Below are 278,202 nucleotides of genomic sequence, written 5' to 3' on the forward strand. Positions count from 1 at the left end.
CTAGCCGGTACAACTCTAAGTCGGTGAACTTCCACTGGGATGTAAAGAATTAAAAAAACGCAGTCTGATCGACTGACGGCCGAAATTCAACAAGTGACCAAACCGGTTTTGGACTATGCACACGTGTGATGGAATTTCAGTTCGGGTTTTTTTACGGGATTAACCATACGACGTCGAGATGGACAATTAAACCGTGAACTTCTGCTGGTATTTCCATTTGCAAGATCGCCTCTACCTTTTGGAGGTGTATCTCAGGGGCGGACCACCTTTCAGTAAAGAAATATCGAGCAAACACACACAAAACAATTCGTGCGGGGTTGGGACGGGAAGGTAAATTGTTAAATTCGATTTGATTTTATAGTCTAAAATTGACCTAAAAATGATGCTTGAATTACGCAAATGTCTAGTGAAAAAGGTTTCTATATACATTGATCAATTTTTCGGGTTTTTTTTAACGAAAATTATGGGGATCACTTCTAAATGTGAAAATTATCGGGTCGTTAACAATCATCTTTTCGCGCGTGACTGCAATGGTTTCTCTCGGTAAGGCTGTGAAAAGCGTCACTTTCACATTAGGCTAATGTTACTTTCAGTTTCCCGGTCTTCCTCTGTCTTACCCGGGGATCAGGGTGCCGTGGTTTCTATTGATTGATTCATAAGAGCAGCTACTCTGTATACTGCAGCCAGTCAGACTAAGCGATTCCCTCACAATTTACAAAAGATACAATATTATTCGAAAAACATTCCTCTGACTGCCAAATTGGACTGATCGGCCTCTTCCAATTTTGACAGTCCTCGGAATTTTTTTCATCCAATTATTTCCAAATTGAACAGCATGTAGTCCTATTACCTATACTTAATGGTTATAAACTCCAATGGAAATTTATTTATAATGGGCCAAAAAAAATACGTTGCCGTCATGCTGATATGGTAAATAAGATGCTCTTCATTAAACAATACTATTTATTTATTAGACAGCGAGGTTGGAAATTAATTTTTTCGAATTTAATTCCAAGGGCTTTCGCCTGGAATAACCTCGTTCCCAAGCACTACAACTTACCTATATTATCTTCTACCAATTCATTAGTGCCACGCGGTCCACATACTCTCATCTTTGCATCATAATTACCGCGACCTAACATCTATTTCACCCCGGCCTGCTCTCAGTCTGACCTCTAGCTCAGCTGGAAGAGCATCGGTAGAACAATTCCGAAGGTTGTGGCTTCGATTCCCAGCGAGGTCGGAAATTAATTTTTCCGAATTTAATTCCAAGGGCTTTCGCCCGGAATAACCTCGTTCCCAAGCACTGCAACGTAAGAGTTAATTACCGAGAACGAAGGTAATAAGCCATATACATCCCGAGGGCCGCAAATAAAAGTGTTGGCTTATTAAGTTAGATAGTCATTCCCTGGTTGTGACATTACTGAAACTCTAAATCCATCCCAAAAGACTGACATCGAACATAAAAAACGCAAGGTAAGATTGATGCAGTCATTTGCTTTGTTCTACATTTTAGCAAGTGTTAGAGTGTTCAACCAGATAATGATTCTAATAAATATAGATTATGGTATTTGAGAAGTCTTTTAAACACATCAGAGCCCTGTTGTACGAAAAATGGATAGCGCTATCCTCCCTTAAAATCTTATCCAGCAGTGAATACATTTATTGGATAACAGTCTTCGACTTGACTCAGACTTGTCCATTGGATATAGCGCTATCCACCCTTCGTAAAGGCTGCCCAGATGTATAGAGCAAAACAGCTCAACTCACGAATACTTTCCTCTCGTTAGTTATCACTTTATATTATTGTATTCGTTGTTTTTAAAATTATTGGCCATTAAAGTCTGCATCAGCGAAAAATAAGGCTAGTGTTTGTGGCCCGTCATTGACAGACGCCCAGTGTTTCTTGATATCGGTCAGTATGAGTTCAATAGTTCTCAATGTTGAACAGGTCGCACATCAAACAGTGCGCCAAAGCGTAGTTTGTAAAGTAAAACGATCTGCCCAGCACTAGCTGCAGCAAGTCGTTTAGAATTTTATTTTTATGAAAACTTTGGATGTTTTTGATGCGAGAAATGATTCCTCTTAGTTCTTTACAATTAATGCCTCAAGTAAAGCCAAGTAATTTATTAGAGCGTATTAGTTTTTTATTAATGCACTATCACTCAACCAAAACTGATAGGAGACATCAAATATACAAGATATTTTTTTTTAATCAGTTTATCAAGATTTACTTGTTGGCGAAAATTTTTTTCATGACGTTTTCACTTCATAACATGTGATCACTATGAACCAGATTAATATTTCACATAATTATAGTGATTCTCATAAACGCGTGAAATACAGTCGAGCTTATTTCGCAATATTACACTCTAATCAACTTAAAGTTTATGCAAATGTGGAACACAATTTTGTATCAGGTTTACAGCACTCTTCACGGTCGTGGTTTCTATTGTGTTTTTCTCATGAATTTATAATAAGTTATGAAGCGTGGAAATTGAATGGGCAGAACTGTGGTGGAATAATGATAGATGTGTTGATCATCACAGTGATGATCAACACATCTATCATTATTCCACCACAGTTCTGCCCATTCAATTTCCACACTTATTATCTATGGGGGCTTGAAGAACCCAACAAAAATGACCGCTCGCCAACATGATTGGCTTCATAGCTCAGTTGGCAGAGCATCGCACCGGCATCGCGGAGGTCATGGGTTCGATTCCCGAGTAACTTTTTCAAGTCTTTCTTTACAGCGTTCGCTTAGATCGCTCATTCGCTGTGACGATCAACACATCTATCAAGTTATGAAGCCCTACCACTGACATTTGCTTTGTTATTATTTAACATAACGTTCATTGATATTAAGATTGTTCTGGTTAGGGTAAGATCAAAAAGCCGAAGATGGAATTCATAACAGAAGATAAAGCAGAGTTAGAGAAAGGTCTTCCAGTGAGCTTGGTAACACTTACAAATCTTTTCAGCCAAGATCTTCCTGATGGAACAATACTCTTCGAGTTTCCTTCAACTTCGAACAAAGGTCTTCGATTCGTCAACGACGAGAAGTTTTTGGTGTACGACTTTCCTCCACCAACAGCCTTTAAAAACGAGTATTTGTTGCCTCTACGAGCATGTCCTGTAGCTGGGAATAAACTACCACTAATTTTAAGTGGCTATCCCAGCACGAGCTTAAAGGATCATTGGAACAAATGGGTACCAGGATACGAAGAGCCCGTTATTAAACCTATTAGTGAGATTCAGGAATGTGGTCGAATAGTAACGTCATTTCAACATCAGAAGATCCCATCGAGCAAGCATGCAGTCGACCCCCAGGTTCATTATTGGCTTCTTTCCAAGAGGTGCATACCTCATATGGGTGCAAATCATCCTCAATACATGACCACGGACAACTATACTCTTCCATGTATGGTTAAGGCTGCTCATGGAACAGGGACTAAAGGAACTTTCAAAGTAGAAACGAAGCAAGAAATGGAGAGGGTTTTGGAAAAAATGGACAATAATCTAAAGAACTGTCAAGCACCAGTAATAACCGAGGTCATAGAAGGCATCACTGGCAACAACTGCTTACAGTTTTACCTCTATAAATCTGGAGAGATTCATTGGTTAGGAGTCACTAATCAAATTATTGGAGACAACTTCATTTGGGGGGGAGGGGTAGTCAACTGGGGCGATCAGACCAGACTCAAGTCCCTTCTTTATGATAAAGTAGTTCCAGTGAAAGAGTACCTTCATAAACAAGGCTATTTTGGTATTGTTGGAATCGATATTCTTACTACGGAAGATAACAGTTACATTATCGATGTCAATCCTAGAATTAATGGTTCTACACCACAGCTCCTTCTTGCGCCCGTCATGGCGACTCTAGGGTACGACACCTCGGTGTATCTTGCAGGTGGACGCTTCAACTGCAAAGCTGACACACTCTTGCAGACTGCTAATTTGATCAATTCCCAGCACAGTGCTATGGTAATTGTCCTTTCATTAGCTGATGTCGAAAAGGGATGTGAAGCTCATGTGGTGGCGTTTGGAAAAACAGAGAAAATAGCGTGGGATGCCGCGAATGGCTTACGACCTGACTTAAACGAACAGAATGAAGAGACTTTGAAGTACCATGGTGAAGTACAGCCGTGAATGAAGTACCATGGTGCATGAAACCCTACTCCGACAAAAACCTGCTTAATACAACATCTTTCAATCTTTCATTTTAGGTATTGGCCAGCTGGAAGCCATTTCAACAGTATACTTGTATCAAGATAAGTTAACTGGTCAATGACTGGTTTAAATTCGAGTATGAATAAATCGACGTATGTGTTTCACTATAGTAACATTATTACAGCACGGGATGATAGATACGGTTAAAAGGTAGTGATGGATGGTTATAAGGGATGAGAAGACATGAATAATCTGCCTTCCCCCCTCCCCTGGGGCAAGACATTGATAGGTCCACTACAAGAAGTATAATAGAGTTTAATTAATCATTTTAAAAAGTTTTAAGTTTTAAAATTAAATTTCATAGGTGGCTATCGAGCGCAGAGCTGTCATGCTAGCAGGCAATGAAATTGTCACTTGACTTGGTAAAAATATATTTCTTTGGTTTCCACTTCATTATGTTGTATGTTTGTTGTTTGCTTTAAAGAAACACCATCCAAGAGAAGTCGATCAACCCAGTTATCTAGATCTATGATGTACTAAATAAATGAAGAAAAGATAATTTATAAATATTGCACATAATTTAAATTAAAAAAAGGGTAACTTGATGGATTAAATAATTGAAGAAAGGCTGTCTAAAGACATCTGATTCTTGAGTTCTTTCTGTCTGAATAAAAATTGCGAAGTTATTACTGGTGCTTGACAGTTCTTTAGATTATTGTCCATTTTTTCCAAGTTAATAGCAATTTTGACATCTTTAGCATTTTGGAAGAGATTTATACCAGCCAATTGAATTGTCTTGATGTCATTAATAGACGAGTGAGATAATACGATGAGGTAAAATCCAATGACCAGATAGAAGACAAATTAGCAATTTGTCCTCGATCATGAATGGGCTATTGACTCATAGGCCATGCAGACAAAAGGACTAAACCAGTCAGTCAAATAAATCGATGCAAACAAGTTTTGAATTAAAATTAAATTTAATGTTTTGGTTTTCAAAGCCGGCATTTTTCAATATTAGTAGGATATAACTTGTAGCCTAGTTGTAGCTCATCCAATCAGAACGCAGCATTGATGATAGAACACTAGTTGGATTTGACTAATATGGATGAGCCGGTGAATACTTTATGCAATGAGTTTTGGTGTGACTTTGGTGTGACATTATGCAATGAATTTTGGTGTGACTATTTAGACCAAAAAAGGCAAGGACAACAAGAGGCACACACCCTACTAGGCCTCCCACCCGTCCAATTTGATTCACAATTTTTGCTGATCGCCTAATAGTACTTCATGTAATTCTCTCTTTCTTTACATTTTACTTGAATAAACTTGGAGAACCCATCTTTCCTTGACCCCCTCAATGATGCCCAATCTAGTATATTATACAGCTACATTAAAAGTGTGAACATACAATGGGATTTCTCATTGTTACCTGATTATTGAAAGAGCTGAGCTTCGTTGCCTCTTCAAGGCTTGGTACAGACACTATGATACATCCTTTCTTGGTTATAGACGAGCGAAGAAACTGCCATGTTCTAAAAAAATATATAAATATATTATTTTCAAGTGTGAAAGTCAGCAAGAGGCAAACAGCCAACTTACATTCAGTAATAAGAACTCTGTTTTTAAACGCCCAATAAAAAGCCTTTTGTGATAGTGATAAAACTTGAATTTTATGCTAAAAATAAATTTACGTACCTCGCTTGCACAACTTGAGGTTGAAAGAACTCAAATACATTATTCAGAATAACAACATTGGCTGTTATAAGTCAGGAAAATAAGAAAATGTCATTTAATTACTACTGAGGATAGACCTCTTTCGGTAGCCATATATGGGGAGTAGAGATATTCCCCATGTAGACTCACATTCATTTTTGGGTTTGGGTGGACAAAATAAGGATTTTATTTACAATGAAATTAAATGAAGTTCCAAGGTGTTGTATGATGTTACATGGTGTTGCATGATGTTACATGGTGTTACATGGTGTTACATGGTGTTGCATGATGTTACATGGTGTTACATGGTGTTACATGATGTTACATGGTGTTGTATGATGTTACATGGTGTTGCATGATGTTACATGGTGTTGTATGTTACATGGTGTTGTATGATGTTACATGGCGTTGCATGATGTTACATGGTGTTGCATGATGTTACATGGTGTTGCATGATGTTACATGGTGTTGTATGATGTTACATGGTGTTACATGGTGTTGCATGATGTTACATGGTGTTGCATGATGTTACATGGCGTTGCATGATGTTACATGGTGTTGCATGATGTTACATGGTGTTGCATGATGTTACATGGTGTTGCATGATGTTACATGGTGTTGCATGATGTTACATGGTGTTGTATGATGTTACATGGTGTTGCATGATGCTACATGGTGTTGCATGATGTTACATGGTGTTGTATGATGTTACATGGTGTTGCATGATGTTACATGGTGTTGCATGATGTTACATGGTGTTGCATGATGTTACATGGTATTGCATGATGTTACATGGTGTTGCATGATGTTACATGGTGTTGCATGATGTTACATGGTGTTGCATGATGTTACATGGTGTTACATGATGTTACATGGTGTTGCATGATGTTACATGGCGTTGCATGATGTTACATGGTGTTGCATGATGTTACATGGTGTTGCATGATGTTGCATGGTGTTGCATGATGTTACATGGTGTTGCATGATGTTACATGGTGTTGTATGATGTTACATGGTGTTGCATGATGCTACATGGTGTTGTATGATGTTACATGGTGTTGTATGTTACATGGTGTTGCATGATGTAACATGGTGTTGTATGTTACATGGTGTTGCATGATGTTACATGGTGTTGCATGATGTTACATGGTGTTGCATGATGTTACATGGTATTGCATGATGTTACATGGTGTTGCATGATGTTACATGGTGTTACATGTTGTTACATGGTGTTGCATGATGTTACATGGTGTTACATGATGTTACATGATGTTACATGGTGTTGTATGATGTTACATGGTGTTACATGATGTTACATGGTGTTGTATGATGTTACATGGTGTTGCATGATGTTACATGGTGTTACATGTTGTTACATGGTGTTGTATGATGTTACATGGTGTTACATGTTGTTACATGGTGTTGCATGATGTTACATGGTGATACACGATATCGTGGTCATATTTTTTACTTTTACTACGGAATTGCTTTCATTGATAGGTGAATGATACTAAAACAAATACCTATTGACTGAACTGAAGGTAATAAAGGATAAAACTTACCATTTCTAAGTAATAATTCTTGTTGGCATATATCAGAACATATAATCTTTATTTAAAAGAATTAATAATTGGTTACTGAGTCATGCAAAAGAGGGCCATACGTATAATTTACAACTAAAATCACCGAACTGTGGAAAGGGCTGAATTTGTTTGTTACAACCCCCCCTTTTCTTTAGTTGACACACCCACATTCTTTCTACGCATAACTTCCATGAAAAACTGCCGTGTTGAGAACGCTGCTTCCATTTCTTCTACTTACAGTTATCCTAGATTGATAAAATTTACACCGTAGTGAAAATAGGAACTGACGTTAAGTTCCTATTTTCACTACAGTGTAAAATTTATCAATCTATGATAACTGTTTCATTAGAAACACCGACGCAGTCCACACTAGTGTTTACTAGCAAACATCTTCTACTTACATTTTCTTTAATTAACAGTTCCTATAGTACAGCGATACAATGGATGATGGCAATAATAAATATGAGCTTCACTTCACATTCCCATGTGTGAAATAATATAACGACCGCTACACAGCAAATCTTTGAATCTTTCTGACCGTATCATATTTAATTAGATTCAAGCGGATGATACAGCCCAATCCCCAAAATGATATTACACATCAACTACAACATTAACAAGACAGTCTTTACATTAACCCTTTTAGGATATGACACATCAACTACAACAGAAACAAGTCTTTACCTTAACTCTTTTATCCAGTTTGTATTTTTGTAGAATTTCTTGTTGTATTTGACAAAACTCTTTATTCATTTCAACACCAAAGATATTTTTCATTGGACTATATAATGCAGCCTATGATGCAGAGAAAAGCACAGGAGAAAGAAAATTATCATTTTAATTCAAAAACATCACAGAACAGTACTCCAGAGTTATCTGTTGCTCAGGTTTAACCTAAATAAGTGTGCAGAATACCTTATGTGTTCTAGTGAAGGTCCATGGAATTTCAAAGTGTTTGTATCATTGAAGCTGTGAATTATTTACTTAACTGTTGGTATTGGTGAATTAATTTAGAAACTGATATGAAGCTAACCCTGAGTAAATGAGTCTGTAATCAAGCAATCAAGAAACACAGCAGAAATTTGGAACTCAAAAAAAGTCGATTGAAGTATTGAATTATTTGAAAAACTCACTTACACCATAGAGAACAGCTCCTAGCCGCGATCCAACATCAACTAATTGTGCACCTTCAATACTAGGCAGCAAATTTGGTAGAATGTCTTTAAAAATATAAGTCAGTTGATCTTGTGACATGGAATGGGAGATAAAATCTAAAAATAATAAATAAAATGAAATTTGATTAATTAGATAATAGAAGGAGAGTCAGGATGTTGTGGTAGTAAAGCACTCATCTCTCACCTTTGAGGTCCGGCCCAGGGTTTGAATCCCAGTTGCCTTGTGAGCAGAGTTGGTTGTTTCTCTTTCTGTTGGAGCAGGGACACTGGAATTTTATAATTTCAAAATTACCTTTTAACATCTGCATCTTTTAGCTAAATTGTGGAAAAAGGGCTTGTTACTTCTCTAACTCACCTAGTGGTTTAATATCGTGTGACCCACAGCTATTGCAGTGATGACGATTGATTTTCCCTTCATCACAAAGCTTTTCTATTTCTTCATCATTGTAAAGAAAGGCATCAATGTGTATAGTTGTGGAAGGTTTCAGACATGCCTGAAATAAGTACATTATGTTAGATTATATTCAGAGAATCAAAATGTTTTTGTTTCCAGAAGGAAACACTGAAACTAAGCTTTAGGTAAAGGTATATTTATCTTCCACACAGGCATATCCATATCAATTAAAAGATCAAGATCGAAACTTACCTTTACTTGTTCTGATTCAGGAAACATGATTTTCTCCGAAGATAAAACTCCTTCAAAAGGTACTCTCTTTCTCAAATCCTCAACTATTCTGTCCATAATGCCATCTTTATATTCTTGTTCTTCTTCATCCTCGTCAGAATTCATTGTAGTTTCTGAAAGCATGCAGTTGCACTGTTCCGACACCCATTCAACAAAATCCATGGCTTGGGCTGGATCAACTCTTGCAACCAGATCAAGGAACGCCGACTTGGCAGACTTTACACATAATGAACTATCACTCTCATCCATCAGTGCATTTGTGTTTTAACACAGTTTTAGCTCTTAAAATAAGCTATTTTAGGTATCTTATCTCAAAAATCTAGAAAATTGGCTTCGAGTTACAGAATTTTAAGAAAAAAACTCAAAATCGTCAGGCGTCATTTCCCCAATGAAAATCCCTGGTATCTAATTCCTTACCCTCCCCTCCCCCATTGTTTCATAATTCGTTTTAGATTTTCAAGATGGCTGTCGCTGATATCGTAGTAAAACAAGAAGCTGTAGGAGCAGTAGACTTGGAAGAAAGGATATGTGAGCTCTGTAAACTGAATCCTAAAGGTATATCCGACCAGGTTATTCAGCAAGATATGCCTGGAATTCCTCCACAACAGCGCGTTACCGCCATTAACCGTTTGTTATCCATTGTAAGTATAAACTAAACTTTTCTCTCTCTGACTTAATTACAACTTCATAAATCAAAGTGTTTATTTCTAACAACAAGGCAATATCTAAGAACTGATAATAGGCGTATCAAAATCTTTATTTTATGTGTCAATAAGGTGCTTAAATATCAAAATATAAGATAGTTATTTTTCTCCCTGTTGGTTTCCCTGTCGTAATGCTAGTTTTATGTCATCAGGGTAGATTGGAATTACTTCGAAGTGGATCCCAGCTATTATACAGATACAAAGATGTACAGGCAGCTCAGTGAGTATTCCATGCTACAATTAATTTTAAGGACCATTCATTTTTATCTGGGATCAGTAGGGTGGATGGAGGGAGTAACTTGTCAAAAAATCTGCCTCCCCTCCCCCAAAGCCTCAAAATTGTTGCATAAAAATGCCCCCTTTGTTTTCTATTTTGTAAAAATTGTAAAAGTGTTTGGTGCCTCAAATTTGACATGAACATTCAAGTTATGCAGTCTCATACTTTGCACAACTTATATCATTGCTTAACAAGTAATCATAGAGCACTGCCCAGTCACGTCAAAGTGTTAAAATGATTTTTTTTCATTAGAAAAACTAAGGGTTTTGAAGTAGAAGAGAAAGTGGTTTATCAAATTATAGAAGAAGCTGGCAACAAAGGTATTATGCATCTTCTTCAGTAAGCAATGCTATATATATTGGTCTCAGACCTTGGTCGTTGCTCATGGAAATGCAGAGTTTCTTTGCTTTTGAAAACACCAGGAAAAGATACTTGCCATAAGGGTGTTGGGGATGGTCTTAATAGTCCCTATGCTCTGTCTCCTGCATCCATGATATTTGATTGGTAAATGATGTTTATTTTAAAGGTATTTGGATAAGAGACATCAGATATAAATGTAACCTGCAGTTGACACAGCTGAATAAAATCTTGAAGAATCTGGAGAGTAAGAAGCTCATTAAGGCAATCAAGTCAGTTGCTGTGAGTAACATTTACTGGTGCATGGAACCAGGGAGTATTCATTGTAGAGTGAATTGATGGAGGGGTTGAGGAAACCCTGACATAGAGATATTTACTGTTCACTTCCTATATAAAATCCTGCCTAATTCATCCTTGATTTCACATTTGACTATTCCCCGCAACTTTACTAACAGTTCACCATCATTTGGCTCACTATTGGCCATAAAGTTGCCCAACTGTCGGCCAAGCAATGGTCATGCATTGGCCTATGACAACAGTCAAAAAATTCTTAATATTTCTTGCTGTGTATTGGCTGAGCATTGATCAACAATAGGTGCATTGGTCATGCATTGCCTGTCTGTTGGCCAATACTCAGCCAATACATGGCCAATAGTCACCCAAAGCTTAACCAACACATGACCGACAGTAATTTTAAGAAATCAAAACTGAAAGAAGTAATTCCATAATAAGAACTTAGAATATTAGCTGTTCCTTATGTCAATGAATATGAAGAATGCAGGTCCAAAACTCGTTACTTTTACTTTTTCCAACCATTTTCATGCATAAACTCAAATTTTTAGCGGACTGAGTGAGTTATCATTTGGTTAATATAAGCAAAAGATGGAGTTGTATTGGCTGCAGAGCCAATGCGGATTAGGTGTTTCACCCCAGAAACAAATGTCAAATTTGACATTCTTGGTGATTACTATTTTTATTATATTCTTAATTAGTGCTCGCCTCTCACCAATGTGACCCAGATTTGATTCCATTACTTGGTGTTGTATGTGAGTAGAGGTTAATTCAGGTTTGTTAGCCACTGGCTATTAAGTGCTACAGTAGCTACCCTTGTAAGACAAGGACTAATTAATGAATTCATTCCCGTTACAGATGAGCTAGGGTCTGTGGGTATACCCAGTAAGACCCCCCACCATTAGGCCAAACAAAAAAATAAGTGTGTTTCCTGTTGCATGACTGACCCTAATTTTCTTGCCTTTTTTTCCGACCCTAATATAAATTTTTATTCCAAAATGCACCACAGGGTTCCCAGTAAGCTAATTTCCCACTGTTGTATCATCAAAAAAAAACTGACCCACCAACCCCAATTATTTTCTCATGCAACAGGAAAAACACATTTTGTTTGTTTTTGGCCTTAATTAATCCCATGTCATGTGTGGTCTTGTTTGGTCTTGATCTAGGCATCAAAAAAGAAGGTCTACATGTTATTCACATTAGAACCAGACATTTCAGTTACTGGTGGAGCATGGTACAGTGATCAAGACTTTGAGTCTGAATTTGTGGAAGTTCTCAATCAACAGTGCTTTAAATTTCTAGAACAAAAGGTAATCAAACAAGTGCCATGTAATTTTTATAGGTGTGTCAGGTATAACAAACTTGGGTCAATGGGCACCCAGTAATGCACCCACCCCTAATTCCTGACTCTGATTGGATGAAAAGATGGGTTTGCATTCAGGCTCAATGGGCACCCAGTAATGCACCCACCCCTTACTCCTGACTGTGATTGGATGGAAACCATGGGTTGGCACTCAGGCTCAATGGGCACCCAGTAATGCACCCACCCCTAACTCCCGACTGTGATTGAATGAAAACCATGGTGTGACACTTATCGTAACTGTAAAGTTGAAATGGATATTCAGTGCTGCAAAGCAATTTTTAGCATTCTTGGAATTTCCTTCATAATTATTATTATACCATATTATTTGGGTTATAGTTTTGACAAACCAAAATAATTGCATACTTTCATGGTTAGTCTGGCCATACCATTCAGAAAATATTTATGAGTAAAGATATCAAAAGCCTTAACGCAATGGCAATATTTTTCTTAGTTTCGTCAAGCTGAAAAACTATATGATGACCCTGTGGCTAGAAAAAATGCTTCATACAGCTCTTCAAATGATGTTTGGAAGTATATTTCCCAGTTGGGAATAAGTAAGGTAACAAGTAATAATGTTAACTTTTTTATTCCTTTTTTGTATATAGCTATTTCAAAGGCTGAAGAGCAGGTCATTCCCCGGGGTGGGGGAAGGGAGGTACTCTTGCCCATTTAGGGTAGGGATATGCCACTGAGCCCTCTGAACCCTGACCCTGTTCCAGAGTGAAATCGCTGAAATTCATACCCTGTTCCAGAGCGAGATCACTGAAAACCATACCCAGTTCCTGTATTGTGAAAATAGATACCCTGTTCCAGAGAGGAGAGAGCATGATTTCATATACCCTGTCCCAGAACGAGCGCGATTTTATATACCCTGTTCCAGAGTAAAATCGCTGAAAACCATACCGTTTGGTGACACATACCCGTATAGCGAATATAGGGGAGTACCCCCCCCCCCCCCCCAGGGTCATTCCAAGATCTTAAAAAGCCAAAATAACTGGCATTTCCTATAATCATTCTTTTCAATAACACAGAGGTTATTGTTGAGATATTTAGTGTTGTTTTTATTTGACAAAACCATTTAAAACACCTCGTTATTCGTGTTTAGGTTAATACCCACAGTTCCTTTAGGTCCTGCAATAGCCAATCACTGATCACTAACTATTCGTCGTTTACCCCTTCAATCTTTTTTGACATACAGAGGAATTTGGAATTTTATTTGGTGGAACAAAATTACAGAGTTTGTATGTAAGAAAATTGGAATTTCTGGGGTTGGGGGGGTCTTTAAAAAAACTCCTCTGGGAGAGGGGGTATGGATAATTTTTGGAACTACACATATTTTTTGAACATTTATACAGTCAATGTCATTAACGTTGTCCACCAAAAAAGACATTTACACATTTACACATTAAGACTAAAAGAAATATCACGTTTTATTATGTATTCTTTGCCTCGTGTGCGTCAGCCTGAACTTTAAACGTAAAATTTAACTTGTGAATCGAAAATCCAGAATGCCCCACCAATTTGATGAGGATTTAAGATGGAGAATGGTATTTCAGCGTTTGTTTTATGCCAAAACATTCGAGGAAACACGTGATATTTCTTTTAGTCTAAATATCTAAATGTGTAAATGTGTAAATGTCTTTTTTCGGTGGACAACGTTAATGACACCGACTGTATATAATTCATACATTTGTTAATGTTCATTTAGGTTCAGCTATCAGTCCAAGATATAGAGACTATTCTGAATACCCTCATATATGATGGCAAGGTTGAGACTGTTGTAGTGGTTGATAACAAATCCAGCTCTGGCTCTGGACAGAAGACTCTTTATCGTGCTGTTTTCCCAATGATTTCTTCAGCAGGATTGATGAGGACACCATGTGGGGTTTGTCCAGTAAGTAACACTTAATAGTTTGAACTCTATATTTCTAAGGACAAAAAAATTAAGATGGGGATATTGGGTTACCTGTGGTGGTATGGATCAGTCATCCCTGACTTTAGCTGGCAGGTACCAGCAACATTAATTTTATCTTAAATATTGCAGTCTGTTGATATTTTTTCCTATCTCTTTTCCCTAGGTTGTAGATAAGTGTCACGATGGTGCTGCAGTTTCTCCTAAAACTTGTATATACATGAAGGAATGGCTTGATGTGTGAAAACTTTAGTGTCCAATAAATATATTTATAATAATATTATAGTTATGCATGACGAATAAGTATTATTTATTCAAAAGACAAACCCAAGCTTTGAGTGATTTTATTTTCAAAATAACAAAGATCTAACAATATTACACTAGCATTAACATGACATACAGCATCTTCGCCTAATTAAATAAAATATTTGTTTAAAGTGTAACATCATTCTTCTGCGTCCAAATAGGCCTTTCCCAAATTTGCTTGAGTAACCTCAAGACAATGCCTCCAAGTCAAAGTTGGTCTTGATAAAATACAGTAAATGTATGAAAACATCAAGTCTAACCTTAACTTGGGGCCATTGTTACTGGTCACTCAAGGAAATGAATAGTCCCTTTCATAGTTCCCTGCGCCATCTTGAAAAGTAGCCATGCCTTTGCATCGAAGCAAGACGAAAGGCGAGCTTGAAATGATAGACCCCTGGTTAAACACCTCTCACAATTATTCACCTCTCTATCATGGCAAGCTCACCGTTCATCTCTCTTCGATCCAATGGAACTGCTACTTTTCAAGATGGTGCAGGGAACTATGAAAGGGACTATTTGCAAAGGCCTATTTAGTTCTTCATAGTAGAATAAACTTGGAGCTTTCTGCTCATTAAAAATGCAGGATACAATTTGGATTACATTTTAATTTCCATTTTGCCAGTTTGAATAAACATAAGCAACTTGAAACTAGCTCTATTAAACTTATTTTAGTTCTACCATTTATATTTTGTTTATAGAAATGCACCAGGCAACTATCACATATTATGAATACAAAAGATTTGTTTTGTAACAACAATCTTGGTCAAAAAGAGTTGAGAATTTTTCATCCAACCATGAAAGAGTAGAAGTTTCCTTATTAAAACAATTTATTGTCCATACCCCCTCTCCCCCAGGACAATGTTGGTCCCAGTAGGTAAAGCAGCCCTGTATCCCTCGAAACAACATTGTTTTGGGGGGGGAGGGGGTCAGTTCGAGGAGAATTTTTCGATGTTTTTAATGAAAATACCATTAATACCTTCTCAACATTTTTGACCAAGTTTGAAGCTAATACTCGATATTCCAATAGGGAAACATAATAAGGTAGTAGAGTGATTTTACTTGGCCCTAGAAACAAACTCTTACATTCAGTAAGTAACAGTCTAAGTGTCTACTACTAAAACTATGTATTTTACTTACCAACTTTTAATGGCCAAGTAAAATCACTCTGAAGAATAGATAAAAAAAATAGAAATATAACTCATGCACTGATTGCGCACTACCATGTTTATATCAGAGGACAGAGACGCGAGCAAATGTGTTTCAAAATGCCTCACATTCTGGGAACTGTACAACACTTGAAAATCAAGAGAAACGCTTGCTTATTTCTTTTGCTCTACAGCTCCCAGTGTGTCTATGTCACAGTACAGAGACGTGCACACATTTTACATGTATGACATTCTAGAGTGAAAACACTATATCTGTGAAAAAGTACTAAGGTATATAACTAGTATTTATTTGTACTAAATAATACTGCTCACCTATAATCTGCAAACAGACTGTATCAAATTGATTTTGCACCAAATTGTACAACATATAATTTATATGGTTACTGCTGTTTCATAGATTAAGTGTTTGCACTCTAGTACTAAGAAAACCACAAAACTGTGGAATAGGCTCGACATTTTTGACAGCCACACCCACCTCTATATGACTGCCTTGCAAAATCAAAAGTGAGCATGGCTGTCATAAGAAAATTTAGGCCTATTTCACAGTTGGGGGATTTTCGTAGTACATATGATTATGATAGGTAATGCTGTTTCATGAACAGTTCATTAAATAATTACAGTATCGAATATAACTTTAGCTCCTATCAAAAAGCACTCTTCTCTTATTGAAAAAGAAATATATTATCCTTTTGATTGAAAGATTTTGGTATTTCATTTGGAAAAAAGAAATAAAATGGGGAATGTGAAGAATGAATCCCTTATCCCTATCATAGAGGCCCTGTTAGGGTAGATTGAGACAAGCAACCTTGCAACAGACTGTTCTAATGAATTATGGACAGCACGTTATTGTTAGGGGTGAAATTCCAACAAGTTAAACAAGAACATTCTAAAAAATTCAACATAGGCAAATGTAAAATTCAGTTGGAGGACATGGCTACCCTCTAATAGGGCCTCATAACTATTTATAGTACAGTTACCCATTTTCCATAAATTGTCGTCCCATTTCCCCCCACCCCCACCCCCATTAAATCCCCAGATTAAAGGAGTAGTATTATGGGATATGATGCTTTAACTTCTTTCATAGACATTGGTGGTTCTCAGACAATCAATGATTGGCTACTGGAACAAATACATTTTTCATTAGATGGTCCTAATCTCTAGTTTATTTATAAAGTTAAAATATGAGCAGCAAATACGATTTAGAATTGACCTTATTTACAATGTTCCCCATGAAGCTTGTAAGCCAAATGATACAACGTACCATGGCAAAACATTTGATAGCAGGTCATATAAATGCTTGCTTGCTTGACAAGCTATCCATGTATGGTTTGACAAGCTCTTTGGTGGCAAAGTTGAATATGAGACCAAATGTGATGGAAATAGGAAGAGCAGGAAGGGCCTTTCTGTAGATAGCTAAGAGTAGCAAAGTAAGACACAGACCCTGCAAGGAAAAAAACAGTACATTGTAAAACTATAAATTACAAAGGTTTGACAACAAACAACACCCACACTCTGCAATTTCAAATATCTTTTTTATCAAGCTCAATTAGCTTCTTAGTCAGTTTACTCTAGGTGACCAATACCATTTTTTGTAAATATGTCCTTTATGATTTTACAATATTATTTTCTTTGTAATTGTTGGTATAAAAGAGGTATATTGTTCTGTATTGTACCAATTGCCAAATATGTGAATGTGACTTGCTCATATTTAAGCATGAGTTTTTTTGTTGTTGTTGTACGTAAAACAAATTCCTTTTTGCCTTTTATGGTAAAATCATAAAGACAGCTGTAGGTTAATTGACAATGCTCACACGTGAAGTACGTAGATACGTAAATCTCAATGGTGTATCCAAAGTGGTTGGTCACAGTGTACCCATAACCCTCCTTTCTAGCTCGAAATTAGTTGGTTAGTATAAACATCATATTTCTTAATAGTCCACTTTACAGTTTCCTGCGCCATCTTGAAAGGTAATGTAGCCATGCCTTTGCATGGATGTGAGATGAACAGTGAGCTTGCAATGATAGAGACATTTTTTAACACCTTGGACAATTATTCATGTCTCTATCATTGCAAGCTCACCGTTCGTCTCAGTTCGATAGCTACCTTTCAAGATGCCACAGGGAACTGTGAAGGGGACTATTGCTAACAACTCCTTTCTTGACTGGAATTAGATGGTTAGAAAAAAATATTGCCAATAGCTAAAAATGTGCATATAACTGATTTTGTGATCCCCCCTCACTACTTAAAATCCTAGATCTGCTAATGATACTAGTCACACATTTGGGAATTACATTAATAATTTTTTTTAGTGTTAAAAAATGGTGTTTGAAGTTTTGCTACTGTATGGCCTCTCTATGCCTCTATTACTTTCATTGATATGATTTTTGCTCTCTGATCAAATCTAACAAAATCAAAACCTTCTGTAAAGAGTACTTACGATGAGGATAGCTACAAAACAGGCTATCGTGGTGTTCCAGTCCTTGTAAGATGATGCCTTACCAACCAGCACGCTGTAAAATATGAAGTCACCAAGACCAAGCTTGACTCCCTCTGCAAATATTAACAAAGGTTCTGATCAAACAATGTACATTAATCATGATGTGTGTCTTTACCTAGGAAGCTGTCAATCAATCTGTGTCTTTGGAGAGAGGGGATGGGGGAACATAACATCTCTTATTCTCATGAAGAGCAGACCTTTTTAGTTTGGACCCAATTTCCCCCCATTTCAGATCATGTGTCATTCTCTATAGTATAATTTCTTTGTTTAATGGTTGCACATGAGAAGACAAATGAATATTGAAGCAACTCAAACTCATTCTCAAGGGAATGCCTAATGGTCTGAAATGGGGAAACATTATGCCCAAGGTAAAGAGGTTTACTCAATGTTAAGTGAACTGCTTTTTAACAAAGACATAAACTGCAGTTGGTAAAACTGGCCATGTACTAACTCACCTTTGATTATGTGCAAACATAAAGTTAAATATTTTAAAATATTTTAATAAATTACAGTAGGATTGATATAAATACAATTTCAAGAATACTGTTATTACTAGCAAACTCAATATTTATTCTAACAGCAACCTGTACTTCACAGACCTTTTCTGAGAGAAAGAAAATGTTGCATTGTGGTCTAGCTTCCGTACAAACATCTTTTGCTCATCATACCTTATATGGCATTGTTTACACCAAAGCTACAATTGGCTAATAAAATAATAAAACCCCTATGCTTGAATTGTAATATTTGTAAAACTTTGCTCTAAAATTTATTACCAGAAACTATAAACCCCCCTCCCGGTTATCAATGTTGTTTCAGCTAACGATTGGTGGTACATGAGCATTTGTCCATTCAATATTGCTACTGTAGGGGGAGGGGGTTGGAAGAGAAAAGCTTCTTTCTATTGGAATTGGGCTTCCTGCATTGTCCAGGTCTCAAGGTATTTTTTGCCAATTGTAGACCACAACGCATCATGTTTTTCAAACTCAGAAAAGGCCTATTAGCACATTGACTATTTTAGTCAGTGAAACACTCATTACTCCAGAAATTTAACCCTTACTTTCTTCTTCTTCTTCATCATCATTATTTTGTGGTGCAGGATCAATAGGATCTCCAAGATTCTGAACAGCACTACGTGCCTCTTCACTCGATGGTCCGTCATGATCAGCAGAAACATTCAGCTGATCCTGTCTTTCAGCTTCATTATCCTGACTTGATGGAGGATTGTCTGGCCTTGGATCAGCCATTCCTACCGTCCACATCATGGTTGCTTTGATAAAAATGTAACAAATAATTTCAATAAATACAATTTATTCTCAAATTTACAGAATATTTAGCTCTTAGAACTAATATCTTCAATAAAAAATATATTAAAAAACACTGATTTTACATTTATATCAAAAATGATAGCAGATAACTGATAATATGCTCTTAATTGGGACCCCAGTTTTTGGAACATGCCTCTTTGGGTAGTCCTGCCACGTTTTAGATGTAATTTTACTTTTCTATTCTTTCATATTATTGGTAATTCATTATAAATGAACAAATGACAAACAAACGAGCAAACGAAAAAATGAATAAATGACTAAATAAATACAATGGAAATGCTTCATTCTAGATGGAGTTTCAAATAACTTACAGGAATAAATAAGAGATGGGAAAAGGGGTTCATCTCTTTCTTGCGCAGTTTGGACCAGGATCTTCAAGGGGCCTTTTGGACACAAAACTGCAAACAAATCTGAAAAATATACAACTCTTTTAATTTAACTTTCACAATACAATAAAATATGTACCTATAGCTGGACAGAATTCAATACAAAATAATTCACAATTCTTAGATAACAGGACATACCGTATAAGGAGATGGCAGCTAAGATTGCCCATGTTGTCCAGTCTGGCAAATATTTGATAAAAACCAGTGCCTGATGAACAGAAATGAAACCAATGTTTAGCTGAAGTTTTTTTCCATGGCAGTTTTTAACAGAGCAAATGGATACAAGTACAGTATATGGCTGTTTAAATATTTCTAGTGGTGGGTTTAAACTTGGTATTTTTTGCTGCCATTTAATAAAAGTTAAAAAAAAGAGATTGCAATGGACAGCTGCAGTATAAAATGGTTAGTAGTCTTGCTAAAATATGACCATCTAGGTTATATCATTGAAAATCAGGCAAATCTTTAATACCAAATGAGTGTGGTCAATGAGATTAAGTCAAGACTTAAACTTACCATCAAAGCACTGACAAGAATAAGATATGCTTGCTGCAACAGCAAAGGTCCTTTCCAATGGATACATATCATTCCTACCACTCCAAAGTTCCAGAGGATTATAGAGAGTGTAAAATAATCCATTGGAACATTGTAGACTTTCAGTAATTCTCTAGAATTGGGAAATAAAACCATGTTAGCCAGGGCCTTAAGTTACAAGTGTGCTAATTAGAGTCTTTTGTGTTTGAGGCTTTTACAGTTCAACTACTGTAACTGGGGCCACTTAGACAGTTAGACAAGAGAACCAATTAAAATGCAGAATGAAAACAATGCATTCCAACTTTGGGTAGTAGAGCCAATCAGAAAAATAGACGTCTGCATGAGAATTGTAATTTGTTTAATTTGTAATTTGAATTGTAATTTAATTTGTAATTGTAATGAAACCCTAGTGTTTCATGTAAACAATTAGATAACAATCATCATTTTCTCATGGAAATAAAAGGATATGTTGAAAAGCTATTGTTTTCTGCTGAATTCTGATTGGCTCCACTACCCAAAGTCAGAATTTATTGCTTTTATTATACAATTTGATTGGTTCTTGCTGTCTAAGCGGCCCCAGTCATAGTAGTTGCACTGTAAATTTCTGATGTAGTGGTATATTAAATTTATCACAATAATAATAAACTTGAGACTTACTGGAAGTAAATGTATCCAAAAAAGAACAGAAGTAACAATGATGAAACTACCAACCAACCAGATATGATCTATAAAAAGGACAATGAAAAAACAAAATGTAATTATACAAGTCATGTATAGATCATAGTTACCATATGAGGCAACCGGACTCAGGACTATCATACTACATCAAGGGGAGGGACAGGAATTCAACAAACTTCAAGGGGGGGTCATTTTTTATGCGGACAGAAGAAAGGGGTGCTAAAGATTGTACATTCCTGTTTATATGGATTCCTCTAGCCCACCCACCATCCTAAAACAGAATGCTCCCTAAAACGAAATTGGTAAGCAGTAACTCAGTAAAATTTCACTTGCCATTCAATTTTCTTTTGGCACTACCTTTAAAAATATTTTTGCCTCCCACTATTATCAATATTTGGCTTACATATTGGCTATTGGCAGCCTGATATATTGAGCCCTGGGTGTTCATTATGGACTTGAGATTATTTTAGGAAAGGTGACAAGAAAATAATGTGTTGAACCTAGGATGATGCTATCAACAACGTTTTTTTAAAAAAATTGTTCAGCTTTAGAAAGCAGGAAATTCATGTGCATTAATTTCCACAAAAAATTCACTATTTTTAATAAGTGAAACATTATTCTGCTAATCCACACAAACTAAGATAATTTGTGTCTAGATATGTGCATATAATAGTACTTTTAGTGTCAATCTTTCAATTCAGCTCATGAAGATCAACAAAAAGATGGAAAGAAAAGCCACAATTTGATTGATATCAGTGTCCTATCTAATAAAGTTTCAGCTGAATCCTATACTTCCTAATATAAAGTTTCAGTTTTCACCTTCATTTCCCGCCCTTCCTGCTATTGATACCTAACAGGAAAACTGGATGTTCTACTAGGTCTACTTTGGTGAAAATAAATCAGTATACTTACACAATAGCACCTAAACTTGTATAACACTACTAATATGATGGTCAATACTAGCACCACTCCAATGACTATAAATGCATTCGCAATAGCTTCTCCTGCCTTGCGGGCATTACTGATGCCTTTTTCTTCATGAAATGGTGTGTAAACTCTGTGGAGTGACAAAAGTATGGCAGTTATTTTTGATTAGTGAAAGTGAAAATGTAAAATTATGGCAATGACAATTTACTGTCTTGAAATACTTAATTTTTACAAACTTCAAATTTGCCAAACTTTTATGTATTTTTTATGAGTTTTGTCAATTACTCATTTGTGGACCTAGGGAGTTCCAGACATATGATTTACTGCATTGCTTTATGTCCATCAAGTTAGGGGGATATTAGCCAGAGATTTATGGTTAACTGTGGAAATAAATAGAGATGCTAAAATTTGTACAAATACTAAATCAAAGCCAGTAACAAACTATATTTTGGCTTTCAGTTTTCAGAAAAAAAACCTAGTAAAATTATGAAAAGTTATGAAAAACTGTTATCAACTTACAGATAAGTGCCGTTGTTTTCTGTGTAATATGTGACTGATGAAATAGTGGCAACGACAACTAACATACACGTAGATACAGGGATGATAAGCATAAGCACACTACGTGCTCCATATTTAAGCATCTCCTCTTCATCTTCATCTTCATGATCATCTTGAAGTCCCTGCTGTCTATCACTACTAAGACGTCGCCTAGTGATTGTTGGTTGACCAAGTTCTCTATCAGTATTCATATCATCATCATCACCATTGTCATTCTGATTCTGTAGATTGATGTCAATGTATCATATCATTAAGTTTTAAGGAAAAGGGAAACAAAGAAGCTATCACATTTGTTACCAGATTTTAAAAAAAGTATTCATGTAGATGTTGTTTAAAAATAGTTTAAGATGAAATTATCTTTCGTTATGGGTCGAGTTATAATTTTTGTTGATCAAATATAAGTCATTATCATCGAGTTAACAGGTAAAATTTATGGTCATATGAAGAAGGTTTGGGTAAGTACTTGGTTCTGTGAGTGATACTTAAATGATTAATACATAAAACTGTACGGTACTGTACACAGAAAGCAGGACGTGAACCGATAAAATGGATGGCAAATGGCTATTAAAATGGCATGATTTCATGTGACGGACAAGAATGTCCAGCTCATCTTCTTCAGTCAACCATCCTTCCATAAACACTTGGAATAATCTATCTGATTAAGGTTTATTAAAAACTAAAGTTAAGATAAATCCCTTAGAATTTAGTCAAGTAAACCGAAGCTGAAAAGCTCTGTTCGACATAATCAAAAGTGATGATGACTTTACATTCAAAGTGAACAAGATTGTTTCCTCACCGAAGTAGAACGACGGTTGCTTGTTGGGGTCCCTCTCGGCGACCTCTGTGGCGAATCGTTAGTCATTAGTCTCGTTGTTTCATCCACATCTGACTCATTCATTTGACATTAAAGTATACGGTATTCCCCGTGGATAAAGAGTATTTTTTTAAACCTAATACCTAAACTCTTACTCTGTTCCTGATCTTCAAGTGGTCATGGGGGAAATAAGCCTTGACGTCATTGTTGACACCCTCCCCATTCCTTTTCGTCAATTAAACAAAGGTAACCCAAATGCCTAGAGAAAATCACACAAACACACAGCAAACCCAAGCTATGTTTTTCCTTCTGCGAGGTAAAAAAGGAGGAGAAAAAGGATGACAAATTTCTGGTTAAAAACCAACAGTTTTTCCAATTTCGCCCCTAAAAATGGAACGACTTACAATTTCATCCCCTGAAAGATACACCAATCAACCTGCTGAGTAACAACCCCACCCCACCGGAGACCGGAGGGCTGGAATATTCTCTTTCTTTCAAGTCAGATGCAATTTAGATTGTCAAGTCCAGGAAATCTCAAATTTGAATCACTGATCTAATTCTGTAATATAGCTCCTGTACTAGTACCAGATACCGCTTTGGAACACAGGGAGCCCAATTTAGATAAAAATGAATAACGAATATTATCGTATTGAATTGAGTTCAAAATGTCCTCTGTACTATGACGAGCACAAAAATCAATCAAAAATGCATGCATCTGAACATCTTTTGTGTGTGTCCCACGTCATAGTCATGATTGGTTAAGTTTTTTTCTGTGGTTTGAATGCTCAGAAAGATTGCATGCCTCATGGATGTACCAGCCTATAATGAAACTTGCAGTGGTGGAACTAGGGTGATTAAAGGGAGGGCAGAAATGCTGCCCCTATTTAATCATAAATTGACTGATACATAAAATTAAACTTTAGAATTTCATTTGGTTAAATTATATAACCTGATCCTATTTTACATCATGATAAGTGTTTTAAATCCAATGATGACTTGGCTATTTACTGGGTTGCCTGTGGCAGCCCACTCGTAAAATGCCTTTTGTTTTGCTTTTTTTTTTGTCTTCTTCTTGCGAAAAGTACATTCTTGCATAAGAGAACCTATATATGGATTTGAATGACATGTTCATAGATTGATGGCTCATAGATTGGCTTAGCAGCTGAGGATGTAATTCTGGGCTTTAGAAGTAATATAATTGAGCAGATCAAAGAAGATTTCTAAATCGTAATTCAGATATTTATTAGTATTAACACAGCTGCACAGTCAGCAGTATTCTGGCATCAATCATGTGGGTTAGTATAGCCTAAAGGAAAATACGGCTTTCAGTCTTTAGTTAATAAGGTATATACATAAATATATCTAAAAATACTACGTGGTAATAGAGCTGGTAACTTCGGCCGTAAATACTTTTCGCTAAGTTTAATATAATATATTTATTTCATCAGACGCGACGAGTCTTAGTCAGGTCAAAGTCAGGTCAAGATTCTTGTGTAATTCAAGATATAGAGTATATTGAAATTTAGTGGTGTCACTAACGCAACGTTGTTTTCTCCGTCTACATAACCTCATCAATAGTGTTGAAGTTCTGGGGAAAAAAACTACTAAAATGTTCCAAACTACTCCCTCCCTCAAATAGCAGTATCATGTATCTAAGATTAGATGTTAAATAAGCTCCAGCATACCTGCACATCAGGCATCCCAGTGCACGCTCCAAGAGCATCTCGTTATAGTCTTAATCACAATCTCAGTGTGCTGGAATCCCGTACTTAACTTAGTGTTTTTTTTAAATACTTAAAGAACAAAGCAAATGGGTGACCTTGTGTTGGTTTAGGATAGGTTTATGAAAACCACTCTATTATTCATAATTTATTATGAACACAAAATGCAATTCCTTTTTTATCAATATCCTTCCTTTTATTTTCTATTTTACAATATAGTTAACAATCAACTGTATAGTTATGATATAGCCTTTAGAGTGGTTTTCAAAAACCAGTGAAACAAAGTGTAATAACTAAGCTGTAATAAATTGTAATACACCGAAAACACAAAAGAAAAAGAAAATGAAATAAAAGAAAATAAAGTGTATTAAAGCGTAATACGCTGAAGTGTGTTTCACGGGTTTTTGAAAACCTCTAAAATCATGTTATACACTATATTTACAGTTTACATTAACTGTTATATCACCTATAAAATTAATATCTAAATAATTTTTCTGTTGTGAAATCCCAAAGGAAACAATCAATCAATCATAAATCATTCAACTTGATTAATGTGTCTAAAATCTTCTAGCGTTCCACAAGTGGTAACACTATTCCACAAGTGGGGACACCTTACATCCAACAAAGAAACAAATAAGACATCAAAATAATAATACCCTTCAAATATTACTCCTCGCTTTGCATGCATTTGTGACCCTAAAAGCTTTCTGAGGACTTGGTTTCTGGGGTTCTGTCTATCAAAAATTACTCATTGACTGTTGCAAATTAGATGGTGGAAGCCTGCTCAAGTAACATGATGTGTATGCTGCTGGAACATGAAAAGTAATCTAAAAACACTGTATGAAGAAGTTTGCAACTGTACTGATGTTTCGTTAGTTCTTCCTGAAAGTAGGTTTTTTTGTTTTATTCCAGAAATGGACTAATATGGACAACAAAATGACATAAATTGTCACCCAACATGTTTGCCTTGCTTATATTACTATTTCACATGCAACAAATTTTCAATCATTGCATGAAGTAGAAACTCTCTCTATTCTTTGCAGCATGAAACAATTGCCGCAAAATGAGCAACATTTGCTCTACAGTTTCAAACGGAACAATATTACATGACAAGTTGTGTAATTTTGTAACCAGTATTATCACACCTTTGTCCAAAACGCCAGCCAATATATAAACACAATCCCAGCTAGTAAACCTATGGTAAGTAACTGTTTTAAAACTAAATTCTTTTAAATTGTAAGGGTAGTACTCCAATGGCTGTTTAATGTGTGCAATGAATGTGGTTTATGAGAGATATTAGATAAATTTTAAATGATTTCATGCTTTTTGAGGTTCTTCATGGCTGGTTTCTGCAGCTTTGATCAAAAAAGAAAGAAAAATTAATTAAATTTAGGAATTAATAATAAAACAGAAATTTGTGTTTATAAAAACCGTCAAAACTTCTTTAAATACTTTTTTTTTCAATTTGGTACATTAAACAATATTTCAAAACAGCTAAACTCTTAGTTTATTCATTTACCAATTCGCCAATGATTTCTTACTTTTAAGTACACATAAGCCCTATGCTTTTGTGATTTGAAAGCCCTCAAAATATAAATAAGAATAGCGTTTACTATTCTTTGGTATCTCTTTTCTTTGCTGATATATCTTAGCAACTATATCTCTAGCTAATATCTCAGCAACTAAAAGAGATAGCAAAGAATAGTAAACATCATTCTTAATTACTTTATGATGGCTTTCAAATAATGGAGGCATCCTGTAGGATCCAATGCACTTTAAGTAATAAGGTTTTTTTGCATGTTAAGCACAGATTGGAACATAAAATGTGATATAAGTCTTATCTTAAAAATCAACCAAGCATGAAAATAATGTCTTTTGAAAATAAAGGATTTCGTTGAGAGGTAACTTAATAGCTACATGAGTAAGACAGAACATTTACAAGACTAATTAGATGTAAATTATAACGCTTTGTGTAATATCTTATTATTGTTACTTTAAGTTAAAATGCTTTACAATGTTATATCATTTGATGTGAGAAAGAAGATGATCTCCTTAACAGACCACATGCACAGCTAAAACTAATTTAAATCTTTTCTATCATTTTCCTCTTTTATTTTTCATTTTTCAACTGGGCTGAAACATCTTTTGGTGAATTGTTTGATTTGCTGTTAACTGATTAGTGAAGTCATTATCATTACTAATAATTAGTTTTTTATTATTATCGAAACATTGTATCCTACAGCAGAATAGCTGATAAAATTATAAACAAATAATAATAAATCATTATATTATATTGATCACATTCTAGTTTATTATTTTGTAAGTCATTATCTAGTATGAAAATCAAACCTTTAGTGACCACCAAATATAAGGGCATCACTATTGTATCAACATTTGTAACTTAAAGCATTGTGAAACTAAAAGTGGAGTGTCATAATGTAAGTCTACACACCTGCATGACCTTTTTGTTCAGGAGGGATTTTACCCTCAGGCTTTTGAGTGTTGTCCACAGGATTATGAGAATACAAAACTGTTGCATAAGAAACTATTGCAATTGCTATAAAGGTTAACAAATTAACTGGGATTCCAAAGATGATCCAACAGAGTACGGCTGTGAACATGAGTTCTAAGGCACTTGCAAAGGTTTTAAGAATGGAGTTTAGTCTTTTCAGGAAGAGGGAAGTGACTATACCAATAGCAGCGTTATTAAAAATGATTATCACCACCTTAAATGCCATGATGGACATCAAACTTTCTTTGGTAAAAGCCTCCTTGAGGGAACCACCATATATCAAGACCAGAATGTTACAAATGATAGAATCAATATACATGTAAACATTCTGAACCATGATTGGTGCTTCACCACTCCTTCCTTTCAGCAGGTATTCATTATAAACACCTGCAAAACAGGAGCAGAATACTTGGACGAGTATCAGGACTAAATTGTAGTCCAGTTTAAAGGATATGCCATCGGATTGACCACTAAAGTTAAGTTGCTTGATTATGCAACCAATCGTCAAGAGTAAAAGTGAAATCCACTGTGACCGACTTAGCTGTTTGCTGAACAGGATCTGGAAGAAATTAAAAAGGAGGAAAAAGACAAAATGAAAATTAAACACTTTACGGTATTATTGCTTTGAAAGTATCAAATAAGACTGATTAAGACATTCATTTTATATCTAGCATCTTGACACTATGTCAGGGACAGTGGAAACAGGGGGCTGATGGGGCTATAGCCCCCCCCCCCCATTTTTGTGAAAATTACATTTTTATTTTGTCTAATTTTTAGGTGTGTGGGAGGAGAGGAGGAGGGGCTGTAGCCCACCCCCCTCCCCCCAACCCTCTTCCTACTTAAAAACTGTTCTGCCATCACTGTATGTTTAAGATTTATATTTCTTAACTTAGAGAGTGGGACATTGGGTGGTACTAAACCATAAACAAATTGGGCAAAAACCACAATACCATGTCAAAAATCAATGTTAACTGCAAAATGCATTACAAACTTCACACTTTTACTCAAATTCAGCAAAAACTAGGGAAATAAAGGAATCTGTGAAGATAATAGAGTACCAAAGTAATGATGTCATGAAATTTTAAAAAAAGAAAGAAATTTAGGATTTTGGTGTCATTATCAGAAACTGCATGCAAAAATATGATATAGTTTGAAATTTTAGACCGATGGAGCAAAAAATGACTGAGATATAGGTAATTTAACACAAAAACATCCCCACACATTTTCTCTTAGTTGAGGCTGGATCTAATGTGATTGGTTCCAGTCCAAAATTAGAGAAAAGGTATGGGGATTTTTGGAGCTTAAATTCCCAATATCTTCATTTCTAATGCTCAGTTTGATGACATCACACTTTGGTACTCTATTGGATATCACTGAAAACTGTACCACTTTCTCACAAAAACATGTCGAAAGTCTACCAAAACCAGGTCAAAAATGTGCCAAGACATAAACCCCCAATGACACCCTTCTTAGATAAAAAACATTTATTAAATATATTTTTAGTAATATGTGAAAGTATGTTTTTATTAGGGGTGCCGAGCCGTAGCCAGACCAAAATGTCTATTGAGGCAAAAGAGTGGCAAAGGGGGAAGCAAATAGAATTTTGAAAGAGAACCTTGGAAATATGATTTTATAGAGTAGAGGGACATTTGTGAAAATATTTACTGAGGCAACTGCCTCATTTGTCTCATAGTGGCTACTGCGCTGGGATGGAAGATGGAGGAAGGTTGGGGCTTCAGAGGGGAGGATCATTTACAAAGATTTTAGCTTTTTTGGAGGGTCACACCTTTTTATTTTGATGAAAGCTTTTCCTTATTCAATTAATATTAAGGAGGGATCATGAATTTTTTTATTGAATAAAATGTGGATGGCTACAAACTCACCCATACCTTCCCTACATGGATTTTGCTTGTATATCAATGTAAAGCAGATAATCTAAGCTCTTTTTAATAGTTAGTGCATTTTTTAGTGTCACAGAGTCAATGTGCAGTCTGCTTCTATGGCAATTATTATTCTCAACAAGAATTTTTAAATCAAGATATATTTGTTTTTTGTTTTTGCCAATTTGATTTGACTTAATTAAAGGAATAGTTCATATATTATATGATAACCTAGGTGAATGTTTGTAATAAAATAGCACATTTTAGGATTCCAAAATACAAACCTGAAAGATTACACCAGTTACCACAACACGGAACTGTAGTAGAAGATAATAGGTGGTCGGGTCATATGCACCAAGGTTCACAAAAGCCAGATTGTTGTACAAACAATACAGAAAAGCTGGGATCATGTACAGCACAAGTACTGAAGAGAAGAGCAATATTTGGCCTCAACAACTTAGAACTTGATATTAAAAGCTTTACTCATGGTTTAAAAAAGAGTTTATGCCTCCTCTATGGGTAAAATATCTTTAATTTTAGAACCCCTTCCCTCAGAATACTAAGTCCTCTCTTTATCAATAAATAATGGGAAATTTGAAAGAAGAACTCACAATACTCAGGGGTACTACAAAGGGAGTTGAAAAGGTTGATTCAAAATAATAAATGATGGAAATATATAAGCTTATTTAAACTAATCAAAAATATGTTAAAGCCACACCTTTTATATGTTCTCTGATAAGACCAAAAAATTCACTGATGGTTGACCTACAAGAAAGCAAATGCATCAATGACAATTCCAGAAGGGGTTCTTTTAGTTTTTAGGTTAAGCCTAGAACTCACTCTCTGAGTTGAAGAAAACATGCCACAAAAAGCTTCAAAATTTCAGTGAATAACACAACGGTAGTGGTATTGTAGTGGTATCTGTTATTCTTGTCCTTTGTAGCAGTTACAAGGATACCTGTACAAATGAAGGAGAAAATAAGCTGTGATGAATAAAACTCGAACCCGTCTTGGGCTACAGCCATATCTTGAAATCTGGAAATGTTTTTGACTCGCACCTTGATTGATGAAGAGACCCATATAACCAATGAAAATTAGGAAGTGAGTCTTGGTGGGGAAGAGATTTTTAAGGTCCCCGACAGAAACATTGAAGATCTGGAAAGCCATGATTAAAAAATGCCTTGTTGCACGTATCCAATTGTTGTTTTTTTGCAGCTGGATAAAGTGAATGTACAAGCGTGGCAAGAAGTCAAGGAAGCCCAACTGAACTCAACTGAATCGAAGCGATAGCCTACTTTTCTCTAATCAATAACTGATCGGGCAAGGTCAAGATTCTTGGTATGCATTTGTTGCAAATGATCTGTAATAGCAAATACAATGGAAGTATAATAAAATACCCTCTAGTTTAAGTTTTTTGACTTGTTATTGAATAAAAAGAAGATTATATTTTAAAAAGGGTTAAGAAATGGATAGTAACGGCTATCAATCGATAATTGTTCGTTCCTTTTCGCTTTGCCAGCTTCCTCGTTCCAGTCTACTCTCGGTAACTATTTTCCGTTGCCTCGCAACAGACACGAAGAGAAACATTTTGTAGTTCAAGATGGCAGCCGAAGTTGCAGCAGCTCTTGGCGAGAAAAAACGAGTTAGAGTCTTTATGAACCACGTAGATTTATACACAGGCAAGAATATTAGTAAGGTATGGTACCTTTGGCTTGTTTCTTTGTCTTTTTCTATTAAAATCGACTATCTCACCTCGCTTTGAACGTTTGTTGCATGCTTGTTGATGACGAGAAAGAAGAGAAAGAATAAGAAAGATAAAAAGAAATGAGGAATAGTACTAGATTAATCATGATAGTGGTGATATACTTTTATTGTAGTGGCTTTGCGCAAGAGTTTAAGTATGAGGGTAACTTTTAGTGAAAGTGGCTTTCAGTTACAGTATATAAACTTACATAGTTTAATACAGTATAAAATAAATTTAATTTGCGCAAGAGTTTAAGTATGAGGATAACTTTTAGTGAAAGTGGCTTTCAGTTACATTACATAAGCTTACATAGTTACAGTATTGAAATAAATTTAATTTTCTCATGTATTGTCATTATCGCAATATCGTTATCAGTTATTGTCACGCTCAGTGGTGGGTGCTACCTCAGAAGAAGACGTAAATGATGAAGAGTCTGTTGCTAGTGGAGCACCGCAAGTTCCAAAAGATGAATGCTACCAAATAGTTGGTACTCTGCATGATTCAACGAAAACAAAACCTGAATGGGTAGATGAAACATTTGAGGTAATCACTGTAACACAAACATGCAAATTGGTTATTGGTAATATCTATGATAGTATATGATAAATGTATTTATAGCAAGAAAGGGAAGTATAGAATAATTTGTCACCAGCTGAAAGAAACTCAAGAAAAAAATTAGAGTTTCTGATAGGAATCAAAGCCATGGCCTTGAATGTATATGTTGTATGATTTAATAACACCCTTTCTATGTACATACTATATAGTCAATGTCATTGATGTTGTCCAGAGAAAAAGACATTTATACCACAATAAATGTCTTATGTCCAATGATAATGACATTAACTGTATATACTCAAGAGTGCTTTCATTCATGAGATGTGGTTTGTATGAGAGTACAAACTGAGGGTGGTCACTGCCAGGACGCCTTTACTTCTGAGATGGTTCATTTACCTCTCCAATATTGGTTGATGCAGCTGAATAACAGTGTGAGAGAAATAGGACTGACATTTAAAGTCATCATGAGCCACTTGAAAGTCTAACCATTTGTAGTTGTAAGGCAGCACTTTGTTTTATCATAAGTCCCACACAGCAGTCTGTTTATTAATATACCCACTAACATAATTGGATAATCTTAAGGTTTTAGAGGCTGTCTTGCTCCAGTGCTTCTTGATCATAGATTTTGTCATCTCTTATTATATCTGAGTATCTCTCATGATAATAAAATCTACAACCAAGGAGCACTGAAACGAGAGTGGAACCCAGGGTGCCAATTAGATGTTGGTAAGCTGAAACACAGTTGACACAAAACAAGCATATAGGCCATGATCAATATTATTCACCTGATTTATTGAATTCATTATAATCACCATTTGGAATTGCAAAAGTCAAGCTTTTTAGAATTCCTTGATTACCTGGTATGAATATGGGGGGGTTCGTTTGATCCCCCAAGACCACAATGAAACCCCCTAGATAACAACTACTAACTTCCTAATTATATCATCTTGATAGTATTGAACCACCTTTAAAGACAATTACTATGAACACCCTAATTAGAAGTTGGAAGTGGCTTTTTACTTCTACACAGTAAAAAAATCAAAGATTGACCTTTTTAATTGATTAACCAAACTACAGTTTTTTTAGTTAACTTTTAGTTAGCCAAACTACATTTGTTTTTCTTTCTTTATCATTTTTGGTTAGCCAATCTTTAGTCGTATTTTTCTTCTTTTTTTTTTTTTTTGGTTAGCAAATCTATAGTCAATAATCTATAGTCTTTTGGTTAGGCTGTCAGAAATGTACAGCCATAGTTTAATATTAACCCCCTAGCCTAAATCCTAGACCTTCCACTGGTTACAGACCTATTTAATCAGGGTTATAATCCCATTTCAACATCAAAATATTCACAGATCCAATGCTACATATAATAAAAATTGAATACTCTAGAAAACGTTTTATGAGCAACCGGATACTTGCATTGTTTTTAAAATTATGAATTTCCTTGAGTACTTTTGGAATTCCTAAACTAAGAATTGAAAACTGTAGGAAAATAAATTTTTTATCTCTATGGAAATAACGTTTGGGCACCTGATACTACCTGTAACTTTAACTTAAGTGCAGTATTTTATATATGTCGGTTTCGCTTTGTTCAACAATTTTTAAGATAGGCTCCATGCTTTCTTTTAGATTTTTCACTGTGGCTTCTAGGGATTCAAGGTTGCGACGGGACTTTTTCGCGTTCTCGATATTGTTCTTGAATCTTTCATACAGAGTGCTCAGCTTCGACGTTTGATTCTCTTTCAACTCTGCATTCAATTGGGCTAATTCTCTAGCAAGCATCACGCTCCATATTACCTTCAGATTTCCTTCTTCCAACGCATTTGGCACATAGATGAAATATTTATTTCGGTCTAGGGAGATTTCAAACTTTCCTCTCAATGACCGTCTTGCGATGCCGCTCTCCAATGAAAGCATAATTCCAACTTTAGCTTCGGGAAAATGATCCACCACTAGCTTTTCAAATTTTGCAATTTCTTTTTTCGCCACCGGACTCTTGAGGTTCTTAACTTCAACGGGAAATTTCTCTTCTTCAGGAGTGGTAACAAGCACATCTCCTGAATTTCCAAATGTGGCGGTGTGCTCTACGGTAAAGTTAGGAAATGCTTCTTTTATAATAGTTAGGACTAACCTTTCTCCCATGGAGCCTTTGGTTTTTGGTTTTCCTAGAGCTTGTACTGATATGTCGATCTTCCTCACTTCTTCGATGATATCTGTTTTAGAATCGTTAATCTTTGTATTGAGAGAATCTAGTGGTGGCACCTTGTCAGCCACTCCACTGACATTAGTGACTAAATCGGTTTTGAGATTTGTCAATTCGCCGTTTACATCTTGCTTGAATTTATTTACGACCTTCGTCATGTCCAGTATGTTGTCACTGACACTTTTAGACACGTTTCTTTCGATGTCTAGCACCTTTTGGTTTACTTGCTCTTTAATACTGGCCACTGTTGCTTGAACCTGCTTCATTTGTACATCAAGTTCAGATGCAAGCACTTGTTCAAGGTGTTTTTGGTTCGAGCTAACCGTCATTTGAAGAGACTCTCTTACCAAGACTCCTATTTCAAAGACCTTTTCTAGTTCCTCATCAGTAAAGCTTCTTATCGACTCAGGATACTTAGATAAATGGAGCGTAATTGAACGTTCATTCGCTCCCTTTTCTTCCTTGGGTAATCCCATTCCTTGCTCTGTTTTTTGTTTTTTGGTACTAGGCTCGTCAGCCATAATTTTTTATCCTAAAAAGAAAGCCCGCTCTCGCCCGCTTTTAGGTGTCGGTCTTGTTTCTCGGAAAAAAGGGAATTACTGTAACGGCTGCTTATTGCAGCCAGACATTCCCGCCATTTCAATTGTTTGAGTTAAGCCAATCGCAGACAGGCCCGTTCCCGTGACTGGTAACTCTAACCCGCGCGGAGCACCATACAAAGGCGCCAGGACAGACGGATTGGGTTTTAGATGTATGTGTGATTGTTTCAGTTATTCTAATCTTTCTGGTTTGAATCAGCTGTACGTACGCTCTGAGTATTTACCGCTACTATCCGTGCCAAGCAGCGCCGGCGTCACTCCGTACTGAAGGTAAATTTGATTAACTTATTAAAGGAGAGTAATCGCTAACGAAGCGACGCCGTCGCTGCTTGGCACGGATAGTGCAGCGGTAAATACTCAGAGCGTACGTACAGCTTATTCAAACCAGAAAGACCGTTGGTGGACGTGGTAAATATATTCATATCGCACGCTGATTCAAACCAGAAAGACCGTTGGTTGGAACGGACGGTTATTTTTTAAAGATAAGTGAGCACTATTTAGTATCCATTTTATAGAAACAAACATATATCAATTCAATCAGAATAACTGAAACAATCACACATACATCTAAAACCCAATCCGTCTGTCCTGGCGCCCTTGCACAATACTACCAAAACAGGTAGAGCGTGGATTTGACTCGTCAAAGAGCGCTTGTTGTACCATAGGGAACCAGGCTTTAGAATTTGTACATGAATAAATAAATCAATAAAGTGCTTTATTGGAATTCCTGTGTTGAGATTTGAAACAAGACACTGATATCGCAGGTAGCCCAAACTTGGTTTCTGTGGTGTCCGGTTATAAGGAAATGTATGGAGATTCATCAAAAGTTTTAATAAAATAATCTAAACGTGAAATAAAGCCTCGAAATTTTACCCGATCATTGAGAAATAGCACTTCTTTCGCTCTGCGTGATTATTTTTTGAAATTAGCCCGTTTTAAGGATTTTTCTTACTGGTGGGGAAAAAACTCTTTTATTAAACCACATTTTGTTGTGCTCCGCTTTGTTCAGTTGAGTCAATTGATGACATTATGAATAATTAAGGAAATAGATAAATAAATAAGTAAATAGAAATACACTCTACTTAGATACAATTGTTTTTTCAGTTTCGAAAATATCAATTTTAGCTGTTTAAATAGAAAAAACGTCATATCTCACTCGCAATGCATTGTAGGATGTTAGTGGATCCTCCTCTGGTGCCACCCCCCACAAAACCACACAGTTTGCCAAACCATAAATTATGAATGGTCCCGGAGGTCAAATCCAGCCTTGTAGGATGAATTGACGCCATTTCAAGGAATTTTAGAATTACACTCCATGCGAACGGAAAATGACTGAATCCAAAACCGATCTCATAAGCATATCACTGCATTTTAAAAATCTGTATGCAATATCGACGAATATCAGATGATGATAACTTTCCGAAGTGATATCCGTCCAAAATTATATGAAAAAGGAAATATGTGGAAAAGGCCCTCCCACGGTGTTTAACTAAAATTCAGAGAATTCCCCCCCCCCCCCCCCCCCCCCTATTTTGTTGCGCTACCTGTAGATTTTTGCGCCAAAGCGCGTTGCCTCGCCCTTTCCTGGTACTCTCGCTACGCCACTGATAGACAATAAACAAACGGGCTGAAGAAAGCTTTAATTGCGCGGGAGATGTCTCTTTCAGCCTCTAATACCCTACTTTTTGTGATAAGTTTGCCTTTATTTGACATTTCAGTACAAAAATAAAGAAGAACTATTACCGTTCCTGCTTGCATGTGACATTATTGTATATGATATTAATGGACAGCCAGATCAAGTAGACGAGGCAACATGGGCCGTCTCAGGTAACTTCACATTCAAATCAAAGGCCATATTTTTTTTGATTGGATAGATTGTAACTGAATGTCATTTTTATTTATGTGAATTTTGTTATATTATCCAACACTGAATGCGGCAATAACTTTCGTAGTTTTATTCCCTTGAGAATGCGGGTTGAAGACTAAGGCCCCGTCCACACGTATCCGAAAATTTTGGTATCCGCAAATTATTTTTTGCGGATACGAAAATGTTTGCGTCCACAAATAGCGTATTCGAATCGTTTTCACCGTCCACACGTATCCGTTTTCGTAAAATTTGCGGATACGGATACAAAAATTTGCGGACACGTGTGGACGCAACCCGTATCCGCAAAAAAAAATTTGCGGATACAAAAATTTCCGGATACGTGTGGACGGGGCCTGAGCTGATTTGGTATTTGTATAAAAATCTCGACACTGCTTTGACGGTAAAGAAATGAAATTGAAAAAGTCTTTTAGTAAATCACACAACGCGGCGTTACTATGTCACGCCCGTACCGTAAGTTTTTAACATGTGGTCGACATGCTCTGATATAACTTGGATTCAAAATACCCTTTCTTATTCCTTAAAAATTTTATATTCCTTTATTGAAACAAAAATTATTTTGTGTTTAGCTCTTCATGCAGAGCTGGAGAATTTTAAAGACCTAAAACTGTTCATTTGCTTGTCTACCGTGATGACTTGGGCGCGGAGTAAACCATTGGATCCCGTGAGTACAAATTTATTCTTGTATGAATAGACTAGGAGGTAGGGATTTGAAGACATCGGGACATCGCACATGTACTACATATTTGATTTATTGATGGTTTTCACGCCGGCCATGTTGGAGGACTTGATAGTTGATAGTCCCACGCCTTAGGAACATTTTTAGGCATTATGTACTAAAATAAATTTGGAACATCATCATTCTAGGGGTAAATTGTGAGTACAAAGTGTTGTTATGATGATAGCAAAAACTGACCGTTGATGCTAGCTACATTTCGCAAAATCTCCACTGATTGCTATTTGTATAACAATCGGTTATACACTTGAAGCTGACGTGCGCAGTGGTTGTAAGAGGGAATGTCGCTTAAGGAAACAATAAGACTTGCACACCAACGATCAGGCGGATAAAAGGACGATAAAATCAATGAAAGATCATTTGTGCCACTTATCATGGATACTATTATGGTTTTACGTTATCGTAGGACGACCCAGAGATCCCATTTACTGAAGATGACTACAGACGTCGCCGTGCCCACCCAAACTTTAAACCCCACATCAGCGCAGAGAAGCTTGTTATCAAATTTGGCAAGACAAACAAAGCCAAGTTTATAACCTATGTGGTAGCGCCTGGATTAACGTATGGCGGCGGGGAGGATATTTTTCATTTCCTTTTCAAAACCGCTTGGCATGGCCAGGCACCAGCTCTGCAGTGCTTTGGAAATGGCGACAATATTGTACCAACTATTCACATCAATGATTTAGCTAGTGTGGTGGTGAATATATGTGACCAACATCCTAAGGTCAGGTACATGGTGGTCGTAGATGAGTCCAAGAACACGCTAGAGGAAATAGTAAAGGTAAGTAATAGTAAAACAGATCGGGTGCTGATTCAATCGATGTTCAAATCATCAGCCTTCAGTATAATTATGCGTTTTGTCACAAACTCTCATTTTTGGTCTCAGGCTATCAGTCTTTCCCTTGGAACTGGAAGAATGAAGAAAATAAGTAAAGAAGAAGCTCTATTGATTAAAGAACTTGAGGTAAATAGTAAATGACTTATAAGAGCTAAAATCATCTAATCAGTGACCGTGTATTATGAAATCACTCAACGATGTGCCATTAGGAATCAAAAAGAAATCGTTCTTGATCTACAAATTAGCCAGTGGCTAGTAACATGAGAACTGTGACTGGCCGGTTCCAAAACAGAATTGGAATTAGAGAATAATATTTTTCGAAACGCGGTACAAAATGAGGTGGGGTGGGGATGGGGGGAGGGGGAGGGGGAGGGGGAGGGATAAGAAACTAAAATATCTCATTGCAACAATCAGCATTTAACTTTTAACATTCGTTTCCTTAATCAAATCGTCTTTTTTCAGCAAGCAGATTTTGACATGTTACTGGTGAATCTGAGGATGGAAGCTACTTACATCAAAGAAGGCATGACTATTAACTGGATGGCTGAGGTAAGGAAATATCCACACGATGCCTTCAAGGTGTTAGAGAGTTTTAGATTGACTTTTTTTTCTCGCCGCAAACGGCAAACGTGACCACGTTTTCATAGTTTTCCTTTATTTTACTTTACCTTTTACAAACCTTCTCACCAAGCGCAAATACTCTTTTGTTTTTCTACTAATTGGACTTTTTTGCGATTCTTTTTCAGTAATTTAAGAGAATTTTTTACTGGTCAACTGACGTTTCACGTTTGCCGTGAACGTAAATCTAAAACTCTCTGTTGATGCATGCACGTGTAAATCATGTCAGTGTTGTAGGGTTGAACATGATGATCAACTTTTACCCTAGGAGAATATTTAAATATAATTACCGTATTTCTTGCAGCGCACTATAGTTGGGTAAATTAAATGCCGTCAACATGCAAGTTCGTGAAAGTTCTTGCACATTGGAATTGTTGCGGTACAAGTCGCAGGATGTTGCTTTGCTCTTAGCGATTCTTTTTGTTTCAAAAAAGCCTATACGTACTTCATACAGCAATATCAACAAAACCTGTTGCGCGCGGAGGGATAGTACGGCATGTGACATGTATTTTTTGTTTGTTTTATTGCAATAGGCTGGTCTTGTCGATAACATTGAAAGGGTTATCAAAGAATACAAAGAAACCAGAGGATTATTGGTAAGCACATCCACAAGTGGATATCGATAGGATACAAACGATACAATACTAAACATATTAGTTAACAAACCGCCGTGCGTGTTCATATACTTTGAGAGCGAGGAAGAAATATATATATATTTCTTATATATAAATATATAGTCATATATTCCTTGAAATAGCGGTTTTTTTATGTTTGGCCGAAAATAAAGCGATGCATTTTGTCGGTGCTATATTTCAGTTTTCTACTCGCGAACAGTTTATAAGATATTTTTATTAAATGATAGTTAGATCTATCAAAATAAATCATGATTACACTTTCTCGAAGCCTTAGACCAATGCTTTATTTTCAAAATTGTTTTGTTTGCTTTGCAAATAGTTCTATAATTTTACCTCCCTTTTTCAGCCAATCCGTGCGTGTATCCTGGGACCCCCAGCATCTGGCAAAACACTTGTTATCAAGCAGCTTTGTGACCATTACAAACTGCACCATATCAAAATACAGAATGTCATCGATGAAGCTATCGAGAAACTGGTAAGTCAGTCGACTTCTTCCAAATGGCAGTGAGCAAAGTAACGTTAAATATTCTGGGAATAAATATGAAGTCGTTTGGGGTTGTCGAATAACCGAGAAAAACTATCCCTTCTGAAGTATTTACGCCAGTTTTTTGATATATAACACACCCTCAGTTTCGGTTATGTAGGTTTGTTCAAAACTTCGTTATTAAGCACCTTTAAATTTGAACTTGTGTTACCTAGCAACAAAGTGCAGCTCGAGCTGACCAAGATGGTGATGAAGATGACGACATCAAAGCACAGGAAGACCAAGAACTGCTTGACGCCCTAATAGAGAGCAAAGACCAAAACAATGGTACTTTATAGTAATACTATAATATTCTACTGCAGCCGTTGCTGCAATCTTTATAACACAGGCAGGCAGAGTTCTGGAAAATTTTTATCCTGGGTTCCTGAGGCTTCCACCCTTAGTCTTGAAAACGCCTTTCCGAAGTTGATCTGAAAACTGGCAACTACCTGAGTGCGCAATATTGTGGGGCTGAATTTGGGCACAAGATCACAAGCTTCGCAATCACGCGTCCCCAAAACCAGTAATAATAATGATGATAATTTTATTCTAGCGCATTACATAATATCTCAATGCTCTTACAATATAGAATAAATCAATAAATAGTGAATAAACGAATAAATATTTAGCAATTATTCGCCGAAGGCGAAGTGAATATCGGGGAATATTTAGCGAGACGCGAGTCTTCGAGCGGCGAGGTAAGTATTCTCCATATTCACTGAGCCTGAGGCGAATAATTGTTTTAGCATATACCAACTTGTGTACAGAGTAACTTATTTTAATATACAATAATTCAATAAAAACAAACAAACAGAAACTTTTAGTTTGCGTGACAAATTCACGCAAAACTTTTAGCAAAACTTTAAGCAAAAATTTTAGCAAAACTTTTAGGCCATACTTCGTTGCCTTTTTAGTATTGATAGGAATGGCATTTACTTTCATTTTTTCAATTTCCTCATCAGAAATTGTAGCAAAACGATTGCCGGCAGATGCCATTTTGTTGCCGACTCAATATTCCGAGATTCAGAGGTGGATATCGTACAATTTTCACCTCCAATTAACCAATGAGCGCGCGCGTTCTTAGGAAGTATACAAGTTGGTATATGCTAAATAAAAAATATATATACACTGCAAAAATAATAATAATTAGCTATTAAAATATAATTTTTAATTAACTGTTAAAAATATAGCTATTTATGCGTCGAATAGGAATGTCTTAAGTAATACGTTCCTATGCCCTATTCCCAGATCGTTACCAGTCTTTCTTTCAAATTCGGAAAATTCTTTTAGATGTTCCGACTTGATGGACGTGTATCATATTTATTCTTGCAGGACATTACGAGGATCAGTATATTATTCGTTTTTTCAGGGATAAACTCCATTCTATGCCCTGTCAGAACCAGGTCAGTATATATATATACACACATAAGTTCTATCTCATTAACAAAACGAAAGTATATCACTGCATATTGTACTGTAGAATATAGAATAAGTGTCTGAACGCCATCGTTCTACACTGAGTCAAAAAGCGGAATAATGAGAGTAATCATAATAATGAAAGGGAGTTGGCTTAGTTAGCTTCGAGGGAATTCCATCCTTCATCAGCCCAGAGATTGTTTCATGGTTCCAAAATCTTGATCTTTGCTTTTGGATTCTCTATTACCATTCTGAGGCTGAGAAAAAACTGGGACTGTTTTGATCGAGTTGAGATTGCAGTGCATTGTGTTACTGTTTTGGGAGACATACTTCCAAGATGACGTACAAAAAAAAGATGGCGTACATTTCGTCCCCTTGAAAAGTTACACAATGCTACGCAATGCCAACTCGACCTAGTTTTTAAAACTCAAAATGGCTAATTCGGGTGCCTATTTTTCGCACTTATGCACCATCTGTTGTACCTTGGGTTCCAGAGGTTCTCTCGCTCAAGTGCTTTGGTCGTAGGTTTCTCTCATGATATCGTAACGTATAACTGAAGCGAGAGGGTTCTGACATAGAGGGTAGATCTGGTATGTTTTGTCCCCAATGCTGACCGAAATTCTCATCTGAACATTTAGGGGTTTATCATGGATGGCTACCCAAAAACCTATGAACAAGCGAAAGAACTCTTTGCAGGTTAGATTTTTTAAATTATTTTCTTCATCATATTTCTACTGCCCGTCATCTGACTGATGTCTGACATGTTTGTCTTGTACTATAGTTGAAGAAGGTGAAGCCGAAGAAGAAGATTCAGCAGTCAACTACGATAAATTAATAATGCCAGGTATTTTTTTCCTTATATAGATAACACCTTATTTTTGTCATATCTTATCTCTACGCGTCTTTCTTCTCCTAACACTTGTGTTCTGCCAATCCCCGCGTGCTTTATGACTGCACACAGCACGCGCGCGCGTTTTCTATTTCCGCAGTAGTTTATTCGCCTTTCAGAAGATTAAAATATGATTAGAAATGATCTCGTGGTGTATAGGACGAAACTTATTTCATAGTGTTTTTTTTTTTTTTGTCTTTTATTCAATTCATTTCAGAGGTAATCGTTTCGCTCGAAGCTTCTGATGATTTCTTGAAGACTAGAGTAATGAACCTACCGGAAAGTGTTGTTGCAGGCACACACAATACAGAAGAAGGTGAGGTAATACAAATAATTTTTAATCTAATGGTTTTGCTCAAAAGAATATTTCCCAAAAGCACGAGGTTGTTGAAAACATAGTGTAAAGTACTTTGGAACTGAGGATCACTGAAAACATGAAGGCTATTCTTATTTTTATTTATTCTATATCTCTGTCGGCAAGTACACACATCGGAATTATAACAAAGTCAAGACGAAGCAAAAGAATTTTGTCTATTTGTTACGAGCGACTAGCATAAAGCTACTAGAAAAAAAACGAAAGTCGAAGAATTTCCGATTTTTAACTGTTTTTTGATCCCCGTTCCATTTTCTAGTTTTATTACACATATTCTTGCTCAGTGCTACACATGCTCATTGTATTCACATTGCTCATTTGTTTCTTGTCCTGCAGGATTAATGAGACGTCTGAATGAATACCGGGCCATTAACACAGAAGATGAAACCGTGCTGAATTACTTCGATGAACTGGAGTTCCATCCAGATCACATAGGTATGTCCAGACCAACATGGCAACATAAATTACGGATGACTTCAATAGGATTTTGCAAACAAAGCGCAATCTGCGCGCTTGTGATCATAAGCATCGTTCTCTCTACCCGTAATTATGCGAGTTACTGGGAAAAAAAAGTGCATGGATGCTAAATGTTGTTGTAAGATGCAATATACTTCGGTATATCGCTCTATCTTTATATGCACTACGTGAAAACGTGCACCATATCGATGATGTGCGAACTGTAAAGAGCATCTTTCGTGTGTCGTGTGAAAATCTAGCAGTACGAACAGGGTTGTGGCACGGCAAGGCATACGCCAGACTAATCGCATTGCGCGGGAATTTTCTTTCCATCCAATATCATAACCATAACACGGCGCGGACGCGCTCATGTCATTGTCGGACCAATCATGGTGTTCAGATGGTTAGATGTGCTCGGCTCTACTTGAAGGTCGAAAACTCAGTTGTTGTCACAGTATGTTATCAAATTAATTCAAATATGTTTTCCGTATTCAGACATCTCTGCTGATTCAAGCCCCAAGATGACAGATACTGTTGAAGCCATTAAGAAACTCATTGGGGAACCTCGCAATTATGGTATGCATATAAGTTTGAAACCTATTCACTGTCGTAACTGATTACTTTTCTTCCATCGCCAAAATACTTTTTTCTGTGATAACAGGATTCAGTTTTTTACCTCCATCCTCTTCCTTATCCTAGATTCACACTTGCACTGCTTGATATGTGTTTATCTGCATCGGCTTTTTCACATTCCTTTTCTTTCACTTCCACTCAGTTCCACGATTCTTTGTAGTTCAGTCAAATAAAAACTCTTTGATTCATAATCCAGGCCCAACACCTGAAGAAATTGCCGAGATGGAGAGGATCAAGATCGAGAAGAGGGTATGGCATAAATAGAAATCTATAATCAGCAAAGGGTCCCAGCAAAAGAAAATGAACTAGTTTCTTTTCTCTTGAACCCAGTTATTACCGACAATGAACGTTTATCCAATTATATCATCAGTCACAGAGACCGCGGAGACGGGGGGGGGGGGGGGGGGAGCTGTGGAGGCTATAACCCCTATTACCTTTTAACAAACTATAAACTCTTATATTTGTATTTTCCAATCTTAACCCCCCACTTTTTCCCATACTAGTCTCTTATATTTCCCGATCTTAGACCATCCCCCCTCCCCCCCCCCCCCCCCCCCCCCCCAATTTTTAGGGTGGTCCGCGTTCCTTGAGTAACAGTCAGTATTCAATATCAGTTATCACATCGTGCAGTGGATATACTAAATCTTGCATCCAACGATTAATCAAAGGAGCAATCATTCCCTGCATGTTGTATGGGCATTCAGGTTCAATATTTTAGTCGGTTCATGCAGTTTATATCATACTACTTGCAATCTTCAGCAGACCTCGGCTTCATAACGTCGTATCAAATTTTAACGAAAATCAACTTTATTCGTATGATTGCAGCTCGAACAAGAAAGAATAGAAAGGGAGGAACGAGAACGAATGGAGGCAGAAGAGGCCGCCCAGAATTCACTGAGACAAGAGGAATGGGTAAAATCTTTGTAGTTGATGGTATTAGGAGTACTTATAAAGGCGCAGGCACACGCTGAAACATTGCACACAACAGGATTGTTCCACTCCAGAACAGCTCCTAAACCTCATTTGTTACGCGCAACAAAAATGTGCATGCTATATTTCAGAAGCTGAATCATGCTCTACTTCTGGAACATCGCGCGCAACAAATAGTATTGTGTGAACATGGCTGCAACATCACTTGCAATATTTTTAGCCAATCAGGCTGAACTAAAATATATATAATTCTGACCACAATTCGTAGTATAGCAGGCGTAGTTATCGAGGGAAGACGCCGCATTGACGACTCTTAAAACTCCAGCGTATGCGGGCTTAGCCTTGAATCCAGGAGTTGCTTGTTTTGTTATTCTAATTTCTGCTTTTGTTTACCGATCTCAGAAGTGAGGTTAAGCCTGCATACCCTGGAATTTTAAGAGTCGTCAATTGTGACGATGTTGCGTAATTTTGTTGCACTGTATGTCATCCCTCGATTAAAGCATGTTGCGCGCAATGTTACATGCATGCAATGGTACACAGTGTGTCCGCTGCTCTAGCGCAAATAAGGGTTCATTTTATTTCTCTATCCTCAAAAAGTCAGAAGTTTTGTTTTTCCCTTTGTCGCTTCTTCTTTTCGAGAATTCTTTGGTATGAGTACGTCAGTCAGTTCTATTAATTATGTTCAATTTAATCTCCTACTCTTAGCGTGTTCGACTTGCAGAGGTCAAGAAACAGGAGCAAGAATTGCTTGAAAACCAGTCCATTCCACTGAGAAACTACCTGATGAAACACGTTATGCCAACACTTTCCCAAGGGTTGATAGAATGCTGTAAAATCCGACCTGACGATCCAATTGATTTTGTGGTAAGCGCATGTTCACAAATACTTGTCTCTCTTAGAGTTGTTACGGTACGTTTTTTACTTTTTAAGGAATAAAATTAATAAAATTTCCATTTTCCTAGACTTCCTACAATCTTTCCTCTGAGACTCACAGAGTCACGAACGAAGCAAGCGAAAAAAAAGTGAGCTTCGAGGTCGTGTAGCGGTGTGGTCCTGGTTGGGTTGCCTGTGCTTTGTTCAGCTAGCGTGAACTAATGCAGAGGCGAAGGACTTTGTGGAAGTCTACCATTTTCCTTATATTTTAGTTCAAAATATGAATGTGCCATAAAACAACAGGTCGGAAAAAATGTTTTTTCGATAAGGGCCTGCGCATGCGCATTAATCACACACCGACATACTTCGGTGATGTCATTCTCGTACGTATACTAATCTCAATGCTTAATTTTTTTTCGTTACAGGCTGAATATTTGTTTGAAAACAATCCACAAATCGACTAGAAACGTCCAGTAATTTCTACTTTGTACAATTGTATATAAAATAATATCCTATTGCGAAACATTGTCACCGGGAGGTTTGGCCCTGTTGTCGTACCAATGGTACACCCATTAGTTCTGTATGTATTTCAACCTGGTTTTCTGTTTGTTGAGAAGAAATAAAAATATTAATAAAAAAAGGTCTCGGATCAGCCATTAATTTTTTTTCCCAAGCGGGTTCCTACTATCAGTGTTTTTTGTGTAGATTATGTTCTATTGGTCACGACACCTTCGACCTTCCCCCTTGGCTCCGTGGATGTATTTCATTCTATAATAAGAAAAGTTCTGTGAAGTGGGCGGGTTATTGTCTGGCGCTAGGATTTCTCCCTAGTAATGCTTTGCCTCCTCTATCCTCTACGTTTCATGCTTGCTCCTAATATTCATTGCCAATCCCCGCGCGTGGTTGTCTTTTATAATTACGAACAGCACATACGCGCGCGCATTTTCTATTTCTTCAGCTGTTAAAGATCGAGCAGTTTTATGTTTCAGTATTAGGTGCACTGGAGACCCCCCTATGCCTTAATCACTTTTTTGCATATTAAAAAAACATGATGTGATAAATTACGAATTTTTTTCACTTGGTACACCTCTAACAAATTATTGGGTTCGCCCCGCGCTGCCCCAAGGCAATAAATATGATGACCCTTTCTTGCATATGATATAGTATACATGATATCCCTGTTCTAAAAAAATAAGGTGACTACGTGAATTCGTGTGCGATTGATTGAAAACTGTTACTTTTATTCCACTTAAGTTCACGCATGATAGTTAACTTTATTAGCTATTGTTCACGCTCTATTTTTTTCGTCACTATGTGTGACTTGTCAAGATTGAAGTCTACTTTGCACAAACTGCTGAATCTTCAGTTATTGTTGTGATTTATATTAATGCGTGGTCTGCTATATTAAGCTAGAACTGTGTCATTGATTTGTTAACATTGTACGCGCGCATTCTTTCCGCATGCATGAATTTAGAGAGTGCGCTCATCGTAATGTCGTCATTCCAATGTTTTGATAAGCAAAATTAAAACACCATAAAAACGTTATTTTATTTGCTTATTTTACTACTAGCATGATGTTCTTTCATTGTGCTTTTTTTTTTTTAAATCTGACGATGGGATATTTTGCCCATGAACGTCCTTAATTATTGAAGATCATGAAAACCGTGGCGTTCGGCACCTGGGAGCCGCTGGGAACGTTGTCGTGCCTCAAGACGGAGTTAAATATCAGATTGTACCTCATATATCTTGCGGTAATGTAGGCTCGTTATGGAATTATTTAACTGTGACTTATTTGTAACATTTGTCTCCAAGAAGTTGAAGCATGAAAACCAAATGTAAGCCCAAAAAAAATGCAGTGCCGTTAAGAATTGCTGGGACACGATTGTTTATTTCTAGTTATAGCTCATTAAAACCTGATCTTAAAGAAGTTATAGCAAGTTTTATTATCATCTAAAAGCTAAATAATAACGTAAGGAAAGATGAAAAATAATATATTCTTCTCTGTGAAAAATTGGCAATAAATACGATCCTTGTTCGGGAAATTTCCTTGTTTCCGGTTATATTCGGAATCACTCGGAAAGAAACGCTGAGCTTTCGGAGTTTCTGCCACGTCGTCTGCAGAGATGACGTCATGGTTTTGGTGAATTAGCCCATCCCCCCTCTAAGGAGCATTGTTAGCACCACGCCAAGCTGACTGAGCAACTCGCTTCCTCTTTCTCGACAAATTGGCCGAAACACCGGCATTTTAACATCTTTTCTACCAGATTTAAGTTGGGAAGAAAGTAAATTCTGTTTCATACATAAAGGCGTGGGTTATAGCTTAACATGTCAACTATGAATCCCGAATAGTAAGTTGAAAAAATGGCATAAATTGATGCTTTCCTGTGGCCATGTTTGATGGAGAACTCTGAGCCATTGAACGATAGCTCCAACCTACGTATTGCGTTTGATGGAAGATAAATTGTCTTTCTTTTCCCGACAGTGATTACCTGTTCAAGCTTCTACTTATTGGCGATTCTGGCGTTGGAAAGTCGTGCTTGTTGCTTCGTTTTGCGGTAAGCAAGAGTTCTTAGTTGTGTTGTCGTCCCACCACCCCAGAAAGAGAAGTACAGTGCAAGTATTGCCTAATAGCTCGATGGAAACCATAATTCATATCATATTCCTTATCTACTTTTGAACGATTTTCTACCTTAGGATGATACCTACACAGAGAGCTATATCAGCACAATCGGCGTTGATTTTGTAAGTATTCAAAGTAATCCCAAATTTCGATAAATTTTTACTGTGATAATTTTACTTGCTGGCAGTAGGCAAGAGTACTTTGAACCCAACACTTCCTAACGTCAAAATGGTCTCATTTTGCACCAACAGAAAATCCGAACCATAGAGTTGGATGGCAAGACAATAAAACTACAAATCGTAAGACCCTTGTACTGTTATATTAAAGCTATATTTCCATGTTGAAGAAATTGCATAATTTATTCTTATAAATATGACGTCGTATATTTGCAATGCTTTGTCCAAAGATATTTATCAATTAGTTATTGATCAGACGTTTTGCCTTTTTGGTTATCATTTTCTTTGTTGGTTTTTGTTTAAAGTGGGACACAGCCGGCCAAGAAAGATTTAGGACTATAACATCTAGTTATTATCGTGGTGCCCACGGTATCATCGTAGTCTACGATGTCACAGATCAGGTTTGTTCAGTACGAATATTATTACCTTTTTTCTGCAACGTCATACGTAATTTAACGATATAAACGATTTTCCTAGAGAGACTGTGATTTACTTTTTCTTCTTCTTCTACGTCGTAAAGAAGAGCAAGAAAGAGTAAATACTCTTTGTTAATACCAAATTGGGTCTTCACTTTGTATGTTTTGTAATCGTGTTTATTTTCAAGCACTTGATCAAAGCCCATCTTCCTTTCTATACCTCCCATTGCATTTGTCATCATTAACTACTCTTTCGTTTTGTGTTTTGTTTCAACTTGGTTGATAATTTGTTCAGAAAAGCATAGATTAAAATTCAGCTTGTACAAAAGTATGTTAAAGAATACATTTTTCTGTATGTGAGTGTACTATATTACATAATGTGTAATTGGTTATTTAGCAATTGTTATTTGATTCTATTATGTCTCAATTTCTCGCTTTTTGCGTAAGGGTAAAACTAGAAACTAAGATCCTAAATTTTCGAGCAATGTTTTGATATTGTACATATTCACTTCAAGAAAATAAATGGTTAACGTATGGTTTTAGTCACCTTATTGCTGGTACTTTGACTTAATTATTAACCAGAAGCTACATAACTGAAGTTATTTCTGGATAATATGATGGCATAGATTTTATGGTGTCATATCCTAATCCAATGAAATTAAATATAACTTTGTTAATGTATACTTTTTTAGGAATCATTTAATAATGTCAAGCAGTGGTTACAAGAAATTGACCGTTATGCCTGTGAAAATGTGAATAAACTTCTTGTTGGGAACAAGTGTGATCTTACAACAAAGAAAGTTGTTGACTTTACAACAGCCAAGGTATGTTGTGCTTGCTTGTTTGGGCTAATTTACTATAAATAGCAATGACAAAAATAAAATCAAGATTTATTGTACTCAACAAGCACTGAACCATTTGTTAATTCTTTAGTAATCTTTCTTTGTATGGTGTTTGTTGCACATGCACCAGGGGCATAGTGTGGTCTCAATTATATGTACCATTTCCCTGCCAAATTCTCAGGAATCCCGCATGAATTAACTAAATTTTTGTTCTGAAAGCAAACCTTGAACCTTGAACATTGAATATTTAGACCCTTTCCCATTTATTTGTACAAGTTCTAGCCTGAACTTGTCAATTACACAAATTTGATATTTAAAGTGCCTAAGACCCTTTTTTAAAATGTTTTTGTATCAAAATATAAGCCATCCTAACAAAGATGCTGAAAGAATTGTTTGGAATCTTGTTGCTTAGATTTTGATATAAAATGAAAGATATATATATATAGACCCTTTGCACCAAGTCCTGAGAAAAAAAATTGTTCTGGGGGACAAAACAATGGATGTTTTTTTGCTTAAGAAAAGATGACCTGTTATCGTATCCCCCAGAACAATTCCTCTAGGAATACCTCGTGTTATACTAATCCTGAAAGGAAAGAAATCAATATATACTATATGTGCATACACTTTTAGGTAAAAGTATAAGAAAGTGTAGAGGTTAGGTGCTAATGATTATAATTACACTACTTGTCTACAGGAATATGCTGAATCTCTTGGTGTACCCTTCCTTGAAACAAGTGCAAAGAATGCAACAAATGTGGAACAAGCTTTCATGACAATGGCTGCAGAAATTAAAAACCGCATGGGTCCATCTCCTTCTGCTCAAGGACCTGGTAGTAATGTTAAAATCAACTCCAGCTCACCAGTCAAACCCAGTAGTGGGGGCTGTTGTTAGTACTTCCAAAATTAGATCATAAAAGACTATTGATTGCCAGATTCTTTATTTGTGGTTACCAAGACATACTACTTAATGTAAGTGAATAACTGGCGAAGAAAGCAACCAGAACAACTCTCCTTAGAGTTCTCATTTTGTTAATGTTAACAATTTAAAGCTTTAAAAAATGTAGAAAGTCACAAAATGAGAGCACTTAGGAGATCCTACCCAAATTAAGATCGTATCTTCTCAACATGCAATGTCGTTAACTGGCAGTGCATGCAAGTATAAATATAGCTCAATCCCATTCATTTGCATGCATGTCACTTGAAAGATACTGCCATTCACTTAAAAGATCTGTATAAAAATAGTAGTTTGAATTTTTCTAAGATGAATATGAGGAATTAAAATAGATCTGACAAAATAAGGTCAACAGATGTGCTATCTTGTGATTGCTTTGCTGTTTAAACTCCCCATCCCACAGTGGTCTTACTTTAATATAGTATTGAACCATTGTATTTGCGACAATAAAGTGCTGATTATTTATCATTTGGGGTTTGGTTATTAAATGAATAGTCAGTATACAAACCTTGTTTATTATTGATTAAAGAGCAGTGTTTAAAAACTACTTAAGCCTTTCAAGCAGTATACATGCAACTGTCAGTGAACTACTTTGACGATATGGTGGCCATCTTGGAATGCAAGGCATCATGGGGCATCCAGGGTGCAAATTAAGCTTTGTAACAGTAATGACAATGATATTAACAGATCACCACAGGAGAATACCGCAAAAGTTGAAATAATATGGCACAATCACCTTTACCTATAAATGAAGACAAAAGCAAAACTATATATTTTCGTTCATCTTTGTTTTGTTTTGCCCCCCTGGCAAGATGGCCACCATATCGTCAAAGTAGTCCTTTATTAGTTTTGTTTGTTAAAATATTCATTAATGTGGCAGTGCTAGTTATAGTCTGTAAAGAGCACATTATATAGATTTATTAACTGAAAACAATTTCTCTAATACCCTTTAAAAGTTAAACCCTGGTAATTATCGTGGCCAAAACATCATAGTGGTAGAAAAATGGCTCAATAAGTTTTAGTATACACTATACTATCTAATCATTATAAAGTACTTTTTTAAATTGTATAAAGTTCATAATTAATTTGTTATAGATTAATTGCACAAATCTGAAACCTCTTTAATTGTTGTGTGTTATCTGGAGTGTTATCTGTTAATTAAAATGACATGGGCTTTTGAGATTGATGTGAATCAATGTTATTCTTTATTTGTTTAGGTTTGGTGTGCAGAATGTTAGCCCTTACCTTCCCTACAATCCATAGCTCTTTTCCTGCTACATTGAAGGAATAGAAAACATGCGCTCGTTCTGTGTGCTGTTATAAAGCACGCAGGGATAGGTAGAACACGAGAGAAGTGTTGGGAGGAGCACAACACATAGCGTAGTACTTCTCGACACTTCTCAAGTGTTCTGCCAATCCCCAGGTGCTTTATGACTCCACACAGCACAGTGAGCAAGTTTTTTATTTCTTTTATAAAATGCAAGGGCACGTGCATGCTGTGTGCTCTAATAAATTTGTCAATGATAATAGTAAAGTTACAAAGTTTATCTGTTGGATGGCACTATTCACCCTTCAAACAACTGCTGACATTAGCAATGTTACATTTTGATACAAGTGGGAAGCAAGAACAAAATCAATGGATGTAGTTTTCATGCATTTAGTATATTAGGCATTCATTTATTTTTTATCGAAATTGTTTTCTTTTGTTCAAACAATTACTTTTTTTTTTTACAACATACAACACGACAAACTGAAGTAAGATCCTAAAGTTACTGTAGTTAGTTCATGAAAAGTGTGGGCTATAATTTAACTTGACAATAGACCATGAGGGTGAAAGGTCCAATCATAGTTAATGGAGTGGAATGGTTTGGAAACTCCATAGAACAAAGCTATTGTTTTGCCTTTGATGTTGAATCGTAACTGCATGACGGTTACTGCATGACGGTGCACAATGAACCAAAGCAAGTATGGCTGAAAATGCTCATTTCCTTACTATTTTCATGCATGAACACTTTGAAAGTAAAAACTTTCATAGCATGACCAAAATTTACCATGCGAATAAATATTTTCGTACAGATGCAGTTAAGTTACTAGATGTTAAATAAGAAAGCATTAAAAAGGGCAATTTCATTTTCAATAAAAAATTAATATTTATCATATAGGATTAATTAACAAATAATACATATTTTAGAACGATTTTTAAGGGTAAAAAACTTTTATGTTCCCTAATACTGTGAACAAATGGAGTAACTAATTTCCTTCACTGTGCACATGTCAATGTCATATAACAATGGAGATCAACAAAAACATAGAACAATAGGTTTCCTAACCATTCCACTCCATTAACTATGGTCTAATTGTTTTAGTCTAAACCTACTAATAGGTCAAATGAATGGGTACATATAATTTTGAAATTAGGTTGAAAATGCAAGTAACCCACCATTGTTTTGGTTTTCAAAACTGGCGCTTTTTGCTACTAGTGATCTATTACTATGAGACCAGTACCCAGCCAATCACAGCACATGATTTGTGACAGACCATTAGTAGGTTTAGACTAATAGAAAATGTCACATAAGTCAAGGCAGTTAATAGTTCATTACCTTGACCCTTTTGAATCAATTCAAGTCAAATCACCCAGCTCTCAGGGTAGTCAGAAATGCACAATTTATAGTTCCAGGGGTATGGAGGTCAGAGCTTATTCTTACTTAATTAAATTTATTTGTTTAGAAAATATCCAACCCTCTCGATGAGGAGCTTGTTATAACAGTAGTTAAAGAGGTTGATTCTCCCTTCTTGAGAGAGCTGTAAAATAGGGGGATATTCAAACCCCTGCCTTTGTGGTTCCTGGGAGACTCAGTTGGTATGGACATTTTCTAGAAATTCATTCTTGCTGTGACATGTAAAAGAGTTTTCTAACTTTTGACTAACTTGACAAAAGCAGATGAATTTGGTGTTGGTCTGGAAGCTCGAACTTGAAAGGCCTGGCTATAATTTGAGTTACTTTTGAGTTGAACTTATAAAAACAGAGGAAATAATAATAACTATATTGTATAATACCAGTGGCATATATGGGAACTTTCATTTTTTATTGGGCATAAGAGATAGAGAATGGTGGGTAATGTTTAAAACCTTTTTTTTTTTCCATTTTTGGGCAGAGCCTGAATTACAGAAGTTAGGTCCTGAATTGGGACTCAAAATAGAGGCTTTGCACCATCGCATGATGGTAGCCATGGCAGGTCACACAACAATAGAGTTGTTTTTCCCTGAGAAAAATTTTTTTCTCATGTAAATCAGATTAGACCAGATTCAATAATATTGTTCCTGCCTCCTGTCATGGCTGCCATCACGTGATGGTGCAAAGCGTCTATGGTTCCCTTGACCGTTCCCTGAGCCAGATCTTGAAAGGTAACCTTTTTAAAGTTTGCTACATACTTTCTTTATATTTGGAAAAATTCTAACATACTGGCTTTTTAAGATTTATGGATGTAAAATGATTTGATTTCAAAAATCTTAAAAAGCCTTTATAAAATAACTGTTATGAATGTCGCGTTCTGATTGGTTTGGAGCACGTGCTTTATGAGAGCACATTGCACGCGCGCGCACTTTCTGTTGCGTCATTCCTATCTATTATTGTAATTTGTATTTTATAAAAGAAATAAAAAACTTGCTTGCTGTGCTGTGTGCAAACATAAAGCACTTGGGGATTGGCAATAATTTCAATAATTTTAAATTAGTTCCTATAAAAAAAGGCAAACCCATAGATTTGTAAACAAAGATACTGTATCTAGTGCAATCTTGTAACACCCAAATGTTATAAAATGTTTAATTCCTTGCAATCCCAAGCGCAAACAAAATATTATAAAATAATTTTACAATTGTCATTAGCTGAAAGAGAAACTTGAACCTATGACCTTCCGGATGCTAGTCGGATCTTTACAGCCATCTCAATATCAAAAACCCTCTAGCGATTATGTAAGTTGCGATGAAAAAGCTTTTGCTAGACGTCAATCAAGGCATTTCCATGACATTCTATAGGCACATGCCCTCATAGCTTTGTGCTTTCTGACATTTTTATGAAAACACCCTTTGATTGCCGTCCACCAAAATCTTCTTCATCAGGACAGAAACATTAATTGCTAGAGGGCGCGTGTGATTGAGAATGGCTGCAACCAATGAGCTAAAGGAAAGACTCATGATGAGCATTCATTTACTGCAGAAATATTTTCAAGCAATCAAAATACAATCTAGAGTTTGGAAGAGCACAGTGTGAGTTATTTCATTTAACAAATATCTTAAGCCTTCTTTAGAAGACGTCAAATAAGGTGACCCTGGTGTAACAAGTCTTGAGTTTTCCTTTTTCTCCAGTAGACAATAAAAACAGAAGACAAAGTCCTCCACAGGAGTAGGCTTACCCTGCCTTTGTGTAAATAGCACTTACATGTTTGTTCACGGTTTCAATGAAGTCACTTCGATAGTCAAATTCCATTGAGAAAAGGGGAAAAGAGAGAGGAAAAAGAATTGTTGAATTATAATCAGTCATAATCCCTGCCAAAAGCAGCTGTAGAGACTATTACAAAATACTAGTCAAATCCAACTAGAGTTCTTTCATCAATGCTGCATTCTGATTGATTGGACTACTACTAGGCTATGAGTTATATTCTACTTAGTAACGAAAAGTGCCAGCTTTGAAAACCAAAATAGTAAATTTAACTTTAATAAAGCTAACTTGTTTGCATCTATACACTTGACTGACTAGTTGGATTTGACTAAAACAATTGGCCTCATGGGCTATTGACTCCTAGCCCATTCAGGCTCGTCGAAAATAGTTCTCCACTTTCATTTGAAATAGAAGGTTACCAATAATACAGAAAATAACTTAATATGAAGCAAGCAAACATTAGATAAAGTACCAACTGAAGGTGTTTTCATGACATTAACAGCACACCAGCTAATACCAATAATACAGAAAATAACTTAATATAAAGCAAGAAAACATCAGGAAATATAAAGTAAATAAAATTTGCTAAATAGTTCTCCACTTTCGTTTGAAATAGAAGGTTACCAATAATACAGAAAATAACTTAATATGAAACAAGCAAACATTAGATAAAGTACCAACTGAAGGTGTTTTCATGACATTAACAGCACACCAGCAGCATAACTAACTGAGCTATCCTCAAAATCTTCACACTGATTGGACTGGGAATATTTGAGAAACCTGAAGGTCATTTTAGGTGATAAACCATTGAGCTGCTTTAAAGCTTCAACTGCCTGTAAAAAAAGTACACTATTAAAGTAACTTGGTCAAAAGTTTCTTGTACAGAAAACAAAAAACATGTTGGGGTTAGAAATAGATTTCATCAGTGCCGTAGCAAGTCAGTACAAGAGTTCGAGTGCCAAGCTCCCTCGTATTGACATGAAACTTCCTGCCAAATTCAAAGGCAGCTCAACCAAATAGGGAGAAAAAAACATTTCTGGCTTTTATTAGTAAGATATGATTGTAGAATGAGTTCACTACATGATTGCTTTCGTTTATGTTTTGGCTTTTCTGGGGGCAAGTTTAAAAAACTGTGAAAAGTACCAAGAGATTACTGTAATTGTTGTGTACTTACATTCAAGAATACTCCAATTGGATACCTTCCACATATAGTGTTTCTATATTTCTTAATGTACTCAGAAAACCCAACAGCATCAAGCTGTTCAATATAGTCCATACCCTGAAAATAACAAAGATAGAAAAAGAACAATATGAAATAAAGGGATTAGAATACCTCAAAAATAAAGTATCTCACTACTAAAAAATTGTTACGAAAACTTTTTTCATCCCTGACTTTCTCATGTAAGGGGTGTGGGGGCAGTAACAGATATAGCAGCCTCTCCACCCACCTACTCCTCCCCCCTAAAAAAGGAATGAAAACTGAGAATGTCAATTGACCTCCGACTGCTTGAATGTAATGTTGTCCCATTTTAGACCATGTGTCATTCCCTAGAGTATCCTTTCTTTGTTTAACGGTTGTGCTCGGTTGCACATGAGAAGACACATGAACTGGATACAACTCAAATAAAGAATCTCATTCTCAAGGGAATGACACATGGTCTGAAATGGGACAACATTATGTCCAAGCTGAGGAGGTCTATTGGTTGTGCTACGCACCATACTGTGAACACTTCCACAGGTTTATGATTAATTTTTGACAAGTTTTTTGACAAGTTTGTGCTCTTAACTATGTATAAAACCAATTAGGTATCAGTGCTTCCCTTTGATGTTTCAATAAGAGTATAATTATTGTTCATCAGTGTAGCGACATTGAAACAGCAATACCTACAGCCTGTAATTGGTTAGTGGTAAAAAGGGCACAACTGAAAATAGTCAAAAAGAAATCATAAACTCGCGGAAGTGTTCACAGTTTGTATGGCATGGAGCTCAGTTACTAAACAAGTATGTCTATAATCTAAAGAATGAGGAGTTGAAACTTTAGAACTCTGACAAGTTCTAATGTATGTATACCCCTTACCTTCTTATCTAAAGCTTCAATTGATTCATTTATCTGCTCATATCTGCTATCACGATAAAAATAATGAAACCTCTTTCCTAATCAGAAAAAATCATAATTATGGATACAGTAATTATGGATATAGATAGAATTGGGTTACTCTATACTGTATGCTGGAATTTAGGATCTGGAATATAACAAAACCCAAAATTGTCAAAAAGTAAAATCCTGTGTTAATCAAGTTATCTCTTATAATTCTTAAATTTGATTGGTTGATCCTGACTTTTCAATTACCACAAATCGTTTTCATACAAAGCTGGCAATGAACACATGATTTTTTATGGCAATAATAATGGCTGCAAAGAAAGAAACGTTTATACATACCCCAATGACAAAAATCTGATGATACAACAAACAAATTATCTGGATTCAGCAAGTATTTACTAAGTAATTTTCCATATTCTCTTTCCTTCTCTGATGAAAGTGAACCAACAAGGATAGGGACAATAGTAAATTTATTTCTTTTGCTAGAAATAAAAGGAAAACCTGGTAAGTACAAAATATGTTATGCCTGAGAGTTTATTTATGATATATTTATGAGTGAGAAACAACAATTGAATACAACTACAACTCATGTAGTCACATTTAAATCTGGCTACACTAATGGTTATAAAGTCTTCACTATTTTTACTATGATATAGCTTACGACATTCTTGAATTAATTTAGCTAAAGTTTTTGAAGAACCTACTGGTAGATATATTATTTTTATGTCATCAAAGTTCTTTTGGTGTGAATTCAAACATGTCAGTATTGGCAAAAATAGGATGTTTGTATGATGGTGTCATTGACTTGTTCTACCCCACTCCCTTGCACACTTTCTTTTGTTTAGTCAATTAGCATCATTATTATAGTGGGAGGAAAAGTGGGGAACCTCAAGAAAAACCCAAGTTCATGGCAAGGAAGAGAACAACATATCAAACAATCTTAACTCACATATGTTGCTCAGCCGGAAATAGAAACTGTGACCCCAGGCAAGAACGATAGCACCAAAGTAGCACGTGACCCATCTCATTAGTGTTATGTAATATATACAGTATGAGTGGCCGTGTTGTATCAGATATACGCCTCGAGTTGTATATAGGATACAACACAGACACAAATACAGTATATTACTTATCAAACGTCTAGGTTAGTTCCTTTGTGTTTCACTAAAATTTTCAAAATTAAAGTGAATCTGGCCAAGAAAATCCAAAATAAAGTTTATGCAAATGAACACAATTTTGTAACATATTTACAACACTCTTCACGGTTATGATTTCTGTTGTGTTTTCCTCATGAATTATTAATGAGTTTGATCAGATAAGTACATAGCTTAGATCTATAACATACCTTTCCATGGCCTTCGCTATATATGGAAGATGTAGTTCTATACTGTGTTCATCTTCGTCTGTTGATCTATTCATTTTTTCAAATAACCCGGTTTCCATTAACTCTTCAGTTACTGTAGATTGAATGAAAAATAAAATGGAAATCATTATAAGCCTTCACAACCAAAAACCAAGGTAAACATTATATAATCCTATTATGGGCATATTGAAAATTTGTATGTAAGGAAAATGGGAACTTTAGAGGAAAGAAATCATTTTACGGAGATTTAATTAAGAACGACTTGAAAATATTGAAAATTTATCATTATTAACAATATTTTGCTGTATGACTACCACTAATTCAAGAAGGAATGCTGAAATTTTAGGATTAATTGGAATGTAAAATAGTAGGTACATATACAACATTATTTTTTTAATATATAGTATAATTGCATTTTTTTATTTAATTTAGACAAGTTTGATGTAAATCATTCCATGAAAATTCATTCCTTAGTTTTTGAAACAGAATCGAATTAACAGGTGGCTAATTTATATACTAAGTGTAAATACATATTACCATACATAGATAGATATTGTTGCTTTGCAATTATTTCCAAAACAAAATTTTGCAATTATTTCCAAACCAAAATTTTGCAAGGAGTATATCACAATAAATACATACTGTACATCTAATCCTACATTGACCTTTCATAGGCTTACCTTCCTTATCTACTTCTAAATTATACAAAGGAGTATTGTAAAAAGAGCTCCCAGTCAATGCACATCCAGTCAAGAGGACATGATGAGATGGTCCAAGAATGAAAACACGTTTTCTGAAATATGCAAATACATAGAAAAAATACTAAGCTCTATTAAGCTTGTTCGTGGAGCTTATGGTCTGAAAAATACGTTTTGATATCATTACAAATCATGGGGGAGAGGGGATAATGTTGTAGACAGCAGCTAAAATTCGAAAAACTTTTATAATGAATCACCAATGAATTCAGATGACAACAGACATTGGTATTCTAAACAGTTTAAACTAATATCCCTAATATCTTGATATACCAACAAGATATACATGTAAATACAAGTTAGTAAATACATCAAACATGAATAAAATGAATCATCACTGGCTAAGCAGGCACAATGAGTAGTACCAAAGGAGGCATAATGATTCGGTCTGTTTTGATGTATTAGTCTGCTTACACTGTTGTAGGATCTACTTGTTTATAAGCGTACGCCCCACAAGCTCCACAATAACTATAGCCCGCATGCCTGGAAAATACGAAAAAGAAAAATTGTTGAAAAAATGAAAACTATAAATAAGAATGACAAAATTGGAAGGAGACCACAAAACAACAAAGGAACTCACGGAGCAATGATGGCTCTGGCTGGACGATACACGGTATTAACGGTAGAAAGCCAACCATCAAGCTGGTTATTTAATTCTCGAGCTGATATAACAAACAGAAAGATCAATGACTTTTTAAAACGGGAGTATCAAAAATAGAAAAAAGTTCTATCACTGAGAACTTTGCTCGATGAGGAACAAAGCAAGAAGAATATATGGTAAAGGTCTTTGTCTTAAGTACCGTTTGATGAATACCAGCTCCCCGCATGTTTAGCCTTACGAACAGACATTTCACTTGACTGGGAACACGAAAATGGGCAAAACTGATACGTGATGGCTAGGATAAAAAAAACTAGAAATGTTTAGAAGAGGTTCGCGTGCCAAAACTGTAAAAAGATTTTTGTTTCACACTGTGACCGTGAGAGGACTGGGGCGAGAAACAAGAATACCCTGAGCATGAACAATAGGGAGAAAACGCTGGTCGATAAAATTACGTAACAATGAAAAAAATGGAAACAATTACGTGACTGTTAATTACGGAGCCCTGGAAGGGAGATCGTATCATCACTCTATAATCCCATATGAGCAGCTCTTTGTATTATTTTCAAATTCTCTTTCTAATTGGATCATTTCCATTCGCATTCTTTCGAGGGAAAACTATGACTTATGAAATTAGTCTAGTATAGTTTGGGATGATATAATTAATCCGCAATAGGACTACGTGTATTGAATTCAAAAAATTCCTCTGACTGCCAAATTGGACTCGGGCTATCGGCCTCTTCCAATTTTGTCAGTCCTCGGAATTTTTTTCCTCTAATTATTTCCAAATTGTACAGCATGTATCGTAATTACACACCTATTTTCAAAATGACGCGTCCTGTGTAGTTTTCATATGAAAGTATTTCTTGTGTTTTGGCTGCCGTCAATCAAACTTCGGACGATTTGTTTTCATTCAAAAAAGCCCAAAATGATCTTAAAGTTTCAACCGTTTGAATTTTACAGAAAGAAAGACAAGTTTGCTTCGTTTAAGAATTTACAAAGCAAGGATTTCGCAAGAGCAAGCTGTTTTCATGTTTGATTGACGGCAGCCAAAAGCAGAAAACAAAACAAATCGTGAACAGCGCCGGTGGCGCATTTTTGAAAATAGGTGTAATTTACATAGTCTTACATACCTGATGAAGGGCGCAGCATCTCGATCGAAACTTCGAAATGAAATAAGATCTAAAAACAATCTATAAATAATAATCAGAGACAACCCACTTGTCGTTATATACAAACTGATAACTGATACCTTTCGAGAGAAAAAAAGAAGTACAAAGAAGTACAAATATTTTGAGTTTCAATTAACAAGTTGTTGCTTTGTTTTGGGTTGTTTGATTATTTTACTCCTTTACAGAGACTCTGACTCTGACTCTGACTCTGACTCTGACTCTGACTCTGACTCTGACTCTGACTCTGACTCTGACTCTGACTCTGACTCTGACTCTGACTCTGACTCTGACTCTGACTCTGACTCTGACTCTGACTCTGACTCTGACTCTGACTCTGACTCTGACTCTGACTCTGACTCTGACTCTGACTCTGACTCTGACTCTGACTCTGACTCTGACTTTGACTCTGACTCCTTTACAAACTACGTGGCTGCATCTGGAGGGCGTTGGGGCGTGGGACCCGTCATCATCTGTTAGTATTGCGCATGCGTAAATTTGCTTTTATTGCTGTTTTATGCGCATTAATGTTATCTCGATAGATTACGACTGCGGATTTTTCACTCTAACTCAACCTCACAACAATAAACAACTGAAGCTACAAGCGATGGTATTTCTTAATTCCAATAGTAATACATGAGGCTACTTGCTAACGCTGTCATATATAATGGTAAGTTTGGCCCAAAACCATTTCAGTCACTGAAAATTTCACGGGTTAAAAGAATACGCTGATGTACGAACCAGCCAGACAGGCTTACTAAGTTTAACGCGTTTCATCTTGTATCATTAAAATTACGTCAAAAAATCCGTTTCTGAACTGATGCGTGAAATAAAAACAAATTATTACATGTTAAGACTGGTATTTTTATTCAGATACTCGCCTTCCATATTACTCACTCGCTAGCGGACTCGCTCGTTCTTGATATGATATTTAAACTCGTGAATAAAAACGATATCAAGCTCTTAACATGTGACAATCTCTATTTAATCCGTGGAATGAGTAAAGTCAATCAAATGGACACAAAAGAAAACAATGGATTTTTAGGGCCTTTTATAATGTCTGTTAGTCTAACATCGATTTCACAGGTTTTGTGACTTCACTCTAATGATTCCCAGTCAAGGTTGAACATGAGAACTGATATAGTAAATCGTGTATGCGTACAACAGGGGAGAACGTTTCCTCATGCATAAGGCTAATTTTGTTTAGCTATGCACATGCAAATACTGTACTCACTTTGTGAATTTAACGTGTTTTATTTTCGAACTCTTAAAACAAAAGTGATAACTTATTTTCCCGTGGAATATAGTATTCTTTGTTTAACATAACACCTTATTGACCGTACTTATGATGGCGTAGGATAGATAGATCTTTCGTCTTTTACCGCCATGCTAAGCAACAGGTTTTAATTAATTCTTTTGCTATATGTTCTAAGTTTTGAAAATATTATTTTGCTACATTAACTACAATAGCAAAAGAAAACTATCATATTGGTAATACTGAAACATCCATTGTACATTGTGCATGCTGAACAAAGTGCTACATTTTTGTGCTTTAAGCATTTAAAAATTACTACATTGCACGGGAAAATAACATTAACCTTTTGTTTTAGGGAGGAGTTCGATTATACTATAAGGGAAAAACAACTATTTAGCATATTTAAAGTCGCGAAGTGCTCGTTAATTTGCATGTCTACGGCTTATAATGGCTCATAGAAAACAGGTCTAAAATCAAGTCCATCCTCAACTTGGAAGCATCAAGATTGTTTTCTATGTATTCTTTACATCTTCATCGCTTCTTGTTATCATTTTATATATCTTATAGACCGGACCCCTTGCATATGTATTCAAAGCAGCTCAATCTGGGGGACAAAACAAAAGAATTTCAATCTCCTGAGAATTGGAACCTATTGTTTTGTCCCCCAGATTGAGCTGCATTCCCAAAGTGCTGCAAGGGGTCTATCTATACCTTTCTTAGTCAGCATTACATGCATATTGATGGTATCCGTATTCATGTCCGTGTCTTCTCCGTTTTCCCATTGCAGACCACGTGTCATTCTCTTGAGAATAAGATTCTTTCTTTCGTTCGTATCCATATTCATGTGTCTTCTCATGCACAACCCGGCGTTCAACAAAGAAATGATACTCTAGGGAATGACATGTAGTCTGAAATGGAATTAAAAACATTTCAGCTGATCTGAAATAGAGACGTAGAACTGATGTCACTGTAAAACTGAGGTGTCGTAAAACCAGCGAAACTAATAATAACATATCGGCCACCGCAATACAAAATATAAAACTCATTTTTTCCTCCGTCATTGTTATCAAAAACATATTACTAAGGTGTTTTTTGCTTGTTTGTTTTTTTTTTTTTTTTTTTGTTTTTGTTTGTTTGTTTGTTTGTTTTTTTCATTTGGTGATCTGCAAATCTGTGATTTCAAGAGGAAAAGTGATACCTCAGTTTTGCAAGGTTTCTTAATTTTGATTCTGGTTAGTTAAAATGTTTTCTTAGATCAGCTGGTTAAGCCAAAGGTAAAGAGGTGTTTTATTTAAACCAGTTTTGTAAGCCATGTTCCTATAACCACACTATTTAATTATCACCATAGCGTGAAGCGAAGAACGTAGTTATGGATTCTTTAATAGACCTTTATTCCGGCTTGCACGTACTGTTTTCCCATTTCAGACCACCATGTTATTCCCTAGAGTATCATATCTTTGTTTAACAGTTGCACATGAGAAGGCAAATGAATATGGATACAACTCAAACAAAGAATTTTCATTCTTAGGGGAAAGACACATAGACTGAAGTTGGCATTTCAATAACTCTTTGGATAGTTTGCAAACGCGCTTGCTTGATTCTTTTGAAATAATAGGCTATGGCACGTAACTCAATATTTTCAGATTGATTCTACATGAAGTAATTGTGTAGCAATGTGTTCACGCGGAAACATAAAACCATTTTGACACGTAAGGCTAGTCAGTTAGTCAGTGCAGAACAATGGTTATTCCCCCGGAGGTACCGGGGATGCTTGTAGGAAATTTTCAAAAAGACCCCTAAAAGATACCGGAAGTCTTTAAAAACGGGCGTGGCTGAATGATTTTAAACCCCTAAGGGATACCACAACAAATAATATTAAATTAAAATAAATGCAAAGATAAAATGGTCTTCAAAAGCAAAGGCTATCTAATGTACGAAAGCATTTTTTAGAATCACCAAGCCACAAGACCAAAGTCATTTGCCATCTCGATGCGGTGCGCTTCTCTCCTTTTCCGACTCCCTAAGAGATACCAGAAAATGCTGATTTTCAAAAATTCGCATTTAACACCCTAAAAAAAATACCAAATCGCGAATTTTTACCCCTAAAAGATACGACGAGCATCCCCGGTACTTTTTTCCCGGAGTCCCCCCCCCCCCCCCCGGGGGTTATTCAAATTGGTCTCCATTTCAATTCAGTCGAGATTTCAATTCGATGTATTCGGTTTGAATTCATTTGCATTAGAGAGATACATTTACGTATGTACTATCTGCAAACCCAAACCCCAGTACAGTCATACAAACATTTGTAAATTTACGGATTGTACTCAAGATATTGTGCGATTTCCTAATCGCTTCAGTTTCTCTTTGTTGACAGGGGAATACTGATAACGTTATTTCTCGTCGTGGGCCGCCGTTCATAAATACTGCAAACAAGTCCTTCAGTAGCTCAATAAAACCTACATCACGATTGCTCACCTGGTATTGGTCAGCCTGTGGCGTTTGTCTTATTTTATATCTGTCACTATATTTGTATTCTCTGGCTAAAAATTACAACTTTACACCCCTACCACCACCGACAGAATCAACTGAGTTGTTGTACCAAAGAATACTTCAGAATAAACTCCAAACAAAAGAGCAATTATTTCATCAACTTGAGCAAGAGTTTAGGAATCAATGGTGCCGACAGAGAAAGACGCGGGTCAACTGGGAACAAGTAATGCGACCGTGTTCGGATAATATGGCCTGGGGTCAAGTGAAGCCAGGATGGGACAAAAGCCAACGAACAAGTGTATCAATGAGTACCATCTATTATCAGGATATTCGTCCAGCCAGAGAGTTTAGTAGAATATTCATTCAATCGAGAACAAAGGATGGTCAAATCAAACGGATTGGTGGGGATTCTTGGAGAGTATATCTACGTGGACCGTCATCCATTGCTGCCACTGTGTTTGATCATAATAATGGCACATACGAAGCTCTGTTTCTCGTTATGGAACCAGGGACGTACACACTAAAAGTCATTCTTGATTTTAGCATATGTGATGGGTTTAGGGATCCTCCCATCGATTGGTTTATCAAAGGTATGACAGAAATCTACGAGATCTTGTCAGTATGAGCCTCGCTTTCATGACGCGGTGAAATAATTAATAATAAAATGCTATATTGAAGGTCACGGCCAGTTCATCACAGGGAAGGATCAAGCAATAATAATCTGAGAGGGGGGAAGGGGTGGAGCGGAATGAAAAGGTCTTCATTAGACGAATCTCAGTGCTTAGTGACTAGGCTAAACAAATCCAGAAGATGTTGCGCCCCAAGAAAATTCTTAAGACTGGTTTCCAGACATGTTATTTTCTGCGTTCTGCGGATATGTTGGACAAAATAAGATAAAAAAATAATGTCTTAAACCAAAAAAGAGGTAGAGCCGAGTTGCAGCACCATCCGATGGCCCCTCCCCCCTGCCCCCTTCCTAAATCCACCCCTGTTGGTCATGAATTGTTCTTATGAATTGTTCTTATCGTGACTTCAGAATTAAAGGCAACGCAAAGGGAGTTGTTCCTTTACCTTTTCTCGATCAATTAAAGCTAATGAACTCATTTTCATATTAGATACCAATCTCTTGCTTGAAATAAGATGCATAAGTTGCTTGGTATTGCTTGGAGGATCAGCTTAATAGACGTCTACGGCTTTGACGTAATGTTTTCCCATTTCAGACCACATGTCATTCCCTAGAGTATCATTTCTCTGTTTAAGGTTTGCACTCCGTTGCACATGAGAAAACACATGAATATGGATACAGCTCAAACAAAGAATCTTATTTTCAAGGGAATGACACGTGGTCTGAAATGGGAAAACATTACCCCAAGCCGAAGAGGTACGTCTATTTGATACATTACAACCGCAGTACAAATGTGTATTTCATATATATTCTCATACACATATTTTAAAAAGTGGGAAGGCGGTTGAAAAAAAAAATCAAATCGTCCAATCCAAATAAAAGGGCCGTTGACTGATGGTGCTAGTTTGATGATTTCAGGCAATCATCACGGAAAGGAGCAAGAGGAGGGGATGTTAGGCTATTTAGATGATTACCTACATGAAACAATAGACGGACAGCTGTCTATCAGCATAACTAAAACCCGAATAGCCACGCCTATTGAAGGTAAGTATAATGATTATAGGTAAAGGGGAAGAAAATAGATGGATCTTTGGCAAATGTGAAAATGCAATAATGGATTGTAAGGAAGCAGACTTTGGCCTGATGAATAGGACACAGACACGGTCATTATAACGAGCTTCCTCTTTAAATACAAATCAGTTTTTACTCTTCACATAAATGTTTCTGGCTAGTCATTAATGTGCGAGAGAGGAAAGCGGTCTCGTTTACATAATAATAATAATAATAATAATAATAATAATAATGATGATGATAATAAAATAACATTGCAAGAACATTCAAATTAATCACATCTTAAGGACATTTCAAACATTCTAAGTATTTAAACTGCACCTTAACAACATTACAGTTAAGTTTAGTAAATCTTATTATGAACTTTTTTAAATATATTTATTTATTTATTTATTTATTTTTATCCTTTTTTAAGTGAGTACCATCTTAAAGAGCACTATATGATAAACATTTAGAAACTATTATTCGAAATAAGACATCTTACGATATAGCTATATACACATATATTTTTTCCCCTCTATAATTGGTTTTAAGTGATTGTATTATTAGTCCTGTCATGCTTGTAGGTTACGAAATTACGCCCTATCTAGCTTACCTAATTAGCATTCAAACGTGTTTACTGCTGATAATAAAAAAAAATTATTATTATACTGCTGATAATAATAATAAAAAAAAAATAATAAAATAATAATAATAATAATAATAAAATAATAATAATATAATAATGATAATAATAATATTGATAAAATAATAATAATAATAATAATGAAATAATAATAATAATAATAATAAATAATATTAAATAATAATATTAATAATAATAATAAATAATAATAAATAATTATATTTTTTTTAAATAATAAAGACAAAGTATTATTTATTCCGCTAGGTACTAAATTTCTTCACTAAGAAAAAAAAATCTATATAGATATATACGACGTATAGATTATCTCTTCATATATCCTACAATAAAAAATATATCTATTTATAATAATAATAGAAAAAAAAGAGAAAAAGAAAAACTATAATAAAATATACTATAATAAAAATATATCTACTAATGTATACCATAAAATCTATTTAGTAAAAATTAATCCTAATAATATATGTTTAAAAAAAATAGTAATAATGGCAAACACTTATAAATATATATATGTGTGTTAAGTATTTAGTTAATTGCTGCATTTGCAGTCTCAACATCCAAGTCTATGTCCTTTATGTTCCTAAATACTCTTCTTGTGGTTCTTGAGCCCCTAAGGCATATAAGAGCTGATCTCAAAAGGGAGTAAGAAACCTTTGCTCGTATCCAGGATACAGTGGTGGCATAATCTTCTCCTTTCTTGTTGGCAATTAGTTCGGCGAGCCTACTGTGGTATCTTCTACACTCATCTGCCATACCTCCAGTTGTAGTGAATACTAATGGCGTAAAAGTCGCTTGTTCAACTTCCAAGACTCTGCTAGCATACTTGCGCTTCTTCTCATTCTCATGCAGGTGGTATATTTGCTGGGGGGTGAGGTCTTTGTAGGACTCTGCATTTGGGTGACACACCCTAACATCAAAGAATGCAGATCTCTGCCTTTCCCAAAAGCCACGTGCATGAACGTCAAGGCGAGCATCAGAAGCTTTATAAGAACCTCTGGTCAGGATTTCTCCTGTAACGTCTTGAAGTACTGGTTCTATTTCAACGTCATTGCAGACCATGCTCAACAGTTCTGCTTCAAGATCGCGCAGCTCGTTGTGGCGCTGAATAACAAATCCGCCACGTCTACAGATCATAGCATGATCCACATTAAACAAATCCCCGCACACACATACCGATGGGCTGTCAGTGATTTCCCAGTCGTATCTAAGTTTGATAGCATCTCTGAATTCTCTTTTGTTCAAATCGAAGTCCATGTCCTTGATGGGGATTACCGTCAGCCAATTAGATGCGCACTTTTCTGTAGAAAGCTCAACAGCTCTCTTTGTCCTTTGGGGTAAGGAATTCTTCAAATTCTCTACCAACTCACGTAGATTTTCATCTTTCTCCTTACGTGCATTTTGCTGCAATGTTCTTATTGTGGTGTCATTTGGTGGTTTATGCGTTTGAGATATTATTTGTTCAGCAAGTGGAGCAGTTGTCTTGATTGACGTTGTGTACTCTGAGGCTGCGACCTGACTTGGGTTTGTAAATCCAAGTCCCCCCATCCGCACTGGCAATGCCAGGATATCTCGCTCGATCGGTGTGCAATTGTGTTCTGTAATTGATGGTATTAACACATCCGCTACAGCACGCTCTAGTGGTTCTAGTAGATCTTCAATATCTGGTAGTGTTCTGAGGTAGTATGTCCATCGATGTCTTAGACCAAAGGTGAACCCTACGTAGCAGGCTTGGGGTTGTGATTTAGCAAACTCTGCTAACCTTGTTATTTGACTTATCCAGTCTTCCACTTTTCCATTCACGTATTCTTCAAGATATGTTCTTGAACCAATAATAATAAATAATAATAACAATAATAAAATAATAATGATAATAATAATAAGATAATGATAAAATAATAATAATAATAATAAAATAATAATGATAATAATAATAAAATAAAATAAATAATAATGATAATAAATAATAATAATAATAAAATAATAATAATAATAATAAAATGATAATAATAAAAATGATAAATAATAATAATAATAATAATAATTTTAAAAAAGTAAAATAAAATAATAATAATAATATATCATATATCATGTGTGGGGATCTTTTGTATATTTTTCAAAGGAATTTTAACCCAGGAAGCTTGTGGTGGAGGTTGCGATTTCCTCATTGATGGATATGGTAGATGGATCAATAACACGGATTGGCTTCCATTTATAAAAGGTACATGTATACAAGTGATTGATTTATGTAGGAAGCAATGCGGTGTAAGCTAGAATATGCATGGTTATCGACACTTTCCTTGCACGGACACACGTATAAGATATGTTGTAAGTGAATTGGTGCTAGCCCAAAGATAAAATTGCTGCCTGAAACATCGTAACAGTATTGCGTTGTGCCGACGTTACCGGAAAAACCGCATACTTAATTGTCCAAATCCGTAGATAATATCGGCCCCAAGCCCCTGTCTCTGAGGATGGGAGATAGATGTATTCGTGTAGCTTAATCTTAGCTGCTGCAACTGTATGAGGATGGGAGATAGATGTATTCATGTAGCTTAATCTTAGCTGCTGCAACTGTATGACGATGGTATATAGATGTATTCATGTAGCTTAATCTTAGCTGCTGCAACTGTCGAAGTGGATGTTGAAGCCTGTAGCATGGCCGGGATACAGTTGATGGTATTATAGTCTCAGTTTACAGGCCCTCGTTATTATTTACATGTTCATGCTAAATGAGTCATTGACCTATGATATCTCGTATTGCATTCCATTAGAGGCGGATATTCCTAGAGTAGAATCAGGACGAAGAGGTCCATCAGGTATGCTCATCTCGTATGGAGACTCTGTAACAATGCGGTTTGGTCTATCTTTGGCAAGGAATAAAAAGATATGTGGTGAACTGTACAAGTCGTGTTCTTATAGATATAACTGGATCTACCCTATTGTCAACCCAAAGGTACAAACTCTTAAAGTGCCTATCACCCTTCTGACAATATTTACAGTATTGATTCTACATGGGGTAAGATGTCGAATAACCTGAAAAAATTTCATAGTCTGAGTACAGCTTCTTGTAGTTATGAAGGTTTTTCCATGCCATATGCTGATGTTGTGACGTATGAAGAGGCATTTATGGTTATTTGTTGTTCCTTGTAATTCGAAACACCGGCTTCTATGTGAAAAATAGCTTGCAATAATTTCTATAAGAGCAATGGGCAAAACAATGACGTATTTCAAATTTAATTTATCTGTGCCAGTAAGGTTTTGTATATTAAATGATTACTCCTCATACGTCACAACATTAGCATATGGCATGGAAAAACCTTTATAACTTCAAGAAGCCGCACTCAAACTATGAAATTTTTTCGGGCTTTTCCACATCTTACCCCATGTAGAATCAATACTTTGAATATTGTCAGAAGGGTGATAGGCACTTTAAATAGATTTACCCTGACTTTGCTTTGAATCACGTTATGCATCAGTAGCAGTAGCCTTAATGGCACTTGCTTCTCAACTCTAAGATCCCGGGGTTGCGATTCGTGGACTCAGCATCACATGTGAGTGTGTTGGGTTTTCCAATCCTTAAAAAACGTAACCCGGCCGTGGCCTGACGTAGATCATTCAGGTTTCAATAAAATGGAAGAACCATTGTTTGGTAGGTTGGTAGGTAGGTTGGTAGTTTGGTAAGTTGGTAAGTCGGTGGGTCGGGTGGGTCGGGTGGGTCGGGTGGGTCGGGTGGGTCGGGTGGGTCGGGTGGGTCGGGTGGGTCGGTGGGTCGGGTGGGTCGGTGGGTCGGTGGGTCGGTGGGTTGGTAGGCTGGTAGGTTGGTAGGTTGGTAGGTTGGTAGGTTGGTAGGTTGGTAGGTGGCCAGTAGGATGGTAGGTGGCCAGTAGGATGGTTATTGGGTGACTCCTGGGGACTGGCTGGGTTGATTTGTTATGAATGGTACTACCGGGGTCAAATTTCTAATCAGTTTCGTTCTTGTTTTCTTTTTTTTGTTTTTTTTTTTGTTTTTTGTTTTGTTTTGTTTTTTTTTTTTTTTTTTGTTGTTGTTGTTGTTGTTGAAGACTGAGATGCATCAGAAGAACGATGACTTTGATTTTAATGAAGACCTTGTCATCCATTACATAAGACAGGTCCTGGAACAACTTGTCACGGACGATACTAGCAGCACCTTAGTCATAAATATGGGCTTACATTTCGTCATGTCAATAAACTTCACTACTTACCAGCATTTTATTGACAAAACCATTGGAGTTTTCTTAGAAAACCAATATCGTGTTGGCCAAAACAAGTCACAATTAAAACACAAAACGATAATTATTTGGAAAACTACAACAACCGTTATCAGAGAACTCGGTTCTTTTCCATCAAATTCAACAAAATGGAGATTCCTTACGACTCAGGTAACATGTTTGCGTTTAATCTATACTCCCCTTTATTTGACTTAGGTTAAGGCGATCGTTAGGAGTTGGCTAAGGATGGTCAGGTTGAGAAGCGGCCATTCATACAGTCAATTCAAAAAACGTTGTCGTCGACCGGCTCAAGCCTACGCGACTGGACCGAAAGGAATATGGGTAAAAATCACTGAAGCGGTTAAATATTCGTTCTGAATTAATTGTTCCCGCTAGTAATAAGATAATAATGGCGACAAACAATCCATCAAATGCATGTCTTTGGGTTTAGGGAAAGAAACACAAAGTAGTTAAGTTCACAATTCGAAAATATGAAGGTATTAAAAAAACTTCTCCTTAAACACTTCCCGCTCGCCTACGAAGGTTCGTGCTGTAAACCAGGCATAACTAGTCAGATAAAATTATGAAGTCAACTCGGCTTCAATGATTGCTACCCAGAGTTCCTTTCGGTCCAGTCGAGTAGGCTTGAGTTGGTCGATGACAACATTGTTTGAATTTACTGTATACTAAAGGAAACGGAAAGAAACAAGGAATAAAGGACAATAAAATGAAAGATAAAGAAGATAAAGCAAATGAAAAGATTGAAACGCAGATGTATTTTACCGGTTTGACTATGGTTCTTCATTATTTCCACAGCGAATACTTCTCTTCAATTCCTACGCAATGTGGGCAATGTGTAAGGCTGGGATCCCTGTGCTTGATGTTCATCCAGTTACAGATTCCTACCCGCCTGGGGCAGATGATGGGGCTCATTATCCAGATTCTGTATTCAGTAATGCTGAAAAAGCCTTGGAAATCTTAAAATTAAATGAATTAAATGGCAAGAAAAGATTTAACAGGACAACAAAACTGACACCAAATCCAAAATTGCGGTGAAAAAGTGAACATAAAACTAAACCATTTTATCTAACAAATCATTGCCCAAGTGAAAAACGAATAGACAATCCATTAATTACAATGACCTGCGCGCGCTGTCACTCTGTGGTTTAGACGTCACTGACACGAGTGAAAAATGTCTGCGCATGCTCTAAATCCGTATGTAAATTAGTCAAACATATGTAAATTTGACTTTCAAACATGCCTGATAAATTGGACTTCACAAAATGCCAAAACTTGGTGTCCATGCTTGAAACTTTATCTAATTCTTTTATATTGTGTTTGTTAATACAGTATCTTGGTCTGACAAAAGTATACTTGCGAAATGTTTTGTATACTTGGAGAAAACAAACATTTATTTTCTCACTCAAACTCTTCAAAATTCTTAGAAAACGTGCTGAAATGCACGCATGCGCAAACGTTTTTCTCTAGTGTCGACGTCACTTATTTCGGTAATTGATGACGAAATAAAGTGCGTAATCGATTCATTTTCATGCTTTCCAGCATTTTATAAAAAACACCGCGAGAAAGAGAGCATTGGAAGGTGAGGCTTATTGTGATATTTAGTTTTATTCAGTATGAGTCCCGAATTCGGATAAAAAAAGCATTTTGGTGTTTTGAAAATGTCTAAGAAGCAACAGAAGAAGAAGAAGAAGAAGGAGAAGAAGAAGAACGAGAAAAGAAGGCCCAGACGTGAGTTCTATAAATCCGCTTCGTAGTTCGACGTCGGGCATTTTCCTTCAAACTTTCCACATTTAGCTAAGCCGTCATAACAAAGTTGTAGCTGGAAGAGACACCATATTGAATTTCATTTATGCAAGTGTTTCTCGGATCCGTATTTGCGGCTCTGTTTCTGGATAAGATCCTTAGCAGTTAGAGCTCAGCGGTTAGCGGTAAACCTGATGCTAAAGGTCTCTATTACTAATAGACAAGCAATACTGACAATACTAAAAAAGCAATTTTTATTTAACAGTTTTAATGTGACAACTGGAAAACAGAAAGTTGTTTTGCAGTTGAATTTTCCTCTTGACTTATGTTAAAGGTTTTCATGTCGTTTTTGGAGAAACGCTGTCAACAAAACGCGCACGATCACCTCTCCGCTTTTCGGACTCTCTTTTCACAGCTTGGATTTTCACTTATTCCATTTGTCAATCAAGTAATATGTCAAAGAGGTAACCATGTCTAGAAGGAGTTAGTCTTCTCAAGTTTAAAGCTCTGTTCAATGGCGGTTGCAACAGAGTCTTTTAGCCACCCCAGTACGGATGTCCGATAGGCGAAGGGAATAGATGATGGGGTTGATGAGAGACTGCAAATGGAAAAATGTCACGTAAATACCTTGCGATATATATCTGAAGTCATCACTCCAGTTACCCTTCACAGCTCCTACGATCTTCAAAACCAATATTGGACACAAACACGCCACGGATGCTAGCACTATCAAGCCTAGAGTGAAAATGCGCTTGTATTCCTTGATTTTACTTTGCTGGACTACAGGTTCTTGTTGGGCAGCGATGGCCCTCATCTGTCGACGGGCCGTCAGGTGTATTTTAGTAACGCAAAATAAGATGACAACGAAGCTGAGACCGATAGTTAGAATCACAGGAAGCTGCCTCGCCCAGTAGGAGTCGTTCACCAGGAATCTACTTGCTGGAAGTACTGTCCCCAAGAGGACCCAGCTAACTGCTATTGCTATCATCAGTTTCTTTGAGGTGACAGAAGTCTGATAGTACAGGGGATGTTCTATGTAGAGGTATCTTTCCAGGCTGATGATCGCCGTGGTAACAGCTGTCAATGCACTACAGAGTACCTCAAGCATCACACAGGACATGGTCAATTCACAAATATATGTACATTGGTTTATGATACAGATTAGCAAAGAAACAAACAGCGGTTGTACGACGAGTCCGATTAGAAGATCACTAAGCGAAAGGATGGCCACAACGAGGTAATAGCTGTTAGATCTGAGTTGTTTATTTTCCAACACGGTCCAAATTACCAGCGAATTGATGAGGACAGTTGGCGGAGAGGTAACGACGTTGATGACAACTAGACAAATCCACGTCGGAAAGACTGATGCTGAAAGATTGGTAATGTTTTTTGGTTCAAAATCAATAGTTATCGGGCATTGAACATTGGAAATGTTTTGGTTTGATGTCGATGCCATGACCCACTAACCAGAATCCGTCCCGTTAACAGAATCTTTAATTTGAACGTTCCTCGCCCAACGTAAAATAGTTTGTTTTCCCCCTCAAATGTTTTCGTCTTATATTAAACTCAATTGAGTGTTTCATTAGGAAACTCAATCTTTGGATATTAGTCTTTTGTAATGTTAATTCTTAATGGAAAAAGACATTAAAAGTGCCAATTGTTTGAACGCAATTAACGTTTTCCCCCAGTTTTCGGAGATGAAATAGAATTTCTATAGTGATTATTTTTATATTCTCGGAGATTAAATAGCTTTTTTTAACAATGAGCATTTCATTTCCTCTTATTTATTTATTTGCTCCTATTTAAAGGAAGTGCTATGAAAACACGTTTTTTTCTTTAAACTTTATTTAAAAATAAATCGACCATACGCAACCACATTACTGCGAGGCCGTGATAACAGGTGGATCATGATTACGTAATCATAGAAGTTTGTACGAATATAGCCGATTAGGATTGGGTGGGATTTTCAAAATTTAAACCGTTTTTGAAAAGATATTTTCTTTTTTATTTATTACCGTTGATATTATGGATATTAGGAAGCTACAAATCCAGAAAATAGAATGTTTGTTTTCAAAATGAAAAGTTCGGCACGTAAATATACAAATTCTTGACCATTAGTTAAAAGAAGATGAACTCGTAAAAGGTGGTTACTGTGTGTAAAAACCTACATTGATATCGTTTTCAGTCCGACAACTGATATGCATGCCTGCTGATTATTGGAGTTTGAAAAGGCGACAAAATTGAGCGGAGTTACGTACAGTCAAGGTGATCCAGATTTCTAAAACTCATGAGAAAACAAAGCAAATCACTACTGTGACGGTGGTTTGGAAATCTGTTCTTAATTTTCATTAAATTTCGTAAATTTTTTCTTCGATTTTCTCCAAGAAATATTCATGAGTTTGAGAAATCTGGATCACTTTGATTATACGTAACTCCGCTCAATTTTGTTGCCTTTTCAAAATTTGAAACACTTGAGAGAGTTCTTCCTTCGATTTCCAAACACCGAAAAGTGAGTTTCGGCGTTTGGAAATCGAAGGAGAACTCTCTCGCGTGTTTGAAATATTACTTCTATATATTTTGTCGTGTTTGCCAAATTCAAAATGGCGGACGAAAGCGTGGTGGCTTATGCTGCCGTAAGACTTTCTCTAGCACGTCTAGCTCGTACGGCTTCCGAGATTTTCTCACTTTTTTTATCGTCACACCATTTTTATATACTTTCCATCATTTTGAAATACTTTTTCGGCGATAGAAATAATCGTTTTCCTCGTCTTCCCAGTCTGGACAATCTAGACGCCATTTTGTTTTGAAAAAGAAGAAACCACATAACCATGGCAACAGTGCAATTTCACATGTGAAATAACAAATTACTCGTGAAACTTCAACTTGAAATTTGGAAGTAATTTGTCCTCTATGATATGGTGTTATGAGGAAATAAAAAACGTGCGCGCATGCTGTGTGCATTTATAAAGCACGCGGGAATAGGTAGAACACGAAAGAAGTGTTAGAAGAAGCACGAAGTGTAGCATACCTATTTTTACGCTGGAAAATCTCGCCAAAATATATGTCTATTGATTAGCGAGATCTTCGAGTGTAAAAAAAAAATCGAGTCTGCAAAGCAGGCTTATTATTTTTCTGTTCTACAAATCAGGAAATTACCTGAGAAAAGCTCATTAGAGTGCTTTTAGTCTCACTGTTGAATAGGTGACGTCAACTAAATTAGATAAGTTATTTACTATTTTAGGTGACGTCACCTAAATTTGAAACTACGAGTAAACAGCTACTGAGATCAGCGGGAAAAACGATGATACAAATGAATGTCTATTCACTAATTCTCTGGTAAAACAACCCCCCGGATTAGCATGACCGTTATTTGGCGCGCTTTTACTATTTCAGTTGACGTCAACTAAATAGTTATCTAAGTTAGATAAATTTATTTAACTAGTCAACAGTGAGACTAAAAGCACTCTAAAGCGCCAATATTTTCTACTCTAAATTACGTATGAAAGTTAAAATATTTTTCGAAAAGTGGCAAAAAAACTTTGTGTGTGTGTGTATGGGATCACAGGGAGGAGCCTGCTGATTTAGATAAAACTGAAAGGTGAAAATAGAATGGGATAAAGCCGATTGGCTTTCAAAATTATTTCTTTGTTCAAGGTCAAGTCTAGTGTCTTCCATAACGCAAAAAGTAATTAAATCGCTAATGAATATTTTTACAATGGAGGGACCATTTACTGATGTGAACTAAAAATAACCACATTAGGCTAGCGCGAAAAAAAAGGTTATTTCATTATGATCTATCTTATTTTATCTTTGTTTCCAGCATTTCCAGGTCACTTAGGTATAGGTCCTAAAGAACCCCAGCACAATTACGCAATTTTTCCATTATATCGCGGGTGAATCAGAAAGAAAAAACAACAACAAAGCATCTTATGACCAGTTTACCACAAACAAAACGGTAATAAGAAAACATAGTCAAACCCGTAAAATACATCTGCGTTTTCTTTCCATTTTTCCTCCTTTCTATTCATGACGACTGTAAAAACATATGGCACGTATTAAATGTGGTGCGGTGACCTTGACAGTTTTGTTAGTGCATTCTGATTGGATGAGTACCAATCCAGTACATTAAATGGATCGTTCCATGGACATCGTTATTTTCTTTCCGTAAAATGCCTCCAGATAATCCAAACCCATGCGAAATCTAGTCGCGTCCATCTGGCGTGAATTGAAAGGCAAACAAGCAAGTATAGTGTCCATGTAGGACACAGGACACTAGCGCAAATAAACGAGCAGTTTGCATAAACCAATCAAACAAACAAGCATACACAACGAACGAGGATCAGCTAGCGAGAAGGAGTAATCCGGTCATTCGCTTTTCACTTTCCGGATGGCCACAGTATCTGTTAAACGCTCGGTTTCGCATTTGATCCATATTCGTAGATGAAAGATTAAGACATATGAACATGGGTTCATCCTAGTAATTTGTCTAACTAAAGTGAAAAGCGTTAGGTGATACTGGAAACTAATTTGAACCATGGTTTCATCCTAGTAATCTGTTTAATCACCTCCAGCGATAATCCAAAATGGCGGACATCCGCTTTGTTGCTGCTAACGTGAAAAAAATGCCTTATCTTCTTTTTTTCTGTTTTGAAAGAATCACCTGTGTATTTATACTAAAACAATTATTCGCCTCAGGCTCAGTGAATATGGAGAATATTTACCTCTTCACTCGAAGGCTCGCATCTCACTAAATATTCCCCGATATTCACTTCGCCTTCGGCGAATAATTGTTAAATAGCATTCATATGACGCATACGTACACGTCTTGGTCTTCTGCTCTTCTTCTTCAGTTGCTGCTTAAAATGCTCGGCATTTTTTACCCAAAATAATAATTTATTTGATGTCTGGACTCAGGATAAGAAAATGAGCTCAATAACAGCACACACAAATAAATATCATAATAAGCCCAACCTTCCAATGTTCTCGTTCTCTTGTTCTTTTACGAATTGCTTTAAAGCACGAAAATGAATCGATTACCTTTATGACGCACTTTATTTCGTCATCAATTACCGAAATTAGTGACGTTTAAACCACAGGGTGACCGCGCGCGCAGGTCATTATCAATAATGGGTTGTCTATTCGTGCTTACTTGGGCAGTGATTTGTTAGATAAAGTAGTTCAGTCTTGTGTTCACTCTGTCACCACATTCTTAATTTGCATTGGGTGGCAGTTCTGTTCTTTTTTTGCCATTTATTTCATTTATTTTAAAGCTTTCCAAGGCTTTTTCAGCATTACTGAATACAGAATCTGGATAATGAACCACATCATCTGCCCCAGGCGGGTAGGAATCTGTAACTGGATGAACATCAAGCACAGGGATCCCAGCCTTACACATTGCCCACGTTGCGTAGGAATTGAAGAGAAGTATTCGCTGTGGAAATAATGAAGAACCATAGTCAACCAGTAAAAAATTCCCACTTTTTCTTTCATTTTTTATTCTTATTTAATTTCTCTTCCCTCTTTTCATTCTACTGTCCTTTTCTTCTTGTTTTCATGTTTCTTTCTTTCTTTGTACTATTTTTTCTTTTTAACCAAACATATAAGGTCGTTAGCACTGGATCTCTATGGTTTTTAAACTATCTGGCTTACTTTGTTAAACGTCAACGTTCTAAAGGAGAACTTTCTTTAGGGGGAAATGTTTGATACAAAGTAGCTAGTTATGCTGCTAAGCAGGGAGTACTACACTTAAGCAAACATGTTACCTGAGTCGTGAAGAACCTCCATTTTGTTGCATTCGATGAAGAAACCGCATGCTCTTTAGAAATAACAGTTGTAGTTTTCCATATGATTCTTGATTTGTGCTTTAATTGTGACTTGTTTTGGCCAACACCATATTGGTTTTCTAAGAAAACTCCAATGGTTTTGTCAATAAAATGCTGGTAAGTAGTGAAGTTTATTGACATGACAAAATGTAAGCCCATATTTATGACTAAGGTGCTGCTAGTATCGTTCATGACAAGTTGTTCCAGGACCTGTCTTATGTAATGGATGACAAGGTCTTCATTAAAATCAAAGTCATCGTTATTCTGTATCTCAGCCTTGAACAGATATTTTAAAGAAACAAGAACGGAACGGGTTAGAAAGTTAATAAATCAAACAGGATATCGATGGAGATGGACAAACGAAACGACCAAACCAAAACCTACTGAAACCTACCAAAACCTACTCGAAACCTACTGAAACCTACCAAAACCTACCAAAACCTACCAAAACCTACCAAAACCTACCAAAACCTACCAAAACCTACCAAAACCTACCAAAACCTACCAAAACCTACCAAAACCTACCAAAACCTACCAAAACCTACCAAAACCTACCAAAACCTACCAAAACCTACCAAAACTTACCAAAACCTACCAAAACTACCAAACCTACCAAAACCTACCAAAACCTAACAAAACCTAACAAAACCTAACAAAACCTAACAAAACCTAACAAAACCTAACAAAACCTAACAAAACCTAACAAAACCTAACAAAACTAACAAAAACCTAACAAACCTACAAAACCTAACAAACTACAAAACTAACAAACTACCAAAACCTAACAAACCTAACAAACCTACAAAACCTAAACAAAACTAACAAAACCTAACAAAACTTACCAAAACCGAACAAACCTCCAAAACCAACCAAAACTACCAAACCTACCAAAAATTACCAAAACCTACCAAAACCTAACTGAACCTACCAAAACCTACCAAAACCTAACCAAACATACTAAAACATACCAAAACCTACAAACCTACCAAAACCTACCAAACCTACTGAAACCTACCAAAAAAACCTATCAACCTTAACCAAACCAAACAAACCCACCAACCTACTGAAACCTACAAAACCACCAATGAATTACCAAAACACTACCGAAACCTACTGACTCAACCTAACAAAAATACCAAAACCTACCAAAACCTACCAAAACACCAAAACCACCAAAACCTACCAAAAAACCAGTACCCAAACATTACAAAACCTACCCCAAAACCTACCAAAACCTACCAAAACTTACCAAAACCTACCAAAACCCACCAAAACCTACTGAAACCTACCAAAACCTACCAATGACTTACCAAAACCTACTCGAAACCTACTGAAACGTAACAAAAATACCAAAACCTACCAAAACTTACCAAAACCTACTCGAAACCTACTGAAACCTACCAAAACCTACCAAAACCTACCAAAACCTACCAAAACCTACCAAAACCTACCAAAACTTACCAAAACCTACCAAAACCCACCAAAACCTACTGAAACCTACCAAAACCTACCAATGACTTACCAAAACCTACTCGAAACCTACTGAAACCTAACAAAAATACCAAAACCTACCAAAACCTACCAAAACCTACCAAAACCTACCAAAACTTACCAAAACTTACCAAAACCTACTCGAAACTTACTGAAACCTACCAAAACCTACCAAAACTTACCAAAACCTACTCGAAACCTACTGAAACCTACCAAAACCTACCAAAACCTACTCGAAACCTACTGAAACCTACCAAAACCTACCAATGACTTACCAAAACCTACTCGAAACCTTCTGAAACCTAACAAAAATACCAAAACCTACCAAAACCTACCAAAACTTACCAAAACTTACCAAAACCTACTCGAAACCTACTGAAACCTACCAAAACCTACCAAAACTTACCAAAACTTACCAAAACCCACTCGAAACCTACTGAAACCTACCAAAACTTAAATTTACCAAAACCTACAAAAACTTACCGAAAAGTACCAAAAAATATCACAAAAATACCACAAATACAAAAAATACCACAAAATATCAAAAAATACCAAAACCTGCCGAAAACTACCGAAACCTACCAAAAATACCAAAAAATAACCCAAAAGATACCAAAAACTCCCTAAACCTAGCAAAAAATTCCAAACGTACCAAAAACTACCGAAACTTACCAAAGCCTACACGGCACAACCGAACGATTCTAGATTACATCGAACACTGCATTAATGATCTATGTCAGGGCATGGCTTACTGCTGTTGTATCAAAATAGTATTTAATGGTTTGGAATTTTTTGATGTAGAAGACCCACAACAAACTCTGGTCACATGTGTTGCCGAGTGAAGGGATCTAGCCATAGTCTGAACCCCACAGGTGAGAAGCAAGTGACAAGCTACCGCTTATCCGTACCTACACATTTGGAGCAAAGTGAGAACAAATCTATTTACAACACACTTTGTACCTGTTCGTTCCCAACAGGGTAGATCCAGTTATATCTATAAGAACACGACTTGTACAGTTCACCACATATCTTTTTATTTCTTGCCAAAGATAGACCAAACCGCAATGCTACGGAGTCTCCATACGAGATGAGCATACCTGATGGACCTCTTCCTGATTGTACTCTAGGAATATCCGCCTCTAATGGAATAAAATACGAGGTATTATAGGTCAAATGATGATTCACTTGGTAAAGCAGCAAAAATGACCTGAAAACTGATATTAATACTATCAACTGTATCCCGGCCATGCTAGAGTCTCCAACATACAATTCGACAGTTGCGGCAACATTCCAATCGACATAGCCTTTTCAAGATGTCACGCATAGCAACCAGTTTACTTTGACAAAATTTTGAATTCCGCCGAACTTCATAAGATTCTATTTTGATCAAACGCACGCATGTCATTGGATGAAGTAAGCGGACAGGTCTAGAAAGGTAAGTGTCGGTAAACTATATCTAGCCCGAAATCACATACGCCTTGCTTTATACAGTTTGAAATCAATCACTAGTATACATGTACCTTTTATAAATGGAAGCCAATCCCTGTTATTGATCCATCTACCATATCCATCAATGAGGAAATCACAACCTGCACCACAAGCTTCCTGGGTTAAAATTCCTGAGGGGAAAACAACAAAACATTCATTAGTCTAAAATCTGCTCCTTAAAATCTATTACTGCATATTCACAGTAAAGATCGCCCTATTTTCAAACTCTTCCACCACTAATCTTAATCTCCATTACACTAACCTTCAATGGGCATGGTCATTCGGGATTTAGTTATGTTGATTGACAGCTGTCCGTCTATTGTTTCATGTAGGTAATCATCTAAATAGCCTAATATCCCCTCCTCTTGTTTCTTTCCATGATGATTACCTGAAATCATCAAACTAGCACCATCAGTCAACGGCCCTTTTATTTGGATTGGACGATTTGATTTTTTTTTTCAACCGCCTTCCCACTTTTTAAAATATGTGTATGAGAATATATATGAAATACACATTTGTACTGCGGTTGTAATGTATCAAATAGACGTACCTCTTCGGCTTGGGGTAATGTTTTCCCATTTCAGACCACGTGTCATTCCCTTGAAAATAAGATTCTTTGTTTGAGCTGTATCCATATTCATGTGTTTTCTCATGTGCAACGGAGTGCAAACCTTAAACAGAGAAATGATACTCTAGGGAATGACATGTGGTCTGAAATGGGAAAACATTACGTCAAAGCCGTAGACGTCTATTAAGCTGATCCTCCAAGCAATACCAAGCAACTTATGCATCTTATTTCAAGCAAGAGATTGGTATCTAATATGAAAATGAGTTCATTAGCTTTAATTGATCGAGAAAAGGTAAAGGAACAACTCCCTTTGCGTTGCCTTTAATTCTGAAGTCACGATAAGAACAATTCATAAGAACAATTCATGACCAACAGGGGTGGATTTAGGAAGGGGGCAGGGGGGAGGGGCCATCGGATGGTGCTGCAACTCGGCTCTACCTCTTTTTTGGTTTAAGACATTATTTTTTTATCTTATTTTGTCCAACATATCCGCAGAACGCAGAAAATAACATGTCTGGAAACCAGTCTTAAGAATTTTCTTGGGGCGCAACATCTTCTGGATTTGTTTAGCCTAGTCACTAAGCACTGAGATTCGTCTAATGAAGACCTTTTCATTCCGCTCCACCCCTTCCCCCCTCTCAGATTATTATTGCTTGATCCTTCCCTGTGATGAACTGGCCGTGACCTTCAATATAGCATTTTGTTATTGATTATTACACTGCTTCATGAAAGCGACGCTCATACTGACAATATCTCGTAGATTTCTGTCATACCTTTGATAAACCAATCGATGGGAGGATCCCTAAACCCATCACATATGCTAAAATCAAGAATGACTTTTAGTGTGTACGTCCCTGGTTCCATAACGAGAAACAGAGCTTCGTATGTGCCATTATTATGATCAAACACAGTGGCAGCAATGGATGACGGTCCACGTAGATATACTCTCCAAGAATCCCCACCAATCCGTTTGATTTGACCATCCTTTGTTCTCGATTGAATGAATATTCTACTAAACTCTCTGGCTGGACGAATATCCTGATAATAGATGGTACTCATTGATACACTTGTTCGTTGGCTTTTGTCCCATCCTGGCTTCACTTGACCCCAGGCCATATTATCCGAACACGGTCGCATTACTTGTTCCCAGTTGACCCGCGTCTTTCTCTGTCGGCACCATTGATTCCTAAACTCTTGCTCAAGTTGATGAAATAATTGCTCTTTTGTTTGGAGTTTATTCTGAAGTATTCTTTGGTACAACAATTCAGTTGATTCTGTCGCCCTTAAGGGTGGAGGTAGTGATGTAAATCTGTTATGTTTAGCCAGAGAATACAAATATAGTGACAGATATAAAATAAGACAAACGCCACAGGCTGACCAATACCAGGTGAGCAATCGTGATGTAGGTTTTATTGAGCTACTGAAGGACTTGTTTGCAGTATTCATGAGCGGCGGTCCACGACGAGAAATAACGATATCAGTATTCCCCTGTCAACGAAAAAGAACTGTTATGTTTTAGGAAATCGCACAATCTTGAGTACAATCCGTTAATAATAGTTACGAGCAAGAGAATATGAACTAAGAGAGAGAATCCTACCTATATAGCCTTGTAACCATCATGTGCACAGTGTGATGCTATTTTTAGCTTGGAGATATTTTGAGCGAAAAACCTGATTGGTTGATTTCTTAATGGTAGGCGGCTTCTAGTCCCTGTTTTTGTCGCTTTTCGTGTCCTAAAACGAGGCATTAAAGGAAGCATGATTATTGCGCAGGTATGGTAACGAGTTAAAAATAGCATCAATGATTCTAAAAATAGCATCAAAGTGTGCACATGATGAGGCACGGGGATTCCTTCTCTTAGTTCATTTTCTCTTGTTACGGGTGATTGTTTGAAAGTTCTTAAATTTCACAACTCTATTTCCAGTTATATTACAAACAACAACATGTCGTGGAGGGCGGGGCATAACTGCCTTTTTGGCCAACTTTTCCCAAAACTTCTAATCAAGAACCGTTAAAATGCGTAAACGGATGAGTTGTAGAGGTTTTAGTTATCGAGTAATGTTATTGAGAGTAATATGATATCATTTACCAGCTAAAAGTATGCCCTAGCTATGCATATAACAGAGAAGAAAGGAATATGGGTAGCATGGGTGTCGTTCGCGGCTAATGCGTCGTCTTTCACCGCTGTGAGTCCAACGGGTCGGATCGCTGGTTCGAGCTCTGCGGTCGCCACACATGTGAATTGATTTTGTTTGATGTGTTGTTCTCTCCTATGCTACGAGGGTTTTCTCCGGGTTCTCCGATTTCCTCCATCCGTAAAAATCAACATGTGAGTTGAGCGTTGTGTGCATAGAATATTAAATGTAGTGGTAGTGCGTGTGAGTGAAAAGTGTCCCCAATTAGTACTTTATATGGAATTTATAAAGAGATTACTAGAAGCGTACGGGAAGAATTGAAGCAATTCGAATGGTACGAGATGAACTGTTTTTCAGACTTAGTAAACCTGTCCAGTTTCAGTTTTAAGTTAGCTAGTTTTCCTACATAGAGGAAATTGCATGGCCACGCGGGGGTGTGATATTTAGTTAATATGATATTAATATATAATTATCGATCAAATACAGTTTTAGTGGATTTTTATCATTCATTGCAATTCCTTGCCAAAGGTGATATTTCCACATTAAGTGAAGATATTACTTTTTAGCGATAGCGAAAAATAGACATTTGATCGATGATTATTCGCCGAAGGCGAAGTGAATATCAGGGAATAATAACCGAAACGAAGTTGAGGTTATTATTTCCGATATTCACTGAGCTTGAGGTGAATGATTGTTTTAAGATAAATACAAAGGTGATTCTTTCAAAAAAAGCCGAAAAAAAGAAGATAAAAGACACATTTTTTCCCCCGGTAACAGCGACAAAGCGGCTGCCCGCCATATTGGATTATCGCTGGAGGTGATTATCGTGTGATAATCTGAGTTTCTCGACCAATCAGCGCGCGAGATTTTCAATAATCACCTGTGTATTAATACTAAACATACACTCAATTGAAGAATCGTTGTCGGGTTTAGAAACATAGAACATAAAAGCTGAGACCGAAATGGCACATGGGAAGTACGTTAATTAGATGCATGCTGTGACCAGCGACCCGTGACATCATCCACTGTTTTTAATACGCGTTTGGCATTCTAAACCGACTGCATGGATGGCGCAAATAAACATACTATGATATGATTATGTCATTTCCCATGTGGCATCTCGGTCTCAGCTTCTATGTTCTATGTTTCTGAACCCGACAACGATTCTTCAATTTAGTGTATATTAAAAACCTGATTCTTCTTCTTATTTTTCTTTTTTTGCGCGATCGAAGAGCGTTAGTTGTGCATGTTTAGTTACTAAGAAATAAGCTTCGTTTTTAAGACCGTTGTTTACTATTCCCACAAGTTTTTTTCAAATGTCAAAAATCAGAGACGAGACGAAAACAAACACGTACTTCAATGATTGAGGCCTTTGTTTTGAAATCTGTTTAGACCACACTTACCATTATATTATGACAGCGTCACTAGCCTCAGACATTAGTCTCCAAATAAAGAAATATTCATCACTTGTTGGCTATGTTGATTATTACAGTTACGTTGCTTCCATTAGAATTAAAGATCGTCATAACCATAACCTGAGAGAGATATGAAAATATGATAGCAACAGAACCCCATTGAAAAACATGGGATTCCTGTTTATAAATAAATAATATCAAAGCAAATCACAAAGGATTTTAAAGTTTGCACATGCGCAATACTGACAGATAGCAGGTAGGTCAAATACTGGTCCACACTGATGCTGGTAAATACTTTACATTCGTGATATCTTTCATAAGGAACTTTCTCTTTTCAATAGTTAATAATTCTTATAATTCATGGGTGTAAATGTTTCATAGTTATAGAATGTTATAACTTGAATCCTGATAAAAAAATAGACAAAGTTTGCCATTTGTTTCTTATTTCTCTCCGTCTCTCTACTCTACATCTATCCTAATAATGGCTATACTCACTCGGATAGAAAACCATCGCCGTCTTACTAGCCGCGAATCTAAGGCCGGGCGCTAAGGAGTTTTGAGCAGCAAGTAATTTTTTTAAAAATATTTAAGAAAACGTAATTTTAAAAAATATTAAAAAAAACGGTTATCATTTAATTGAAACGGTTAGAACTGCTAAAAGGTTGTGTGCTAGGTTTTAGCAAGAGAAACCGAAAAAAAAAAGGCGCTGATAAAAAACTATTGTTATACAGGAAAGGAATGGAAGTTGGTAGCTGACTATTGAGATATATGAAGGATATATGTAGGTAATTGAAATAGCGGTGTTGCTGGAAAGAATATAAATGTTGAAAGTAAAGATCAGTATTTAGATCTTATTAACCGAGCTTGGTCGGTCTGTACGGGATAATCTTGACCGAGGTCGGAATGTACAGACCGAGCGCAGCGATTATCCCGTACAGACCGACCAAGCTCGGTTGATAAGAGTTTTATTATGTGACCACTTTTCATTGAAAGGGACAAAATGTTTTCGCCGTAAGATTAATATGCGATCGGACCGTTTAATACCGGAGAATCTAGACCAGTCCGCGATGCGATCTATCCAATCAGATTGCTCGATTTGCTAGTGTCCAGGCTCAAAGATTCACGGTCATATAATAAAGGTTTTTATTAAATGTTGGTATTGATTATTTTGGGCTTCCTGTGTTATGCCGATTCATTTTGTGCAACTGTTGCGTGACTGAAACAAAATGGAGGTCATACTTTGACGAAACGTTTTCCTCGTTTTCTCAATGAAAAAGCCACAATGTTCCTTTGAGATCTCTTTTACTTCATATGTGATTCTGTTTTGGCGATTAACAAGTATAAGTTATGAAAATATGCTCCGTTTATTTACTTGATAGTTTATACGCGTGACAGAGTTAATTTCACGCCCGATGACAATATAGTGTCTACTACTTTGTAGTAGGCACTAAAAACGACAAGGTAGAGTGCAAACAATTAATCCGTGAAACACTAATTACTAAATAGTACAACATAGTGCTAATTAAACAATGGAAAATAATGGAATTTGCCTGAAATTGTGCTATTTAGTATTACTAAAGTTTCACGGTTACATTGTTTGCACTCTATAAAAAACCACAGTGCCGCAAAGTACTATAATCTGGTATAAAAATTACAGTCAAACTACCTCAAGCGTGAACACGTAGAGGTCATTAATGACTTTATTTGTGGATTCTTGATTTCATTATTCGATTCGAAGATTCATTAATGAAAACGAATCTTCAAAGCCTGGCATATACAAAAGCCAAGCATATAGGCATAGGGTAAAACATGGACTGGACTCTTGGACTCTTGGACCCTGGACTCTTGGACTATTATTTGGACCCATGTTTGAACCATTATATTTCTTATAACTATTGGTCATTATATACATTAGTCTTTTTTTTTTAATCACTTGTAAGGTTTTTATTTTGCTGCCATATGGCCGCGTTCAAATCAATTTATAGATAAGTGAAATTGTCATGGAACGACTTCTAAATCAATCTTCGAATGAGCGCAAATCAAAGTAACATTTTCAAATGAAAGGCTAAGCTATGTTGAGGGTTTTTTTTTTCTTTTTTTGTCCTATGACATTCAACATCGTAAAGGCCGGTTTAGACGGTATGACTTTCGCCTACAACTATCGTATACAACACGCTCGTGGCATCCTACAACTCAAGCATACAACACGCCCACGACAGACGCGAGCGTGTTGTATACAATAGTTGTAGGCAAAAATCGTACCGTCTAAACCGGCCTTAACAGAAGAGCGCGGTAAGAATCGAATGTATGCCCAGACTGACTGTTTGCCGGCATTGTATGTGGTAGGTTATTAGTTTTGCTAGGCGTTAGGGTTTGGATAATAAGATAACAAGGTGAAGACAAGCGCGATACTGGGAATATTGAAGGGTTATACAAAGGGATCTCAACGTATAGGCTGTCTTTGTACTTTGTATTGCATGCACGTGACTAGCATAGCCTTTCATTTGAAAATGTTACTTTGATTTGCGCTCATTCGAAGCTTGATTTAGAAGTCGTTCCATGACAATTTCGCTTATCTATACTCTGTGTGGTCTCTGTATAGCCATCTAGATAGCATATAGAAGACTTGAATATCCGAGGTTGCAGTAGTGCTGAGGATTCTGTTGTAAAAGACACATTATTTTATGACCGTGAAGAATCGAACGCAAATCAAAGTAACATTTTTCAAATGAAAGGCTATGCTAGTCACGTGCATGCAATACAAAGTATTGTATTGTAAGTGCTTTCCTCAAATCGCATGCAACAAACTGGTCGCAACCAATAGTTATAAGAAATATAATGGTTCAAACATGGGTCCAAAGAATAGTCCAAGAGTCCAGGGTCCAAGAGTCCAAGAGTCCAGTCCTATGTTTTACCCTATGCCAAGCATATATGCAACTGAAATGCAAAAACAACTTTTTGTGCAAGGAATATATAAAATTAATAACTTACCTTCTGTTTGCGCTATAAACAATAGCCTACAAGCCAAAGTTAATCGAATTTTCAAATTATTACTATTTTTTGAATATTGAAGATTCGTTTTCATTAATGAATGTTCGAATCGAATAATGAAATCAAGAATCCAAAAATAAAGTCATTAATGACCTCTACGTGTTCACGCTTGAGGTAGTTTGACTGTAAGGAGATATTATCCTTCGAAGAGGCTCAATTATCGTCCGAAGATGCTGATATTTTTTCATCTGCATTTTTTTAATCTGAGGTCAGCCATTGGCCAAACATCTACAAAACCTTTCACTTTACCGTAAAGAAATACCAAATGAAAGCTGTGGTTGAATTTGATGAAAACTTTTATAGCTTACTTTTCATAAACTATTCTATCTCATTAAATATTCATCAGACATCCTGATGACGTCATTAGTATTATTTAAGAGATCATTAAATATTCAAGTATGTCACTTGGCGTGAACCCTACTGGAGAAAGAAATCCATTTATCAAGTAGTTCGTTCACCCAGCAGCGTTTCACTATGACTTCTCCGGCTGAGATTATTGAAGAATTGAATCCAACCGATGTGGTTGTTAGTGTGGCTGATCCACCAACTTCCTCTACCACGTCTCAAGGGATCCGTCTCAAGTGCCTTTAAACGTCTCGGCAGCTTTGGCCGTACCGGGGATAGAAGATTCGGTGGTTACGGTGTCTTCGGCGGGAGCGCCACGTTCTTCTGTGGGAAAGTCTTTAAACCAAACTGAAACTCAGCAGGTTTCGGAGGTATGTTTTGCCGAGCTGCACTTAGTTTTATCTTTGTCAGTGTATATCTCAGTTTTGGCACGGTCATACGCGTATGTTCATCAGTAGCTACTCCCTGGCCATGTGCTGTCTTATGTTTAATTTTAATAATATCTTTGGGTTTCACCTTAGCTATTTCTAGTATGGTTGTGTTTTATATTTATGGGTTTTATATTTATTGGAATGTTTTACGCTATACGTTTAGGTCACAAGCGTTGGTTATTTAAGTTTTAGTCCTATTTGCATGTTTAATTGTTTCGTTGTTTTCGTTCTATTGTTTTGCTACATATGGTGTGCTTCTTACGTGCATATCTTGTCTCGCTTGGTTATTGTTCTATTTTATGCTGTGCATCGTTAGTTTTATAAAATATTGGGATTAATTGGTTGTGCGGACCAGTACCCGATACGGGTCACAAATTTAGTGATAAATAGCTTTACACACAGTTTTTGTCCCGAAATGTCGGGTAGAGGTTATATAGTAAAATAATAATTAAAACAAAAAAAAAAAAAACAAAAAAAAAACAAAAAAAAAAAAACAAGGCCTGGACCCGGAAGGCCGGGTAGAATCAACTTAAGAGGCCGCTAACCCGAAAGGTCGGGTAGAGATTAAGTTAACGAAAGGACTGAACCCGAGAGGTCGGGTATGAGTTAAATGTAGTTGGCACATTGAGAGGGAAAAATAACTTGGCAAAGAGTCTCAAATGTAAAGTAATAGTTCTTTCTTGATCCTCTGCTATAGATAGAGAAATTAAGGAAAGAACTTGAGGAGATGAAGAAAAAAGCGGGTGTTAACACGGTAGATGGGGCGATAAGTTCTCTACAGGCTTTGGTGGGTCGCCCAACGGCTTTATTCGATGCTTACGCCGCGATAGCGGCTTTGGAAGAGGTTGTCTATACGGCACAGAAGCTAAATGACGAGAGGGCTACAAAATTTAATATCATCTTGCGAAAGTGTCGCCCACTTGTGGTAGAGCCGTCTTTACAACCGATCTTGACTACGTTGGTAGCAAGTAAAGAAGAAGCGGAAATAGCTAAGACGATCGATAAGGCTATAAGGCTTCAAAACCCGACTCAGGTGGCCCAGGTAGCTCAAGTACCACTTTCTGTTCTGACACCGCCATTCCGCTTTCCCGCTGCTGGGCGAACGACTAGGGCTACAGCACCGTATACCCGTCGTAACCGAGGCCCGAGGAGGTGTTTTGTCTGTAACGCGGAGGGGCACATTGCACGATTTTGTCCCACTAATTCACTTAATGTAAAGCGCCGCTAGGTGGCACTAGGTTCGAATTGATTTGTGAGAACGGACTTTGCGAGGAAATGGATGATCGAATGAAATAATGCGTATATTACTTTACTGCATAAACAAGTTGCATCAGATATTTTGTTTTGTTTTGTTCTTTGTTTTATTTTGCTTTGTTTTGTTTTAACTCGGGAAAAGGACCTCCCGCAAGCGTATTGCCCATTAGGGCATGCCCTTGAGCCCGCTTTAGCGAGCTGTGTGGTGGTCGCCTTTTTCCTGGGCTTGGGTTAAAATTTCACCTTACTCTCGTTTTACGATCTTATTTACAGTTGGTAATAGTTTTCAACCCCTTGTGTGTAGAGGGAATAGCCCACGATAAAGAGATTAGATGGGTCCAAGCGGATGGAAGCCCAAGTTCAGGAAGGGTGACTAGCACTTCCAGTGCTGTGCTCGCTGACATAGACCGAGTGATAAGTGGGGAAAAAGCGGATTTCGGCATGCTTCAGTTTCGTGACCCTGAAAGCTTCAGGGCGGGGGAGATTCATAGGCATATCCCGATGTGGGGAAAAATCTTGGAGAACAACCCAGTAGGTGACCAGATCCTACGATGGCTCCAAAATGGAGTGAACGTTAAAGATTTTATACAACCATTTAAGGGAATTTTTAAAGACATCAAGTGCGACTCGCCATCGCCCCCTAGACAGATGTTCAAAAATCATCGATCTTGTGACCGATTTCAAGAATTTATCTCGATAACTCTCGCTGATCGCATCCGTTCAGGCGCTGTTCGGACTTGGGGCGAGGTTGGGAAGGTCGATCCCCCTTGGCTGGTCTTACCTTTAACGGTCGAACCTAATAAGCCTCGTTTGTGCGTGGACGCAAGATTCCTAAACTTGTGGATGAGGGATACGCCTTTCAAGCTCGACACCCTGGTGTCAGTCACCCAGTTTGCGTACCCTGGTTCATACCTTTCGAAGATAGATGACAAATCGGGGTATGATCATGTTCTTCTGTCAGAGGACTCCCAACAGTACTTTGGGGTCGAGTGGAAGGGGTGGTGGCTTGTTGGAACCACACTCCCGTTCGGTTGGAAAAACTCTCCGTTCGTCTACCAGTCCATTGGTCTAAGTTCAACCACATTCCTCTGGGAAAGAGGCATCACCTCTTGCCTATACATCGATGACCGGTTGTTAGGCGAAATCTATAGTGAGGAGGGAAGATGGTCTCGCAGTTTGGAGATAAGAGATGATGACTTTAGCCGGGAAGCGGCGGTGGCGGCGTTGTACGTGACTTGCGCAGTGTTGTTAGGTTTAGGCTATTTTCTTGGCCTTAAGAAGTGCATACTTTTACCCACTGTCAAAATTCAATTTCTCGGAATGATCATTGATACACAGGCGCAAGCATTCTCAGTCCCACGAGATAAGCGTGTTAAGTTTGCAGAGTTACGAGAGGCCATCTTATCGTGCAAAGAGTCGACGTCTCTGAAATCTATACAAAGACTTATGGGAAAATGCTCATCGTTTTCTTTGGCATTCCCCGGGGCTAGATTTTACATTAGAGAAATGGCTGCGTCCATCGGGAAGGCAAATCGTGGCTCAGAGGTGACTTTATCAAGGGATCTAAGGAAGGAGATAGAATTCTGGCGATTCTTAGACTCCTGGAACAGGTTCATCCCTTGGAGACAAGAGAGACATGTGTCGCTAAGGATGTCAACTGATGCTTCCTCTTTCCGCTGGGCTGCAACATTGCATCTTGCCTCCGGTGACGAAGAGCTAGGCGATTACTGGAGCGAGGATTTGCGCAAGGAGCATATTAATGTGAAGGAATTTTACGCTGTGTTGCAAGCGATTAGGTCTCTTCCCGACTCAGTCACTGACTGCAGGGTAGATGTGAATGTCGACAACCAGGTGACCCTAAATATCTGGCAGGGACGTGGCCCCAAGTCACTCAAGTTAACAGAGGTGGCTCGCCAACTGTTTCACGCGACCACGGAAAGAAACTTATCACTCCATATAGTTTACGTTCCTTCAGGTGCTAACCCGGCTGATTATTTCTCCCGTCATCTTTCACGCTTAGATGCTATGCTTTCCCCAAGTGGCTGGGATGCTGTGCAGCGGGCGTTTGGAGGGCCAGAGGGTCATAATCTGGATTTAATGTCACTTGACTCCAACGTTCAGAAAGATTAGCAGGGCACACCGTTGCGTCATTTTACGCCATTCCCAACGCCCCTTTCAGGAGGGGTGAATGTTTTCACCCAGGATCTCACAATTTGCGACGGAGAACGAGTAAATGCGTACGTTTTCCCGCCTTTTTCGCTAGTCGGTCCTTTATTGCGACTGATACGGTCTTCTAAGGCTACGGTTACGATGGTGGTGCCAAAGCTCTCACCTTTACCCATATGGTGGCCTGTAATTAATTCAATGTCCAGGGGAAAGCTGAAGTTAGCACAGAAAGGTAGCCTAGATACTGTACTATTTCCTTCTAAACAGGGTTTTCAGCTACAAAGACTTCAAACCGAGCTTTGGGTGTTCCGCGTAGGGCCATGCTAATTTATGCCCTCCCTTTCATTTAGGCCCTTCCTCTGGTTCCACGATTATTCGTTCCAGCGGTCTCCTGCCCTGAATGCAGCTACCCCAATGACAGGGACTTTCATTTCTGGCAGAGGTGTGGATATAGACGGCGAGTACAGATAGTGAACCGTCGGCAATGCCTAAAAGCAACTATTAACTGGGAGGAGATTCTTCGAAGGAAATAAGCCTTAGTTGAAAGGACAAGTTCTACCGCTTACTCTAGACAGAAGACAGCCCTGGAGGCCGAATTTTCGGCATTCTTAGGACAGGCAGTCCCTCCGACAAATTTAACTTGTGCGACACCGGATGATATCATTAATTTTTTAATTTGGAAAGATACTTTTGGCAAAACTGTGGTGCATAAAGATATCTGCTCACATTTTGGCGACAAACGAGACTCATCTTGCGCATGCCCAAGAAGGTTAGCTTTTACCACGGTTGATACTTTAATTGGCAAACTCCGCTCGATCTTTAATCAACTGGGCAGAAATTGTGATGAATCTACTCTGCCTGGTTATGGGAATCCTGCGTCAGATGTAAAGGTCAAGAAATACCTTTCGCTGGTTCGGGAGGAGCAGTTACAGGCAAGAACACTACCCTCGCAAGCGCAACCACTATTTCTCAGCGATTTAGCCGCAATCGCAAGGAAAATTCTGGAACATCTTAAAAGAGAATCGAATACGTCAAGTCAGTTGTATATTTATGCTCGGGATCAAGCTTTCTTTAAAGTACAGTTTTTTGCTGGTGACAGAGCGGGGGATTTGGGTCGGACGAAGTCCAAAGAATTGTTGTATTCCCCTGGTTAAGAGATGTTGCTGTTTAATCACATGATAACAAAATCGCTGCGGGACGGAAGTTCTAATCTATTTGCTCTTAAGAGGTATAAGGACCCCGGTCTTTGTCCGGTTGTCGCTCTCGAAGTTTATATGAAGATGTGCGCCTATTTAAAGATCCCCATAAGACTGGGTTATTTGTTTAGGCCGACTAGTCCATCTGGAGAGGTTTTACCGGCCCCTTTCGACTCTTCTGCTGCTCAGGCTAAACTTTCCACCTATGTCAGAGGCATGAAGGAAACATTTAAAGGCCGTCATGCTACATTACACGGTTTACGAAGTGGATGCGCTATATCGTTGGCTTTGTCGGGAGCGGACATGCAGGCGATAATGGGTCATGTCGGCTGGAAAACGATTACCACGGCGCAACATTATGTTAAACTCCAACAAGTCATGTCCACTGATGGAGTCGGTGATATCTTGTCGAGATTGCCTGAAAACTTGAGTGACGCTTATAGCGCTAGGAATGCAATGCAAGGGTTTACTCAAGCGCTTTAAGTTAATGAGCATAAGTTTTGGGTAGATATGTTTACAGCATTGTAAGGGCTAATTCACTAGCTCGACCTATGTCGTAGGTGCAAATAAGAAAATGTGGCCATCCCCTCTAGTGGCCAATATAAGCGCTTGTCAGAGGTCTGGGTTAGTTTTCGTTGCATCTGTATAACTTTATTTTGGGGATGAGTTTGGGAAAACATTGGGTGATATAAGTAGAAGATATAAGGCTGGGGGAATTATTGGTGATAAGGTTGGGTAGGTGTTCTATGATAAAAGGTTTGGCATTTCGATCGATTGTGCTATGACCGAGATATATGATTTGTGATATGTGAACAAAGGTTATTATCGAGACAACGAGGACAGGGGTGACTCTCCATATCTTAATTAATGTTAATGAGTAAGCAGGATGGATTATGTACAATCTTGACAAGAAAAGAAAAAATTCTGTATGAGGGAATTCGTAAAAATCAATAAAATTTGTTTGGAGTAGTTTCTTCATACAGAATTTAGAACATAAACTAAAGCCCAATGCAAAATTTGAAGAAATTCAAGTTCTACGTCTTCGCTAGAGCGCGCTTATTGCGCTCAAGAAAAATTTTGAATTTTGAATTTAGCCCGTTTTAAGGATTTTTTCCCTCACCAGTAAGAAATAAGAGTCTCCAACCTTCTCTTGTGCCAGAACTTATCAGAACTAGTCATTTGGTTCAGCGGTTTTCGCATAAGAGATACGACACTTTCAACAAGACAAAACAAACACTTTTTATGTAACTTATATACACGCAGGTTTCTTAGTATATATTCAAAGTATTTCGATGCCTATATTCTTTGCCACACTCAAGTAGTTCGCATCCTTTTCTTGTACTTCAACTACTAATGTTTAGGCCAATTGTTAGTTAACTGTTAGTAATCTTACTTGCGCTGACCATCATAATATTAACTAAAATCATGAAATATCAGTTAACTGTTAACTACTAATTATAAGGCCAATATTGTCAGTTAACTGTTAAACCCCATCCACACCCTCTCTAGCGAGCGTTATTGAACAAGTGTTATACAATTTCTTGCCCAAAATTGTCATCAAGAACTAACCTAGAGAAGTGCGTGATAAAGTTTAAAAACTTTTACATTACGCAATTAAAAATTAACTACCTGGGCCCGGATTTACGAGGGGTGGATAGCACTATTCGATGGATAAATCCTTATCCAGTGGATAATTTTATTGAATAACTGCATCGATTTATCCACTGAATTAAGATTTATCCGTCGTATAGCACTATCCTCCACCTTTCGTGTTGTCAAAGTAACTATCTGAGAACTGAGATACTGAATTTTCGTTTCAAATTTCTCGAAACATCGTTACTTGGTTGAATTGTTTTTATAACAGCCTCCTTTTCCTTAGCTACAAGCAAATATTTTACTTATTCCAGGGATTCTTACGTTGTTTTCACTCATCGGCAAGCTTTGACATTATTAACCGAATCACTAGATATCACAAAGAGGTGATCAAAGTTTTCCTTTATATGGCTAATTGATATTACATGAAATCGAGTGAAAACAGCGTGTGTTGGAGAAAAACACAGAATTTTCACTAAGAATCAATAGGTATCATGGGTGGATGAGGTAGATAACGTAATAACATCCATCAAAGGATGTCATCAGGTGGGCCTTGACTCTCAGTATGGCATTTGAATACAAGTTAGTATTTGAGAAGGTGCATCTAAACTGCAGATGTCATTCCAGAAGAGAAAAGTGAGTGGAACACATCAGCATATACGCGTTCAACTGAATTAAGTCATTCAGACACAAAGTACAGTGGTAATCCTTGTAATCCTGATATCATCATCTACACGAGAATTTAAAAGTTTTACTTCCAATGGACTTCAATATGGCTGTCATGTGTATCTTCTATCTTATCTTGTTCCTCGTATTCGGTAAGTCACCTACACGTCAACGTGCTTTGAGAAAAGTAATTTTTTCCTTTGAGATAAAATGTTTATTTCAAGGCCAAAGAAAAATATAAAACTATTCGTAACGTGATGAACCTCAAGCGTTAAGTTAGTTGATTCGGAGAGTATTTCACGACTCTCACTTGCCATTCGCGCTCATTATATTTTCTATTTCCTCTAACGTACATGTTATGAGAGAGAGACTGACTATTTTATTTTATTTCATTTCATTTCATTTCATTTCATTTCATTTCATTTCGTTTCGTTTCGTTTCGTTTTATTTCGTTTTATTTCATTTTATTTCATTTCATTTCGTTTTATTTTATTTTATTTTATTTTATTTTATTTTATTTTATTTTATTTTATTTTATTTTATTTTATTTTATTTTATTTTATTTTATTTTATTTTATTTTATTTTATTTATGCAATATTTTTAACTCTATCTTTTTTATTTTCAAACAGAAGAAGTGAATGGCTGTAAAGTCATGGAGTTTAATGAACTTCATAACAAAGCTCTGGTCAATCATGTCTTCAAAACACAGAAAACCAGAGATGACTCAGATTGCGACGTAAAGTGCTATTTGGATGATCGATGTATCTCCTACAGCTTTGGTACAAGTGCGAGTGGAGAGAAAGACATGTGTGAGCTGAGTGACTCGGATCACTTTATGCATCCTGGAGATCTAGTGGCCAGACCTGGTGTCATCTACAGAAGTGCTAAGGTAAGAGTATCGATTGTTTTGTTTGTTTTTAAGCTCTAGATCTGATCATAGGTGTCTTGGAATTTAACACTGGATTTTGGATGGTTTTATTGGTTTGTAAATCGAACCATTTAAAAGGAATGATAATACTGGGAGATTAAATTTGCTAAAAGGAAGCTGATAAGCGATATAACTGTGCATGTACGTTTTGTTTCTTGGGAACCAGTGATAGAACGGATTAATAGACGTTCATTCGTTATGCTTACGCCTCCTTTTTAAGTTTTTAGTAGTTTGAACCCTTAACATTCTTACCTACTTTAAACTTTAGAATACTTGCAAGTGCCCTGTTGGAGGGAACTTTAAATGCCGATTCAACTTTGCTGATGGGACACACCGATGTGAATGCAAACCTGGTTTTACTGGATCAAATTGCACAACCGGTGAGTAGACGAAATCTATGAAAAAGTTTTTGAATCATGATGTTTTAAATCCAAATTTAACGCTGATCACAATTATGGAAACAAAAGAACTCGAAGGGGTGTCACGAGGTCGTTTTCGAGATATTCTTGTTTAAACATAAGCGTATCTACAACTTTTGAAGAAAAAGAAGCAATAAAAAACTTTTCAGCGGAAAAATTGCAAAAATTTACTGGTAATCAAGCTTTTGATTTTTTTCAGGAATCATAAATTATACATCTTTTTACGAATATAAGTGAAAAGATTTGGAAAATGTTGAGAATCATAGTGAAATTTTTGTCTAAAATGTAGACTTACCGCTTTTTCTGTGCGAAAACTGAATCCAAGTCATTTTTTTTCAAACTTTGTCAGAAGTTTCTTTTTATGTTCCCTTTCGAAAATTCGATATATATGTCATTTCAAATTTACTTTTAAGCATCAATCTCGTACCCAGAGCCTGCGTTTCTTCTGGCCTGCGGCGAAGAATTTCCAGGATTTCTTGGACTTCCGGTATAACAGCGCACGCTCTGGGTTAGAGATTGTTTAAGGATCAGCAATTTCACGTATGCGCATACGTTTTTCACCTGTGATTCTTTAGTTGTGAACAATCTCGTACCCAAGAGAATTAAAATTTTATCTTATAATATCTCATTCGAATTCTTGGGATAATTGTAAAAAAAAACAAAAAACATTTAGCTCATGATTTTTCAAATTTTTCCATCTTCATCCCAATCGCTCTATAGAGTTACTGTAGAGTTATTATAAGTAATAGCATAACCTATGGTTAATTGGTGATTAAATGTCCCCGAAAGCCTAGGGAGGTTTTTGTTGAAATCCCGACACCTTTAGGGGATTTAATATTTTGATTACCTCGGGATCCAATCTTTCCAGAGAGACATCGCTAACATCCCTCTATAGAATAGTGAGGAGGGACATTAAGTCTAAATATCCCTAAATTATAAGAATTCTATAGGTATTATAGGAACTATAGTCTATTGTTAAGCGGGGAAAATTCCTGTGTATCACGAATTGGTCCCCTTTTCCCCAAGGCCAGGCGAAGCCTTTAAATTTATTACCACTCTTTTCATTGCTACGCGCTGATCAAGACAACAGTCGCGACAGGGAAGTTGGGAGATTAACTTACGTCAATGAAATAAATTGGTCGGTACCTTTATATTCTCTGATTGGCGGCAGTGCATTGCCCTGTTTCCCTGTTGCGACGGTTGTCTCGATCAGCGCGTAGCCGCAGTGAAAAGAGTGGTAACTGATTAATACTGTAAGCCATACTATTAAATAACTTTGTAATTAGTACAGTGTCTTAACAATCAGATTGCTGGATAAAATAGCCATTTTAAAATAAATATAATAAAAAAGAATACTAAATAAAGTTAATTAGTCCTAATGCAAAAATTTGGAAAAATTAAATAAAACCGCTACGCTTTTTCATATATGAAGGACATCGTAGCGGATAGTAGTTAATCCCTGTACACAATGTTCCTATTCCCTGATCAGACCTTCAAAAAAACTGCTACCTCAATGCATGCCATTGACACTAACTATTTCAATCTTATTGCATCGTAGAATGGCTCAGAGTCGGTACTGAAGTGTGCATTGGAGCAAAAGATGATAAGTTCGGAGGGTTTACTATTCCAGTTGCCTGCCATGTCTTGAACTTCAAACTTGTTTATGTGTCTGGAGGCGGGATATCATGGCGGGTAGCTGCAAAACTCAAAGGATACTGGGGAACTACCTATGAAAGCAACAAAGATCTTAATTTACACATTACGGATAACACCAACAATAGAATCAGTCCACCACCTGACTTCCCACTGCAATACAAGTTGCAAGGTGTGACCAACATGGACCCAGAACTTACATTCCCTGAGTTGTCACCTCCCCTAGCAGTGACAGCAGGCAAGGAGTTCAGGATATGGGTGGATGAAGATCTGAAAAACGAATGGGAACAAGACAACGAGGGACAAACTTGTGCTGATGTTTGGATTAAGAAATACTAGAGCTTTTTGCTACGATCGATGCTGCTGTGCGGCAGAAACATTTCATGCTTCCAAATCATTGGAAACAATGTTTTCCGATGTTTCCTCGTTTAGCCAGGAAAGTCAACATTCTAAAAGTTCGTTAATTAGCAACGCTCGTTCTATCTTGAAAGTGCGCATGCGTTAACCGATGTTGAGTAAGCATATTTTCCCGACGTTTCCTGACAGCTTTACCACCTTTGGAAGCATTTAAAAAACGTGTTTTCTCGTTTAGCCAGAACATAACGAAACCTGTGTATGTATATCTTTCATAGAAGTGCTTTTTTTTGTCCTGCTCCAAAGAAGTTGCGAAAACAGATCTATAAGAATGATTAACTGTGATTCTGGCAAAAGAATAGTTTTCTTTTCTTTTTTCAGAGCACTGTAAGGATTACGAGGGAGCTTTATTTCATAATAGAAAGAAAGGTCATTTCTATTTAGTATTTAGAAAACTCATTAATAATTCATGAAGAAAACACAATAGAAATCATGACCATGAAGGAGGTTTTATATCTGATATAGATTCGTCTTCATTTGCATAAACTTTAACTTGGATTTTCTCTATCAAACTTGGTTCATTTCGTAAAGAATTCGGTACAATATGAGAACATACATCATGCGTTTTCTAAGCCGTTCAATAAACTCGCAGATCGTGTTTTATCGGGTCTAAAACCACTCGGCTACGCCTCGTGTTTTATACCCGATAAAACACTCCTACTCGTTTATTAAACAGTATTAATTATATATTATGTAAAATGATCGCTTGAGTGAAATGTCTTTGCCGCCATTTTGCTTGTGGTTTTTAGAGCACTAGAGTTTCATTTTTCATATAATTAGGATATAGAGAATTTGCACCATCACCAGATTCAATTGTTCCCGCCTCCTGTCATGGCTGCCATCAAACGCAAAGCCTCTATTGTATCATTAGTTATAATTAGCAGCTGTCAATCAGGCCTCGTTATAATGTACTATGTTAATCATCATGTGATCTATTAATCCCTTGTTAAACCAACAATAAAACCTGATAAATGTTGCTGATTTTATATTATATTATAATATTACATATATATTACAACATATTGTGTCTCACGTATTCAACACGTGATCGAGTGGCGTGTTTTCATATAGGTCCTCACAGCTATTTTCCCCTACAAACCATCAGTCACTTGGAAAAGGTAAACTTCTAGGATCGGATTAATGATTTGGCTGGGGTTAACGTTCAATTTAATAAGTGAAATACCAGATGCGGTCAATTCCAAACCAAAAGACCTTGAAGGTACCCTTACTATTGTACAGGTATTTTCTGGTTTTTATTCAGCAGGGGGTTTGTAGCTCACATTTACGAGGTTCAATTGCAGATTCGGTTGCAGTTCAAGAGCGTTTGGACCGATCACCCTCACTTTTTCCCTTACGTGACTTTTTTGATACAAGAGAACCAGAGAACCGAAACAACAAGAAAAAGTAATAGTGATTTCGAGACATCTTCGCTGTTTTATCTCAGGAAATGGACGTAAAGGTAGGTTATTCTCAACATACCGGTATTGCCGTCTGAGCCAAAGATAAGTTGTTAGAAAAAAAAAAACTTCCCGTAGTTGTTCTAGCTTCAATTGTAGGATTAAAATCTAGCAGGAATGTAAATTAACACAATATTTTAAAGAAATAATAACACCGTAATGAATGTTAGTCTTATTACATACTTAGGTAAAGCGCTTTGGACAAAAAGTGGATATAGCGCTGTATAAATATAGTTTAATCATTTATTATCATCATTATTATCATTATTATTATTATTATTATTATTATTATTATTATTTCTCATAACAATGGAAAATCACTATACAAAGTATAGCAAATTAATTTTCATTAAAAAACTTGAAAATAATGATTTGTCGTTTGACACGCTTTATTTGGGCTCCCTGTGATGACGTCAGTGCTAAAGCTATATTTGGTAATTTTCGTACATGACGTCATCTCGCGCGCATTCGAGATATTACGTCACAAAGACATTTTAAAATTTTACTAATGACTTCAGTTTTAAGAAGATATAACTAGCTAAAAACTAGTGTGAGCTGCGTCGGTTTTTCTAATGAAACAGTAATGATGAAAAGGTAAATTATACACTGTGAAAAGATGAAAAAACTTACTGACGTTTCGGACGCCAGTCCTTCGTCCATACTCCGACGAAGGACTACCGTCCGAAAAGTCAGTAAGTTTTTTCATCTTTTCACGGTGTATAATTTACCTTTTCATCATTACTACTTCAGTTTAAGCTTAGTGGAGGATGTCCTAGAAGTCCTGGTCTCAAAAATGTATCATGCCAGAGCCCTCGTTCTTCGGGCACGAGATCGCACGTTTTCTAACTAGAATATATACTTTTGTCACACCAAGACACTGTATATAACAAACTAAGTTTCAAGCATGGACACTAAGTTTTGGCATTTTGTGAAGTCCAATTTATCAGGCATGTTTGAAAGTCAAATTTACATATGTTTGACTAATTTGCATACGGATTCAGAGTATGCGCAGACGTTTTTCACTCGTGTGGATTACGAATATTTAAATACTGTTATACCGGTTTCATTCTCGAGACAAATGAGCTTCCATATGATGATAGAAGCGCAAGAAAGTTGCGAAGACTGATTTTACCTAGGAAATGATGCTATGGCCCTATTGAATTGAGCAAAATTCCAAGCAAAATTCATCTGAGCCGATATCTCAACTGACAGTATTGGCCGAGTCATTGAGGTTTGAGATCTTATCAAACGCGTATGATCATATGACGGGTGGACATCCATTCAGGTACGCATAAAACGTATGAAAAGATCAGAAAGAGATATTGGTGGAGGGATGTGAAAAACACCGAAGACAAACCTAAAAGCAATATCGATACCAATTGACTTGAAGAGGGTGCTTTTGATAGAGTAGCTGTTGAGAGAAAGAGGTAATAGATTCATCCTAGTATTCAGTGATCATTTGACAAGGTGGACAGAAGCCTTTGCACTTCCAAAGCTGTCGATGTGCTAACACTATAGCGAGTGAGTGAGTCAGTGATTTATACATTTGCATGCTCAAACCCCTCACAATAACTCGTTTCTACGCTACACGTATCCACGAGTTAAAAATGGCAGCTAAGAGCTGACGTGGACCTAGTCCTATTTACAGGACTTATATAATCTAAAAATATAACAATATTAAAACCCACCCCTAAAATGTAAATCAATAAACAGAAAACAAATAAATAAATAAATATGAAAAGCTAAAAATTCTAATATTTATATACCTATAATTATGAAATATATCAAATTATAAAATAACTGTTATGAATGTCGCGTTCTGATTGGTTTGGAGCGCGTGCTTTATGAGAGCACATTGCACGCGCCGCCCACTTCGCGTCATTCCTATCTATTATTGTAATTTGTATTTTATAAAAGAAATAAAAAACTTGCTTGCTGTGCTGTTTGCAGTCATAAAGCACTTGAGGGTTGGCAGAACACTCGAGAAGTGTCGAGAAGCACTCCGCTACTCGTCGTGCTTTTCCTAACACTTCTATCGTGTTCTGCCGACCCCCGCGTGCTTTATGACAGCACACAGCAAGCGCGCGCGTTTTCTATTTCTTCATTACCGCCGTGCAATTCGCTGCAACACTCAACACCTCGCAGCTCAGACTTTAAACAGTGAAAGGATTCTTCGCACAGAGCACAGCACAGCACAGCAACAAAATTAATAAAAATTAGTAATCCTTTAGCGAAACTTGATTCTACCAGTCTAAATCTTCTTTTTAACGCAGATTTAAAATAATTCAAAAACAATTTAAAATAATTTATTTAAGATGATAATAATTTATTTAATAATTGAATTGAATTGAATTTATTTAATAACTTAATTTAATAATTTATTTAATAAAAATTTATTTAAAATAATTTATAATTTGCATTTTATAATGTCCTTATCCAAGTTATTCCAAACGACTAATTGTCTGCTAAAGTCTGATATTGCTGTATTCATTTCAACTAAATTTCCTCTTCTTGCAGACGTTACTTGTCTAAACATTGAAGAAAGTTTATGATCATCTACAGAGTTTATAATTATAGCTATAGCTAGCTTCTTCTCATACATATTCCCAAGATGTATAATTCTTGCAGCTTTCGTGTGTAACGCTTCAATAGATCCAAAAAAAAGAGGTAGTGAAACACCTTCCCCAGACAGATATACAATAAGTTATTATTTCAATTGTGAATTAAAAGATTTCGTTAACTTTTTAACATATGGTTCCCATGAAAGCGTACATCATGCACCCATAACTCCTTCATATTTGGCCTCTGCTGCATACCTCGATCATTATGCCAGAACCGTTACCATTTTCAATGTTGGATTGTTTTTACAGCGCGGAGAAACTTGCAGCAAAAGGACAGGGCTACATTGTCAGTTGGGAACAGGTAAGAAGAGGAACGGGTTTTGTTTAAAAATGTATATTTTTACAGGTGTTTGCACAAATTATGAATTTTTCCGATTAAAACATTCAATGCTTATGGAGTTAAAGTATAAGAAAAATATATGATAGAGTGCACTCCTTATATCCGTGAATAGCTTTGAAAGAAATTGTACAAATTTGCATAAGTTAGTAAGTCAAGTAGACCTCAGTAGACCGTAGACCTATATGGAAATATCGGGCAAGAAATTGCTGTCCCATGCATTTTCGAGCTTGCAACAGAGGTGCGTGGGACGAAATAGACATTACCCCCTTTTCTCCTATTTTTTGTTTTGATTTGAATAGATTTATACCTCTGTTCCCATCGGAAGCGATCCCAAATCGAGGAGAAGAAGAAATAGTTGTGGAAAATGGTAGTCCAAAACTGATTGTAATACACTTTTACACATTAAAGAATGTTGTAGTAGTAGGGCGGATAGCGGTTCAAGTCGATTTTGTTTTACGTCCGAGCCGCCTGAGTGGATCACTATTCTTCCTACTACTAAAGCTCCTCTAGAACTAACCAGTTAGTCTGTCATCAAAAAATGATAGCTTAATTTTATTGCATCGTAGAATGGCTCAGAGTCGGTACTGCAGTGTGTATTGGAGCAAAAGATGATAAGTTCGGAAGGTTTACTATTCCAGTTGCCTGCCATGTCTTGAACTTCAAACTTGTTTATGTGTCTGGAGGTGGAATATCGTGTGGTCAAATGGAGACACCAAAGCCTACTGGGGAACTACCTATAGAAGGAACAATAAAGATCTTAATTTACACATCACTGATGCCGGCAACAATAGAATCAGTCCTCCACCTGACTTCCCACTGACCTTCACTCGGTTCGGTTTCCTAATATACCAGTTACCAGGTGTGACCAACATGGAGCCAGAACTTACATTCCCTGAGTTGTCACCTCCCCTAGCAGTGACAGCAGGCAAGGAGTTCAGGATATGGGTGGATCAAGATCCTTTTCTTGTACTTCAACTACTAATCTTCAGGCCAAGTTTAGTTAACTGATAATAATCTTACTTGCGATGACCATCATAATATTAACTAAAATAATGAAATATCAATTAACTGTTAACTACTAATGTTTAGGCCAATTGTCAGTTAACTGTTAAACCCCATCCACACCCTCTCTAGCGAGCGTTATTGAACAAGTGTTGTACAATTTTTGCCCAAAATTATCATAAAGAACTAACCTAGAGTAGTGTGTGATAAAGTTTAAAAACTTTAACATTACGCAATTAAAAATTAACTACCTGGGCCCGGATTTACGAGGGGTGGATAGCACTATTCGATGGATAAATCCTTATCCAGTGGATAATTTTATTGAATAACAGCATCGATTTATCCACTGAATTAAGATTTATCCGTCGGATAGCGCTGTCATCCAACCTTCGTGTTGACAAAGTAACTATCTGAAAACTGGGATACTGAATTTTCATGCCAAAGTTCTCGAAACACCGTTACTTGGTTGAATTGTTTTTATAACAACCTTTTTTCTCTTAGCTACAAGCAAATATTTTACTTATTCTGGGGATTCTTACGTTGTTTTCACTCGTCGGCAAGCTTTGACATTATTAACCGAATCACTAGATATTACGAAGAGGAGAGCAAAGTTTTCCTTTATATGGCTAATTGATATTACATGAAATTGAGCGAAACAGCGTGTTTTGAAGAAAAACAGAATTTTCATTAAGAATCAATAAGTATCATGGGTGGGTGAGGTAGATAACGTAATAACATCCATCAAAGGATGTCATCAGGTGGGCCTTGACTCTCAGTATGGCATTTGAATACAAGTTAGTATTTGAGAAGGTGCATCTAAACTACAGATGTCATTCCAGAAGAGAAAAGTGAGTGGAACACATCAGCATATACACGTTCAACTGAATTAAGTCATTCAGACACAAAGTACAGTGGTAATCCTTGTAATCCTGATATCATCATCTACACCAGAATTGAAAGGTTTATTTGATTCCAATTATGGACTTCAATATGGCTGTCATGTGTATCTTCTATCTTATCTTGTTGTTCGTATTCGGTAAGTCACCTGCATGACAACGTGCGTTGAGAAAACCCTTTTTTTGAGATAAAATGTTTTCAAGGCCAAAGAAAAATATACGACTGTTGAACATGTTGAACCACAAGCGTTAAGTAGTAGATTCGGAGAGTATTTCGCGACTTTCACTTGCCATTCGCGCTCATTAAATAGTTTTTTTATTTCCTCTAACGTACATGTTATGAGAGAGAGACTGAGAAATATTTTTCAAAGAAAATGATTTAGACAGAATTTCTTATAGTGCTAAACCTAGACCTGATCCTAGATCTAGATCATTTGATTTGATTTGATTTGGTTTGATTTGGTTTGGTTTGGTTTGATTTGGTTTGATTTGATTTGATTTGATTTGATTTGATTTGGTTTGGTTTGGTTTGGTTTGGTTTGATTTGGTTTAATTTGATTTGATTTGATTTGATTTGGTTTGATTTGATTTGATTTGATTTGGTTTGATTTGATTTGGTTTGGTTTGGTTTGGTTTGGTTTGGTTTGGTTTAACTTTCCCGTAAGGGCAGGGACACCATGCACAATACATTTCAGCAATTTCTTGAGCTTACAGACAGTCCAAGCTCCTCTGTTCTAGAGCTGCACTTGAAAAGGATGTGGACGTTGAAATTTTCATAAAATTCCCTTGATTAAAAATGTGACGGGTTTATGCAATGTTTTCAACTCTATCTTTTTTTATTTTTAAACAGAAGAAGTGAATGGCTGTAAAGTCATGGAGTTTAATGAACTTCATAACAAAGCTCTGGTCAATCATGTCTTCAAAACACAAAAAACCAGAGATGACTCAGATTGCGACGTAAAGTGCTATTTGGATGATCGATGTATCTCCTACAGCTTTGGTACAAGTGCGAGTGGAGAGAAAGACGTGTGAGCTGAGTGACTCGGATCACTTTATGCATCCTGGAGATCTAGTGGCCAGACCTGGTGTCATCTACAGAAGTGCTAAGGTAAGAGTATCGATTGTTTTGTTTGTTTTTAAGCTCTAGATCTGATCATAGGTGTCTTGGAATTTAACACTGGATTTTGGATGGTTTTATTGGTTTGTAAATCGAACCATTTAAAAGGAATGATAATAACTGGGAGATTAAATTTGCTAAAAGGAAGCTGATAAGCGATATAACTGTGCATGTACGTTTTGTTTCTTGGGAACCAGTGATAGAACGGATTAATAGACGTTCATTCGTTATGCTTACGCCTCCTTTTTAAGTTTTTAGTAGTTTGAACCCTTAACATTCTTACCTACTTTAAACTTTAGAATACTTGCAAGTGCCCTGTTGGAGGGAACTTTAAATGCCGATTCAACTTTGCTGATGGGACACACCGATGTGAATGCAAACCTGGTTTTACTGGATCAAATTGCACAACCGGTGAGTAGAAAAAATAAATGAATTTTTTTTTTGAATTACGATTTTTTAAAACCAAATTTAACGCTGATCACAATTATGGAAATAAAAGAACTCGAAGGGGTGTCACGAGGTCGTTTTCGAGATATTCTTGTTTAAACATAAGCGTATCTACAACTTTTGAAGAAAAAGAAGTGATAAAAAACTTTTCAGGAAAAATTGCAAAACGTTAGTGGTAATCAAGCTTTTGATTTTTTTTCAGGAATCAAAAGATTGAATGAAAAGATTTGGAAAATGTTGAGAATTATAGTGAAATTTTATAGTGCTTGACACTTTTTGTCTAAAATGTAAGCTTACCTCTTTTTCTGTGTGTAAACTGAATCCAAGTCATTTTTTTTCAAACTTTGTCAGAAGATTCTTTTTATGTTCTCTTGTGAAAATTCAATATATATGTCGTTACTAATGGGCCTTATTCACGCGATTTTTTAAAACCAAATTTAACGCTGATTACAATTATGGAAATAAAAGAACTCGAAGGGGTGTCAAGGGGTCGTTTTCGAGATATTCTTGTATCTACGACTTTTGGAGAAAAAGAAGTGATAAAAAACTTCCCAGGAATTATACATCTTTTTGTGCTGGGCCTATGGGCACAGTACATTTGTTTTTGGCGAGTTAGGTATGATCGGAATTTAGTGTTACGAACGCCATTGGTGGACCTCGTCATGATTGACATTGGTGAAACACGAGGTGAAAATGCACGTTGAGATCTTTAAGATCGGGACGCGAAGGAGTTGAAAGAGGTTGAACATATGTGGTTTTCGTGGTAAGAGTGCCTTAATCAAACTTACTTTAAACTTAATTTGGTAGTATTCTAAGCAGATAATTAGAAACTGGAGCTAAATTAGAAACTTTAAGTGCGGTTTTTGTTTTTTGATACAACTCGAATTAGTTACGTAAACAAAAGATTGTAAATGGACAGGCCAGGAATTTCTACTGCGTCATTGATGTAAAATAGTACTCGCACGAGTTTTATATTATTTTATTAGCAAGAAAAATGATATTTGGTTTGATTAGCAAAACATATTTATTTCTAGTCGAATATTTTAATGACAAAAACGTATTTCATACCGTAAGCTGAATGGGGGCGGGCCAGGAATTTCTACTGCGTCATTGATCTAAAATAGTACTATTGGTATTTACTAAAACAAGAAACGACCTAAAACCACCTGAAACCACCTAAAACCACCTGAAACCATCTTGAAACCACCTGAAACCAGCCAAAACATTGAATCTCCGTCGAGTTTGTCGTCCAGTTTGTGTATTTTATTGACTTTTATCGATCGATCGAGTGTTTTTCCCCCCTTGGAAGGGATGTACTTCATGGTAGAATGTCATATAGTCGCTCATACGTATAGTCTCCCATAGAAGTATTCCACACTTATACCTCACCTCTCCCTTGCTATGATTACCTGTTCCTAGCTATGATCAACCGTCCCTACCTATGATTACCTGTTCCTAGCTATGATCAACTGCCACTAGCTATGATCAACTATCCCTAGCTATGATCAACTATCACTAGCTATTTTCAATTATCTCTTGCTATTTTCAACTGCCACTAGCTGTTATCAACTGTCCATAGCTATTTTCAACTATCCCTAGCTGTCATCAACTGTCCCTAGCTATGATTACAATTTGAACATTTTTTTACATACTTTAACGTGTAAATATGTTAAACTTAACATAGGCCTATCTAGGGGGCTCAGGGGTGCCTGTGACCCCATTTTCAAAGCCAAAGATAAATCATCTGACCGTTGATGCAGTATGTGATATGATGTCATGGTGACAATTTGGTATGTTGTGACCCCCACGCCCCCGATGGTTTCAGGTGGTTTTAGTTGGTTTCAGGTGGTTTTAGTTGGTTTCAGGTGGTTTTAGTTGGTTTCAGGCCGTTCCTCGTTTTAGTAACAGTACCCGCACAAAAGTAATGATTTTTGTTTTGGTTAGCTAAACGTATCTATTTCTAGTCGAATATCTTTATGAAAAAGGGATTTTCATGCCGAAACCTTCAACGAGTGGGTGGACGAGGAATTTACTGCGTCATAATTTACATAAAAGAGTACTCACACGAGTTTTATATTAGTTTATTTATAGTTCCTTTCACGGTTTCCGACGCCATATTGTTTGGGGGGCAAATTTACTAAGAAGCGTAGGGAAAGAGATACGTTTTTCGTAATATTTCCATTCTGAGGTTACCCTGCAAAGTCTCCTTTACCTTCCCCCGAGTGAGAGAAAGGAAAGAGTCTTCTTTCCTTTCTCTCACTCGGGGGAAGGTAAAGGAGAGTCTGCTCGCAGGGTATTCTGAGGAAAATTTTCGAGACCAAACTTTTTCTGTAGTTGGAGAATCTTCTGTTCAATAATGTATTGTGTGGTGTTTTTGAGGCCGATGGAGCCACCATAACACTGGTTCTCAGAGAGACGGAGGCTTGCTTTGGGGTTTGCGACCAAGACTCGTTTATGCTGGTTCAATTTGACCGTAAAAAAATATTCAAACCGAATCCACGGACTTTCTTCTGTCTTACAATGACTAAATCCCAAATAGTCTTCTACTCTATTCAAAGTATCCAATGTGCCCAGCACATTTGACACGTTTTCCCGTGTCAAAACTTGTTATGATTATAAGTGAAAAGATTTGGAAAATGTTGAGAATTATAGTGAAATTTTATAGTGCTTTACACTTTTTGTCTAAAATGTACACTTACCGCTTTTTCTGTGTGTAAACTGAACTCATGTTATGTTTTTTGCCAGAAGTTTTTTTATGTTCCCTTTCGAAAATTCAACATATATGACAGTACTAAATCGATTTAAAGCAATCATATGAGTGCAAATGTTCAAAGACTTGCCAAAAATTTAAAAAAAAATTTTCCCCATTTCTAGTCTTTATTTTGATGGAAAATAAACACAGGACTCTGTTTTAAAGCAGTTCTGAAAAATGTTTTTCATCAATTATATTTCACTTCCGGAAAATTGCGCATGCGCCAAAAGATGGATTATGCCAGAGCCCTCGTTCTTCGCCGAAGTCCAGAAGAAACGCAGGGTCTGGGTACGAGATTGGATTTAAAGCATCAACACTTTCACGCATGCGCATACGTTTTTCACCTCGGTTACGACGAATGTTATTCGTTTAGTTGTGAACAATCTCGTACCCAAGAGGATTGTAATTTTAATTTTATAATATCTCATTCGAATTCTTGGGATAATTGTAAAAAATAATCAAAAATATCCAGCTCATGATTTTTCAACTTTTTCCATCTTCATCCCAATCTTCATCCCTGCTACTCGGACTTTGAAATATTTCAAGTACTAGAACTTTGAAATAAAAACAAACATAACAAAAAGAGTATAAGATGTCGTGTCAAATACTCGTCACTGTATTCTATTTGGGTTTCAAATTCCGAGTGGAATTTCAAATGCCGAGGCATTTTGAAACCGCAATAGAATTCAGCAACTCGTTACTTCGAAAAAACTGCTACCTCACTACATGTCATTAACACTAACTATTTCAATCTTATTGCATCGTAGAATGGCTTAAAGTCGGTACTGAAGTGTGTATTGCTGCAAAAGATGATCAGTTCGGAAGGTTTACTATTCCAGTTGCCTGCCATGTCTTGAACTTCAAACTTGTTTATGTGTCTGGAGGTGGAATATCGTGGGGACTTGGAAAAGCCAAAGGATACTGGGGAACTACCTATGAAAGCAACAAAAATCTTAATTTACACATTACGAATAACACCAACAATAGAATCAGTCCATCACCTGACTTCCCACTGACTAGGACTACAAGCGGTTACATGCAATACGAGTTGCCTGGTGTGACCAACATGGACCCAGAACTTACATTCCCTGAGTTGTCACCTCCCCTAGCAGTGACAGCAGGCAAGGAGTTCAGGATATGGGTGGATCAAGATCTGAAAAACATCTTCGATGATGACAACGAGGGACAAACTTGTGCTGATGTTTGGATTAAGAAATACTAAAGCTACTCTTTTGCCAGAACTTATCAGAGTTAATCATTTCTTATAGAGCTGTTTTCGCAAGGTCTTTGATTGAGCAGTACAAAAAGAGCACTTTTATGAAAGTTATACATACACATGTTCCGTTAGGTCCTGGATAAACGAGAAAACATGTTTCCCTAAATGTTTCCAAAGGTGGTAAAGCTGTCAGGAAATGTCGGGAAATATGCTTACTCAACATCGGTTAGCGCATGCGCACTTTCAAGATAGAACGAGCGTTGCTAATTAACGAACTTTTAGAATGTTGACTTTCGTGGCTAAACGAGGATAATCGGAAACAAGAAAAAAATGAATCATTTTCTCTTGTTTCCGATTATCCTCGTTAAGCCACGAGAGTCAACATTTTTATTAAGTATTAATTGTATATTACGTAAAATGATCGCTTGAGAAAATTGGACATGGCTTTGAAATGTCTTTACCGCCATTTTGCTTGTGGTTCTTAGAGCACTAGAGTTTCATTTTTCATTTTGCACCATCACGTGATGGCAGCCATGACAGGAGGCAGGAACAATTGAATCCGGTCTAATCTGATTTATATGAGAAAGAATTCAGTTTCCCAGGGGAAAAAGACTCTATTGTTGTGCCTCCTGTCATGGCTGCCTTCAAGCGCAAAGGCTCTATTGTATCATTAATTATAAATACCAGCTGTCAATCAAGCCTCGTTATGATGTACTATGTTAATCATCATGTGATCTATTAATCCCTTGTTAAACCAATAATAAAACCTGATAAACGTTGCTGATTTTATATAAGATAATTATTGCTGTTTTTTCCAGTATACAAAATGTATAGATATAAAGCAATTATTGAATTCGGTTATCGCATAATGTTACTAAACATAGTTAGTCTCCCTAAACATATTGACGAGATTCGAATATCTGAATAATTCAAATCATTCGATTTACTTATTTTGAAATGACGACAACTATTCATAAATAAAACAAACAAGTTCACTTCAATCCCCTAATAATATCATCCTCTCACTCAGATGGTGTATCTGTTAGTTCTTCTAATTGCATACGAACATGTTTACCAAGTTTTCCAGAACACAAGTTCTTTTCTTCAAACAATCACTCGGAAATAAACATGGCGTCTAGTCATATGAAACTAAAATCAAGCAAAGTTCTAAAATTCCACTCCTGTTGTCCCTTTGATTTAACAGATCAAAAACAGTTTTACGTGTTTGATACTCTGATCAAAACACGCGGGATGTTGGGAGAACACGAGAGGAGCGTCCCAAAAGTTTTGATCAGAGTATCAAACACAGAAAACTGTTTTTGATTTGTTTTATAAAATAACAAACGCGCGAAAAGATCGAAAAAAAGCAAAGTCTAAGTAAATTCTCCCTACGTGCCGTCTTATTCAAACTGACCAATGAGCGCGCGCAATAGATTAAAAATGACGGTAGCGTGTTTTGATACTCTCATCAAACATGGTTTTCGACCAATCATAGCGCGCGTAGTATCCCAATTATTTTATAAATCATAACCTTGAATGGGTGGAAGTCACTTAGAATTTTTCTTGTTCTTTCCGAAGTGATCTATTTATATATTTATATCAACTTATAAATAGCTAATTAATGCATTAATTATACAGCTTCTCATTAATCCCATATAGGTAACTGTCCAATTATTTTCTTAACTGGACAGGTCTTGTTGATATGGGATTAATTAAGCAGCTATATAATTAATAGGTAATGGGATTTCATGCTCCCCAATCAAGAAACAATTAGACTCGAAAAATTCCTCTGACTGCCAAATTATAATAATTATAAATAATAATAATAATAATTATTATTATTATCATTATTATTATTATTATTATATGTTTATTTCAACTCCAGACATTTTTGCTACATGAATACAGAATATTGCGTCCATGAATAGTCTAAGCAAATATCTGCATGACTGGTTTTACAAAGATGTATACAAATTTAACAATCGTAGAGACGTTTCACAATCTCACAGTTGAAATAACCCATTTCTGACACTTTCTTACAATTTTTAGACCTTCAGTGAGGCTTACATCGGCCAGTTTACTATTAGTATTTATTATTATTATTATTATTATTTTTATTTATAATATTATTATTATTATTTCACATGACAGTGGAAAATCACTACACAAAGTATTGTAAAATTGAATTTTTCCGCCGGTGAGATGGTGAAAAAATATCGCTCACGAAAAAATATATTTAATTTGCATAAAAATAACTTGAAATAGTGATTTGTCGTTTAACACGCTTTATTTGGGCTCCCTGTGATGACGTCAGTGCTATAATCTATATTTGGTAATTTTCGAACATGGTGTCATCTCGCGCGGAATATTACGTCACAAAGACATTTTTAAATTTTAGACTAATGACTTCAGTTTTAGCTTAGTAGTACAACTGGTAGTGCTAGAATGATGGAAGTCGTGATATTTACCGCTGTATTTGTATTTTATTACGCAATAGAATTTTGTTTTGAATATTTTATCTTTGGTAATGCAAAAGGAACATATACCAGCTCTATTCAAACAGGTGAACCTCGTGACTCTAGCAGTACAAATTGCATCTTGATTTCCGCGCGTGTTGTGATTTCTCTTTTCAACAAGTAATGTTTGATTACATCGTATTAATATTCTGTACTAAATTCTTTGCAGAGCAAAGGAAACTGCTGGAGGCTGGTGAAATATCAAAAGAGGTTACTTTCGAAGCAGGTAGGGTTCTAGAAGTTTGAAGGAATTTACAACTGATATAATATATTAAGATATTTGTTGTGCATTGACACGTAATAGAATCATACGGAAGCCCAGACGGCTCATGCTTACCACAAATTTTCATTGACAGTTAACGTTTTGACAATTGACAGATAGCGTTGACAATTGACAGTTAGCATTGACAATTGACAGTTAGCGTTGACCATTGACAGTTAGCGTTGACCATTGACAGTTAGCGTTGACCATTGACAGTTAGCGTTGACCATTGACAATTAGCGCTTATAAATATGAGCCAGCAGTCAATGAACATGCGGTTATTCCAACATGGCGTCTTCCTCGTGTGGTGGTTCGCCTTCTGTCCAAAATTCCTCTGTTAATCAGGTAAATACTTGTTAATGTCTTTGTAGATAACAAAATTAGAACGATATATGGTCGTTAAGGGAATTAGAAACATTGTTATTATTGTGATCCCCTAATTTAGAGTGAATATTTGCATAACAATAGCGTTCGATTATTTGTTTTGGTTCAGTTGTCATTGATATAAATAAGGGAAATGTTTTCTGCATGCTCTATAAATAAAAATCCCATGCATTAAAATATTTAAACCTTTTTATTAAATGCTCAGTGTTCAGTTCCTCATGATTTGTATTAAAATACAATTCAACAGTTTGACATCAGTAGGGAATTCGATGTTGAAATAAAACCATAACTGCTTTTAATTTTTGTTCATTTTTTTTCAAAGGTTGCCGAATTTCTTAGAGGAAGAAAGGTTGATGAAAATGTTATAAAGAAGTTTGTAGCAGAAAAGGTAAAATTTATTTCAATGTGATCATGATGTAATTGAACATACATAATTTTGTATGGTCAGCTCTACGCGATGTACATCTACATGCATACATCAATTTATTTCTGAATTTCTTCTAGATGGATGTTGAAACAATTTCTATTTGTACTAATGAAGAGATAAGAAATCTCGGCATTCATGCCCTTGGAGATGTGATTGCACTGAAACGGTTTGCCACAGATATGTACAAAAAAGATGTGAATGCAGACAGGAAAAGATCCCTTCTTGAGGCAATTTTGCACAGTTCATCAAGAAAAAAATCAAAGATTGAACTTCCACCAAAACTTTCTACCTCAAACCGTATCAAAACAAGAAAGGTTTTGTTAGGTCAGTATAGTATTTTTCTATTATTATTTTTTTGTAAATACATGCTCTAAAAGTAAATCTGTATTATTTCAGGTAATGTAGACAACATTCAACCATAGATGTTCATTATTTTACTTTAATTTATGAACATGATTTAACATATAAAATTACAGTTGCAATAAACAAAATATGCATTGATCAGCAACAACAACAAAAAAGCAAGCAAGTATTGGCAGGAGAAAGTAATAGGACTCTTTTCTCAATAATATTGAGTTGATTGTGTTCTTGACAGAGCTATGATGATGATTGTAATAATTACAATGCATCAATAATTGATTCTTAATATTAATGAACTAAATTACTTTTAATTACCTTTTAATTAACTTTGATCTGGGTTTGAGCTTTGCACATCTTTTTTTATTGACAAACTTAATTTAGTAATTTGCAAATGATCATAGAAATGTGACTTTAAATTTACATTAATTTTGATATTACAAAAATGTATTTACACTTACATTCAAATATAATTAAATACATATAAATTAGTGTTATAAATAAATTTATTATGCATGAAAATATTTATAAATATTGTTAATTTAGAAATGTATTAGTATGTTCAATGTACAATTATTTATATGAATAAATAATGTTTTTACACAACAGGTATTTACTGTAATACTTTTATTATTTTATGGATAAAAACTTAATAATAACTATTATTAAAATGTAGACACTAAGAGAATGTTGTTGTAATTTTAGGTTGGCTACATTTCTCACCCAAGAAAAACAGGTATTTACCTGTGCGATCTTCTTCAGGTGGAGGCTCCAGACAGATAGATCTTATGTTGACAGCTGATGCCCATGATGTTATCAGTATAGCAAAAGAACTGTTTATTCCTGGTGGAAAGAGCTGTTACGGAAATGAAGCTCAAACCCAACTCACAATCATAAACTTTAAAATTACAAACCTCTTCTATGAAGTACTAGCTATAGTGGCTTTGCAATGTGATATTTATAGCATCTTTGCAACGTAGTAAATCACTATGCTTGCATATATAACAGCATCTATACTTTATCAAAGCTATTTTCACATTTGAAGCAATAGAGGACTTGTTTAAATTTAGATAAACTGCCTTAATTACGTCATTATAAATAACAAAATGTGCAAAGATACCAGTATGCATATCAAAACCTAATTGTCAGTCTCTGCATAAAAAGAATAGATAAACCACATTCCCTGGATCTTCTAAATCTTTTCGAAAATAGTTGAAACAAATTGCTTTTCCTCAATTTTTGTGCAAACTTTTCATCCTTAATTCCTCTGTACAATGTTGCTGTTTGCACTTGAGTTAGCAAATATTCTGTTTCAACACATATTATAGTCAAAGATCTGGAAGATTGTTATTTAGCTACAATGTACTTTGCAAATACTAAACCGTAAAATATCTCTTTCTTACCCAAGTTTATAATAGATGCTGAATTTCCTCTAGTAAGAGTAAATACAGTTCTCGAGCTTCCTCCGGTGATTGAGACATCTCCAGTCCATGCTCCATCATAATAATCTCTGCCAAAGACGCAAATTCTGGTGAGAAATCTATTGGAAGATCATCAGGACAGCAAACTTCCTCAGAAGTGGTGATGTCCTCCATGCTGATTTCCACTTTAAAGTCTCTTTGACTTTCAGTTTCTGGTAGGAAGTATAATATATCTGGTCGACCTGAAGGTGCAACTTGATTTTTGGACCGTCTAATGCGATGTGTATTCCATAGTTTTGCTGCTCTAAGAAGTTCACTTCTGATTACAGGCATATAACAGAATTTAAGACATTCCCGATGTATTATGTTGGTGTGACAGAGTCAAAAGACACTATTTTGGACAGTAATTATTTAGTCATAAATCTATATTTTTAATTAGGAATGCCTCGTGTACACATAGGAATGTAATTCTTTAGTTAACTGTTTGCGTGGAAAATGCGTAAGCAAGAAATAATTTCCGTACGTAATTACATTACAGTGAGTCATGCCTAGGTTTGGCGCTTGTTTACGTAAGTTCGTGTTTGGGACATCCTGTTTGCGCCTAGGGCGTGCAACATTGCATAGGATGTGTAAGGTCTTAAGAATGCAGGTTTTTCCATAAAAATAGGCCCAAACTAAGCTTAAATCAGTGTAGTAAAAGTTCTTGAAGACGTTGCACATATCAAGACAAGGAATTCTCTACGATGTAAAGGTATGAATCTTTGAAGCCTTTTACACTTATACCTAGGATAGATTTAGGACAAATCTATGTTAATATCGTTAACTAGTCGTTATATTTTATAGCTTAGATTATTTAGTAATCACGCTGAGTGTATCTTGTCTTTTAAACTCTTTAAAACGTTTACTATAGGATCGCTACCGCCTTACTCGCTTGTTTAACCTTTTTACTACGATAAATAGCCTTAACTGCGGGATAAAAGACCTTTTCTTTCCAACCTTTAATTTGTTCGCTACTTAAACTCTACACTCAAGGTCATTGTCGCGACCGCGTGTTCAGTAAACCGTGTAATTCTTAGTTTGTCATAAACAAAGGTTAAAATACTTACCTAAAGCCATAGTTAACCTCTAGTCAATTTTTCCTATTGCTTTTTCCATTGGTTTAGTTCATTTTAAACGGTTTACCGACTTGTACATTAAACTTTGCAACCTAGTAATTTTCACTCGCGTATTGTAAACACTGCTAATCAGTATGCAATATTCAAATTACCTGTGACGTAATTTACGTATTTCCGTTTCTAGTTATATCTAGCAAGACTGTATTCTATTCATAACTTTTTAGCTATTTAGATAAGCTACAAATTTATTTTATCTCATTGTAAATATTTTTCTTGTTTTCATTAGAGATATCCTGTAATCTCGTTCCCGTTTTTTTTCATGTATTGTAAAGTTGTGTGAATTTTTCAATAAATTCTTTTGTCAAAACCACTTGCAATCTGATTCATAGCTGAGCGCCTTGCCGCCGGTTACATTGGCATCACAAAACAAACCATTGTCCCTTAGAGTCTTGAAGTGATTGATCCACCAGACAGTACACCCCTTACGCAACTGCCCCCACCATGCCTCAATTCTTTGGTTAGAAACTGATTTTCCATACATAAAAGATTTTTCTTTAGAAAGACCATCACTGCAATTGTGTCTTAAAAACCGTTGTGTAGCTGCAACACGAACATTTTCAGTGCCACAATCAGCACGCACTACACGAGGTGTACCACCAATTTGATGAATGCAATTGATAAAGTATTTTACCACAACAACAGGGTCATTATTTGTAGGTCCTACCTCTAGCCACATTATCCGTCTGCTATAACCGTCAATGCACCCATGGACACAAAACCCAAAGGGTTTTAATTTGTCGTAACCATCGATATGCCAGAGAAAATTTGGCCCGGGTACACGGTAAGTTCGTCTCTGCAATCGATGTCTCAGTCGGGATTCTACGCCAACGGGATCAAGCATTTTAAGGGCCAAACGAACGGTTTTGCGTGTCACCACTAAGCCATGTTCATTAACAACCCTTTGCCACATTGACCTATAACCTATAACACTGCCACTTCCTTGTAGCTCCTTTTCCACAGCATCAATAACCATCGTTAAGGAACTCTGTGGACCCCTTCTAAAAAGGCCTCTTCTCTGAAGTATACGTTTGAGTTGACTCAGGTTAAGCTGTATCCCATGTAACAAGGCAAGGCAGCTCAAAATTTCTACTCTACTAAACCCTAATTTGAAGTACTGCTCTATCAAATCGTCTCTGGGAGTATCGTCATTGCGTAAAGCTGGTGTGTAATCTAAAACGGCAACCGAACGGCAGAAAACATCAAGAAACACAATGATTTTCAGTAGTGAATGTTTTACCTCCATTTTGCAGGCTCTAAAGCAATCTAAACAATCATTTCCGAGACGCCATGTTGTAATATCCGCATGTTCATTGACAACTGGGCTCATACGAGTCAATTGTCAACGCTAACTGTCAATTGTCAACGCTAACTGTCAATTGTCAACGCTAACTGTCAATGGTCAACGCTAACTGTCAATTGTCAATGCTAACTGTCAATTGTCAACGCTAACTGTCAATGGTCAACGCTAACTGTCAATTGTCAATGCTAACTGTCAATTGTCAACGCTATCTGTCAATTGTCAAAAACGTTAACTGTCAATGAAAATTTGTGGTGAGCATGAGCCGTCTGGGCTTCCGTAGAATCAGGAACGAACAATTGCAATATAAATTGAAATTGGTAAGAATTATATCATGGGAGAAAAGAAAAGAAGAGAAGAAAGGAAAAAAAAAGAAAAAAAAAAAGAAAATAAAGACAAGAAAAGAAAAAAAGAAAAACAAGACCCGACCCGAACAGAAGACTCAGAAAGACCCAACACGCCACCCCAACTCAACGCCCCAAACTCACACCCACCCTGCCAGACTCCCCCACCCCCTCACCCCCCCCCCCCCCCCCCTCGCCTCCCCCTCCCCTCTCCCCCACCGCTCCCCTCCTCCTCGCCTCCCTCCTCTCCCTCCCCTCCGCCCCCCCCTCCCCCCTCCTCCTCCCCTCCCCTCTCCCCGCCCCCCTCCCGCCCCACCTCCCCCCCCTCCCTCTCCCTCGCCCTCCTCCCCTCCTCCCCTCCTGTCCCCTGCCTCTGCCCCTCCCGCCTCTCCCTCCTCCTCCCCGCCCGAGAGAATCGTTGTCGGGTTAAGAAACATAGAACATATAAGCTGAGACCGAAATGGCACATGGGAAATGAAATAATTATATTATAACTTATTCATTTGCGCCATCCATGCAGTTGGTTTAGAATGCCAAACGCGTATTAAAAACAGTGGACGGGTCGCCGGTCACAGCATTCATCTAATTAACGTACTTCCCATGTGCCATTTCGGTCTCAGCTTCTATGACGTTCTATGTTTCTTAACCCGACAACGATTCTTCAATTGAGTGTATATAAATATATAAAAAGATCAATTCGGAAAGAACAAGAAAAATTCTAAGTGACTTCCAACCCTTCAAGGTTACGACAACAGGAGTGGGATTTAAGAACTTTGCTTGATTTTAGTTTACTAGACGCCATGTTTATTTCTGAGTGATTGTCAAAATAAGTAAATCGAATGATTAGTTGAATTATTCAGATATTCGAATCTCGTCAATATGTTTAGGAAGACTAATTATATTTAGTAACATCATGCGATAACCGAATTCAATAATTGCTTTATATTTATACATTTTGTATACTGGAAAAACATTAACATGAACATTAAATTATAGAGACATTTCGACGGACCTCAATGCCCTTGGCAAAGTTAGCACAGTGTGACCTTGAATGAACTTGACATGATAAATGTATTATCTGTAGGAAAACCTAGCCAGAATCACCAATTTACCTCGGATCGATCTTGTTTATGTCGACTACGAATGAATCTTTTTTTTTTCACTAACAAGATCGCATTAGCTTATTATTGAAGATGTAAAACTAATAAAAAATAGATAAAAGAAAAAGAAAAAGGAAAAAAGAAAAACCTTACGTGGATAAAACGGAATTCAAACCCACCAAAAAAAAAAAAAAAAAAAAAAAAAAAACCGATTCCACTGTGCCATACCCCAAGACATCCACAGAGCTGGGGCGGCGTATGGACTTCGCACCTGACAGCGATTAAATCCTTCTGCCCTTGGGTGTACGAATTACGCAAGAAAATGTTCTAGCCGAAGCATCAGGGGAGAGACCAGCCGGCCCCCAGACCATATCGGCTAATCTCTTGGACCTCTAATCTCGAATATAAATCAGACTTTACACAGGATCTCTGTATCATATGTCCGCAAAGGACTCTTGGAAAGTGCCGTGAAGACCCCTGGGTACTAATTGCGCAATTTTGACATTTTCTGACGCAGTGAAATACGCAATGCATTTTTGCACACCTACCTCGAGAAATATTTCCAATTTACTTTAATTTACTTTTACTATAGCTTTTTGCACGCTTTACTCGTTTTTTCTAATCATTCTGCAGTTACTGCAGAAACAGAAAATACTAGAGATACTACTAGAGCAAAAAACCATGCTGATGGCAAAAAAACAAAAACAAAAACAAAAAAATAAATGAATAAAGAAAAGAAGAAGAAGAAGAAAAAAAAGAAAAACCACAGAGCAAGCAAGGATAAGCTAGCAAGGAGTAATCGAGGCAGGGAGTAGATTGTATACTCTACCACTCGTTCTTCTTGTGTGTGATTTCAGTGAATTGTTTGAAGTCGTTTTTATGAGAATATTGTTCATAAAAGTTTAAAGTTTCCATTATTTAACCAGCAGTATGCTCTCCTTTTGATAATCCAGTTACAAATGGTAGTAACACTCACACTAATTCATGATGCTTATTGTTTTATTTCGAGTTCTCTTTTACTCACACCCTTATACTCCAGTTATGTCTCAGATGGAAAATCTCTCTACAATTTACTCTTAGAGTTTCTATTGCTATTTAGGTGCCATGCATTTTCAACGATAGATACTAAATCCATCAAATATAACCCCCTGTTGCTTGCATCTGACAGGGAAAGGGTAGTTAGTCTTAGGATTAAATTAGATGGAATGCTAAAATTGATGTGAGGAAAAGATGAAGAGGAATTAGCATCTCTAGTATTGCATGTAACCATTCCCAATAATTGTCCTGTGTTTCTAGAGATGATGGCCCCACCACTACCCCCACAGTGAACAGCGGCACTGGACTGAAGCATGGCTGGCATTCCACTGATGTATGTAACATTTGAAAGAGTTCCTGCAGTAACACAAGGTCCATTGCTCACAACACTTCCAAATAAGGAATACCCTATTGCAAGTACATCTTCTCCTTTCCTAAACACATTTCTGTATGGATAACCATCCCTAAGCTTGATTGATACCTTAAAATTGTGCTCTTTCACCTTGAGCAAAGCAAAATCAAGTGCACAGTCCTCGGATGTCACATATACAATTTCAACATGATCACAAACTGAATGAGATAGAACTTCATGAATGATAAGAGACACTTCCCTGTTGCTGTAATATGAAGAGGTGCTTGGAGATGTGTTATTGCTCTTGAGGAGCCCACCCTCAGTCAGGATGTGTCTACAAGTGATCACTAAACCATTGTCTGAATCAATTACAATTCCAGATCCCCAGGTATTTCCACATTTTATCAGTACAACAGAAGACAGTGATTTGTTCACAACATCAGTAGTGTGACATTGGTGGTTTCTGTTTTGGAGACTATGAATTGTTTCTTGATAGTTATTATTATTCTGGTGTCTACACGAAGAATTATCAGGACTTGCTGCAACAGACTTTTCTTTAATTTTAAAACCAAGTTCCATTGACTTTTTTAAAGGTATTGATTTTGTTAAAATATCTGTGTCCAGAAGAGTCTTCAGTATGTGTTTAATAGAGCATACCAATGTTAATCCAATCCATTCACCACTTCTCCAACAAAAGGGTGCAATGACAATGCCATAAATGCTACTCTCATTTCCTGGCACAGAATCCAAGAAAACTGGACATCCTTCACAACCTGGGACACAACGTGCATCAGTCAAGATCATCTCAGTGTTTGAACCTATAATATTTGATACGATGCCTTGACTAACACTATTATAAAATATGGACCAGCACTCGGAGCCAAATGGAGTTCCAACAATGGTCACAGTTTGGCCAACTGCTACACTTTCTTTAATATTTAAAGATGACTTTGAAGAAAGATAAGAAGATAGGTTTTTAACCTCAATAAGAGCAAAATCTGCCAAGGAGAGAGGAGAGTCACGCCCCCCTTGGTAGCATTCGTCATTCCTTTCTCCTGCACACTTTGTACTTGTGTCATCTTCAAATGTCCACTCCATTCTTGGAAACATACTTTTACATATTTCCTCTAGCTTTTGATCCCTCCACAAGGCTACGATCTTGCCATCAAGAGTTATGAAATCGTTTGATGAGGTATGTTTCAGAGGATTTCTTCTCAGTATTACTTCAACCGGGACATCTCCTTGTTGTACTTGTATGGGGATGGAGATATCTTTTCTTGGCAGTCCTGCATTTTCTTCATTTTGATGCCATAAACCTTTGACGATAGACCCTACAGTAATAATAATACCTGCCTCACTATCAAGGATAGTCCCGCAACAGCTAAAACCTCGAGATTGAACAACAACAGAAATATTTTCAACTTCGTCCGCCATCTTGAATCTCAAGTGCAAGTCAATCACCACTTGTCAGCGGTAATTAAGTAAGCATGCGCTTTGCAGTACGACAAGAATGGCGCTAAAATTTGAGTTTGTTTTCAACGGTTGAGAAGCAAAATTACGACTTTTTCTTGTAAATATTAAGCGTTTAATCCTGTGTTCGTAGTGTTAGGGTGCAGAGGCAAGTGCTGTTTAGCTTTAGCCTTGAATATCTTAAGGTAACTGTGGTTTATATTAAATTCCACGATGGAAACGCTCAACCCAAGCAACGACGCCGAGAACAGGTAAAAGAAAGGATATTCTCGACTCTTCATGCTCGCTTTGTTGTTAAAATGGTAGAATTAAAAGCGTGTTTTTTCCTTTAGACACTCTGTTGGTGGGAGAAAGAGGTCAAGTCGACGTTCTTCTGTAAGTTTTCGAGTTGAGTTTAAAGCGTTTTCGAGTGCTGTGAATGGATATGCTGAATATGCTCTTTCTTAACAGATATTAAAAACAGCAAAATCCCCCTTGAAAATGGCCCTTGAAGATATAGACCCCAACTCTTTAGGTAGCGGTAAAGAAAATAGGTAAGGCCTGCAGTAGTATTACGAACAAAAGACTTTATGTTTGTGCATTTATTTAGGATTGAAACTACAGTCTGCACCAACTCTAAAATATTATAGTTTTCTTCTCCTGAAATTCGAAACATTTTCTGATTTGATTATCTACCCTAAATATGAAATATTTAGGAGTAAAATGATTAGCCATGCTCGCGATAAACCAAAGCAAAATAATAAATTTTGTTAGTCTAATTCTGTAGGTTGGTTTTGATTCATACATTCATTTTGCCATAATTTTTTTTTGGTAATACAAATTAACTATAAGTTTTGGAGTAATTTGGTTGGTTCTGCGAGCCACAATGCTGCAGTCTTCCAAGAAAAGCAAAATTTCTTTTTCTGTTACCAGAATTAAGCATTATGACTGAGTTTTGTTCAGTCATGATGTAGTGTTTACAAAGTGGTTTTAGACCTGACAACACATAATCTGAGAGTTCATTAAACTGCTCATTCCAAACCTTGAGTCCTTTACAATAAGCATGGGTTGCATACTTTGCTAATGCTTCATTTCTCACAAATGTGACCCAGGTTTGAGTCTCACCGTGCTCGGTGTTATATTTGAGCAGAGTTGTTTGTTGGTTCTCTCCTGTGCCTTGAGGGTTTTTCTCCAGGTCCTCTGGTTTTCTTCCCTCTGCAAAACCTCTCCTTTCGCACTATAAATCAAATAAACTTGTTACTTAAAAAACTCATGAATGATTTATAAACCTTTGGTCCAATTAAAGCATCCATACACCACACATACAGTACATGGATTTTTATACTTTAATAGAGGTTTGTATATCACTGTCACGAGCCTAAAAAGGGTCTAACAAGTGGAAGACAGCATGCCAAACTCTAGACAGGGGTGGTAGGCGACAATATTTTGCAGGTTATTGGTGAATATACATGAAACTGACTTTTATGGTCAGCTCTAAAGCAGTATATTAAACTTTCCTTCAGCTCAGTCTACAAAAAGTTAAAAATACATCTCAACCAGTACCCTTCTATCTGGACCTTACACACAGTCAATAACATAATATTATTATAACCTGTATTTTGTTTAGGGATAAAAAAAGTAGCAGAGGCTCATCCAGTAGAAGAGTTAGTTTTGCAGAAACATACCAAGTCAAGTATGTACATAACTACAACCTGTCTTATCTAGATTACACTTGAAATTGTGTTAATTTAAAAAAAATTTTATATGAAAACAAGTGACCATCTTGAATAATGGGATGCTGAGGGGCAAACATAGATTTTATTTTATTTCAAAAAAAATTTCCAATATTTGCCCCCTTTTCATCCCATAATGTCTAATGAAAACAATAGAATTGAAGATGGTCTATTCAACTCGGGCTAGCACCTTTGAGGCTTTAATATCTCATGCCCTGATAACCAAAATGGTTGATAATATTGCTCTTATAAACACTATAACATTAGGAAACAGACCTTTCTCCCCCCAAATAGATTCCTATGTTTGCATGAAAAAAGCTCAACCAAAATCATTCATCATTATTAGAGAGTTCTGTAAGGATGAGGAGTGGAATGCTATTTGGCAGAGGGAAAACTCAACTATAACTTCAGGTAATGCTATTGAAGCAAAAGTTTATATTAAATTATTAGCTTTATTTTCTTGATGTTCATGATCATGTTTCATAACTTGAAATATATGTATTTTTAGAAACTTCATATTATATATAATAAATGTGTTAACTGATAGAAGTTTGGATTGTTTTCATGTCGACACAATTATACAAATATTCTTCCTTTATTGGTGTTTCTCAACTTATTTTCCACATCCCTGTTGTACTTCCAGATCAAGCAGAGCAATCAGATTTGTCACCAAGGTAATTCAATTAGACATTGGACAATGTGATTGAATTTTACAATACTTTATTGCTGTTACAACTCAAGTGTGATGAAAGCCTTTAAATAAAAAATGGTAAAATCCTGGTTCTGTCATTAACTAGTCTGTTTTTTAACTTAACAGTGAATATAGACAACCAACTGATAGAATAAGAGGTGAGTGAATGGTGGTGAATTGATCATCAATGTCTTCTATTGCTGGAACAGTATTAGTATTAATTTAATAGAATTAGAAAGGTCCAAAATCTATAGCTAATTTTCATTGTCCTAATGCGGATAGAGCAGTTTTCCTATGACTTTAAAAAATTGGGTTCTGTATACGTGCCTTGCTGTGGTTGTAATGTTTTGTAGAATCTTAATTGGCTGATATTTTTCTAGCGCAATAATGTTGGTCTGGCAGTGACATGACCTTGGTGTGACAGTGTCCACGCTGTGTTCATGCCAGTTTTATATATTGGTTTTAGGTGTCTGATTGTAAGGATGGAGAGAAAAGTCTTGCACAATTGGGGTGCATATGCCTTGTCATGTCAAGACCACATTCTTGCAGCGAGCTTTTCACAGCCATTGAAAACTGCTCTAATGTTGAATGAACAAAAAGAACTTATGAAATCTAAAAATAATTTTGACTGAAAAAGTCAACTTCAACTACAGTTATCTTAAATACCTATTTACTAAAAAATATTCAGGATCAGCTAATTGTTTTCTTTTGATCAATAATTTGTAATCTTAAGGGCTAGAATCATTATTAAAGGGTGATATACAGAACACAGGACAAGAGTTGCAAGACCAGGTTAGTTTCATACAGTATGTATATGGTGCAGTTAACAAATACATGACCAAATTATTGTTGACCTCATATTGTGGTAAATAAGTGGACTATACACTAAACCATCAGACGTTTTTTTTAAACTACAAAAACAATGGAAAAGTTTAAAAGAAAAACGTTTTGAAGGGCTGATGCTCCATGCGCAAGGGATTTGTAATTTGTTGATTCAACACAATTTTTCGGTAGGTCCTTCTATTTACCACAGTTCTCAACCAAACAAAAAGCAAATACATTTGCATTTGTGTTAAATACTGTATTGTACAGATTGTATTAAGTAATAAATAAAAATTATGATGCTCGATACCATGTCAAATGTCAGACTTGATTGAACTAAATGTAGGGGTATGATAGTTGTAGTAATGTACTTGGACTCCTTGACTCAGCATCACTTGACTAAAGTTTGTCAGTGTGAACATGCTCTACCATTAATAAGAACTTCCATGTTATGAATGTATCTGCAATAAATAATCATGTCCTTATGTGATTATGTGTATATTTCAGTTTCATTTGTAATTCATTAATGATTAAATAATTCAAATTGTGAATCAAGACTTGTATTTTTATAGGATGAACTTTCCATGGATTTCACATTTTGTGGGAACATGATAGAACAGTCTGGTAGACAATCCCTTAAATCTCTTGAAAACAACAACCAAGATCAGGAAAATAGAGTTGAAGATGGAGTGAATGCATTAGAGTTGACCTGCCATGGCCAAGGGCTGATAAACCAGGATGACAGACCAGAAACTGATGTCTATAAGCAATATGGTCAGTCCTCGGGGTTGAGAAAGGAATCAGCCTTAGCCCAAGACATGAGGAGGCCTGGGTTATCAGACTATGTACAGTATTATCAGACACAAACACAAAGAGAGAAAGCAAGGGTCTCTTCTAACAAAGAAAATGAAGGAATGGATTTTAATGTTTGTCATGAAGGCAGATTTGATGGCCCAATGACCTCACAAACAACAGCTGTGTTTGATCCAAAGTTGAGGGATGTTGATTTTAAATCTGTGGAGCTAACATGCCATGGTCAAGGTTTGGTTAGGGCTAATGCCAAGTCATTTTTGGCCAGTCTTGGTAAATCAAAGGTTGGAGTTTCCAAAGATTCTGCTTCAAACACAAGTGCATTTGGTCGACAAGATTCATCCTATGCTACATCAAATATAAACAACACCTTGGCTCTTAGTAATCATGGTAGAACAGAACTGCCAGATGTTACTGAACCAGAAGAGGATATGGAAATGACTGCTTGCTTAGATGTAGTACAGACTGATACAAAAACAACAGTAAATTTAAATGCGCCAGTACCAGAAGAAGGAATGGATATGACAGCATGTGTCCCCCCTGCCCCAAGGTTACAGAATGATCATTTGGCCATGCCTGAAGGTCAGATGGATATGACAGCATGTGTCCCCCCTGCCTCAAGGTTACAGAATGATCATTTGGCCATGTCTGAAGGTCAGATGGATATGACAGCATGTGTCCCCCCTGCCTCAAGGTTACAGAATGATCATTTGGCCATGTCTGAAGGTCAGATGGATATGACAGCATGTGTCCCCCCTGCCTCAAGGTTACAGAATGATCATTTGGCCATGTCTGAAGGTCAGATGGATATGACAGCATGTGTTCTCCCTGCCTCAAGGTTACAGAATGATCATTTGGCCATGTCTGAAGGTCAGATGGATATGACAGCATGTGTCCCCCCTGCCTCAAGGTTACAGAATGATCATTTGGCCATGTCTGAAGGTCAGATGGATATGACAGCATGTGTCCCCCCTGCCTCAAAATTACAGAATGATCATTTGGCCATGTCTGAAGGTCAGATGGATATGACAGCATGTGTCCCCCCTGCCTCAAGGTTACAGAATGATCATTTGGCCATGTCTGAAGGTCAGATGGACATGACAGCATGTGTCCCCCCTGCCTCAAGGTTACAGAATGATCATTTGGCCATGTCTGAAGGTCAGATGGACATGACAGCATGTGTTCCCCCTGCCTCAAAGTTACAGAATGATCATTTGACCATGTCTGAAGGTCAGATGGATATGACAGCATGTGTCCCCCCTGCATCCTCTTCTAGCATTGTCACAGATGAAGATCTTATTCTAAACAAAAGTAGCAAGGAAGAACCAGAAGGAATAGAGATGACTATTCCAAATGAAAAATTGCAGCTTTCTGCTCAAGACGAACACCCAACCTCTGGTAACAAAGGTCATGTTTCCAATGATACAGAGAATGACTCCTGTTTGAAACCTGCACCCTTACTTGTGTATCAAACAGACAGCAGAAAAAGACAAAGCTCATCTAGTATTGATTCAAGCCTCCAGTCTGAGACCCCAAGAGAAAAGAAAAAACAACTTGAAATTCATCATGATCATTTCCAAAGGATTGACTCACACAGCAGTGGTAACAAAAAACTTGGAAGTTCAATTCAAAGCTGGTTAAACCGAAGTATGCCTATCGTAGATCAAAAGAAATCCCAGGCAACATTCCTAAGGTCACTGCCAACCTTATCAAAATCTCTGATGGAATATGATGGTCCAGGAAATAAGAACATCCCTCATGCAACCTTTGCACCTGTGTCTAATGTGCCAATTAGCAAGTTTTGTTCCCAACCAGCCATGAAGAGAAAGATGATACATATAGATCACCTAGATGGCTTCCAAGGCTTATCACAAACAAAATACAACACAGAAGAGCAAACATTTGCTAGTTCATCTGATGTAAACCAGGAAGATAACAGTCCTAAAGATTCATTAAAACCATATAATGCTACAGAAACAGTACAGCCCTGTAATCAAGGTGATGATGCAACTATAACATTCAAGGATCCTATTTGTTCCATGGCTGGGTCATCAGGTGATAACCAGACCAAAGATGAGTCTGTAATCAATGGTCTAATGGACGAACCAACGCTAGAAATGTACTTCACTGATCAAAGTGCTATATCAGTAGGTTTGACTGCATTGAATGACACAAGTCATCAGGAAGGAGAAGAGGAGGTGCCTACACCATGTGATGATAACATTTCGTCTCACACAGAAAGCCATGATCAATCCCAACAAGTTGCTAAGCAACAGGCAAAAAACCTCTCTGTCATTTGTGAGGAGAATGAAGTTAATAGCAGCAAAGTAGCTGGTCATACACTCATGACTGGCAAGCAAGAGACATCAGTAAAGCAGTAAGTCATGTAAAGTTGTGCTTGAACATACTACAATAATATCATAAATAAAATATTTCACTGTGGGAAGGGAGAGTCAAAGCTTTAACTAAGAAACATTGTAATCAGTTTATAATAGAAACTCTTTTCATTCTATTTTCTTTCTGATTCTACCCTTCTGGTTGAAAGTTGGCTTAGGAAATCCTGGGGGTTAGACATTCTTTCCTAACTTCCCCTGATTCCACCTTCCTGGTTGTGGACCGTCTCAAGAATTTCTAGGGAACCGAACTGTGATAATCCTGAGATCTTTCTAATATTAACTATATGTCCAGGGGGTGAAAAGTCAAACACTAGCAGAAATCCATAGAGATGGGGAAAAAATGAAAATCTGCAAACAAAGTGTGGAGCGGCCACCAGATGGCAATTCATACTATCCAACACCACATTATGATTGGGTGCGATACGTTGTATTCTATTATTGGCTGAGATGGAAATTTGTCACTTGTGTCCCATGCTCCAAGAAGCTACCGCAGCTTTCATGTGGCTAGAGTACGACAACAGGCTTAAATGTACTCAGTTACAAGTTTCATGCAGTGTGCGCTGTTTTGTGCTTCCCATTTATTTTCTAAATTCTTATTCCATCTATCGGTAGCCTTAACAAGTGAGTTGCAAAGCTTGGTAGGCTTTCCGTCATGGAGTGGTAATTCCGCTTAGTTTTTATTTTATATTTATCCTTATTCTTTTCTTTTCTCAGGAAAAGCATGACCGTTTCTGAACTTCTTTCTCGTGCAAATATCTCCTTTCAAAACATTGAGCAGATCTCACGTCGAAGTACAATTGCATTTATGAGGAAGGTATGTCATTAAACGTTGGGGTTTCTTATTACGTTATTGAATTGATGCCAGTGATAAAGGCATCATTTAGTACATTAGTTTTATCGGTAACAATGCATTGACAATCATGGTTTGTTTCAGACGGAGAAGCCCAAGGAAGAAAAAGAGTTCATCCAACTCTCTTTGGTGAAAAAGCCACAGGCGATCAGCTATGGAGATATCTGTACTAACATTCAAAAAGAACTGGAAAAGTAAGTCGTTGCTTTGCTACAGGGAAAGTTCATAGGGAAATATGTCTGTAGAGGGCCGAGTTTATTTTGTGTTAGAAAATATCAATGTGAAGCAGGTGAAGTAACGGTCGTATTTTAAAATAAGATACTACATTTATAGGATCGACTGTATGCGGTAAAGGTGATTTCTTTACTAATGTAAGTGTTTTTATTTCATAAAATTAATATATGTATTTTAAACAGACTTAAAGAAACAATGGATCGGCAAGAAACTGAGCTGAACGAATCGAATGCTTCTATTTTACAGCAAGTTGATGATAGTAAGGTGAGAAAGAGTAGCCTATAAAAACAGCTTCTATGGATATAAGAACTAGCTCCATTTCGGAAACATGGGCTATCATTGAAGTGCAAAAAAGACGATTTATTTAGGCTCTTTCCAAATCATTGCTTTATCCTATATTCTACATATATTTTTGTTTTCGTTTACTTTAGATGGCCAAACTAGAAGTGACCTTGAAAGAGCTGAAAAATATCTGCAAAAAGTGTGCATACAGAAAATGGATTAGAAGAACAGGTGCCATGAAGAAAAAATTAGCCACGACACTGAAGGTAATAAGTGAATACAGAGTACATCAGACCGAGATGATGGTTTAAATAGACTACCCATTTCAGACCACGTGGCATTACATTCACTAGTATCACTTCTTTGTTTAACGGCTGCGCATGAGAAGACAAATAAATTTGGATACAAGTCAAACAAATAATCTTATTTTCAAGAGGATGACACCTGGCCTAAAATGGGCAAGCATTACGCCCAAGCCAAAAAAGGTCTTTTTTAAAGGACTATCAACACCGTATTTGTAGCGAAGCATGTCAAATTATTAATTTCAAGTTAACCTAATTTCTTTGTTTATATCTCTATCAGGAAAACTACGAAGTGTTGAGCGACGATGTTCATAATGTCGACGAGACTCTTCTGGTTACTAATGATTGTCTCCAGCTGATTGATAGCAGTAAGTCATACAAATGATAATAGTGACCACAGTAAATCCGTGAAACTTTGGTAATACTAAATAGCACACTTTCATGCAAATTCCATTGTTTTCTATTGTTTAACTAGCACTATTTGTACTATTTAGTAATTAGTGTTTCACGGATATATTGTTTGCACTCTATCAGGTTATCACTGTTATTGCATATACTGAGACAAACTGCTACTTTTCGATTCTAGTTGATGATGAAATTGAAAAAGGAATGGAAAGTCTCAGAAAAAGTATTGAAAAGAGCGAGATGGTGAGTTTCCACTGTAAATTAAAGGGATGTACGGGTTATTGAGGTGAAAACATGTCAGTTACAGCCCTGGGATTGTCGTTTGTCCTAAGCCTACCAACCCTACTTTGGGCGTGTTGTTCAAGCCCTTGTCTTTATTATCATTAATTAGTAAATAATTACGATTGAAAATAGAGTTTAGCGCTCTTCGATTGTTTGGGGACCAGTGATTATGGGACCATGAGGACTGGTTGTCAGCGTCCAAACAAGAGTTTGTAGAGATCGCCCGGAATACAAAACACCAAGAATTGGAATAATGTTTAAAAATGTATTAAAGATCTCTATGGGTCTTTTGAGATCTGTTGGGATTATAAGAAGCATACTGATCATGATATGGGATGGCGGTATTGATCGTGTTGTGTTCTTTTTCTTTTTTTTTGTTGTTGTTGTTGGTGTTGTGTGTGTGTATGATAAAATAATAATGAGATCAGTGAAAATATGAAAGAGAAGCATTCTTTTTGTTATCGTTTCTTTTCTCATTTATCTTAAAAGGGAGCACATATTTTCAAAACGAAAAAGATTTCCTCTTTTTTTTTTGCAGGAAAATGAAGACCTTGATAAAGTGGAAGCAACACTACACGAGAAGAAATCAGAACTAGAATCTAGAGAAGAAGGTTAGTCTGTCATGTAGGATTTTTTGATTTGAAACAAATCATACTACTTTTACCGCTAGTTTTTTAAAAAATCTATTAACGAATTTTTATGTATTCTTAGAACTGAAGGATATGGAAAACCAACGCTCTTCGTTGGCCAGGTAAACATTGACTTCTTAGTTCAACAACTCTTTCGTACGAGGGATCTATTATAATTATTGACCTGTTCAGTTTTCTGCTAGGTAGTGTAAGTAAGATAAAGTTTTTGTTTTTGTTCTTTCTTTCAGCTCTAAAGAATCTCTTTCATCCGAGAAAGAAACACTGGAGAGAGAACAGTTGGCACATGATGAAATGTTATCTCAAATAAGAAATAAGGTACGCAAGGACTCGCAAATACACTTACATGGGAGCTACTTCGATGTTTCCCGAAAACAAGACTCCTAAGAATCTGTTTGCCAGAGGGTTTGATTTATCAGGACATATAGAGGGGTGGAGGGATGTCGGCAAAAACCAGGTCAGGGTTTTGTCAATAGCCATGGTGGGCTAAGTAAGGTTTAGCTGCCTTCCCTCTTTTCTCAGGATTTTCGGCTACCACTCTGCGCTTCTCAAAAAAAAAGAATAAAGAAAAAAAATAAATAAAGAAAAGAAAAATCAGTTTCTCCTACACACACGAATGTCTTGACAAATAGTATCAAGACTGAAACTTATTCCATTACATGTAGGATGAGAATTATGTATCTTGTAGCGGATTAATTGATATTTGTTTCTTTTTTTACAGCCTTCTTCCTGTGAAAGTAATGAAAGTTTATCAGAAAAGTATAAACTGCTTGAAGGGTAAGAATACTTTATCATAAAGCTTCTCATTAATCCCATATAGGTAACTGTCCAATTATTTTCTTAATTGGACAGGTCTTGTTGATAAGGCATTAATTAGGCAGCTATATAATTAATAGGTAATAGGATTTCATGCTCCCCAATCAAGAAATAATTAGACTTGAAAAATTCCTCTGACTGCCAAATTGGACTCGGCCTACAGCCTCATCCAATTTTGTCAGTCCTCAGAATTTTCCTTGTCTAATTATTTCTTAATTGGACAGCATGGAGTCCTATTACATATACTAATTAGGAATTATCCAGGTAAGACCCGTGGACCCTGCTAGCAGAGGTTGTTTGCGGCAGCCGCACCTAAAGCCAGAACGGAAGGCAGAAGGAGACCTCTGAAAGCAGGGTAGGTGGGACCAAGGGTTGAAGACTGAACTGTCTAAGCCCTGCCCCCCCCTCGTCCTTGATCGTTCTCTCTTATAAAGAGAGCTCTATTTGTCAGGAAGGGGCGTTCGAACACATTTCAATGAATCCTGAGGCAAAAATCTCATCTAAGGAAATCAAAAAATTACCCCTTGTTTGAATGTCATTTTACTCGTTTTTTATATCTTATGAATGCTTTAGGTGTCTAGAGTGGGAGCTCACAGAGCGGAACCAGAACTACGCCAAGTTTTTGTTTCTATATGATACACTGGAAATGCGAGTAGACTTCCATCACTCAGGTATTGTATAACAATATCACGGTTCTTCCTATAATAATATCAACTATAACTATGTTTTTATTTATTTTTTGCCTTTTTTTAATAGATACTGCTCAAAGTTGTTCCAGTCAACCAGTCGCCAAGAAGATTCAAAACATATCTGTATCCTCTCAGCTTGCTGGTAAGACTTGCAATATGGGTGAATTGTCTAATACATTTTTATTATATAGCTTAGATCGTACTTGCGCTCTGATTGGTCAAGAACCGTGCTTTACTAGTAAGCGGAGCACGTAAAAAGCTGTTTTACTTTTTAAGTAGATATCTATCAATCTTTTTATATTCCTTGCGGTGCAACATGGACAATTTTTTTAGGTCGAATGCGTGCACTCCGTATTTTCCGCTTTACTCATACTGGTGGTTTTGAGCAGCGCATTGTACATATAGTAAGGCATTCAGAATGTAACGCTACCTGGAACCATACCCATACATTATTTTGTGTAAGCCGCACTATACTGAAACAACACTGTTTTTCTTGTTAGATGACAGCCATTTGTCTGCTCGCTTCGTACATTCTTTGGTTATCAATAGTTTGGATGAAGAACTCTTACACAGCTCCAATTCCAATACAAGTTCCCTACCAAAGGTAACGTAATATTGTATCTGTTAAAAGAGGTTTGTTCTAACATAATTTCTTAGGCGTAAAATTCTGATGATCTTGAAGCAAGGGGTAGTGTCCGTGATATTTCAAATCTATGTTATCAACAAGGATCTACTTATCGTAACTGAAGTATTCCCCCTTGTTTTAGGTACTGGAGCATGTAAGTGGACTTGTTATAGCTGCACGGTCACTTGGAAATGAACTCTTTGAACTGAACTTCCAACACATTCTGACCATGAGGGAGAACAGGTACTAGCTAGTTATTCATGTATTACTACTTTACTCTTACCTCTCTCTCTCACCCCAACCACAGTAACTAATAATCAGCCTCTCGCCCTGCTATGGATCATGGTCTGGAAGGGTGTTCGCGGGAACCGGGAAACAGATAAAATATAGCGCGGGATCCGGGAAACTGAAAAAAATCTTACGTGTTCGGGATAATGGTATCGGCCGTGACTCGGGAATTGCCGAATTCGATGTCCGGGATGTGGGATTTTGCTTTCTGATTGTCGGGAAAAACGTGAAAACATTAATATATAAAATAAAATTTCAAACGCCTTTGAATATATTGAATGTGAAAAAAAGGCAAAATGTCGTGTGACGCGGGATTTCCGTTGAAAATGGCGCGTGATTCGGGATCCGGACCCGCCATCCGGACCCTGAGCTATGGGACTGCATTAAATGTCAACAAAAAGTCGAAAATATCGGGGGTATTTTGCAATTTGTCCTACTTATACTCTTTCTAAGCTCTCCCAAATTCAAATGGAGGACGCTTGAGAGCTAATATGCGTGAAGTCATTCCAAAGAGCGAGTAACAGCCTGTTGTGTTGACGAGGCTATGTTTGAGTACATTGCTACTTTATTTCACTTTTTCCCTTTATTACATCCCTTTCCTTTTTATTCATGTACTAGTTCTTTCACGTCTTTCACGACATTTTCATCGCTTGCTCATAACTATGAGCTCTCAGTAGCTTAGTGCTTAAAGCAGCTGACCGTCAACCAGGACGTATCAGATTCGATTCATAAAAGGAAATAGCTTGAAGAAGAATGATTTACATCTTCAACAACTTCCAATTTTATTTGCTAAGGCTGCGCAACAGTTTCAAATAATTCACTAAATTGTTTTTTTCTCTAACAGTATTTTCATAGAGTTTTCAAGCGTGAAAGCTTTCATGAAGTTCATCGTTCAGCTCACCATCAATGTATGCAAGTATCCCGATGAAGTCGAGATTACTGTTATACCCAAGATTGGTAAATGCTGGTGAGTATTGTTATTATTGTATCGTTATGTCGGTGATTATAAGACAGAATACTCAGTTAAGGGTGTTTACATGTACTAGACCCATTCATGGTTTCCCTAGAACATTCATTCTCATATTCATTAATAATTCATAAGTAAACCAACCAATCAATGATAAATAATAAATTATGATAATTTACATGGAAACGAGAGGAAACAATTTTATAAACTAAAGTAAACTGAACAGAAATGTTGAAAAGGAAGACAGAAAGCACGATATGACATCCACCAAGACGACAGTAGATACTGCGATGTATTATAATCAACAGAACAAGAAACAACTCACCGTTCGTCTCGTTTTGATTTATTCAAGATGGCGGAGTAACCGTGAAGGGGACTTTTATGCAACCTGAAATGAATTTTGCAAATTTGGCAGCCTTCCATCAGATTCCTTAAAAAAATATTTTCCCACTTTCTCAGTCTACGGTTTATGCACCACTCTAGTCTCTGGGGTAAAATAACCAGTTCTAAACATGGCTTACCATTTCTTGTAGCGCACAAGAGATTCAAGATGCGCTGATATCCATTGCCACTGGACCTAAATACATGTCCCGGTTAGTAGAAACCGCTCGACAATTCCTTGACAAGAAATGATCACGAGGCCATTGTAAGGATTGCTGCAGCTTCTTATATTATAACTGGTCTACATATCATATAGTTTACACCCATGCCACTACGGAGCGGGTTCTATCTAATCGATTTGAGATCGTTTAGACGTTGTAGGGGCGTAGAAACAAAAAGGGGTAAGGCTAAAGTGATTCCTTCATCCAGATCAATAGCTTTAGTATTCTTGTAAAGTCATGTCCATTTACCATTTATAAATTTTCATACTATATTTAAACTATGGTTTCCTAATATTCCTTTTTGCAGTTCCGTTCAGTAACCACGAATAAAAGTCGAGGTTTTTGTTGCCGCGCACCATAAAGTATAGTTTTGCTATGCGCGGCAACTCCAACCTCGACTTGGAACTCAGTATTATTCGTGGCTGCTGAACGGAACTGTAAAAATGAGCGGTATTCATTTGATTGATCGGTTTACGGTTGGATGGATTATAGTATAGCTATATGTGGAGTGTATTGAAGATTGACGTAACTGACTGACATGGTCAATAGGTGTTATAGATATTGGAATAATGAGTGTAGTGTCTGTTGCATTTTTACGCTCGTTTTTGATAACAAATCCCGAATTGTAGAGTTTTGTCGGCATCATAAAGTCAGTTTTGATGGGCGTCAAAAGTGAAGCGTTTCTATGACATTTAGTGGGGCATGTGCGCTTGATCTTGTATATTCTGCATGACAGAGTGAAGGCATTTAACCCGTGAAATAAAAATTATTAGTCAACGTGTAATAGTCAAATAGACACAAAAGAAAACAATGGAATTAGGGTCTACTAAAGTGTATTAGTCTAATATCTATTTCACGGGTTTAATGACTTCATTCTAAGTGCGGTTATAATTAAGAATGCACAGAAATTTTCGATTGGCGTCATCACAATCTATTTTTTTAATGACGGTAACTGTACGATACTGGGCATGTTCTAGAAAACGAGTGTAATCGGTATCATCTTGGCGACTTATTGTTATCAGCCTATACTGAACTATAGTGCAATGGCAATCAAATGCCGAATAAACGTATTTTCCTTGATAGAATTATTAATCAATGTTGAGCACAATAATTGCTTGCGAGACACTAACGAATCACGATATTTTGTGATAACCGAAGTTATTATTTGTTTTATCATTCATATTATTTTTCCTTTTTTTTGTGTGTTTGCCTGTTTTTGCTGCCTATCAAACGAGCCATTTTCTGACAGCTGAGGTAAGCGAGCTATGTTGACAAATGCGACGTTACTGCGCATGAGCAGACTGTTATTTGTAGCAAAACGGCTTATGATGCACAAGAGAAGAATATTGTAAGCAGTTATTTGCAGTTACCAATTTCAGGCTAATCAAAACGACAAAAAAGAAAAAAAAAAAAATTGAATTATAATCGTTTTTTGTCTTCTGACGAAAGTGTAGCATGAGCTTCCAGAGGAGAATAATCTTTAACATATACGATCGATCTTTTAATTGCTGATAGTAGTTCACCGTTAACAAACGAACATATACTTTAACTTGGAACAGCATATATGTGCCCCTAGAAAAAAAGAAAAAAATTCTAGAGCGTTCTACTGAAACATGCTTTTCTAATAATGAAAGAGAAACATCTCTTCATATATATATATATATATAGCGCATTTCACCATCATCTCAATGTGCTTTACATTAATGAACAGTGGAGGACTTTACGGGCTGCATATTAAGGCGCTATTAGCAGCCGTGCAGCTGACAATCATGAGTGATTTGTTTGTACATTAGTATTATGCCTCCTAATTGGGATAGGCTGTTGAACCGGGAGACAATCCCCTATTCTTACACGAATAATTCAACAGGTTCTTTTATGTCCCCTGTTTGACTGCAGGTTAGGAAGGGTTTGGAGACGGCCTAAGATCGATGAAAGAACATCATACAAGAAGTAAAATAAGCAACTTAAAAGATGGGGGTCCTCGACTTCGTTTAGTCGTCCGAATACGTGGAAGTTCACCCTTTTTTCGGTAAAAAACACGCGAACAACGTAAGCTTGGAAAGCTGTCAAAAATAAGTCATGTTTTAAATTGGTCGTCCGCATTTTTCACAGAAGACTAAAAAATAACCAAATAACTAGGTAGCATTTGAAATTTGTGTTGAAAATCAGTGGCGGATCCAGGATTTTTCAAAGGGGGTTCCGTTTCTTAAACTGTGCATAATTATCTTTTGTTTAGTCGATGTCTGACAAAAAAATTGGCTCTAATCACCTAATTTACTATCTAGTAACGGAAATGAAAGGTTAATTAAACATTATAACAGCAAATATCATTTCGTGTTCAACATTATCCTTGTGGATACTTTTAAGCAAAATTTATATAAGACATATTTCTATTACCTAAAAGATCAAACCTTCAAGGGGGGTTCCGTGGAACCCTTCGAACCCCCCTGGATCCGCCACTGAAAATAAGAAATATAAAATGTTATTGTGTTATAAGTGTGGACTTGAAGCCTTCGCGTTGCGTGAAATTCTACTCTAATTTCGATTTGATCCCATCAGATTAAAACATTTTTCTCTTAAGTTAGGTACTACCGAGTACCATCAAAAACGAAATAAAGGGGGTGCCCGACTTCGTTATAGAGCTATAGATTAAAGACGTTTTTATAATATTTTGCTTATCAAAACATTGGAAAAAATCATCACGATGAGCGCGCGCACACTAAATACATGTGTAGAAAGGATGCGTGCAAACAATGCCATTAATCGCATTTCATCATATATATATATATATATGTAACCGGCGGCAAGGCGCTCAGCTATGAATCAGATTGCAAGTGGTTTTGACAAAAGAATTTATTGAAAAATTCACACAACTTTACAATACATGAAAAAAACGGGAACGAGATTACAGGATATCTCTAATGAAAACAAGAAAAATATTTACAATGAGATAAAATAAATTTGTAGCTTATCTAAATAGCTAAAAAGTTATGAATAAAATACAGTTTTGCTAGATATAAATAGAAACGGAAATACGTAAATTACGTCACAGGTAATTTGAATATTGCGTGCTGATTAGCAGTGTTTACAATACGCGAGTGAAAATTACTAGGTTGCAAAGTTTAATGTACAAGTCGGTAAACCGTTTAAAATGAACTAAACCAATGGAAAAAGCAATAGGAAAAAATTGACTAGAGGTTAACTATGGCTTTAGGTAAGTATTTTAACCTTTGTTTATGACAAACTAAGAATTACACGGTTTACTGAACACGCGGTCGCGACAATGACCTTGAGTGTAGAGTTTAAGTAGCGAACAAATTAAAGGTTGGAAAGAAAAGGTCTTTTATCCCGCAGTGAAGGCTATTTATCGTAGTAAAAAGGTTAAACAAGCGAGTAAGGCGGTAGCGATCCTATAGTAAACGTTTTAAAGAGTTTAAAAGACAAGATACACTCAGCGTGATTACTAAATAATCTAAGCTATAAAATATAACGACTAGTTAACGATATTAACATAGATTTGTCCTAAATCTATCCTAGGTATAAGTGTAAAAGGCTTCAAAGATTCATACCTTTACATCGTAGAGAATTCCTTGTCTTGATATGTGCAACGTCTTCAAGAACTTTTACTACACTGATTTAAGCTTAGTTTGGGCCTATTTTTATGGAAAAACCTGCATTCTTAAGACCTTACACATCCTATGCAATGTTGCACGCCCTAGGCGCAAACAGGATGTCCCAAACACGAACTTACGTAAACAAGCGCCAAACCTAGGCATGACTCACTGTAATGTAATTACGTACGGAAATTATTTCTTGCTTACGCATTTTCCACGCAAACAGTTAACTAAAGAATTACATTCCTATGTGTACACGAGGCATTCCTAATTAAAAATATAGATTTATGACTAAATAATTACTGTCCAAAATAGTGTCTTTTGACTCTGTCACATATATAGTAAAAATTACCAGCTTTGTGGTATTTTCTTGCCTTTTGCACCATGAATGGCTGAACGTTTGTACGGCCTGTTTCATTTTGTGGTGTTAATCGAAACCGAACGCTAAAGCTATGTTTTTCTACGATGCTAAATCGGTTTAGAGTTGATCGTTCAGGATGTATAAATATGCGAGACTACATAAAAGTGAACTATTCAGTGGAAGCTTTGCGTCGAGGATTCTCGAAGCTCAACTAATGATATCACAAATTTTGTGACAGACTCAACTGAAACACGCGGGGTTAATCTTGTTGACAAGGATTTCGAACTTATTTATAACAAACTCTGCCTGTGACGCGCAAAACACAAAACGCGGAAAGGTCACATTCCGTTGTTCCAAAATAGGCAAATGTAATCAACGTGATCACCCGGATATCGATCGATGGAGCATAAAATACGTAAACATCGTTCAGGCTGTAAGTCTGCTATGGCCATGGACACAGGATCTGTTATCTGGAGTGAAAAAGCCTATAGACTACGAGAATTTCACCAGCACTTTGAACTTCCTCAACTAGTGTGTGTGGAAGATGGCTACTACGACGAGAAAGACGAGACGACGCTCTCTCGTGATGACGTTCTAACACTACATGTTCTGCAGAAAGTTAGTTTTTACAAAGCAGTTGACAAGAACGGCCAAGAAATTAACATACCAGTTAATCTCGAAGCTACAGTAGAGACAGTGTCCTGTGAAGCTATCAGGACTTATCATAGTATTAAGGAGCTTATCAATGTTTCGGCTAAAATAGTTAAATCAATCCACAATCATCCATGGTTACTCATACAAGCTGGCGATACTTTACGAGTACACGAAGTATACAACGACCGGGGAGTGGAACGTCTAAGATTCTCTTTCATATCCAGACAGCAAGACGATGTCATTATTCCTACCGAATATAAAGCAGATTTCCATGTACTTCCAGATATTAAGAGGCTATGGCTGACGGAAGTTGAGGAGACTTTGGAGTTACCTGTGAGAATCAGATTTACAGATAAAACTCTGCAAATAAAACCAGACGAGGAAGGTGGAATTTATGAAGACCTTTCGACTATAGCAGACCTTGGAGAAGTTACGTTACAAAGTATTCACCACACAGATCAATTTGTAGCAAGCACTAGAAATGAAAACCGAACTATGGTGCTGAAGATACCTGCTAATACGGACATTACTGTCAAAGTAGGGGTAGGTATAGAACAGGGAGATTACACATATGTGGAAGTCTGTCAGTTCTACCACGAAAGAGCTCGTCTATATCAATTAGATGATTTGGGTGTAGAATGCATCAGGATTGGACAAACAGATACCAAGGTGGAGAGAATCTATGAATTTGTGGATGAGTTTTCAGATGAAGATGATGAGCACGATTATGAGGACATGCCGCCAGAAATTCCTTCTAGAACTAAGCGAGCACCATTACATCCAGAAAAAGAGCATAGCTCTGATGATGATGATGATGATGATGATGACGATGATGATGACGATGCTTCAAGTGATGATTACGAGGAGCCTGAAATATCCCCACCGATTCCAACCCGTAGCACGAGTTTACCGCAAAATTCGAACATAAACACATCGACGACAACTAGTAATCAAAACCTTTGTACTCGCATTATGAATGCACTTCCTTGCTTACGAACACCATCTGAAAGTCAAAGTCATTCGGCTAAGACAGTTAACTCGTACAATCTCGAAGTGTCTGACGATCAAGGACGATATGTAGAGGACAACACTATTCGTAGCAACACTGCAAGTTTTAAGGAGCGCCCAAACTTAGAAGCATTCGAAAAACCAGACAATAACACTGCGTTGACAGAATTTCCTGAGAGACTTGACTCGTTGGATGTGGAAGGAGTCATTTGGTGTCTAAAAGCTTTGAACATGGATCAACATGTAGAAAAGTTCAAAAAAGAACAGATTAATGGCAGACTCTTTGTTACATTAACCAAAGATTTACTGAAATCACTCGGAGTTATTAACAAGTTCCAACAAGCAAAGTTATTGAAGTTTATTCACGAAGGATGGAGACCAGATCAAATCACTTTACAAAAATAAGAAAAAGTACTAATGCTAATGATTTTGTTATACATGAGTCTTACGAGAGCTATGGACAAAAAAAAAAAAAAAAAAAAAAAAAAGATAGAGAGAGAGCTATGGTATTCTTTGCTTTTGGATAAAGGTTTAGATACAGAGCTTTGAAAACGTCTTGGAGGGTACATATACTCACTACCTACTAAGGTACATATACTCACTACCTACTAAACGATAACTTAGTCAAATATTTTGGCGAACATTTAATGCTTTCTCAGAAACTGAAAGAACATATTATCATTACATTAATTAGTTCTTATGCTCCAAGTATTTAAGATTTACTAAATGAACATAGCATAGTTAAGTAATGTATCTTGAAGTACTTCAGCTTTAGATGCTCTAAACCACCACACAACGACTGCTTTCCAAACAGTGTCACGCAAGCAGAATAATTATAAGCAAAACCGTTATCAGCCATACTGTTAGCCAAAATTTGAAGGGATTTTTAAAGCTATGGAAGTTTATACTATTTGAATAAAACGTACATTGATTTTTATAAAGACAAGATTATTTAAACATTCCACTATAACCTAAATATTATATTTCAGTGCTGCACTTCCTTCCGACTTTATCGTCCTCCTCCTTCAATTCTTTCGTTTTCGTGAAACGACTTGTGTTTCTGTTTTTCGTAGATAACGGGAAGCTCAAACGTAAAACAGAAAATTTACGACAAGAATTCATAATCATCCATATTCATCAGATTCAAATTTAATTTCCACAACTATGAAATGCATATATTAGTACTGACACCATGGAAGGGTCAAGCTTTTATATTATCACTGAATAAGATTGGCTTACGCCGAATGAGGTCCCCTGGATAGTTTTGAATGCGTTGAGACAAAACATTCCAGTGTACGCATTCGTGTCAGTTTGACCCGGAAATACTGCCTATCTTATGATTTTTAAAAATAAAGCCAAAGTTGACCTGCATTGCCATTGACTCGTCATTATCAAGAAATGGAATATTTGTGAATGGACGCGACAAAATGATGTGTAGTAGCTATGGAGGTCCTGACTAAGGCAGGGGTCGCACTAGGCGAAAAAGTGTTTTTTTAAGTACCGATTCTGTCATCACTTAACGAAAATAAATGCGACCCCGTTTCTGCCAAAATTTGGCGTTCGCCAAAATTTAGTGCATTCGCCAAAATCTTCAAAGAAGCCGAAGGGCTGCCTCAGGACAGCCTAAAATTTAGAAAAGCAAACAGACCTATTGTTTTAGTGTTTAAAGTGTCGATCTTCTCGTCATATGACTGGTATCATGTATCCTTTGAAGCATTCACTTTGGCGGGAGATTGCATCTCTTGACCTTTAAAAGTGAGCAATAATGGACCGTCGAAACGCTTTTCAGCCGGTTCCAAACTGCAGTTTTTATGATTCGGGATATCAATATCATCCAGACCCATACCAAATGTATCAAGGCCAAAGCTACATGAATAGCTATCAATTTAACCCGGCTTTTGTGACAGAGCAGAGCTATGATCAACGACAGACGGAATCTCCGATTTCAAACTCGAGCACAACTTCAAGCTCAGATCATGTCCAAACTACTAAAAATGGATTTCAAACCATGATTCTGCCGGACGTGGAAGAGTCCAAGACCAAGGCGAACGGCGACGAATATTCTGTCTCAATCTTCACCTTCTCATAATCATAGCCATTCTCATACGAGCTTGTTGGTGTTGCATGAGCACTAGCATTAGGGCCACAACCTGCTGTTGAGTTTGTAACTGGAAGTTCAGTAGAAATCCTACAGCTAATAATAATATATTTGTCACATCCATCTTGCCAGAAAGACCAAATAGTGTTTCCCGCCAAAAGCTTGTTTACCTCTGTGATTGACCTCAATGTAACATAATCTGAACTTTAAGTATACATGATATCCCTTGAGTACTGATGTGTGTCAAATTAGGGAATCCATTTTTCACCTAGTGCGACCTCGCTAAAAATTGGAACTGGCAAAAGATGAAATCGCAAATTTTTGTTTAATGCGAAAGTAGGTAAACAAAACTTAGCCTAGTGCGACCCCGACCTAAGACAGTAACTTCTTTTCCTACATTTTGGCACTTGGTTCTATTAGATAATCAGGCATGTTGATTGGCTGTAAATATAACCTCAAATCTTCATTGTTATTTCGTCTTTTATGTCATGATTGAGTGTCCCAGTCGAGCAGAAAGTCAATAAGGAAGGGATTTTGTCACGGCAACTGCTGCAACAGAACAGGAGATGAATTGATGACTTTTCGCATCTTTGCATCATGGAAAAGAAATTTGAAATTCCCCAAAGTCTTGAAACACTTACAGTGAAAGAGGTTTGTCAGTGCTTAAAGCTGCTGAACATGGAGCAATACATAGAAGTATTCCGAGTGGAGTGTGTAGACGGTAGTCTTCTTGTTACCTTATCAGAAGACACACTGGTTGCATTAGGTATAACTAACAAGTTCCATCTCACAAAGCTGTTAAAGTTTATTAAAGGATGGAGGCCAAACAGATGAATTGCCTTGTATTTGGAATCATTGAGGAGAAAAGATACCGTGTCAGTTAACCTGAGCTAAAGATGCACCAACATATATTATACTGCACGGCATGTCAAGCTGGTTTTATTTGAGCAACTTATTTACGAAAGTTTCAATTATAGAACAAAGATGTGCTTTGAACAATTGATCGCCTTTAACACAATATTCACTTGGTCGGAGAAGAACCAAGGAAATAAATAACTGACACAAACATAAATGTGAGGGGAAAAAAACGTTATGAGAAGGAAAATAGATTTTTTAACCATATCCTTTTCTTAATATTTGATGTCCAGATGGCATGGTATGTTTCATATTGTTCAGTATGACATGGTGTTATGTAAATGAATAAATAAAAAAAAAAACATTTCTTAATTTATTCCATCAAATGCATCAACTAATGTTACAATCAGTGACAGAATGTGGCACTTTCACTTTTTCAAAAATTTTAAACTTCAGGTCGTAGAATTTCCCTAGATATAGCCCGTTGAAAAAAAATCGGTAATCCGAAAAGATCCTTACTTCTTAGTTATTCACAAATGAATAGTGCGTTTGAAAAAAGGTCGCTTTATTTTGAAAAGAATTCAATCAGTGACAGATTGTGGCAATTTCACTTTCTCAAAAATTTTGAAATTCAAGCAATAGGATTTCTCTAGACTGTTTTGGCGGCTACGCCTTTGTGATGACTGCAGTGGTATCATTCATCGTTTATGGTCAAAATATTAGTTTGTTGACTCTTGCATCTATTTGATAAGGAAGTGTAGAGCATGACAAACAGCGTTAAACGCGCGTACCATCTTATACCGCTGGGTTCAGTAAAACCTTCAAATACCCCAAATAAACTAAAGAATCTGCAAATTGAATAATCTATTTATATAATAGAGTCAATGGGAAGTAATAGATCCCACAAGAGCCAGATAAAATCTACCATATCTAATTTATTTACAAAGCAAAGAAAACCTCTCAGTAAATAAATGTAAGACCTAATTACTCTATCCCGGAAGATTGTAAGCCCTTGAATAGACAAGGTCACTTGTCGGTTTCGAAGGTTTACTAGATACGCTGATTCATGAACTCGGTGGAAGCCAATATTGAGAACACAAGTCCATATTTGGAAATTGACCACAGTTACGCATGATATTACGCATGACAGCTCAGCTTCTTTATTGACATTGACTGAAATGTTTGAAGTGAAAAAATAGTTAGCCGTGTACTCTGGGTCATTACAAGGCAGGAACTTAAAACAAGATGTCTGATTCCATGGAAGACAATGTGGATCTTGAATCACTTAAATGGAGTGAGGAAATCTACACTTTGGAAGAATTCCTTAAGAAACTCGACCTTCCACAAATCGTCTGTGTGCGAGATGGGTATTACGATCTTGAAGATATCACGACTCTTTCCACTGATCAGGTTCTGACTTTGCATACATTGAAGACATGTCGAATGGTGAAGGGAATCAGCGAGACAAACGAAGAAATATCCATACCAACAAATATTCAAGGTAGAGTAGAACTCATGCCCAGTGATCTACCTAAAATGTACAAGAGCGTGAAAGCGGTCACTAAGGACTGGCCTAAAATGGTTATATCCCTTCACAATCATGTGTGGCTGGGATTAATGACTAATGATGTGCTCAAACTAGAAACTGTCAAAAGAAAAAGACTAAAGGAGTTCTTATGCTGCTCCTTTGTGAATAAAGAAGCTGATGTTGTTGAACTTCCCATGTCATACGAAGCCTGCTTCCAGTCTTATGAAGAGCCTAAGCACATCGAAGTCAACCAAATCGAAAGCCACTGTAAAATGCCTTGTTATGTAAAAATACATGCTAAATCTCCCATCAAACCCAACGTTGATGATCCTTCTGAGACCCTGGATCTCAGTACGTTTGGAAGAATCCAGCTGGTGCATGCTTACAACTATAGAAAAATTATTGCAAGTATCAGGGATAAAGAAAGAACATCGGTAATGCAAATTCCAGTTGATCTAGAAATAACCATTATGCCTGCTTCAGGAGCCATAGAAAGGGAAAGCAGATATGAAAGTATTTGTAGTAACGTTCACCAGAAGACACAGTTAGGACAGCTCGATGGCATGGAATTAGACTTTGTGAAGATGGGAGACAAGGGGAACATAGTTGACAATATATATGAATATATTGACTTCAGTCAGTTGAACCTTAAGCCATCAAAACCAGAAGTAGCTCCCAAACCTGCACACTTAAAAGAAAAACCAGCTGTGCCGCCACGGGACCGTAGAACATCAATGAAGGATCACTCACATGCATCCATAAAGACAGAAACAACACCTTTATCTAATCTGGAATCAACTATCTCACCACCAGAATCTCCAGCAAAAACTACAAATAACACTGACTTTACTATCCCTGAAGACTTAAAAAGTCTTACGGTAGAAGAAGTTGCAAACTGCCTAAGCTTACTTCACATGGACATGTATACTGAAAAATTTAAAGAAGAGCAAATAGACGGGGACATGTTAGTAGAGTTGAACGAAGAAATGCTGGAACAGTCTCTTGGAGTAACCAACAAACTTCATCAGAAGAAACTAATGAAAGTTATCCGAGAGGGATGGAGACCAAAAAGCGATTGAAAAATACTTTTATTTTAGGTAGTAGCATTACTTTAAGAAATAATACTCTAAGACTCTTTTGTGCATCACAATTATTTGTCCAAAACCTCGGGAAATTTTAAATTGAAATGAGAATTATTCTAGGACCACGAAGCGGACTCAAGATATAATCAGACTGAACAAAACCATAGTTAATAAATTATATGAGATAACTTATGCAAGCAATGTGGCTGAAACAAAGAATATTGTGATAAAAATATACTCATTTCATATCTAACATGCTGTGATGAAAATCTGAAAATCTAAACAACCTATAGCCGTATGCTCTCGTCTGGCAATCTTGTTTTCAACTGGCAAGCCTTGGCTGGCGAGCACTGAAAACTTGCTAGTAATTGCGCGCTATCCGACTTGGAATCTAAGATACAAGTTATTACAACTTAAACATTATAGCAATTACATAAAGAGGGGGCGGGGACTTTTTTCTTGTGAAAAAATACCGACTTGTATTTTCTCGATGTCATGCATCAGTTTTCTACAAACGCTGCTTTGTCCTGTTTCAGCCGTGCGATAAATATAACTAACAACTATAAATGTTGGCAATTTATGACTCCGCGATACATGTTACGTTGGAGTTCACCATAATGCTTTTCCTTTTTTTCTTTTAAATGAATTTACTTACTACTTTTAGTCTGAGCAAAGATAAAATATCGGTAAAGAAATATAAATATTAAAATATGTGAAAGCTAACCACGAGATAACACAAACAACTTGATCCTAAAATAGAACTACTTCACAGATTGGTTGGTTTGTTTTGACCTTTTGATCATAAAATGATGGTGAAAGATGCAAATGTTTGAAAACAATAATATACTTTAGAAATGAAAAACCGCGCTTTGTTATAATGATCAAAAACACGCAATGATTAATAGATAATCCCTAAGCTGAAAACTGATACTAAAAGATGAAAAGTTTTCTTAGATGGAATTTTCTTTTGGGAGTTTTATATCAAGGATCGACAAACTTTTGATTTGACTCAGTTGCTGCTTCCGCCGCACTAAACCATGCATAAAACTAAAGGTCATGTTGCAAAGTCTTACAGCAGTCGTTACAGACGTCTTAGCCAAGTGAAATATTCGTGATTTAATGTGGAATATCCAAGCTAGATTTCGAATCACTAATACTTTTGATAAAGTAAAAAAAAAAAAATGTAAAATTCAGTGTATATATTGAAATCTAACAGATGAGATCGTGTCTATGTAAAAGATGAAAAGTTTAAGAGTGGAACTTAGAGCTAAGTGAGTCCAAACATTCAGGTCTAGACGTGTTTTTTTTTTTTTGAGATTGGAACGGTGAGTAGAATATCTGTAATAGCAATTAACTATAAAACCTTGGACCTCTTCCAACCTGTGACAGACTTCCAGGTCCAATATTACAACATTAAAGGACATTTAAATTAAAATCATGTTTTTATAGTATCAAAATTACCCTCTGCCAATTTACTATCAGATTTATGATTTATGATTGTTTTATTTTGAACGGTATTCCCATTGACCAATGATATCAAACCTGAAAGTTCTTTGGTTAACGTGTCAACAGGGTTCATTGGTGTAGGCTTACCGGTGTAATATCAGATGGCAGTAAAAGATGGTAGCCCTGGCAACCACGGTCACGTGTCTAACTAAGGCATCGTGGGATGGGTTTTTACTAAAGACCATTCACTAACAAGAGTGGTAGAGTGACCGGGTACAGGGCAAAAGGAGACCAAAGCTGACAGCCGGTATTAGCAACAAAGAAGGCAATGAACAAAATAATGAACAATGAATTAGAAATTAAATAAATATCCAAATCAGCGCAGGTTATCGAAGGAGGTGTGTATGCATTCGGCGTGACCAATTTAAGAAATTTACAGGCCGAGCAAATGTGAATTAGGGAAGTTTTATTTTGAAAAAAACTGTAGATGATAATAATAATAATAATAATAATAATAATAATAATAATAATAATAATAAAATAATAATAATATTTTATTTTTATTTTTCTTAAGAAAAGAAAAATTGTATTTGGTATCTATATAGATATATATGACGTATAGATTATCTCTTCACATATCCTACAATAAAAAATATATCTATTTGTAATAATAATATAAAAAAAAGAGGAAAAAAAAAAACTATAATAAAATATACTATAATAGAAATATATCTACTAATGTATAACCATAAAATCTATTTAGTAAATATTAATCCTAATAATATATGTTTTAAAAAAACAATAAAAGATAACAACAACAACAACAACAACAACAACAACAACAACAACCAATCAAACAAAAGCAGAAGCATTTGGTTGATGGCTATAAATGTTTTCCTAATTCCTTGCCGGGACATGCCGATAGGATAGGATATGTTTGGTGTTAAATGATGATCTGTGTTTTAGGGTGTGACGCTGAAGTCCACTGAAGGATCTTCTAATGCGGATAGGATATGTTTGGTGTTAAATGATGATGTGTGTTTTAGGGTATGACGCTGAAGTCTACTGAAGGATCGTCTAAAGCGGATAGGATATGTTTGGTGTTAAATGATGATCTGTGTTTTAGGGTGTGACGCTGAAGTCCACTGAAGGATCTTCTCATGCGGATAGGATATGTTTGATATTAAATGATGATGTGTGTTTTAGGGTGTGACGCTGAAGTCCACTGAAGGATCTTCTCATGCGGATAGGATATGTTTGGCGTTAAATGATGATCTGCGTTTTAGGGTATGACGATGAAGTCTACTGAAGGATCTTCTAATGCGGATAGGATATGTTTGGTGTTAAATGATGATGTGTGTTTTAGGGTATGACGCTGAAGTCTACTGAAGGATCTCCTAATGCGGATAGGATATGTTTGGTGTTAAATGATGATGTGTGTTTTAGGGTGTAACGATGAAGTCCACTTAAGGATCTTCTCATGCGGATAGGATATGTTTGGTGTTAAATGATGATGTGTGTTTTAGGGTATGACGCTGAAGTCTACTGAAGGATCTCCTAATGCGGATAGGTTATGTTTGGTATTAAATGATGATCTGTGTTTTAGGATGTAACGCTGAAGTCTACTGAAGGATCTTCTCATGCGGATAGGATATGCTTGGTGTTAAATGATGATCTGTGTTTTAGGGTATGACGTTGAAGTCCACTGACGGGTCTGTATTGACTGGAAACTACAAGAAAATTATATCACATAACGTTATTATTCTGTTGCTATTAAGATGTTAACTTAGAATAGGATAGGTTTTCTCCTATTACAACTGGGAAGCACTATAAGGTACCAGTAACTGTCAAATACATGTTTGGTATAGATCACACAACGAGTTACATTCTGTTGCTTTTACATTAAGATGTTATATTACGATAAGGGTCCTCTAGAAGATAGAGTGCTTACTATATATATTCGTGAAAAAAGTTAACTAACAAAATTGTACGAATTAGTGCAAAGTTTTGTAGATCTACGGTCTACTGAGGCCTACTGAACTCACTAACTTATGCAAATTTTGCAATTTCTTACAACGTTTTTCACTAATATAAGGTGTGCATTATACCAGTCGTGGTACTTACAGATACCTGTTTAGTGAATTTGTCGACGCAAGCCATTCTTATGCGTTCACATGTAGCTGGACTGTCCAACCTAAACACACCCTCGATACCCGCATCACGCCTGGAACAAATGCAAAATACGTACAAATTAAAGCTCGTAAAATAAAGGAAATATGAGCAATAGTCTTACCTGGCACTTGTTATGGCGTTCTTGATAGCATAGAATATTGACGCAGCCAAAAACAGTGGTGGTTCACCCACAGCCTAAAAATATTGAGTAGTGCTAAATTTGAGCTTTTCAACTTCAGAACTTCTGTACCAATTATTCTAATGTATTTTAAGAATTTTATTTTGTACTGGTATTTTATATTGATTATAGGTATCGTCTCGCAAGCAAATCGCTTCCTATTAACATAGACAAAAAGGTAGCAATAAGCTTATTAATGGCTAACCTTTGAAGAGTAGATAGCGTTCTCATTTGGCGCGCTTCGTAAGAGGTGAACTGAGAACTTGACAGGGATGTCTGCAAATCCAGGAATCTTGTAAGCTCCAGGCCCTGTCGTCCATAAGGCACCTTGTTGAGAGAAACGTACTTCTTCCAATGTAAAAAGACCAAGGCCTTGAGTAAATCCTCCCTCAATCTGAAGGATAACAGTTGTAGTTTATTGTTTGCATAAACCCTTATATAGGTTCATATTTTGGGGTGTAAAATGGGAAATGGTGCAAATTTTTGAATTCAGACAGTTTGAACTATTTTGTCCCACACCACTGAAAATAGAAGACAAGATTGGAACAACGTCTGACTCATAAAAATCTGAGCCCCAGATCACTGAAAATGCCTAGAAATTCAAAACACCGCGATTCCTGATGGAAAGAAACGGGTGGAGTACCACAGCCTGCATTGTGAGTGAAGATATTCCATGGTGTGAGATAATTATTGACAGTGTTCAAGATAGAGGTTAGGTTTAGGTTGAATAGCTTGGCAAACGTTTGTACCAGAAGTTTCATACTAATAAATGTATGCTAACTTGATGTTTACCTGACCAATATCGATAGCAGGGTTTAGACTGGTTCCAACATCCATCACGATGTCTGTGCGCAAATTCTGTTTAACAGCAATGGATAATAGATGACGATGTGAAAAATGAATGATCAAATTCTATTTGTTTTTTCCTTTTTTCCCAAGTGATAAACATAGCACTAGCTGTAGGACCCCGTCCTAATCAAAAATACTGCAGTTACATTACAGATATCTAAACTAAACGGAACAGTAGTAGAGATATGATATACTGCAGTGGTTTATACTTTACAGATATATAAACTAAAAGGAACAGTAGTAGAGATATGATATACTGCAGTGGTTTATACTTTACAGATATCTAAACTAAAAGGAACAAGAGTAGAGATATTATATACTGCAGTGGTTTATACTTTACAGATATCTAAACTAAAAGGAACAAGAGTAGAGATATAACCTGGTGATCTCCAGTGAGACAATCGATCTCGACCTCAGAACATGCAGCGCCGTAACAAAAATAGTTGAATGGAGCACCAGAACCCTGTTCCCAATCGAACCAAATATCAGGGGTCCTAGATACAAGAAGACAGATTCATTCAGTCATAATTATGTGAGCAGCGGACAACTAGCTATAATTGAGGGTATTGAGGGTTTTCCAGCCCAAAAAGGCGAAACCCAACTCCCATTTTACCCCTTCAGGCCTCTCATAGTTAAGACGTCTGGTTTTTGGCTTCCGTCAATCAAAATATTCTAACCCAGACAGTTGAAAATTTGATTGACAGCAGTCATGCAGTAAAGAACTCAGACATTTGCGTTGTGGAAGTCACGGAATCTAGCCGGCCATACTTGGCATTTTAGAATACTGACCGTCAACACAGTTTTTACATGTTTTATTTAGATGCTCTTGTTTAATAAAAATAGGAATGATAATAATTAGCATAGTAGATTATAGAAAATCGGAGCTGATTTGTCGAGAACTTCGGATAATTATTTCTCGATAATCACCTACAGCTGAATTTAGGATTGCGCGTGCGCCATGTTTTACTCGCGACTCGGTAAATATTCTCCTATAATCACTGAGCCTGAGGCGAATGATTATGCCACCTATATTCTAATGTGTATAAAGAATAATGGATGCAGAGGTCCCCTTTTGTCTTTCGGGACTCGGAAGTTTTCCGTTTTAGCATGAGCCCACCGTCATCGTTACGTCACCATAAACTCATAAACAAAAGCAGGTTTTTAAAACTTTAGATGTTTAATAGGTGTTACTAAACCTCAAGGTGAGTAATTTAACGTTGTCAATAAATATGGTAGTTGTGTAAGTAAAGCTGATCATTTACTTACTTGTAAAAGCCAGTCGCAGACAGACTAACGCGTTCCAAGTAGGCCGCATTAACCTACAAACACATAAATATGTTATGTTTTCACCAGTAGCAGTTTACAGTCTCTCTATCTGATTGTTACTGATACTGTATCTATTATATGATTACAGCCAGTGGTCCTTCAGGGTCCATCTTCCTCTGATTGTTAACTGATACTGTATCTATTATATGATTACAGCCAGTGGTCCTTCAGGGTCCATCTTTCTCTGATTGTTAACTGATACTGTATCTATTATATGATTACAGCCAGTGGTCCTTCAGGGTCCATCTTTCTCTGATTGTTAACTGATACTGTATCTATTATATGATTACAGCCAGTGGTCCTTCAGGGTCCATCTCTCTCTGATTGTTATTGATACTGTATCTATTATATGATTACAGCCAGTGCATTAACGGGAATAACCTACCCAGTCTCCCCATGGTCCTTCAGGGTTCTTTTCTTTGAATGGTGCAAGCCTCTTCTTTATTTCCTCACATGCAACCTTACAATAAGGGTAAAAAGAAGATATTTTTTTTTAGATATAATGGTTTTGCTTGAAAATGCAAGTAAAAGGGTCGCTCCATCAACAAAATTATATGCATGGTTCTCGCTCGTTCTGTATCCCCCTGGCTTTCTCCCTCATAGCATTTTGTAGACAGGTGATCTCATTCATTGTATTCTATCATACCTTGACAGCCATGCCATTTAGATCAGAGGACACAGATGCTGCAGTGGGGGAGGTATTGGGGACGGTATTTGTACTTGTTTCACTCAGATGGATCTTGGAGATCGGAATATCCAGAGCACGAGCTGCTACCTAGGAATTAATAACAAAGTGCAAGATACAAAAAGGCAATACCATGAAGTATTTCCATGCACTCTTTGCGTTAGTAATTAACTAGTGTGTGAATCTCGTTCTAACAAATAAATACTAGCAAGGACTCTTTATGATCAGAATGCAATCGATAAACCATACCTGGACCATTTTCGTGTGCAGACCTTGTCCCATTTCTGTTCCTCCATGAGTAACCAAGACTGACCCATCTGTGTACACGTGAACCAGGGCACCAGCCTATTACATCATATTATAAAATAACTGTTATAAATCTCGCATTCTGATTGGTTGGGAGCGCGTGCTTTATGAGAGCAAACAGCACACTCGCGCCCTTTGCATTTCATAAAAGAAATAACAAACTTGCTTACTGTGCTGTGTGGAGTTATAAAGCACTTGGGGATTGGCAAAACACTCGAGAAGTGTCCAGAAGCACTCCGCTACGGGTCGTGCTTCTCCTAACTCTTCTCACGTGTTCTGCCAATCCCCGCATGTTTTATAACTGTACACAGCACGCGGGCGCGTTTTCTATTTCTTCATTAAATATTATGCTCAAAGTTAAGAGGTCTATTCTACCCGCTTCTTGATACCAAAATAGAGGTAAAGTCTAGGCAACTATTGTTATCAATGTTAGTAATATAAGCAAGAGGAACGGAGAGGAACGAGAGTGCAACAAAAATACTCAATCAAGAAGCCACACTCAAAGACCCGCACTGAATATTATAGGAAACCAAAGACAGATTCACGGACAGACAAACAAAACTAAAATTATTGAAAAAATAGAAATAATACTTGGTTGAGGAAAAGTTCCTGGAAACCAATTCCAAACTTTGTCGGGACCACTGCTAGTCCACGCTTCCTCCATCGATTGCAACTATAATAGAAAAAAATATATATAAGAGTTGAAGAATCAACGAATCTATGGTATTTTATAGCTGAGTTCACTCACACTCATCCTGTCAACTGTCAACTTTTATTTTCAGGAGAGATTCCTGGCCGTGAATCCGGACTGTGCTTTGACGCAAGCCACGTGAAGATAAATTTAGTCAAAATTTATTTAATGTTACCTGTTGAACTGCTCCACGTCGTGTTTTCTCTTTTCATAATCACATTTTTCTAACAGTTCATTCCATACTTGACTGATATTACAGCCTGTCAGCTTTTGATTGTAGTGGGTCAAGTCACCTTCTTTGTAAAAGTTCATCTCACGAACCTGGAAAGTATTGAACAGCTGGTCAAAAAACTGTATTATGCCTGGTAAAACCGTGGGAAAATACATACCTTACGCTGGGAAATCCCACAAGTCTTTGCGACATCGTTAATCCACGATTCAGCAAACATCATTCCCTAAACACAATAAATATACGTGTTTTGATAGTGTGTCGTGTAATACGAACCTTTCAATCAGTCCCTAGAGAGTTAACTAACAATAGAGATGGCAGTCACATTGGTGTACCTAACGAAAGAAACTAATGACAATTTTAATCTGCCGTTAAGAGACTCTCCTGGGCAAAGCATATTTGGGTAGACAAGAATCGGTGGCACTATGACGAGCACAAATACTAAAGTTCTATTCATTTGAAAACGAGAGAAAAGGAGAAAGATTCCTGTTTTATTTGTTATTCTGGCTACCGTCTACCGAAAAGCATTTCCTATTCAGTCCCCGTGTTTTGGGATCAGTGGATTCAAGTTTGACTATTTCATTTTTAGGTGCAGTCTACCTGGGGACCACCAAATCCTCTGAATGCTGTGTTGGAAGGGATGTTGGTCTTGCAGCACCAGCCTTCTACTCGGATGTTGGGTATTCGGTAACAGTTTTCAGAGTGAAACACAGCACGGTCCATAACCTTATATGGAAAGAAACAGACAGAAAAGACGAGGACATCATAATATATATTCAAAATACACTATGTCAAGATGTCTATACCAAAATATGAATTACGTTCTATCGCCGGGTTAACTTCACATGCACTTACAGAGCGAGATAAATCTAGTGAGTAACCGGCATTGTTGTATAAGTTAACATCTAATGCCTGGATGGTGCCATCTTGCTTGAAACCAACCTGGATAAAAAAGTAGAATGTAAGATTTTAGTTCTAACAGCTTTGGCACATTACTCGTTAGATATCACTTTACAAAGGTATAATAAAAACACACATTCTTGTTTGCTTCTCTTCTCTTCTCTTCTCTTCTCTTCTCTTCTCTTCTCTTTACATTACTTATCAATAGCGAGTCCTCTTACTTTGTACTTAGCCAGGAAGGCATTCCTCATTCCTGTTGCCTTCATGTCCTCGTCTCGATCTAGTGTGCACCTCACAGGACGCCCCATCCTTTTGATTAATAAAACCACATCAATCAATCAATGAATATATGTCATTAGCCGTTCTGAGGTCGAGCAAAAATCTCAGTGCATCGTAAGACTGTTTTAGGGGATGAAAAAGACGCCATCTTGAAATTATGTCTCCTTAAACCGTCCCACAATTCATTGCAATGCAAACTCGGCTTACTTTTTTACTCAACTTCAATTCAGTCGGAACCATCAACCTGATAATCATTATTGTACAGATAAAAGCAGGTATAGTATAAATTCAATTAAGAAACCTTTCAATTTGGGACAGTTTTTTGATTGCTTACCCCCAAAAACGCAAGATATTATGGGGATGTGAAAGTAGACAATAGAGACATTTTATTAAATCCGTAAAATACCGCTGTTCTTATTGACTGGAGATATGGCTATATATATGAAGGATATATTCACAAAATAAGCCATTGCAAGACTTTGATATTCCAAGGACATATATTATTTATATTTATTATATCATTACCAATGAAATGTCTATTTTTCTCTATTTCGAAAAGTCGATATCTTCACACGTGAAAATAACATGTTACTTACACGTGTGAAAATAACACCATTGCGATGGCTATTCAAAAATACACGGAAAGAATTGCCTGAAAAAGCCAAAACATACTTCATTGATAATTATACAGTAAACAGAATATTACATGGACGCTTGGAGATAGGAATTTTATCTTCTTGTGTTGAAAATCTCTCACTCGTTCGCTGCGTTCATTCGAGATCTTTTCAACACTCGAAGATAAAATTCATATCTCCGCGCGCCCTTGTAAAATACAGTCAAGTCAAAAAAAGTTGTCGTCGACCAACTCAAGCCTACGCTACAGGACCGAAAGGAGCTCTGGGTAGCAATCATTTAAGCCGAGTTGACTCCGTAATTTTATCTGACTAGTTATGCCTGGTTTACAGCACGAACCTTCGTAGGCGAGCGGGAAGTGTTGGAGGAGACGTTTTTTTAATGCCTTCTTAGTTTCGGAATTGTGAATTGAATCATAACTACTTTGTTTTTCTTTCCCTAAACCCAAAAACATGCATTTGATGGATTGTTTCTCGCCATTATTATTTTATTACTAGCGGGAACAATTTATTCAGAACGAATATTTTACCGCTTCAGTGATTTTTACCCATATTCCTTTCGGTCCAGTCGCGTAGGCTTGAGCCGGTCGACGACGACATTTTTTGAATTGACTGTATGTATATACATACTTTGTACCAGAACCAGATCTTACTCGATAACTGACAATTTTATATTTTCAAAGTGAAATAACCCTTCACATTAAAACTAAGTGTTCATAAATTATATGATTCCTCACTTGTTAGCAGCAACAGCAACGACACACGTCAGGAATATAGAACGAGTCTGTTTACCACCGAATCCTCCTCCTAATATAGGAAAATAGCATAACAACATTTTGTTTAAGGGAGGGAGTGTGGGAAAAATGCCAAGCACAGTTATATCAGGACGTTTTTTTGTCCGATCAATTAGAATAAGCCAAAGACGTTACCTCCCTCATATGGTACATTTTCTCTTGCGACCGATGGCTTTAATGATTATGCAACTATGCATGTGTTCTTTTATATTATACTTAATGCTGAATTTTATACTTAATGAATGAAGCTACGTATTTTATCAAAACAGAGACAATGTTTTTGTACATGCATGTATACAAGGGTATCATTCTCCTTAAGTATTACCGAGTCTTTTTGTTCGTACTACAATACGATTACCAGGTATTCCCATGTATACAAGGGTTCATTCTCCTTAAGTCTTACCGAGTCTTTTTGTTCGTACTACAATACGGTTACCAGGTAGTCCCAGCACCTTGGCTACTACAGACTGAGTGAGCGTCAAGTCCTGAGCCGAACAGTACAGCTCCATTTCTCCATCTTCATTTTTTGGCACAGCAATTGTACCTTGAGTCTCCAGATAAAAGTGCTCCTACAAATTGAAACAATATCATCATCATCATCATCATCATCATCATCCTCATCATCATCCTCCTCATCGTCGTCATCACCATCATCATCATCATCATCATCACCGTCATCATCATCGTCATCATCACCGTCATCATCGTCATCATCATCATCATCATAACCATCATCAACGTCATCATTATCATCATTATCACCATCATTATCATCTTACCTGAGACCCAGTTCTCATCTCTCCTTCAATCACGTGGTCCGACCTAGCGAATCCTGCAGCTAGATCGCCTTTCTCTAGACACACGCTTGGTTTAAAGTAGGATTGGGCCATTATTGCCTCCTGCATAAAAAAATTAAAATTAGGGAAATAGATTTTTATAACACAGGTTTACTGTATGAAGTCCTAGTAATAAATTATATTTATTGCACTGATCAATGTTTTATTTTTTATTGGGGTCAGTCTTTCTTCCCGGGATTGTACGTATATAATTTTCAAAGGACAAAGTATACGTAATAGCAATTTTTAAGCTTAAAGGGGAAATATTTAATACTAGCCTCAATGGTCAAGATCCTTGGTAGATCTTCGTACTCAATCTTCACGGCCTTAGCAGCACGTCGAGCCTGGGCTTGAGTTTCTGCTACAATAGCACCAATCACCTGTCCTGTTGACGTCACCTTAGATATGCACATATAAGAAAATAGAAATTTAATAATTGCTCCTGATATGACATATATACTAATAGATTTAACGTCAAAGGTGATCTTCAACACATACAATTTTGACCGTGTTCGAATGCCTCAAATACCGCTGTTATCTTTGATTACAGACTCATTTATACAGGGTTAGCCTCGTTTCAGTGTCCGAACATTCACAAATACCAAAGATAAAGTAAAGAATGCACGACTTCAACAATACAAACACTTTGTAATTCCACAGATGAATATAAGTAATTTCATACAAAATCGAGACTAACCCCGTAGAACAGGGAATTCGAAACTCAATTCAGTGTCCAATATTCGAGTGCTTTATTGTAAAAGACTAATTACTGGCCGAAAATGTAAATAATCGAGTATTAGACATCGGTAAAGGACCGAGTGAACTTTCTGAAGAGTCATAACTGAGATTTGCCGGTTAACTTGCGTATAGGCAATGTGCACAAGCGTGAATCTCTTGTACTGAGCAGAAAGCATGATGGGATACCGATTACTTACGCTTTTTCGGATCCTCTGAAAATTCATCTGACAATTTTTCCTTCAACGTTTTTTATGGCAAATGTAATTATTTCAACAGACGAAAATAACAGAGTATTGAGTATTTTGAGATTTGATGCACATTGCTTATTCAACAGTAATTGTTTTCCGATTTGAATAATTTATTCAGTTCATTTCATATTTTTGCTAGCTTTTCCTTCCACGATTCTCCCAACTTCTTCTCCCCGAAGGATTCGAGCTGTAATGTTTACATGAACTAGTGGTTGCTAATGCACATGATTACACTGTTGTTGTAGGTAACCACGAGATTAAATCACGTGTGCGCATGCTTCACACGTTAATTGCAGTCAATTATTTGGGCAACCAATCAGAATTTAGGAGACGCCTGACTGAGTCGAATGATAGGATACATGATTAATTAATCCAAATAGAAAGCATAGCAGCCATGCTGCTGATAACAATAAGGGAAGTTTGTTCTTGTGAAATATTGTATAATCTAATTTACCAACATAGTGGTCATGACGTAATACGGGAAGGAACCAAAGATTATAGATTATATTCTATATATTTTAGTTTACTTCTTACCTCTTCATTGTAAAAGACCAGCTCGTCGGAAACAACAGGTCCAAACTGGTTAGAGCCTGGTACGTCATCGGCACTGATATATGCATGAACACCAGGCATCATGGTTGCTTCACTTGTATCCACTGATCTAAAAAATGAGATTAGGTGACACATGGCCTTCGTGCTGAATCTTATTGCATTACTGGCTCTGAAGCAATTTATGACCAATAGAAAGACTAGTAACCAAAAGTTGATATCGAAAACCAGGGGCGAAGCCAGGTTTCCCACCTTCGTCGCTCGTTTGCCTCGATAAACTAAGTCCCTGCCTTGTTAACTTGACTCGAGGCGTCACGAATTTATTATATACTGAGTGAAATGGAAAGGGCTACAACTATTTAAAAAAAATTTAAATCTTGGAATCCCCTCCCCACACCCCCAATAAAAAATATCTTCTTTTAGAGTTCCCCGCCTTATCCACAGGTTTAACCAGCCCCTCTCCCCTCGCTACGCCACTGTCGAAGACCAAGAACTGAATACAATATTGAATGTGTTACCAATAAATCGTGGGTGCTCCACTTTTCAATGTCCAAATTTTCTACTTAAAAAGGAAATGTGTTTTATTGCACAGCTTACATGACTTTGGCGTGAGGTCTTTGGCTGAGTACGAGGCTTAAGAACAACTCATCTGTAAAAACAACAGCATTAGAAAGCATACATATCTTGCAGCAATGAACGTTTATAGAGGTTTTGCACCAACACGTGACGGCAGCCATGTTAGATGGCAGGAACAATCATTTTACACAAAAGTAAAAAATTTAAATAACAAAGAAAAAAAAAAAAAAAAAAAAAAAAATCCCAAAAGCAAAAGGATTTTATCGTTCTGCCATCTAACCATAGGCAGCCCAAGCTGTATTATGGGCGTGGGCACGTCTCTGCACTGCTATACTGCATCATTGCTACTCGGCTACACTTCTCAGTTTAACACATTGCTCTTCTTGAAACTAAAAACTCTTAATTCCATGACGTTTATAATGGCAACATTACGACATGTTGATTGGCTTTGATCATAATCTTATTATTTTGTTCTGATTATTATAATTTTGTAAAACAATAATTCATAGAAAGTTTCATAACCAACCCCTTTACGTAGACATGACGTCATAACTAACCTCTATATTTGGGCATGTCGTCAATGTAAACAGCTTCTCCAGTAGCTTGTTTAAGGGCCGACAGGTGACGTATTGGTTTTCCGACTACGTCATCGACAGACTGGTCTCGTGGGACTTTCTGAATTACAATTGATTCAGAAAACGAAGTGTTATTACGAAAGAAATTGTTAAGGGTGGCATGGGTGTCTGTTATAGTCGCGGCTTAATTTGACGAATGTATAAGACAAAACAAAACACAAAACAACCTTATAACTCGTCTTTTCCTGCAACAAGATATTTATATAGGTAAAAGCCCCCTCAAACAGCCCCATTATTCATGGCGCGTCCAACTCGTTGCCAGTTTTTCGCCACAATTACAAAACTTGAATAGTAGAGTAATAGACTTGGAGATTACATTTTTACCTGGAAGGTTTGACTGCTTCGCGTTGGAATACGCTCTACGAATTTCGCTGCGCTCCTACATTCTCTTGGTGGACGAGAAACGCAAGAATCCTGAAGAATAAGAAACATGACTCAGATCTGATATGGCTGTGCTTTTATATCAAGCAAATAATAGTGAAAAGTAAAAATCTGTGAACTTACAAGAGTTTGGCTGAGTTTGTGAGTGACAATGAGATAGAACTTGAAGAAGAAACTGGTGGTCAAAGAACGTCGATAACTGACTTGTCCACCTGGTGCATTTGCTGCTAGTGGTAAATCTTGTTCCAATAAACTACAACCAAACTCAACTATACTCTCATCCCAAACCCTACACAACAGTCAACATGATCAGTGGTTAGAAATCTTTAGTGAATATAATAACTATTTCCTGAAGCCTTGTCTTTTTAAAATAAACTTTCCATCCAAAATCATAACAGTCTTTGATAGATGGAAGTCAAAAATCTAGCGTTCTTGAATATACTTAAAAACGATTTAATAGAGTGAAATCATTAAACCTGTGCAATAGATATTAGACTAATGCACATTAGTAGACCCTAATTCCATTGTCTACTTTTGTGTCTATTTGACTATTACACGTTGACTAGTATTTTTTATTTCACGGGCTAGAGAAGATGTTTTGAGGTCCTCTATTCTAAGTTCTTGAATAGTAAATAAAATATTTGGGTTGCATAATTTTGGAAACATAAAGTCGTATACTAATAATAACCTACCTTCCAATGAGTGCTTTAGATGTCTTCAAGGCCATGACAGTAGTTGGTGCCATTCCACCATAACACAGACTACATTCCTTTATCATTAACAAATTAGTGATGTCATTCTTCTCTAGCCTCACTCTCATGCCAGCATTCACGATGGCAATGTCGTCATCACGACGTCGAGCTTGTTTATAGGCAAACATGTACTCATTCTGAAATAAGGAAATCCTAGTATTGTTAGAACAGTATGATAGTAAAACCAAAGTAGGAGAAGAGGTTAGAATACCTGACGGGTGTGAGGTATGTGGATGGATATCAAAACCTCGTTGGGTTCAAGGCATGTTTTTCTGTAACCACGGAAAAAATGTTCATCAAACTTGATCTCTCTTTGTTTTCCTGGAAGAAATATAAAGCAAATTGCAGGTAACTACTACTAGTTGATGTGTACAAACTGATCATAGTTAACAATCCATCTAAACAACAGTCGGTACTCTGTTTATACTATTTATTATCATCAAATTGCCATTTTGTTTGTACTCCTTGTTTTATTCTAAGAATAAATAGCAGTCAGTGACTGACGTACCACCAATTGATGCTACGGTAAGAGTACATCCAGTTGACATGAAGATAGGATTGAGATCTGATATTGGACTTGCTGTTATGATGTTACCACCAACACACTTAGACAAAAACAATAAAAATGTTTATCAAACTCATTAATAATTCATGAGGACAACACAACAGAAATCTAGACCGTGAAGAGTGTTGTAAATCTGATACAAAATTGTGTTCATTTGCATAAACTTTAAGTTGGATTTTCTTGGCCAAATTCACTTTAATTTTGAAAATTTTAGTGAAACACAAAGGAACTAACCTAGACGTTTGATAAATCATATACAGTTCGTGTCCGTGTTGTATCAGATATACAATCACTCGGCTACGCCTCGTGGTTGTATATCTGATACAACACGGCCACTCATACTGTATATATTACTTATTATATGCACACTAAGATTTACTCAGTAACAACCTGTTTCATATATAAAAATTATAGTTTTACTCTATTTTTGCTCGTTCAAAGTTCTTAACCAATAACAACTTTACCCGTATCACTTTTTCACGTGTGAAAATAGCAATACAGTAAAACCCCGCGTATAGGAACCTAGATTTTTCAAAGTCAGCCTGAACAGGTTCTTATATAAATGGTGCTCAACTTGAAATCAGGCTATCTAGATTCTTAAATGGGTCCTTAATTTTTGGTAAGTAAAAGAGTACTCGTAGTGGTGGGCGTGGCATTTTATGCATTAAATAAATCATTAAGTAAAATACTTTACTTTGTAATGTAGTGTTGAAAGTAAATCATATTTTGCTTGATAGGATATTAATTAAATGATAGACAGACAGATATGCAAATACAAGTAAGGCAGGCACAAGAGATTCAAATCTCGTAAGGAAAATATTTTCTAAATTTCTTAAATTATATTTAATAGTCTTACTGCCACGTTCCTGACTTGCTGACCAGCAAACCATCGCAGTGTTTCTAGAATCGCTGAATACGTTCTGGTCTGGAATTCTAGATTAAAGAATGACATATTGGCAATGACCAGGGATTAAGGATTCATCACCCCATGCAGGGCTGGGCGCTAGCAAACTGACAACAGATACTTCTACCACCCTTGCTATTGCTCTCTTGGATATTGGTATCAGACTAGATGTGAATTCTATAGTGTTTGCTTCGGGTTAGGGTCACGTGAATTTCTTTCCATTTGCAGTTTTAATTTGTAGCAATTTCGTTTGTAGGAATGGGAGTAGAGGGACATGTTGAGATTATTGGGGAACGATCCCCCTCATGGTAAATCAGGGATACGCCCCGTATGTCAGCCAAGAGAGAAGAGAGAAAATCTCGCTTTACGTTTACGATACTTGGCTGTCAGTTTCGATGGTGATGCTTTGTCAGACACTTGTGTCTTTTGTCCAAATAAAACAACGCAGCCTTGTGGTCATCATGCACAAAGCCAATCCGCGGGTTTATTTTAGATAACGCAGCTTCTAGACATTGAGAGTATGATTGTCGCAATCAAGTGCTGTTACCTTGCAAGTGTTCCACAAGATCCTTCAGTGTCTCCTCAATGGTTGTCAAAGTTACAGATGATCCAAAGATCACACCTGTGTCTGTCTGTTGCACAACATTCAGTTCAGGGACGTGAGTAGATGCAATCAGGATCGGGTAATTCTGATTCTTGAATTTTGTCTCGATTCCTTGAGATCAAATAAATTACTATTTTAGGCCCATTCAGCTATGCAGTTGTCAGTAATTTTATCCTTAAATCAGATATATCCATGTTTTTATACCTATTTCAGTATTTCCAACCACCAGCTTAGCGTGTGGGTATGTATTCTTTAGCTCCAGTAGTTCCTCTAATGTTGAAGGTCTTATCCATGTTACATAATCACCTTTAATGTGCAAGCTGCGTGGCTGGGTAGCCTGTGGCAACTAGAATAGTTATGAGAAAAAGCATAATTAAGAGTATTTTGTGTTTAATCTACTTCCGAGGTTTCGAGAGATACACGAAACGCTAGCTAGGCTTGTTAACAGAAATCCTTCTTGGTGACAAAGCATTTTGTCATCAGTTTCAGTAGTTTGCTTTTTGGATGCGCTTTGTATGCAAAGTCTTGGACTCACCATAATTACGCATATATCTAAGTGTTTTAAGTTGGACGTAACTCAATTTCAAAGACTTAAGTGAATAATATCTCAGTATTACAGCTCGTTTTCCAGAAAAAGGGCTGCGCATAGAAATTCTGCAGAATGCAGAGTTAATCGCATAGACCCCTTGCACTAAATTCCCTATCGGGGGTTACAACGATTAAGTTTTCCTCCCTTGAAATTTGAAAACATTTCTTATGTAATGTTTTTTCCATTGTTTTGTCCCCCAGATCGACGTCACACGCAAGGGATCTATATAGCATGCGTTATCTACTTTACCACAGTGTACGGGGCACCTTGCTAACTAGGACCCGGTAACAGGTCCTTGTTTTTGCCCCTTTCTTTTAAAAAAAGTATCAATATTTACAAATAGCAAATTTAATGCCACAGTTACCATCAGTTCCGGTGGAAAGATTGGCTCTTGTGTTGGATCCAAAGGCAAAAACTCTTTTGCATCAAACAGTGCCTCACAGTTCTGAAACATAACCAAACACTAAATTAAGACTCAAATTATATCACCGTTGACGTACAAAAGTTGGCCAAGAATTCATATTTGATTTTACGTATAATGGAACTATAAATACTTATAATCTTTATAGTATCTGTACAAAATTATAGCGGAGCTCTAAAACGGCAGTTTCGTTTGCTTCCTATCGGCAACCCAAAGAAGACTTTCCTTCAGTAGTTTTAATATTTCTATAGATAATATATTTGAATAATCAAATTAGTCTTTCTTTCAATAGATATATAATTTATTTTACTTTTAAATTAAATATAAAAAGAAATATATATTACACAGGCATTCCCCATGATATATTTAGCTTTTATTTCCAGCCAGCATGATTAAACAAAACGAATTGTGAACTTGTTTTACTCTCAGCCTCAAAAAACGTTTTTTTTTTTTACATATTACTTGCTAAATGGAATAACTACTTATACACAGGAAATAGTTAATAAATTATAGTTGTTAGAATTGGAAGAGTTTTCTGATGGTTTGAAGGCTTAAGGTATCAGGGGGTGATTTTGAAGGCTATGCGCGCTACCTCATGAAAATAACATGAAGAGATGAAGACACAAAAAAGCCGAAACGACAAAAAACAAAAAAACAAAACAAAACAAAACAAAACAGAAAAAACAACAACAAAATAAACAAAAAAAAAAACCAACAACAACAAAAACAACAAACAAACAAACAAAACATTAAAACAAGAGAAAAATAATATTTAAAGCATTTCAAAAACAGTATTGGGTAATTATAAATTTTAGGTCACCCATCCAAGTGCTAATCTCCCTCAAGCGTGCTTGACTCAGTGTCGTGTTAGCCCACGTTTTTTCCACTGGGCCACGATTTCTGGAAATTAACACAACAAAAGCCATGAAAAGAATGCACCAGATAGACTAGATTATTTTCCACTTCAAATCAACATGCCAGTGCGTGGCAGAGTGCAAGGGATTAGCTGTAGATATGGTCTGGGGGCCGGCTAGTCTCTCCCCTGATGCTTCGGCTAGAACACAATACTGCGTAATCCGTACAACCAAGGGCAGAGGGACTTAATCGCCGTCATGTCCGAAGTCCATACGACGACCCAGCGGATGTCTCGGGGTATGGCATGAAGGCACTAATTTTTTTCCTCTGTATTTTGGAATTAATTATCTAATTAAAGTTTCATGGACGCGGGTTCGATTCTCACCGTATTAGAATGATTCTTTTTTTTTATTCTTCATTTTTCCTCTAGCCTTAGATCTTTTTTGAATATTTATTTATTATTTTTTATAAGCGACTTTTATTAATTCAAGAAAACGAGGATTCTTATGCTTTTCTTTATAAAGTATGTCTACTCTTTTTTTGCTAGCATTCATCATTAAATGATTAAATGATTTTCATGTCTGAATTAAAGTCCAGCTGTGCTTTCCTGGTTTAATAAACTGACTGGGAGCAGTTGACTCGTGACAAGAACTTTTACTGAACTTGGATACTCAATCTTATAATCTATACACTAAATTAATTTTGTCGTCACATGCTATAGCGGAGCACCATACTTAAGAAAAAATGGTAATCCATGGAGTTGATTTTTCATGGCTTGAATAGGTCACTTTAGCCTGTACGTACGTCCTTGTACACACCACAGAATTCCTTTTCCTATTGATTTCAAGGCAAAACTACTTGCAAATGCACACACACACACACACACACAAATTTTTAACTAACTAAAAAAAAAATGTTTTCATAATCGAAAAGATATATCAAAACCAAATAAACCAAAATATCAGTAAAGTGCATAAAAAGAAACTTAATGGACGAATATGGTTTCGGAGCTTCAAAGGTCTTTTTACTGGATGTGGACATCATAGGACCACTATAGGGAGCGTCTTTATTTCACATCCATTTAAAAGGAACCTTTTCATAATTAAGAAATATAAAACTCTTCATATGGATACCTAAACATCGTTATGCAAAAAAAAAAAAAAAAAAAAAAAGTAGAAGTAGGCTTATTTTTGCTCAGTATATTTTTACCAGTTTTTAAGTTTGATATTGTTGGTTTGTCCTAAAAAAATTGGGAAATCTCCAAATTTTGGATTTGAATGAACGGTATTGTAGGTAAATTTCTTTAAACCTTATATTGTGTTACATTATAATCTGTAGCTATTTTTTGTTTTTCGAGTAAAACTATCAACTCAAAGCGTGAATATGTTGTCCATGGAAAACTTTATCGAAACTTTTTTCGAAAACAAAACTAGCTCCCTGTTGTGGTTGGTCATTGTGTTGGGCTGTGTAAGGTGGAAAACAAAAACTCGCGATGAAAAGGATGTAGTGCATTTTGATTGGATTTTTTACTGGTCTTCATTATGGAGGACATTATCTTTATCTTAAATAATGGATAGTTAAAGAATATTTGCCGATTTTATTTTCGCCTTTAAGTTTTATTTCAATTGTTTCTAACTACAATGGGAGCTCCGCTGTGTTAGGTTAGTGCCTAAAGATACACTGAGTATTATTGTACTTAATATTGAATTGAATCTTATAAAGATTTGCTAGAACTTTGAGATTTTGTGAGAAGGAAATTCAAGATTATATCAATTTATTGTAACCTATTTGCTAACATATTTATCACTGAGAACATTACCACCAACTTACACCTCCATCTTCATCTCCATCCATACGTTCATTCATTTGCTGCATACAACATCCATTTTGATTACCACTGCCACCACAGCAAAACTCCTGGTCACAATAGAAAAGGTTTGCATTTTAATTACACGTTGTTCATCTCAATTTTTGATGTTATATATAATTTAATACTGTTTACTTTTGTAAATGTTTTGAAGCCTTCAAGAATGGGGCGATATCCTGTACATCTGCAAAGATTTCCTGAAAATCAAAAAAATTATATGATTTACATGTGGACTGGTATGTAAATAGCAATATCATGTACCTAGTTTACATAAATTATGCCAATTATTTTTTCTGAGTCTTTAAATTTGCAGCTCCATGAGTTCCTTGATATACTGCGAGGATCAGATCAATTAAATACATTACAACCGCAGTACAAATATATAGTTTATATATATTCTCATATATGTAAATTATTTAAAAGCATGCATTATACATTATCAGTGTGTATGAGTTTTTAAAAACTCAGATGTAAAATAATAATAATGATAATATTTAATGTTTTATAAAAAGAGACTTTAACATGTGAATGTGATCAAATGCGCATAGAAGATAAATTGAAAAGTACTTTTTATTTCTACATTTTAGTTACCTTCAAAAGCACTTTCCATTTGACTTTGAGTAGGCAGAGGGTTATTTCTCAATAATGTATACATTGACATTACAATACCAGGAGTACAAAACCCACATTGGGATCCATGAGACTTGGCTATTCTTTCCTGAAAAAGAATTATCAATCAAACACATACAACAGAAAACCTCTTACATTGAAATGATAACTAGCTGAAAAAAGATCATGCAGGCTTAGCTTAATGTACCAGTGCAGCGTAATTGTACAAGCCGGAAAATGCATCGTGGGCATTAATGACCTAATAAGAATTATTACCCTTTTAGGGGAAAAGGGGTATTTCGTAATGTAGTATTTATTGACATAATTTAATGTTCGTTCGAGGCGTATTCAAAGAACAAAAGCCACGGATCTTCTTTGTTTCGCAAAGATTTATTAGCTACCGGATCAAGCCCTTGGAATGGCGAGTTACAAAGCTTTTGAACATACGCGCGTTTTTTGACCTCTTATAGTACGTCAAGATATCAAGTTACGTTAAAAAAAGTTTTGTTAAAAGTTTTGTGCGGATGTTTAGAAAAACATATAATAATGGTTTTGAATTACTCTGGTGAAACAGTAGCCAGGCTAGTGGGTGTAACCACAGACACATCTTGTACATTCAATATTACCTGTACTGGGTGCAATCTTGTTTTAGTGCTACCAATCCCTTCTACTGTAGTTACAGCCATGCCTTCAACAGAACACACTGGAGTAAGACAAGCATTTGCTGTAAAGTGTCTGTTCGCTTTGTAAAGAAAAGAATAATTCAAACCTTGTCCAGGGCTAAGGTACCGTTCCAGTTTGTCGGGGTTCAAACGGAATTTTAACAACGTTTTTCCACGGTTAGTTGTCATTTTTAAACCGCTGATTGAAGCTTCCCGACTCAGCGTAACATATCAGTAGCCCACGGCCCATGATTCTAAACTGATTATAATGTATTGGGCAGTACCGTCCCCAATAATGAATGAAAACACAAAGAACAGGTCGGCGTAATTTAATTCATTTGTTTTCGATAAATGTTCTTTGTAAATATATTATTCGCATATCAGCTCTTCCAAGCCGTGACTCATACATAGCTTGGGCTACCTGTGGATCTACGTTATGATTCGGTAAGGTGAGAGACCAGGATTTTAATGGAGCCTTGTGTAACTCAACACTTCTTAATGAACCGTCTAACCCCAGAAATTACGATCTTACTGCATAAAACAATTCGAAGATATATTATGATAAATTTAAATCAGTCTGTAAAGGATACAATATCTTGCTGTTGCTGTGATCATATTTGGACACCATAACTGTACAAGCTCCACATCCTCCTTCACTGCACCCTAGTTTTGTACCTGGTAACTTCACTGTTTAGTTTATTGTTAAGGAAAATCACGTGAATGGTTGGTGATTGACTTATGAAGCATGTCTGTATCTTAATGGAAAGAAATTGTCATTTTCTCATATTATTTGATGGCATGCTTGTGGATCTCGCTTGGACGAAGACACTATAGCTATAGCTGGCTAATTAATTACGCACCACCTTTGAAGCTTTTAACAATGAATTATAGTGTACCCAATAATAACAAATTATAACGTACCTAGATATCCAACTAAAATTTTAGTATCAGTTCAACTAAAATTTAGTATTAGTTCATTGACGGCATACACAACTAATTTTGCACACTACTTTCATATTCAATAGTCATAACACCAGGGTTCGTACTAGTAAAAGCTTTGAAAATTCCAAGACTTTTCAAGTATTTTTTCAGTATTTTTGAAATAGTGAGGATGTTGATGATGGTGCTGAAGAAGAAGATGATGATAAAGATGATTGTTATCCGCATTATTTAAAATTATGACAATTTTGCACATTTAGACTATTGGTATTTTAAATTTAAATTTTTAAATATTAAGTATTCTAAATTTAAATATCAGCAAATAAGTAATTCATAATAGTGGTATCCTGCAGAGCAGGCGTTCTTGTGATGGGCTTGAGGAATAATCGGGGGTTTTGGGGTTCCTGTTTCAATTACGTGCCCGCGAGAAAAATGACACCTATTCTTCCCCTTCCCGTCCCCTCCCCCTCCGCTTCTTTTTTGCTCGGTTTCATATCTCGCTCTTTCCAAATTTCCAAAGTTCCTCTGAAAACCCCGGTTTTTCCCCAAACCCACATGAGAACGCCTGCTTTGCAGGTTATAATAGTGGCAAAATTATTGGGGGCTATAGTTCCCAGCCTCCTAGCGCCATTGTCCTTGTACTCTTCACGAGTTGAATTTATTTCTTTCAAACTTTACCGTTTTACTGATCTTAATACGCTCTTTCTAGCTATGGTGTTTTTTTGTCCTTTGAGTATTGAAGACCCTTTGAAATGATAAAAGCTCTGGGTACTGCAGAATTCTATCAGGCCTAGGGATGTCGTGTTTCACCAATGAATGGGGATTTTACCCCTATGTCAATAAAAAAATAGACATTTGGTAGTTAGACTAGTTTTGGATACGTGTGTTGCGTAGAAAATGAAGCAAAGTAGTTTGGGGCTGCAAATCATTAACTACGACCTAAAAAGACAAACAAAATTAGGAATTGTCGGTGAAGCGTTATTTTACTCTGAAATGTCTTTAAAAATTTACTTAGTTGACATTGACTTTGAGAGTAATCAGTTACTAAGTTAATATCTTAATAACGAAAAAAGACGAAATCTTTATTTTAATTTTGATTTTACATAATTTGTCAATCCAACTGCCATTGCCAGTACTGAATTTGATGAAAGAAAGTAAGTAACGAATATAAATACGATTATGAATAGCAAAAGACTGTATGAGAACAAGCATCTCAAGTTAGCTAAATTTTTCATTTTGGATTTCTTGGGTTATTTATATTTATATTTACCAGCATTCGTACTCACCGTTACTTTCATTCAATTACTGACGATGGCAGGAACATTGCCGAAACATGTTTACGGAATTAACTAAGTTTCTGCTTTCAATGGCTTTTAGAAATGTTTACTTACCTTCTTACCATTCACATAGAACAAAATATCCCTAAACATAATTTGCAGTTTTCTTTTGTCGAACCAACCACAATGATTTGACGTTTGCGATGTACAAGGAATGAAATTGCAGTATTTCCGAATAGACGTTTTTACGTCTTGAGGTCACTCTACGATCCAACTGTTATTTATATAGTGATGTTATTTTCATTTATTTAGTTACGCGGGAACATTACTATTTGCCGGCAGTCAATTACTCGAACAAAGGCTCTTTGATTATGATAATGTTAGATTTGTTTAGATTTCAATTTTTATGATTTTATGTTTCATACCACAAAGCGAGAAAATATTATTGATAAAAGATCAGCACATTTTGCAAGCAGATGTGAGAAATTTTATGTCTTTCTCATACCTGGAAATGGTTAGACCTTCAAGTCTTCTCGGATAAGGACTTTACACCGTAGGCCTTGTCTCCCAACCCTTCCTAACCTGCAGTAAAATGGGGGACATAAAAGAATCTGTTGAATTATTCTTGTAAAAGTAGGGGATTGTCTCCCGGTTCAACAGCCTATCCCTGTCTGGAGGCATAACAATAATGTACTAACAAATCACTCATGAATGTAAGCTGCACTGCTCCTACTAGCCTCCTTCGCAGCCGTTCTTAGGGTCGTCACGCAACGTTTCCAGGGAAATGTTGTGTGACGACCCCAAGAACGGCTGCAAAGGAGGCTAGGCTCCTACTAGCGCCTAAATATGCAGCCCGTAAAGTCCTCCACTGTTCATTAATGTAAAGCGCATTGAGACGTTGTATAAAAGCGCTATACAAGAACTTCCCATTATTATTATTATTATTCTCATTATTATTATTAATTTACCTCCGCTTTCTTCTACACTGCTATGAAGGCCAATTGATCAACTAACCGAAAGTCATCAAACACATCAAATTTGTCACAATCTCCTAAAAAAATGTTAAAAACTTTATTGCAGTGGCCACGGCTCGACGAGCACTACTATAATGCACTAATTCTTTCTTTATTACTTCTTTATTACTTATAATATTAAATTTTTATCTCTAAAAATCGAGTATCGTGGGACTTTATTTCTTGTGAAATTTAACCTTGCTTGGGCTTCCTGTGTGTTAAACTCGTCCAGTTCTCCTAGGTCACGTGTCAAGCGTCTTTGTGAACCACGTCTACGTTCAATCGTCTGCGTTTCGTTCAGTAATACTTGTGTATACAAAGGATTTCTGAGTTTCTTGTGTTGCTGATCTCTTGGTTAATAGCTAGTTCAATAGCTAAGGTCTAAAGGTCTAGAATTGCTTGCAAATAACAACACAAAGTGCCTCGTCCTTCGTAGCTGAGGTACACCTTATGCTGTAAAGATGTCTGTAATATTATTCTTTGTGAATGGTAAAAAGGTACGTCTTCTCATTGTTATCCATGCAATCATAAGGTTCCATTTATTTCCATAGCTTTTTACGTTGGAGTTGTTCAAGAATCAGATTAGGTTTAGAAAGTCAAACCTTCGTTTGCAAATTGCTATGAACTTTGCAGCTCTTGAGCTCTTGCATAATACTCATCCATGCGTACGTAGCCTAGTGTTAGGTACATGTAGCATGAATAAAGAGAAAAGTGGACTGTTAGTTGGAACACTAGATTTTTAAAGTCAAAAGCAACGTCGCTTAGAAAAAGCAGCCTCCAAAATACGTAAGCTTGCTATCCGATATTAATACAGAATCCCTTGTGTACTGTAGGTGACGATGACGTTATTTGTTTTGATCACGAACATGAAATTCTTGGAAATTCAAGATGTTGCCAAACAACCTACATTTACTGAAAAAAAATTAACAACTTTAATTTATTATATCTTCTGAACTGATAAAGCAACTGCTCTCAAATTGGTCCAATCGTTTATGGCTCAAAAGTTGATTTTTGGAAATGTAAACAGTACGCCCAACTGTTGATCCAGCATATTAGGCTGTGCGTTCATTATGTATACCACAGGGGGGGGGGGGGGGGGGGAACAGAGGAATTTTTGGGGGGAGGGTCATAAAATTTTTTAGGTGTTCAAGGGGGGATGTTAAATTATTTTTGTAATGGTAGGGGGGAAGCTAATTTTTCTGTCAACAACAAATGACTATTAACTAACATATAAAACTCAACAAGAAATTTAATGAACAGGATAATTGTACACCACTATTCAAATAACATTGTAATCTTGATCATCATCATCATCATCAATTTTATCACTATTGTCATCATTATTATCATGTAAAGGAAATAGTCCATAAGCTGAATCCTGAAAAGTCCCTAAAAATCAGTTTTCGTAGCACCCCCCTGGAGACATAGTGAACCTGGTATCAAATGAAAGCTTATTATCTATATTTTCATGATTCACTTGTTACTTTTTATGTAACCTGTGCTTAAGTGAGATATACAACCGAATCTGAGGGGGGTGGGGTGCGAATATATATAATTTGAAGTAATAGCCTCTCCACAGAGAAAAAATATATCTTTGAAAATATAGCTCCATAATCAATAAAACTTTCCAGAAATGATCCTCTGATTACATGGTGTCGAAAAATGTATGTGTAGGGAATCTAGATGTTTCCATGGCAACCGTTGCTAGGAAGAAAATAAAAGTTACAGAAACATACACGATTTTCACTGTTTTTATCGTAAAATATTCTTTCAGTTTTATTATTGTGAAACGTAGTTTTGCTCGAATAATGAAACTATGATAAATGATTATTTGGCCTTCATTTTACTTGTTTTCTCTCGTTAACTTGACCTTTAATTACTTTTGAGGGTTGATCTTTTAAGAGATCCTTAATTGGTGCAAACGTGCACGTATACGTTTGTAGTGTTTTTGCAAAATGTTTACAATTTTTTGAATCCCTAAACATGACACAGTTACACTACATTGACCACTTCTAGCTAGAAAAGGTGCCATAACAACACCATAGGTGGTGTACAACCCATAATGCAGTGCAACCTAATATGACATGTGATAAAACAGTGACCGCCATGTTGGAAAGGAAGGGTTGATGTAGCTGTCTTGTCTGTAAGTACCTCACTATTTGATGCAATACTGGATATTTAAATCTTTATTTGTGACTTTTTGTATTTAGGTAAGATATTTTTTGATTAATTCTAGAAAGAAAAAAAGAAATAAGATGTGAAAATACTTATTTCTAGGTGAATTGTGAGGCTTGTTTTCCAGAGAAATTCAGTCGTTATGACTGAAATAACTTCTAGAAAACGTTCAGCAGTACAGCAACCGAACTGGAATAAATGCCTATGTCATGTTATTGAGAATGCTGATGGCAAGTTGACAGCTTTCACGGAGAAAAGTTGGGAAACGTTTCACAAATGTGCTCATCAAAGGAGGGATTTCATATGGATGAAGATGGAAAATTCTTGGGATCAGGGACCAAGAGGCAACTACCATCGGCGCTGTTATCAAGAATATACCGATAAAAACAAAGTAGTCAAAGCACAACAAAATCACCATTTCTCTAAAGAATATCTCAGTCAAGAATCCGTTATGTCTTCACCTCCTAAAAGAATTCGCAGGTCGCAGAATTCTAGTTTTGATTTGAAAAAGTGTGCAATTTGCCAAAGAGATAAGATAACAACATCCAAAGGAGCAAGAACAAGAGAGTCCCTTACCTTAAACGTCAGCGAGTTTGGTAGCACTTCTTTGACCAAGGCAGCTCAAATACGCAATGGTAATCACCTGCTCTTGAATATTCAAGATCAAGATACAATAGCAATGGAAATCAAGTACCATCGTTCCTGCTACAAAGACTATGTACGTCAAAGGGAACTTGATAAGTTAGAGGAGAACAACTGTAGAGAAGAAGATATTGGAACAGAAGGCTACAATAAAGCATTTGACAAATTAAAGGAGATTATAGAAGAGGAGATTTTGAAAGAAGCAAAAGCAATTCCCATGTCCGACCTTGTGGGAAAGTACACAACTTTTCTATTTGACGAAGGAATCAGTGCTACCTCATACAGGTCATCCAAGCTCAAGAACCGCCTAATTCGATGTTTTGGTGAAAAACTGTCTTTTCGCCAACCAGTAAACAGAAACCAATCTGATATTGTGTATAGCTCACTAGTCAACGTTGGAGAAATTGTAGAGACTATTCTTAAAAACAGTGCTCAGTATGAAGAGTATGAAGCAGAGGAGTTAAAAGTGAATGACTGTACAACCGATACGGTTCTGGATGAGAGCTATCACATTTTCCATGCAGCTAAAGTGATAAGGAGCTTACTTGTAGACGTGAAACCTACTATGACTTGGCCACCATCACCAGACGATTTAGACAGTGGCAGTGCTATGGTACCTGATTTGGTGTACAATATGATGACGTGGATTTTAGTGCCCCAGTCAGAGTATTCCAAAGAGAGAGTTGGGAAGCTTTCACCAAATGTTCACCGCCTAGTAGTTTCTCTTTGCCAGGACTTAATACATTGTGTCAGTCGTGGTCGCGTAAAAACCCCAAAACATGTTGTTCTGCCTATGACAGTAAAAAGTCTTACTGGGAATGTTGAATTAATAACCATCCTCAACAGATTTGGTCATAGCTTATCATACTCTCAAATAGAAGAATTGGAAACAGCTCTAGCCGAGAATCAGATTGCAAAGCAGCAAAATTGTGTCCTAATCCCAAATGCTTGTTCTCCTGGCGTGCCTGGTGTGTTTTGCTGGGATAACAATGATCTTCTTGAAGAAACTCTTTCTGGTAGGTGTCAACGTAAGTTCAATTGAAACCACGCGTCCATTTAAAATGCTAGATTGTTTTTCATTACGCAGGAAAAGAGACCACCCATTGCACAAATGGCATCATTGTTCAACGCAAACCTCATACCTGTGAATTACCTCCTGTCAATTCAGCTAGTCCAGCATTATCAAAGAAACGCTCTATTGATTATGTTCCCTCAGATGTTCTTCATTTTAGCTCAAGCTCTCGCAAAGGGCCCAGTCCAGTCAGCATGGATATTAACAAAATGTCAAACAGTAACCAACAAGTCAGCGTTTATGCTCAACTCATCAACTTTGGCTGGAGACTCTGTCGGCGACCATATCAAGATAACATCTTTGATGTGCAGGAGAATCAACCACAAGTAATACCAGCATGGACTGGTTTCAACACGATGCTACAAGACAACAACCCTCTCAGAGAATGCTCCATTGGCTATTGCGAGGTTATTGATGCAAGTCCAACAGAGCTTCCAACTGTTTACACGGTTCTCCAAAGGTCACTCAAAATGGCAGACCAGCTCGGACAACAAGATGTCATCGTTGTATTTGATCAAGCCATCTATGCAAAGTGTCTTGAAATAATATGGCAAAATCAGGAGGAGTTCAAACGACTGGTTGTTAGAATGGGAACATTCCACACCATATGTGCTTACCTAGCTGCTATCGGCAAACGATTTGGAGATGGTGGCCTAGCAGATATTCTTATAGAAAGTGAAGTTGTTGGTTCTGGATCTATTGCTGCAGTTCTTGAAGGGCGCCATTATAATCGTGCAATTCGTATCCACAAGGTGATAATTTATAATACATAATTTAATATGTATTAATAATACACTAAAACAATTTCTTATTTTCAGATTGTTTATGAATCATTGCATCGATTGCAATGGAAGGGCTTTAGGTCTTGGCTACTAGCACATGATCACCCAGTTAATTACGTCATGATAGTCAACCAAGTAATGGACATCCGAAAAAAGTTCAGCAAAGAAAAGTTTGATGGCCTACTGTCCATGGAAGATTTTACCAAGTTAATGAAGCTCTACAAAGAATACTCCACCTTCGATAACGGTCCTATGAAAGCCTTTTGGAATAGTTATCTAGAGATGGTTGAAGTGTTGTTGAATGTTGTACGAGCAACGAGGGAAGGCAACTGGAATATGCACTTAGAAAGTACCAAAGAGATGCTACCCTGGTTCTTTGCATATGATCACATTAATTATGCAAGATACCTACCAGTCTACTTGGCAGAAATGATGACACTGGAAGAAAGCCATCCAGAAGCACACAACATGCTTGCCAATGGTGATTTTGGAGTCCAAAGAACGATCCATCATGGGTTTTCCCAGGTGCCAGTCGACCAAACGATTGAGCAAACTCTCAATCGAAGTACTAAGACAAAAGGAGGTATAGTGGGCTTCAGCTTGAGGAAAGCTGCTGTGCAGCGGTGGATGATTACTGCCCATTCTCGAGCAGCTTTTGTTGACAGATGTAGGATCATGACAGACGGTTGCCAAGAGATAAGCCAATTTCCCAAAGAGAATGGATCACTACGTATCAAAAAAGATGAAGAAGATGTAGAGAAGATAGTAGAGGTCATAGAGAGCTGGCGTAATCCATTTGATCCTTCGGAAGAGCTTTCTGTCATCAGTTCCGGGCGTGTTGCTGATGAAAATGTGAAGCAAGATTTGCTGATGGCCAAACAGAAAGGAAAGCAGGCGCTTGAGTCATTCATAAATGAGAGATTGGTGACAAACAGCAAAGGATTCTTTCAACCCCTAACCAAGCTCAAGCTTGGGTCTTTTCGTGAAGCCCAAAAGAAGACATCATTAAAAGCAGGAGGAAGAAACATCATCATCAGAGCTGACAGAAACCTCTTTGCACGCCTACTAATCATTGGTCAGAGCCGGAAGGTATACCTCAGGGACCTTTTGACGTTTGAGCTTGGTCCTCTCCCCTGGTCACTGGCCTCGTTTGATGGGTCCATAGCCAAGACCAACAAAGCTGCTCTACCAAAACTACTTGAAAATGGAGTTGAGTGCCTAGACAGTCTTCCTGATCAGACAACGGCTTTCATCATAGACGCCATGGCACTACTTCAATCGTTGGTGAAAGTACCTGACAGATTTGAATCTCTTGCAGAAATGGTGATGAAACGAGTCATGGCAGTGGCTGGGCAAGCAACAAGAATAGATTTTGTAGCAGACCAGTATCCTGAAATCTCAATAAAAAACACTGAGAGAGACAGACGAAGCAGTAATGGCCAATTGGTGGTTGCAATCTCCAGCCCTCAGCAAATGTGCCCACGTCAATGGAAGAAGTTTATGGCAAATGGTTCAAACAAAACTGCTCTGTTGAACTTCCTCGTGGTCGAATGGACATCTAACCATATGTATGCCCGCATGATTGGAAACCGCACCCTTTTTGTTACACATGGACAAAAGTGCACCAAAATATGTACTCAAGACGGCAATATTATATCGGAGATCAGTGAAGATCTATGTAGTAATCAAGAGGAAGCGGATACAAGAATGTTGCTACATGCTTCTCATGCCTCACAACGTGGCCATCAACGCATCGCAATCAAGTCTTCAGATACAGATGTCGAAGTACTGGCTTGTTATTACCAGATAACCATTCCATCTGAGTTGATCCTGGTAAGCGGAACCCAGACTAGAATTTGACTAATCTGTGTGCCTAAACTTCGTGATAAACTTGGATTAGACACATGCCGGGTGCTGCCAAGCCTTCATGCATTGACTGGCTGTGATGCAGTTAGCTCTTTTGCAACAAAAGGAAAAACGAAAGCTCTTACTATCGTTCAAGAAAATGAAATTTTGAGAAAAGCTGTTGAGACCTTGGGTGAACGAATTTCAATTGTAGATCTTGATCAGTTGGAAACCTTTGTTTGTACCCTCTACAACGATCCAAAGTGCAAGAGTGTCAACGAATTAAGATACATGATGTTTTGCAAGGGCAAAAACTTACAGTCACACCAACTTCCACCATCAAGAGCAGCGTTAGTAAATCATCTCAAGCGTGCCAACTTCCAAGCTTACATTTGGAAGCATGCCTTAGATGCAAACATCATCCAAACACCTAATGGTCAAGGCTGGCAAGTGAAACACGACTGCCTGGAGATCGACTGGACAGACCAGCCCCCTGCTCCTGAAGCAGTGATGGCCCTGGTATGCTGTGGATGCAAAGGACAATGCAAAACACGACGTTGTTCTTGCGTTCGTAACGCCCTTTCGTGCACAGAAGCATGTGCATGTGAAAAATGCGAGAACAAAGTGGGAGAAGAAGACACCTATGAAGATGATGAAGATGAAAGTGACGACGAGTAATTGTTTGACTATTTTTTGTCATTGGAGATTATTTTTCTTTTTGAAGAAGTTGTAAAAACAAGTTTTGATCTCACAGTTTGGATTAGATGTTTTTGTAAAAAACATTAGGGGACGACCCCTCCCCCTTGCTTTCAAATGTACATATACGCCACCTATGGTGTTGTTATGGCACCTTTTCTAGCTAGAAGTGGTCAATGTAGTGTAACTGTGTCATGTTTAGGGATTCAAAAAATTGTAAACATTTTGCAAAAACACTACAAACGTATACGTGCACGTTTGCACCAATTAAGGATCTCTTAAAAGATCAACCCTCAAAAGTAATTAAAGGTCAAGTTAACGAGAGAAAACAAGTAAAATGAAGGCCAAATAATCATTTATCATAGTTTCATTATTCGAGCAAAACTACGTTTCACAATAATAAAACTGAAAGAATATTTTACGATAAAAACAGTGAAAATCGTGTATGTTTCTGTAACTTTTATTTTCTTCCTAGCAACGGTTGCCATGGAAACATCTAGATTCCCTACACATACATTTTTCGACACCATGTAATCAGAGGATCATTTCTGGAAAGTTTTATTGATTATGGAGCTATATTTTCAAAGATATATTTTTTCTCTGTGGAGAGGCTATTACTTCAAATTATATATATTCGCACCCCACCCCCCTCAGATTCGGTCGTATATCTCACTTAAGCACAGGTTACATAAAAAGTAACAAGTGAATCATGAAAATATAGATAATAAGCTTTCATTTGATACCAGTTTCACTATGTCTCCAGGGGGGTGCTACGAAAACTGATTTTTCAGGTCTCAGCCTATGGACTAAAACACGTTATAGACATAACTTCGCCCCCGAAATTATTCAAAAATTATTCAACATCCGTAAACTATGTTCCTCCCTTGTTAGAGTCTTGTATACGTGTTTCCTTTGCATGCCCTACTTTCTATACGTAGATAAGGATAGTCTTCAAATAAAGGACTTTAAACTTTTATCGTAAAACTTCTTGAAGAAGTGTACAGAGTTAGACGAAACACGTAGGAGATATAAAATAAAAAGTTTTACAACCTAGTATCCTAAGTGCTGCTCACTGGTTCCTTTCAAAAAGGTTTCAAAAAGAAGTGTACAGAGTTAGACGAAACGTGTAGGAGATATAAAATAAAAAGTTTTACAACCTAGTATCCTAAGTGCTGCTCACTGGTTCCTTTCAAAAAGGTTTCAAAAAGAAGTGTACAGAGTTAGACGAAACGTGTAGGAGATATAAAATAAAAAGTTTTACAACCTAGTATCCTAAGTGCTGCTCACTGGTTCCTTTCAAAAAGGTTTCAAAAAGAAGTGTACAGAGTTAGACGAAACGTGTAGGAGATATAAAATAAAAAGTTTTACAACCTAGTATCCTAAGTGCTGCTCACTGGTTCCTTTCAAAAAGGTTTCAAAAAGAAGTGTACAGAGTTAGACGAAACGTGTAGGAGATATAAAATAAAAAGTTTTACAACCTAGCATCCTAAGTGCTGCTCACTGGTTCCTTTCAAAAAGGTTTCAAAAAGAAGTGTACAGAGTTAGACGAAACGTGTAGGAGATATAAAATAAAAAGTTTTACAACCTAGCATCCTAAGTGCTGCTCACTGGTTCCTTTCAAAAAGGTTTCAAAAAGAAGTGTACAGAGTTAGACGAAACGTGTAGGAGATATAAAATAAAAAGTTTTACAACCTAGTATCCTAAGTGCTGCTCACTGGTTCCTTTCAAAAAGGTTTCAAAAAGAAGTGTACAGAGTTAGACGAAACGTGTAGGAGATATAAAATAAAAAGTTTTACAACCTAGTATCCTAAGTGCTGCTTACTGGTTCCTTTCAAAAAGGTTTCAAAAAGAAGTGTACAGAGTTAGACGAAACGTGTAGGAGATATAAAATAAAAAGTTTTACAACCTAGCATCCTAAGTGCTGCTCACTGGTTCCTTTCAAAAAAGTTTCAAAACTTTTCAAAAAAATAGTTGTCAGTGAGGAGGAAATGGAAACCGATATTCCTCATCCAGTTCAGTATGTATCGCGATCAGGAAGACAGTCTATAGCAAGCTCTTGTTACCAGTCATCACAATGGCTTGCATAAGAATGTGTAGGTATCAGGACAAAGAAGTGTTTGTATCTAGGTATATAATAATAATAATAATAATAATAATAATAATAATAATAATAATAATAATAATAATTTATTAAATTATATTGCGCAAGAATCAACATTGCTATTTTCTAATGCGCATTACAATCTAGTAAGAAAAGATAACAATACTAAAAAAAATAATAATTTACATGAATAAAAACTTTAAAATTAGTAAATCCCCCCTTCACCAACCCAGCCAAACATATATATATATAAATGAATGAATAAAATGAAAATATTTAAACAAATAAAGAATGATCTAATTAAGATATGCCATCTTATAAAAATACGACTTTAGGGTTGTCTTAAATTTGACAAGAGAAGAGATGTTGCGAATGTCCAGTGGGAGCCCATTCCACAGTTGGGAGAAGCCATTCAAAAAGATCTATCGGCAAGCGTCCTTAGAGACTTACATGTGGGAATGTTGAATGGGGGGGGGGGGGGGGGTACAATTTTTTCCTGCTAAAGGAGGGGGGGGGGGCACAATTTCTTTTAACATTAAGTGGGGGGGATCTTGAAATTTTGGAGTATTTTTGAAATTTCCTCTGCCCCCCCCCCCCCCCCCCCCCCTGCGGTATACATAATGAACGCAGCCTAAGTTAATTTAGCTTAAGTTATGAAATCTTAAAAATCTATTACAGTGCTTCTCAATCACGTGCGAAATCGTACAATTTGCCATCATGACGAAGCAGGTTTTGGCGGACATCAATCATTGCGTTTCCAAGACATTCCATAGGCATGTGCCCTTAAAAGCTTTGTGTTTTCCAACAATACTGGGAAACACTTTGATTGGCATGCACCAAAACTCTATTATATCCGAAAAAATTTTTTTTTCACATTTCCGTGCATGTAATTGAGAAATGCTGTAAGCTTTAGCTGTTGTATTACAGCTTGGGACAATCACAACAGAGCCAGGCTCCAATTAGGTGAAAGCCCAAAGATTGAAATGGAATTTAGTAGTTGATTCTTGAGGAGGTAGGAAAACCCGGAAAACCTGGAGAAAAAACCTCGAAGCACAGGAGAGAACCAACAAACAACTCTATACTCACATACGACATCAAGATCGGCAGGACTCGAACTCGGGCTGCATTGGTGAGCGGGGGTGCAGGAGCAGCGCACGCCACCTGTGCTTCCCACGCTTCTGCATGCCACCTGTGCTAACCAAATTTCAGTGAACTTATTTTATAAAAGTTTTATAAGTCTTAATTTTTATGTGTTCATTTGTAGGTCATAGGAAATAATGTGCAACCAGAAACAACACTGCTTCAGTTCCTTCGGAACACATGTATCCTTATAAACTTCTGCGTGATGTTTAACATTTTCATACAACCCTCAGATAATTTGTTGACAAAGATTTTTGAGATAAATATGGGTCATTGGGTCCGAATATAATGAAGAAATAAAAAAACACTCATATTCTATCTATCTTATTGTTATTGATGCATTCATAATACTTCATTCCTTTCCAGAGCTGGGTAACGCATTACATATCAAACCTTCGTTTTCAGATTACCTAGGATTTGATTTGCATTGTACATGTACAAGATATTTTTGTGTTTTATCGTAAAAGCGTAGGCTGGTACAGTAGATTAAAGCATGAATAAACAGGAAGAAGGTCATTGTTGGAAAGACTTATTTTTTAATATATGGCTTACCAGTCTATCATTTCTATTTAAACTTAATGTGTTGAATAAATTGTTTTTACTAATACTTATCTGTTTAAAAAAATGTTTTCGTGGTCATCAAAAAGTGAACATTGTTTGGGAGTACATACAAGTACAGAACAGTAAGCATGTTAACATGCATGTGTATAACATGTTTTGTTTTGTTCACATTCCATGAAATTATGAGCTACAGTACATTTTATCATCTAAAATTATTACTTCCTTAACAATACACTAAACAGTGAAGTTACCAGGTACAAAACTAGGGTGCAGTGAAGGAGGATGTGGAGCATGTACAGTTATGGTGTCCAAATATGATCACAGCCACAACAAGATATTGTATCCTTTTTTGTACAAAAAAAAGTACAAGTACATTTTACACTGCAAAAAAATATTTATTGCATCTAATAAAGTAGTCCATTAATTTATGAGTATTAATGTTTGTGAGTTAGACGAGCTTAATTGGACTGGTAAGTATCTAGTCATATGCTTTTAAATATAAAACATCAAACATCAATGCAACATTTAGTCTATAGCTGCAGTTGTAACAATGTCAGAAGCCAGGGCTTGAAAAAGTGGCCTGCCAATGGCCAAATGATGGGCCAACTTTCAGGTTTGCCAGGCAAAAAAAAACGATGCACTGCAAAGTAAATAATAAAATGACATGCAAAATTTACTGGAATGACCTCCTTTTACCATGCTCCTTTACTATGGCAGGCTAATAAAAATTCCTATTTAATGCCTGGTAAGCTGTCATGATTTCAGGGTTCGTGCTACTCCTTGAAATCCTTGAAAAGCCTTGGAATTTAAAACCCACTTCTAAGTGCAGTTGAAAAGCTCTTGAAAATAGCAAAGCAAGGTTTTTAAAAGTGATAGTAAAGATATGAGTCTTTAAAGTAAGGTTTTAGTTGTTCCTATACATTGTTAAAAACAAATTCCCAAACAGAATTGATCCTTGAAAATCATTATTTTGGACCTTAAAATTCCTTCAAAAGTCCTTGAATCTTGTAGATGAAGCAAGAATCCTGTTATGTACGGCTGTAGGAAAGTTTCATTTGATTAAAAATAGCAGTTATTATTGTTATTAAATCAAAAAACTTCATTTCTATTCTTTACCTAACAAACAGACACTTTACAGCAAATGCTTGTCTTACTCCAGTGTGTTCTGTTGATGGCATGGCTGTAACTACAGTAGAAGGGATTGGTAGCACTAAAACAAGATTGCACCCTGTACAGGTATAAATATTGAATGTACAAGATGTGATACTAGTTACACATATTATTAAAATAATACAATGATTTAGTGTTGCATATATGTTGTCACTGTACCTTTTTATACTGTATAAAGTACAGTAACAGCAGTTATTTCATGGTTCAGCTAGTTATCATTTCAATGTATGAGGTTTTCTATTGTATGTGTTTGATTGATAATTCTTTTTCAGGAAAGAATAGCCAAGTCGCATGGATCCCAATGTGGGTTTTGTACTCCTGGTATTGTAATGTCAATGTATACATTGTTGAGAAATAACCCTCTGCCTACTCAAAGTCAAATGGAAAGTGCTTTTGAAGGTAACTAAAATGTATTAATAAAAGACTTTTTTGATTTATCTTCTAGACATTTCTGCATTAAAAAGACACTCATACACACTGATCTTTGTAAACTAGGACTATATTGATCTTTACATACCAGTCCGCCTGTAAATCATTGATTTTTTTGATTTTCAGGAAATCTTTGCAGATGTACAGGATATCGCCCCATTCTTGAAGGCTTCAAAACATTTACAAAAGTAAACAGTATTAATGTATATTTAACATAAAAAATTAAGAGGAAAAACGTGTAATTAAAATGTGAACCTTTTCTATTGTGACCAGGAGTTTTGCTGTGGTGGCAGTGGTAATCAAAATGGATGTTGTATGCAGCAGATGAATGGTCTTATGGATGGAGATGAAGATGGAGATGTAAGTTGCTTTAAATGGAGGGTAGTTTTCTTTGTGATAAACACCCAGGGTGGGGGGTACTCCCCTATATTCGCTGTACGGGGACGTTCCGCCAAACAGGGTATGGTTTTCAGCGATTCTACTCTGGAACAGGGTATATAAAATTGCACTTGCTCTGGGGCAGGGTATATGAAATCATGCTCTCTCCACTCTGGAACAGAGTATCCATTTTCGCAATACTGAAACTAAGTATGATTTTCTGCGATCTTGCTCTGGAACAGGGTATGAATTTCAGTGATTTTACTCTGGAACAGGGTCAGGGTTCAGAGGGCTCAACGGCACTTCCCTACCCTAAATGGGTAAGAGTAACCCCCCCCCCCCCCCCCCCCGTGAGCAGTACCCACAATGTTGCAATGTTTTCCTATTACCGACCATGTGTCATTCCCAAGAGCATCATTTCCTTGTTTAATGGCTATGTGTGAGATGATGCTTCTGCTCATTCAGCCATCATCAGAGAATTACAGCTTTAACATATGAAATAATAATTATACGTAGATACCTACCTACAAAGAAACCTTGGATTTAAGAATTCTATTCTCTTGCGAATAATGTGTGTTCTGAAATTGGTAAACATTGGTAAAAGAAAACATTATCTAGATGTGGTTGACATCAACATTTAATGTTTGTTTCTTTGTTTCTTTTTTATTCTTCTGTCAGAACTGTGAGGCACTGTTTGATGCAAAAGAGTTTCTCCCTTTGGATCCAACACAAGAGCCGATCTTTCCACCAGAACTGATGGTAACGTGTGGAAGTTATTTTACCCTTTCTCACATATTCACTAAATAATGAGTGTCAACAGTCACCAAGTGTTAACAGTGATTGTCATTTCTCATATATCTCTTGTATTGCCATAATTTTATCGTGTATGCATCTTATAGTCCCATGTAAATTTGTTGGTTTTATTATCTTTGTTCTCAATTTTAGTTGCCACAGGCTACTCAGCCACGCAGCCTGCACATCAAAGGTGATCATGTAACATGGATAAGACCTTCAACACTAGAGGAACTACTCGAGTTGAAGAATACCTACCCATATGCTAAACTGGTGGTTGGAAATACAGAATTAGGTATAAAAACATGGATATATCTGATTTAAGGATAAAATTACTGACAACTGAATGGGCCTAAAATAGTAATTTATTTGATTTCAAGGAATCGAGACAAAATTCAAGAATCAGAATTACCCGATCCTGATTGCATCTACTCACGTCCCTGAACTGAATGTTGTGCAACAGACAGAAACAGGTGTGATCTTTGGATCATCTGTAACCTTGACAACCATTGAGGAGACGCTGAACGATCATGTGGTACACTTGCCAGGTAACAGCAATTTATTCTAATTATTACACAGCTTTATTTAACCTTCAGATTGAAGTGAGTTTTTTAATCTATAAGCCAAGAATACATGTATGCACCTCAATGATACCTTTGTCTTAGTATAAGCACAAGTGGTTGGGTAGGATAATTCATTAGCAGTAAAAGTTCCTGATAATCAGCGTTATCAGGCAATGCTCAGCCAGACTAATTATAATTTACCTAGAATGTCTTTTGCTAAACCCAAAATTAAGGATGCAAAGTATTGTCATTGCAAATATGTCTTTTTTTTTAGAATTCCAGACCAGAACGTATTCAGCGATTCTAGAAACACTGAGATGGTTTGCTGGCCAGCAAGTCAGAAATGTTGCAGTAAGTATTTTATAAAGCAACTTTTGAAGTTTTGTTATGGGAATTGTATTATTTGGATTTGAAAAGGGTTTGAAAAAAGCATGACAGGACACAGCATGACATACAGTCATACAGACCAACTGACTGTACTTGACCAACCTAGCTGTACTTGATATAAGAATGATGATTTTGATGGAAAGACAACCTGATTGACTTGACTGAATAACCAATGACTGACCAACTTATTGACTGACCAACTTAATGACTGACCAACTTATTGACTGACCAACTGACTGACTGACTGACTGACTGACTGACTGACCAACTGACTGGCTGACCAACTGACTGACTGACCAACTGACTGACTGACTGACTGACTGACTGACCAACTGACTGACTGACTGACTGACCAACTGACTAACTGACCAACTGACTGACTGACCAACTGACTGACTGACTGAATGACTGACTGACCAACTGACTGACTGACCAACTGACTGACCGACTAACTGACTGACTGAATGACTGACTGACCAACTGACTGACCGACTAACTGACTGACTGAATGACTGACTGACCAACTGACTGACTAACTGACTGACCAACTGCCAGCTTGATTGACTGACCAACTGACTGACTGACCAACTGACTGACTGACCAACTGACTGACTGACACACTGACTGACTGACCAACTGACTGACTGACCAACTGACTGACTGACCAACTGACTGACTGACTGACTGACCAATTGATCAACTAACCAAGTAACTGACCAACTGATTGACCAACTGAATGAGGCATGACCGACCGAGCAACCCACTGGCCAACTGATTGATTGTCTGATCAACTGACTGGCCGACTGACTGACCACATGACTGGCCAACTTACCAGCTGACTGGCAGGTGGTAGCTTTTCAAACAGACATTCTGAAAGACCAATATATTTTTTATTTAAATACTGTTAATAATAATAATATATTATGCTTTTTTCAGTGTGTTGGTGGTAACATCATAACAGCAAGTCCAATATCAGATCTCAATCCTATCTTCATGTCAACTGGATGTACTCTTACCATAGCATCAATTGGTGGTACGTCAGTCACTGACTGCTATTTATTCTTAGAATAAAACAAGGAATACAAACAAAATGGCAATTTGATGATAGTAAATAGTATAAATAGAGTACTGACTGTTGTTTAGATGGATTGTTAACTATGATCAGTTTGTACACATCAACTAGTAGTAGTTACCTGCAATTTTGCTTTATACTTCGTTCCAGGAAAACAAAGAGAGATCAAGTTTGATGAACATTTTTTCCGTGGTTACAGAAAAACATGCCTTGAACCCAACGAGGTTTTGATATCCATCCACATACCTCACACCCGTCAGGTATTCTAACCTCTTCTCCTACTTTGGTTTCACTATCATACTGTCCTAACATTACCAGGATTTCCTTTTTTCCAGAATGAGTACATGTTTGCCTATAAACAAGCTCGACGTCGTGATGACGACATTGCCATCGTGAATGCTGGCATGAGAGTGAGGCTAGAGAAGAATGACGTCACTAATTTGTTAATGATAAAGGAATGTAGTCTGTGTTATGGTGGAATGGCACCAACTACTGTCATGGCCTTGAAGACATCTAAAGCACTCATTGGGAGGTAGGTTATTATTAGTAATACAACTTTATGTTTCCAAATTTATTGAAAACAAATATTTTATTTACTATTCAAGAACTTAGAATAAAAGACCTCAAAACATCTTCTTTATTTTGAATTCAATATCCAAATATCGTTTTTAAGTATTCAAGAACGCTAGATTTTTAACTTCCATCAATCAAAGACTGTTATGATTTTGGATGGAAAGTTTATTTTAAAAAGACAAGGCTTCAGGAAATGGTTATTATATTCACTAAAGATTTCTAACCACTGATTATGTTGACTGTTGTGTAGGGTTTGGGATGAGAGTATAGTTGAGTTTGGTTGTAGTTTACTGGAACAAGATTTACCACTAGCAGCAAATGCACCAGGAGGACAAGTCAGTTATCGACGCTCTTTGACCACCAGTTTCTTCTTCAAGTTCTATCTCATGGTCACTCACAAACTCAGCCAAATTCAGGTAAGAAAAAAAAAAAAGATTGATTTATAGAAAATTAATTTGGAAAATTTGGATATTATTAACTGCATTATATATCAGGCATATAATTCTAAAAGAATGCCTGTTTTCAGAGCCACAATGTTACTCCTTTACCTGAGGCATACCAAAGTGCTACAAAATTCCACCAGAAAGTTTCGTCAAGAAGCATTCAAACTTTTCAGGTAGGAACTGATAGATCAAGTCATCGAATTTTTCCAATCAAAATACTTGAGAGTGCTCAGGAGAGTGGAAGCCGGCTTATTACCAGTCTTGAGGGTAACACACAACAGGCAGAACGAAGCCTGGGAGTGGATGAACAAACAATGAATGGTGAGATAAAGCAAAGAACGCAGCTCACATGTGTGTTCACCATAATCCATGCTTTCTTTGTTTTTGTTATTTTGTCCCAATCCCAAGCTTCGTTCTACCAGTGGACACCGACCCAGTCTTGATTGTATTGTAGGAAGTCCCAGCTGATCAGTCAAAAGATGACGTTGTTGGTCGACCAATAACTCATTTATCTGCACTGAAGCAAGCAACAGGAGAAGCTGTATACGTTGATGATATGCCTAAATATGCAGGTATACTTGTCATGTAGTCAATGTATAGTAATAATTGCAAGCTCACAGCAAACAAGAACACAATCACTGCATAATATTACTGCATTACTGCATACATGCATGCCCATTGTGCTTTTCCAACTGTTCATGTTATGTTTATGACTTGTTACATTGCAGTAAAGGTATGCATTATAAGTGGATTACTGCCTTTTTTCCAATTATGCAATTATGATTTTACATCAATGCTATAACTTTTCCTTAATATTTTATCTACAGATGAGTTATACTTGTGTCTTGTATTGAGCCAGCGAGCCCATGCAAAAATCTTGTAAGTTGATTAGTCTGTTTACAGCAGAAATCGCTTATTAACAGAATATTCCCTTGTGTCCAAATTCAATGTTTAACTTTTCACAACACATCACATCATAGATCAGTGGATACAAGTGAAGCAACCATGATGCCTGGTGTTCATGCTTATGTCTGTGCTGATGACGTACCAGGCTCTAACCACTTTGGAATTGCAGTTGCTGACGAACTGGTCTTTTACAATGAAGAGGTAAACTTTCCATTTCCAGTACCTATCTATTCTTAGCCAAAAGAATTGATTCTGAATACTATTCCTTGTATTTTCTTACCTTCCAGGTGACGTCAACAGGACAGGTGATTGGTGCTATTGTAGCAGAAACTCAAGCCCAGGCCCAATGTGCTGCTAAGGCCGTGAAGATTGAGTATGAGGATCTACCAAGGATCTTGACCATTGAGGTATGTAAAACACTGTTAGTTATTAGTTGACACTAATAAATCAGAATATCTGATTGATTGATTCATGCAACTCAATTTGAAAATTAAATTTCGAGTAACACATAAATAACTACTTATACCATGCAGCATGTAACATGGCCGCTTGAATCTTCTGGAGATGGAAATCTAGAGAGTCGTAAAAGTACAGAACCAGCATAAAAACACACATAAATTAACTAGCAATCTCATGAATGATAAATTATTAAAGTCAGCTTTTTACCAAATGTTATGACTTTTTATTGTTTTGCAGTAAGCACTTATTGTTTTTATTTTTGTCAACAGGAAGCTATCGAAGCCAAATCATTTTTTGAACCAAGCATGAAGATAGAAAATGGAGACCTCGAGAAGGGTTTTGTGCAGTCCGACCATGTGATTGAAGGCGAGATGAGGACAGGCGCCCAGGTTTGTACACCACAGGGTGACCAGTAGTTGTTGTACTCCGCTTTTTCTCTGATTCCATTGCTTTTTGTTTAGGAACATTTCTATTTGGAGACTCAAGCGACCTTGGCTGTTCCAAAAGGAGAAGATGGAGAAATGGAGATATTCAGTTCGTGTCAAAGCCCATCAACTGGACAGGTAATAAATCAAAGCTACATAGATGTCTAAAAAGTACATTTTCTGATACAGTTGTAGACATGTGAACACTTACACCTGTACTCTTATTTAGTGCCTGAATGACTGATATGACTGATTCTTACCTAAATTAGAGGAGAGGGAAAATGGATTATATCATTTATGAGTGCTAAGATGGTTACACACTCGATCATCAATTCATTTGTATGTTAGTTCGTTTGTTTACTACTTTTTGTTTCAACTTAATCTGTGCAATCTGAGTTGATGGTTTTCATGGGTGGCGTAGCAGTGAGAGCGCTCACCTCTCATCAATGTGACCTGGTCTCGAGTCCTGCCGGGCTCATTGTCACATGTGAGTAGAGTTGTTTGTTGGTTTTCTCCTGTACTTTGAGGATTTTTGGGGTTCTCTGGTTTTCCTCCCTCTGCAAAAATCAACTTCTAAAAAATTCCAATTGGAATTACAGTGGATGAAGAGCCACTCTGTGGAAATGCCACTGCTAAATACTATTTAATTTATTTATTAGTATTTATTATTATTATTATCCTATAACTTTTTTGTTGTTTAGATCTAGTAATTGCTTGTTCAAGGTCACTAACCTTATATTTTGTTCAGTCATTCAAATATATTAAATAACTCTGGGCCTTTATTTCCACATCTAGTTTTTAGTTGCCAAGAGTCTTGGAGTTCCAGCTAGTCGAATTCTTATGCGGACCAAGAGGCTGGGTAAGACGTTATTTTGATGTTTCAGGGAATGAGAGGGAATATTGTTATGTTTTCCCTCCTAAACTTACCTAGACAGAGAAAACAGCCGACAAGCAACTGCATAGTGAATATCAGCGCTTTACAGTCATTTGCATCATCAGTGGAGAATATAATGATTTGTTGGTTTTCGTGTGGCCAAAACCATAAGTTCTGAATGCAAGATAAGAGGACCTTTTGTTTCGTTTATTGACAGGTGGTGGATTTGGTGGTAAGGAAACTCGTTTTTCGCCTCTACTGGCTGCTGTTGCTGTTGCTGCCAACAAGTAAGTTACATGTATGTTTAATCTGTTCTAATTCACGTTAAATAAAAGAAAACTTTATCAGAACTGACTGTACTATGAAAATCACTTAACTGTGGAATAGGCCCAAGTTTTCTTATGACAGCCGCGCCCACTTTTGTATGATTCCCCAAACATTCCGTGTGTATGTGATCAAAAATGAGCCACAATGTCGGCATTATTACTAAAGACTACACGTGGAATGTTCGTAAGTTATCATTGAAAATGGGTGAGTAAGCGTGATCGTCATAAGAAAACTCGAGCCTGTTCCACAGTTTGGTGATTTTCGTACTAAGAACCAGGATGACCTGATATACTCACTGATCGTTAAAATAGGTGAAAAATGACAGTATTAGTAGTATTGTTATTTTTAGAATCCAAATTCCATGCTCATTATGCAGTGTTTGCTCATCATGGTATCACTGATTATCACTGATTAAGGTTATAAGGTGTATATAACTCTTGAAAAGTGGAATAACCCTCCTTAAAAACCTTTAGAATTGCTTAAGTGAGGAATCTTACAAGAAGCTTGTTGTGTTTCATTGGTGGATAATTAATTTACAGATTTTGATTGATTAAAATTCTTACTTTGAGCAAAAGGACAATTGCCGTTATATCGACACGAATGGGATATACCTGACGGATGTGCCTGACGATTTTGATATAACTGGGAAGGCTGATGACTATGATAGATAGATATATGTTCGAAATTGAACTTTAGTTATTATATAGAGATTGAATAGCTTGCCATGTCAGTACTTTATAGTAAACTTTAGGGCAAGTAAGAATATTGTTAACTTCAAAAGTGGCACATAAAAAGTAGCTTTTTTTGTAAAGGGTGGGTCGTCCGGTGCGCTGCATGCTGGATCGAGATGAAGACATGAAGAATACAGGAACAAGGCATGCTTTTCTAGCAAAATATAAGGTATGAAGTAATAATATTAGTACGACGTTATTTATAGCTGCTTCTCCAAATGACCATTAATAATGGGTATGATATGCAATGAACTCCAACAAGAGTAGTGTATTTTTCCATTGTTTGATTGAAACTCTTCTCAAATGCACGTCTTATAAATTATTTGCCTCTGCAGGTTGGATTCAAGAAGGATGGTAGCATACAGGCACTGGATGTCAAGCTGTACAATAATGCTGGCTATTCACTTGATCTGTCTCGTGCAGTGAGTCATCAGTGTCACATAGATCAATGTCATAAGGCTGAATAGTCATCAACACTACCATAATATCATTCCATTTTTTTTACTTTACTTTTGCTTGTTTTCTTAAAGGTCATGGACCGTGCTCTGTTTCACTCTGAAAACTGTTACCGAATACCCAACATTCGAGTAGAAGGCTGGTGCTGCAAGACCAACATCCCTTCCAACACAGCATTCAGAGGATTTGGTGGTCCCCAAGTAAGTACGATCATATACAGCTCCAGAATGTTAGTGTTATTAATGAAAACTCGTAGGCTGTAAAAGGAATTGCATGTTCTAAGTATTTGCTTGTATTGCCTTGGCCTTATAGGGAATGATGATTGCTGAGTCATGGATTCAGGATGTAGCACAGACTTGTGGAATTTCACAACGACAGGTACATTTTCTTGCCGTATATTTTAAATTCTGGTGACCATAAATTGCCATGCTTATCAATCTTCTCGTTAAAGATGGTATCTACTATAATATAAGATAAGATAATTATTAACAAATGGAAATGTACTACTCCACTGTGAATGTACTTATTACATCATCCATTTCTCTATTTACTCAGAGATAGTTGTACTTACTATGATTTACTACACCATCCACTACTCCACTTGCTACACCATCCACTACTCTACTTGCTACACCATCTACTACTCCACTTGCTACACCATCCACTACTCCACTTGCTACACCATCCACTACTCTACTTGCTACACCATTCACTACTCCACTTGCTACACCATCCACTACTCTACTTGCTACACCATCCACTACTCTACTTGCTACACCATTCACTACTCTACTTGCTACACCATCCACTACTCCACTTGCTACACCATCCACTACTCCACTTGCTACACCATCCACTACTCCACTTGCTACACCATCCACTACTCCACTTGCTACACCATCCACTACTCTACTTGCTACACCATTCACTACTCCACTTGCTACACCATCCACTACTCTACTTGCTACACCATCCACTACTCTACTTGCTACACCATCCACTACTCTACTTGCTACACCATCCACTACTCTACTTGCTACACCATTCACTACTCCACTTGCTACACCATCTACTACTCTACTTGCTACACCATCTACTACTCTACTTGCTACACCATTCACTACTCCACTTGCTACACCATCCAATACTCCACTTGCTACACCATCCAATACTCTACTTGATACACCATCCACTACTCCACTTGCTACACCATCCACTACTCCACTTGCTACACCATCCACTACTCCACTTGCTACAACATCCACTACTCTGCTTGCTACACCATTCACCGCTGTTTTACGTGCCCTTTTTAACCTTTTACAATTCTTGCCTTTTTATATTTTAATTCTTAATAATGCAGGTTCGTGAGATGAACTTTTACAAAGAAGGTGACTTGACCCACTACAATCAAAAGCTGACAGGCTGTAATGTCAGTCGAGTATGGAATGAACTGTTAGAAAAATGTGATTATGAAAAGAGAAAACACGATGTGGAGCAGTTCAACAGGTAAAGCACACGAAAATTAGATTCACTGATTCACTAAAATAAAATAATAAATAATAAATAATAAATAAATTAAAAAAAAAAATTAAAAAAAAAAAAAAGATCCACTTGCAGAAAAAAGCAAATTTCTTCAGATTGCTAGTAACTTTAAGGAAGCCATTAGTAGTTGTTGTGCAAAATCATGTGTTTTATTATTAGCTTTTGATCAAATGAAATATTCTTTTATTCCGCAGTGTTAACCGCTGGAAAAAGCGGGGAATAGCCATAATACCAACCAAGTTTGGTATTGCATTCAGTGCTTTGTTTTTGAATCAGGTAATTTGTTTTCTCTGCTGTCATCCAATCTTTTCTTATTATTATAATAAAAGCGTTCATGAGTGTGTTGTTTACCATGGAACCATGCCTGATAGAACCAGGGAACCAGGCTTTACGTAGTATTTAAAAAACGAGTAGGAGTGTTTTATCATTGTGGTTTTAGACTTGATAAAACACTCCTACTCGTTTTTTAAATACTACATAAAAATTGTTTGTTACATGGAACTTTGCTATCTGGTGAAAAATTTAAATTCCTAGTCGTTCATAATTGAGGTAGAACGTTTGATTTGCACAACTAAATAGTTGACCGGTACAGTGTCAACACCTTGTCTGGATAACTTTTCGTACGATAAAAGCTTTTTATTTTTGGAGGCTCCTTTGCTGCAGTATGCCCTGCTCGTGAACAGATAGTAAACACACTAATGTTTTCATATTGATCCGGTTCCGTGTAAACAGACCGTACTATTTATAAAATCAAAGAGACGGTTTTAAGTAATTGATACTGGTCAAATTTGTGAACGATAAAAATTTCATTCGGTACCATGTTAAAGTAGCATTAATGATTTATGCGTGCGTGAAAGAGATAAATATCACGTCAATCAACTTTGAGATCAAATATTTCCTCAAAAAGCGCGTTTATCGAAAATATGAAACACCGTTGTACACTTTAATATGGCGTGAGTTGTTCACAAGTCGAAACAATGCCATTGTTCCTGGTACTTTTTGAAAAAGGGCGGAGGTCCCCTGGTAAATTAAGTAATCTGACTAGTTATTTGTTCCATTTCATTTGATGTTTGATAGGCTGGTGCCCTGGTTCACGTGTACACAGATGGGTCAGTCTTGGTTACTCATGGAGGAACAGAAATGGGACAAGGTCTGCACACTAAAATGGTCCAGGTATGGTTTATCGATTGCATTCTAATCATAAAGAGTCCTTGCTTGTATTTGTTAGAACGTGATTCACACACTAGTTCTACCAATAACTAACGCAAAGAGTGCATGGAAATTGCATTTTGTTATTAATTCCTAGGTAGCAGCTCGTGCTCTGGATATTCCGATCTCCAAGATCCATCTGAGTGAAACAAGTACAAATACCGTCCCCAATACCTCCCCCACTGCCGCTTCTGCTTCATCAGACTTAAATGGCATGGCTGTCAAGGTAACTAGTCAAACGTTTGTAAATCACCAGCGTCTCTCCATCCATCCATCCCTGCCTCCCTCCATCCCTGCCTCCCTCCATCCCTGCCTCCCTCCCTCAATCCAACCCTCCCTCTATCCCTCCCTCCCCTCCCCTCCCTCCCTCCATCCATTTGTCTTAATTAATGCCGTTTTTTAAAGATCGCATGTGATCACATTTTGGAAAGACTTGCGCCAATAAAAAAGAAAAATCCCAAAGGCACATGGGAAGAATGGGTAAGCAAGAAACTGTTGTACTCTTTTAATGCGTAGCTTACTGTATATATGAGTTGTTTGTTGGTTCTCTCCGAGGGTTTTTTCTGCAGGTTCTCAGGTTTTCCTCCCTCCACAAAAATCAACATCTAAATCTCAATTGGAATTTCAGTGGATAGAGAGCTACTATGTAGAAATGCCACTGTTAAATCCCAGGGAAAAACTCTTCCAAGCCCCGCACCTCTATCAGTAGCTGTTATCTGCACAATAATGATTATTATATGAATCACTAATATGGTTTATAGAAGCAGACAAATAGGGAATTCCAAGATCGAAATTCGCTATATAAACTTAATAAAATACAAGACGATGTTGCTAAAAGATCCGCTAAAAGCTTTGAATTTTGTTTTAGCTTTCCTCTGCTTCCTGCATAGTGTACCTAACACACCTGGTCGTTTGAAATAGGAGTATAAATTCTTTCTTTTCAGATTAATACAGCCTACTTCAACCGTATCAGTCTGTCTGCAACTGGCTTCTACCGGTAAGCATCATCCAACTGCTCTCTTCACTAATAATATAGACAATAATAAAAAAGAAGGGGGTATATGATGAGGGTAGATAAATAGAGGTGGTTAGTAATGAAGTGTAGGTACTGAGGGTGGTCATTCATGAGAGGTGGTTAGTATAAGGCGTAGATACAGAGGGTGGTCAGTCATGAGGGGTGGTTAGTGATGATGAGGTGTAGGCACTGAGGGTGGTCGGTCATGAGGGGTGGTTAGTATAAGGCGTAGATACAGAGGGTGGTCAGTCATGAGGGGTGGTTAGTGATGATGAGGCGTAGTTTACTTACATTGTTTTTATAACCATAGGTATCCCGGTATAGGTTATGATCCGGAAACGAATTCTGGTGCTCCATTCAACTATTTTTGTTATGGCGCTGCATGTTCCGAGGTCGAGATCGATTGTCTCACTGGAGATCACCAGGTTATATCTCTACTCTTGTTCCTTTTAGTTTAGATATCTGTAAAGTATAAACTACTGCAGTATATAATATATCTACTACTGTTCCTTTTAGTTTAGATATCTGTAAAGTATAAACTACTGCAGTATATCATATCTCTACTCTTGTTCCTTTTAGTTTAGATATCTGTAAAGTATAAACTACTGCAGTATATCATATCTCTACTCTTGTTCCTTTTAGTTTAGATATCTGTAAAGTATAAACCACTGCAGTATATCATATCTCTACTACTGTTCCGTTTAGTTTAGATATCTGTAAAGCATAAAAAAGTCATAAAGAGTCATTTATTTACTCATTTTTCTCATCGCCATTTATTATCTATTGCTGTCGAACAGAACTTGCGCACAGACATCGTGATGGATGTTGGAACCAGTCTAAACCCTGCCATCGATATTGGTCAGGTAAACATCAAGTTAGCATAGATTTATTAGTATGACTGTGAGGACTTATGGTACAACGTCTGCCAAGCTATTTAACCTAAACCTAAACTTTATCTTGAATACTTTCAATAATTATCGTCACACCATTGAAATTTTAACTGGTCTGAAATAAAATAACTCAAACTGACTGAACAAAAATTTGCACCATTTCCAATTTTACACCCCAACATATGAACCTATATAAGGGTTTATGCAAACAATAAACTACAACTGTTATCCTTCAGATTGAGGGAGGATTTACTCAAGGCCTTGGTCTTTTTACATTGGAAGAAGTACGTTTCTCTCAACAAGGTGCCTTATGGACGACAGGGCCTGGAGCTTACAAGATTCCTGGATTTGCAGACATCCCAGTCGAGTTCTCAGTTCACCTCTTACGAAGCGCGCCAAATGAGAAAGCTATCTACTCTTCAAAGGTTAGCCATTAATAAGCTTATTGTTACCTTTTTGTCTATGTTATTACTTAGAGTTTGGTTACAAATATATCATTGACTGGATTGCAATATTAAATGAATATTAAAGCACCAGAACAAAATACAATCCTTAAATACATTATGGCAAACTGTACAGAAGTACTGTTTTGTTAAATGATATTAACGATCTATGTATCCATCTGAGCGTGTATACAGCTATCTCAAAAAGTTCAAAGTTGAGGCAAGCGATAGGCAATAAGGAGTAGGTCATTCCAAGATACAAGAATAGCTTGGATGACTTGTTTTTCTTATTATTATTCTCGTGAAGAACACCGATGTTGTTGTTGGGGTAGTTATTGTTGTTTGTAGTCGGCAAATCCATTTAAAACACCTTGATTATTCGTGCTTGGATGCATGGCCTCTGTGCTTTTGGGTCGTGCAATCGCAAATCACCGATCGCCATTTGGTGTTCGCTCCTTCAACGTTTTTAGAAATAGCTGTATGTCTGTCTGTTTATTGATCAATATAAGCACTTTTTGCCTATACTCAGATACAAAGTCTAATGAACATAATAAACTCTGGCTAAAAACTACTTTCGAATTCTCACGTGGGATTTTATTCGCTAGGCTGTGGGTGAACCTCCACTGTTTCTGGCCGCGTCAATATTCTATGCTATCAAGAACGCCATAACAAGTGCCAGGTAAGACTATTGGTTATATTTTCTTTATTTTACGAAATTTAATTTGTACGTATTTTGCATTTGTTCCAGGCGTGATGCGGGTATCGAGGGTGTGTTTAGGTTGGACAGTCCAGCTACATGTGAACGCATAAGGATGGCTTGCGTCGACAAATTCACTAAACAGGTATCTGTAAGTACCACGACTGGTATAATGCACACCTTATATCCATGAAAAACGTTGTAAGAAATTGCACAAATTTGCATAAGTTAGTAAGTTCAGTACACCTCAGTAGACCGTAGATCTACAAAACTTTGCACTAATTTGTACAATTTTGTTATAGTTAACTTTTTCACGGATATATAGTAAGCACTCTATCTTCTAGAGGACCTCGTTGTGTGACCTAGATTACAAACATGTATTTGACCGTTACTGGTACCCCATAGTGCTTCCCAGTCGTAAGAGGAGAAAACGTTTTCTAAGTTAACATCTTAATAGCAACAGAATAATAACGTTGTGTGATCTACTTTTCTTGTAGTTTCCAGTCAACACACACCCGTCAGTGGACTTCAACGTCATACCCTAAAACCCTATTTATAGACTATTAGTCGTAAACAATGCTAATTAAACAATAGGATTAGCATAATTTAGCAGTATTTAGTGGTATGTTACACACTTACAGTGTTTGTACTCTAAAGGGACCCCGAGCTTTGTTAGCAGTAAAACCGGGATATCTACTAATGCTCCTTTACTATGAGACAATAAGCCTTTTCATAGTTTAAGAATCGATTCCACTGCGCATGCGATTTTATCCCGAATTTCTCACCTTCTTTTATTTAATTAAGAACAAAAGAAGGTTTAGACAAAAGAAGGTAGAAATTCGGGATAAAATCGCATGCGCAGTGGAATCGATTCTTAAACTGTGAAAAGGCTTATTAGCAAAATACTGGAATCTAGAGAAACTCACCTAGTATGTTTTCTCCCTTCTAGTTAATAACTTGATGTCCAACTATCTATCTTATGGTAGGGACTAAGAATCAATGAATGAATGAATTAGTAAACGAATGAATGAGAAAAGGGAGGGGGGGGGGGGGGGGGGGAGGAAAGAAAAGGAAAGAATAGAAAAAGGGAAAACTGATTTCAGGAAAGAAAACTATAATATATACACTTTTAATATGCAGTCAACTCTCGCCTTGCGGAGACCTAGCTGTTACGGACAGGAGCAAAATCCCCGGCAAGAATAATGACAAAGAAATGACCGCAATTAATTCTCGTTATTGCGGACGCTCGCTATTACGGACACTAAGTGACGGTCCCGAGGGTGTCCACTGTAACGAGAGTTGGCGGTATTCCTTTTATAAAAAAACTGAAACGACTTTGCGCGAGCGCATCTGTCCTCTGATCTGATATAAACATGGTAGGCAGCTAATTAACGCGTGCGTAATATTTCTAATATTTTGTAAAAGCACATATAATGATTGTATTTGTATATTTTACATTTTTAATTCCCAATAAAGTTGCAAAAAAACATTGATTCTAGTAGTTATTTCAAATTCCTCATACAACTGTGTGTGTCGTTAGGGGAATGTATTGGAATAAAACTAGAAAAAAAAAAAAAAAAAAAAATGGAAAAGAACAAGATGAAACGAAAAGAACTTTACTTCTAGTATGATGTCCCTTGTCAAAAAACTAATCTTGCTGAAATTTGCTCAGTCTGATTTTTCTTCACATAAGTAAAACACTATATAAACATTTCAAAAAAATATAAACTAGGTTTTGGAAAACATTGTAATATAACCAAAAATGCCCTGCGCCCGTATTTGCTATATAAAATCTAGCGTATAAACACCATAGGCAGTCGCTTATTTAAATGGTTCCTTGAGTACGAAAACTAGCGAATTCTTCGTAATGAAAACTCTTATCATGTTTTGGGTGTTCTCAAACACCAAGATAATTGTTTTATTGGCCAAAAACAATGATAAACAAGCGTAAAGTTTCCTTTGAAAGATCTTGTCAGCCGAACTTCCTCCACAAACAGTCCGCCATTGTTGACAGTCAGAGCAGTGCACAGTCCTACTCTCCGCATCAAGGATCGGCCAATAGATGTGTGCCCGTTTCCACGCCCTCCCTCCTCCCGCCCTGCTCTAGTTTTTGGCGAGATCACCGAGCGTAAAATACATCGAATCTGCAAGGCAGGCTAAGAAAGAAGTTAATTTTATATATTTCATCACCCCAAAACCTTTCTGAGCAACATCCCTCGCGTCGCCACAAATGCTGATAAGTTTAGGCCCCACTCAAGAAAAAAAATCCTGTAGTGGATTAAACTAGAACTTCCTTGATTAAGTTATCCTTGAGACGTGACGAGAATAATTTTTAAGACGAGGAATACAAGAATTGGGGTTACTGTTGAACTTAGATTTTTCTGATCAAAACTAAAATCAGCTCGATCGTTTTTGGGGAAAATCACTTTCTTCCCCCGAGAAAATAACAATGTTGAAAATGACGCCAAATTGAAAACCCTTTATATTGCTGGGTTTCAATCAGCTGATAAAAGTCTTTGAATCTCATTATCTGCACAAAATGATGGTCAAACACTGACCACCATGTGCTGTCAAACAGAAAGAATTCTATTTAAAACTTGTGATTCAGCTGATGAACATTCCGCACGAGACAGGAAATGATTTGTGAAACCCAGCAATTTTTGCAATGTCTAGCAGAACAATGGTATTACGGCTTATATTTTATTTATCTTTTCAGTTTTCTTTTCCTTTCCCTTTCGTTCCTTTTCAATTTCCTCTTTTTATCTATTTTCATTATCTTTTCTTTGTATCTGATTCAATTCCACAGGTAGATCTTGAATCTGATGGATATCGATCACGATCTACATAGGGCGGCTCACTGCGTCTATTTTCTTTCATCGCCTTAATATAAATACCTAGTAAGAGTGTCGAGGTGCAGGACAAGTGGGGGTAACAGAAAATGTCCACATAGGGAGTTTCAGTAAAGTTCACCATTGATTATCCGGTCCTCCCGCTCTGTCTTGAACAAACCACATCTAATACAACACGCGATTATTCGCCACATTCATATTGTGCACTTTTAATAATAATACTAGTGATGGTGTGGTGTGGTGTCGTTTATAATTAGAATCGAGAAATTTCGAAAATTATTTTAGGATCAGTTGTGGACGTCTAACAAACTATTAATGATAATGGGAGTTTTTATAAAGCATGTTTCACATTGTGTCAATGCGCTTTACATTTAGTGCGCCAATGTGTCAAATCTTGCTGCATATTTGACACCCACGAGGCTTTGTGGTTTTTGTATAACCTTTGAATCGACAGCTCATTAAAATATGGCGGGAAGTGATAACACAAACGGACTGTACCCTTTTGGGTTCAGTTAAGAGCAGAACTTATGTATCGTGAGACCTCTTGCAATGAAGTTGTTGAAAACACCTACGACATACAGGTTAACCTTGGTTCCTGTGAGATAGACTATAAAGACAGAAAGCGACTATTTCAGAAAACGATGAAAGGAAAATAAGATGAGGTGAAAGGAATTTAATGAGAAAAGTGAGAGGAGAAAGAGAAAGGAGAAAAAAGACACAAAGAGAAAAAAGACAGCAAAAACAACAAGTTATGGACGACGTCGGAAGACGTTTTAAATTGGGGTGGGGTGGGGTGGGGTGGGGGCTAACAAACACTTTTCATAATCAAAAGTTGGAGGTGGGGCCAACCTCTGTTTTTCTTCATGAAGGAACTCAAACTAAAAAAAATTATATGTCCCTGCAAGTCAGTGCAACAAAAAAGGCAGCGCATTCTTACAAAATGAAACACCAAATATTGGAAGGTCAACAAAAATCTTCTTTAAATTGACGCACGAACGGAGATCGATTTGATAAAGAACTGACCTGTTCATTGACCTCCGCCGGAATTTTGAACACAAACTGAGATACAAACGTATAATAAGTGACATCTTCCCTTGGGTATTGTACGATGGGCCTTACATATATATTGAACAGATTCACGTAGAGTTTTTGTGTAAAGCACAATGTCTTGTTTGAGGAACATTGAGCTGCTGTTGTGTGTTGTGCTTGTAATTTCTTCAGTAGAAAACAAAAATTTTCCAAAAGATTCCAGCCACGTTCGTAGTGATGCAAGAATTTCTAATAACCTAAAACAAGATATTCTGAGCTTAATGCAGCTAGCCCGCAGACCACGGCCAAGTATGATGACTCGCCTCCACGGCCGGCGATGGTCTGCTCCTTTATACATGGTGAGACTTTACAATAGTATATCACAGACACAGAGCTATCATGGTGGATTCTGTTGTAATGGTACTATAGCCGATTGGAGAGCAATTGGAGCAGACACCATCATGAGTTACTTGAATCAAGGTATTCTATTGAGTTTCTTTTCCAGCGTTTTCTACGAGCAACTGACTTCAACTTCTAAGTTGTAGTACATTTTAGGGGGACTGTCAAACTCGTAAGTCTTGTCTGCAATAAGGCGTTTTCGAAATGCTCCGTTTTCGCTCCTCCGAAATAGCATAGAAAGCTTTCCATTCAAACTGTCTAATGTGATAAGCCTCCGTTTTCAGATGTCTCCACTCTGGAGAGCGTTTTCCGATATGTATATGTTTTCAATGAAAACGCCCTGCCCTTTTGATCGTCTTAATGTGCACACGAGGTCAAACGCATCAAAAAGTAAGCATTTTAAAAAGAAAACGCATTAGTGTGGACGTGGCCTTCTGTTTCCCCCTAATTTTATATGAGTAAACAACATTACAAACTACGGGATATTCTTTAATATTATTTAAAACAAATAAGATGTTACAGCTGTCAAGAAGTACGAGAAGCACGGTTTTATTTGTGTTTATAAATACATAAATGAATAGCCGAGTCAGTTTTCATCCTTTCATCACATGTATAGTTCAGTTGCTCTACCTTCCAGCCAACGCTTGACTTAGTTTCATTCTACGCCATTGGATAGAACATTTCGTGTCACCATTCATTATACCTATGTAAGAGACTGGTTGTCGACCTTTCTTCCTTTCTTTCATCACTGAAATCCTTCCTCTAACTAAGTTGTTCTCTCTCCCTTGCAGTCATCACTTGACTCTAGTCTGAACTTTTTTAAATTTTAAACCAGCATTCGCTTTGTTCTGCTAGAAAAATATGATTTAACATGAATCAAAATGTTGATTTAATCATACAGTAAGAAGAAAGCCCCCAAAGATTTCCCGCCATCACGTGACTTTCAAATTCCTAGTTCAATCCCCGACAGACGAAAAAGTCATAGCAACGGAGTTTCGCCTATACAAGGAAAGAATGTCGTCAAACAAACAGTCTTGGAAGAATACGACCTACGTAGTTCGCCTGTACCAAATCGTCTACCCCGCACAAGTACTAGATTTACTGGAGACTCGTGTACTGAGAAGCTGGGACATAGGATGGCAGGCTTTTGATATCACAAAGGCAGGTAAAACGTGGTCTGAAAACCCATTCACAAATCATGGTCTAGAGTTATCAGTTATCAACTGGTTCAACCAAGAAGTCAATCCTTATCGAGTTGGTTTGGTAGGATTTCACGGACCACTAGAGAAGCGACCTTTCATGGTATCGTTTTTCCAACACGATGGCGAACACTATCGGCTTGCTGACTCGCATGGTCCTCTTGAAAACATGATGTCACGAAGTTCGCGCTCACTCGACTCTCCAAACGATGATGGGCGTACAGCGGTTGGCGTGGGAGGTAGCCGGGGAGGGGAAGGAGGTGGAGGTGGAAAAGGGGGAGGAGGACAGGCTGGAGGTGGGGGAGGAGGACAGGCTGGAGGTGGGGGAGGAGGACAGGCTGGAAGTGGGGGAGGAGGACGGACCGGAGGTGTGGGAGGAGGACAGGCTGGAGGTGGGGGAGGAGGACAGGCTGGAGGTGGGGGAGGAGGACGGACCGGAGGCGTGGTAGGAGGACAAGTTGGAGGTGGGGGAGGAGGACAGGCTGGAGGTGGGGGAGGAGGACGGACCGGAGGTGTGGGAGGAGGACAGGCTGGAGGTGGGGGAGGAGGACAGGCTGGAGGTGGAGGAGGAGGACAGGCTGGAGGTGGAGGAGGAGGACAGGCTGGAGGTGGGGGAGGAGGACAGGCTGGCGGTAGCCGGGGAGGAGAACAGGCTGGAGGTGGAGGAGGAGGACAGGCTGGAGGTGGGGGAGGAGGACAGGCTGGCGGTAGCCGGGGAGGAGAACAGGCTGGAGGTGGAGGAGGAGGACAGGCTGGAGGTGGGGGAGGAGGACAGGCTGGCGGTAGCCGGGGAGGAGAACAGGCTGGAGGTGGAGGAGGAGGACAGGCTGGAGGTGGGGGAGGAGGACAGGCTGGCGGTAGCAGGGGAGGAGAACAGGCTGGAGGTGGGGGAGGAGGACAGGCTGGAGGTAGCCGGGGAGGAGAACAGGCTGGAGGTGGGGGAGGAGGACAGACTGGAGGTAGCAGGGGAGGAGGACAGGCTGGAGGTGGGGGAGGAGGAGGAGGAGGAGGTAAAGTTTTTAATAAAGGAGGGTCAACATTTAAAAGGGAAGGAGGAAGTAGCCATCGAAAACGGCAAAATGGAAGTAAATTTTGCCAACGTCGTTTTCTGCACGTGAAATTTCGTAGACTTGGCTGGCACAGCTGGATCATCGCACCGGACGGTTACTCGGCGTTCTTCTGTCAAGGAGAATGTTCATTTCCTTTGAATGCCAACATGAACGTCACAAACCATGCTATTGTACAAACCCTTGTTCATCTGATGCAACCCAAGACAGTACCCAATCCATGTTGTGCCCCTACTAAGCTGTCTCCAATATCAGTCTTGTTCTACGATGACAGGAATAACGTTGTGTTAAAAAAGTACACTGACATGGTTGTCAACGAGTGTGGCTGTCAATGATAAGAGCAGAAAGTCTTGTATGAATAAGGGGAGGAAGCGCAACACAGGAAGTCCATTTGAAAACATGTAGTAGTCGCAAAAACAATTAAATAAATACAACATTTATACTAATATGTCTATGTTAGCCAATAAAAGACTTCTTCACTAGCCCCTGCCGAGCTGGGTAATATTTATTATACAGGCGGTGGCTGATTTGCATAAGTTAGATACTACTCTCTGGGTAAGTACGTCACCCTCTTTAATTAAAGCTTATTGTTATTGCATTGTATGGTAACATTTTACTTTCCCTCTCTTCGCTTGCGGCGTTGTAAGTTTTTAAGTGGCCGGAATTTATGCGATCATGAAAGCGTTATAACATGAAGCAATGACAAAGTCTTTTGTCACGTGTTTGACGTGTAATCTTTAGGCAGAGTTTAAACAGCCTTTCTCTAATTTCTTCAACTCTAACATAGTATCAAAAATGTCTTGCATTATATATGGATCACTCGCTTTATGGATTCTTGCTCACCAGACCTTTTCCCTAGAAGATTGCATGGTGCAGTCAACGAATGGAGCGATCTCCACAAAGCCTGGCTTTTCTCTGAAAGGGCATGCAAAAAACAAGTTACAAACGACAAGTTTGATTCAATGCGGTATGCGATGCTTGCAAAAAGATTGGTGTGTTTCCGTCAATTTTGAAGACAGTAAATTCTCAGGGATTTGTGAGTTAAACGACCATGGAGTGGGACAGAATGGTGATTTGATAGAAAAATTGGAAGAAAGAAAAGGTTTCGTGTACGTCCAGCTCCGATCTTTGGAGGTAGGTATAAAAGGATCACATTCGTATCTGTTTAATCGTTCACGAACCCGCGCAAAACGTGAAAAAATTCCGTAAAAAAAAATTTTGTAATTCAAGATTAAAACCAAACCAAAAATCAATGGTATCTGAGCTTGAAGCCACTGCTGGGTTGATCTGATGGTCAGGTGAACTAACTCATAAAACTCCGAATTTAGCACGCCGCTTTTGCGAAGGATGAGAAACTAGAGAACCAAGAGGAAATTCCCTGAATCGCGTATAAAGGAAAGAGCGAGGCTCGACAAGCTCTACGCATTTTTGATACTGATTCAGACATTGAGCCTCGGACAGCCTTAATTTACCACCAAGCAAAACTTGTCTAAATTTTGAAACCACTCATTATTAACTTGGTGTTATTTGCCTTATTATGCTAAAAACTGGGCCTGAAGGTACTCAAAACATTTATAATAACCTCTTGTCGTCTGTCTTTTAACTACATTACCATCGACTTCACACTTCACTCCTTCCGCCCAACTTTTCATTCGAACACCGGTAATATATACTGATTTATGAGCCAACCGCATTGTTCAACCTCTTATTTTAGGGAGATGTACCTTTTCTTAGCACGGATCCAAAAGTAAACTCTTCATGTGCACACAAAATTTTGATATGACAAGCCGCACGGAAATCGTCAAAAAAACTTCAGTACCATAGAATTTAAGACATTTTTTTCTGGAAAAAAAAATTGAATAGAATAAGAGGACCGACAAAAAAGGAAAAAATTAGTCGCCAAGTCCTGGCATCTTTTCGTTATTGTTGTTGTTGTGGTTGTTGACTTTAATCTTTTTTATCAGTTCTTTTATTTTTTTCGATTATTTTCATTTACGAAGAAAAATACAAAACATACCGGATATTTACTATGATACAATATTATTCGCCCACGAATAGTACTTGAGAAGAACTGAATAAACAAATAAATATTGTAGATAAATACAATAACTATGAAGAGTTAGATGCAGTATCACTGAGAGCATCAAAAACATACATCTTACATAACTGAAATACTCCTTATATTCCTCAAGTTTTTATGAATAAATACGATATACGCTTCGGCAGTTGGCGACAAAAGTTATGAAAGACGACGAAAACCAGTGTATTTCACTAGTTATCAAGATAACTAGAAAGAACCCTTTTTTTATATTTGTTGTTTTAACTCTGACTTTGAAGCTTTTTGTAGGTACTGGCTGCTTTTATCGATATTTTTTCAAAAATAACACCTGCTGCTTCGCATCTTTAACCGTTGAAGTTAGTTATAGCAGTTTCTTAAATTTTAGATATATATTATATTAGTCCCTCCCGTAATAGTATTGACTTTAAATTTCAAAGCCATTGATTTATAACTTAGTTTGAACCTTATGAAATAATAAAACGAATAGATGACAGATTTTGTAGTTTGAAAAGTTAGGAAAACAGACTAAGAATCATGCTGGGACCTTCGTGGTTGAGAGAGTAAACACCACTTTATTCTGATAATTATAGAAAAACAATGATGGAAAAAATTGACAAAGGATAAGGATATAATTGTTTTTTTTAAAAGTGCAATTAATAGAGTTTTGGATCGGTGCTTTCACGTTTGCTTCTTTATTATAATTGTTATTGATATTTATCAATAGATCTCTTACTTTTTACTCTATTTGTTTTTAATTTTATGACAATAAACAAACTAATCTAGAATCGGATTGGAGTTTCAGTAGGTTAAACACTGAAAGAGTATTATTTCTACTCGCCCAAGAAATACAGTATATAACCAAGAGAATATCGAGATTTCCTCCAGAAATAGTTTCACTATATTGAAAAACTAAAAAAGCCAGTTCTGTCGATTGACTATTGTCATATATCTGTGTGCACAAAAATTCTAGCTAATCAATCGATCTCGAATATATACTGTAGACACCTTTTTCTCGCAAAGCGAAATAAATTTAGTTCCCTTATTATATTCAGTTAAGTAAGGACAGAAATCTACTTCTTGAATTAAAAATGAAATGACAGGTGCAACGCTATGTATTTCAATATAACACAGTTAATTGAGGGCTGTTAGTCATGTTCTCCTCATACTTAAGAAAATCGACTGAAATCTTAGAGAAAAAGCTAACAGATGCATGCACTAAACACACTTAGGGCGCAAGAGATCCACTTGAGACTCTGCTCTTAGAGAGAGACAGCTATAAGCCATCACTGAAAAAGATTCAACGTAGACTAAAAGGCAATAAAACAACAAATCCTCAAAAAGTACAAATAAAAGTTTTGAATATTACTAAAATAGGGGATATTACATGGGCGCGCGGAGATACGAAATTTATCTTCGAGTGTTGAAAAGATCGAGTAGCGAACGAGTGAGAGATTTTCAACACGAGAAGATAAAATTCCTATCTCCAAGCGACCATGTAATATTCTGTTTATTATATAATTATCAATGAAGTATGTTTTGGCTTTTTCAGGCAATTCTTTCCGTATATGTTATATAACATGTTATTTTCACGTGTGAAGATATCAATTTTTCGAAATAGAGAAAAACAGATATTTCATTGGTAATTACATAATAAATCATTTTATCAGTGCACAACATTTATCAGGTCGTTTGGCATTTGTTTTGTATACCGGCAGAAAAAAGGTTGGTGTGTGGTATGTAGAGTGTTGCATACCAAGTCCGAGCTACACTGGATATTGTTGATGTTTTTTACCGTGTTTAAATAAAGTTGTCTGTCTGTCTGTTCACCGCCTCTTTTGAAATAGCTGTATAAGGCTCAGTGTTTCCATTACAAAGATCTTTTTGGATTTATATGATAGGCCCTGTTAATAGGAGTAATCTTTTCTCATATCTCATTCACTTGACATTTCTTTGCGTTTGTTTGCTTACCGGCAAGTATCACGCAAGAAGTATAATAGAATATGAGTAATTAGTCTTAAGGAGCTTAGACCTTTTCTCATAACTGATCACTCGTCTTTTCTTTGAATATCGTTTGTTTGTTTACCGGCAACTATCACACACGCAAGAAGTTTTCCTTGTGTAAATGAAATATAGTGAATATGATGAACTTAGACGTATGTGATGACGCTAATGTGTCAATAGGTCATTTTTGTTCAACAGTTGAGAAAGAAAAAGAAAAGAAATAGAGGGAGGAAATTAATGGAGACTGAATAAGAAGCCAGAAAGAAGAGAGATAGATTAATTACATGTTTCCTCGTACAACATTCGCGTCGAATTGTTTCCTCGTTGATTACTGAAGAGATAGAAAAAAACCTGCTGTGTGCAGTCATAAAGCACGCGGGGGTTGGCAGAACACGAGAGAAGTGTTATAGGAGAAGCACGACGCGTAGCGGAGTGCTTCTCGACACTTCTCTCGTGTTCTGCCAATCCCCAAGTGCTTTATGACTGCACAGCACAGCAAGCAAGTTTTTTATTTCTTTTATAAAATACAAATTACAATAATAGATAGGAATGACGCGAAGTGGGCGGCGCGTGCAATGTGCTCTCATAAAGCACGCGCTCCAAACCAATCAGAACGCGACATTCATAACAGTTATTTTATAAATTTCTTGTTAATAATATAGATGCAAAAATTTCGAACCAAAATTAGATAGAAAAAGGACGTGTTGGAAAAAATGTACGAAGCGAAGAACTCGTTTGCTTTTGCAAAAATCGGTTTACAAAACAATATTTTATTTACAAAACAGGAAAGAAATATGAATAACAATCAATCAATCAATTAATCAATCAATCAATTAATCAATCTTTATTGTGCTCAATAGTTTACAGATATAAATAATAATAGTTGAAATTGCAGGTGATAAGAGCACAGCCAATTAGAAATAGCAATAGCTATTTGAGCTAAGTGGCTGGGCCATGCGGAGAAAATCTATTTGTTGCTGATTGACTAAAACAATGGATAAGACAAAACAAGACAAAAACAAAAAACGACAAGACAAGATAAGCCGGTGACAAGACAAGACATTAGACAAGACAAAATGGGCTGTGCTCCTATCAGCTGGACTAGAAGTGCATCATAGAATTATCAATAATTTGAAATTATAGAGGCTTTAAGATTTTTTTTGAAAAGACTGCGAGTCATAGATTTGAGACATTTTCCAATGGCATTCCATATTTTAGTACCATTAAAGCGAATATTGAATTTTCCATAGTTGGTTCTTATTTTGGGAAGATAATATGTTTTTTTAGATGCCAATCTAGTGTTGTATTGATGTACTTCATGTATATTTTTAAAAAAGTTTATTAACGTATTTGGTAGTCTGTTTGAATTATAGTCATACATAAAAAGAGCACTATTTGAGTATACAACAAAGATTACTTTTCATCTTTAAAAAGTAAAAACATGTTTTTTTAGAACTCATTTTTTTCATCTTCAAGACTTCAAATAATTGACATTTTTTGAGAAAACAAGTATAAGCATGTTGCAAAGAAATTCTGCAAAACTTACATAAATCATCAAACATCCTCTTTTAATTTCTAAACACTCAAAGGAAAGTTGAATAAGCTGCTTTCTTTGTACAGAAGTATTATGTATTTCTTTACGGATAAAGTAGGCGAAAGCTCTTGAAGTTTCAACATCAGGTTTCAACGTCTCTCGCTTCAACTTTCGCGTCAAGTGATCTTCAACAGCCGTAAAAGGGCCCAACTGATGTTTTCTTTCCTTCTTAATTCTCAAAAAAACAAACAGCGAGTTCTCCTTTTGCCATTCTCAACCTTTTTTGCTGGTTTTCAACTGATAAAGCTTGACTTTTTTAGCATTTTTGAATCCATTCTTAAGATGAAAATTCGCCATCTTGAATTTTCTGAGAACTTGCAGAGAGGGAAGGCTGTTCTGTTGCTATTAAAACTGTTGTGATCTGATTGGCTAGTTTGAATTTCTTTTGTCTTTTCAACCAGTCACTAATAAGTGTATCACATTTTTGCACTGGTGTTTCACATTTTTGCACTGGTGTTTCACATTTTTGCGCTGGTGTTTCACATTTTTGCACTAGTGTTTCACATTTTTGCACTGGTGTTTCAGGAAAACAGCACTGCTCTCAACCAATCAGAAGTGAGAAATTTTTGCATCTATATCATAAATTTTGAAATCCCTATTGGTTGATCGACTCTCGGCTGTGCAATTTATTCACGAATCGCACCATTTTCAGATTTAATTTGCCGTTTTAAAAAGACAATGAAATTGCAGAAAACATAGCATTTGACCAATCACATCACAGAAAAAAAGAAGCAAAAAGAAAAGCACGAGAAAAAAAATTGAAGGGTATTTTCTAGGTGAAAAGACATATTTGGACTAAATTTTGCATTAGAATAAGGTTTTAAGTTTAGTATCATTAGAGCGAATTCGTATATCACACTTTAGCATGCTAATGAGTCTGCTAATATTAAAATACAAAAACAACAATTAAAAAAGACACGAATTGGAAACACTGCACAACTGTTTGACGTTATAGGGAAATTAGAGCATTTTATATCCATTATTTTATTAAAACATGAAAGTTTCAATTCATTCAAATAAATCATTCTACATTTCTTCGACGAATTTCTACAGTTTTTACTTGAAAAGTCTCTCTGTTTAGGGTTTTGTTCCGTTCTGATCACTGATGTATTTGTCTACTTTCAGCAAAAGCTGATTGACATTCTCCATCGTGCTCATAGCTTTTTTGCACATCTTTGCATGTGCAAGGTTAGCCTCTTTCGCTATGTCTAGCTTCCTCTTCTTTTTAGCAGAAGGTTCGATACTCTCGTCTTCGCTAGGAGATGAATCAGCAAAATTCTGATCCAGCTTTACCTTGAGGGCTTCAGCCCTTCTCTCATCTGGTTGCATTTTTCTTGAATATCTTGTTTGATTTGAAACTAGAAGTTGTTTCTCCGTTCCAATCTCTCCTGACTCGGGGGCATAGGGCTGCTGCATAGCACTTTTTATTATGTTTTGCATGCGTCTGGTCAGAGACTCGTCTGTTTGGGTTAAATACAGGTTAACTACGTGTTGTGGCATGCTTGCTGCTATCTCTCCAATCTTCTGTCGTGCTGTCAAGACAACCTCTTTCCATCCTTTGCTGTTAAGAGTGTTGTAACATTCGAGAACAACACTTTTTTCTTTCTCTCCATTTCCGACCCGACTTTTATTGGAGGGACCTAAAATTCGTAATAAACAACAAACTAAGTATGGTTGAGGGTTGATATCGAAAGTACCAACACAAAAGTTATATGTTTAGATACTGACCTGGTACGTTTGCTGAACAATTCATTCATTAGAAATTTGAAAGTAGTCAGCTGAGTGTAAATATGAATCCTCTTGCTCCGTACACAGCAAGTGCAATATTCAAATTTTTAGCGCACGCGTGATGATTCACGTGCGAATGGCATGAAAAATGCCGTGTTTTATGTTGGAATGCGCATCTTCGCTCAGCAGTTCATGCAGCATGGATGCGCAGCAAGTCCGCGAGTAGTTCTTTAAAATATAGTCGCCTGGATATTGCTGTTTGTTGCCTTTATTAGGCCACCACCTCAACAAAATCTGTCTCCCTTACAACATCGTCTTTTTGAGAATTTTCACGGGGAAATATTTCGTGGTAGAGATGTGTTTTCTCTTATATCAAGGCAAGCGCACCTCTTCTGGCGGAACACTGGCGAAACTCCTGTGTCGTTTCTCAAACTTGCGAACGATATCCTCCCAACCTTGCAGAACTTAAGATTAGACGGGCAACCCCGTGTACGCCAGAGGAGACTGAAAATAAACGTAGTTAACCAAGTTCTGCTTGTGATGATGTGGTTACATAAATATTCTCATATAGACACTTTAGCACTGTGGTTTGATATAGACCCTACGTCTGTTATCCGCATTATTTACAGGACGTTACCAGTAATGTGGAGATATTTTCAAAATCAAATCACCTGGCCGAACCTCGCGGAGTGGAGAAATCTAATGGGCAGCTGGCCAGAGTTACCAAATGCCGTCGGTGCTATAGATGCAACCCCACATGAGATTTATTGCCCTCTGGCGGAGCCTCAGCGACCATTTTACAGTGGCCATAGGCACTATCACTGCCTAAACACTCAATTGGTAATGGATAATGAGGGCCATATTCGGTTTCTTCAGGCTGGCTTCTTGGGTAGCACACATGATGCGACTGCTTATAGGTTAATGCAGCCTATAGGGCCCGGTTTAGTCCTAGATTTACCGCCAGGTGTTAAACTGTTGGGCGACAGAGGTTATCCTGATGGAGGAGCTCTACTAACACCTGTTCGTGCAGGTCAGATGCCTCTGTTAAACCAAAGAGGGAGGAGACGTGCCAGAAAGTTCAACCGAGCTCTATCGAAAAGAAGAGTCAAAATAGAGCATGTGTTTAAAGAGATAAAAACTTTTAAAGCAGTATCTCAGATATGGAGACACCCACGTTGGTTGCTGCCTATCTGTGTTGAATTAACAACATTTTTGGCTGAAAGACGCATACGGTTGTTCCAAAGACTGCACTGAGAACTGCCCATATCCTCTGCACGGTAAAAGTGAAACAAAAGTGTTGATGATAGTGAAAGGAAACTTGAATCGTTGCAGCAAACTTTGGTCTACTCAACAAGCACGTAGTTTAAAACGGGTTAACTTTAATTTGCTTAGTAAATGTTTGAAGGACAAACAACGCCTGTTATGTTTCTATTGTACTGAGCTGAAGTTCAGCACAGAGATTGTGTTCATTTGAAAATATCTAAAGAGATTATTTAACAAATCGATAATTAAAACACTTATTTGGTTAGCATACATTTATATGATGTTTGGGGTTTGGAATGGTTCGAAAACAGCTCATTTGAATATTAGCAAAATTCATTAGCATGTAAAAGTGCGATATACGAATTCGCTCTATTGAGTGAGATTCAAAATGTATATTATTCTAATTCTAAAAAAATTTTGAACTTCGTGTCTTGCTATTATGGTCTGAAATCGAACTTGTGATAAACAAATTGCATTCCCGCTACGAGGGGGAGTGCAATTTTGTAATCAGAACGGAAAGTTGCACTCGCTTCTCCTCAATTAACATTATTGATCATCATGCATTTTGGTTTATCCTTTCGTCAGTTTATTTGCCAAGAAAACCTTTGCAGCAACGGAGGAACATGTATCCTAAATTGTCAGACGTCCAGGGCGCAATGTGTTTGCCCCGAAGGATTTCATGGTGCTACATGCCAAGGTAAACCTTTATATACAGTAAATTCAAACGTTGTTGTCGACCGGCTCAAGCCTACGCGACTGGACCGAAAGGAATATGAGTAAAAATCACTGAAGCGGTTAAATATTCGTTCTGAATTGTTATTTATATTTATTTATAATAACTTTATTTGCAAACAAATTATAATATAAAAATTAGGTTTATTAGGTTCGGCTACGCCTCGTGCTTTTATACCTGATAAAACACGATCTACGAGTTTTTTGAACTGCTTAAAACACTCATGAACAATTTATAAAATTTTGGTTCAACTGGAGCCACCATACACGTCACGAACATGGATTTTTATACTTTGATAGAGATTTGACGTCACGGGCATGCGCAACCAGATTCAATAGAAGCTCCCACACGTTGGATATTGCGTGCCAAGGCAAAGACAGGCACGTTAGTCAAGGATCGTTAGGGTTGACTATGCCTTGATGAAGCTCTATGTCTTCATCTAAACTTGGATGCATACTTCATCCCTGATGAAGTCATCCTCACATCACACGTGTCTTTATATAAAGACACTTGAATAATGAAGAGGACTTTATCGGGTATAAAGGTTCATGCACGTGACGTGTATGGTGCCTCCAATTGCACCGTGAGCTTATGAATTATTAATGAGTGTTTTAAGAACAAATAATCTCTAAGAACTAAATGTTCTGGCAGATCGTTCCATATATTAATATACCTAATCCAAAAGGAGTATTTATAAATGTAAGTTCGAACACATGGTCTCCAAATTTTGTGGTCATGAGTAGACCTAGTACGACCTTTAGAAAATACTAAGTAATCTTGAAAAGCTATTTATAAACTTAAATAATTAAACTAAGCTAAGAAAGTCACGAAGAGAGTGAAGACTTGGCCATCCTAGGTATTTCAAACATTCGTCGTACTCAATGGAACTGCCTAAATACCGTCTTGAGACATTCCTTTGAATTCTTTCAAGTTTATCAGATAGGTATTGTTGGTGTGGATTCCATACAGGGCACGCATACTCAATGATTGGACGAACCATAGATTTATAACCAGTTATTATTGCCTCCGAACATTTCCCAAAAGTACGCTTCAATAGACCAAGAATTTCGCTCGCTTTAGCAGCAACTGTTAGTGCATGAGTTTTCCAAGATAAATCAGATGATAGTGTGACTACAAGGTGTTTATGGGTATGAACTTGATTAAGTGATGTCGAGTTTATGTTGTAGGAGCAAGATGTTGGTGTTTTAGCTCTGGTGATTCGCATACATTTGCATTTCTCGGCATTAATTTTCAGAAGCCATTTGTTGCACCCGCTAGTAATAAGATAATAATGGCGAGAAACAATCCATCAAATGCATGTCTTTGGGTTTAGGGAAAGAAACTGACAAAGAAGTTATGATTCAGTTCACAATTTCGAAAATATGAAAACATTAAAAAAACGTCTCCTATAACGCTTCCCGCTCGCCTACGAAGGTTCGTGCTGTAAACCAGGCATAACTAGTCATAAAGTTATGGAGTCAACTCGGCTTCAATGATTGCTTGAGTTGGTCGACAACAACATTTTTTGAATTGACTGTATAGCAATACATTATTATGCTACTTGCTGCAACACTAAATCCCTTAAGTTAACATCCTGCCCTGTGAAATACGAAAGCCAATATACTAGCAACCGGAAAAGTATTTAGACTGATCATTACTAGTAGAACCAAATCAATATGGAGCCATTTGTTCACAGATATCAACGAGTGTTCTAGTAATCCATGTCTTCACGGTGGAACATGTACAGATCAGGTCAATGGCTACTCGTGTACGTGTGCTGTAGGATACAGTGGAACAAATTGTGAAAATAGTAAGTTTTGTTCAATTTTATAATTTGGAAATGTCGTTTATTAAGAAAAACAAGTGAATTGAAGACTCCCTTTACGATGATTGAAAAAATCCAGAATCAAATGTATTTTTTGTTCAGTCATGTTGCTATGTCCGTATACAGCAGAGGAATAATAATAATAGTAATAATAATAATAATAATAATAATAATAATAATAATAATAATAATAATACCAAACCACTAACCCAAACCACTCTACAAATCAACTGACGCTGAAGCATACTGGGATGTACCTGTATATGCTGACCACATGTATGTACGATCTAACCGTTTGGACGCGCGTTTCATCGACCACAATAACAAGAAAGTACTCATGGTGGAAATGAGCTGCCCGTGGGTTAACAACCGAGAAAAGAAAGACAAAGAGAAGACGAAGAAGTATGGAGCACTTAGACTTGAGCTCACAAAACAACACCCAGGATACACGATCTTGCAAGTGAACCTCATTTTGGACGCTCTTGGAGGATGGTCTAAAGAGATGGAGCCTGAGATGAAGAATATCTTTGGAGCAAGATACAAAGATGTATTACTTAGAATGCAGAAAGCGGTATTAAGCTGCACAGTGAACATTGCAAGAACATTTAAATTAATCACATCTTAAGGACATTTCAAACATTCCAAGTATTTAAACTGCATCTTAAGAACAATAATAATTGGTTTTAAGTGATTGTAGATATTATTAATCCTGTCATGCTGGTAGGTTACGAAATTACGCCCTATCTAGCTTACCTAATTAGCATTCAAACGTGTTTACTGCAAATAATGATAATAATGGAAATTTATTCTTTTTCTTAAATGCACGGTTGTAAATCTCTCTACGTATAGGCAATTAACAACTGGCTACTTGAAATTGATTGATATATAAATGATATATATATATATATATATGTATATATTAAAAAAAATATATATATATATTAATATATATATATATATAAATATATATATATATATTAATATATATATATATATATTAATATATATATATATATATATTAATATATATATATATATATTAATATATATATATATATATTAATATATATATATATATATTAAAATTTCATTAAGTCTGGGCTTTCCCAAATCTTATTTTTACAACAAAATATATAATACGTGGCTCTAATGTCAAGATTCATTATTTTTTTGATTATATAGTGTTGTTGTTTTTTGTCGAGTCCAATGTCTTTCATCATGTTTAAAAACGTAGAACATTCGTCGGACAGGACGCCAAGAGAGCTCATCGAGAGGTTTACAAATTTAACGCGATCGAATTTACTGGTCAAATCTTTAATCAAGTACGTTCTTGTATTTTTCTCTTTTACGGACTGCATTGTTATAAAGGTTAGACTCAAACCCAACTGTTAGTTCCAGAACATAAAGGCACTTGGACTGTATTAGGAGAAGGAGATCTGGACGAAAATTTGCTAAATGCTAATTATAAATTATAATATTTACGAAATAAATACGTTGAGAATTGGAGTCTCTAATGGCTCGCAGGGTTGTATCCTAGAGTCTGGGGGCGGCGGCGAAGAAATATCTGTCGCCGTATGTCTTACTGACTGTTTTAGGAGCGATTAATAGATTTTGATTGGCAGAGCGTAATGAGCGTGGAAGATTGTAGCGTTTAAGTAGTTCAGTTACATACTTATTTCAATAAAGTTAGTCAACAAAAACCTAGAAAGCTGTGATCGCTGAGAATAATGGGGAAATGTTTTATATCCAACAAGTAAAGCTTTTGACACAAACTGCAGCAGTTGAGGATATTCAGAGAAGGTGAAACTGTAACTGGTAGAAGATGTGCAAGTACTCGATCCATCAACAGTTATCAAGCGGTTAAAACATGAAACATGTATCTACCCATAATCCTTGCAGGTCTCAGCTTTGTAGCTTTTTTGGTCACTAACTTTATTGAAATAAGTGTAATTCCGGAGCCAGATTTGAAAACAGTAAGAAGTATCTATATCTATATCTATATCTATTATCTATTATCTATTATCTATACCTATATCTATATCTATATCTGTATCTGTATCTGTATCTGTATCTGTATCTGTATCTGTATCTGTATCTGTATCTGTATCTGTATCTGTATCTGTATCTGTATCTGTATCTGTATCTGTATCTGTATCTGTATCTGTATCTGTATCTGTATCTGTATCTGTATCTGTATATGTATCTGTATCTGTATCTTTATCTTTATCTTTATCTTTATCTGTATCTGTATCTGTATCTGTATCTGTATCTGTATCTGTATCTGTATCTGTATCTGTATCTATATGTTAAGCCAGCAAGATACTGCCTACTGACAAGGCCATAATTGTTTTTCTTTTAGATATCGATGGGTGTTCATCTAATCCCTGCAAGAACGGGGGAGTTTGCGCCAACGGAGTCAATGATTATTTCTGTAAATGTCGCGAGGACTACGCGGGAAAGAACTGCCAAAATAGCGACTAAAATCAGATCCTGTATCTTTCTTCCTACAGTCTAGTTACGACTACTGACGACATGTTAGTCCCAATCTTTGAAAGTTAAAAACGTATACGTGTTGCGCGGGAAACTTACTTCAGCGTTTATTAGAAAAATATAAGTTCAAGGGAAAATCTCGTGTGTGATGATTAAAAGTGCATAGTTTAACACCTAACCCTTCCATGATTCCATGTTGTTTCAACTATAGCATTAAAGAATCTATACGTTTATGGTACTCTTCTCTAATGGCTTCCAGTTCCTAGCAGGCGAAAAAAAAAGAGGGACAAGAAACAAGATTTTGTTTTATTAGTTAGTTTAGTTTATTCGTGTAATGCATCTATTGAGTTCGGGCGAGTACGGTAGCTCTCTTTCCATTTAACTCCCTTCCTGATTTGAAAACGTGCAAGATTTAATAGACTTTAACTTTCGTATGCAAATTGCCTATTTCAGACCACGTGATATTCCCTAAGAATTGTTCTTTATGATGAAAATTTTGAAATAATAACATGTGAAAGAATGATTTCCCAAGAGTGGCTCCATATGATCTGTAACTATTAAAGTTTACGAAACTCTGTAATTTTTTTATTGAAAAAAAAAACAAAGGTATTTTATTACCGGTCTACCACAGGTAACCCGTTAATAAGCCTTAAGCGAGACGACGTTTTACCCCCGTCTCTAGACCATAATCCTTTTCACATTGCTTTTGTTCTTAAATTATGACTATTGTTCCTGTATTCTCTAAGGAATCAAAAATTTTAATATGAAAGAACTTTTAAAACTATTATGGTCTAGATACGGGGGTAAAACGTCATCTCGCTTCAGGCTTATTAAATGTTATTTTGATTCATGTTTATTTGGGACCATACCTCCAGACATCGAGTGCCGAAGTGCAGTATGGCATCGCGAAGCATTTACGGCTACGCTGGAGATTTCGGCCCCGACACCGCTATCCAGTGACTGATCAGGAAGCTCGGCCGAAGCCTAAGGGAGAGGTTAGTCGGCCCCTAGACCGTAGATGATTAACCCCTTTTTGTTTTAGCTTCGCACCAGTGTCCCAAGATGTGCAAAAGGGACAGCATGGTGGTCTTTAGCAAGGGGGGGTCCTACATGGACGCCAGAGACACGCCGGGGTAATGAGCCCCGCCCCCCATGTAGACCTACACACTACAGATTACTACAATAAACACTAATACAAAAAGATAATCAAAACATCATTTACATATAGAGTATCATCCTGGTCTACCTAGGATTATACTCATCAAAACACTTCATAGGTATATTCAAGCGAACACAACGTTTTCCCTTGCATAAACGTTACACAAGTACAAGTGAAAAGAAGACAAAGAAAACTACTTTTAGGCTGACCAGGTTATAACAGTAATATCCGGAGAAAACTTTCCCAAAACATTCCAGGATCTGTTGAAAAAACGCCTTGATTTTCGACTAACCGAACGTTTAGAGTAACAGAGCAGATGGATATTAAGTCGTTTCACAACCTTTGCTTTAACCACAGAGGCAACAGGGAGAGTACCTTCAAAGCAATACTCATTCCTAGCCAACCACACAAAGTACTTCAACAGATTAAGAAAATAGGAAAAAACAGGTGGAATAATCTGCCGTTCATGATTGTCATATCCAAATAGCATATGACGAGATTGAAGGGATGGCGACAAGGGAGTAACACGCAGAAATAAGGTCTGAGCCCATAGTAACAGTTCTTGCATGAGGTTACATTCAAAGAATAAATGAACTGGAGTTTCCAAGGATGTCCACAAAAGCATGAAGGATCAGCAATGTTCATACCAAACTTGACAAGTCGATCACAGGTATAGAGCACTCCATGGCTAATCTTCCACGATAGATCACGAACTTGACGATCCAAAGGCATAATGTTCACTTGTGACCATGTGTCTGTCCAATAGAGCTCGCCAAAGATTGGGCGAAATTTCAGAACGCAATTAGGAATCATAACATTCCTTTCAATGATATTGGAATAAACAGATTTTGTAGTAAGAGATGAGATAGACAATGCACTACCATCAGAGGACCGCAGAATAGCAAAAGTTTTCAATTGAACTGAGAAATGGCCACCGACGTATGCCCAAGCATCTAAAAGTGAGGCATAAAAATCCGGTAGTAAATGAGAAGGATAATATGCAGGATATGAAAGAACAGAACGTAAATCATCACCAAATACTTTCTCCACAAAAAAGGAGAAGAAAGCACACCATTTCGATGGGGACAGGGCCCACCGCTTTATCCACTGACAATGAAGTGCGCGCACCTTTGATTGTATATCAATTAAACCAAACCCACCTTGAGTGGTGGATTGGAAAAGAACGTTTTGTGACACCAAATGCTTTTTCCCCGACCAAAAAAAATCCAAAGTACACTTGGAAGCTTGCGCCAAGACCCAGTTTGGCATGGCTAGTACTGAGGCACAAAACAATAGACCTGCCATGCCAAGTGCATTCAGGACAAGAGCCTTACCAGAATAGGAAAGATTACGATGTTTCCAAGAATCTAGTACACTAGAAAGTTTGTTTAAGCGACCATCCCAATTTGGATGAGAGACATCATCATTTCCTAAACATGTGCCAAGACAAGGAATACTGTCTGAAGACCACTGCAAGTCAATGGGAGGATCACTACGACCTCTCCAAGAGCCTGCCCAAAGCCCTTTAGATTTCTCTTTATTAATCTTAGCCCCAGATGCCTTTTCATATTCCTCATAGATGGAGAAGACAGTGGATATTTCATCGTCATCTGTACATAACAGGGTCGTGTCATCAGCGTATTGGGAAATAAGTGCTGGTTCATAATCAGGGTGCGGAAGAACCAAACCTCTTAAATAGATTGACGCACGGATACGACACGCTAAAGATTCGGCAATCAGTACGTAAAGGGGCGCTGACAGTGGACAGCCTTGTCTTACACCCCTCGATAAATTTATAAAAGGTGTAAAGAAGCCATTTACCAATACCGAAGACTGAGGTCCAGTATAGAACAAGCGTACCCACGAGCAAAAGGAAGGTCCAAACCCCATGCCTTCAAGGACTCTGAGCATGTAGGACCATTCCACCCTGTCAAAAGCTTTTTCCTGATCCAAAGACAATAAGGCCAGAGGTGAATTAGTTATTTTGCCATATGTAACAGCATCTTGAAGAAGCCTGATGTTTTCACCAATAAATCTGCCAGGTACCGAACAGGTCTGGTCAGGAGATACAACATAAGCAATCACTTTTCGTAGACGGCCCGCGATTGATCTTGAAGCTATCTTGTAGTCTGTACATAATAGGGAGATGGGACGCCAGTTATTCATCAAAAATCTATCTCCCTTTTTATATGAGAGCGTTATAATCCCTCTCCTCTGGGAAACTGATAGTACACCACACCTAAAGGCATAATTAAGTACAGCTACCAGGTCCTTTCCAATGAGATCCCAAAACTTTAGATAAAATTCTTTGGGAAGACCATCAAAACCAGGCGTTTTACCTGACGGCATCCCCTCAAGAGCCTCAAGACATTCCTCCATGGTCAAAGGACCCTCACACACATCTTTCACTTCTAAAGGAATTCTACGTTCCAAGTTAGAAATAAAATCATCTGCAATGGTTTCATCAGTTTCTTGTGAAGTGAATAAACCCTTGTAAAAAGAGAACCAAGCCTGCCTCAAATTCTCAGGATCAGAAACGTATTGATCATTGCTATCTAGAATAAGATCAATCATTTTGTTGGCCCTATTCTTCTTTCCCATACGGAAGAAAAAGGAAGTGGATCTCTCACCCTCTTCAGTCCATTTGGTACGAGCTCTTATTTCTGCCGCCTTGGCTGCCTCTCGATCAAACAATTCTAATTCATTGAGTACACTATGGTATTGATTTAGAACAGAGAGATCTCCCCCATCTACCAGAACTTTTAATGATCTTGCTTGAGCTTCCAAGGAATGCCTGGATGCCCGTCGTTTGAAAGATAACTTGGAACAAAACCTAGTGGTGGCTTGTTGGATCTTTCTTTTACCTATATCCCACCAAACAAGCAATGACGTACATGACTCTTTCTGAGGTTGCCAGGACTTCTATAAGTCCCTTACGAGCTCCACGTATGCATCATTATCCAAAATACTAACATTGAGTTTCCAAAAATAAGGGCCTCTGGGTGGAACTTCAGGCAATATGAAATCAAGGAAAACAGCAGAGTGATCAGAATGCGGACAAGGTAAAATACTGCACTCAGAAACATGAGGAACAAAACGCAATGGAAGTCCGATCATATCAATGCGCGACGCAGCCATGCCATTAGTACTGATATAAGTAAATTCTTGGGTTCTAGGATGACAGTGCCTCCAAATGTCAATCAAGCGATTTTCATGGAATAAGATGGGAAGGACAGTAACACTGTCATAACTAGCAGGTAGTACAGAATTAAAGGATCGACGATCCAGAATAGGTGTAAAAACCGTATTGAAATCCCCTAAGAGGAGAATGTCAGACGTAGGATCAAGCCTATCATTTACTTGTGTCAAAAAACCATCTCTTTCAGGATTGTGATTGGGAGCATACAGGGAGACGATAGAAACTTTGCAAGAGTCATATTGGACATCTAAATAAGTGAAGCGGCCATTGATACCCGAGTACTGTTTAAGTACAGAAAAGGGAGAGGCACGCTTTAACAAAATTGCAGTACCACCAGAATGCTTTGTGTTGAAATCTCCAAAAGCTAGATAAGGAGAATTATCAAACCAATTATTGAGTTCTTGTTGTGAAATACAGTGAGTTTCTTGGATGCTCACAATATCAGGCGGGCGAGATAAGGAAGACAGCCAAAAAATAAATGTTGTTCTTTTCACATACTCTCGCAGACCATTTATGTTTATAGTGAGAGCCCTCATTTTAAACAAAAATCAACAAGTATTTATGATAGTTTCAATATTCTGAATAACTGCTTATTAATAAACCATCAATTTCAACATTTTCAATAATCATAACATTATTTGTAACATTATTCATATAACACATATATTACGTAAACAATTCATACTTCAATACACTTTTCTTTTTTTTTTTTCTTTTTTTTCTTTTTTTCTTTTTTTTTTTTAAACCTTCAATATATGATTAGAAATATAGATAACTATATAAATACGCAAGAAAAATTAGGGTTTCTTTTTAGAACGTTGAGTAATAACCTCCTTTGGATCCACAGATCTTTTGAGGTTACGTAAATTAGTAAAGCAAATGTCCATCCCTTCAGCAGGTTTTTCCTTCGTCGTGTTTTGTTTGACCATATGACTAAATGAAGGAGAGGACAAAGATGTTCCCAAGGAAATTGAAGAGTTAGAATCACACGACAGAGATAGTACTTCAACATTTTGAAGAGAATCCTGAGAAGAAGGATTAGGAAAAAGCGGTTGCGAAGAAATAACTTCTGAGGAGGAATCCTTTTGCAAAGAAGAACGCAAATCTGTAGGTTCCTGTACAACTTCAGTGATCACACCTGACTGAGATATATTTTCTGTCAACTCTTGAGACTCCTCTGGGAGAGAAAGAGCAGGATGTTGCGGAAAGTCCTGTCCTTCAGGACGATCTATAGCGTAACGAGGGGGTTCAATAAGATCCTTCGAGCAAGCATAAGAATGGTGACCTTGCGCACCACAGCGGTTGCAGACACCTTTTAGGGGACATCTTGTATTTGAATGTCCCCACCAGTTGCATGAGAAACAACATAATGGCTGACTACGGTATCTAATATGAGCAATAAACGGGTCCAAAAGAACACTCGTAGGAATATGCTCATTTAATGTCACAAAAAGCCGTCTATCTCCAGTTTCAAAGCCAAATTTGTCTAAATTTCTTACCACTTGATTTACGCTCCCATATTTTTCAAAGTATTCCTTGATGTCGTCATCCTCCACCTCACAAGGGAGGTTTGAAACCGTCACAACTTGTTGAGGTGATTCAACCCCATTGAAAAAGCAAAAACAGCCCCTAATATAGATTCCTTTCGTAAATAACTGTTCCCTTTGTCTATGAGATTCCTCCTTAAACGTTACTCTACAAGAATAACCTGTATTAGACACCTGAACACATTTTATGGCAGTACGCAATTCGTTTCCAAGAACTTTTCCAATGGCCGCAATAATTTCATCCCTAGTGACCGGCTGTCTAAGCTTCTGTAATTGACGTGGAAGCCCTAATTCTAATGTATTTGGCCTATGTACCGAGAACATATTTGACCAAAAAATAATATACCAAAAATATTAATAATCAGTGCCCTTGAAGGAAATATTCCTAGGTTGTCGAAGTAGGACAAACCTAGGGAATAATCCAACAGAGGGAGGAGGATACAACTTCCAGTTCTTGACTTCAGAAATCTTGATTCTTGAGTCTTGAGAATCTTGAGCCTTGAATCTTGAACTGTGAATCTCAGATCTTGGACTTGAATTTCTACACCGACTTGTAAAGAAAATCGCAGGGACTGAAGAACACCTTGAGCATCTTCATAAAGATAAGGCTTAACATCTTCCAGTAGGTCCTATAATACACGAAACAAATGCAACGCGTACTTTGTTACTCATGATTAAAGCTCGTCTTCAGAATAGCTTTTGTTTGGCAAAGGACTGAGAAAGAACGTTTTGTGTAAAAAAAATTGTCACGTATCCAGAGGCAGGGAATAAATATTCCATTCCTTAGGATAGAATGTCATAGTTTCCTGGTATTTGGAGTTTTCGAACCTTGTCGAAATTAGGTTTCCTACTGTTTAGCTCTTAACCAGCAATCTCTAAATATTTTTTGCTTTCTCAAGTTTGCGTCTTAAAGAGTTCAACACTTTACGTTGTTCCTTTGCCTTTTCATTTCGATAATTGTACTATAACGTGTTACCAACCTCGTTATATCCCTTTACACCCCTCCCTCCCTAAGTCGAACCTTTTTTATACGAAAATGTAAATCAGTGCCCCTCCCTATATTACGAAATGTTTATCTTAACCAGATCATTTTCTTATTCTCGACATACCCTAAAACTAGACATTATCTAAATCTAAACAAATTTTATAAAAACCAAAAGCTCACTTGATTACAGAAAAAAAATTCTCTGGCCAACTATTTTTTCAAAGTCTTGGAATTAAGTAGAGTGAGGTTACCGTATCGTGTAAGCGAATCCTTGGCTGATCTAACTTGCTTCAAAGCGCTTTATTGACGTCATCTATCAATAAATGTCAGCATAGCTAATGGCGCGGAATGGGTGCCGGGGAAACTTATTGTTCTAGGTTTTTGTTCGACTTTATCCATTGTTATATGACGTTGACCGTGCACAGGGAAGGAAAAGTTCATCGGTTTTTTCACAGTATTAGGGAATATAGAAGTTGGAGTTTCCAAACCATTTCACTCCAATATCTATGACGTCAGTTATTTCTTCTTTGAAAAAAGAAAGAAAGAAAGAAAGAAAAACCTTGTGTTATAAAGTCGAGCCAACTTAGACATTTATGCTTTAAAAACACACTTCTGAAGTGAAGAACGTTTTTAATTTGACAACGAAGGAAAACAAGTGTCAATAAATAAAAAATGATTCCGGTTAATGTATCACAAAAGATGGAAATATAAATTTATCACAATGTCTTTCGAAACGAAAATTGTTTGTGAGAAAGACGCTTTTTTTTCTTTTTCGGAACTATATTCCTATCTGTTGTATGTTGGTCTTATTTTAACTCTTACTTTATTATTGAAAATCGTTTTATGCTTGGGTTAACAACATAAGAAAAACAATGTTTTTTTTACCTTTCTGGCGTCACCTGCTGAGAAGTCAAAGACATTTTAATTTGGGGTGGCTGGTTCTATCGGTCCTGCGTATTTTCATCGGGCTTCCCATCAAGGGATATCCATAACGGTGCTCAGTTTAACGTTAGACCAGAAAGAAAGGGATGAAAGGGATGGGTTTTAATTAATTTTGAACTTTTTCCTTTCGTTTTTGTCATTACCCTTAGGATTCTTTCTCACATAAGCAAGATGTCGTGGAATCAAGCTTCACAGAGTCTACCCTCGCTTAAAACTTTCACATCAAGAACATTCCCAGCAATCCAAAAATCCTTGAGTCAGTCGGCACCAAGGAGAGAAAATATCTTAGGGGAAAAGAGAGACTTGGCGCTTCCACCAATCGCCACATTCTACTCCTCAGAAGATATACAGCAGCAGAAAGACACGAAAATCAAGCAATGAATAAAGACGAAATATGTATCCGAAATCTACTCGTTTTAATATCTATAAAGCTCGATCTGAAGCTTGCTTTATATTTATTTCATATATATATATATACGAGATTGGCCAATATGTAACCAACAAAATTAAACAAATTAAAAAGCCTGCAATAAAAAGGAAAAAAATACATGTGACAAGTGCAGTGCAAGTGCCAGGGACTATATGTATTATATGACGTATTCTATATCGGACTACTTCGACGATATACGGCGGCCATCTTGCAAAAGGCGGCAAAACAAAACAAAACTCACCAAAAGTATAGTTTTTTGTGTGTCTTTCTTTTATGGGTAAAGGTGAACGGTGTCACGTCCTTTTCCATCTTTTATTTCCTTTAATATCAATTAGTATAAATTACATTTTAATATCATGTTATCAAGGCCTGGCCTGGATACCACGTTCCGCATGTGCCGGATCTAATGCAAATGAACTCAAATCGTCGCTCGTTTGCGTTGGATTCGGCGTATGTGGTTCTCGGTGTAAAAGCTGGGTCTAACTTGGATAATAAATTTTAATGTATCTATATCTTAACATTTTGATGTAATTCTTAATTATTTTACCACATATTTTTAGTGTTCAATTGTAATTTGTAAAGCGCCATTGGGCAGAAATGGAGATGGCGCTATATAAGCATAAAGTTATAATCATTATCATCTGTTGTATTCTCTTGTTGAGCTGTTAATCTCAATCGATATCACCGCTGTAACAATGATGCTTTATTTGCCCTCTGGTAGCCACATAATGTCTTGCAAACCAAGATGGTCACCATATCGTTGAAATGGTCCATTAACAAACGAAAAATTAACTAACCTAACTGACGGGCTAGCGAAATGATCTTTCCTTTAAGCTATCACGTGGGCGGCTAGAATATTTGACATAGCAGCAGTAAGGGGGACTCGCGGTCACCCCTCGGAATTACACGGATATTCCCCGTGCTCACGTAACAGCGTCCGAGTCGGGTATTACCCGCGCGCTGATTCCCTTACTGCTGCTAGTTGTCGAAACGATGGGTACCGTAAATGGAGGTTAAGATATTTTGTTGGATATACGATGCATGAATGTAAAAAGTTCACCAATGACTTCTGTATAATTTGCCTAAGATCCAAAGTTAACATTCCAAAACCCAAGGGTTTCTGGTGTTGTGGTAAGAAAATGCAGATAGAAGATGACACGTCAGCACAGTGTTACGAGTGTGGTAAAAATATTCGTAATGCCGTACCAAATGCTACCAGAGAGCAATATTACGCCAATGGAGGTCGTAAGAAAACACCTTATAAGAGAATAAAATACTTTAGGGACTGGATGAGTCATATCCAAGGTTATCGACCGGTATATTTAAACAACGAAGTAAGGAAGAAAATCATAGACCATTTAGAAGAGCCAACCCCGCAAAGTCTACGGAAGACATTGAAAAAATTAAAACTAGGGAAATATTACAAAGCTATTCCCTATCTTTTGTCTGAAATTACCGGTAAGTCTATTCCCGAGGTTTCTGATATGAGCAGAGCCGAGTGGATGTTTTGTCGGCTGGATAAGGATATTCCTTATTATCCTGACGTAATTTATGAAATATTTTACAAAATAGACCCCAACCACCCGCTGTTAGAATGGATTCCGAGAAGATGAAATATGCAGCCAAAATCCACCTGCGATGTCTACTTAGCGAGTTTTCTTTGTAGCTCCTCTTTTGCCTCCTGGTAGATCTTTTTGCGAGATTCCTCGGAAAGATCTTTTACGATGGTTTTTTTATTGCCCGACTTTAACTCCCCGTATTTCTTTTCCTCCGCGAGGATCAAAGAGAACTCCACGTCGTCTATGCGGCGGTCCCGCAGAGCCTGAGACACCAAGTCGGCGATGGTGTTAGCCTTTGCTCTTGCTAGGGCTATATGTGTGTCGTGCTTGGATATCTTACCGGACAATTGCTTCATAATGCCTGTCGTAACAGCGGAAACAATGCCGCAGACGGCTCCAACGCTGGCCAAAGGAACGCCAACGACTATTCCAGGTCCGGTGAGTGAGGTAGCAACGCCGGTGCCCGTTAACGCCACGGACATGGAGCCGGAAGTTATCGCGATTTTATGTAGTATGCTTCGGGCTCTAGCATACTTTTTCCTAACCTCCTCATAGTGTTTTGTTTGGCCCTCTAAGTAAGCGAGGATTAGATTTGCCTTATTCAAGCGGAAATTCTCAGCGTTTAATTCGTTAGGTCCCTCCCTAGGTAAATCAGGATAAAGTGGAGGTGCTGATGGTATAACATCCATTATATATACTAATGTACGACGCTTTTGGGAATGATATTGAGGAGTGGCCCCATGGTGACAAACGTAACTACGCCAACTGGAGAGCATTTAGGAAGATGTTCCCACATGCAGACTCTAGTAAGTTTGAGAGAAGACCTGATGGTATTTATTACCAAGGTTCTCGAATGTACAGCAATGAGGACTTAAAGCCAAAGCCGGTACCCAAGCCTACGCCGGTGCATCAGGAAGCTCCGCCTAATTTTCCAAGGAATCTATTAATGACCAAGGAAGATTACCCATTTTACGACGCTGAAGGTGGTGTAAACAACTTTGAAAAGTTAATAACGAATTTGAAGATTTCAGTGGGCAAGCAATCATTTGACGTAGTAATAAGGGATATCTTTAAAGATACGATGTTGAAACATACGACAGGGAAAGAATCCAGGGAATGGTTAGCAGGTCCAAATGTGAGGTATTGGCCACAGCAGTTAAACTTTGCTATTTGGGCTGCCACTAAAGGTTGTGGTGTTGCCGCGGACATGTTCCACATTCCATTTATGCGGTTTCATGTTGCCTTTACGATAAGGAGATTGCTGAAGGAGCTTAACGTACCTTTACCAGGAGATAAGGCATTTAATTCAATGAATAATCGCTACGACTCCGCAGCCATGGAGAGGTTAATTAATGAGTTTAAACCGCAGCAAAGAGATTTTCGTTATAGGGAGGGTAAGACGCATGGGCTGGGCATAGTTTACGTTTGGGGTATTAATGGTGAGAAGCCGGCTGACTATGAGCATCAGGAATATCCAAGTGATGAGTTAGAGTTTAGTGATATGGGCGGTGATAAGGGTAATAATTCATTAATTACTAGAATTCAATTATCTTTTCCAAGCACTTGGGATCCGTTCGTGTTAATGAAAGGAAAAGGCTTAAGGAGCCAAGCAAGGATCAATCGAAGCATCGAAGCATTTGTCTACTGCGCCTTAGGAGCGCAGGTAAATACTCGCAGCCCCATCGTTGGCGCCCAAGGTGCTTCGCAGGAGACGCAACAGGAATTCCTAACACTGTTTGAGTCCGCAATAATAGAAAATGACATATCCAAGTCGGTGCAGAGATATCAATTGGCGGTGCAGCAGTCTAAAGTGCGACTGGATTACGCTTTGTCGCCTGGTTGTTGGTTAATGCCGAGTAATTTGGTTATCAACACTAATTCCGTTGTGGGTTATAACAACAAGCTGCAGCGAGCTACTAAGGATATGAAGTTTGGGGTGAATGACGTGAACTCTGACATGGCCAAGGGCATTCCTCACTTCGTAGAGAAGCCAAAAAAGGAACACGCAGAAAAACCATTAAAAAAGGTGTATGTAGAAAAGCCGCCAAAGAAACCAATAAAGAAGGTTACCGAGGAATATGACCATGATTTACTAAAGGCTGGCCTAGCCGCCGTAGGCGTTGGTCTGAGTTATTATATATGGCGATGAACAACCCCTACGTAGCTGGAGTAGATTGTGTTTATACGACTTACACAGGCGAGAAAAAATACACCCAGGCATCTTGGGTTGATGTCACGGGCATGTCCGTGAATTTGAATTACTCAGGAAAGAAATTGATCCTTTGTAGTATTTGCATTGGTACGAGCAGCCATGCCAACGTGGGCTTCAGGTTCCTGGATGACAATGGCATACTGCAGCCTATGCGTGTGAAGACAAACAACAGGGAGCCTACGCATTTCTCCGTAGAGCCCAGCCCCAGCAGCGCTGAAAATCTTTCCCTTTGTGCTTTTCACATGGTTACCGATTGTCATGGGAAGGTAAAGCTGCAAATACGCGTAGATGACAGCGGGACGGCTACCGTGAATAGCATAGCGGACCAAAGAGATAAGGATTACAATCACGCGACCATTAGCACTCTTGCGGTGCTTAGTCTTTAAATATATGAACTCACATGTGAAGGAAGATTGGTTTCTTCATGACTTAGATGAGAGAAAGTACGAAGGTGATAATTGGTACGACACTGGGTTATGGGTAAGGGTGGGGGGCTTAGGGTTAATAATGTGTACTATTAGCGTCAATACGGGGGCTGGGTGCCACCTTGGTCTTAGGATCTTAGATGAAACCAACACCCCATTACCGCCTTACAGGACAAAGAGTAATACTAGACATTCAGTTCACTTCTCAGTGCAACCCCCTCCAGCAAGTGGAGAAGATTTGACGCCAGTAACGTTTTACATAATAGCCAATTGTCAATATGCAAAGCTTCAAGTTAGGCCCAGTCATGGTGATCTTGGTAAGCCTGGAATAGCACGAATGAATGGTCAGGGCGCCTATAACACAGATGCTGCTTGGTGTCATAAACCCATTAGCACCATGAGTGTGCTGCCGCTAGTTCCGCATTATCAAGGCGGTGCGAATACTATCTTTACTTATCCCCAGTCGAGGACGCCTCGGATGCCCGACGACGATAAGCCTGATAAGATCAACCCTTCATCTTCTTCAGGAGTACCACTCCAATAGCTACGACTAATATCCAAATGTTATTCCCCACAAACTTTAGCAGTTCTCCGCCGGCCCTAAGTGCCAAGGAAACAACCGAACCCAGCAGCCCAGGAAGACCGGCTGCCATCTTTTTTCCCAAGTCCGTTAGTCCATTGCCTAATTTCTTTACGCCCGCGCCTGTAGCCTTAAGGGAGCTAAGGATTACTCCTACTACGGTGCTAATAGCAACCGCAAATGCCAGCGGAATACCATACTTCACCAGAGCTCTTTTTACCTTTTCCTTGGTGGTAAGCCCCAACTCCTTTTCCATTTTTTCCTTTTCCGCCTGTAATTCCGCAAGGCGTATTTCGAGCGTATCTACTTCCTTTTGAGCTGCTTCCCTTTCTTCCTCGGTACGAGTTTGGTCCTCGATTACTTCTTGCTGCCGCTCTATTTGCCCCTCCAGGTCTTCGATGGCCTGATCTCTTTGCCGAAGTTGCTCTTCCATGGTGTTAATTTCGGCAACCAACCGCCGCCTTTCCACCAAAGAGCCAGCTATGGTAGTTTGTAAGTCATTAGCATCTTCGCTTCTTAAGTCCAACTCTTGCAGGGCGAGGTTAAGAGCCTTTTGTGCTTGATTCCTTTCACGCCGAATTCGGGTTCTTTGGTCTACCAGCTCACTTATTTCTTGATTTTTAAATTCGACTTCCCTCCTATGCGCGTCGGCGAGCCGCTGGTTTTGCTTCATGTATTCCTCCTCCCTTTCTTCCAACGTTTCCCGCAGCGCCTCAACGGAGGCGCCTGAGCCTTTAGCCTCCTCCAGGTCCCTTTGTGCTTTATCTCTTTCGCGTAGGGCTTGATCCAACTGGTTTCCTATTTCTTTCATTCTTTCATCTTGATGGGCGGACTTCTTCTCAGCATCAGCGAGTAGTTGACCTTGCTTTGCGTATTCTGCGTCTTTTTCTTTTAACTCCCTTTGCAGCTCCTCGGCATGCTTTTCAATTTCAACCCTTTCGGTTAGGGCTCTCAACCTTTCTAGCATGCTTCTAGTAGCCTGCTGAAAGCCTTTTAATCTTAAGACGTCGCCCCTAACGTTGCCCTCCTCATCAAAGAGGGGTTGCGGTTTCGTCCAGCGGTCTTTGTCGGGAAATCTCAGGTCTTGGACGCTTATTAGGACTTTGTTTCCTTTTTCCGTGAGTCTTACGTCGTCAGCATCAAGGTGGGGGTAGCGCAGCTCTAGCTCCTGCTTTGCCCACTCTACGGTTTCCCGCGCGGCTGCTTCCGGCTGGTCCACGTTTTGAAGCTCTAAGTATTCGGGGATGGGTTTGCTGGGGTTTTTTGACTGCCACATGCGCCTTAAGGTGTTTTTAGCATTTTCCCATCTACCACCATATTTATTATGTAAGGCTGCGTCGTAAACTAGGGGGTCGGTATCCGCGCCTTGGGTCCATGCGTCAAATTCGTCGTCGTTAATGTCTACTTGACCTTCTTCGGTAAGGGGGTCAAAATCCGTTCCTTCTACTTCCATTATATATGATAAGCTCAAAGTTAAATCCCAACGTATTACCTAAGCAGGTTGGCGGACTAAAGGCAGAACGCACCTTTCACCGGGTCACCTTTACGCCTTCTAGCGCTAAACCTGGAGAAACCTTGTACGTAGGCGTACCCCGCCTAACGGATAACCTAGTGTTGGTTCCTGGCACCTTGGCTTTAAGGTTCGACTTAGCGGTGCAGCCCAGCACTGCGGATGAAAGGATTATCGTTAACAACGTGGGTCGCAACATTGTTTCTAAGATGCGCGTAAAGTTCGCCGGGGAATCCTTGCTGGACTTAAATAGGTACGATCTGTATACCACGTACAAAGACTTATGGTTGACAGCCTTTGACCGCGCGCAAAGGATAGAACAAGGAATTGGTAGTGTCATTCTTCGTAAGGTCCGCACACCTACGAAAACGCAACCTACTGACGGCAGCGGAGAAACCGCAGTGGCAGACGCAAAGCGAATAAAGACCGCCTATGGTAGCAAGTATGTCATACCACTGGACTTTGAAGTGATTACGAATCACGGTGTGTATTACCCAAGACAGTTATCCGAGCTACAGTTTGAAGTAACTTTAGCAGATGCTAATAACATCATTGGTGGGCTAAGCACTGCGCTTACCACGACAACCCCATACTCTATTACCAACTTAGAGCTGCAGTACGAAACGGTATACAGCGAAGATTTAGCACGTAGCGCCGGTATGGAATACAGCGCAGGGAAGGCATTCTTATACGACCACGTAGTAATGTACAAGACATTTAGCTTCTTGGATAAGACGGACGAGGTTATCAACCAAAGCATTAACCTCCCCCGAAGAAGTCTCACGGGGTTAATGCTGGTGTTCGCCAAACCCTACGAGGCCGGTAAGCGCGACTCCGAAGCCTTTCACAACCCCAACATCACCAACGTTGGCGTGAATATCAACGGCGTTCCAAACAAGGTCTACTCGCAGGGAATAAAGCCCGCAGACATCTACAGAGAGGCAAAGCGCAAGTTTGGCGACCAAATTAGCCCTGAGGAATTCTTTAATGATAAGTACGCGCTGTGGATCGACATGCGCACCATTAACGACGAAGATCTACATGGTCAGGGTTTACGGTTGGTCAATACCCAGGATGGCATAACATTGGAGATCAAGCGCACCAAGAATACTGACGCGCAGGATGCTGACAAGATAAACGCGTATATCTTCGTGGTCTCAGACGCGCAACTGAGCGTGGAAATGAATCAGCTAAAGAGTGTCGCGTATTAAAATATCCCTTACGTATAATATGCTTCGCGTATTTCAAAACAACGAAACCAAACTGCAATGCATAGTGCAAGGCGATAAACTGTACTTCAGGGGAAAGGAGGTGGCTTTGGCGTTGGGCTATGAGCGCCCTAGAGATGCAATTAGAGCACACGTATCTGAGAAATACCAGAAAAGATGGGTTGATCTACAAGGGGCTTCAAATCACCGCTCCCCTACTACGCAACCACATTCCGTGTTTATATCCGAACCTGGTTTGTACGAACTGATATTTAGCTCCAAACTACCCAAAGCTGTGGAGTTTCGTGATTGGGTCTTTGAGGAAGTCCTACCCGCGCTGCGTAAGGACGGTCGATATGCAATAGAAAAGCGGTTTGACGGCCCAAACAAGTTGGTATTCAAAATAGAAAATGAATTCGACCTGCATAAAAAGGTAGTAGACTACATCCGCAGGTTTTACCCCAAAATGCTCGTGACCCCTGGTCTAGGCGAACTGCAGGATTCGGACGGCAAGCGCATAAAGTGCTGGCAGAAAGGATATCAACGCGGGCAACCCGACCTGCTCATCCTGAATGCGCACACCCATTACCGTGGTTTCTGCTTAGAGCTGAAGACCCCTAAAGGCAATGGGGTATTATCTGAGGACCAACGTCGCCTCTTACAGAGGTATGAAGAAAACGGTTATAAGGTAATGATTAGCAGCGACTACGATGTCATTTGCAGGGAGATCACGGAGTATGCACAAGGAATTCGCCTGCCATGTAGGTGGTGCTGCAAGCGCTTTAAAAGTGCGCAGACTCTGGGAACGCATTTAAGGATATTCCATAGGTATAATGGACAAGGATAAATTTAACGAGTTAAAGTTCATACAAACGCACTGGAGGGGTTTGGTGGTGGGGGAAATCTACGAGATAAAGAATTACGTGGTCTTTGAAGACATTGACCGCCTGCGTTTGGTCTTAAAGAATAAAAAAAGAACATACACCCTTTGGGCGCCCGATAGGATAAGGTACGCCATCGAAGGGCAGGACGTTACCCATGTCATGAGTCATGGTAAAAAGGATGGCAGGTGGGTATTTGACGTAGTCAAGTATGAGCCTGAGAGTCCTCTGCATAGCTAAGCTTCGTTCCTCAGCTTACTAGCGCGTCTGCTAAAGTCCGCTGCGCTTTAGGATCCGCGGAGCACCAATGCCCCACAAAGGATCCTTCGGGGAATACCTTGCCACAATGAAGGCAGGTGTATTTTTTCTCCTCACGAATTGCGGGGGTTTCAGGGATTATGCAGTCGCTTGGTAGTTCGCATGTAATACAGTCCATATATTGAAAGGGCGATTAGGAATCCTCCAAAGAATGCGGCTGCGTAGGCTAGCATATACCTTTAAAAGGGGTCCTTATTTTTATTGTTGTATTGTTGATCCCTAACAAACAACAAGAAAAATAAGATCAGGATTTGAGACTCTTTGCACAAACCCTGCTTTACTATTAAAGGCCCCAAGAAATGCTATTTCAAAGAGTGTCTCAGAATGTTGACGATAAGGTTAAATCTTTGTTAAGGATGCCTGGAAACTATTTCAAAGAGTGTCTCAGAATGTTGACGTTTAGGTTAAATCTTTGTTAAGACAGTTGAAGATATGTTCCTCTTCTCTAACGCAACCACAACGATCGCACTCCTGCCTCCAATACTCCCTTTTAGTCCACGGAACGCCTTCGGCGCGTTCAAAAGAGGGGAAAGTACGGACTATCTTCTTATGGTAATCTATGCGATTCCTTAAGTAATCCTCTTTATGCGGGCAGCGACACATCAAATCCGCACATTGGTAGCAATCCACGCCTTCCAAGTCGTAAGCGCGGGAGAGAAACCTATAATTCACTTCATGCGTTCTCCGGTGCGTCTGTAAACGTTGACGACTACTAAGTATCTTATTACAGAAACTACACTGTCTGGTTCGATTACAGACGCCCCTTTTCAGATGCTGCTGCATTTCGAAGGGGTTGTGGAATTCCTTATTACAGTCCTTACAAAGCCCACAAATGCGTTTATCCTGATGTTGTTGCATCTTTTGAACGGTGCTGAATTCCTTACCGCAATCCTTACAAACCTTGCTAATTGGCTTCTTTGTACAAACGCCGCGACGAACGTGGTATTGAAGTCTTTGTTTGGTGCTGAACACCTTCTTACACAACAAGCAGTCCATATATACTTAACAATATCTTAGCCTCCATTTAACATCCTTAACAAAGATTTAACCTAAACGTCAACATTCTGAGACACTCTTTGAAATAGTTTCCATATATACTTAACAAAGATTTAACCTTATTGTCAACATTCTAAGACACTCTTTGAAATAGTTTCCATATATACTTAACAAAGATTTAACCTTATTGTCAACATTCTGAGGCATTTTTTAAATAGTTTCCAGGCATCCTTAACAAAGATTTAACCTTATCGTCAACATTCTAAGACACTTTTTAAATAGTTTCCAGGCATCCTTAACAAAGATTTAACCTAAACGTCAACATTCTACAGGGGATATCGCATGAAGTCCTTAACGGACTCCTTAGCCCACGTTGCCATCGTTATCAGCGCGCCAAACCGTTCTGCACGCTTCAGGCCGCACATTTCATCGTACAACTCCTGCACGCGCTCTTTTAACCGGTCTATCTCCTCCCTTTGCATTTCTATGGTGTCTCTTTTATCTTTTGCGTCGGCAACAATTCTTTGCACTGCTTCCACTGGCTCCATCTATATATGAACCCAGATCACATGCCTTGTAACGCTCTGATAGTAGGACCCACCGGCTGCGGAAAGACCCAGTTCGTGGTAGAGCAGCTATTAGGACCCTTTAGATACCGCTTCGACTACATCGTGCTATTATGCCCCACCTACGCGAATAACCGCACCTGGACGGGCATAGGAGTGAAAGACGACGACTTCTTTGTAGATATCTTAGACCCTAACGAGTTATCTGGACATCTTAAGTTCTGGCACAAACAATTCCCTAAGGATACGCAAACCCTCCTCATACTGGACGACATCGCCTGTGGGGACGACGTAAAAAGACGCACCTCCGAGTTGGTGAAGCTCGCCTTTAGCGGCAGGCATGACAATATCAGCATTTGGTTGCTTTCCCAGCAGCTTACCAGCGTCTCTAAGCCCTTCAGGGAAAACATAGGTTCACTTGTCGTATTTTATACTCCAAGTAAGTCAGACCTGGAAACCATCTTAAGCGACTACGGCGGTGAGATATCCAAGGAACAGTTACACGAATACATGCGGCATTTAAAGACGCACCAACATTCCAAGATGATCTTCTCTTTGAGGTTTCCGTATTCCGTTAACATATATGGATATTGAGCAGCTCTTAGATGAAGTCCCCACACAGTTAGACGAAAGTAACCTCAAGGAACAACTTAACATCCTTGTGTCATCTGGGAAGTGCAAAGAAATGATAGGCAAGGAACTTACCCATGAGCAGGTTAATAAGTTGTCGGAAGAGGAAGTTAAGAAGTTCCATAAGAGGTACGAGGCCGCCCTTGCAAGTAAGACCACGGACGCCGTAGCAGATTCCGCCATCCGACTTGCGACTAAATTGCTTGGACTTGCGCTGCCCATAGACGACGTGGAGCAACTACGGAAGGACATTAGCGAGGACTATGTCATCGCCCAAGAACTTAAGATAACCTGTGGGTGGTTGTCTTTGAAGTGCGGTAAGTTAATGGCAGTCGCCTCTGCGGCACTTCACGTAGCTCAGCATGTCGACTTGAAGGAACTTACGACGTCTTGGAAGGACTTCAAGAAGGACAGAGAAGTCGAAAAGGTCTTCCAGGCGGCACTTGCTGAGGTACCTGATCAAGTCACCTCAAGTACTTAGTCAAGTCGCCGTTAAGTCATTGCCAAGTCATTATTAAGTCGTCCGTAAGTCATTGTCAAGTCGTCGTCAAGTCGTCATCAAGTTACTTGTCAAGTCCTTCAAGTCCCTTAATATAAGATGAGTGGCACCGAAGAACAACCAGAAAAGGCTCCCGTAGAAGATACCAAGATTACCAAGGTTAAATCTCCAGGCAGAGTTGCCGCGGGAAAGAAGCTCGCAGAGATGAACAGGAAGAACAAAGCCAAAAAAGAAGAAAAGGCGGAGGAAAAAGAAGAGGAATCCTTTATTAATCCTGGGTACGTCATTGGCGCGTTAGGAGTCATCATAGCAGCAGGTAGCCTCTACTTACAATGGCGGGCAGTAAAGCCAAAAGTAAAGTTGGAGCCAGCGCATTACACGCCTACGGAGCCCCTTAAGAGAAGCAAAATCCCTGAAATGGAGTAATAACCTTCTCGCTTTGTAATATAATGTCAACCGCGTTATTGAAAACTGTTGAAGAGGCAGCTATCATTACTTCTATTGTTGCGGGTATTGGTTGAGTAGGTAAGAAAGTGCTCAAAGAAGACTTTACTGAAGACCCAAGCAAGAGCTTCGCTAACTTTGCTAAAATGACCGCTGCCGTAGGCGGGGCTATCATGGTAAAGGATTACCTACGGAAGGAAAAGTACCTACCGACGACGTAACTCGTGAAAATCCCTGTGATTTTCTAATATATAATGGCTAGCGTGGTCGCAGGTGGAGTTATTGCAGCTTTAGCATTCACTGGAGCTAATTATGGTGGTCAGTATTTAGATAGATTAGTCAGAGGCGACAAGGCTGCAGAATCAGCCGCCGAAAGGAAGAGGCACGACTTAGCGCTGGAGAAATATCAGCGAGACGTGGCGGCTTGGAATGAAAAAAGACAAGCTTACAGGGATTGGTTGGACAAGAACTACCAAGACAAGATGCAGGCGGATAAGAACTTCGAAAACACAGACTACGCCTTCAAACTTTATGCGCAAGCACACCCCGCGGCATCGACGGGGTTAAGAAAGCCTCAGTTTAAGAATTACTACCAGCCTTCTAAGAAACAAAAAGACAATGAATTGGTCTTTGTAGGAGTCGCAGGGCTGGCGGGAGGCGTGGCTTTGGCGTATCTGCTCTAACGAAGGAAACTGTGTTTCCTGAAATATATGATCGTCTTTTTGGAAAGCGACAAAAATAACTTTACCACTTATTTGAATCCCCCCATCAAAGCCCATAAGGTTAGGCTGGTTAGTTGTTCTTTGTACAATTCTTGGTATAATTTAGTCAATGCCTTGGTCACCGTACTTAAGGCGCCTAACAAATATCAAGGTGAAATGCTACCCGATGGACATTACACGCCAATCACCCTTGCTAAGGAATTAGCAAAACACGGTTATACTCTTACCACAGGATTGCCGCACGAAATGACCCTCAAACATAATATGCCAAACTATTCAGTAACTTTTGGAAAGTCTGACCCATTGGGATCTTTATTATGTGCCTCGGGCAAGACGATTACCAACACAGCCATACCCGTGAAATGGAAAGTCGCATCCTCTTACGAAGTTTATTGCGACTTGGTCAATAGTTACAACAATGGAGAAAAGTCTTCTCTTATGTCCAAGTTTCTACCCAAAGGTAATCCATTTGACCTGGTAGAATACACTCCCATTTCTTTAAGCTATGACTTGTCTAATTTGGTAGAAAGCATAAACATCACCATTAAAGTGGACGGAAAGACGGTGGATTTTAACGGACGTAAGATCAATCTTGTTTTGGAATTCATATAATGGGCCGCGTAGAGGACAAACTCAAAAGGATTTACTATGGGCCTGAAGGCTATTGGAAAGGAGCGTCGGCTATCAAGAAACTCGCGACCGCGGCCAGGGTATCAGAAGAAACGGCTAAGGACTGGCTAAGAAAACAAACCCTCTGGCAGGTCTATCTTCCCGTGCCCAAGTACATTCCCAGGCCCAGCTTTACCGTAAATGCCCCCAATGAAGTTCATCAGGCGGACTTGCTTTTCTTACCACACGATAAGGTGAGAAAAAAGACCTATAGGTACGCTTTGACCGTAGTCGATATCGCAAGCAGATACAAGGACGCCGAACCCATAACCAGCAAGGATTCTGGGGAAGTCGCAGAAGCCCTAGGTAGGATTTATAAGCGCGTCTTGAAATGGCCTAAGCTGCTGCAAGTGGATGCGGGGACAGAGTTCATGGGTGTGGTTACTAAGACTCTGAAAGACCACAGCACTAAAATTAGGAGAGCCGAGGCAGAGTACCACAGGGGTCAGAGCATTGTCGAAAGATTCAATAAGACCCTGGCCGAGCGTCTCTTTGGGTACCAGTATTGGAAAGAGCTGGAAGATCCCTCCAAACGCAACAGGGAATGGACTCAGAGGCTCCCCCAGGTCGTCGCGGCTTTGAACAACGAGGCGGCCAGGGCTACGGGAATGAAACCCAAGGATGCCATAAAAAAGAAACACGTGGAACACAAGTCCTACGTCAGAAGTTCAAGGGCGGTCGGACTGAAGGAAAAAAAGCTCCCCCGCAACATAGTGGTCAGATACCTCTATCAGCCGGGGGAACTCGAAGGCGGCAGTAAGAGAGCCACGGATCCTAACTGGTCCCTGGAAACGTATGAGATCTCGAAGTCCGTCACCAAGGAAGGGCAACCCGTGTTGTATTACCTAGATGGCCCAAGTCGTGGATTTGTTAAGGAAGAACTGCTCATAGTCCCCAAAGACTCAGAGTAGTGCTAGCTGCCCTTCAAAGTAGCGCAGCACCGCGCGCCCGATTACACTCTAGGCATGTCAGTCTTACGTTGCCTCTGCAATGGCCGCGCTTGTTATTTATACGATCCACGGAGAACTGCTGATCGTCATTTGGGTCAAACCTCCATAGTAGAGGTATGTTACATTTGGCACACCTTGCCCCTTTCTTATAGACGTCGTCCACGCATAGGTCGAACGTCATATTTTTTTCTTCGTCGTGCCGCTTGTAGCGAAGGAGTTTCTTGGCAATGTTCTCTTTGGCTACGTCCTCTGGGGTGCGGTCGTAACGCAGTTGCGGCCCCCAGGCTCTTTTTAACTGTTTGGCATATTCTACGCGGCTTACGGCGGTGTAGATAAGGTTGCTCCAACACAGCCGCTGGTCTATGATCCATAAGGTTTCTTTTATGGTAAGCCCTTGCGCGCTGTGGACTGTCATGCAATAGCCCAAGCGCCAGTCTGGATGGGAGGTAATTCTTTCCACCTTTTCTATGGGTACCCAGGCTTTGTCATGCGTTACTGCGTTTTGCAGTTGGATGTCGGTACCAGGTACCCAGACGTCTCTTTTTTGCATGCGGGTGTCGTGGGGTTTGTAGCAAACAGGTACGGGATGTGTAGGGAAGCGCTCTCGGTGTATATTTAGCAAATCCTTTTGTATGCGAGACTGTGCTGCGCGTTTGCTGCTCAGCACCAGATCCTTTGGATGCCATGCGTAAAGAAAGTCCTCGTATTTCTTCGCTCGTACGCGTTTGCGCAGCGTCTTGCATTGGTCGGCGTCACTAAGGCCCCTTAATTCCGCTTTCAGGTTTCTTACTTGATCCTTACTGCGGTAGTCGGCGTTAATTTCCTCCGCATGGTCTACGAAATCTTTCAGCCATTCGTGGGGCATTTCTCCGGCTATAGGAGGTGGTTGACATGGATCCCCGGCGAATATTACTTGACACTTTCCGCGGAGGAAGTCTACGAACTCCTGCAGGATTTCCAAAGGCACAGTGCAAATTTCGTCCCAAAGTATCACCGGTGGTATGTCATGGATGGCCTCTGGTACCCATTTTTGTCCATTCCAACGAAAGAAGCTGTGGTAGGTCTGCGCGTCGTGGCCCATTTCACAGAGTTCCCTTTCCAAACGGTGCGTTGGCGTTAGCACCTTTATCTTAGGAAAGAGTTCTAACACACGCGTCGTCTTACCGCTGCCTCCCGTACCATAAAGGTAAGAGAAGCGTTGGTAGGAAATAGGGTCGGCAACTGAAGGTAGAGGCTCTTTGGTAGGCGTTACGGAACCCTGGGTGTGCTCGCCGTGATATTCTACACGGCCTCTCCAAGCTTTGATCTCTTCGTCTTTGACGCGCCATTGACCACTTTCTGCGAGTTCATCGGCAGTGTAGAATTCTTTCATCTTCTCTAACACTTCAGGCTTTACGTACAAGGAATCCGTGGCTACACGCGGAATGTCCTCTTTGTCAAACCGCAGCAGCATCGCGAGAAGGTTAATATGCGCATATGCTAACATACTCGCACGCAGGTGGTAATATTGCGGCCTGTGGTCTTGGTAGTAACAAAGTGCATTCCATTTCTGTTCTTCCTGACCTTCTATGAAGCAGTCCCATTTCTCCACAGACACCATTGTTCCTTGTTCATGGGCGCGCTTAATAAGGAAGCTTAACTCTCCTTCGTCTGTTATCAGGCGTCGCTGCATGTGTTTCTCGCCCTCCTTAGCGCCCTGTGTGAATTTTCCTATGACAACGCGTGCTGTGGGGTTGTGTTCTGGGAGCCATTGCGTAAAGGCGCTGTGACAAAGTATGGCTTCATGCGCCGTGTAGGTAAGCAGCTTACGCTCTTCTAAGAACTTTAACAGCGGCACGGGTATCCATTCTTTTTCCTGTAAGTGTTTTCCGTACCACGCGTAGATTATCGGATGCAAGTCTTTTGCGAACTTCCAGCTGGTTAACCTGACGAATCCAGTTGCTGGGGCGTCGTAGTGACCGTCTAACGAAACGCGGAAGAATTGGGAGTCTGGATGTCCGTAACGGTCGTAATATTCCTTACAATCCCCTAGACCTTTAAAACTTGCAGGGTAACAGTGTTTCATATCCAGAGACACGTACTCGTCTTCGTCGTACTCCATGTTCCACAGACCACCGTGGCCGTGTTCTACACAAGCTTTAGCTATATCTTTGAACTCTTTTGGGGTAGGTTTCCACCTATTCCTCTTCTTGGCCGCCAAGAAGTCCAAACTACGAGAGCTGAGGACCTCGTCTGAGAAGTCTTCCCCTAAGGTCTCACAGGCGCTTTGAATGCGCTGTTGTTCAATTTCGGGTCGATACAAAGTGCCGTCTTGCGTCATAAACTAACTTCCTTCTGAATCCATCAACCAAATGGAATTCTCATGGATTAACTCTGCCAATGGAGAATTCTTATAGACCTTCGTTTCCTTCTTTCTTGGGAACCTTAACTCTCTCCATGCGTGTGCGTTGTGCTGATAAATGACTATAGGAGCACCTCTGCCTCCGTATTTGTGCGTTCCTGGGTAAATAAAGCCGTCGGTAATGTCTTTCACGTGTATGCGCCTTTCTAACGCAGTTTCTAACTTCTTGATGTTGTCAATAGTTGCTCCAGCCCTACGAGTAGCATCTTCCCATCTCTGGATGGCTTCTCTTCTTTTTAGGGTAAGTTTGCCGCCCCGAGAGGAATCTTCGAAGAACTCTCTTACTAACTTCCCTACGCAGTTGCCGGGATGTCGCATTGGTTTAAGCTTCTTAACGTCTGGTTTCTTAATCTCGTACGCGCCGTAAATAACTACAGTAACCGGGTATGCGACCTCGTAGAACAGTATGTCTATTCCTTCAAGTGCTCCGGGCCTGGTGTCTTTATTCAGCACAAACAGGCTTTGCTTACCCGACGCCCGTATTGGATTGCGCCCCTTTTCTATCATCCACTCACCGTCTAAATACTTTATAAATGTTAACTCCAAACGGTATTCACCTTCAGGCATCAAATTGATTATCCTTTCTGCTCTTTCATATGTCATTGTCTCGTCCGTATCGCCCTCCATAAACGTTGTAAAGGCAAAGTCAGCATCCAGGCGATCCAACACCCGAGTTCTCAGTTTGCGCACAGTTTTATTTCTAATGCTCGTGATGGCGTCCATCTATATGTAAAGGATATCTTAACCTCCATTTACGGTACCCATCGTTTCGACAACTAGCAGCAGTAAGGGAATCAGCGCGCGGGTAATACCCGACTCGGACGCTGTTACTTGAGCACGGGGAATATCCGTGTAATTCCGAGGGGTGACCGCGAGTCCCCCTTACTGCTGCTGACATAAATTGATCTGACAGTTTGGGGTTCAGTTTCGGGAGCATGGATGTTTTGTATTTCAATCAATGACTTTTGTCTTATCAAGAAAGATCTTCAATTTACAGGCATCGCTAGGACTAAGTGTTTTTTTTAAAATGTGATGTCACATACTTGGTATAACTCTCTTCTCGTACATCTGCATGATTCTGGCACGCCTTAGCTACCGTTGCTATGTCCCGCAAACTTGAGGAACGTTTGGTTATAATTCGCTTACGCGAACGGGTTAATTGTAGTATTCTTGTTTCATGGGACAAGATAATTTCAGCGGGAAAACTGCTGCTACGGTGATTGATTAGGCTAAATTGCTACCATGAATTCTTGCTCCATAATTACTGAGTTAGCAAACATCAGATTTTGGGGACATAGGACTCCCAAAAAGAGTAATTCAAAGCGAAAGATACTTGCAAAGAAGGCTATTTGTTAATACAATTGCAATACAAATTCAAGTTCAATTAATCTAAATAATTATCGTCTTTAAAATGGCTGTTCCGTGCCACCACTGACCTATTACCTTCCCATGGTCCTTCACGAAGGCAGGATGGTCCCGATGCTAGATATATGTCTTTTATTACCAGGTTCACCAAATATAAGGGATTAAGACAAGTACAGTCCCTCTGCACGTTTCACACATTCGATTATTAAATTATTTTAAATCTTATGTTTTTTCCACTGATATTTTCGTGTCAATGTATTAAATTTAGATTTAATCTATAGCTTGTTTTGAACACGAACAGCAGGTGTTTAGCATGTTCAAATGGATGCTTGCATTCTCATTGTTACTATTGAACAACACAACCAGAACTGTTCTTGGCTGGCTTTACAGGACCCTTGTCGTCTGCTTCATGTACAGGTTTGATATCTTCTCCTGCACCAGCAGTGGACTTCAAAAGAGAAAAAAGAAAAAAGAAAATGACATACCAAAACTTAGTGTTATAGACACTAGAGAAAAACGTTTGCGCATGCGTGCATTTCAGCACGTTTCTAAGAATTTTGAAGAGTTTGAGTGAGAAAACAAATGATGGTTTTCTCCAAGTATACAAAAAAGTTCGAGAGTATACTTTTGTCAGACCAAGATACTGTATTAACAAACACAATATGAAAGAATTAGTCTTCGTTTCAAGCATGGGCACTAAGTTTTGGCATTTTGTGAAGTCCAATTTATCAGGCATGTTTGAAAGTCAAATTTACATATGTTTGACTAATTTGCATACGGATTCAAAGCATGCGCAGGCGTTTTTCACTCGTGTCAGTGTGATATACATAACGTAAAGTGATAACGAAATAAAAAGATGATGATGACGATCATGTGATGTTCATGATGACGATGATGATGGTGAAGACAACAACGACAACTATAATGACAACACAGTCATCATTGCGTAGGGGACTAAGCGAGAGGTTTCGAGGTTAATTACAATTATACATTCAATATTTACAGCACACAACACTCAACTCACATATTTATTTTGACAGAAGGAGGAAAACCGGAGAACCCGGCGCAAAAGAACCTCGTGGGTTACCGTGGCAACAGGGAGAAAAACGTCATACCAAACAAACTCAACTGAGGATAAGCTCTGAAAATCGAGCCATCGTGGACCGCATGCAGGTTTGAACTACAAGGTAGCGAGAGGCCATCGGTATTTACCTTGGGAGGCTGAGCCTTAGATACATCAAATCCCGCATAGGCATCTGTCCATAATGAGAATGGTGCTGGAAGGTTAAATTCTTGTGGGCTGGCCAGGCCAAAAGTAGCCTTCATTTCAAGCTCGGGAGGTTCTGCTGGAATCTTGTGAAAGTAACTGCATTGAAAGAAAAATATAAGACAGAGTTACTTACTCAAAAGTAAATTCCATTGGCGATAATCACTTTTTCATGGGAAGTAACGCTAACTGTTTATCATTCGTACCTTTTAACCCGAATACAATAAAACAGTGGAACACATTACAACCTTGAAAACAACCTCTGGGCTGATCTAAGTCAGGACACGGCTGTTAGGTTTTGCAGAGGGAGAAAAATTGGAGAAAACCACTGGAATCAAGGGAGAGACCTAATAAACTCTACTCAATGAATGGAACCCGCAACCCCAGTGGTACTAAGAGGAGAGTGCACTATTGCTACACCACCCTTCATTGCAAGAAACACAGAGTATGTAAAGCAAGCCACCATTACTGACAATGCTCAACACTTAACGCAGTAATACACTACTCACATAAAGCCATTTTCCCTGGTTGCTTTTTCAAGCCTAGTTCGCATGAGTGGTCCAATTCGCTTAAAGAAAGGGTGTTCTTGGGGCCTTGCAGTTGTTCCTGGTCCCTTGATTGAAGCATACTCTTTGCACAGGGTCTCAGCTTTCTCATATGCTAAACAAAATCACAAATAAAGACAGAAATGTTGATGGCATAAGTCTGAGATGCTATTAGTTTTAACCAACTATACGACAGACTACTAAGTGAAAAAACATTTTTGTGGGGGTGGGTGGGGAGGGTTGGGGGATTCGCAGTAAACTTCTTTATAATGTTTGCAGCCCTCCACTTTTCACTCAGTAAGAAATTCCTCTTGTTAAGGAAACAATCAAGAAAACAATCACATGCATCATCTTTAACACAGTCTGGGAATCTGATTTCTCTTTAAAATAATTATTGTTTGATACACTGTTTAACTCACACTTTTGACTCTCTTGGAGGGCTTTAATAGCATTGCCACACTCTTCAGCCTCTAGAAGTAACTCTCCTTGAAAACAGCGGGCCTGGAAGAATAAGTTACAAGAAGTTAAGAAAATCCATTCCCCCAAAGGCCACACCCTGGGTCCAGAGGCTGTCTTGTTCAAGTGTTTCATTAATTTTTTTTTGTTTTTGCTTCAACTATGTACAGTGTTGGGCTCTGCTGTTATGGAGACATTTTAAATATTATATGATGTATGTTTTAATCTGCCACTTGCAGAGATACATAAAGAATTGAAAAGACAAAAAAACTCTCTCTCCATTATTTATTAAATTCACTTGTGTTAAAAATACTAGTAAAACAATTATTCCCTTCAGGCTCAGAATATTTGGGAATTTACATATATACATTGCTACTCTAAGACTCGTGTCTCGGTAAATATTCCACCGATATTCACTTCGTCTTTTGTCAATTATGGTTAAATATTACATAATTCTAGTTAGCAATGTTAAAAATCTTACATAAGCCAGATAAAATGATGCCTTCAGCTCAAGATATTTTCTCCATTTGCCAGCTTTTGATGGTTCAACTGACTTCAAAGAATCTCCTGGAGAAATAATGAGACATGATCAATATTATCCTGATTACCAACAGGACGTTTGCATAATGGCATCATTTGACTCCTACTGCCAAGATGCTTTGTGAATTTTCTTTCTTATTTAATTTTGTATTTCTTCAAAAGAATAGTAAAACAATTAGTGCTAATTAACCGAACAAAAGAAGGTGTGCAGGGGAGTAGAGGTCAATGACGCCATCGTGCAAATGTCCTATTGAAAGCAAATTATTTTACTCGTCTGCATCAGAGACCCAAGACTGGAGTATCTATGTTTGGAAGATCTATTCTAGATGAGGAAGTTATTCATGTCTTGCAGGAATTAAGGTTTTGATTCTAAGTGGGGAATAATGACTTTAATGAGGGTTAATTAGGATAAATATTTATTTCCAATATTGAGAAGTGCAATTTTATTACTAGTGTGATCACTGAATATGCAGATTAAGAACATCCTCCATTGTAGTGAATGAAAATCCATTCCAAAAACATTAATTGCAAATCTAGTGCTATATCAATTAGTATTGAAAACTCATTACTTGAAACACCAATGGGGTGGGGCAGGGGGGCTATAGCCTCCCACTCTTTCTCTTTTTCCCTTATTCTCTTATATTTTCCAATCTTACCCCCACTAAGTAAGAATCAATCTTAGCCTCCACTCCCATTTTTTAGGCTGCTTAGCTGCCCCTGGAGACTCTGGTTGGCCAATGTACTACTTCATGAATTATTAAGACAACCATTGAGCTTTAGAAGTGTGCATCAAACGATTTGGACAATTTTCTTTTTTATCATCTTTAAACGAAGTTGACTGAAGCTTTAATATACAATATATTTCCTACCTGCAGATGTAAAAAGACTAGCTGTTTCATTTGCAAGTGATGATATTAGAGATGCTTTGTGTTTTAGTTCAACAGCTCGAGCCACAGTGACTGCATGAAATAAAAAAAAAAAACCAACCACAATTTGAATATTAATCTTAACAACTGGTAGCTAATATTTGATAGCTGTCTAGTAAAACAAATATTGGAAAATGTCATTCAAATCTCACCCTCTTGAGCCTCTGCAACACACTGCATTCGATAAGCCTCAATGACACGGGTATCAACATCTGCTCCTTTCTCTGCAGAGATGTTTCCAAGCCGAGGCAATAGACTATCCTAAGAGAGTGAGCAGAGGATTTAATAAAATGATGGCAAGTGATAGACTTGTAACTTGTCATGAGAAATCAGTCAGCAACAAATTTTAACAGAATGAATTGGGGATTCATTTTGATGAATAGTTAATATTGAAATAACAGATATCCTTGGCGTTATTTGTCATGAGGAAGAAATGGAATTTTCTGGCTTGGTTATAATGCTTTTATATTTCATACCAAACATGTGTCATGTAAGTCTCCTCAGCAGCTGAGTGTGTTTTTAGTCTCATTTCATTCTCCTACTGTAAAAATGGCCAACACATAGGACGAAATGGAATAAACATTATACCCAAGCTGTAAAGGTTTGTACTTAACAATAATGCGCAAGAAGGACTGACCTTTACAAACTGAAAGAGACCACCTGCTGTTCGGAGGCATGAGTGAACTTCTTTTGCTTCCTCCATGGAGATACTAATGAGAGAAAACATTAGTTAATGTTTTTTGATATTTATTTTTTTTTGCTCATTTGTCTTATTATTCTCTTGAGAAAATACCAATTTGAGTAAGAAAAAATTTCTTGAACCATTTTGGTAGTGGTTAAATACATAGTAAAATGAGGCTATCGCATGCAAACAGCCCATATGATTTATTTTCAAAATGCAATGAAAAAGCAGCTATAATTGAGGCTGTTTGGCTGTTGGTATTACTCATAAGTGTAACATAGATCAAATAAAACTTACTCTTCCTTGGCAGCTACTTTGGCAGCATGTTTGGTATACCACATTGCAATGTTCATGCACATAGACATCAATTCAAAAACAGAATCAGCTTCACACCTATAATTAACATTTATTATACATTATGGGAAAAACAACTCACTTGGCCTAATATGTAGCTACTAGCGTGTTAATATCACAGGACTGATACATATCAAAGATTTTATTTGAGTTTCATCAAGCAAATTTTTCTTGAATTTTTTATATCAACTTACGTTGGGGTGTTTCCACATATTGAGTTGGTCCACTTGAACACAATAAGTTTGCGCAGCTTGCTATCACCAGCTCCTCCTGGGTCATTAACAAGCCCAACAAGCAATGAAAAATACATTTCATATGCATTTTGTATTGATGTTGTTTCATTTGCAGGATCTGTTAATAGACTTAGCAGTCTGGAACGGCTTTGCCTCAGGTCTCTGTGAACAATATTACTCAATGAATTATATGCATAGTCATGCTTTTATGCATTATAGACACTGATATAATTTCTATCAATGTATGTGATTGGCTATGCAGAACTATCTTCAAGCATGTAATATTTGACCAATGAATATCCTGTTTTAGTATAAACTTAAATGATATATCTAACTCATGTTTCAACTTAATTTCATTTTCTTAATTTTTTCTGTATCCATTTACTCTCACACTCCTGGTTTATGAGTCAATAGCCATTCCACCTTTAGCTTATTAGCTAATTGGCTCATAGACCATTCAGGTTTGTGGTCTATATTTTAAAAATTAGGTGAATGGGCATAAGGGTAGAAATTTGATGGCTGCTTTCCTGTCCCAGCTTTGATCAATGCAAGATTCAGCAAACTTTGAACAAGGGATAAGGGCTCTACAGTATTCATTGTTACTCATATATTTCTCTGTTCTAAAACCACTAGGCATAAACAGGGATCTCCTTTTGACAGCCCATCAAAAACCTGCCAATCATGGTGCAGGAAGAAATCTGATCAGGTGGTTCATCAAATCTAATTAGCATATAATACAATTGAAAAAAATGGCGGCCACTTGGATCTTTGCTTTCCTAGCTACAAATATGGGCTAGAAATGCATTAAAAATTCTACCTATATACCTACATGTATAACAACTAACTATGGGTCAAATGGTGCAGTGGGTTTCAATTCTTTTATTAAATCATTGTGAAATAATAAGCACTTTGTTTGGCCATAAATGACTGAAACTTGGACTACCTGATCAACTAAAACAATCCTTTTCACCTATTCCCAAAGATCACCTGGAACATTGATTGACACATGGAGCAATATGAACAAAAAATTCAAATTTATTAAGGCTTGTACAGCAAATGTAGATGCAGCAATTTTTACTTCTGTCCTCTAGCTCTTGATAATAATTCTATTCTTGGCCCAGTGCATGTTACGTCATAGCTGCCATGTTGTTTGACATATAACAAATCATTCCTCAATAGCTTCTCTTGTTAGATCAACCAACGTAGCAGCTCTGTTTCATTGTTATTTATATCTGGAGGGGTTTTTAGTCATGTACATGGTTGCACTCCAAGAATATAATTTATTTATAATTTATACAATAAAGCTCAATAGGAGTCTACTACAGTGTATAAAGGAAACCCCTACTCCTTGTCAAGAGTAAATGAAATGACCTCCACTGATTATTTACCTTACATAATACTAGCTGTGGCAATTTGAAAGACTTCGAGATGCACTCAAGGGACTAATTATTTATTCTGCGAAACGAGCTAAACTAGCTACTGTAGCTAGCTAATCGTGTAAAAATAAACTTCCGGAAAAAAGCAAATCTTACACTTTCACAAACCATTATATTACTTTAAAATATACTATATCATTATTCTAAAGCACAGGTTATAAAAATGCTATTTAATCTGGAATAATAAGCTTATAAAAATCTAAAGTTTAGCAAAAAAATATCAGCTGAGTTCTTCAAAAATCCACGAATGCATAATAATATTGTGTAAATATGGTAGCAAATCCCATCAAATCTTAACGATAGGGAGCCGAAAATAACAGAAGATACTCACGCTAATATCTTAGAAGCAGAAGGATTAGTGGCAATATTCCTGATGGATTCAAACGACACAGGAGCTGATGCCTTGATGGGGTTTCTGTGAAACCAGTGCGCCATCTTGGATAGTACTTCATATATGCTATTTATAGCATATAATGTTATATATATACCTTGACCAATGGTAAACGTTATTATATTCTAGTAATAGCTGATTGGTGGATATAATATTATTTTTGATTCGTTGGTTCAAACTCCCAAAAAGCCAAATATTTGGCGCCGCTTTTCTTCATCTTTGGAATGTTATCGTTTAGTTTAAGAAGTTGAGGAGGTTTTTGCTGTTTTATTTGACTAAGATGGCTACTCCACAGGAGAGGAATGACATTCTAAGTTCGTTAAGACCCGTATTTCCCCAGCTGGGCGACAATGAACTTGAAGAATGCATAGAAAATGTTCGTAGAACTGTAGGAGAGAGTCGCGAGCTGATCATCCCTGGTTGCATTGACCTACTACTTGCTAGAACTGCAAACCAAGAAAGAAACCCTGGTCGTGATTATCCTGGTATGGCTGTCGCGATTCAAGATGAAATACCGAGACATGAAATGACCTATGTTAATGATATTTCAGACGAAGAGTTTTCTGAGGAGGTTGAAGATGACGAGCTAATGTATGTAGCAACTTCCATTCAAGGTAGACCAGATTTGGAGATTTACTTTGTAGATGATTCTCCTCCTTTGTCTAAAAACTCAACCTGCAAAACTACTTCAAGCCTCTTATCTCCTAAAAGAAAGAAGAATGGATCTAACAAACGCTCTTCTTCTGAACTTTCTCCAAGTTCAGTCGAAAGTACCTCTGGTTTGACGTTATCACCACCATCTACAACATGCGCTAAATCTCCTATTACAAACCCTATTCGATTCTGTGTAGAAAAGATAAAACGTCTCTTCCCTGATGTACAGGAAAAATACCTAAGAGAACTGCTTGAGAGTTGGGGAGAGTCGCCAGTAGATAATCTGGTTAATAGGGCATGCAATTATCTCATAGAAAATGGAAGTTATCCTAAAGAGGAAGAGAAAATAAAATGTTCTGTTAAATCACCACCAGAAAAGACACATACATGTAATACTGACTATCTGAAAGAATTTAGCTCACCAACATCTTACGTCTACGAAAGGCAATGCCTCAGTTTACTGGAAAATGAATTCCCAATGGTGTCTGTGAGGGACATAAGGAACATTGCTAGAAAATTTAATTGTCACTATGCTCCCACAAGAAAGTACTTGGAAGAAAAGATGATTGAAGCACATCAGTCTAAACTACCAACATCCTCTTTCAGGAATGGAAACTCTACTTCCGGTTCAATCAGATTATTGAAGACAAAAAGACGACAACATGTATTTGAGTCTTTTCATTTATTGGTTCCTGAACTTCAAAAAGAAATTAATTTTATCAAAAAATACAAGATAAATGAAGCAGAGGAAAAGGATAGGCAAATGGCTTTTATTCTAAATGAAAAGCAGTATGAGGAAGAGGGTCAAAAAATTGAGTGTGGCTGTTGTTATGGAGAGGCAACATTTGAAGATATGATCCAATGTCTAGATGGTCACCTGTTTTGTATTGATTGTTTGCAAAACTATGCCAAAGAAGCAGTATTTGGTCAGGGGAAAGCTATGCTTTCATGTATGACAAGTGAATGTGACAGTACTTTTTCCATGAGTCAACTGAAAAAGACTCTTGCTTCAAACATATTCTCAAAGTATGAAGACAGACTCACTGAGGAATCACTTTGTCTTGCTGAAATGGACGATCTTGTCCGTTGTCCAAGCTGCGACTTTGCTGCCATATTGCCTTCTGAGGACAAAGTCTTTAAATGCCAAAATACATCCTGCCTCAAAGAAACGTGCCGATTTTGCAAAGAAGATTGGAAGGAACATTTTGGTCTGAAATGTAATGAGGTAGAGAAGAAAGAAGCTAAGAATGTTAGATTATCGTATGAAGAAAAAATGACCATGGCTAAAATTAGAAAATGTCACAAGTGTGGTTGTGAATTTACAAAATCTGATGGCTGCAATAAAATGACCTGTCGCTGTGGGACAACTATGTGCTATATTTGCCGTAAACCTGGTATTAGCTATGCACACTTTTGTCAGCACCCAAGAGAACCAGGGAAGAAATGTGATAGCTGTAAGAATTGTTCTTTGTGGAGTGACCCTTCAGAAGATGATAACATGGCTGTTAGGCAACTGGAAAGAGAAGCCGAGGAAGTTAAAAGGAAAGCAACTGATAGCAGTGAAGGTGAAACTCTATCAAAAAGACCCAGGACTTCAAATGCAAGTGTGAATTTACATGTTGGTAATTTAGTTCAACCAATTAAGTAGGACGTTATTATATCCTTTACTGCAATGACATTTTTTCTTTAAGGGAGGCTAGTATGAAAATTGGCCAAACTTTACAGTGCAACACGCAAAAGTATGACAACATTATTTTAATGTATTCACATACTTCTATGCACAAGCTTTTTACTACCAAACGAACATTTGCATGCTTTATTTGGTAAAATCAGCCAGCTTTGCATTGAAATGTGTTGGTTTAATGTAAAGAACCTGTGCATAGAAGTATACATTAAATGTGGTCATACTTTTGCACCTTGCTCTGTAATCCATCTTAAACAAGACTTATCTTTAAGGGTTTAATAATCACCAATTTTTTTCTTGATATTTTGATAGGAAGAATATTTTTAGAAATCTCTAACAGAGTCTTTGAGGTCATTTACTCAACACTAAAGATCGCTCTATGCATTTCTCTGTATTTAATGAGGAAAATATCTGCTAGTTTTATACTCAGTATTGATGAAAAGATGCAAATTAGATATTTAATTCTAATTATAAGTAATTTAAGGGACGTCCGTCAGCTGACCTTTGGGGTTCATTGACCAAAGTTCAGTGTTGAGTAAATAACATCACTGAATCTGTTTAAAAAAACATATAATACTTCCCATCAAAATATGAAGAAAAAAATTAAGCAGTGATTATTAGACCCTTAAAGATTATTCCAGTAAAGTTTAAGCTGAATTAAATGTCAGACAATTTTGTAGGTCTCCCTTTCAAAAGCCCCCCCCCCCCCCCCAAAAAACTTGTTTCTGTTAACTTCAAAATTACATTATAGTGGTTTTCATAAACCAGTGAAATACACTTTAATAGCATAATTAGCACTACTTCATTCTAATCCTTTTGTTTTCTATTGTAGTTATCTGACTATTACACTGTAATTAGTACACTTTGCTTCATGGGTGAATGAAATCCACTCTCTTGAAATGGCACATTCTGACTTTGAAGATATTATTCTTCAGGAATTCCATGCCAATAGTTTGTTGAAAAACTAGGCATGACAAAGATTGTTCTCATAATATCACTTTGGCAGTTGTTTATTTGTTTCAATTTACTGTTATATGTCTCAAACATTTGAGCTGAATCATACAGTAGTTAGTCGTATATGAAGTATCATATGTTTGCTCACTCTATAGGTTACTGTAGTTTGCTTTGAATATATTTTCAGGAGGCTAGCTAGAAATTCAGAAAGAAGACATTTATAATCGTAGAAAATACACCGATATATTTTCCTAACAAGAGAAATTATTTTACTCAGCTTTCAAACAACACAAACGTGAGTTGTAAAAATGTGTTTTTGCTAACACTTTTTAAGTCAAGGTGTTAAGATAAAAATGCCTTATGCCTCTTGGTTTGAACATTTAAAAAATATTTTGGAAGAAATGACAGCAAAATTTTGTCATTTGATTGCAAATTATCTGACTGTGGAGAGCATGGCTTGATAATCCCATTGTTCAAGGTCTGTTTTTTTTGATTGAACACCCTGATACTAAGAATGAGGGTGAACCTGTGCAAAGAACATTTTGCTCTTAAAGAAGTACCATTATATTAAAAAGATATAATAGTCAATTTAAATAGTTTATGTAATTATTCATGTTCTTCATAAAAAATATTAATTTCAGAGATATTAGTTTTATTGAATTTATCCTTAAAAAATAAATTGAAAAAAAGATTTTCATGAATTCACAAATGCTATCCATTTGTTAATTTTTTTTATTACCAAACAATGATTTTATCTCATTTCCCTTAGGACCATGGTACTGTATAATTAGGAAAAAAGATTCTTATATAGAGTGCTCACACTAAATCCGTGAAACAAATACTAATTTTTAACACTAAATAGTGATAATTAAACAATAGAAAACAAAGGGTTCTGTATGAAATAGTAATAATTGGTACTATTTAATGTTCAGGGTTTTAGTGCGTGCACTCTACTAAGAATTCTTGATGATAATGAGATCGATTGAAAGGGATATTTGTCAAGCAGAACTTGTAGTTTTCTGAAAAAATATTTGAAAAACTTTTGTTGGTGCATAATTTTGTGTATTTGAGGACAGAAAGAACTACCAGATAACCTCACTTGGTTAATTTAGATTTTGTAATGATTAGAATAAAAACATGCATTCCTACTGAATGATAGAATGACAGTAGTGTATCAGCTTTCTTTAACTTTTAAGGGTTGTTTGCGAGGGAGGGGAGGGGGAGATTTTTAAGCTGGGTGGGCTAGTAATTCTTATTCAATATTTGTAGTATTTCTTTCAGCATCTCATCAGGATAAATCACTGAACATCAAGCCACAAAGAAACAAAGTACAGTAGTTCTGAATTACAAACAATCATTCAAAAAAAAATTCTCGTTGCTTTCTTACTATATTTTGAATTGACGACTCTTAAAATTCCAGCGTATGCGGGCTTAACCGGGGCGGGCGGTAAACTATGAACAGAAATTAAAATAACGATTTGAACAGGGGCAGATCCAGGAAAAAAGTACCGGGGATGCTCGTCGGGAATTTTCAAAAAGACCCCTAAAAGATACCGGAAGTCTTTAAAAAAGGGCGTGGCTGAATGATTTTTAACCCCTAAGAGATACCACAACAAATAATATTAAATTTTATATAAAAGGCACCTAGGATAAGCCATATCGATGCGCGCTTCTCTCCTTTTCCGACACCCTAAGAGATACCAGGAAATGCTGATTTTCAAAAATTCGCATTTAACACCCTAAAAGATACCAAATCACGAATTTTTACCCATAAGAGATACGACGAGCATCCCCGGTACTTTTTTCCCGGAGTCCCCCCCCCAGGGGGAATAGGACTGGTTTAATTTGTACTTGCAGCTGCTGATGGAGATCTGATGACACTTCGATATCAAGATTAGGAAATTGTGATGAAATTGCCCTATACACAGGTTTACCGAGTAAATTGAAAAATACTTAATATGAATTAAACTCCATGCCTTTGGGGTTTCAGAACGTAGGAATATAATAAAGTTGAAGTTTTCTTGCGAAAAAGAATCAAAACTTTCATTGCCGTTAACCGATCAGCCAATAAACCAATCATCTTACGGTCAGGCACGCACGTGATGTGTGCCACCAGCCAATATAGACTAATAGAATGATCTTTGTTGACCTTTACACTGCTGGCTCGTATACAAATGCGAACAGGTGGATCGATTCAGACATTTTCATTAAAGTTTTACAAGATGAAGATTGGCTAGCTTGGATTCTCTCTTAAATGATTCTTAAAATCTGTTTAAAACCAACAATGTAAGAGGGATTTAAGGAGCTCACATGAAGCTGATTCCCATATTGAGGGCGAACAGTGAATTGTACCAGATAAAGTATTTAATTCTAAGATGAAAATGAATCTCTGTTGGCTTGGATGATTGTTCTGTAGGCCGGCTTCATGTGCTCATTTGTTGGTTGGTGAATAATGATAGCCGCCCAATAGCCATTCACTGAGAAAACTCCTCGATTGAGTTAATTTTCTTGAAGTCAAAAGTGATCTTAGAATGGCAGTTGGATTAAAGACCTTAGCAAGGCTGAGTCATCACACGAGACATTTTCATCTATGGCTGTTCATCGCTATTGCATCTCAAATCATGTGGACCGTACACGGGATAGAAACACCAACCACTCTAGAAGGAAGAAAAGAAGACGAAATGGAGCATTCTCACAATACAGACAGCCTAAGTATGATGATATTGATCACCCTTCTTATTGTAGATGTGTTGATCATTTGGCTTTTCAAAATTCGACGACTCCAGTTCATTCACGAGACAGGTGTAGCCATGATCATCGGTGTGGTGGTGGGCTTTTTGATCAAGTATGCAGACAATCAAAACCAGCGGAAACCTCTAGCCGTGAAAATCAAGAACTGCGGTAACCTTACAAATGCTCCTAGGAGTGTTTTTGTTAACATAAACGGTACAGAATATTCTTATAATTTGATTGGAATTCGTTTTCCTTCCCAAACATCGCCTCCCGAGGAATCGAACGAGATCGAATCACGCGCTACATTTAACCCTGAAATCTTTTTCTATGTGCTCCTGCCTCCCATAATCTTTTACGCCGGATACAGTATGCAGAAGAGGTACTTTTTCAGGAACTTGGGTGCCATATTGACTTATGCTTTCATAGGAACGACCATATCATGCGTATCTACTGGTTCTCTGATATATGGGTTCAATAAGTGGACAGGGGTAACGTCCGACTTCGATTACCCAGAATGTCTATTATTTGGTGCTTTGATTTCTGCTACAGATCCTGTTACTGTTCTCGCAATCTTCCACGACATTCACGTTGATGTTGATTTGTATGCATTGGTATTTGGAGAAAGCGTTCTTAATGATGCTGTTGCATTGGTATTGTACCGAGCAATCGAAAGCTACTTGGCTTACAACCCAAGAGAAATGCGGCAGTTTGATGTTTTATCAGTATTACAAGCTGTAGGGGACTTTGTTGCTATTTTCAGCCGGTTCGTTCGTGATTGGCTGTGGAATGTCATGCATTAATGCTCTGGTGACAAAGCTAACCAAACTAGGTAGTTTCCCTGTCCTTGAGACCGCTTTGCTTTTCCTCATGTCCTACTGTACGTTCCTTGCAGCAGAAGTGGCCAACTGGTCAGGGATTGTTGCTGTTCTTTTTTGCGGTATAACTCAACAGCATTACACTTATAAAAACCTCACTGAAGAATCAAGAGTTCGAACCATTCAGACTTTTGAGCTAATGAACTTTCTGGCGGAAAACTTCATTTTTACCTATATTGGATTATCTGTGTTCGCATTTGCCAGCCATCAATGGAATCTAGGTTTTATTGGCTGGACGTTCTTAGCAATTATAGTTGGTCGTTTCCTCAATATCTACCCTCTGTCATTCTTGCTCAATCTTGGCAGAACACGTACCATCCCTTTCAACTTTCAACACATGATGTTCTTTTCTGGTCTTCGTGGAGCGATTGCGTTCGCGCTGGCGGTTCGTAATTCTGTCTCTATTCCTCGCCAGATGATGTTGACTGCAACCCTTGTAATCGTTATTGTTTCGGTGATTGTCCTTGGGGGACTAACGGTGCCCGTTCTTTCTGGTCTCGGCATTAGGAGTGGGGTGGACGAGCATGAAGAGGAGAAAAAAGCAAGAAGATTAAGTTTGCTTGATATAAATGACCCTTCATCAAGCACACCAGTAGATCGAATAGAAAAGAAAATTTATGAAAAAGCATGGCTCGTACGTGCTTGGTCTAAAGTGGACAACAAATATCTAAAGCCGTTATTTGTCGAGGAGAGTGCACTGACACACTAACTTTTATGTCAGTCAGTATATAGCTAGTTAAAATAATGTTCACTTTAGAGTACTGAATACGCTCACGTCAAAGTTCTTTACAGCCGTGTTAAACGAAAAGAAATACGCTTTCTTCGATCTTGGCGGATTTTATCTGGGGGGTCAAATACGCCATCAAATACAAAGGGGTATTCAGTATTTTCAACGAAGACCATTCTCTTTAAAATAGCTGTAGTGTATAACAGTGGATGAATGTAAAAAAAATAGTGAATGGGTTATGTAAAATGTTTGGGGTATTGACTATTGAGGGGCATTTTCGAGGTAACTATCGAAAGAATATCGTCAAAAATGGCGACGATGTATGTTTTTTGTTTAAATTTGTAGTCAGGGCGTGCCATGTTTCAATTCTAGAAAATTTGATCGATGCTATTAGAAACGATTCTATATAATTATGCATCGCAGGAGTTGTTCGTTTTATGCTTTTTCCTTTTCAGGCTTTGGAAATCGAGGGAAGGGTAGGGGGTTATTCACGACAGACGGTATGATTATTGGTAATGAAGATGACATGCAGGTTGGTCAGTGAAGACTCATCTGCACCATGATCGACTCAAAAGTATAATAAGCCTTTCATTTACAGAGTATACTGTTTACTATTTTCTGCTTAAGCCTGGTTCACATATGATCGCAGATGATCGCACTCGATCGCTGGCGATCGAGTGCGACTATATGTGAACAGAATTCTGCGATCGTGAGATTCGAAGGTGTCCCACAATGCTCAGTTTTCCATAAAACACGTGTGTATTTTTGATTTTCACAAGCGAAAAAAAAAAAATCATTTCTTTTTTAGATATTTTTCAGATATAACTGGTTCAAAAGTATCAACACACGATTATATATTCTAATTTACGTTTGTAAGCCACATAGGCAAGTAAACAACTATTCGAGTATTCAAGTATTCACCATCATAAATTCGAACGCTTCTTTTTTGATTTGCCAGCGATTCTTTGATTAAGTAAGGTTAACAAGAGTAGACTATTGACACCGTTCAACACTTCTTCGTCTCCGTCGTCCATGTTGAATCTGCATGGTACTTTGTTTTACTGCTGAGTGATAATTCGCGGACTCAGGTGTCAACAGACCGCCGGCGATCGGCTGCGATCATATGTGAACCAGGCCGCCTGTAAAGTTTACCCCGGTGACCGGGGACTGACTCCGGGATCAAAATATCGGGTATGCTCGTCGTATCTCTTTCTTAGGGGTAAAAATGAGCGATTTGGTATCTTTTAGGGTCTTTATATTGAAATTTAGAATTTCTTTATTTCCTTTTATCTTTAGATCATCTTTTAGGGGTAAAACAGAGTCCAACCACGCCCTTTAAAAAAGGAATTATGGTATCTTTTAAGGGTATTTTTGAATATTTCCGACGATCAAACCCGATACTTTTACTGCGGAGTCCCCCCTCCCCCCTGGCTGCATATATGTTTTCCATACTACTAAAACCATATCAGCCAAAGAAGCTCTACTGTTACTTTATGTAGTACCTATTTTATTCACCACAACATCTCAACACATAACTAACTATGAGAAACTTTATAAAGTTCATAAAAAATGTTTGAATTAAATGTCCTGGCTTGAAGTGGTGTGTCTCCTTTAGAAACCCCATTTTCTTATTTATTCTTTAACTTGTTTCGCAATTCTTTTTGTCTTGTTTTTGTTTTAGCAATTACTTATCCCAGGATACCGGACCGCGGTCACACACCTACTGCCCGCTCGAACAGCCAATCAGAACACACGATTCTTAGGATACTGTACTGAGGAAAATATAATTTGATTAATATGAAACCCACCATGGTATCTATCGCGTAAAAAAGACCATTTTGAATTAGGAATGTATATAACACAAGCAAGGGAACCAATCATATTCGTATGTCTGTTTTTATTTATTTAATATTTTCAAACAAAAGCGTGGCCATACCCAGCTCCCTCCCACAAGACTCTGTAAATACGTTGCAGCATTAAATAGGATGATGAAGGCGAAGAAAAAATTTAGACAGTTGCTATTATATGTGCATGTAAAAATCAGTACATTTCAAATGATGAAGGTGGTGTGAGACTGACCAGCAGTACCTTTGTACCTTTAGTGCTGATTAGCACCCTAGTTGCCTGAGTATGTGCGTTTTGAACAACTTACTTATGATGTGTATAACATATACAATGGTATATAACGGGGGGTTAAGCCGTTTATTTCTCAATTGACACGGTTTTCTTTGTTATTCACAAGGCTTTATTTTTGTTATAACCCTCATTATAAATGCGAGGTCAATATATAGTTATTAACCCGGTTAATAACTATATTTAAAACACTCATTAATAATTCATAAGCTTATGGTCCAATTAGAGCCACCATACAAGTCACGTGCATGAACCTTTATACCCGATAAAGTCCTCTTCATCCAAGTTTAGATGAAAACATAGAGCTTCATCAAGGTCATAGTCAACCCTAAAGATCTTTGACTAACGTACCTGTCTTTGCCTTGGCACGCAATATCCAACGTGTGGGAGCTTCTATTGAATCTGGTTGCGCATGCCCGTGACGTCAAATCTCTATCGAGGTATAAAAATCCATGTTCGTGACGTGTATGGTGGCTCCAGTTGAACCAAAATCTTATAAATTGTTCATGAGTGTTTTAAGCAGTTCAAAAAATTCGTAGATCGTGTTTTATCAGGTATAAAAGCACTCGGCTACGCCTCGTGCTTTTATACCTGATAAAACACTCCTACTCGTTTATTAAACATTACATAGACCATTCGCATTTATAATGAGCAACATTTGATAGAAAACCTTCTCAATTGATAAATAAAATACTTAATTACCTCGAACGTCGGCAATAAGCCTATACATCCCTTGGGCCTGCGGCCCTCGGGATGTATATGGCTTATTGCCTCCGTTCTCGGTAATTAACTCTAACGTAGTTACCGGCATGCCTAATAGTACATTCACGTTATCGTTTTGTAATTTCCTACTGCCAATAGATCCTAGTTCTTATTGCACCTTGCTTGAGGCTCTAAAGGTTGATCTCAGTTCGACAGGGGACTGATTAATGGGCAGTTTTGTTGTCATTGATGCGGTTGCCTTTTAACCAAAACAGATCCATTAAGCAAATCATTTTCAACAAATATTTCACATTTTTCTCACTGCCTAGATATGTCTCTGTCAAATAGTCGTTAGTATTGGCAAATGATTTACGATCTTCAGCATTTGGCAATATCCAACTAGAGCTTTGTTCAGTTTTTTAAATGATGCAAAGTGTGTAATTTCTATACAACTACACTTCCAGGTCCTCTTTTACTACTGTATTCGTGAAACTGTGCATTTCATTTTCGACTTTGCAGCTGTTTTTACTTTGAAGTGTTCGTACGGATTTTCGTTCTCTCAACCATAGAAAAATAAGGAAAGCATTCACCACGAAACTCACGGAAGAAAGCAAGGCAAGCCCAATAAATATATTTGACCCATATTCCTGATTGGTTGAATGCTCTTTTCGACCTACTGATGTGTCGTTTCTACACAATGGTAACGGATCACGTGGTTTGCATTGGTAGTTTTCTACGCCTGCGCAGTACTGGGTAGAAAAGAAAACGTTATCTGGAATGTTCTTGATGTTAGTATTCAGGCGAATAATTCGTCCCAAGGTGAGACCATGGACCATCTTGATTTCCTGGACATAATATACCAAAACAAGAGTTAAATCACAACTAAGAGATCTATTGCATTGTACTAATTACAGTCAAACTAAGAAAATCGTTAACACCTAAAATAAGCCTGGAAAGTTAGACATCGTGTTCTGACCAATCGCATGCGAGAACGAATTCATTTCTAATTAACTGTTGCATGTGATTGGTCAGAACACGATGCCTAACATTCCAGGCATATTTTAGGTGTTCACAGTTTTCTTAGATCGACCGTAATTTATATGAAACATTTCCCAAAATGTTCTAATGTAGAGTCCGCCAGATGCTATTCTTGAGGTGTTGTTACGTCATGGCCGCCATGATGGTTGACGATAATAAAGTAATCCTCATCAGCTCCGATCTCATGTTAGATCAACCAACATGGCGGCTGTTTCATTGTCATTTATCAGTCTCAAGGGTTTTTGAGTGATATGTGGTAGCACTACTCCAAGAATTTCTGAAACATCTTATAGAAAAGCTAATGAAAATCAATAACTATAAGTGTTTGTTTTGATAATTTAAATGATCAGATCACGCGACATTTTACCGCCATCAAATTGTTTTGATTTTTGATTAAAAAGTTGGTATTTTAGATAGTTATTACAGAAGCTAATGAAAGGCAAAATGGATTAGTGTTTGATATGTATATTTTATTGTGAGCTTGAAGACGTCTAATTGTGAAGACGGATGCGTCAGATGGGCCTCAGGGAGTGTCAAACCGCCGCAAACAAGATAAGATTGATTACCTGAGGGTCAAGTATTTTCTGGTACCAGAACCTGTCACCATCACGTATCTTGAGAAAGTTGTTTGTTAAAATCCTGTGAATGGAGGCAGAAGTCCCTTTAGTACCAGCAAGCTAACTCAATACTTAAGCAAATTTTAGGTGTATAAGTAGTGTCTTGTAGCTCTGAATATTTCAAAATGAACAAACTTCTCTCTTATTTTCAGTGGTGCTTAGTTTTGGATCAGTTGACCCTGTAAGTAGCACGATACTTTGCTATTCACAGGGCATATAAAATCATACTGGAATATTTGATTTTTGAAAAATACTAAAATGTCTTATATATTAGTCGTTTTAAAGTACTGAGGGTGGGGGGGGGGGGGGGCGGAGGGAGGGTGGGGAGAGGGGGAGGGTGGGGAAATGGTGAGGGGGGTGGGGTGAGATGGGAAAAGGGACGTGAGATCAGATGAGAGGAAGAAGAGGATGGAGATGAAACTGCATAGAGCAGAGAAGTGATGAATACAGGTTGGACTAAGATAGTTGGGGACATTGAGACTTACGTTCTAAAGGTTCGACCCAGTTCACTACCCTTCTCGTGCTCTTCCGCTAGGCCTCCTACCCACAAGTCTATATTATCCACGTGACCATATAATGACTTCATGTCTTGAGCAACACGCTTGTTCTTCACAAGGTCTGAGAAATCTTTTAATCCTAAAACACAACGAATTGTGACGAAGAAAATCACGTTTTTCAATAATTTAACTACAATAGTCAAATCATCAAAAAATGATGAATTACGGGATAACTATTTTGAAGAAGACTCGGTCAGTCTTGGTATAGAGCGTTTTCACTCACGTGACAAGGTAGCCATATTGGTGTACCAAACAATGGAAACTTTCTGCACAGTTTTTGCATAAAAATAGAGTTCAATTCCCGGAGGATAGAAAATGTATTGTTTTGGTACCCTATCATTGGCCCTGTGACGTCACATGAAAACGTTCTCTAATTACTCGAGGATGTAAATTTGCTTCAAGTGTATCATCTTCCCGTACAGACCTGGTAGACCAGCCATTTTCCTGACAGTGTTGTAGTCTGGCAGACCATGGTCTCGACCTCTTTGTATATTCATAGCTGCTAGATCAAGGCCGTTATGTCGGCCAACAGGAAAGAGTACGTTACGCAAATCGTCTATCATCTGCAAATGGAAAATAGAGCCAAACAACAAGAGAATCATGGTGTACCTTTACGTCAGGTTATTGTTCTAAGCACTAGCTTCCTAACCTTCAAGTCGATTTCTTGTGCAGGTTGAGCAACAGCACCTCGTAGAATTGGCTCGATTCCACCTTCTCTTTCAACTCGTTCAGGTACGAAGTAAGAGTCTCGAACAGGAAGGTGCCCATAGTCACTAATGCTACCATCTTCATTCAGTCGCCAGAGATGACTACTAACTTGACTATGACCATATCTATAGAACAAGGATACAAACAAACAATATGACTCGCTGCGTGTACGGCGTACGTGGCGTGCACTCTTACCCACGAAAAGGACAAAAGGCATGATCGCAATGTTAGTTGACATAACAGGGGCCGTAGCCGAAAAGATGGGTTAGCACATCGGTAAGTCGAATTTATCACTTGCCCACTAGGTGTTTTGGAAGCTACAGGGTGGGGATTGGGGGGGGGGGGGGGGGAGGGAAATTAGCCCCCTGGCCACGCCCCTTCATAAATTTGATTAAAGATGTTATCATTGTTTTAAAAGCAATCCATCGGCCCTAATGCATCGTTTCTTGCCAAGGTTTATTTGAACAGTTTACCTAAAGGCAGCAGTTGCCATGATGTTGCTCATTCCCACATTGATCCTGTTATTGTAACCTTGGTAAAGAGGAATATGCTTGGTACCACCCAGCAACGATGGAAGGTATTCGCGAAATGTTATGGCTTGAAGTTCGGCGATCACTATGCGACGGGCGTACAGGAAAACCTCTTCGTCACTTGCCTGTATAATGAACAATAGACAATAAAAATGTACAGACATTGTACGTGAACAGTAGTATAGGGAATGGGGGTTCTAGCGCAGTGACCACACGAGGATTTCCCGTTTAAAGTCACTAACCCGTGTTTGCGTAGCCCTCATTCCCTATGAGACCCCCAGGATTACCCGTGGGGGTAACAGCGCACTCGAAATATGTTAGTTTACGCCAGGATTACCCGTGAGGGCAACAGCGCACTCGAAATATGTTACTTTACGCCAGGATTACCCGTATAGGGAATGGGGGTTCCAGCGCAATCTCAACACGGGCAAGACCCGTGTCAAAAATCCACCTACGGACGACCCCCACTCCAAGTGTGGTTGAGGGCAACAGCGCACTTAAATATGTTAGTCTATATATGGAGTGCGAAGAATGTAAGAAGTTCGTTAACGACTTTTGTATAATTTGTCTAAGACCTAAAGTTATCGTACCTAAGCCAGAACCCTTTTGGTGTTGTGGTAAGAAAATGCAAATAGAAGACGACACGTCAGCACAGTGTTACGAGTGTGGTAAGAATATTCGTAATGCCGTACCAAATGCTACCAGAGAGCAGTATTACGCCAATGGAGGTCGTAAGAAGACCCCATACAAAAGAATAAAATACTTTAGGGACTGGATGAGTCATATCCAAGGTTTACATCCGATATATTTAAGTGACGAAGTAAAGAAGAAAATCATAGACCATTTAGAAGAGCCAACCCCACAAAGTCTACGGAAAACGTTGAAAAAATTAAAGCTAGGGAAATATTACAAAGCTATTCCCTATCTTTTGTCTGAAATTACCGGTAAGTCTATTCCTGAGGTTTCTGATATGACAAAAGCCGAGTGGATGTTTTGTCGGCTGGATAAGGATATTCCTTATTACCCTGACGTAATTTACGAAATATTTTACAAAATAGACCCCAACCACCCCCTGTTAGGATGGATTCCGAGGCGACAATAACATATTACGCGTAATTCATACGATGAATTTATATTACGCGTAATAATTTGCCAAATAAGGTTATGCAAATAATTCATATTACGCGTAATAATTCGCCAAATAATTCATATTACGCGTAATAATTCGCCAAATAATTCATATTACGCGTAATAATTCACTGAATTTATATTACGCGTAATTTCTAGACTGACGTTCGATATGTAAATAGAATCCCGTCACGCTCTTTTCAAAGCAGATGTTTACTGAGCAAGCTTTCTTTGAAGCTCTTCTTTCGCTTCTTGGTAGATCTTTTTGCGAGATTCCTCGGAAAGATCTTTTACGACTGTTTTTTTATTCCTTATGTCCGACTTCAATTTCTCGTATTTGTCTTCTTCGGTCAGAATAAGCGAGAATTCTACGTCGTCTATCTTTCTGTCACGCAAAGCCTTTGAGACAAGGTCGGTAATAGTATTTACTTTAGCCCTAGACAGAGCTATTGTCGTGTCATGCTTGGATATTTTCGTGGATAGCTTTTTCATAATACCCGTAGCAACAGCAGAAATAATACCACAGGTTGCCCCAACGCCGGCCAAAGGAACTCCAACGATTATTCCCGGCCCAGTAAGCGAAGTAGCAACGCCAGAGCCCGTTAACACAACAGATATGGATCCTGAAGTTATCGCAATCTTATGTAGCGTACTCCGGGCTCTAACGTACTTTTTCCTAACTTTTTCGTAGTGTTTTGTCTGCCCTTCCAAGTAAGCCAGGATTAAGTTCGCTTTATTAAGCCTGAAGTTTTCGGCATCCGTTATTGGTGCCGTAGTGTGATAATTGGGAACATCTGGGTACAACTGAGGTGCTGAAGGTATAACATCCATTATATATACTAATGTACGACGCTTTTGGGAATGATATTGAGGAGCAGCCACATCACGACAACCGGGATTACTGGAACTGGAGGGCCTTTAGGAAGATGTTTCCGCATGCAGACCCTAGTAAGTTCGAAAGGAGACCCGATGGGATTTACTTTAACGGCTCCAGGATGTACAGCAATGCAGACTTGGAACATTCAAAGCTGGAGCAAGTAGGTGATCAGGTGCAGCGATTGACGATTGTACGCCCCGTTCATAAAGAAAGGCCACCAAAACCCGAGCATAAAGCACCTAATTTTCCTAGAAACTTATTGTTAACCACGGAAGATTACCCATTTTACGATGCTGAAGGTGGTGTAAACAACTTCGAAAAGCTGGTAACGCACCTGAAGATTTCAGTGGGTAAACAATCATTTAACGTAATACTAAGAAATATCTATAAGAATACGATGTTGAAGCATACGTCGGGTAAAGAGGCCAGGGAATGGTTAGCAGGGCTCAATATGCGGTATTGGCCGCAGCAGTTAGACTTTGCTATTTGGGCTGCCACTAAAGGTTGTGGTGTTGCCGCGGACATGTTTCACATTCCAATTATGCAGTTTCACGTTGCCTTTACGGTAAGGAGGTTGTTGAAGGAGCTTAACGCACCCCTACCAGGAGATGGAGCATTTAATCCAATGAATAACCGATATGACGCCGCAGCCCTGGAAAGGTTAATTAATGAGTTCAAACCACAGCAAAAAGACTTTCGTTATAAGGAGGGTAAGACGCATGGGCTGGGTATAGTTTACGTTTGGGGTGCCAATGGTGAGAAGCCGGCTGACTACCGACATCAGGAATACCCAAGTAATGAGTTAGAGTTCAGTGATATGGGTGGTAATAAGGGTAATAATTCATTAATTACCAGGATTCAAACGAACTACCCCGGCACTTGGGATCCATTTGTGTTAATGAAAGGAAAAGGTTTAAGGAACCTAGCCAGGATTAACCGTAGCATTGAAGCATTCGTGTACTGCATCCTGGGAGCGCAGGTAAATACCCGCAACCCCATTGTTGGATCCCAAGGCGCTTCACAGGAAACGCAACAAGAATTCCTAACTTTATTTGAGTCTGCAATAATAGAAAATGACATATCTAAATCGGTGCAGAGATATCAATTAGCGGTGCAGCAGTCTAAAGTGCGACTGGATTACGCTTTGTCGCCTGGTTGTTGGTTAATGCCAAGTAATTTGGTTATTAACACCAATTCCGTTGTGGGTTATAACAACAAGCTGCAGCGAGCTACTAAGGATATGAAGTTTGGGGTGAATGACGTGAACTCTGACATGACCAAGGGCATTACTCACTTCGTAGAGAAACCAAAAAAGTCACACGAAACGAAGCTACCCGCAGTTAAGAAACCATCAAAGAAGGTCCTGCCTACGATACCTGAGGAATATGACCATGACTTACTAAAAGCCGGCTTAGCAGCTGCAAGCATTGGTCTGAGCTATTATATATGGCGATGAACAACCCCTACGTAGCTGGAGTAGATTGTGTTTATACGACTTACACAGGCGAGAAAAAATATACCCTACCATCTTGGGTTGATGTCACCGGAATGTCTGTGGATTTGAACCACTCGGGAAAGAAGTTAATCCTTTGTAGTATTTGCATTGGCGCGTATAGTCACGCAAACGTTGGCTTTAGGTTCCTGGATGAGAATGGCATACTGCAGCCTATGCGCGCGAAAACGAACAACAGGGAGCCTGCGCATTTCTCCGTAGAGCCCAACCCAGCCAGCGAGGAAAATCTATCGGTTTGGACTTTCCACATGGTCGCTGATTGCCATGGGAAGGTAAAGCTGCAAATGCGCGTAGATGACACCGGGAGCGTTTGCATAAATAGTATAGAAAATCAAAGGGATACGACCTATAACCACAAGACCATTAGCACTCTTACGGTGCTTAGTCTTTAGAGGGGAATTTATTTCCTGGTATATATGGACAACCCACACGTAAAGGAAACTGGGTTTTACTATCATTTGGAGGAAAAGGAATACCTAAAGGGTTGGCAGGATACGGGATTATTTGTAGGGGTGGGTGGTTTTGGGTTAATCATTTGTACGATTAACATAGGCGTGGGCTATAGCGGTACTATTGGATTTAGGATGCTTGACGAAAATGATGATTCTTTGCCGCCTTACAGGACGAAAAATAACACCAGGCATCCAGTCCATTTTACGGCTTTTCCCCATGCGGTTACCAGTGAAGACCAGATGCCTATAACATTTCACATGATGGTCAACTGTAAACATGCGAAGCTTCAAGTAATGGTAAAGGATAAGGCTGGTTCTTATGCCAGGACCCTAATAACCAACGCAGCCAAAGACTGGGGTGGTGCGGGTACCATTCCGGATGCTATTTGGAATCATAAGCCCATTAGCACTATGACCGTCATACTACTAGTTCCGCATTATCAAGGCGGTGCGAATACCATCTTTACTTATCCGCAGTCGAGGACGCCTCGGGCGCCCGACGACGATAAGCCACCAGTAATACACAAGGATAAGATCAAGCCCTTCATCTTCTTCAGGAGTACCACTCCAATAGCGACGACCAGGATCCAAATGTTATTCCCCACGAACTTTAACAGTTCGCCGCCGGCCCTAAGCGCCAAGGCAAACGACCGAACCCAGCAGCCCAGGAAGACCGGCTGCCATCTTTTTTCCCAAGTCCGTCAGCCCATTGCCTAATTTCTTTACGCCCGCGCCCGTAGCCTTAAGCGTGGATAGGATAACTCCTACTACGCTCGAAATAGCGACCGCAAATGCCAGTGGAACGCCATACTTCACAAGGGCTCTTTTTACCTTTTCCTTGGTGGTAAGCCCCAATTCTCTTTCCAGGTTGTCCTTTTGTGCCTGTAATTCCGCAACTCTCTCCTGAAGGGCTTCTAATTCCCTTTGGGCAGCCTCCCTTTCTTCTTCGGTACGAGTTAGGTCCGCAATTATTTCCTGCTTTTCGGATATGTTTTTTTCCAGGTCTTCGATGGCCTGAGTTTTTTGCTGGATTTTGCTCTTCTTTAATGTTGATTTCAGCAACTAACTGCCGCCGCTCCACCAAAGAACCCTCTATGGTGGTTTGTAATTTCCTAACTTCCTCCTGACTCATGTTTAGGTCCTGCAGAGCAAGGCGAAAAGCCTGTCGAGCTGTATCCCTTTCATCTAAAGCCTTTTCGGCTTCTCGTTTAATTTGCAGTATGCTTTCGTCTTTACTTTGACCCAGCCGCAACAATTGTTTTTTATAGCTTGACTCCCTTTCCTTTAGCGTTTTTTCTAACGCCGCCGTCGGAGCATGTGATTTCTTAGCCTCCTCCAACTCCCTTTCTGCTTTATCCCGATCACGTAAAGCCTGATCTAAGTGTTTCGTCATTTCTTCCATTCTTACGTCTCGTTGACTAAACTTCTTCTCAGCATTAGCAAGTAGTCGACTTTGCTTTTCGTACGCCGCCTCTTTTTCTTCCAGCGCCTTTTGCAGTTCGATAGCGCGCCTTTCTAGCGCAACCTTTTCATTCAGGGTTTGCAACCTTTCTAACATGCTCCTAGTAGCCTGCTGAAAGCCTTTTAATCTTGAGACGTCGCCCCTAACGTTGCCCTCCTCATCAAAGAGGGGTTGCGGTTTTGTCCAGCGGTCTTTGTCGGGAAATCTTAAGTCTTGGACGCTTATGAGGACTTTGTTTCCCTTTTCCGTAAGCTTTACGTCGTCAGCATCAAAGTTGTCGTTAGCGCTGCGTTAGCTCTTGCATTGCCCACTCTACGGTTTCCCGCGCGGCTGCTTCCGGCTCGCCCATGTTTTGAAGCTCTATGTACTCAGGGGGAGACTTGCCGGGGTTCTTTTCCCCCCACTTACGAGCAAAGGCTTTCTTAAAGCTTCTCCATTCTTTACCAAACATGGTTACGAATTTAATGTCGAGCATTGAAGAATTAGTATCTGCGACCTTTATTAGTTCTTCATATTCGTTGTCGTTAATATCAGCCTGGCCTTCTTCGGTAAGGGGATCCAATTCGGGATCTGTTCCTTCTACTTCCATTATATATGATAAGCTCAAAGTTAAATCCCAACGTATTACCTAAGCAGGTTGGCGGACTGAAAGCAGAACGCACCTTTCACCGGGTCACATTCACACCTTCTAGCGCTAAACCTGGAAGAAACCCTGTACGTAGGCGTGCCCCGCCTAACAGATAACCTAGTGTTGGTTCCTGGCACCCTGGCGCTTGAAGGTTTGACCTAGCGGTACAGTCAAGCCCCACAGATGAAAGGATTATCGTTAACAACGTGGGTCGCAACATCGTTTCTAAGATGCGCGTAAAGTTCGCCGGGGAATCCTTGCTGGACTTAAATAGGTACGATCTGTATACCACGTACAAAGACTTATGGTTGACGGCCTTTGACCGCGCGCAAAGGATAGAACAAGGAATTGGTAGTGTCATTCTACGTAAGGTCCGCACACCTACGAAAACGCAACCTACTGACGGCAGCGGAGAAACCGCAGTGGCAGACGCAAAGCGAATAAAGACCGCCTATGGTAGTAAGTATGTCATACCACTGGACTTTGAAGTAATCACGAATCACGGTGTGTATTACCCAAGACAGTTATCCGAGCTACAGTTTGAAGTAACTTTAGCAGATGCTAATAACATTATTGGTGGGCTAAGCACTGCACTTACCACGACAACCCCATACTCTATTACCAACTTAGAGCTACAGTACGAAACGGTATACAGCGAAGAGCTGGCCCGTAGCGCTGGCATGGAATACAGCTCCGGAAAGGCATTCTTATACGACCACGTAGTGATGTATAAGACGTTCAGCTTCCTGGATAAGACGGATGAGGTTATCAACCAAAGCATTAACCTCCCCCGAAGAAGTCTCACGGGGCTGATGTTGGTGTTTGCCAAACCCTACGAAGCCGGTAAGCGCGACTCCGAGGCCTTTCACAACCCCAACATTACTAACGTGGGGGTCAACATAAACGGCGTTCCAAACAAGGTCTACTCCCAGGGGATAAAGCCCGCAGACGTGTACAGAGAGGCCATGCGCAAGTTTGGCGACCAAATTAGCCCCTGAGGAATTCTTTAAGGACAAATATGCGCTGTGGATTGACATGCGCACCATTAACGACGAAGACCTACATGGTCAAGGCCTCCGTCTAGTAAATACGCAGGATGGCATAACATTGGAGATCAAACGCACCAGGAATGCCTCCGCGGGCGACGGTGATAAATAAACTGCTACGTCTTCGTCGTGTCTGACGCGCAGTTAAGCGTAGAAATGAACCAATTGAAAAGCGTTGCCTACTAGGACGGCTGAGGAATGAAGTCGTCAATGTTAAAATATTTCTTGAATATACAATGCTTCGCGTATTTGAAAGCAACGGTAAGAAACTGCAAGTCGTGCAAGGCGATAAATTGTACTTCAAAGCAAAGGAAGTAGCGGCCGCATTGGGCTACGAACGCCCAAAAGATGCAATTAAGGTGCACGTTCGCGATAAATACAAGGTAAGGCTTAGCGAACTTAGAATGGAGGTGAATCGCCTCCCTTCCAATTCACACCCACATTCCCTGTATGTGAACGAATCCGGATTGTATCAGTTGATATTCTCCTCGAAGATGGCAAAGGCAGAAGAATTCCAAGATTGGGTCCTCGAAGAAGTCCTACCCGCGTTGAGAAAGACGGGTAAATATGCGATGAACAAGCGCTTCGACGGTCCAAACAAGTTAGTATTTAAGATCGAAAATGAAGCCGACCTACACGCGAAGGTAGTCGACTACATACGTAGGTTTTACCCCGATTTCATCATAGCGCCGGGTCTTGGCGAGCTTCAAGATTCAGACAGCAAGCGAATAACCTGCTGGCGAAAAGGCTACCAAGCCGGTCAACCCGACCTCTTAATCCTAAATGCGCATAAGAAATACCGCGGGTTGTGTATTGAGTTGAAAACCCCAAAAGGAAACGGCGTCTTATCCGCGAAGCAATCTAAGAAAATCTCACAGCTTGACGTAAATGGTTACCTAACGATGGTTAGCAACGATTACGACATCATCTGCCGTGCCCTGATGGATTACGCGGATGGCATTCGTATTCCCTGTAAGGGCTGTGTAAAGCGGTTTAAGTCCTACGCCACTTTGAAAACGCACCTAAAGATATTCCATAGGTATAATGAAGCTCAGCTTGACTCACTGGCGTGATCTTGCCACGGTAAAGCATACGAAATAAAAAATTACGTCGTCTTCGAAGACATCGACCGTTTACGGTTAGTCCTCAAAGACTTAGAAGGCAAGGAATATTCCCTTTGGGCGCCGGATTGCGTGCGGTACGTAATTCAGGGCGAGGAATTCACCCACTTACGCAGCTATGGTAAGGTAAATGGCCGATGGAAGTTTGACATTGAAAGAACAGTCACTCCATCTCCTCTTTGTAGTTAAGCGCCCGCTGCGCTTTAGGATCCGCGGAGCACCAATGCCCCACAAAGGATCCTTCGGAGAATACCCTGTCGCAATGAAGGCAGGTGTATTTTTTACGCGGCGGCTTACGAGGGGTAATGCAGTCGGCAGGTAGTTCGCAAGTAATACAGTCCATATATTGAAAGGGTAATTAGAATGCCTCCCAGAAAGGCAGCTGCGCTAGCATATACCTTTAAAAGGGGTCCTTATTTTATTTATTATTATTAGATTATGCAAGCGCCCTTAAAAGGGGTCTTTATTTTTATTTATTATTATTAAATATCCTTAATTCATTATTATCGAATATTCTTAATAATAATAAATAAAAATAAGAATGGGATTTGAGACTCTTTGCACAAACCCTATCTTACTATCTTAGCCGCCTTACTAACTTCTACGGGCTTTCCTTGCCGCCTCATTGCCGGCATGCCAGGCCTCAAAGCAGATCTAAGTACTCCTTAAAGCCGCCTTGACCGTCGTAGAGGCACTGCCAAATATGCTTGGTCACCTCTTTGACAGCCGCAGCGCTCAGCAGGTTGCCTCCCAATATTCCCTATCTTCCCACCTTACGCCTTCGACGCAGTCAAACTCCGCAAAGCGCTGGTCAATTTCCTTCTTCCGGCGCGTTAATTTCCTTTGGGTTTCCTTTGGGCAACATCGTGCAGCAACGTCGCCGTGCTCCTCGCAAGCCACGCTCAGCAGGTCGTAATTGCCGCGGCACCGATGTCGATGCCATTCGTCGTTCTTGTCCTCCTCGCAGCGCTCACATACGTTCTTTAGGCAAACGCGGTTATCAACGTGGTAATCCAACATCTGCGCGCTGCTAAAGAGGCGATTACACTCCTTACAACGCCTTTCGCGTGCCTTCTTAGCGCACACCTTCTTTTCCAGGTGGTATTTTAACATTTGCTTGCTGCTGAACTCCTTGTTACACCGCTCACACTCCATATATAATAAGGATTTAATAACCCTTATATGGGATACCGCATAAAGTCCTTAATGGACTCTTTTGCCCCGGATACTATTTCAAAGAGTGTCTCAGAATGTTGACATTGTTAAGGATGCCTGGAAACTATTTCAAAGAGTGTCTCAGAATGTTAACAATAAGGTTAAATCTTTGTTAAGTATATGTGGAAAGCCCGTAAGGATTAGTAGGCGGCTTAAAATAGTAAAGTTGGGTTTGTGCAAAGAGTCTCAAATCCCATTCTTATTTTTATTTATTATTATTAAGAATAATTAGGGATATTTATAATAATAATAAATAAAAATAACAACCCCTTTGAAGGGCACGTCTTAACAAAGATTTAACCTAAACGTCAACATTCTGAGACACTCTTTGAAATAGTTTCCAGGCATCCTTAACAATGTCAACATTCTGAGACACTCTTTGGAATAGTTTCCAGGTATCCTTAACAAAGATTTAACCTTATTGTTAACATTTCTACGGGGGATATCGCATGAAGTCCTTAACGGACTCCTTAGCCACGTTGCCATAGTTATCAGCGCACCAAACCGTTCTGCGCGCTTCAGAACCGCACATTTCATCGTACAATTCCTGCACGCGCTCTTTCAGCCGATCGATCTCCTCCCTTTGCATTTCTATGGTGTCTCTTTTATCTTTTGCGTCGGTGGCCATCCTCTTACGCGTCACTGGGTCAATCCGTATATAAATGGATCCGAACCATATTCCCTGCAATGC

At 37.9% G+C, this 278,202-nt stretch overlaps 32 protein-coding genes across 34 annotated transcripts in view; 19 read left to right on the forward strand and 13 right to left on the reverse strand.

The window, feature by feature from the left end:
- Positions 1-1,209: 1,209 nt before the first annotated feature.
- On the forward strand, positions 1,210-5,514 carry LOC116302732 (uncharacterized). The gene is made up of 2 exons (XM_031712095.2): positions 1,210-1,476; positions 2,884-5,514. The coding sequence occupies exon 2, from the start codon at positions 2,905-2,907 to the stop codon at positions 4,150-4,152; it is 1,248 nt and encodes a 415-aa protein (XP_031567955.1). The 5' UTR covers positions 1,210-1,476; positions 2,884-2,904; the 3' UTR covers positions 4,153-5,514.
- Positions 4,572-9,669, reverse strand: LOC116302733 (uncharacterized). The gene is made up of 8 exons (XM_031712096.2): positions 9,294-9,669; positions 9,003-9,141; positions 8,610-8,743; positions 8,157-8,267; positions 7,452-7,497; positions 5,872-5,932; positions 5,606-5,708; positions 4,572-4,709 (listed from the first exon to the last, which is right to left on the reverse strand). The coding sequence occupies exons 1-8, from the start codon at positions 9,579-9,581 to the stop codon at positions 4,584-4,586; spliced, it is 1,008 nt and encodes a 335-aa protein (XP_031567956.1). The 5' UTR covers positions 9,582-9,669; the 3' UTR covers positions 4,572-4,583.
- Positions 9,670-9,766: 97 nt separating this feature from the next.
- On the forward strand, positions 9,767-15,219 carry LOC116302734 (DNA-directed RNA polymerase III subunit RPC6). Its single transcript, XM_031712097.2, has 8 exons — positions 9,767-9,973; positions 10,189-10,256; positions 10,566-10,633; positions 10,840-10,952; positions 12,128-12,271; positions 12,776-12,883; positions 14,033-14,218; positions 14,403-15,219. Exons 1-8 carry the CDS (start codon positions 9,794-9,796, stop codon positions 14,478-14,480), a joined length of 945 nt encoding a protein of 314 aa, XP_031567957.1. The 5' UTR covers positions 9,767-9,793; the 3' UTR covers positions 14,481-15,219.
- On the reverse strand, positions 14,565-23,614 carry LOC116302730 (presenilin-1). 2 transcript variants are annotated; one of them, XM_031712094.2, is made up of 11 exons: positions 23,408-23,614; positions 22,573-22,832; positions 22,039-22,183; positions 21,106-21,173; positions 20,431-20,581; positions 20,056-20,125; positions 19,843-19,941; positions 19,264-19,473; positions 18,147-18,259; positions 16,970-17,149; positions 14,565-15,707 (listed from the first exon to the last, which is right to left on the reverse strand). In XM_031712094.2, exons 1-10 carry the CDS (start codon positions 23,507-23,509, stop codon positions 16,994-16,996), a joined length of 1,374 nt encoding a protein of 457 aa, XP_031567954.1. In that variant the 5' UTR covers positions 23,510-23,614; the 3' UTR covers positions 14,565-15,707; positions 16,970-16,993. The 2 variants fall into 2 exon arrangements, with proteins under 2 accessions (XP_031567954.1, XP_031567953.1); XM_031712093.2 differs by having other exon boundaries at positions 14,565-17,149.
- Positions 23,615-25,320: 1,706 nt separating this feature from the next.
- On the reverse strand, positions 25,321-30,825 carry LOC116302745 (UDP-galactose transporter senju). The gene is made up of 6 exons (XM_031712108.2): positions 30,597-30,825; positions 30,379-30,496; positions 30,257-30,303; positions 29,823-29,962; positions 27,599-28,217; positions 25,321-26,501 (listed from the first exon to the last, which is right to left on the reverse strand). The coding sequence occupies exons 1-6, from the start codon at positions 30,703-30,705 to the stop codon at positions 26,464-26,466; spliced, it is 1,071 nt and encodes a 356-aa protein (XP_031567968.1). The 5' UTR covers positions 30,706-30,825; the 3' UTR covers positions 25,321-26,463.
- A 293-nt stretch (positions 30,826-31,118) lies between these two features.
- LOC116302742 (adenylate kinase 7) lies at positions 31,119-46,083 on the forward strand. The gene is made up of 20 exons (XM_089024265.1): positions 31,119-31,234; positions 31,658-31,825; positions 36,355-36,463; positions 37,091-37,185; positions 37,664-38,038; positions 38,144-38,221; positions 38,558-38,644; positions 39,247-39,309; positions 39,695-39,823; positions 40,048-40,159; positions 41,204-41,274; positions 41,926-41,983; positions 42,069-42,131; positions 42,394-42,492; positions 42,886-42,984; positions 43,501-43,581; positions 43,835-43,887; positions 44,464-44,550; positions 45,274-45,432; positions 45,867-46,083. Exons 1-20 carry the CDS (start codon positions 31,139-31,141, stop codon positions 45,903-45,905), a joined length of 2,121 nt encoding a protein of 706 aa, XP_088880391.1. The 5' UTR covers positions 31,119-31,138; the 3' UTR covers positions 45,906-46,083.
- Positions 32,609-34,762, reverse strand: LOC116302743 (uncharacterized). Its single transcript, XM_031712106.2, has one exon. It carries the CDS (start codon positions 34,556-34,558, stop codon positions 33,383-33,385), a length of 1,176 nt encoding a protein of 391 aa, XP_031567966.1. The 5' UTR covers positions 34,559-34,762; the 3' UTR covers positions 32,609-33,382.
- A 1,520-nt stretch (positions 46,084-47,603) lies between the features above and the next one.
- On the forward strand, positions 47,604-51,627 carry LOC116302738 (ras-related protein Rab-1A). The gene is made up of 7 exons (XM_031712101.2): positions 47,604-47,789; positions 47,924-47,996; positions 48,136-48,183; positions 48,313-48,360; positions 48,543-48,638; positions 49,346-49,477; positions 50,190-51,627. The coding sequence occupies exons 1-7, from the start codon at positions 47,767-47,769 to the stop codon at positions 50,385-50,387; spliced, it is 618 nt and encodes a 205-aa protein (XP_031567961.1). The 5' UTR covers positions 47,604-47,766; the 3' UTR covers positions 50,388-51,627.
- Positions 51,628-54,254: 2,627 nt separating this feature from the next.
- On the reverse strand, positions 54,255-60,085 carry LOC116302746 (protein MEMO1). Its single transcript, XM_089040794.1, has 9 exons — positions 59,905-60,085; positions 59,685-59,766; positions 59,519-59,587; positions 59,030-59,142; positions 58,332-58,443; positions 57,326-57,468; positions 56,963-57,039; positions 56,060-56,164; positions 54,255-55,718 (listed from the first exon to the last, which is right to left on the reverse strand). The coding sequence occupies exons 1-9, from the start codon at positions 59,951-59,953 to the stop codon at positions 55,578-55,580; spliced, it is 891 nt and encodes a 296-aa protein (XP_088896920.1). The 5' UTR covers positions 59,954-60,085; the 3' UTR covers positions 54,255-55,577.
- Positions 60,086-61,325: 1,240 nt separating this feature from the next.
- On the forward strand, positions 61,326-74,543 carry LOC116302736 (uncharacterized). The gene is made up of 7 exons (XM_089024229.1): positions 61,326-61,541; positions 64,501-65,206; positions 66,160-66,285; positions 69,075-69,173; positions 69,727-69,908; positions 71,017-71,355; positions 72,001-74,543. The coding sequence occupies exons 1-7, from the start codon at positions 61,539-61,541 to the stop codon at positions 72,238-72,240; spliced, it is 1,695 nt and encodes a 564-aa protein (XP_088880355.1). The 5' UTR covers positions 61,326-61,538; the 3' UTR covers positions 72,241-74,543.
- LOC148905124 (uncharacterized) lies at positions 67,481-68,785 on the reverse strand (the record flags this gene model as incomplete). Its single annotated transcript, XM_089023951.1, has 1 exon — positions 67,481-68,785. A coding segment is annotated over one exon (1,305 nt), but the record flags the coding sequence as incomplete, so codon positions are not given.
- A 3,438-nt stretch (positions 74,544-77,981) lies between the features above and the next one.
- Positions 77,982-85,906, reverse strand: LOC116302744 (uncharacterized). The gene is made up of 7 exons (XM_031712107.2): positions 85,856-85,906; positions 83,091-83,805; positions 82,012-82,137; positions 81,782-81,880; positions 81,222-81,400; positions 78,711-79,046; positions 77,982-78,379 (listed from the first exon to the last, which is right to left on the reverse strand). The coding sequence occupies exons 1-7, from the start codon at positions 85,856-85,858 to the stop codon at positions 78,158-78,160; spliced, it is 1,680 nt and encodes a 559-aa protein (XP_031567967.2). The 5' UTR covers positions 85,859-85,906; the 3' UTR covers positions 77,982-78,157.
- Positions 85,907-89,457: 3,551 nt separating this feature from the next.
- LOC148905125 (uncharacterized) lies at positions 89,458-91,029 on the forward strand. The gene is made up of 2 exons (XM_089024413.1): positions 89,458-89,634; positions 90,392-91,029. Exon 2 carries the CDS (start codon positions 90,422-90,424, stop codon positions 90,920-90,922), a length of 501 nt encoding a protein of 166 aa, XP_088880539.1. The 5' UTR covers positions 89,458-89,634; positions 90,392-90,421; the 3' UTR covers positions 90,923-91,029.
- Positions 91,030-91,449: 420 nt separating this feature from the next.
- On the forward strand, positions 91,450-93,078 carry LOC116302747 (uncharacterized). Its single transcript, XM_031712110.2, has one exon. It carries the CDS (start codon positions 91,450-91,452, stop codon positions 93,076-93,078), a length of 1,629 nt encoding a protein of 542 aa, XP_031567970.2.
- A 3,158-nt stretch (positions 93,079-96,236) lies between these two features.
- Positions 96,237-100,960, forward strand: LOC148905126 (uncharacterized). Of its 2 annotated transcripts, none has more exons than XM_089024114.1 (4): positions 96,237-96,721; positions 97,200-97,459; positions 97,767-97,878; positions 99,476-100,960. In XM_089024114.1, the coding sequence occupies exons 1-4, from the start codon at positions 96,664-96,666 to the stop codon at positions 99,907-99,909; spliced, it is 864 nt and encodes a 287-aa protein (XP_088880240.1). In that variant the 5' UTR covers positions 96,237-96,663; the 3' UTR covers positions 99,910-100,960. The 2 variants fall into 2 exon arrangements, with proteins under 2 accessions (XP_088880240.1, XP_088880241.1); XM_089024115.1 differs by having other exon boundaries at positions 97,203-97,459.
- Positions 100,961-106,360: 5,400 nt separating this feature from the next.
- Positions 106,361-112,611, forward strand: LOC116308281 (uncharacterized). The gene is made up of 4 exons (XM_089040861.1): positions 106,361-106,440; positions 107,151-107,408; positions 107,717-107,828; positions 111,384-112,611. The coding sequence occupies exons 2-4, from the start codon at positions 107,274-107,276 to the stop codon at positions 111,836-111,838; spliced, it is 702 nt and encodes a 233-aa protein (XP_088896987.1). The 5' UTR covers positions 106,361-106,440; positions 107,151-107,273; the 3' UTR covers positions 111,839-112,611.
- On the reverse strand, positions 110,723-119,701 carry LOC148905127 (uncharacterized). Its single transcript, XM_089040863.1, has 4 exons — positions 118,735-119,701; positions 117,182-117,573; positions 114,686-114,944; positions 110,723-111,549 (listed from the first exon to the last, which is right to left on the reverse strand). The coding sequence occupies exons 1-2, from the start codon at positions 119,699-119,701 to the stop codon at positions 117,188-117,190; spliced, it is 1,353 nt and encodes a 450-aa protein (XP_088896989.1). The 3' UTR covers positions 110,723-111,549; positions 114,686-114,944; positions 117,182-117,187.
- Positions 114,841-116,920, forward strand: LOC148905128 (uncharacterized). Its single transcript, XM_089040862.1, has 4 exons — positions 114,841-114,955; positions 115,317-115,382; positions 115,499-115,745; positions 116,484-116,920. The coding sequence occupies exons 1-4, from the start codon at positions 114,899-114,901 to the stop codon at positions 116,756-116,758; spliced, it is 645 nt and encodes a 214-aa protein (XP_088896988.1). The 5' UTR covers positions 114,841-114,898; the 3' UTR covers positions 116,759-116,920.
- Positions 119,702-122,096: 2,395 nt separating the features above from the next.
- On the reverse strand, positions 122,097-123,937 carry LOC116308277 (peroxisomal leader peptide-processing protease). The gene has a single exon (XM_031718667.2). The coding sequence runs from the start codon at positions 123,934-123,936 to the stop codon at positions 122,179-122,181; it is 1,758 nt and encodes a 585-aa protein (XP_031574527.2). The 5' UTR covers position 123,937; the 3' UTR covers positions 122,097-122,178.
- LOC116308276 (uncharacterized) lies at positions 122,149-138,484 on the forward strand. Its single transcript, XM_031718666.2, has 25 exons — positions 122,149-124,223; positions 124,305-124,347; positions 124,423-124,505; positions 125,579-125,644; positions 126,031-126,095; positions 126,328-126,358; positions 126,502-126,533; positions 127,109-127,167; positions 127,770-130,384; positions 131,118-131,217; positions 131,338-131,447; positions 131,670-131,751; positions 131,919-132,035; positions 132,352-132,439; positions 132,658-132,719; positions 133,297-133,369; positions 133,470-133,509; positions 133,636-133,723; positions 134,127-134,182; positions 134,795-134,892; positions 134,978-135,052; positions 135,411-135,514; positions 135,678-135,778; positions 136,668-136,790; positions 137,324-138,484. Exons 1-25 carry the CDS (start codon positions 124,186-124,188, stop codon positions 137,421-137,423), a joined length of 4,449 nt encoding a protein of 1,482 aa, XP_031574526.2. The 5' UTR covers positions 122,149-124,185; the 3' UTR covers positions 137,424-138,484.
- A 2,904-nt stretch (positions 138,485-141,388) lies between these two features.
- LOC116308283 (uncharacterized) lies at positions 141,389-144,400 on the forward strand. The gene has a single exon (XM_031718670.2). The coding sequence runs from the start codon at positions 141,767-141,769 to the stop codon at positions 143,432-143,434; it is 1,668 nt and encodes a 555-aa protein (XP_031574530.1). The 5' UTR covers positions 141,389-141,766; the 3' UTR covers positions 143,435-144,400.
- A 2,568-nt stretch (positions 144,401-146,968) lies between these two features.
- LOC116308280 (uncharacterized) lies at positions 146,969-148,845 on the forward strand. Its single transcript, XM_031718668.2, has one exon. It carries the CDS (start codon positions 147,228-147,230, stop codon positions 148,587-148,589), a length of 1,362 nt encoding a protein of 453 aa, XP_031574528.1. The 5' UTR covers positions 146,969-147,227; the 3' UTR covers positions 148,590-148,845.
- A 1,983-nt stretch (positions 148,846-150,828) lies between these two features.
- Positions 150,829-173,321, reverse strand: LOC116308284 (xanthine dehydrogenase/oxidase). Its single transcript, XM_089040860.1, has 39 exons — positions 173,201-173,321; positions 172,691-172,748; positions 171,461-171,557; positions 170,835-170,943; positions 170,191-170,317; positions 169,735-169,796; positions 169,563-169,649; positions 166,821-166,901; positions 166,072-166,213; positions 165,811-165,978; positions 165,216-165,292; positions 164,303-164,399; positions 164,006-164,115; positions 163,735-163,931; positions 163,166-163,331; positions 162,986-163,075; positions 162,584-162,701; positions 162,048-162,099; positions 161,436-161,562; positions 160,194-160,313; positions 159,859-159,978; positions 159,483-159,648; positions 159,023-159,092; positions 157,596-157,683; positions 157,330-157,416; positions 157,075-157,200; positions 156,635-156,700; positions 156,421-156,566; positions 156,146-156,227; positions 155,498-155,593; positions 155,210-155,338; positions 154,949-155,023; positions 154,504-154,556; positions 153,617-153,731; positions 153,181-153,246; positions 152,594-152,782; positions 152,332-152,405; positions 152,169-152,262; positions 150,829-151,768 (listed from the first exon to the last, which is right to left on the reverse strand). Exons 1-39 carry the CDS (start codon positions 173,237-173,239, stop codon positions 151,721-151,723), a joined length of 4,014 nt encoding a protein of 1,337 aa, XP_088896986.1. The 5' UTR covers positions 173,240-173,321; the 3' UTR covers positions 150,829-151,720.
- Positions 173,322-174,362: 1,041 nt separating this feature from the next.
- Positions 174,363-201,950, forward strand: LOC116292241 (xanthine dehydrogenase/oxidase). The gene is made up of 40 exons (XM_089040831.1): positions 174,363-174,596; positions 184,677-184,734; positions 185,356-185,452; positions 186,241-186,349; positions 186,556-186,682; positions 186,839-186,900; positions 186,986-187,072; positions 187,769-187,849; positions 188,036-188,177; positions 188,263-188,430; positions 188,720-188,796; positions 189,769-189,865; positions 190,055-190,164; positions 190,240-190,436; positions 190,728-190,893; positions 191,004-191,093; positions 191,375-191,492; positions 191,748-191,799; positions 191,901-192,027; positions 192,114-192,233; positions 192,555-192,674; positions 192,747-192,848; positions 193,506-193,569; positions 193,802-193,871; positions 194,724-194,811; positions 194,978-195,064; positions 195,173-195,298; positions 195,411-195,476; positions 196,459-196,604; positions 196,835-196,916; positions 197,718-197,813; positions 197,947-198,075; positions 198,255-198,329; positions 198,794-198,846; positions 199,175-199,289; positions 199,662-199,727; positions 199,991-200,179; positions 200,803-200,876; positions 200,946-201,039; positions 201,392-201,950. The coding sequence occupies exons 1-40, from the start codon at positions 174,561-174,563 to the stop codon at positions 201,437-201,439; spliced, it is 4,011 nt and encodes a 1,336-aa protein (XP_088896957.1). The 5' UTR covers positions 174,363-174,560; the 3' UTR covers positions 201,440-201,950.
- On the forward strand, positions 178,178-180,671 carry LOC148905129 (uncharacterized). Its single transcript, XM_089024218.1, has 2 exons — positions 178,178-178,740; positions 178,807-180,671. Exons 1-2 carry the CDS (start codon positions 178,183-178,185, stop codon positions 180,628-180,630), a joined length of 2,382 nt encoding a protein of 793 aa, XP_088880344.1. The 5' UTR covers positions 178,178-178,182; the 3' UTR covers positions 180,631-180,671.
- A 2,902-nt stretch (positions 201,951-204,852) lies between the features above and the next one.
- LOC116308926 (bone morphogenetic protein 7-like) lies at positions 204,853-206,638 on the forward strand (the record flags this gene model as incomplete). The annotated part of the gene is made up of 2 exons (XM_031719445.2): positions 204,853-205,252; positions 206,073-206,638. Coding segments are annotated over exons 1-2 (912 nt in total), but the record flags the coding sequence as incomplete, so codon positions are not given.
- A 114-nt stretch (positions 206,639-206,752) lies between these two features.
- Positions 206,753-207,659, reverse strand: LOC148905130 (uncharacterized; the record flags this gene model as incomplete). Its single annotated transcript, XM_089024332.1, has 2 exons — positions 207,619-207,659; positions 206,753-207,173 (listed from the first exon to the last, which is right to left on the reverse strand). Coding segments are annotated over exons 1-2 (462 nt in total), but the record flags the coding sequence as incomplete, so codon positions are not given.
- A 574-nt stretch (positions 207,660-208,233) lies between these two features.
- LOC148905131 (uncharacterized) lies at positions 208,234-221,428 on the forward strand. Its single transcript, XM_089024231.1, has 4 exons — positions 208,234-208,571; positions 216,668-216,779; positions 218,512-218,625; positions 221,000-221,428. The coding sequence occupies exons 1-4, from the start codon at positions 208,305-208,307 to the stop codon at positions 221,119-221,121; spliced, it is 615 nt and encodes a 204-aa protein (XP_088880357.1). The 5' UTR covers positions 208,234-208,304; the 3' UTR covers positions 221,122-221,428.
- Positions 221,429-247,292: 25,864 nt separating this feature from the next.
- Positions 247,293-254,240, reverse strand: LOC116308928 (BRO1 domain-containing protein BROX). The gene is made up of 11 exons (XM_031719448.2): positions 254,098-254,240; positions 252,292-252,492; positions 252,041-252,136; positions 251,699-251,771; positions 251,214-251,322; positions 251,005-251,094; positions 250,077-250,162; positions 249,559-249,640; positions 249,104-249,254; positions 248,540-248,693; positions 247,293-247,775 (listed from the first exon to the last, which is right to left on the reverse strand). Exons 1-11 carry the CDS (start codon positions 254,199-254,201, stop codon positions 247,674-247,676), a joined length of 1,248 nt encoding a protein of 415 aa, XP_031575308.2. The 5' UTR covers positions 254,202-254,240; the 3' UTR covers positions 247,293-247,673.
- A 129-nt stretch (positions 254,241-254,369) lies between these two features.
- Positions 254,370-257,188, forward strand: LOC116308930 (E3 ubiquitin-protein ligase RNF216-like). Its single transcript, XM_031719450.2, has one exon. The coding sequence runs from the start codon at positions 254,438-254,440 to the stop codon at positions 256,457-256,459; it is 2,022 nt and encodes a 673-aa protein (XP_031575310.2). The 5' UTR covers positions 254,370-254,437; the 3' UTR covers positions 256,460-257,188.
- Positions 257,189-259,679: 2,491 nt separating this feature from the next.
- On the forward strand, positions 259,680-262,201 carry LOC116308929 (sodium/hydrogen exchanger 9-like). Its single transcript, XM_031719449.2, is given in 2 exon segments — positions 259,680-260,940; positions 260,942-262,201. Coding segments are annotated over 2 exon segments (1,785 nt in total). The 5' UTR covers positions 259,680-259,980; the 3' UTR covers positions 261,767-262,201.
- Positions 262,202-263,666: 1,465 nt separating this feature from the next.
- The window catches only part of LOC116306893 (uncharacterized), a 43,845-nt gene continuing 29,309 nt past the window's right edge, over positions 263,667-278,202 (reverse strand). The window contains exons 22-27 of the mRNA XM_089040829.1: positions 268,013-268,194; positions 267,481-267,664; positions 267,256-267,394; positions 266,760-266,910; positions 266,224-266,296; positions 263,667-265,464 (exon numbers count right to left, since the gene is read on the reverse strand). Coding sequence (XP_088896955.1) covers positions 265,072-265,464; positions 266,224-266,296; positions 266,760-266,910; positions 267,256-267,394; positions 267,481-267,664; positions 268,013-268,194 — 1,122 coding nt within the window. The 3' untranslated portion in view covers positions 263,667-265,071. The remainder of the gene's footprint in view (positions 265,465-266,223; positions 266,297-266,759; positions 266,911-267,255; positions 267,395-267,480; positions 267,665-268,012; positions 268,195-278,202) is intronic.

Source organism: Actinia tenebrosa, unplaced genomic scaffold (genome assembly GCF_029948245.1).
Source record: "Actinia tenebrosa isolate PJP-AT-01 unplaced genomic scaffold, QUT_ActTen_1.0 PGA_scaffold8__29_contigs__length_14323225, whole genome shotgun sequence".
Classification (NCBI taxonomy): Eukaryota; Metazoa; Cnidaria; class Anthozoa; order Actiniaria; family Actiniidae; genus Actinia; species Actinia tenebrosa.

Coding starts and splice junctions, on each gene's coding strand:
- LOC116302732 (XM_031712095.2), top strand. CDS start 2,905: ATGGAATTCATAACAGAAGATAAAGCAGAGTTAGAGAAAGGTCTTCCA.
- LOC116302733 (XM_031712096.2), bottom strand. CDS start 9,581: ATGGATGAGAGTGATAGTTCATTATGTGTAAAGTCTGCCAAGTCGGCG. Junction 5,709..5,871: donor CCTCAAGTTGTGCAAGCGAG/GTACGTAAATTT, acceptor ATATTTTTTTAG/AACATGGCAGTTTCTTCGCT. Junction 4,710..5,605: donor TCAGCTCTTTCAATAATCAG/GTAACAATGAGA, acceptor TCATTTATTTAG/TACATCATAGATCTAGATAA.
- LOC116302734 (XM_031712097.2), top strand. CDS start 9,794: ATGGCTGTCGCTGATATCGTAGTAAAACAAGAAGCTGTAGGAGCAGTA. Junction 12,272..12,775: donor TTAAATTTCTAGAACAAAAG/GTAATCAAACAA, acceptor TATTTTTCTTAG/TTTCGTCAAGCTGAAAAACT. Junction 14,219..14,402: donor CACCATGTGGGGTTTGTCCA/GTAAGTAACACT, acceptor TCTTTTCCCTAG/GTTGTAGATAAGTGTCACGA.
- LOC116302730 (XM_031712094.2), bottom strand. CDS start 23,509: ATGAATGAGTCAGATGTGGATGAAACAACGAGACTAATGACTAACGAT. Junction 22,184..22,572: donor GAAAACAACGGCACTTATCT/GTAAGTTGATAA, acceptor GTCACTCCACAG/AGTTTACACACCATTTCATG. Junction 19,474..19,842: donor CCCATCTCTTATTTATTCCT/GTAAGTTATTTG, acceptor TTTTTATCAAAG/CAACCATGATGTGGACGGTA.
- LOC116302745 (XM_031712108.2), bottom strand. CDS start 30,705: ATGGCTTTCCAGATCTTCAATGTTTCTGTCGGGGACCTTAAAAATCTC. Junction 30,497..30,596: donor GGGTCTCTTCATCAATCAAG/GTGCGAGTCAAA, acceptor TCATTTGTACAG/GTATCCTTGTAACTGCTACA. Junction 28,218..29,822: donor TAACTGGTGTAATCTTTCAG/GTTTGTATTTTG, acceptor AATTTCTTCCAG/ATCCTGTTCAGCAAACAGCT.
- LOC116302742 (XM_089024265.1), top strand. CDS start 31,139: ATGGCAGCCGAAGTTGCAGCAGCTCTTGGCGAGAAAAAACGAGTTAGA. Junction 40,160..41,203: donor GAGCAAAGACCAAAACAATG/GTACTTTATAGT, acceptor TTATTCTTGCAG/GACATTACGAGGATCAGTAT. Junction 44,551..45,273: donor CACTGAGACAAGAGGAATGG/GTAAAATCTTTG, acceptor TCCTACTCTTAG/CGTGTTCGACTTGCAGAGGT.
- LOC116302743 (XM_031712106.2), bottom strand. CDS start 34,558: ATGGCTGACGAGCCTAGTACCAAAAAACAAAAAACAGAGCAAGGAATG.
- LOC116302738 (XM_031712101.2), top strand. CDS start 47,767: ATGTCAACTATGAATCCCGAATA. Junction 47,997..48,135: donor GCTTGTTGCTTCGTTTTGCG/GTAAGCAAGAGT, acceptor TTTCTACCTTAG/GATGATACCTACACAGAGAG. Junction 48,361..48,542: donor AGACAATAAAACTACAAATC/GTAAGACCCTTG, acceptor TTTTGTTTAAAG/TGGGACACAGCCGGCCAAGA.
- LOC116302746 (XM_089040794.1), bottom strand. CDS start 59,953: ATGTCTGTTCGTAAGGCTAAACATGCGGGGAGCTGGTATTCATCAAAC. Junction 59,143..59,518: donor CAAGTAGATCCTACAACAGT/GTAAGCAGACTA, acceptor TGCATATTTCAG/AAAACGTGTTTTCATTCTTG. Junction 57,040..57,325: donor ATCAGATTTTTGTCATTGGG/GTATGTATAAAC, acceptor TTTTCTGATTAG/GAAAGAGGTTTCATTATTTT.
- LOC116302736 (XM_089024229.1), top strand. Junction 65,207..66,159: donor CATCGATTGGTTTATCAAAG/GTATGACAGAAA, acceptor TGATGATTTCAG/GCAATCATCACGGAAAGGAG. Junction 69,174..69,726: donor TTGGCTTCCATTTATAAAAG/GTACATGTATAC, acceptor GCATTCCATTAG/AGGCGGATATTCCTAGAGTA.
- LOC116302744 (XM_031712107.2), bottom strand. Junction 81,401..81,781: donor TTGGCTTCCATTTATAAAAG/GTACATGTATAC, acceptor TTATTCCATTAG/AGGCGGATATTCCTAGAGTA. Junction 79,047..81,221: donor ACCCTGTTGGGAACGAACAG/GTACAAAGTGTG, acceptor TATCTGTTCAAG/GCTGAGATACAGAATAACGA.
- LOC148905125 (XM_089024413.1), top strand. CDS start 90,422: ATGAAGAAAAAAGCGGGTGTTAACACGGTAGATGGGGCGATAAGTTCT.
- LOC116302747 (XM_031712110.2), top strand. CDS start 91,450: ATGTGGGGAAAAATCTTGGAGAACAACCCAGTAGGTGACCAGATCCTA.
- LOC148905126 (XM_089024114.1), top strand. CDS start 96,664: ATGGACTTCAATATGGCTGTCATGTGTATCTTCTATCTTATCTTGTTC. Junction 96,722..97,199: donor TATCTTGTTCCTCGTATTCG/GTAAGTCACCTA, acceptor ATTTTCAAACAG/AAGAAGTGAATGGCTGTAAA. Junction 97,879..99,475: donor TGGATCAAATTGCACAACCG/GTGAGTAGACGA, acceptor ATTGCATCGTAG/AATGGCTCAGAGTCGGTACT.
- LOC116308281 (XM_089040861.1), top strand. CDS start 107,274: ATGATCGATGTATCTCCTACAGCTTTGGTACAAGTGCGAGTGGAGAGA. Junction 107,409..107,716: donor TCATCTACAGAAGTGCTAAG/GTAAGAGTATCG, acceptor TTTAAACTTTAG/AATACTTGCAAGTGCCCTGT. Junction 107,829..111,383: donor TGGATCAAATTGCACAACCG/GTGAGTAGAAAA, acceptor ATTGCATCGTAG/AATGGCTTAAAGTCGGTACT.
- LOC148905128 (XM_089040862.1), top strand. CDS start 114,899: ATGGCGTCTTCCTCGTGTGGTGGTTCGCCTTCTGTCCAAAATTCCTCT. Junction 114,956..115,316: donor AAAATTCCTCTGTTAATCAG/GTAAATACTTGT, acceptor TTTTTTTCAAAG/GTTGCCGAATTTCTTAGAGG. Junction 115,746..116,483: donor AACAAGAAAGGTTTTGTTAG/GTCAGTATAGTA, acceptor TTGTAATTTTAG/GTTGGCTACATTTCTCACCC.
- LOC148905127 (XM_089040863.1), bottom strand. CDS start 119,701: ATGAGCCCAGTTGTCAATGAACATGCGGATATTACAACATGGCGTCTC. Junction 117,574..118,734: donor GGACAATGGTTTGTTTTGTG/ATGCCAATGTAA, acceptor TTTGACTCTGTC/ACACCAACATAATACATCGG.
- LOC116308277 (XM_031718667.2), bottom strand. CDS start 123,936: ATGGCGGACGAAGTTGAAAATATTTCTGTTGTTGTTCAATCTCGAGGT.
- LOC116308276 (XM_031718666.2), top strand. CDS start 124,186: ATGGAAACGCTCAACCCAAGCAACGACGCCGAGAACAG. Junction 124,506..125,578: donor GGTAGCGGTAAAGAAAATAG/GTAAGGCCTGCA, acceptor TATTTTGTTTAG/GGATAAAAAAAGTAGCAGAG. Junction 136,791..137,323: donor CCCAAGATTGGTAAATGCTG/GTGAGTATTGTT, acceptor CATTTCTTGTAG/CGCACAAGAGATTCAAGATG.
- LOC116308283 (XM_031718670.2), top strand. CDS start 141,767: ATGGAGCATAAAATACGTAAACATCGTTCAGGCTGTAAGTCTGCTATG.
- LOC116308280 (XM_031718668.2), top strand. CDS start 147,228: ATGTCTGATTCCATGGAAGACAATGTGGATCTTGAATCACTTAAATGG.
- LOC116308284 (XM_089040860.1), bottom strand. CDS start 173,239: ATGTTTAGGGATATTTTGTTCTATGTGAATGGTAAGAAG. Junction 165,979..166,071: donor GGTTGGAAATACTGAAATAG/GTATAAAAACAT, acceptor TTTGATCTCAAG/GAATCGAGACAAAATTCAAG. Junction 163,332..163,734: donor TCTAAAGCACTCATTGGAAG/GTAGGTTATTAT, acceptor ACTGTTGTGTAG/GGTTTGGGATGAGAGTATAG.
- LOC116292241 (XM_089040831.1), top strand. CDS start 174,561: ATGTCTGTAATATTATTCTTTGTGAATGGTAAAAAG. Junction 191,094..191,374: donor GAAGCATTCAAACTTTTCAG/GTAGGAACTGAT, acceptor ATTGTATTGTAG/GAAGTCCCAGCTGATCAGTC. Junction 200,180..200,802: donor AAGCTATCTACTCTTCAAAG/GTTAGCCATTAA, acceptor TTTATTCGCTAG/GCTGTGGGTGAACCTCCACT.
- LOC148905129 (XM_089024218.1), top strand. CDS start 178,183: ATGGATATTAACAAAATGTCAAACAGTAACCAACAAGTCAGCGTTTAT. Junction 178,741..178,806: donor GTGCAATTCGTATCCACAAG/GTGATAATTTAT, acceptor TCTTATTTTCAG/ATTGTTTATGAATCATTGCA.
- LOC148905131 (XM_089024231.1), top strand. CDS start 208,305: ATGGTGCAGTCAACGAATGGAGCGATCTCCACAAAGCCTGGCTTTTCT. Junction 208,572..216,667: donor TCCAGCTCCGATCTTTGGAG/GTAGGTATAAAA, acceptor TCCTTTCGTCAG/TTTATTTGCCAAGAAAACCT. Junction 218,626..220,999: donor TGGAACAAATTGTGAAAATA/GTAAGTTTTGTT, acceptor TTTTTCTTTTAG/ATATCGATGGGTGTTCATCT.
- LOC116308928 (XM_031719448.2), bottom strand. CDS start 254,201: ATGGCGCACTGGTTTCACAGAAACCCCATCAAGGCATCAGCTCCTGTG. Junction 252,493..254,097: donor TCTGCTTCTAAGATATTAGC/GTGAGTATCTTC, acceptor TATTGTTCACAG/AGACCTGAGGCAAAGCCGTT. Junction 251,323..251,698: donor GTCTCTTTCAGTTTGTAAAG/GTCAGTCCTTCT, acceptor TCACTCTCTTAG/GATAGTCTATTGCCTCGGCT.
- LOC116308930 (XM_031719450.2), top strand. CDS start 254,438: ATGGCTACTCCACAGGAGAGGAATGACATTCTAAGTTCGTTAAGACCC.